The sequence below is a fragment of the Lissotriton vulgaris genome, chromosome 5 (genome assembly GCF_964263255.1).
Source record: "Lissotriton vulgaris chromosome 5, aLisVul1.2, whole genome shotgun sequence".
In the NCBI taxonomy this organism is placed as follows: Eukaryota; Metazoa; Chordata; class Amphibia; order Caudata; family Salamandridae; genus Lissotriton; species Lissotriton vulgaris.
The window spans coordinates 300931506-301219863 of NC_141693.1; the positions used below are offsets into that span (position 1 = coordinate 300931506).

Sequence of the window (288358 nt, forward strand, 5' to 3'; positions counted from 1 at the left end):
TACTCAAATATTGGGCAGGTCCCAGTCGGTCAATTAATTCATCCGCCCTAGGGATCGGATGAGCATCAGTTTTGGTAACTGAGTTCAGTCCCCGGTAATCCACACAGAACCTCAGTTCTGGAGTGGTGCCTGGTGGAGCTGCTTTTGGCACTAGAACCACCGGACTGGACCAAGGGCTGCTGGAAGGTTCTATAACTCCTAGCTCCAGCATCTTGGTAACCTCACCATGGATGCTAGCCTTCACCTTGTCGGACAGCCGGTAGGTTTTTGACTTCACTGGTGGGCTGTCCCCTGTGTCCACATCATGGGTACACAGGTGAGTCCTTCCCGGGACAAGGGAGAACAACATAGAGTACTGCTCCAGTATCTGGTGGCAGTCCTCCCGCTGTTCAGAAGTTAGGGATGGGGAGACAATCACTCCCTCCACCGACCCATCCTTTTCTTGAGACGAGAACAAGTCTGGGAGAGGTTCGCTTTCCGCTTCCTCTCCCCATCAGTCACCATCATTAAGATGACCTCGGGCCTCCCATAGTGGGGTTTGAGTCGGTTAGCATGTAGCACCCGTAGGGGCTGTCGAGGGATCTTAAGGTCCACCAGGTATGTGGCCTTACCCTTCTTTTCTAACACCTCAAAGGGGCCTGTCCAGCAGTGGCGTCACTAGGGGGGTGCGGGGGGTGCGGACCGCACCGGGTGTCACCCCATCATGGGGTGACACCAAACTGTTTAATTATGCTGCCTGGCTCCAGCGCTGACTTGGTGTGGGGGCACCATGTTCAACGCTTTAAAAGCACCGATGCCGCATACTTAGTTTGTCCCTGCAATAAAAATGACGACTCCAGTGATTAATGTTCTCCCTGGAGAGAGTCCGGAGCCTTTTCTACTGAAAGTATTGACAGATCGTACTCGTAGGGCAGAGGTTTAACATGCCTGCTGCAAAGTGCGTATCCCATTAACATCACAAAGTGCATATAATAAAAAATATAGGTCAATGGGTTACCAGTTTGGTCTGAGATCCTTTTCTTACTTTCAGTTTATAAGTTAAAATCTTAATATAGAGCAGTGAGCTATTAACTGCCATCACAAGCTGCAGGCAAACGGCATGGAAAATATTAAAGCAATATAATTTTTGCCCAGACCTTCTTTGTCCTAATATTGCAAAAGGGTGTAATTTGGGTAAAAATCACTACTTTTTATTAATGAAAACCCCTAACAATGGTTTTAAATTTTAAATTCTGAATTTGTGCTTTTCCAGTCCAAGGACTCTTAAACTATACTGCCTACCAGTATAGATGACATGTGACTCCTACCCCTTGCAGGTCTCTCTCTTATGTAACATTTCCTATATACTGATTTTCACAGCGATGATTGTTCCTGTGCAATGCATGTGTGATGTAAAAAATGTTCACATCTTAAACTGGCATGAGTGGTGCGTGCTATAAAACGAAATGAATCTAAGAGATAGTGGTTATGGAGACTTGAGGGGCACTATCAAATGGTGGTATTATTATTATTATTATTATTATTAAGTAATTTTATAGAGCGCACAGCTGCCCCAGCAAAGGGGCGTCCTGGCGCTGGAGGCAAAAAGCAGCGGCAGCAAGACTATCATATTAGGAACAGAAACGTTTTGATGGCCCTACGGAAGGGAAGAAGCCCATCCAGACGGCGAATCTGTGCAGAAAGAGAGTTCCACAGCTTGGCGGCCAAAAGGCCAAAAGACCTCCCCCCAGCTCTAGCGCGTTTTACACGAGGGACCACAGCCAACAGCTGCTCCGCAGAACGTAATTGGCGGTTGGGAACATATGGGATCAGTAGCTTAGATAAAATTTCAGGGGATGATAGTTTAAATATTTTAAAAGCTAAGCAAAGCGCTTTAAACTCAATCCTTCTCGGCACGGGCAGCCAATGGAGTCGCTTAATGGTGTCCGACGTAGGGCAAGATCTAGGGAGCCTAAGCAAGACCCGTGCAGCAGCATTTTGGACTCTCTGCAAGCGGTTCACATCCGCCTTGATAGCCCCTAACAAAAGTGAGTTATTGTAGTCTATGCGAGACAGAATGGTGGCCTGAACGATCAACTGGCGTGTGGCCGGATCAAAAAACCCCAGGATAGGTCTAAGGCCGTGTAGGGGCCCGAAACAGGTGCCAGCCACAGAAATATTTGTAGAAATAAGTCCTTGGTGTGCTTATGAAGGGGTACATTTTTCAGAAAAGGTAGTGATATCTGGACCGTTATGCACTAAAAATTAAAAATTACTTGCTGAGGGAGCATTTTTTCCAGTCATTCAATGGGGTACTGCAAAACCTGGTATGGTACTGCTGTAATTGACGTTCTGATTGGCCAGCCGTAACTTTTTATGAAAATGCTGTGGTGGTCATGTCAGTACTCTGGGAATTTGCCATCTGTGTCCACTGGCGGACTCGGAGTGGAGGAGGTCCATGCGATAAGTCGTGAGGGGGTGACACCATGAGTTACCCGCACCGGGTGACACCAACCCTAGTGACGCCACTGCTGTCCAGCGATCCTGGAGGGCACTTAGCTCTCCAGGCTCCATCACCCACACTTTCTGGCCAGGCTTCAACTCCACCGGGTGAGCGTTGTGGTCATACCACTCCTTCATTACTGCCTGGCTGGCCTCCAAGTTGTCAGAAGCTTGCTTCCACAACTTCGCCATTTGGCTCCTGAAGGCCAGCATGTAGCTCACCACATCCTGGGGGGGTTTCCTGGGAGACTTTTCCCATACATCCTTCACCAGGCTGAGAGGACCGCGTACAGGGTGCCCATACAGAAGCTCAAAGGGGCTGAAGCCCACTCCCTTCTGTGGCACTTCCCTGTAGGAAAATAGCAAACAGGGTAGGAGGACGTCCCACTACCTCCGCAGGCTTTCAGGCAGACTTCTGATCATGCCCTTCAAGGTCTTGTTGAACCTTTCTACCAGTCCATTGGACTGGGGGTGATAGGGAGTGGTGAACCGGTAGGTCACTCCACACTCCTTCCACATTGCCCGCATGTACGCTGACATAAAGTTGGTCCCCCTGTCGGACACAACTTCTTTGGGGAAACCCACTCGGGGGAAGATCCCCATTAGGGCTCTAGCCACCACAGGTTCAGTGACAGTCCTCAGAGGAATTGCCTCTGGGTACCGTGTGGCATGATCCACCAGAACCAGGATAAACCTGTGACCAGCTGTTGTTGGTGGATCCAATGGCCCTACAATGTCGATGCCCACCCTTTCAAAGGGGTTGCTAATGACAGGAAGTGGTTCCAGGGGAGCTTTCAGCTTCACCCCTATTTTCCCACTGGCTTGGCAGGATACACATGTCCGACAGTAGGTGTTAGATGCCACTTTCATCTGAGGCCAGTAAAAGTGGGGGACAAGCCGAGCAAAGGTCTTGTCCTGACCTAAGTGTCCTGCCAAGGGTATTTCGTGAGCCAATTCCAGCAGAAAGGCTCGGTACCGTTGCGGGACTACCAAGGCCCTTGATGAACCAGGTAAGGGTACCTTGGGTTCACTGTAGAGGTGTCCATCCTCCCAGTAAATGTGGTAGTGTCCCACAACGTCCCCTGCTGCCTGGGCTTCAGCCTGTCGCCTCAGTCCCTCAATGGTAGGGCACTCCTTCTGGCCCTTACAGAACTCTTCTCTGGTAGGCCCTCCCTCCACATGCCACTCAGCAGGGATGGGCAGGTCCTCCATAGAAACTACTTCCCCCTCCACGGACTCCTGGTCCACCACCGCAGGTGGCCGATCTGTCACATGGGGTGTGGAAGCCGAAGCAGGCTTCTGCTGTCTTCGGTTCTATCCCTTTTTGGCAGCGGGTTGGGCCATTGTTCCAGGCTCCAACCCAGGCGAACTCCCTCTCCGGGCAGTCGCAGACCTTGTGCTTACACAGGCCCAGTCAGGTGTACCCAGCATAGCTGAATGCGTCCGGTATTCCACCTCTCTCCAAGCATTGTGCTCCATGTCATTCCCCAGCAGACAATCAACTGGCACGGCAGGGCTTACGGCGACTCGAAGTGAACCTGCAACCCCTTCCCACTCAAAGGGAACCTCAGCCACGGGGTAGTGGCCCATTCTGCCGTCAGCCATCGCGGCGGGGTGGAGTACATTAGGAATCAACTGCTCTGGAGACACCAGTTGACTTCTCACCATAGTCATACTGGTTCCTGTATCTCTCAGAGCCTCCCCTCTCTGGCCATTGATGGTGATCCACTGCCCATACTTAGTAGTATTTCGGGGCACCTGGATCTTAGGAACCATCTCCCATTCTCCCAGGGACACTAAAGTGACACCCGCCCACTCACCCCCCTTATTTAAGGGCAACTCCTCCCCGAGCGCTACACTAGCTACTCCCGGGGCTTTTCCTCCGGTGGGAGGGGGTGGTCTCTTTGGGCATCTGACATCTCCCTTATAATGTCCAACACCACCACACTCAAAGCAATGGACAACCCTTGACTGCTGGCTTTGGCCAGGATGAGGGTTTCTGGGCGGGTTTGCCTTAGGGGTGAAACCTGTTCCCTTTCCCTGGAAACTGTTTTGGGGACCTTTAGAGAACTCCCGCTTTTTATCTCCCCCCCTCCTTCTTCTGAGGGGCGCCCTGTCCGGCCTTTTGGGAATCCCCTCCAGTCTCCTTTGAGCACACCCGGGTACTTGCCCAGATGTCCGCCTCCTCTGCAAGCTTCCGGGGGTTGGTCAGCTTGCTGTCCACCAGGTGTTGGCGCAGCTCGGGAAAACATTTCTCGAGTAGATGCTCTTTAAGAAAAAGATCATACAACCCCTCATAATCCTTCACCTCACTGCCCTTTACCCAGCCCTCCAATGCCTTCCTCGCAAAGCCCAGGAAATCCACCCAGTTCTGGGTGCTTAACTTGTGGCTCCCCCTGAACTTTTGGCGATACTTTTCCGGGGTTAGCCCAAACTTTCTAATCAATGCTAGCTTCATGGTGGGGTAGTTGGTCTGCTCCTCCGGTTCTAAGGCTAACAAGGTGTCTCGACCAGTAGGAGGCATATACTTATACAACTCACCCCCCCAGTGCTTTTCCTGGATCCCATGGGCTCTTAAGGAGACCTCATAGGCAGCCAGCCATTTGGCTATATCATCCCCCTGACTATAGCTGGCAACTATGTCCTTAGGCAAGTAGGGTCTGGACTCCCTGGTTGGTTCTCTGGATTCGCTGCCACCATTCGGAGTAGGAGAGGGTCCTAATTGCAGGGCCTGGAGTTCTAGCTCTTTTAGTTTGAATTCGTGAGCCATCCTCCGCTCTTCCCTCTCCTGTTCGAGCCTAGCCAACTCCCATTTCAGTTGCCTCTTTTCCCTCTTGTCTGTGAGTTCCGCTTCGGTCAAGCTTCCTCCGGAGACACTACTGCCCCTCCTAGAGTAGGTCGTTGGTTCAGGGAGTAGGTTTCCCACCTCTGGATGAAACAATCCCTCTACCCCTATGACTGTGTCCCGGTCCGTCCCCTCATCCTCCTCCTTCCCTTCTCTGCGTGCTTCCAACCAAGCCCTCAAACTGGTCTGGAGTTCCCCCTTCTTGGCACCACGCTTAAAGAACACCCCCATTTGTTGACAGAAGTCCTTTAGCTGGGCCACAGAATAAGTGTCCAGTTCTTCCAGTGCAAATTCCATTTTGCTAAAGGCAATTCAAGGTCAAGCACACAAAAAGAATAGAGTACAAGGGCCAACTGAAGCTACCTCCACCTCACCACCAGGAATAAATTTGGAAAAAGCAAAAGTAAAAATTAGGAAGTCCGCCAGGAGAAAACTCCAGGTGTAGGTTAGTGGATTATACTTAGTTACTGCAGAGTAGTCGCAACCACAGTTTTCATCCCACCGCTAGACACCAATATGTTGGACCTAGAATTGCTAAGCCACCTAGGGTAGCCTGGCCTAGGGTAAGACAGTCACTAAGTAGAGGCACATGTGTAAAGGTTGCACACCACCCAGCAGTAACTCACGGCAATTCCACTCAAAAAGAAACACTACACCAGATTTTGTATGAAAATACGTGCTGCTTTATAAAAATAATACTTTTCTCTCTTTCTCTAAATAGCCATTGATAGTTCAGAAATACACATTTAAACTTTGTTTCTGTAAATTACCAGGTGTTGAAGTTAATACCTCAAATCTCCATTTCACAACAAAAGAATGCAATGCAAAGACACGTAGTGAGTAACAGTGATACACGTCTGTGGGAATTCAGGTAACCTCAGTTTATCATAAGCATAGGCTACTGTCTAGTCTCTGGCAACAACAAAGTACAATAGCTGTTACCTCTGCTTTACTGTCCCACGAACGCTCTTCTCTAAACCTGAACACTGAGAAGTATTCAATAATAGGTCAATTACCAGCCTCCCATCCCTGCATGGGGTTGAACAGGTCAATGGTGGAAGTCTTGAAGGCTTCTAGCCTTAATCACCCTCTCTTACTTAGGCCCCTGGAAAAAAGCTCCTCTTTAGCCCCTTGATCGGTAGTATACCAAGCTTTAGCTCCTCCAACACTCTCCTTACTTCTCAGGGTTGGGCCCTCTGGCCATTGTCTCGGATCGCCAGGGGTGAGTAGGTCCTCACCATTAATCTCTGTCAGCGTAGGCTGTCTCACTCGCCTCACTCGCCGACCCAGCTAGTTGGAGACTGAGCTGGCGCGAGGTGAAGAGAGCCACACAGGTTGAGGAGGGCCGAGACTCGCCACACCCGTCTTTCCCGCCTAACCAGCTGGCGCGGGTTAACGGAAGACACACGGGCTGAAGAGAGCTGAGGCTTGACTCGCACCCGCTTCCTTGTTGTCGAAGACTCCGCCTCTCTCAGGGAAAACGGCCTGACTGGGCAGGCGCAAAGGAATAGCGGCTCCCAGGCTGAGGTTGCTCCGTGGCGGCGATTCCTCTTCCTTCGCTCCGCCCCCCCCCCTTCCTTTTGAGGGAAACGATCCAAATGGGCAGGCGCAAGGGATAAGCGGCTCCACGACCGGAGCTCGCACTACCACACCTGCGCAGATGAGAGACAAGGCTTCCCCTCACAAGTCTCCGTTTCTCCCCGTTGAACCAGGGAAGATTGCGGTTTCCTGTCCCATACGCTCGCTCCACCAGTGAGCCCTGCCCCAGTCACTCGATCCCTTCCTTCCCTCCAGGTGTGCCGCTACTCTCACGAAGGCAGTCCACGAACCCCGGTACACGGGGGGGGGAATCCGGTGGAAGTATTAGCAGGTTGACAACCAGTTACCCAGCTCACATGGAGGGCTGAACAGGGGGTAGGTCAGAGGAATTACCCCACAGTCTCAAACTTCAAGTCTTCCTTGGAACACACCTCCAGAAACTCAGCGAGGGCTTCCTTACTGGGCAATGGACTGAACTCCTTGGTAGATCAGTCACCCTCAACCACTCATAACCCTTACTCCTAGGCTAGGGGTTGGTCAGGCGCCCAGGGTCTCCAAGAATCCCACGAAGCGGGGTTAAGTCAGTTACAACAAGGGAGGAAGGGTGGTGAATCAATAAGGAAGCGTCCCTAATCTGGGAGGTCAACCCTTTGGTTATCCTACCCCCACCTTATGCTACAGCCTGTCCTCCAGCTGACTCTCTCTGGCAAGACAAAATGGCTGCACTACAGCTGACCTTATATAGGCTGGCCTCAGAAGGTCCAGAAGGGACCAGAAGGTTCTGGAAGGCCCCTATTCTAGTCTATCGGTCCTACTCAGGGATGACCGTTATGGCAGTTAATGGCGACCATTTTGTGGGTCCCATCTTTTCCAGTCAGAAAAGGCACCTAGGCCTTGGGTGAAAAACTATGAGGGCAAAAGAGCATCTAACCCCTAGGCCAACACCTTAAAACTAGTGGACACAAAAAGATTAAAAAAGGTATGAGGGGCAAAAAGGGGACAAAAATAAATAATGAATAGGAGGGACTACCCAAAGGCAGACAGGTCTAACAGTGGGCGTCTGCATAGCCTATGTCCTTCTGCTGCAACTGCCCTTTCCAACGCTGTATTGGGTGTTGTGATTGGTGCTGTGGTTCCTGAGATTACCCGCCTCAAATGTTTGGGCTCTCTCTTTATTATAATAGTATAGAAGATCCATACTAATAGAATAAAGAGAGAGCCCAAACCTTTGAGGCGGGTAATCTCAGGAACCACAGCACCAATCGAAACACCCAATACAGCGTTGGAAAGGGCAGTTGCAGCAGAAGGACATAGGCTATGCAGATGCCCACCATATACATTTAAAAGGTAAAAGAACCGTGCCAGCAAAGTAGTCCCTTGTGGGCGTGTCTGCGTTGTGCTGTGGGCGTGTGGTAGGGGCGTGACAAACGCTAGGGGCGTGTGGTACGTTCCGCCCTTCATGCCATGTCTCATATCGTGTGCTAATCCCACCCCTGCATCCCATAATCATAACCCACCCTTACTCCTTAAAATACCCCAACACCCTTAAACACTAACCCATCTTAACCCTATAAATATACCCTGTACCCCAAAACCCAAACCTAGCCCTGAACCCTTAAAATACCCCTGTACCCCAAAATCCAAACCTACCCCTAAACCCTAAAAATACCCCTGTACCCCAAAACCCAAACCTAGCCCTGAACCCTAAAAATAACCCTGTACCCTAAAACCCAAACCTACCCCTGAACCCTAAAATACCCCTGTACCCCAAAACCCAAACCTAGCCCTGAACCCTAAAAATACCCCTGTGCCCCAAAACCCAAACCTAGCCCTGAACCCTTAAAATACCCCTGTACCCCAAAACCAAAACCTACCCCTGAACCCTAAAAATACCCCTATACCCCAAACCCTAACATAGCCCTGAACCCTAAAAATACCCCTGTACCCCAAAACCCATACCTATCCCTAAACCCTAAAATTACCCCTGTACACCATAACCCAAAACTATATCTGAACCCTTAAAATACCCAAACACCCCAAAACATATACCTCAGTACCCCAAAACATATACCCATACCCTTACTTACCTTATCAAAACAATAAAAAAAAAAGAATTTCGTTGCAAATGTATGCGTGGTCAAAGCATATAAAATGTAATGCCATGCGTTATAATGGCATTGCGGAGTCATGGTACTTTCGTAATGAAAGTATGCGGAGTGATGGTATGCGGAAAGAAAGCTGCGGAATAATGGGTGTTTACCCTCCCCCGGTAAGTACATTGGTGGCACGGCAGCCCACATCTCCAGCAACATGCTCATATTTTTTCACCACCCATTTGAAAAATGCAGAGGTCTCTCTCATTGATGGCCAGCACCGACATACACTTTTAGACACACCTCCCGCCACAAGTTCTAGAATTGTTATCTTTAGAGCTGGGGAGCTAAGTTCGAATCTCGGCATCAGCTCAACATCCTGTGATTCCAGGCAAATCGCTTTGTCTCCCTGTGCCTACCACAAATGAATGTGTTGTTCTTCTGTAATGTAAATTGTGTTCATGCCATGTTGTCGAGTTCGCGCTATATAATATTGCAAGGAAAAATAAAGTAGGGAAACTCGAGTTCACACACTATTGAACGCGCACTCTTAAGTGCATCAGCAGTGCACTGTGAATCGGAGCGTTTCACAGGCCTGTCACAGATAAGAAATGCTATCAAAACGAAATCCTACAAAACAATATACTACTGGCCGGCAGCAATTCATACCCGGACAACGTCGGGACGGGCTGCTAGTATATATATATATATATATATATATATATATATATATATATATATATAAATAACTTATTTTGATCTTATTTTTGTGGTTTTTATTTGTAATATTTATATAAAAAAGAAATTTTGTATAGTTTATTTTCAAAGACATACATTCTTAAATCTAGAAAGATAAAAATACTGTGGAACAAACACCAAAAAAGAAAATGGTATACCTCTGGTCATACAAGCCTAACATACTCTCATTTATACCTCATTCATTATCCGCTAAAACAAAAACATTAAATATAACAAACATCAGAAGTATAACATGTGTCTTCTGCCCAAATGGGTCTAAGAAGACCGTCAGCTCTTTCGATGGAGCAAAAATAATGTCTTTTATCAACCTATTTTTGTATTCCAAACAATAGTTAAGTATATAGGTCCTCTTGTCTCTTCCTGTCTTCGAGATTGCACCAACGCACGTTTTGCTGATGACCCGAGAACCCTGGTCGCACCTTCATCCGGCAGTCATGGGGTGGTTGGGGGTCACAGTGTTTGTATATGGTTGCAATTTTGTTGTGGAAGAACTCTTTGGTATTGTCATCTTAAGAAATACTAGCCTGTACCACACACAGGCATCCGATCACAGACTGGATTTTGGGACACTGATGGAGTAAATATACTCTTGCCTTTGAATATTGGACCGATGATTTTGTACAGACACTGCATTCTCACATTAGAGGACGCAGCTTTATATACACGCATTGAGCCCTGATGAAGTCAGCTGTTACGCCTACATTGTAAAAACGAAACACATGTTGGCAAGTGGAGAATCCAGAAATAAGGGTGAAATTGGAATAAAAAACCTTTGGTACCATGACCTCGACGTAAACACTTTTTGTGTGCTTGGAGAACATTTTAATTCAGTTTGGATTTCCTCCAGTTGAGGAACAAGTTGTGTGAGCCCACATTCCTAGCCACCATTGTATCTATCCAGCCACAACCACCCATCCATTCATTAGCGTGCACATACTCAGACCTGCCATTCACAATTGCATATACTTGCACACAGCGATGCAAAAGGGGATGATGGATGGAGCGTTTGAGCAAATCAAATACTCACCCCCAGTCAACTGATCTGGGTTTAATCCATCACCATTCTTCAGCTCACTCAGCCACCCCAGTTCAGACATGGCCATATGCAAATCAGTCTGACCCTGTGCCTCATGGGAACAGTCCAGCCCGAACTGCCAAGCCATGTCTTCCCTGGACCGGAAACAAGCATCCTGGGACAGGTTTCGGATTCATAATCCTCATCAGCCAGGCTATCTTGAATCCAGTGGCCAAGTGAGCAAGGGACTCACGTCTGAGCATACCCTGCCAAATTAGGGCGAACAAAGCAATACAAAAGGGGATGATGGACGGAGCGTTTGAGCAATTCAAACACTCACCTGGGGGTAAGTGTTTGATTTGCTCAAACGCTCCGTCCATCATCCCCTTTGGTTTCCCTATATACTTGCACACATCAATTCACAGCACTCGCATGCAAATACGGATACATTCCTACATTCAAAAGCAATCACCGGGCTGCAGTGATAATGGCAGGACCAGCAGATGGTGGGAGAGAGAAGGCCCATGAAGGAGCAGGAGGCTTTGGGGCTGTAAATAAAAAAAGGAAGATCCTGCTGCCACCTCTCATTGGCTAACCTGGTCATGGGTCAACTATGGAAAGAAGGACCTTCCATAACCTTGCTAAGACTTGCTGATCCCACGCTGTTACGCGTTAGGAAAGGGTAGTGCGAGGCATCAATTATAGACAGTCAACCTTGGGCGCTTCGGGGCTTAAAACTGAAATGCTGAGAGCTGACTATCACTGACGGTTCCCCCTCGTCATGACTGAGAGGATCCTTAAGAGTTTTGCTGGGCTGATGATGTTACTGCCCTATGGGCTGTGAAATCTCCAGCCTGGGAACCCTTGGATCGGGCTGTCAGGCACCTGCGCTTTGGCGCTTGGCTGCCTGTCCTAAACATACAGAGTGTCCGTAGAGCTGACCTTTACTCAGCCTGATGGATAATCATCTTGTTTTGGAAAAGGAAGGGGCAGAGCCAACCATAAATACATAAAGGATGCTGTGATTAAAAGATTTTGGTTTGACCCAGCTCATTACTATAAAAATGTTACTGGTGCTGGGAAGATGCCAAGTGAGAACCGGGAGACTTTTATAGGGTATGTGAAATGGAAAGTGGTATCAAGCTTTGAAGGGATGTTTAATCTCTTGTTGTGTAATTTGTGTTTGTTTGACCAGCAGAGATGCGTCGTTGTGTGCCCTATTTACAGATTACTGATCCAAAGGAATGTTCATCACAGTCTGATAAGTGGATAGTAAACCAGGTGGCCAGAAGGGGCAGAAGCAGTCAGATTTCAAAAGGCCATGGTGACAAGGGTACTTAGCAGAATGTCCAACCTTCTGAAAATAGCCAGATATTTCCAGGTGACACCAAAAGTGGAAAGGCCAAAGCAAAAGGATCCATTTTGAAGGTTCACACACCCGGGAACTATGGCGGAAGCTCAGAGGTGCTCCTGACCAAACCTATGGATGTCTTAGAATTGTTGGGGTGCAGGCCACATCAACTGTAACCCCCAAAACGGCAGGTGCTAATGTACTTTCCAGCTTAGATGAGGGTTGGCAGAGTGGGCACTCAAAAGAAGCGGTCTATGGATTGCTGGGAGATCAAGAAAGGAATAAAACCTCAAACTCCTCCCAAAAGCCAAGACTATCTGGATGCTGTCTGAGTAAATGACATGAAATTGACTGGCAAGTGGGACATCAATGCTAGTCAAACTATGTTTGGCACCCATGCAGTAGACACTTCAAATGTCATTTTCTAAAGTCTACTGCCACGGGGTCACTGCAAATGGCTACAGTTTAAAGTACCCAGCCATCAACAAAGGTGTGGACAGGAAGAGACAATCGAGTGGTCGTGGTTGGGAAGGAGGCTGCGGGCACAGGAGATTTCTAGCTATGGCCCATTTGAACCCCTGCTCAGGCAACCTGTCTGTGACTCTTTCAACCTGGTAAATTATGGTTTAGATGGTAACCAGAGTTATTTCAAGAAATGCTGCTCTGTGGCTTTAAAATACATTATAGGCTCCTAATACGTTAGATGGTGATAGTATACCAACACGGTGGTCCATTACTTACATGATGAGGTCATTTTTGGGGTACAGTAGCCCCTATGTTAATGGTTAGAGCTTGCCAGCAACTTTGAAACGCCACCAAGTGGCTGTGCCAAATTAGTTTTAAAAAGGACTGAAGGTGCCTATTTTTTAGTGCTTGGAGAGCGCGCCAGCTGGCACGAGTCTATGTGGCCTGTAGCGCTGAGAAATCCTAGAACCTTCCCAGTTCTAAACATAATAAGAACTGGCTAACCAAAGCTCAAGCGTTCCGTAACCAAACCTAAACAGGAAAGCGCTGCAGAAGAAAGAAAACCAAACCAATAAGCCTGGTGTTCTATTTCCCTGTATTTTAGCTTCCTTTTTCTCTATCATTCTGTTTTCTTTGCTGCCTGAATATTGCTGGCTCAGCTTATGCTTTTCCTTATTTTTTTGCCTTCTTTTTTCTGTCTCTCCTCTCATTCTAACCTATTTTCTGTCGCAAAGTCTCCCTCATTATCTTTCTTTTTTACATTTATTCTTTTCCCTCTTTCACGATCCCTGCGTGTGCACTGTCCTTACCATGCTCCTCTCTCCCGCTTCAAGTTCCCTCTCTCTCACTTCTTCTGTCTCCCTCACACCTCACACTTGTCTACCTCACACCTCATATCCCCGCACATATCCACTTTATTTACTTTGACCGGCTCCTTGTCCCAAACAAATAGGATTTGAAAGAGGGGCCTGAATAACCCACGTGCACTCTGACCCTGCGCGGGCAGCTCACGCCCTGCGCCTCGTCGCCAGCAAAACAGGGCACCGAGGTGATTCTCTGGCTCCGGTCGGTGCCAGGGTAGCAGCTTTTTTACGAGCGCCTGGCACGCGTCTCTTGGCAGCCCGGGGCTTTCAGAGAGAGGCCAGTGGATGCCCCTCCAGCTGGCCCTGCAGCAAGGGGTTCGCGGGACACTCATTCCCATACCAGGAAAAATATTTGTCCAAGGATGAGCAAACAGAGCGCGCTTTCCAAGAACCGCGGGGCCCCGTCACCTGAGGACGGAGCGCGGGAGCACAGAGCGGCCCTGTTCGCGGTTCACTGCCCCTCGGCGGCACCCCATGCAGGCCACCTCTGGGCCGGCCGAACTAGGACATCTGTGTACCTTATTCTCAGACCGCTCGTGCTGCATTTAAATTGAATTTAAATGCCTTGATTTCTGATATTAAATTCACCTTTTGCCGTTCACAAAAGTGTACGCACGCTCACAAATGGATTTACTGGCGCGAATAATTTCACTAGTACGGTCGCATTTCAGGTGTGAGAAAATCTAGGAGGGGGTGTTTCAGGGTAGGTAAGGATGCTTTGAAAAAAACAGATAAACACCTACAACCTTGCAGGTTTATGGGTATTCACAAACCTTTTCAGGAAACATTCTGACAATGAACACAAAGTTGAGTCCTGTCAAGGGCAGGAGTAAATCCATGTGGAATGGGAATGGGGAAGGAACATGGCCAACATTATTGTCGGCGAAAGGTAAAGAGTTTTACCTTTGGAAAAATATTTTTCCCTTTGAGAAATTGTTTTAAAATCTAGTTAACTTTTTTCAGGGTATTTATGATATAAAGATAACTTGTTAAAAAAAAACCGGCATGAGAATAGTCTGGAATTCACAAAGAATTCTAGAACTGCTGGAACTCTCCAGTGGCCCAAAGTTCCCAATAGTGCACGTATGAATAAAGGAAAAAGCAGAATTTTAATACAAAGGTAGACAAAAGACTAGGCAGATACATTTCGACGCCTCAAGACTCTGTATCCAGAAAGGAATTGAAGTGTTTAGTGAGGTAATGTTATCAACCGATTTATAGAATCCTTTTATTAATTCAAAATGTCTTGGCCTTTGTGTGTTGGAATAAGGTAAGAATTTCTCTTTATTTCACGCTATTTACTTAAGTGTTGTGTGGACATTTTTGTAGCACAACACAGTTTGTACATACAGGCCTTTAAAATGATTAGTACATTGGCAGTGGCGTAATCAATATATATGTATTGAATTTGATTTAGATTTAGACCTCAGCTGAGGTCAACAAATACATGATTAAAAGATAATAAAACAATTGTATTATTCAATATTAAAACAATTTTACGAAACTTTTTAAAAAACTTATATGGATTATAACAGGTATATTCATCTGGCGGTGGATTACAAAGCTCAATTAAACTTCTTGCAGATCTAAGATTATGTCTAAAACATATGGGCTTCATATGCCGGTGCCGGGCCTTTACCAGAATCAAGTTTGGACAAATTAATAACACATGAACTAAATCCTGCCGTCCTCCATTACATAAATCACAGGTTTCTGTGGAATTATCAGACTTGTCCCATTTAAAAGTCAGGGTCTTCAAGGGTGAGACCCCTAGCCTCATTAAAATTAAGGTACGCCTGACCATGTGCTTTAGTGAAAAATGAACATAAAGTTGTGGAGTTTTATATTGTAAAGTATCTGCAAACTGTGCATAATGTTTTAGCCGAGAACAGTGGTCTGAATCTAACTCATAGCTTAAACTTGTGGTCAGGTTCTTTAGACAATCAGGTTCTTTAGACAAAGCTTCAGATGTAAGGGGTCATAGATTTCAATAGTGCAATCGTGCAACCAGAGTGGGTTAGGACAATCTTTAAGTTTTTATTAAAAGTGTGCTGGGTTGCATCAACTCTAAAAGTCTCCAATTTCAGGACATACCTTATGGTCCCTTGGTCTGCATGTAAAAGATTATAGGCCCAGCATAGTATATTTATAATGGCTTTTGCATACAAGCTGTCTATAGATAGCGCAAGGCGGATTGCTTGGCGGGTACTGACTGGTTGACTTTTAGCAATTTACGTAGTAGAGTCCCTTCTTTTACATTCATTCAGTGCCATGCCTTAATCGGGATACATTCCAGAGCATATAGTAAAATTGGTGGTATCTTTGAGCGGTAGACCACAAGCATAGGAGCGAAATGACTATTACCTGAGGAAGAATAGAGTCTCAATAGTCGCCAACGTGGGCTTCAAGCTTTAGGCTGATGTGTCCAAGGTGAGGCAAATTTTGTAAGGTCTGGGTGAAAATTCTCCCCAGGTAAGCATATTCTTTTTTTTTTAAATAAAATTTTTATTGCAAAAATACAAAAAAGAGTTGCAGCATTCAATCAATAGGTTAGGTGATCATCATTGCAGTATTGAATACAATTAAAAAGGTCTCACATTGCCATTTAGCCCACATCCCGAAGGCCGGGCGGCGAATGACTTCATTCTTATTGAATGCATCTAATCACTTCGAAGGGTATCTGCTTTTACAGTTTTTTCCCCCCCTTATAAGAAACTCGTCCCCCCCAACAATCCCTCATAAAACGAACAAACAAAGCAGTCTATTTCCATCAGCATAAACAATCCCCTTTCCCTCCCAGCCTATTGCATCTTCAAAGCATAAGCTGTCATAGTAGCACTTATTACTGCATGGACCTCTCACTCACAACCCCCCATCCAACCCATGATACTGTCGCCATTTGGCCCATACTTTCCTGAACTTTTTCGGGCACCCCTTGCTTTATACATCACTCTTTCGGCTGCCATGTACAGGTCTAAACCTCATCTCCATTCCCCCAATCCCGGCGATTCCGGAGCCCCCCAATACTTTGCAATGTCTCTTTTAGCCACTACTAGAGCCAGCACCAAGAAGATAAGAAGTGGGCGTGATAAATCGACGTCGTTGGTCATGCCCAACAGTGCTAGCTTAGGTTCACACTGAAGCGTAATCCCCAAGACCTCCCCCAGTTCAGTAAAGAGATGTTTCCAATATGTCTGAATCTTGTCGCATGACCATATAGTATGAAAAAAATCCCCATCCTGTTGGCATCCCCGGAAGCATCGTGCGTTATCTACCTTTCCCATTTTATGGAGTCTTAGTCTGTCATAGTACGCCCTGTGAAGCACTTTGAACTGAATGAGGCGCAGCCTGGATTTGATTGCTACTTCCCGTGGGTGCATGAGTACAATCTCCCAGTCCAGATCCTCCATGACCCCCAAGTCCCCTTCCCAGGTGTGCCTCAATTTCAGCAGGTCTCCCAGCATATTATTAGTCAGGGTCTTGTAGGTTAGGGAGACCACCTTTCCCAGGATCTTCTCCTGAAGGAGCCGTCCCTCCAAAGGAGCATATTCCGGGATGTCAGTAAGTGGGACTTTCTGTGCACGCCACGCATGGCGTAGTTGGGTAAATTTGAAGAGTTGGGAATGGTGTAGCCCAAATTCAATTCTGAATGTTTGGAATGATTTCAGTTCCCCCTTGGCAATTACATCCCCTATTGTGGAGATGCCGATGTTGTCCCACCCCCGGAAACCACGGACTTTGCGGAGTTCCGTCAGCCATTGGCAATGCCACAGAGGCGTCTGCCGAGTCGGCTTCTTGTCCCAGCCCATGCGTCTCGAGGCCTTGTTCCAGGCACTGAGCGTGAGGGTAGTGGCAGGCAACAATGGTGTCCGTCCAGACCCTCTATAAATATAGTACAATAGATTGTGGGGCGACAACTTCAATCTTTCCAGGGCATAAGTTGGGTGGTCCACCGGGGCATGTATCCAGTCATTGATCGGTGTCATATGTTCTGCCCAATAGTATGCTTCTAAATTAGGTAGTGAAATCCCACCATTGTACTGATGTCTTTGGAGTGTATTCAGTGCCACTCTAGGTTGTTTACCCAGCCACAGAAAGGACCGTAGGTCAGAGTGAATTTTGTGAAGTACTGAGGCCGGAGGTGGATAGAACTCATTCTGGAGTGCATAAAGGAATTTAGGTAGTATTATCATCTTGTACATCGCAGCGTGTCCCAGAAGAGTGAGCGGGAGCTGCCTCCATCTGTCCATGTCTACCACCGCGTCTAAAATTATTCGTTCCAGATTCTTTCGGAACGATAGAGACTTGTCCAATGTAATGTAGATTCCAAGATATTGAAAGCCTTCAGTAGTCGTCAATAGCTGTTCGGGCAGCCTTGTCCATCTCTCCACCCCCCCCGGGTCATAGAGGATCGACTTGTGCCAATTAATGGTGTGTCCCGCCCATCTGCCATAAATCCCGAGCTCCCAGAATAATTCCGGGACTGTCGTCTCCGGGTTCGTAATATACAGAAGGACATCGTCAGCATAGAGCGATATTTTCTCTTGCACAAGGTCAGATGTCGTCCTGCGAAAGCCTGAGATGCCCTCATTTTGGCGTATCCTGGCTGCCAGTAACTCAATAGTGAGTGTGAAGAGGAGGGGAGACAGGGGGCATCCTTGGCGGGTCCCCCTTTGGATCGGGAATTCCCTCAATAGCTTGCCATTGACCAGCACTCTAGCCCGCGGGGCAGTGTATAGGAGCTGGATCAATTTCTGAAATTTAGGTCCAAACCCGAACCTGCGGAGCACCGCACTAAGAAATGGCCAATGTACAGCATCAAAGGCCTTTTCGGCATCCAGGAAAAGAAACCAATGCGGATCGTCTCAGCCCTTCACCTCCTGGAGCCAATTGTGGGTACGCCTCAAGTTTAGCTTGGTGGCCCTGTCTGGTAAAAAGCCGGATTGGTCCAGGTGTATAAGATTTACAATAACTGACCTCAGGCACCGCGCTAGGATAGTTGCCAATATTTTAACCTCTGTATTGAGGAGTGAGATGGGACGGTAGGATGCACAGTCCTCTTTCGGTTTACCTTCCTTTTAGATCGGGATGATCGTGGCCAAGGAGAGGTCTGGGGGGAGCTGACCATCCCGATACGCTCCAGTATAGAGCCCCTTCAAATGCCTACGGAGAAGGTCCGACGTACATTTAAAAAACTCGGCCGGAAACCCGTTCGGGCCCGGAGTTTTCCCGGGCTTCAGTTGAGCTATGGCGTCCGATATATCGTCCGCCGTGAGATCAGCTTCCTGGACCATGAGGTCCTCTGACGACACTGTGGGCAGGTCCACCTGGTCCAAGTAAGGACCTGCTTCCTCACATGTTCCTAGATCCCTCGCCGCATAAAAAAGTTCATAGTGGGAGGCGAATGTGTCAGCAATTGTCACGTCCGAGGCAACTAGCACTCCCTCTACAGTTCTTATAGCCTCAACCCACCTGGCCGCCTGTTCCCTGCGGCTAAGCCATGCCAGGAGCTTGCCTGATTTATCGCCCACGTCGTAAAGATGGTGAAGGGTGGCCAGGGACTGAGTCTTTGCCTCATTAGTGACGAGCTCTCTATAGTGTCTTTGGGCATCTAACAGTTTCCTATGAATACTATTGTCCCTTCTGCCTTGGTATTCCTTTTCCCACTTTAAAATGGCCTGTTCGATATCAGTGACTTCAGCCTGGAGCTTACGGCATTCTTCTCCCTTCCTACTGCGCAGTCTGTCTCGTAGGACTGGCTTCATGGCCTCCCAGAAGGTAACTTCCGAGTCCACTGTTCCTTCATTTTCCGATACATACACCTTAATGTCAGTCCTCAGACCGTGCCGAATAGCTGCGTTTTGAAGGTCCCAGGCCGCGAGGCGCCAGGATGCTTCCGGAGAGCCCCGGACGCGGCCCACCTGTACCCATAATGGCGAGTGGTCCGATATTCCTCTAGCCTTGTACTCCGCCGTGTCACTCACCTCCAGATATTGCCCGGACATGAATACATAATCTAGTCTCGAGAAAACCTTGTGCGCCCCCGAGTAATAGGAGTAGGCACACCGCGTAGGGTGCAGCCACCTCCAGATGTCAGTAAGACCCAGGGTGTCAATCTGGTTGGCGAAGGCCGTCCGCGTTTCTCCTCTATCTGTCGCCCCCGAACGGTCCCTTCCCCTATCCATCACGTCATTGAAGTCACCCCCCACGATCTGGATGGTGTCTGCCGTGTCCAAGATAATGCTAGCCAGAGCCGTAAGTGTACGTGTCTGTAGTTTAGGTGGTGCATATACCGAAAGTATTGTGTATGTAGATCTATTCCATACCCCCTGAACACCCACGTACGTCCCCTGTGGGTCTACCCAGGTGCGTGAAATTGTGAATGGGGAGGACTTATTTATAATGATCGCCACTCCCCTGGAGCCGGATGTGTATCCCGCGTGCGCCAACACCTTGAATTGACCCCTAGCTATGAAGGTGCACTGCGTGCCCTTAAGATGTGTTTCTTGGAGTAGGGTAATATCTGGATCTAGTCTCTTAATGTAGGAGTTCACCAGCCCCCTCTTGACTTTGGAGCCCAGCCCGTTCACGTTCCATGTCAAAATTCTAACTCCCATGTTATCCATTGGCTGCATTATTAGTGTACTAGCCATTCGTGAGTGTGTAATGTCATTGAGGTTAAAGTTCGTTGTGGAAATGCAGTGTGGAACTTCAAGGGGTGTAACTGCTTCATTTCGACTGCTTCCCTTACCCCCCAACTCCCCCCTCCACTCCCCCAGCCCAAATCAACGTGGAAACCCCCTCTCCCCACCCCCTCCCCACCTCCCTCCCCATCCAGTCCCATCCCATCAAAAGACAGAACTGTCCGTAGGAGAAGGTCTGTCGCCCTCCCACACATCCCTTCCTTAGACCTCTCCTAATACCCTCCCTCCACTACCGGGACAAGAGAGTGGTTCGGAACACAAACTTATATAAAACAGTGAACTTAAATAACAAAAGGGCGTGTCAACTTGCGTGCTTCCCATCACCGAGATGCATACTCAATAGCCCGATCTGCTCCCGTTCAGGATCTGGAGTCCTGAGTCTCTGATTCAGGTGCGCTGTGCTGCTCCGACATGTCCTGTTCCAGCACCCGATCGCATCCACCAGCGGGTGGACGGATTGACTCTTGTCTCCCCTTTCCTCTCCTCCAGAGGCACTGCTATCAAGTTCATCGTCCTCGTCCCCCTCCGAACGAGCATTCGTCCTTAAACAGGTGAATCTCGAGCCCGCCTCAGGCCCCGCTCTCGGGGAGGCCGATCTTCCTTTCCGTGTGCCTCCCGAGCCACGGCCTCAATAAGGTGTTGCTGGGTTTTGTCTCTTTGCCCGCCTGTAGTTCATCCTCCGTGTCTTTGGCAATTCCCACATGGGCCCATTTCGTAAAGATCTGACCAGCTCCTCCCGTCCGGCGGCCTCCCTTCTGTTGAGAATTGGGCGTTCCTCCAGCCACTGCCAGGCATCCTCCGGATGAGTGAAGAAGAGCGATTGTTCCTTGTACAGCACCTTGAGCTTAGCTGGGAAGAGCAGCATGTAGGAAATCTTCAAGTCTCTGAGTTTCGCTTTCACAGCGTCGAAGGAGTGGCGCTGCTTCTGCACCTCCTGACTGTAGTCCGGAAAAATCATGATGTGTGCGTTTTCTAGACGGATCTCTCCCAGTTTCCTTGCTTCCCGGAGGATCAGGTCTCTGTCTGCGAAATTAAGAAAACGCGCAATGACCGGTCGCGGTCTCGCACCCTCCGGTGGTTTTGCCAGGAGGCCCCTGTGTGCTCTCTCGATAATGAAGCAGGGTGAAAATTGCACCGCCGGGAAGGTCTCTATCAGCCAGAAGTGAAGGAAGGACACCATATCCGTCTTCTCGATTCCTTCCCTAAAACCGACGAAACAAAGGTTGTTGCATCTCGCTCGGTTTTCCGCGTCATCAACCTTCCACAGGAGTTGGTGGTGTGACGCCTTGAGTTCCGCCATGTCTTTTCTCAGGGTCGTAATCGAGTCCTCAGCTTCAACCATCCGCGCCTCCGCTGAAGTTACCCTGTCGGATAAATTTCGGAAGTCCTGCCTCAGCAATGTGACTTTGGATCCCACTTCGCCTATCTTCACCTCCAGGGCGGCTCGTGATTCCTGGATATCGGCTCGGGATGCCTGAATGGCCCCCATGAGAAGATCAGTGTCTGAGCGCACGCCGGATGTGGTCGAGGGGGTTTCCACCATCTGTCTAGGCGCGGCAAAATTGTCCATGGGCCCTTGTTTGGGCGGTTTGGGTACAGTGTCCTTCTTCCCCATAACTGCAAAGCAGGTGGTTCAGCCACTCGGGACCAATTGTTATTCACCTTGTGTCTCGCTCAGTAGTCGCGCTCCAACGGACCAGCCTTTTCCTCAGTAGTATCTTCGGATTCTCGGGGGCCCACGAGCCGCTCACCGATGTTTGCGTGAGTCTCCACTAGCTCCTCTTTTCCTCGCTCTGGTCTGTTGTGGAGAACACCCGGCCGGTTTGTTCGCCCCTGCGGCTCTTGTGAGGCTCTCTCTCGGTCGCTCCCCTCCCTATGCGTCCCAGCGCAGCTCGGACAGACTCCCGTCGTCTTGGAGACCCAGGGGTGGTGAGGGACAGGCCGCCGGACGGACCCCGGGAGTGGACGGGGCGCAGGCCACGTCCGTGTCTCGGCAGTCGTCTTCCTGCGCCTGGCGGAGGGCGCTCAGGGAGACCTCTCTTGTCTGGGTCCGGGCATCCGCCTATGAGACACTATTTCCGGTTACCGGGTGGTGGGATCTCCGTAGAGGTTCAGCTTCCTAGGACTTCCAGCTCAAAGGTAGTGTCCAGCTATTTATTTAGGGCCCGTTGGTAATGCCCCTGTCTAGCAAGGGCCCAGTCTCTGTGCCTGAGCCGGATCGGCAGCGAGGGATTTCACTGCCACTCCCTTTAGACCTCCGACTGTATGGCGTCTAACAGTGACCCCTGCAGCCGTGCACCCAACTTTTGCCGATCTTACTGACCTCCAGTGTCTGCCACGTTCTCCACCTAGTCCAAAGGGGAGCCGTATCTCCACTCAATTGCTGCACACCGAGTATGGTTTCTGCCCCCAGGTCACCGGACTCTTCTCACGATGCCTCACTGTTTCGCAGAGTCCTGCCACACACATAGAGTCCTAGGCGGATCTGCCCCCACTCGCCCCTCGGGACCCTGTGTCCCCAGTTCCCGGGCCAGGGCACAGAGTAACTGCCGGATTCTTATGTGTTACCCCCCCCCCCCCGGGGGCAATCTCTGCCGTACCGGGTGCCTGCTGCTCCTCCTGACCTGGGTCTGCCGCAGTGCCGGGTTGCACCGGCTCGTCAGGCTCAGTCTCTCCTCTCCACTCGGCTCCAAGGCCCCATTGGAGCGCCTCCTTCCGTGGCGTACACCTGCGCTTCGTCTCTGCCCCCGTGTTCACCCGGCTTCCTCCGAGCTGCTCCGCTACACCCCTGTTGTGCGGTCTGAGGCTAGCTTGTGGTCACCTCCGCCACTCACTTGTCCGCCATCTACGCCGGGGGGGGGGGGGCAAGTCACGGTGCTCCGCGCGTCTTGTTGTCCATTGTGTTCCACGGTCTGAGGTTCGCCACTGCCCTCTCTGCACCGACGGGTGTAAGCTGGCCCTGGTGCGATTCTCCGGTGCGCCGCAAACAATTCCGGACATTCCTCCTCCTTCAGGGCCCGGCCGTCATCTTGAGGCCAGTCATCGGAGCTCCCGGCAACCACGTATCAGTGATTTCCCGACCTCCAGCGCTGCAAGTCTCGGTGTCTCGGTCCCAGCTGGTGTCGGGTGCACTCGTACGCTGATTTCTGCCAGAACGGGGCTGGTTTGCACTGTTTTCACGGCGGATTACATGCAGCTCGGCGGGAGCTACCAAGGAGCACGTCTTATTCGGCCATGCTGTTGGCCACGCCCCCCAGGTAAGCATATTCTTAATCAACCTCTAGAGGTTTCCTATCATATGTCCAGTTATAGTACAGGTAGTGCTTACTATCTCTGAAGGGGAGGACTTTGGTTTTAGAGGTATTTGGTATAATATAATTGTCTTTAGCATACTTATCTAGAGCATTAAGATTTCTTTGTAAACCTACTGTTGTAAGATCCATTATTACTACATCGTCAGCGTACATTAAAATGTGCATATTGCAGGAGGCTATTTTTGGTGGGACGTTACTGATTGTTTGTAAACATTCTGGGAGGTCACTTATGCATAAGGAAAATAAAATGGGGGCTAAAACGCAGCCTTGCTTAAGGCCGTTCTTCGTAGCAATAGGCCTGTCAACCCTTTTTCACCCCCCAACTTAACTTTACACCAAGTTGCAGAATAGAATGCCATGATTATGGTGAGCAAGTCGTTTGGTAGTCCAAGCTTCCTTAGCTTGTTCAATAGAGTTTGCCTGTATACGCGGTCAAAGGCAGTTGTAAAATCGACAAAAATACAATAAACCCTTTGCTTCTTCATTACTACATATTTGTCTATAGACACTTTGGAACATTGCGATGTTATCAGTCACAGAGTGCTTTGGTCGAAAGCCAGCCTGAGTCGTTGTTATCGCTCCTGTGGAAAATGCCCAGTCTTTCAGATGTTCCAGCACGGATTTAGAAATGATCTTCCCTGTAGCATTCAAGAGGGCTATCTGTCGGTAGTTATTAGGGAGTAGACAGAATCCTTTTTTTTTTAAATGTGCACCACAATGCTCCCTTGCCATGATTTTGGGATTCTCCCTTTGGAAAGACAATGGGAGAATACTGGAGCCAAAAACTTTACCAGTCTTCGGGATTGCTTTGAAGAACCTGAATGGGGATTTTATCGGGACCTATTGCTGTAGTAGATCTTGCTGCCTATATATGTAATGCTATTTCTTTCTCTGATGGGGCTGTCATATCAGGGAATATTTGCCCTCTTCTGTTGCCGGATTGTAATGAATTTGCCAGGTCATAACAATTTGGCTTATAGAACTTGAGGAGATATTTTTCCCACTCCGATGGTGGAACTGGAGAAGAGATACTAGCTTTCAGTGTGCCTGTTACTTCTGCTACGATCCTCCAGAATTCCTTGCTGTTTTTTTGGTTCACTGCTCTTTGAATGTCATCCCAGTTTTTAATCTGTTTGTCCACGCCTAGTTTTCTCCTCCTGCCGTTGACGCGCTTTTTTCAACTTTACAACATCTTTCTGTCTGGCTCCATAATATTAAATAAATTGCAGCCTAATAAATTTGTTTAACTTAGAGGCTATGCTGTCTGAGTGGTTTGGGGCTAATTGACCATTACGCATCCTGCTCCTACCTGTGCGGATAGTCAATGGGACCACTATCTCGGCAATCGTGCTCTCATAGGCTGTTATCGGATCGGCGTCTGTGCTGCCTTTAGTCAATTTTGAAGCAAGGATAGCAGAATTTATTTTTGAAATTGCTTTGAAGTTCCACTTTCTTTGCCCGTTCTTGGAGTAGATTTCTGTGCGTTTTGCTGTGTCAGAGACCATGTATCTGAGGATTGTAGCAGGATCTCAGTTGTCGATAACACATTTGCATAGTCACTTACTTTTGTAGTTTTAACTGTCAGGGTTTGCATCATCCCATAGAGATCCAGACTGCAGATTACATAATCGAGGATGGATGTACTAGATGGTCCCTTTCTGGTGTAAGCCGCGGGTATATCCCCTTCCATCCTTCCGTTTAGTATAAGCCCATTTGAGGCCGCCACCGAGGCAATTAACATTTTCCCTCTTTTGTCAGCCTTGATCTCTGCACAGCAGGGAATAACGGTGATGGAATTGACAACTTATCGTCATATGCGTAAGTGCTCCATTCAGACAATAGGGTATTAGACATTTTCCCATTAAAGTCCCCCGTTATCAGTACTGAAGGGAATCCTTTGGAATCTATCACAGAGTCAATTTTAGTAAAAACTATGATCATTAAATGGTCATTCGCAGTGGCGTAAGAAATGGTGCCCCCCCCCCTACAGAACTTGATGAAGGGCCCCTGAGCCTCACATATCTCCAGCACCGGCTCATCCATAGGGGCAAAAGACCATTGCCCCTCCACCTAGGAGATGCCACACATAGTTCAACAGCTACACTGTTGTGTTTCTTAAATTTGTAGTTTTTCTGTGTCAAATGAAAACATTTAGAAAATCTTTTGCAGGCCGCATCGCACTTTCACAGTTGCAGTGTATAGTGGAGGAGACGTGGTCCTCCTTTGGTAATATCTACAAAGATCAGTGCTGTCGTGAATCAAAGTGTGCATGTTGGGCTGGACTAGAGCTGGGCGAGCCCAATCTGACATGCGCACTTCAAAAGCCTCTGAGCAAGCCCTAGTAGAGTGTCTGGGGTACTGAGACGGCAGGCCCCTGGTCTCAGATGTAGCACTGAGTTGCGGTCCTCAAGCCAATCCCAACGCTGCTCTCATACACTTTAATGAAAGTCTAATAGTCTTTATTTTAAAGAACAATGTTGGTATTGGCTGAGTCAGGCTAACATAAAGCAAACTCCACTGCACAAGCGGCTCGGGCCGGGGGAATAACATGCGACTGAGAAGGGCCTGCTCCTGAGCATGCCAGAGTGAGAGCTGCTCTGAGCAGTGGCGTAACATTGGCCTCTGCAGTCCCCGAGCTGCGGGGGGCCTGAGCTCCAGGGGTCCCCCTCAGCTCAGTACCCTGGCTTGAGAGCTCCTGACTGACTCCAGAGGTGGGGCCCCTCCATGTGCCTTTCAGGGGGCCCCCTCAACATGTGTTATGCCACTGGCTCTGAGTGGGCAACGCAGGAGGACCTGGGTGAGTAGCAGAGCAAAGGATGGTTGAAATGCATAGAGCAAGTTACGATTCTGAATTAGATGAACGGTGACAGTGAGGAACAGGCTGCGCTGCGGAGCCGCTCTGCTAGAAACAAAAATGGTGTTTACTTTGAAATATTGTACTGTGCTTCTGTTTGTTTTGACGTGCATATCTATACTTCTGCATGCATGTCTGTTGCCAGGAGGCCTTGTTTAATATTGAAACCAATCAGGTTTGTGCATCTCTACCTGCATTGTAATTCCTCTGAGGCGGAAAGCCGGAGGACGGCACTCTCGTTCACTTTTTAAAATATTTGTATTCTTGTGTTCTTGCCACTTATTTTAACCTCACCTGCACTGAAAAGCGCTTCCCTCACGCGCTAAGCAGACCCTCTGAGGCACCCCTGAGACAGCGGCAACCAGCGCTGAAACAGGATCAACAAACACACCGCCATCGCGGTTCGAAGGTGAGCCACGCCCCCTGCGAGGCCACGCCCACCTAGGAATCCTATATAAACGCTGATCGCAGCGCACCAAGCATTGCATTGTAATTCCTCTGAGGCGGAAAGCCGGAGGACGGCACTCTCGTTCATTTTTTAAAAATATTTGTATTCTTGTGTTCTTGCCACTTATTTTAACCTCACCTGCACTGAAAAGCGCTTCCCTCACGCGCTAAGCAGACCCTCTGAGGCACCCCTGAGACAGAGGCAACCAGCGCTGAAACAGGATCAACAAACACACCGCCATCGCGGTTCGAAGGCGAGCCACGCCCCCTGCGAGGCCACGCCCACCTAGGAATCCTATATAAACGCTGATCGCAGCGCACCAAGCATTGCATTGTAATTCCTCTGAGGCGGAAAGCCGGAGGACGGCACTCTCGTTCACTTTTTAAAATATTTGTATTCTTGTGTTCTTGCCACTTATTTTAACCTCACCTGCACTGAAAAGCGCTTCCCTCACGCGCTAAGCAGACCCTCTGAGGCACCCCTGAGACAGCGGCAACCAGCACTGAAACAGGATCAACAAACACACCGCCATCGCGGTTCGAAGGCGAGCCACGCCCCCTGCGAGGCCACGTCCACCTAGGAATCCTATATAAACGCTGATCGCAGCGCACCAAGCATTGCATTGTAATTCCTCTGAGGCGGAAAGCCGGAGGACGGCACTCTCGTTCACTTTTTAAAATATTTGTATTCTTGTGTTCTTGCCACTTATTTTAACCTCACCTGCACTGAAAAGCGCTTCCCTCACGCGCTAAGCAGACCCTCTGAGGCACCCCTGAGACAGCGGCAACCAGCGCTGAAACAGGACCAACAAACACACCGCCATCGCGGTTCGAAGGCGAGCCACGCCCCCTGCGAGGCCACGCCCACCTAGGAATCCTATATAAACGCTGATCGCAGCGCACCAAGCATTGCATTGTAATTCCTCTGAGGCGGAAAGCCGGAGGACGGCACTCTCGTTCATTTTTTAAAAATATTTGTATTCTTGTGTTCTTGCCACTTATTTTAACCTCACCTGCACTGAAAAGCGCTTCCCTCACGCGCTAAGCAGACCCTCTGAGGCACCCCTGAGACAGCGGCAACCAGCGCTGAAACAGGATCAACAAACACACCGCCATCGCGGTTCGAAGGCGAGCCACGCCCCCTGCGAGGCCACGCCCACCTAGGAATCCTATATAAACGCTGATCGCAGCGCACCAAGCATTGCATTGTAATTCCTCTGAGGCGGAAAGCCGGAGGACGGCACTCTCGTTCACTTTTTAAAATATTTGTATTCTTGTGTTCTTCCCACTTATTTTAACCTCACCTGCACTGAAAAGCGCTTCCCTCACGCGCTAAGCAGACCCTCTGAGGCACCCCTGAGACAGGGGCAACCAGCGCTGAAACAGGATCAACAAACACACCGCCATCGCGGTTCGAAGGCGAGCCACGCCCCCTGCGAGGCCACGCCCCCAACACTGCCATAAATGTGTCGGCCACACAAGCGCAGCGGACGAGCGCAGCGGGAGCGCCGTTTGCGCGCCGAAGGCGCGCCTAAGGCAAGCCCGTCTGCGCCCGTCCGCGCACGACCGGGCCTAGGGCCAGATGCTATGCCTGTCCCCGCCGCCACAAAGGTAAGCTATTCGCGTAGAGAGCTACTCAGCCTCAGACCCACCAAAAACAGTACCTGTCTTGCTCTACATGACCCTACTGTCCCTTTTTCCAGCTGTAACAAATGCAAACCAGGAAATCTATTACTACCGAAACCCCCGGCCCCACCCCCAGTACTTAAAATTTCGACTCTCAACTGCAGATCGCTTCCTAAACATGCCCTGCTCATTAACCATCTCATTGTCGACCTCAATCTGGACATACTTCTCCTCACAGAAACGTGGATTACGGAGCATTCCAACGCAGATATAGTTCTGGCCCTACCCCCGGGCTTCCTTATCATGTCGCAACCACGCCCCCTAGGTAGAGGAGGTGGATTAGCTATAATCCACAGGGACCACTTCACCTGTCGAACCAAAGACTGCGCGATTCATGATTCAGAGAGCTGTCTCTTCACGATTCAGCTTTCCTCGACCAGCTCCCTGTCAGGCCTCCTGGTGTATCGGCCGCCCGGCCACTCTGGCCCCTTCACGGCCGCCCTTTTGGAAACTGTTTCCTCCTCGGCACACCTGACACCCAACTTCCTTATAACAGGCGACCTAAACATCCACTTCGAGGATCCTCTTGACGCAGGAGCAGTCGACCTAATTGGCGAACTAGCGGCCCTTGGTCTGCTTCTTGCCAACTTTGGTCCAACACATACGAAAGGGCACCTTCTCGACCCGGTGTTTTCCAACATTCCCTCCCTCCTTTTCATTAATTCTCAACCTCTCCCGTGGACGGACCATTTTCTGGTCACGACCCACCTCCCTGGAGCATTCAAGAAGCCTCAAAAACCCCCTACCTTCACCAGAGACCGAGCGTGGGCCAGACTCTCGGTGGAGGACTGGTCCATAGCCCTGGACGCTTCGACCCCTATTCTCACGGAGGACTCCTCCACCGCCGACTCCCAAGTTAGTGATTGGATATCCTCCTCCCTCGACAGCATCATCCCCAAAAAAAATCGGGAGATCAAAAACAGGATAAAGGGCCAGGCCCCCTGGTACACCCCTGACCTATGTGACCTCCGTAAAGAATGCAAAAAGGCTGAGAGACAGTGGAGAAAGGACTGGCTCCACAGTAACAAAGACATTTACAACAGCACGGTAAGACGCTACAAATCGGCTCTCAAACTAGCCAAGGCAGGATTCTATGACAATAGAATACAAAATGCCACCAATTCTGCGAAAGAATCCTACTTGATTGTCAAGGAACTCCTCAACATTCCCTCGGCACCCGCTGATTCCCACGCCCCTCCGGACAGAAGTAACGACCTTGCCTCCTTCTTCGACTCAAAAATTTCGCGGATACTGGACTCTCTCCCTACTATCACCTCTCATAACTACGCTGATACAGAGGTCTGCACTAACAGCCCGCGGCTGTCCTCCTTCAGAGCAGTCTCCCTCAGTGAGGTTACCTCCACGTTAGCCAAAATGAAAAGCGGCTCACCCCTTGATCCGGCCCCGACCAGACTCTTAAAATCTGTGTCCCCCAGCATATCCCCTACCATCAGGGATCTCATTAACATCTCCCTCCTCCAAGGCACAGTGCCTCCCAACTGGAAAAACGCGGTCGTCAAGGCCCTGCTTAAAAAGCCCCACTTGAACCCGGGCGACATGACCAACTACAGACCTATATCACTCCTTCCCTGTATCAGCAAGATGGCTGAGAAACTAGTTAATTCGCAACTCTCCCAATTCCTTGAGACCAACAAAATCCTGCGCCCATCTCAAACAGGCTTTCGGCCCGGCCAGGGCACGGACACAGCCCTCCTCTCCGTCATCGAGGAGTCAAGGTGCATTCTGGATTCAGGAGGATCAGTGGCAGTGATCCTCCTGGACCTCAGTGCCGCCTTTGATACGGTGGATCACCGTGTCCTTTTACATCGCCTGGCCAGGGCAGGAATTGTGGGAACAGCTCATGCTTGGATTGACTCGTTTCTATCTGGCCGTTCATTTCAGGTGTGGGACGGCAACTCTCGCTCAGACCCCCTACCACTTTCCTGTTGAGTTCCCCAGGGGTCCTCGCTTAGTCCCACCCTGTTTAATGTCTACATGGCCCCCCTGGAAGATGTCGTGACCCCCTACGGGATAAAAATAGTAAACTACGCTGACGACACCCAACTTGTCGTCTCTCTCTCCCAGCTGGATAAACACCCAGACAACCTGCTGAACTGTCTCCAGGACATTTACACCTGGATGTGCGAATCCTCCCTGAAGCTGAACGGTGCAAAAACCGAAATCATGCTTCTGGGCAACAAATGGTCCTCCATCCCTCCCTCGGTTTGGCCGGACGCCTTTGGTGAGATACCTACACCAAAGACAGAAATCAAAACGCTAGGCGTCTGGTTGGAACCAACCCTCACCATGAAGACCCAGGCAACCAAGACCGCTGGAACATGTTTTGGCCTCCTGCGGTCAATCCGCAAAATTCTCCCTCTCCTCCCCCCCCTTTCCAGGAAACTCCTGGTCCAAGGGCTCATCTTAGCCCGGCTTGACTACAGCAACGCCATCTACCTAGGCGCACCGGAATTCACCTTGGCCAAACTCCAACGTGCACAAAATGCCGCGGCAAGGCTCATTATGAACCTCCCTCCCAGAGCCTCTGCCAAACCGGCCCTCAAGGCTCTGCACTGGCTTCCTGTTCGCCAGCGAGTAGAGTTTAAAGCCATGTGCACCAGCCATAAACTCATCAATGGTGCCGGTCCAGCCGCCCTGAAAGACCTGGTTGCCCCCTACAAAGCCCCAAGAACACTTCGCTCTGACGATGAACATCTGGCCATCGTCCCAAAATTTAAGAAGGCTCGGACCGGTGGACGTCGCTTCTCGGTCAAAGCCTCTGCAGGTTGGAACGCACTCCCCCGCAATCTGCGTCTGGAACCCTGTTACGCCCTATTCCGGAAAAAACTAAAAACCTTTTTATTCCCCAAATAGGCCTTCGGCCCTTCCTCCTCCTGGTTCTTACAACTCTATAGCGCGGGGATGCCTACGGGTCACCAGGCGCTCTATAAATTTATAAATAATAATAAACGAAAAAACACGCTGCACACATTTTGAGGTATTTTTTATTTCCCTAATAACTTCATTAAACTCTTTAAACAATTTAAAAGTGAAGGTTCCCACCCTTTTCCGAGAGGTCTCTCGCTGAGAGCTAGTGTTGCTCAATGACATTCTGCTCTCTTTCAGATGTCTGGAATTTTGATGCAAGGTTGGTATCTGAGTTTCTTTATTGTGTTAGAGTTAAAAGAAAAACAGGTATATTCGGACTTTTTAAAGTTGTAATCGTTTTTTGCGCTGCTCACCACTCTTATTAGTTGATGGATGACAGCAAGTCTTCTCATTTGTTTTTCGTCAGCCAGGTACAAATCCTTGCAGCTTGATACATTAAGAAATGTTTGGATTGGGACCTCATTGTTTTTGTTAAGGTAGTTCCATAGGTTACAGTTCCTGCTGCAAGGATTATTGTTTGGTCTCCAGAATTGTAAGAATTGGGCACACTCATCACATTGCATTCAAGACAGACATGTACGCCCCACCACTTTAAAATGTCACCAGCCGTCACTTCATATTTCTTAGATATTCATTGGCCTTGGGGCGAAGGGGGGCCCCTGAAGGGCTAGGGACCGCTTGAAGTGCTGCCCCCAACCACCTTTGCTCCGCAGGGGCCTGCGTTTCACCCTCTACATTGGTTTTAGATTTCTCATCACAGTGTGCTGTACTTTAGGAAACAAGGACTGTTATGTGCAAAAGATGCGTTGTCATTAAGAAGTTGGGGTCTTTTGTTTTAGAAACGGTTATGTTTTGATTTCAGAGAAGAGAGCCTGGCTGGTTCGGGTTTCTTTTGTAACCCTGCAGTTTGCTATTTCACGACATTGATGTAGAAGCAGTGAATAGTCAATTTCTGAAATGTGTATTTTTAGCAATAGTCTTGCATGGTGGCTCAAAAGTAACTACCTCCAGAGCTGGCCTGGGGGTAAGTCAGAAGCACTGCCATACAGTGCTCCAAAAGGGACATACAGCATATTAGGACCGTTAGAGATTAGTCTGCTGTTTCTTAGGTCATGCTGTATGTTGGCAACAGACCTACTATGAGCTATACACGTAGAGTGAGCTTTAGGCCTGCCACTTGCTCATGATTTGATAGTGGTCTTGCGTATTTCAGTTCTGTGCCCCCATTTCGATGGCTTTGGCCCTGTCAAAATGAGATTTCAGTATCACTGAATTTCCATTGGATGAGTTGTATCCTTGCATTGCTGAAGTAAGGACCTTGCATTAAAAAAGGCGATTTCTCTCTTTCTCTCCTTTCCCTCCCGCTCCCCCCTTTTCCGTGCCGGAGCTCTGTTTATTTAACTTGGCACGCTCTCCCAATGGCCTCATGATGTCCCACAGCACTCCACCTGCTGCTAATACTGGAGCAGCTGGCTGTACTGGATTTTTTGTAATGCTTCATGAAACTATATCAGGATATACGTTCATGCATGCTTATGCATGGGTGGGCATCATACAATAGTTTGTGCCACTAATTATGGCGAATGTATGTATATTTGTATTTGTATGATATTTATATAGCATGAACCTAGCAAAAGTCAACAGTGCGCTGTACAGGGTCAATGGAAAAGACAAAAGCAGTGTATGAATGGGTGGTAGCTGATTTTTAAAGGCAGAGGTGGACTTCATGATGTAGTGTTCTCTAAAAAGCGTTGTGTCTTTAGCTCTTCCTAAATTGGAGCAAGAAACATGGATGGATAGAGGGATGCAGTTTCATGATCGTAGGTACAGAGATGTAGAAGAACTGTTACAGTCTTTCCCTTTTTTTTCACTTCATCTACTTCATTTCCTGGCTATTTTTGTGCCAAGAGGCAAAGCAAATAGTGAGCTTTACAGCATGGGGTGCTAATTGTAATGGTTTAGTGAGCTTGACAGCATGGGGTGCTAGTCGTGATGGCTTTGTAGATGATGCAGTTGCGTTTGAAGATGATGTGGGCTGGCAGTTGGAGACAGTAGTGTGCCATCATGGTGGGGTGGTGTGGTTATATTTGTTCCAGCCCTTGATGAGGTGTGCTGGAAGCATGGAGGAAGCCCTTATAGAGGACCAATATGAAGTCTGGCCATTTCCGAAGTCTGGTATGAATAGTTCCTCTTTTTCTTCAGCAGAGCAGCTGTTACCAGGCCTTCTTGGTTTTCCTGCAGATGTGTTCTTTCATAGTGATATTGTTGTGCAGGGTGAATCTGAGTGACTTGGCACTTTGTAAAAGTTGGAGTTTTAATCGCTCCAGGTTCAAGTCATTGTGACAGGTTTGGTCTTGTCGCTAGGTGCTCTTGGTGAGTAGGAAGAATTCTGTTTTGATGAGGTTAATTTTCAGGCAACTGCTGGACACCCAGGTCTGGATGAGATGCAAGTAGTGTGGAGGCGTTGGATGTCTGGAGCAGAGGAGACTTTCAACTATAGTAGTGCATCATTGGCGTATTTTGACTTTTTTGTTTAATTTGGGTAGAAAAAAAATTACTTTTGTTTATAATTGAGAAGATTAATAAAAATAATTTATATATACACATTCAATTATGCATACAGAACATATATTAGTAGCAGGAAAAAGATCAAGAATAAACTTATTGGAAACTTAGAAATATCAGCAAACTTGGTGAGTGTGCGCCCGGCTCACCTATGAACAAGGTTGAATCCTTAAAGCTGAAATGAGTCGGGAAAGAAAATGCAGCCACTTTTACTCAATAAAATCTGGCATCTCATAGAAAGAAAACAAAAATAAATATTGCCAAACTTGTTTGAATTTTTGAACGGGATTGAACGGAATTAAGTCTCAGTGCATAAAATGATTCATGTAACCTTACACAATACATTTTTCCTCCCAGTCAAAAAATTATGGCACAGATGAAGACTTCCATCTTTGCAAAATTTCTATAAAAATAAACCTCCTTCGAAAGGTCGGAAGACCTTGTAAGTGGAGACAGGTATCCAATGAAATTATGTAGGGTCATATCTAATTCTGTTGTCTAATCTCTTGCTAATATCATATAAAACCTGGAACCAAAACAGATTGTAATTTGGGACAACTTCCAATCATGTGCTACCAATCGCAGACAGAATCATTGTAACAACGAAAACAAGAAATCAAAGTTAGGATAGAGCTTGTTTTAACAACTTATGAGTATAATAAAGTTCCTATCTTATGTAAAAGTGAATGTGACCAAAGTTGGCCCACAAAATGTTTATTAAATATGTATATTTCCTTTCATATTCTCTCAGTTATTTTGATCCTAAATTCTTTATTCCTCTAAGTACCAAGTTCAAAAATGACATCTTTCTGATTAGATTGTATGAGAATACAATGCCATTTGGCAATGCCAAAAATGAGATTATCAAAAATATCCTTGACTAATTCATAGGAGTATAGCCTAATTTTACTCAGATGTGGCTTTAAGAAGCTTCTTATCTGTTAGAAGGTAATTAACAACAATAAGCAGTCCTTGTGGAATGAGTTCCAAATTACCTCCGAAGATTTAAGTATCCAAGTATTTAAATAAAATCTATGATCCATTAAAAGCTGGCTTCTTCACACTTATTAAGCACCCCAATTTCAATCTTTAAGTCCATATTTTGGCCATGGTTGTACACTAACAGTAGTAAATTATTTTACAGCTGCTAAATGACATATAAAAAACAACAAGGTGCTGGATGGAATGCTTGAATTAATCTCAGCTACTGGCAACTACTTAGAGCCGCATCCCAGTCCCATCGTTTTTGGCTCAATGTGCCACTAGAAACAAGCTATACCTGTCTGATGAGCCCATAATGAGGGCAAAACTGGTTTTGGGTTGCTTGTGTTCCGGTTCAGGGAGGACATAGTCTGGCAGTTCAGGCTGAACTGTTCCTATTGGGGCAGGGTCAAGACTGAATTGTATATGGCTGGGTACAAACTGAGGTGGCTTGGTAGGCGAATAACAATGAATTTGTATGCGGCCCACAGTGATAGCCAGTGGCTGAGATTAATTCAAGTATTTCATCCATCACTATGTTTTTTGATGTGCTAAGTGTGACTGGTATGCCCAGATGTGTTATGTTATGTTATTATACACTTATATAGCGCATTATCACCCCGAGGTATCTAAGCGCTATCAGCGGACACACACAACCCAAAAGAATGCAAAGCCATCAAATCAAAGGGGCCCCCAGCCTTCCAGGAAAAGCACAGTCTTCAAATTTTTCCTAAACAGGAGTAGATTGGTTTCCTTCCGAAGTTTCACTGGAAGGCGGTTCCAAGCCTGAGGAATGGTACTGGAGAACGCTCTACCGCCCATGGACACAAGGTTGAACCGGGGACAAACCAGATTACAAGCATCAGTTGACCGGAGGACCCTGCTCGGCGTGTAACTGATTAAGTCAGTCCTTAATATAGCTAGGGGCCGAGCCGTAAATGGCCTTGTGTGTAATACATATGCTTTTAAATTTAGTTCTCTGGGCAATTGGAAGCCAATGTAAGTCCTGAAGTAGAGGTGTGGCCCGGGTTCGCCAATGTTTTTTTAAAATCAGTCTGGCAGTATCGTTCAACACAACTTGTAGCCTGGCCAGCAGGTTTTTAGGTAGGCCATAGTATAATAGTATAAAGAATTGCCATAGTCGAGGCATGCCAGAATCAGGGCAGAAACCGCTAATCTTAGAGTGGAGGACAAAAATGAAGATAGTTTCCGAAGTTGGCGCAACAGGTTAACGCAAGTACCCACCACCGCCGATACCTGCTGTGTCATGGATAACCGGGCATCAATTTTGATGCCCAGGCTTTTTACAGCCCCCACAGCTACTGGAAAAGGCCCCACTTCCGCTGGCCAAAACGACTCACACCACCGATTAGAAGCCGTGGTGACCGCTAGGACTTCGGTTTTATCAGGGTTTATTTTTAATGAATTATCCGACATCCAGTTGATGGTAAATTTGAGAATGTCTTGCATTCTCAGGTAAGCCATAGGTGAATGGTCGATCTGGATCAAGATTTGAGTATCGTCGGCATAATTATAAACCCTGCAGTCCATCCAGTTAAGTGTTGCTATCAGGGGCTGCAAATAGATGTTAAAAAGCAGGGGTGATATGGCTGAACCCTGGGGCACTCCACACGTCAGCTTGGCTGGATTGGACACAAGATCAACTAGTTTGACTCGCTGAGATTGGTCCTTAAGAAAGGAAGTCAACCAAGCCAAAATTGTGCTCTGGATCCCTTGCTCCTTGATCCGCGAGAGTGGCGGCCATGATTGACGGTATCAAACGTCGCGGATAAGTCCAATAGGACCAAAGCACACAGCGTTTTCTTATCAGCCCTGAGTCGCAAGTCATCCAGCACGGAAAGCATGACCAATTCCGTGCTGTGATGGGCTCTAAACCTAGCCTGATTAGGCTCAAGAGAATTGTTGCCTCCCAAATAGTCGGTGAGAGAATGTAAAACATGCTGTTCTAAAACTTTTGCCAAGAAAGGCAGCTGGGAGATTGGCCTAAAGTTCTTTACATTTTTCGGGTCCGCACCTGGTTTCTTTAGAAGCGGAACCACCCGTGCTTACTTGAAGTTGGAGGGGACACATCCCGTCTCCAAGGACTGGTTCAAAAGGGCAAGCACTTTATCCTCCATACCCAACCATCCCAGCTTGAAAATTCATGGCGGGCAGGGGTCCGCTGGGGAGCCAGATTTCACCCGGCCCACCAGGGAGACCAGGGAGTCCTTCGTAAGGAGGGGCACACTAGTCAGGAAATTCGTAAGTGGCCTAGGTAAAATGGGTGGAGGCTCAACAGAGCAGAGGAGGGTGGAGGAAAGACTAATTTCTGTCATCAAATCCTCTATCTTATCCGAAAAAAAAGGTTTGAAAGAGATTACAGTCTCAGGATGTGGACCTCGTGCTCACTGTGCCACCAAAATCCAGCTATACCTGGCTGAGGAGTCCATAATAAAGGCAAACTTGGCCTTAGGTTGCTTCTGTTCCAGTTCAGGGAGGACCTGGCTGTTCCCACTGGAACAGGGTTGAGGCTGATTTGCATATGGCTGGGCCTTAACTGAGGTGGTATGGTGGATAACAAATGATTGATTGGGAGCGGACCAGAGTGATCACCAGTGGCTGAGACTTATTAACCCCTTCGATGCTCATGGCGAGCTCAGCTCGTCATGAGGCATACCTCTAGGGTGCTCATGACGAGCTGAGCTCATCATGACCACACCCATTAACATTATGGCCCAGCACAGCAGAAGGATATCTCAAGCATCCAAGGTGTTAAAGCATTCCATCCTTCAGGCCCGGTTGCTTCACTATCGTGAGAGACTTGCTGCTCCGGAAAGCACGCTCAGATAGCCCTTACATGGTGGACAATTGCAAAGTTTCTCTGTTCCCAGACTACACATTGGAAGTCCAACGACGTAGTGCGTCCTTCCTAGAGGTCAAGCGAGCATTATGTGAAGAAGGAATACTATAATTATTGATGTTACCGGCCAGACTGCGAATTTTATTGGACGGTACAACTCACTTTTGTGATGATCCAAAATCCGCCTGGGAGTGGATTGAAACCTATAAGACGGAGGGCCAAGCTACGTCACGACCTAAACGGCCGGAGACGGGAATGGAGAACTCTGAGAAGCGACCTCGTAGACGGCAGCGAAGGAGGGCCACAAAGAAGCAGAGTCTGTCTAGGACTACAGAGGAGAGGTCAAATGCACTGAAAGCAGTAGCGGAGATGTTGCAGGGTGTAGAACTCACAGAAGTGAAAGGATCGGACTCGAATCATGACAGCGGGCCATCAGGATCGGACACTTCACAAAGTGCACAGAAAGCATTCCATCCATCACTTTGTATTTTGATGCGATACATTATACAGAGATCAGAAATATTTTTACATAACCTGATCATCTGTAAAATCTTGTATTGATTATTTGTTGAATAATTAGGAGTTTAAATAAATAAAGATGGATCCATAGGTAATCCTTTCAGTGTCATATTGATCATATAATTTAGTATGGATAGTTTGGAAATTTAGACATGGTAAGAATTTTAAAAAAGCTGAATATTATAACCTGAAAGTGGGAAGGGCAAGCCTCTTTCTTTACAGTCATATTGGATTATGGACAGCTTTATACGAGGCCATGTCCTTTCTGTATAAATTGGATAATAAATCTGTCACGTTGATCGAAGATTATATTGCGAAGTTTACAAGTTATGTCGGAAAATCAGAATAATATTAATGATAGAATTTCCATCTTAATCAGAGCAAAGCAATCATTAATTGCTAATGGAAGATGTTGTCATTTCTCATAGTTGTTATTTTGTTTAATATTTTTGTATAGTTTAACTCATAGAAATCCTTATACTGGGAGGCGGCACCTACCAGGAGATATATAAATGGATGAGGCTTATCATAATTGGGCCATAGGTTAAGAGGGAGCTCATTACTGGAAGCGTGTATTAGAGTAACTTCTCATTTGCCATCATTAATATTATATCTAGTAACATGAGAGAACTAGTACAATTGTTCAAATGTGTATTTGGTGTTTTCATAGTCCTCCTATATTGGAGACAAGTTTATAATATGAGGCAACTTTAAGTTTCTTGAAACCATTGCCTTAGATTCATCTTGGCGAGATGATCAACAATTAAAGCCTAGAATTGCCAAATTGATTTCTTGCATTAAGCTTGAACATGGTCTAATAGATCATTGGAGGTCCGATCCTATATCAAGACAATATTCATGTGTTTTTTCCAAGCGCTTTAATACAGCAGCTCAATTTGACTTTTTTGGGACTGTATTCCATTGGATCGAAATGTCAACGAAATCTCAGGGGTGTTAAATATGAACTTTTGGTCATACTCCGACTCAAAAACTATGTATTACACTAGCACTACAGATATCTCTGTGACACCCTGATTACAGTCTTGGTCATGTATATATGTATTACAAATTCACACATGGAGCACTTTCTTCACACTCCGCTGTTTGCACTGGAATGTGTTTACATACAGTCCTATGATGTCCTGAAGAATACCGATGGAAATTATTACTACAGTAGCCATTGTGCTGCATTTATGGTCACACTATTACACCTAGTGATGAGATTTTCCAAAGGTTTGTACACGTGTGTGTAATTGAACACGTGTAACCATTGTTTATGTCCTAGTATTATGTACTTGATTATATGGTTAAAATTGTTCCTCAGGCCTCACAACTATCTGTGTTCACCGCAAAGGCAGTCCCACCGGACTGTGGGGTTATGCCAGCATCTCTTTAACCTCTACATCATGCCCCAGATAGACAAATTGGCACTGAGAAGTTGTAGGCTTCCAAACTATGTTGATGGCTCAATTGCTAATTCATTTGGATGGAACATCTGCTTCACATCTGCAGTTTCAAAACATAATGCATCAGTGTCCTTGCTAATGATTTAGACGGATTGGACAGACCGGCGCCCTTACTAAAAGGAGGGAGACAGTTTCTAACAGAGACTGGACTGACGGATATATGGAGTCCCATCACCGGCATCCAGAGAATACACGTTTTACTCCCACCCCCACAAGACATATGCCAAAAGTGACTATATATTGACTACTGACATGATGTTCCAGCAAACTCAGCAGGTCGAGATACGTCCTTGCTCTCTGTCGGACCACTAGGCAGTGCATATATCTCTAGCTCTCTCTTGTCTACGCCCAACTCGTCGGCTGTGGAGGCTAAGGGAGACAATGAGACAATGCTGGAGACAATGCTGCAACGTCCCACTGTTGTTCAGCATATCACAAAGTCTATAGTAGATTACCTTGCCATCAATGATACACCGGATATCCCCACTCAGAGGAGAGTGCTTAGCTATATTCACGCATGATAATAAAACCCGGAGAGAAAAGAGGGAGCAGCTCTCCGATGAGGTGGCAGAACTAGAGCGAATACACCAAAGAACTGATGCTCCCAGTGCAGCAAGAGCTCAGCTGGCAGGCCTAGATATTGGTAGAGCAGAGCATGCTGCATTACGGTTCTGACATGCATTCTAATCCAAAGGTGACAAATGTGGGAGACTCTTAGCCAACAAATTGCGGGTTCACAGACAACTGCCCAATATCTCAAAGGTTATAGACCACTCTGGACAGGAGCAAGCCACTGATCAGGGCATTGCAGACTGCTTTCGACAATATTATGCATCCTTATACGAAGCGTAGGGACTCCCCAATGAGACTCCGACTCAATATCTACAAGTAATGAAGACTACCAGGCTAGTTCCTACCAAGTTGGAGGACCTCGAATCTCCAATTAAACTGGAGGAAGTTATATCTGCTATATCAAGGTTAAAACCACTTAAATCCCCGGGCCCAGATGGATTCTGCGTCTGAACTAACGTGGTGAAGTGAGCTAAAGAATGATGATGGATTCAACCCAGATCTGTGACTGGGGGTGAGTGTGTGAAAAGTTTCAGCGCTCCGTCCATCATCTCCTTGTGTTTGCTTTGTTCGCCCTAATTTGGCAGGGTATGCCCGGACGTGGGTTCCTTGCTCACTTTGCCACTGGATTCAAGCTAGCCTGGCTGATGAAGGGTGTTACCCAGAAACTGATCCCAGAATGCTTGTTTCCAGTTCAGGAAAGACCTGGCTTGGCAGTTCGGGCTGGACTGTTCCCATGAGGTACAGGGTCAAGAGTGATTTGCATATAGCTGGGTCTGAACGGAGGTGGCGAAGTGAGCTAAAGAATGATGATGGATTCAACCCAGATCTGTGACTAGGGGTGAGTGTCTGAAAAGGTTCAGCTCTCCGTCCATCATTTCCTTGTGTTTGCTCCAGACAGATTCTCCTCAAATTTTTATAAAGCCTTCTGGACTACTTTGGCGCAACTGCTAGTGAGGGTATTTAACTCGATCGGTTCGTCCTCTCCCATTCCACCCACGATGCTGGAAGCACTAGTTACAGTTATACCTAAACCGGTGAAGGACAAGCGGAACTGTGCATCATACCGTCCTATTTCCCTCCTCAATGTAGACCATAAAATAGTCACAGGGATTCTGGCGCAGAGACTCTCCCCTGCCTCCCAGGGCTAATTGACCCCAGTCGGGTTTTGTATCGGGTCGCCGGTGCTCCGACAATACCAAACGCCTGCTACATATAATAGATGAATCAGAACGCTTTCAAGTCGAGCGCATGGTACTTTCGGTGGACGCAGAGAAGGCGATTGATAGGGTATATCAGCCCTATCTCAAAGCAACCCTACATTACCTTGACTTACTGGATCAATTTATATAAATTGGGTTTTCAGTAGTTACACCAACCCTGTCATTTTAGTTAATGGAGGGATCTCAGCCACCTTCCCAATCCAACAAGGGTCAAGACAGGGGTGCCCTCTCTCACCACTCTTATTTGCTCTATACATGGAGCCCATGGATCAAGAGTGCATGATGATCCCTTAATATCCGGGGTAAGATTTGTGGGAGATGACCACAAAATCAGGTTGTATGCCGACGATGTGGTGGCCACCCTGGAGCACCCAAGCGGTCGCTTCCCGCCTTGTTGGTTTAGCCGGATCACTTTGAACATGCGTTGGGATTCAAGTTAATGTTGATAAGTCCCAGGCCCAGGGCCTGACTGTCACCCCAGCTACGTCAGAATCACTTAAACGGGCACACCACCTTCAATGGGCACAGGACTCTATTCCCTCCCTAGGTCTATACCTTACAGCCAGCATACAGAGCACTGCCTCCCTAAACTACACAGCGTTGCTGCGGCAGATCCACGACTGCCTCCGTAGATGGAGACCATACACACTCTCCTGGGCTGGGCCATTTAGCAGCAATAAAAATTACTACCTAAAACCTTCTATCTATTTCAGGCCCTCCCTGTGATACCTCCTTCAGGAGTGCTGCATTAATTGCAGAAAGATTTAGAGTGTTTCATCTGGCGGCATCAGCGACCTAGGATGCATAAAGAATTGGGTTACAGAACCCCAACTGAGTGGGAGTATTACTGGGCAGTGCAGCTGAGAGCTCTGGTCGAATGGTCTCAGCCGGAATCCGAGAAGCACTGGCTGTTCATGGACAGGGCACTAGCCGTGCAACTACTGTGGGGGTCCCCTTTCTCACTAAATCGGCCAGACAGCGTAACTTGTATCTATCAAAGGTAACACATTCCACATATCGGCCTGGGACAGGGTTGCCGTCTCATGTGGATTCACAGCATTCCCGTCACCAATCACGCCTATAGTCAATAACCCAGATTTTTCTCCAGGACTTGAGGCAACCACCATTGCACAGTGGTCGAAGGAAGGATGCATTTAGTAGGACACTTCTTTGACACGGAAGGGCCTTTGCCTTTCCATGACTTATGCGCACAGCATAAACTTCCAGAAAAAAAGCGCTACCGCTATCAACAGATTAGGCATTGGGTACTACAGCAGAAATTTGTGGGAGTGCAGAGAGGCAGCTTACGCCTTTTGAAAAATGGTTACTTACAAGACATACAGATGCACGATTGGCAACAGAACTATATAAACTGATCTGGCGTAGTCCCGGTACCGAGAAACACCCGGGCAGCGGAGATGGGAGGGGAAGCTGGGCAGGACGTTATCACAGAAGGAATGGCTGGATATGTACTACAGGGCCCGCCATTCTGCGCGTAGTGTTGCTAATATGGAAACGGTGATGAAAATAGTAACATATTGGTACTGGTCTCCTCAACGACTTCATAGAGGCAATCCTACACATAGCCCCTGCGGATCACTAGGTACTCTGACCCACCTACTATGGCAGTACCCCATTATCAAATTATTGGCAACAGGTACTGGACGATATTGATACCCATTTCAATACCCAAATACCTCGCTTCCCGATCTACACTTTCTTAGGACTGCCCAATCCTATTACCTTTCCACTTAGATGAAAGAGGGGAAAGCACATGGCATTAGCTTTAGGGGCGGCCTTACAAAATATACTATCTCATTGAGGGAAGACTACAACACCTACTTAGGTTGGATGGCTGCACAGACTCTGGGTATTCTTGGGATGAAAAAAATCTTTCGTTTGCTAACTCAGGGGCTTCTTTCCAAGACCTGTGGAAGCCCTTTCTATCTCTATTAACTTCGGAATTCGAGGAACTCACTTTTCCTAAATATTTGAGACTGCTGCGTTTTAGCAGACCCACCGCAGAGTGTACCTCTGGATGACGGGTCCACTCAGGACATACAGGGATAGACAACCCGGACCGGGGTGTGAGCTTGGAAATACCAATTACTTATGCCTCAAGCCTTAAAAGGGAGGGGGGGGAGAGTTTGTTGTTTATTGTGTATTGGATTATTTTGGTATGTGGTTTTTATCTTTGCTTGCCGCCTGGCTGTACACACATCAAGGATTATAGTATGTATTTTAATTATGTACGTTGTATGTTTATCTTGAAACTAATCTTCTTCTTCTGCTATATAAATAAAAATGTAAATGTTCGTTTGTTCAAAATCGTAAATCTCCGAAAGTTCTTCACTGATTGCTTTGAAATTTTGACACAACGTTGGATTCAAATACGCATGTGTTTTTATATACACAACGTTGGATTCTAATACGTGCATGTTTTTAATCGAAAGCCCGAACAGACACATAAAAATGGCAATGTTCGTTTGTTCAAAATCTTAAATCTCCGAAAGCTCTTCACCGGTTGCTTTGTGAGTTTTAAACACAACGTTGGATCCGATTAAGCGCGTGTTTATATATACACAACGTTGGATTTGAATAGGTGCGTGTCCAATACGCGCGTGTTTTTAATCAAAAGGCCGAACAGACCCTATCGATTTGGTTGCTGCGCAACAAATACAGGGGACGCATAGAGACAATAGTCTACATATATTAGGATGGACAGTTGGTGTCTCAGGATGCCAGACCGGGAAGTGGGTGGAGGGAGGGGGGAGGAGTGGGTTCACTTTGCAACATTAGCACGTGTTTATATATACACAACATTGGATTTGAATATGCGCGTGTCCAACACGCACGTGTTTTTAATCGAAAGGCCGAACAGACCCTATCAATTTGGTTGCTGCGCAAGAAATACAAAGGACGTATAGAGACAATCTACATATATTAGGATGGACAGTTGGTGTCAGGATGGCAGACCAGGAAGTGGGTGGAGGGGGGAGGAGTTGGTTCACTTTGCAACATTATTGCGTGTTTATATATAAACAACGTTGGATTCTAATACGCGCGTGTCCAATAGGCACGTGTTTTTAATCGAACAGACCCTATCGATTTGCTTGCAGCGCAACAACTACAAGGGACGCATACAGACAATAGTCACAAAAACATATTGTATACCCACAAGCATTGTGAAATTAAACATATTAGAAACGTGCGCTTACTCTTTTCTTTCTCTTCCATTTAACCAGACCGAGCCACAGCAACGGGTGGCCGGGTACAGCTATTAAAGAAATATAAAGCAAAACATAATGCCGTTCATATCAGACTGAATGAGAGCACGTCAATTAGAACTTAACTCTGAAAAAACAGAGATAGTGGACCACAAGAATATGATCAATGTATGGAATAAGGATTACTGGCCTCCTGACACAGGACCCTTCACAAGACCTAAAATTGACGGCTAAAAACCTAGGCGTGATTCTCAATAGGAATCTCACACTGCACCAGCATGCGAGTACAGTGGACTCAAAATGCATTTTTGTTGATGAAACTACCGAGGAAAATCACCCCAATCCTTCCTTTTGAAGCTAGGAAAATATTCTGATGATATTAGTCATATCTAAGCCGGACTACGCCACCTTTGTATTTAGGGTTCCACAAGAACATGCTCAGACTGCAGGTCATACAAGGTGAAGCCACTCCTCTCGTTTACCATCTTCCCAGATGTGCCCTTATCACCTCACCATTGAAGGAACTTCACTGGTTTTCTATTAATTAGCTGATCCAATTTAAAAGGTGCTGTCTTACTTTTAAAGTTTTTAGGGGTCTTGTTCCCACGTTTTTGCCAAAAAAGTGAAGTACATTCCTAGGCGAAATTGAAGACCTTCTCATTCAGCCTCCTGGCTGCTCCAAAGACCAAATCTGGTGGCTGGCCTTTTGCACCCCAATGCTGTGGAATTTGCTGCCAGTGAACATTTGTCTGGATGATAATTTGTGCCACTTATGGAAAACATTAAAGACATGGCAGTTCAAACAGGCAAACTCGGTTTTTGGCCAGTTACATCTGCCCTTCTGGTTGTTGATCCTGTCTAGTGCCAAGAAAACTAAAAGCAGCAGCTCTGGCTCTCTATACCCAGAAGTGTGGCTCACTGGTTAGAGCAGGCAGACCCTGAAGCAGAGGTCAGACCCGGGACCAGGGTTCGATTCCCGACGCGGCAGGGTGTTGAGCTCAAATGTCCACGGACTCGATAATTCTCGCTTTCTTTGCCTGACCTAATCATGGGTTCACACTCTGCAACTCTGGGCATTAAGCTTGCTTAATCTCCACTACGGCCACCCGCGGCGGGATGCCTGGCTTTCACCTTGGGGATGCCCTGTAGGGGCTATCTCACAGGGAAAAACCAGGACGGGTTCCCAAGGCAAGCGCGGAGATACCCCTTCGGGGGTCGATTCTGGTGCTATATAAGAAATATAATAAAATATCATCAGCAAATCATATACTGTGGCTCTTCCAGAATGTCCCCTTGTTCTATGTTGCCCCTTTGGGATTTGAGGTTTGCTGTGAGCTCTTTACCTGGATTACGCCTTTAAATACACACAATCACAAGACGGAAAATGATGTAAGAGGCCAACAGGAAGTGCTGTCTTTTAGCGATATTGTTAGGCCTTTTTCAGGTTCAGCATATACTTCACATCCCAGCTGGCGGTCTCAACAGAGCAAGGAGATTGAAGAACCTGTCCTTGAGAGAGCAGAGTTGCTGTTCTCTGGTGGGCAGGGTGAACAGCTGACACTACAATGGGGGGGCTTCAGGCCCCAGTGTTCTCAGAACCATTTCAAGTACCCAGTGCCCACCGCACATAGGGCATTTATTGAGCACAAACCTACCTATAAAGACAAGCATTTGCAATGCAATAGGTCTCGTATTTACGCAAGTTTGAGCTATTGTTATTTATGTATTGTTTTTCAAAACATAAATCAAAGACATTGTCATTTACAATGCCAATAGCTTAAACTATTGCAAATAGGAGACCTATTGCATTGAAAATGCTTGTTTAATTTTGCAAATAGTGAATAATATTCGTTACTGTTAGTGTTATATAAAATGGAGTATATTAGCTAGAATATGACCCTATCTGGAAGCTAAGGTAAGTAAAAAGATTACTGTTAAATGTATTTTGTATGCATGCTTGCGGGTGAGCGTGTGTTTATGTGTGCGAGTGCATGTGAATGTTAGAATGCCTATGTCTGCACCACTGGCTGTGCTGTAAGTGTAGCTGGAATGTAGGTGTACCTCAGTCTGTTTGTGTAGCAGCAGCCCTATGCTGTGACTGGGTGAGGACCCGAGTCTTTGTGTGTGTCTCCAGCTGGCCTGAGTTTCTGGGTGGGGGATATATCTCTGCAGTCTGTCCTGCACTCGACGGCCTGCATGCGAGTGTTTGCGAGGTCTGCCTGCAACATGCTGCTGTGCTGACACCACCTCAAAGTCCACAGCCTCGCTGGTGCTTTTATGCTTCGAGTGAGGGGCTCCTCTGAGTGAGATATGAGCATGCTGGGGTGGGTATCTTATGCTGTGGAGTAGGAAGAGGGTGAGTTTGCCACTACCAGGGGGGCTTTGGCTTTCGGCCCTTTGCTTCCGTACATTTTGCCCCTTGGTGTAGGTAGCGTGTGCCAACCCATGTACCCTCCCTGTTTTTTTTCCTTTGGGGATCGTGATCCTTATGCCGGCTTTTATGTAATTTCTTTGCAAAACAAGTAGCGAAGCTAAGAGAAAAGGCGCGGCGGAAACTGATATTTACTTCTTCTGCCTGATTAACATTGTTTTATCATTCAAAAGTGATGCAATTAAGACTTCATTTAGCACACATATCAGGGCACACAAAAAGGGATCTGGGAGACGGTGCTGGCGCATAATACCCAGCAAATGGCTCTTTTTGTTTGGACTCTGCCAAACACAGTGGGTGCCCGGAGCAGATGCAGGGCCGGCCTTTCTTCGCGGAGCTGGTGGCTGCTGTCTACGTCTGCGGGACGGGCTGGGGACAATGGAGGCGGCCAAACAAGGGTGGACACTTTGTGTTGCTAATTTTTTTTCTCTGCCTCTCTTTCCGGGGTCTCGGCTGCATATAGCGGTTCATCTTATGTGCGAGTCAATCTGTTCACTAGGACCGGGGTGATGGGGCCGGTGATCAACCCCCCGCGAGTCAACAAACAGCTCAGCACCTGATGCACACGGCGAGTTCCGTGGAACCGGGAGGAGCTCGGCAAACGCGCGGACCCAGCACCCGTGAGGGCATCGAGTCTGACCCACGGACCAGGGAGAGGTCTGTAAACTCCTTGATTCATGGGGCCGGAGACCAACCAACCACGCACGTAAATAAACAAGCACACAGAGCCCGCTCGGCACCGGCTGCACACAGTGATTCAGTTTGTTCCGCGGACCAGGGAGAAGTCTGTGAGCGCCTCTGAGTGATCGCGGCCGGATGATGATCCACCATGCGCGAAACGTAAAGTGAGCGGGGTGTCCCTAGTGGGCGCCGCGCTCATTAAAGTGATAAATTAACAACTGCGGATAGAATGAGTTTAACATTCAACAGTCACTATTTTCACTTCTGCTTGGATGCGATAACATTTGTCAGTTTCTCCGTCCATCCCCGTGTGACACCCGATCCAGCGCGCTTTGGTTTCTTTCTGATCGAGAGTCAGAGCATCTAAAACCAGAAATAACAACGCTGTTGGCCCTAGATGCCCCCCCTCACCTTTCATACAAAACGCTCATTATTTATGAGGTACCACGTTGCTCAAGAGCACACTGCGAGCCTCAGAAATCAATGGGCTGAGACTTGGAACAGATGCTACACCGAGGTGAAATCACCAATTGAGGAGGTCTCTGCCGCTGGTTAACCCTAGCAGAAAAGCACTGCCATCTTGTATCTCGGGGGCTCAGATTCCTCGGCCCCTCCCACTAGCAGCCGTGATGAAGTACAGAGGAAAATAAAATGACAGTGTGATTTGAGTTAATATTTGCGAATAAAAAGTCTCCGACTGCTTCATAACTCTACAGTAATTCAATAATTTAAAAGTGGCTTTGTAAGTTCAAACACTGGGTTACTCACTCTTGAAGACGGCTCAGAGCGCTTTCAAGATGATGAATCACACGGAAAGAGATCAACGAAACCGAAACCTAAGAGGCGCGCGACGTGAGCTGTCTCGGTAGAAGCTCACGCACGCAACGCACCACCCCCTCTCCCGCGGCTCCGTGACGGAGTAGAGTAGAGTGCACGTAAACCTTGGCCGAAAACATGCCGGCCGCGGCCAGGAGTGCGCCCTGTGGGTTGCAAGCGTCTGGCGGGGACCCTACAGATGCCACGCTGTTTTTTTTTGTTAGGTGGAGGAGTATTTCAGCCCGTGATCCCGCAAGACGGACGGCGAGCTCAGGAACTCGACACCGAGGACTGCGCCGGAGGTCAGCCTCTCACGAGAAGGTAAGAAGCAGTAGCGCAAGTCTGATGTGCCCGGGGAAGCGCAAGTCTGATGTGCCCGGGGAAGCGTGTGGCTCGGGGGAGCACTGATTTATGATTGAAGAGCGATCTGTGCGACAGGGCAGAGCAGACAGTGGGGACTGGGTCGCTGTGTATGCGCATGCGCTGGAGCTTTCCAGGAGACAGACACAGCGAGCGCGTTCGCGCGCGCGTGGCCTGCGCCGATCGCCTTTTGCGAGATGCGCGCGGCCGGCACTGTCTCCTGGGAAGCAGAGTCAGCAACAAAAGATCTCTGGCGAGACACAGCGCTTACGCGCTGTGTTTTCGCTACGAGACCTAAAAAAGAGCAGAAGTCCCAATGTCTACCTTACAGGAAAAGTCCTATCCATAGACATGGGCTCTTGCACAGTTGAAGGGGCGTGATGTGGCGCAGATGGGTGCACGTGGCAGTGTCAATCAACTGTCACCAGCAAAATATGTTCTGGAAGGAGAAGTTGATGCGAGCTCAACACCACGTGGTTTTCTTTTACGTCACATAACACCAAACCCAGGCTAAAGCAGGCAAAGGTAGCTTAAAGGACATATACACCTCTAGCAGTTCATGCAAATCCGCATGCACTAAAGTGACACGACTTGGCTTTTCGTCAGATCCTCCTAGTGCTAAATGAAGTCATGACACTCTATGGTAAGTGGAATATTGCTCATGGATTGAGGGCCAAACAAGTATATCATGCAAGACCCCACTGGTTCACCACCTTCGCTACACTAGCAAGGTATAGCATCATGCTACAACAGGCAAGCGTGGCCGATGACATCATTGGCTCTCCAGTCTTTGTAAATATGGGGTGTCACATTTATGCTACACAGCGCTGCAGATTGTGACGCATATCTGTGCTGCCCGACTCTTGGGAAAACGGGGCCTTACATCGAGTGCCACCTCTTCTCTGGAGAATACTTGGAATATATATATGCGCGTGAGGACTGTGAATGGGTCGGTAAACAATACACTGGGGGTGATGCAGGCGTGAGTACTTGGTCATAACGCTTCACTGAATAATCAGACGGTGCAGAGCAGGCTTCAAACGAAGGGAGGGATTGTATGTTTATCTACTACAGAACCTCGATTTATAATGGGAACTTCAAGTACCAAAATGCAAAGTGACGCCTCACTGGGTCACCTACACACACCTGACATCTAGACCTCTATGGGGCCAGCTAAGCCACGCTGAGCCTGCATAGAGGTCGTGCAGGGAAAACATTTCGCCGGCCACGTATCTGCTGTAACATCTTCCAGACTTGTGACAGCTCTCGCGGGTGATGCATTCCCCCCTCTCTCTGCGCGTTTGTTGCTGCCTTTGGTTGAGGCGCCCCTCACTGACAGCGGGGCCGCGTGGGCTGGGTCCAAACCCCGCTGCAACCCACGAAACTCGCATCCAAGTAACATGAAACCCGCCTGGCAGAGCGCAGGAGCGACCCTTGGCAGCGTTCAAAGCCACCGCATGGACTTGATTTTTTTTTCCTTAATAAAAAAAACCTGACATCTTCACACTGGGCCTCTCCAGTGCACACAGCAGCGCCCGCCGAGAGGCTCGTCTGCGGGAGCTCCTGAGGGGGAAGCGCTTCGAGGAGCTGGATCTGCGCACTCTGTCCTCTCCTGGGAAAGGAATGGAAGCACGAGCTGGGTGCAGGAAGTCGCGGCCCGCAGGGTGCCACTCACCTGCTGGGCGAGCTCACCTTCTTCCTGCCATAGGGACCCTGTTCGCGCTGCTTCACGCGACCGCCGGCGTGGAGACCCGAAGGACACAGGTAAGACGCAAAGGTGCATAGTGGTTGTGGTCAGCTTCACTGCCTGCCTATCGTAAGTCTTTATATAACCGCGATGCATGCTGGGACTTGTAGTCCCCCACCTATAGTAGAAAACATAAAACCTACAAGCATCGAAATCCCTATGAGCTCGCAGGAATAAATGGGTGCATTACTGAGGTTGCATGTGCACGAAGAGCCGAACCGAGCCTCCCTATGGGTGCATTACTGAGGTTGCATGTGCACGAAGAGCCGAGCCTCCCTATGGGTGCATTACTGAGGTTGCATGTGCACGAAGAGCCGAGCCTCCCTATGGGTGCATTACTGAGGTTGCATGTGCACGAAGGGCCGAGCCTGCAATCCAGAGGTGGCACACACAGGCTTTTGTGGTGGGCACTCCTTACATACGGAGGGCAGGATACATCAAACGCTGCTGGGTAGTGCAGGTGCACAGCAGCCTGGCGCTGTCTTACTCCTCTAATCTCCTGCTTTTGGGCTCTCAGCATGAGCCCTGTGCTGTCAGTTACTGGCCGAGAAGCCCACCGGTGGCCCAATGCGGCAGGTGTGGCACATTCGGAACGAAAGGCAAAGGGGCAGCTCTGTGTGCCCAGACACCAAAGCGCAGTTGGCTCAAAAGCCAGGATTGGCTTCTGGTGAACCTCCATCCCTGGCCAATAGACCGCATGAAGGGGGCGCTTTGTACCAATGGGCACGAAGAGATGAACAGGCATCATGCATGCAGCAGAGTGGGTGCCCAGGTGCCTTAGTGTTGGCGAGCGCAGAACTGCAAAGGGTGAATAAATAAACCGGCAGAGTTTCTCCCCACATAAAAAAGTTAATGCTTATGACCTCACAGAATTTATAACGACGAATAAGAGTCCTTAACGCCACATCTGTAGATTTCAATACATCCACGAAGAGATTATAGGGTATCTCGGGTTATTTAATCATAATGATAATGTCATATATCATGTCACTAGTGAGATCATGTCTGTCACTTGTGAAGTCGCCTGTTACCTCAAGGGTGAAATCCGGAGCATTGTATGTGGTGTGTTAGTTATGGTGTGTGTGGCAGGTGTGCGAGCTGTGGATTGCTGAGCTACCCATACCTGTGGAATTTCAAGGGCTTTCAGTTTTATTTCATAATAATACAGTTTGTGGGTCTGAATACATGGTTTAGATCACGCTGTTCGTTAAACTGCATTAGTTATAGGCACAGGAATTTACGCAAAATTAGAGGACGAATCTTATGGCATTGGCCCATAGTGTGAGCAACGAAGACCTAAAAAACACACACAGACACACACATCTGTATACATATATATGTTTGTGTATATATGTGTGTATATATATATACATATATATATATATATATGTGTGTGTATACATATGTGTCTGTATATATATATGTGTGTGTGTGTGTATATGTGTGTGTGTATATGTGTGTGTGTGTGTATATATGTGTGTGTATATGTATATATATATATATATATATATATATATATATATAGATATAGATATAGATATATATATATATATATATATATATATATATATATATATATATATGCTTCAAAAGCTCGCCTCCACCACAACTTCACCACGGACTTGCAAGTAAGACGAGGTAGACCCAATTCTGTGTTGATTTTAGTTTATTTCACGAGTGCCACCAGCCATCACGACGCGTTTCGGCAGATCCCTGCCTTAATCACATGACCATAGGTTTCAGGCCTTATATAGTTATGAATTAGCATTTAAAAAACCATTAAAGCGCAGAGATACTCCTGTAGGAGTGATTCTAGCGCTATATAAACTTATAAATAAATAAATAAATAAATTGAAATTGCTTCTATATAGTTAGTTGTACTAACTATATTTCGCGCACCCGCAATCCACTGCTGATGATGTCACATATTACATCATTCATGACTTGGTCAGTGACATCACTGATGACATCACTGATGACATCTCATTGCACATAACCGTGAGCAAGATCGAAAGATTGAAAAGCGTTGGTTAATGACAGTGTGCTGTAATGGCACGCTGTTATTTATTTATTTATTTATTTATTTAAAATAAACCTGCTATAGAACAAACTTCCTGAAGGTGTGCGAGTATAATTGTTTGGTGGTTAACCCCTTCGCTGCGGATGACAAAGCCAGATCGTCATGGGCGTTACCTGCGCTGCGCAGATGACGAGCTGGCTTTGTCACGAACCGCGCGATTTTCAAAAGTCAGCGCACAGCGGGAAAACCCGTAGCGCGCATGCGGTTAATATATATGTGTGTGTATACACATTTGTGTGTATATATGTGTATACCAAATCACAAAAAAACTCCACAAGACTATGGGACGGTCAAAGAATGAGAAAGAGAAGTTACAAATCTGAAGACATGAGCCTATACCCCCCAGGGAGTGGGGAAGGAAAAAAATCTTTTTTGTTTTAGTTACCCTCACAAACCCTGGTGGTGTCATGCTTCATCATCAGGTCACCCGGACACCTAAATGTCAGAGTGGGCTCAACCATATTCCAGGGAGCTCTTAGTGAGAATATTTGCCAGGGGGATAAAGATTAAAAATCCTCAGACAGATCCTGGTATCCCTTTATTGGTGGTTCTGTCAGGGATATTAAAAATGAATGAAAAGGGTCAATGTTTTATGGTCCTATGACCCTAGTGCCAACATGTTTCATTCCAGTAGGTCCCGTACTTTCTTCACAAGCCCAGGGACCCAGACCTACTAGGTTATGCTGCCGGGCAGGACCCTTGATGCAAGTGTGACTAAAGGGCTACCCGATTACCTCTAGAGGTCCCCAGTGACGTAATTCCCCTCCCAACTAGGGATGAAAAAATAACCTATTATCGGATTAATTATCTGTGTACTTAGATGTAAGAGGCAGCTCTCTGCCCTTACTTAATAGCAGGATAGGAACTTCCTTTCAACTGCTTTTCCCATGGAGGATTTACTTCTGTGCCCTGAAGAAAGTCCGGGACCTACACGGAGTGCAAAAAACTCAGCTTCGCAATGTGCAGCAGAGTTTTTTCACCTCTCGCGATCGCAAATGGTAAGTTTGCGATCGCGAACTGTAAGTTTGCGAACAGGATCTGCTGCTCGCAGAGAATTACCCAAGCAACAGGAATACCAGCACAAACTGCAGTTTGCACTGCACTACGCCACTCACGGAACTTGGCAGAGTTTTTTTGTAAGTTTGCGGGGTTCTGCATAGCAAAACTCTGCGAACTACTCCCAGGCCGGGATATTTTCACTGTAATATATACGTATAGGAGTAACCTGCCCAAAAATACATTTTTGCTCCACTTAGGCCTACAGGGTCCAGCAAAGTACAAAACTGGGGTAAAACTTGCTCACTATGTTTGAATTTGCCGTTTCCAACACTCTACATCAACATCTTATGAGACATCAGGAATAGTCATATTCCTCTTGCTCAGCTCACATTCATAGTTAATTACTCTGCTTCCCAGCAGAGGGAACAGAGCCACCCCTACACAAAAGGAGCAGTTACAGTGATTGGCGCTTCTTGGGAAATGAAGGGTTGTGGGGGAAATCAGCTTCTGATAGTTAGCCTATCACACTGCACCAGGGCTGAGACAGCCCACTAGGGCAGATAAGGAGGGTCTCTCTAGGGCCAGCGGTGCTAGTCCCCTTATGCCACATGAGAGCCAGTTATGTGAAAAAGAATGTGCTGGGGGACTCTAGGATCTCCAAGGAAAAGACTGGGACACCAGTGCCTCCTGAAGCGTGCTCTGCAAGAGCTCCAGGAGGCTTGAGGGCCTTAGGAGTGCATGAAGGACATTTTTCCCAATGGGCCCGAGATATGCATTTTAAAGATTTACCCCCTTTTCAAAAGCATGAAAAACGAGTGTTTGGCGCTCCTCCGTATCTCCAAGATTTAATCCCTGGGGTGGGTAGGCCCTGCTGGTCAGCACAGCTTTATTTAATTGACCCCTTTGGGGAGGGGGACTGGATGAAGCCCCCTTGCTGTGCTTATTTTTTGTCTCAGGGGGCCAGGATCTTCTCAGATGTCGAATGAACAGAAATGGACCGCGGATACCATCCACCAGCCGCGAAGAGAGCTAGTCTGGCAAGTTGCTCACACTCTGTGCCCGTGTCTGAGGATTGCCGAGTTGTGGTGACATCACCACTACCTGCCTGCTTCCACTGTGGGCAGGGGAAACAGGCAGCTTCTGGCTGCACTACAGGAGATGCCTTTGAATGATGGGTCGTGGGGCCTTAAGCCTCCTGGGCTCTCATGTGGATGAAGCTGCGAGAGGTGTCCTTTTATTTCAAGCTTTCTGGAGCTAGAGCTTTAAGTTCTTCATTTCAACAGCATCTTATGACCTAGAGGTGGTGAAAAAAGACCCAGACGCACCTGTTGTTTCATTTCAAATGCTTTATTGACACTATAAAAGTGAACAATGGACTTTTGACATTATAGTGAATGCCTGTGAGTATTAGCATTGGTTTCATTTATTTTAATTGTGTTGGGGTCAATTGTGACGAGATTGATTGACAAAGCATAACATGGTTATTATTATTAATTGTATGAGCACCTCAACGAACCCAGTAGGCCTGACTTATTTAAAATGACACTCCTTATATTGTGTTGTTGCATCTTGTATAGGTGGGGGTGTATTGTGATTATGGGGCTCAGAACCCACGAGGGGTGTAATGTGATAGGAGTATTTGTATTTACCTGATGTGCATTTTTTAAATTTGATGCATACTATTTAGTAGTGTGTGTAGAGTGTGTGCATTAAAACGTCATTTTCTTTTTAAAAGAAAAAGCACTGATTGGACAATAATTTATTGAATGTTGTTGCATGCCAGCAAATTGGGCTTACTCACCACATAACCGTCCTAGGGTTAGCCTTGGACTGCTCTGCATCACTATGGTGAGAGAGTCAAGTGTTACAATGTGGTACTTGGTTCCTAGTAAAAAGAACTATTGCTGACTTATTACTTGTGCAGGAATCACATTCCTCGCAACTAACAACCCAATTTCTTGCATAAAAACACTGATATACCCAAATGTATATATGTATATAGAGAAAGAGAGAAACAGTTTTCCAATGATTGAGAAAGCGATCTCTCCCACTTAACGATAAAAAATACACATATAATATTCCACGTTAGAGTCACCTGATGTTGGTTTAGTCAATAGGTACTATAGTTAAGTGTTCACATGTGCCCACTTTCCTGGCTGAGAACTCTGTGCTGGGTACACCTGGTTAATGTCACTTGTTCTCTTTCTTCTTTCACAGGGAGATACTACACCTGTCACTGCTCTGGCCATAGCGCCTCATGCTTCTGAATCCACATCAGCAGATGCTCCAAGTGCTGCCTTTCACCTTCCTCCCCGTCTGCGAGCAAAGCGCTACACACTGACCCCAGCACAGCTAAAATGGGACCACTTGAATTTGACCTACAAGTAGGTAATAACTGTGGTGCTCACCTGGTACTCTGTCAACTGGGCTTTATTTTTGGGACTGAGTTTGTTTTCTTCTTAACCCCTTCACTGCGGCGGCTATTCCGCCGCAGTGCTAAGGGGGCGGAGCGGCCGCGCGGCGGCCGCATGCTGGTGACGGAACCGCTCCGTCACCAGCGTCGGTTGACCTGTGCTTGTGACGGAGCGGTTCCGTCATGGCCCGCCCCGCTCAATAGAACGTCAGCGCAGGCGCGAAATTCGCGCCGCGCAGGCGCGCCGAGCGGGCCATGACGGAACCGCTCCGTCATCAGCACAGCTCACCCGTAGCTGATGACGGAGCGGTTCCGTCATCAGCACTTAAGGGGTTAAACAAGACAATAGCATTTCTGTACTTCATTGCTGATGTAGCACAGTGTGGCTTCTGTGCTTTTGAAGCAGTTAGTATTTATTATATTGGATTTCAGCTGTCAGCATTATTTCTTGTCATTTAGTATAGTTTTGTATCTGTGTTCCTTCTATGTTTTTGTGGAAATTAGTACTTCTGTGTGTTTATAGCCACCTTTACTGTCATACTTTCATTCCAGTCTTTACTTTTTCTTTTGTTTGTAACAATCGATATTCTTTATGTAGATATATAGCAACACATATTTATGTTCTTGTGTAACATCAGTGTTGTGTCTGTGATTCTGTAGCAGTCAGTATTACATATGTGTTTTTAGGTCTCAAACCTAGTGTTGCAGTGCGCAGCACTGCTCTTGCAGCGCGAGACCTTTAGTCCTTGAAAAACGGGGTTTTAGCACTGACCTAGGAATCGCACACCCTTGTGCGTGTGCTTTTCTTTTTGTGCTACCCCATTGGCCTTTGCGTGCGTCATTTTATAAAGGACTGCACGCAATTGGCCAAAGGCGGGCGCATTGCTCCGCCCATGACCTATTGGTGTCTATTACATGCTTGGTGGGCGTAATAGACAGCAATAGGCCATGTGGTTTCAATTATCGTGCCCAGACAAGGGCGCGATAATTGAAAGTACATGGCTCGCAGTGGCGAGCGCGCACGCACCACTCGCGGGCTTCTGGTTTTTTTCTAGTTTCTGACTTTGCTTCTGAAGTTTACAGGGCTTCATGGCAACACAGTGCCCTGCCCAAGGCTCCACAACAAGGAACATCCCTGACCTTTTCCCGCTGACAGACTCCTCCTCACACTGCGGGGGATCCTACTCATGTTTGAGCGGAGGAAACAGAGCGGCACTGGGAAGTGAACGGCAACGGTGGGTTCTCCGGTCTTACACCACCCTGTGTTTCACAGGCTGCTGGCAAATGTGCCTTTGAAATCATGGAAAGCGGACAGGATCCATATATTTCATTAATGGCTTCAGCCCACTGTCCACTCCTGGACAAGGCGGTGCGCTGATCTCTGTTCTTTAGCCGAGTGTCGGTTTTCAGGGGCTCTGGTGGCAGGACCTGCCATTTGTCAAGGGACGAGTGTGCAGATGATGTTGTTGTTACTGTTGGAGACCCTCTCACCAGTGTCCACAACACGCTCACGCCATTGGGGTGGACCTGCCACGCTCCCGCTGTGTGTCCCGCCCCCTTCCTAGAGCTCTCTCATGGACGTAGGGTTTCAGGTGGTCTGCATGTTCCGTGCTGCATTTATCACTTAGTGCCGATGAAGCATGTGCTCCTTAATCTGCGCCCTGCATTGGTTGCGTCCACCTTACTGGTGCAGTGTGATGTACAGTTAGAGACTTTGCCTGAGCTAGTTTCTGGTAGCCGCAAGGAGTTCCCTTTGAAATTCTAGTATGGTACAATTATTTACTGCTCGATTTAAGAACGCAATTTTGGTACTTGCCGTGCCCTCCCCAAGAGTTTCACAGCAATCGGGCACCAGGTGATATTCGTCCACTTCTGTTATAGAACACAAAGATTTGGTATAAAGCTGATGTTAAAAGAAGGAATGGGGGAGAGCGCATTTGGCCTTATTCGTATCACTGAGACAGTGAGTATGGCTGGTGAATACTTATCCACTGCAAGGAACATATATGTGACTGGCGGATTCCTACCCCCCTGAGGAACACTGTCAGGATTTTTGCACTATGACAAGAAGTGCATACATGTATAATAAATAGTGCCCAGAATCACAGAATGTTGAGCCGACACCGAGAATCCAACCTGGTTCTCCAGGTCCAAAATTGACGGCCTTGCCTGTTACTCCATATTCTACCACGTCCTGTCACAGCCCAATCTGTTAGATCTTCCCGCCTGCGCCCTGGTTCTGTGTACTGCTGTCTTCCTTCCTCGTCCCTCAATGCTGCACATTCCCCGAAGGGAGAGCACGGACTTGTGACAGGAATCTGCAAACTGTGCTTGAGATGAAACATCTGCTCCTCCCTACAGATGCTGAGGGGACAAGCTCTGCCCAAGGGTGCCTCAGAGTGTCTCACAGTGGATCAGAGGAGCTGTCCCTGCTGGGCTTTGTGTGTTCTAAAAGAATGACATTTAGTGCATAGATATTGTCTCCCTGTGTAGAAACGCCATGCCAGAGAATATTCAGCTGCCTGTCTGCGTATGTTAAATCTTTTTGTATTCGTATTCCTTCGAGTGCAAATTTCACGTGTCTAAATGTAAATTTGTAGCAGGAATATTGCTTGTTGTTTTAGTAACTACACGCTCCACGCACACACACACCTCCCGCAGACAAACAGATACACCCTGCCTCTGCACTGCCCCCTCTGTCCACACACACACAGACACACAAACCGCCCGCATACAATCGAACAAGCACTGCCTTTGCGCTGCCCCCTTTGTCCACATCCACAAACATACATACACAAACCACCTGCAGACAGACACACACACAGCGCATCTGCACTGTCCCCTCTGTCCACACACCCAGCGTCCCCAGCTGCCCGTGAACTACACAATCCATTTTTACAGAAACCAGCCACAGCCTCCTGTGCACAGTTTATTTTCCCCTTAAAGCCATCATCATCGTTTATATAGTACCACACTGTATTATGACACGAAAGGGGACCAATAAGAAATCTCCTTCACAGCGCGACCCAGGTCAGGGGACCTTAAATTTTACCGTGACCAGTAGATCATTGCCCACTTCTAGCGAAGCTGAGAATGACCCGCGCCAATCCATAGATACTAGGCAATCTCCCCTACTGATCCCTGATAGTCCGCAGTACTTGCCTTTTTGGGAGGAAATAAACGCATTGTGTGGCACTAAGTATGCCCCAGTGGTATCACCATCCCCCGTAAAAGGCATCAGCACCATTACCCCAATTAGGAAACCTTGTGACTCATCTTTACCATCTCAAAAAGACAATACCCAAGGTATTGCATTGTTTCAGGGCCCAAACGCTAAAAGGAAGCATGACGGGACTAATGACAGCGGGAATCATCCGAAAATACTAAAACTGTGCGCTGGTCCTACATCGCCAGTCACTAACCCCACCTTAACTACGGTGGAGGCTGGAAAATGTGACGAACAATTATCTTCTCCCCGTTTCCCTTTATTGTCTCAGTTAGAGCTATTGTTAAATTCTATCGTATTACCATTGGTAGAAAAAATTAACGCCCTGGGTGATAGACTAACAGGTATTGAGAAAATCATTCAAGCCAACTCTCCACCAACCACTAAAGATCTATCTAGTGGGGGAAGTGCCCCTTCGCCAACTACCATAAGAAAAGAGAAAACCACTAAAATCAACTCTCCGTCCACTTCTAAGAAGGTAATACCCAACGGTTCTGACCTATTTATTGCCCCCAATGCTCCTTTGCCTATTAACATAAGTAAATATGCCCAAACCCCTCCACAATTTCCTAACAAAACCGCTTCAACTGCCCCTAAAGTCACCCCTAAATCTGGGTTTACTAAGTATACTGCTGCCAGAGTGGATCCAAACAGAGCAGCATCCATACACTTACCCCCAGAAGCCGCCCCATTTGTCCTCGTTCTCTCAGGAATACCGGCACCCTCCCACGGGAAACCCGAAAGACGCCAGGAACTTTTAAATAAGGTCATATTCTGGCTATCTAAAAACAGACCACTCACACCCAATCACGACGGTGGAATCCTGTGTGTTAGAAGGGTGGGCTCTCTAGGGTCTTTAACCAAAGACATCAGCGGGGACCTGGTTCTAGTGAAATTTAGAAATAGGAACATTGTCTCCTATCTACGATCCAACCCGCCCCAAAAAGGAGACGGCCCCATATCTGTGTGGGACTTACATGATTTCTACCCAAGTACCCCATATATCCCGCCAATAAGATCAAAGGCAGACCATACCTATCTGTTGGAAAGGGGTCCTCATGCTCTCAGTGGTAGTAACTTTTTTGCATCTAAGAGACTTGATTCGCGGTATAATAACTGTGGCTGCTGATGAAATTGTATAAAGGGACAGCCTCATGTATTAGCTTAGTTGGTAATCCCAATTTTAAACACAGCACTTTTTAAATTTGGAAAGTACTTCAAAAGTCTGGGCACATATTTTTTAACTTGTAGTTATTTTAACCTGTAGATATTTGACTGCATTGTATCTGTCTGTATGTTTGCTGCATTTTTAATTATGATTGTCTTTTATTTGTACGCTTTTATGATTTTGAAACAAAATCGAAGAAAGCATTATCTGATCTGATCTGATCCTGTACACTACTCCTCTCTCCACACAGAGAAAACAACTGAGGCCACCTCTGCACTACACACCTCTCCTCAGACACACAAATACCATCAACAGCCTCTCGTGCACTACACACCTCTTCACACACAGAAACCAGCCACAGCTGCCTGTGTACTACTCCTCTCTACACACAGAAAAAAACAACCACAGCTGCCTGTATACTACTCCTCTCCACACACACAGAAACACATTACAAACATTGGCAAAACCAATAGCTCTAGTTTAACACTTATAAGGTTCCAAAGGTGAGACCTATTGGCTATTACAATGCTTGTGTTACTGGGGGATGGTTTAGCAGCATTGCTGCAATATCGGCACCCTGTAACAAAAGCGGTGCTTGTGTCTGACACTAGCAACCGAGCCAGAGCTTCTAGGTAGCCCGCCACCCTCCACCCTCCACCCTCCACCCTCCACCCCTGGGCCGATTCAGCAAACAGCCAGGGCTGGTTTCGGTTCCCAGTCGAACAGTGGTGACTGGAGGCCCGCGCTGGTCGCCCTTCTCTGTTCTGGTGCAGCGTTACTCACTATGGGCCAGATTTAGGTAAACATGAAATACCGATTCCTTAATACCAAATTTTACTGATTCGGTATTAAGGAATCAGTATCTCCGATGTAGGTAAATATTCAGTAAAATTTACCGAATCGGTAATAATCAGTAAAAATTACCGATTCCGAAGCAATCGGTAAAAAAAAAAAAAAAAAACCAATACCAATTCGTAAATACCGAATCCAATACTGATTCGGTAAATACCAAATCGGTAATTTAAAAATATCGTTTTTGATGAATCAGCCAATCCTGTGCATCCCAATTACCTCCCAAACAGGAAGTAGCCACACCCAAGCAGCTGCACTGAACCTGGAGCGGACTGTGAGGCAGGTAGAGGAGCCAGGAGCAACACAGACTCTCATGTTCAACACAAAAAAAATCCTTGGAAAATGGCAAACCAGGAGAGAGAGAATGAAGCAGAAATAAAAAGGAAGATGAAGTTTAGTGAAAAGGAGCTGGAGGTCCTTATTGAAGATGTCAGCAAGGACCATGAAAAGCTCTTTGGCAAGCAGTCCCTCCATGTGCCATAGTCTCAGAAGAGACAGATCTGGCTTGGGATCCAGAGCAAAATAAATTCAATTGGGGTTACCCAGCGCTCCATAGAGGACATAAAGAAAGGTGGTATGACCTGAGGAAGACGGCGAAGGCAAGGATGGCAGAGAAGCAGAGGCAGGCCAGCAAAACTGGTGGAGGGAAGAGCAGAGCACCTGCACCAACAGCACTGGAACTCATGGTAGAGTCCACCCTCCATCCGGAGAGTGTGAGTGGCGTGGGAGATGCAGACAGTTCTGCCAGAGCTGCCAGAAAACAAGGTAAGATGCATGCCCAGCATGCTGTGCTTCCCCCTCCCCAACCCCAATCCCCAATCCCCAGAGAGGCATAGGGACTCCCACTCCAGTCCATGTTTTACTCATTACCTGCAATGCATCGTGGGAGATGTAATCTTAGGAAACACATGTTCAGAACAGTCAGTCTAGCAAACCCAATAGCATGTAACAGCAATTAGCAAGCAGAGGACAGTCAGTGTGATTGTCAGGCATAATGTTTAATGCAATGCATATGCAACCAGATAAGTGAGTATATCTACATTCTGTCATTAGAGGCGAGACATCTCGCAGTGCAGCAGAGGGAAGCAAAGGGAAGGCACCCAGGCCAGAGGGGAGACACCAGGAGGCGGAGCAGTCGCCTGCAGAGCACACAACCACTGCATCACCACAACCAACTTCTCCATCCCCACCATCACCACAGCTCCAGGCAAGCCGCCATCACCACCAACTCCATCCCCACTGCCACAATCACCACCACCACCACAGTCAGGCAGGAGGCATGCCATGGCCACCCTCCAGCAGATGAAGGAGTCAGAGGAGGAGAGCACAGGGGGCCAACAGTCTCCAGTGAATTAGGACGGCAACATGGAAAGGGCTGAGACACCATCAGAGCGCGCCAACACATCCTCCAGACGCCGCAGGGCAAGGCCAGCCAGTCCTCAAATCTCGGAGCAAGGTGACAGTGTGTTCGCTGGGCTGGAAGGCAACATGCTGAAGGTCCAGTGCCTGCAATGGAGAGCAATGCGGTCAATGCATAGGGAGATGTCGCACATGAACGCGCACATGCACAGAATAGAAAAGGGAATAAGTGCAATGAACAACACCATTTCTGAGGGCATGAGCGACGTTGCGACGGCTGTGAGGCAGCTCTGCAGCAAGTTGGAAGAGGACCGCCTTTCTAGGTGCAGGGAGAGGCAGAGACTTGAGGCTTATACCAAGGCGGTGAACCGGCTGTCCACTGCTACCTCCCTCATGTGCAGACGGTCAATAGCCATGCAGGAGGAGATGGCACATTGTAGTAGGGATGTGGCTAGGGGGAAGGTGACAATGACCTCAGCACTGGAACTGCTGCAGAATGAGAAGGTGGCCACTACGGAAGCGGGGGGGGGACAGTGAGGAGGCTACTAGCCATAGTAGCATTACGCCCTCTCCCACTGAGAGCAGGAGGCGCAGCGAACGCCACAGCGCTGCCCAGGAACATACAGGCAGTACAGACAGTGGGGCCAAGGAACGTGGCAATGCAGCGCGTGGGCACAGGAAATAGAGCCAACTAGGATTTGGGACTCATTTGATGGGTGATGTAACCCATGTCTGTATGGACACTTGTTAGAAATGGGGATTTCCGGTTGGCTGAGGCTTGCGCCAAAGCCAGGCAGAAACCACCACTCTAGGCAGGGCAAGGGAGTTACACGCCAACAATAGCCCCTGCTCACCCTCTAGGTAATGTGACGCTAGCAGCAAGGCTAATCCCGGAGGCAATGTAGGTTAAGTGTTTGCCGCGCAGCCAGCAACAACACCCAAGGCCCACCACAAAAGAAACTCCACACAAGGTTATATATAAAAATAGCCTTTGTAGTATAGCAAACACATTAGATAAAAACACACACTTTACAATGTGCCAACAGGCACGGGCAGAATTTACAGGGGATATATGTACAGGACAGGGCCACATGGACCACTGTCAGGAATAAGCACTTTTAGAACTAGAATACTAGTTAGAATAGCCCTTAGCACATAGAACAATAATAACTGTAGCACAAAATAGAAAATAGAGCACACAACCAGTACTCACTGGTAACAGGTAAGTACCACCTACGCAACCCTAACCACCTTAGGAAAATATTACGCAGGGAACCAGGAACTCACTAGTATACCTATACTAGTAAAAACAACCACCTAAGCATCACATACATTCAGAGGTATAAAACATTACACATGATGCAGCAATCCCATTAGGCAGGTAAATCACAATTGCGCAAGAACCACATAGGGCATGAACACGTACCCCAAGCAAGGGCACCACACCAGAACTGTCCCCAGGCCAACTGGCCTCTCTGGGGCTGAAACGCCCTGTGTCCAAAATGTTAGGGCAGGCTGCACAGGCTGCCAAAGGACAAGCCTAAACGTGGCAACTGCCCACTAAGTGCTGGGCAGCTGAATCACCAATGGGGCAAAACACGTGGGCACCTACTGGACTCGAGGAATGGACCATTGGGCCCTTCGGAGGTTCGGGGGCTTCAGGAAAAAATGGCACCTTCGGGGGAGTCCATCTCAGGGGACTTGACATGGACAAATGCCCTCGCGTTGGAGCCTCAACAGGCTCTGAATAACCAAATGCCCCCCTGAGCCCCGTGGGCTCTAAATACAGATGGCGCCTTTGTTGGAGTCCCTCTCAGGGGACTCACAACAAACAAAAGTGCCCCCCCGAGCCCTCGTGGGATAAATCAAGCTGGCCCCCATCGTGAGAGTCCCTCTCGGGGGACTCGAAACCAGCAAACTGCCCCCGTCATTGGAGCGGCCCACTGCCTTCTGGGGCCGCTCTACGTCCAAATACCGGGACGCCCGCACTCACCGGATGACGGCGGCGCTCCAGTCACTGCGGTGGGGGGCAGGCATCGGCCGGGTCAGGCAGCGTGCGGGGCTCTCCTTCCACTCGGGAGCCCCGCCTGGCTCGTCTGCTTCCCGGTTCCTTTGCCGGCAACTCTCTCTCCAGGACTCCCTCCTGTGGGCAGCCAATGGCAGCTTGGCCCTCGGGAGGCTATGGGGTGCTTGGGCCAATCCCTTCTGTCGAGCCTCCGCCCGTTTGGCCAATGGCGGCCACGGCAACTCTTCCTTGGGGCAGCCAATGGCAGCGCGGCCCTGTGGACGAGCCTCTAGGCTCCGGGGCGCGCTGGCTAATGGTGGCACGGCGTTTCTCAGTAGAAGTACGGGGTAAGCACCCGGTTTAAAACACAGCGTCCCAATTTAAAGAAATACACGGGCACAAGGTCCCTGGCGGGGTCGGCACCCGCTAGGACCATAGAAACTGGCCAGATTGCGACAAAATGCAGGGTGGGCCCCATTTTCCCTAAATAAAAAGCAAATCAAGCGCTCCCTGGCACTACAGGGCCAAGTTCAGCAACAAAAGTCCAGGAAAGTTCTTAGGCAGGCAGGGGGGCAAGGCTGGTCCCAGGGGCTAGCTCACAGGGCCCTCCAGGGAGGGAGGCAGTCCCCAGTGGCGGTCCTCCTGGTACCCAGCAGCAGCAGCCCCCTTAAAGAAAGGATCCAGGAACAAGAACATCTTACAAGAGGTCACCGCCTCTTTTTATACACTAAAATCCTTTGTTGTAAAAGGTGCAGGCAAGGGGCGAGCCGGATGCAACTGGTTCCTGAGCACTTTGTTTTGCTCAGCCCCTCTGCCTATTCACAAGGTGGATCAGGCACATCAGATACAACACAGGGGCCGGAGCCAGCATTGCAAGTTAAGTATTGCCCTGGAGCACCTTGGTGTGCTCAGCCCCTCTCACTATTCAGAGGACAGGCTAGGGTCATCAGTCGCACCACAGGGGCCGGAGCCAGCATTGTGAGGGGGGAAGCCCAGCCCTATTCAGGCCCCAGGTGCACCCCTCCCTTACATCACACATGCAGATCTCCCATTCACCACCGGGGCAGACCCATCCTGACTCATGGAGCCAGGCACACCAGCCAATCACAGCCAATCACAAGCCAGACAGCCAGTTTACCTTTTATACACAGACAGGCCAACTTCTGGAAGTGGCACTTCCACACTAGGTACATTCACGCCGCACACATCATCGCGCAGCATTTAATCACACAAGTCCACACATACCAAACTCGAGCTTGCACTCCCCACGCATCATGAACTATCAGGGACACATACATTCCCAATGCATTCCTATGGGAGGGCAGGCCAACCTCACTACACGCACGCACTTTACCCTGGGACACAGTGGTAAAGTGTGCAGAGCAAAAAAAACTAGCACCAAGTCACATATCAAAAGCAAAAAGTTCAGTGGTGAACCTGCCAGAAGGGCCAAGTCCAACAACACTGGTTTTACTTTTGATCTTGGTGGTGTGCTTATTAAACACATTCACACAAATGCAGTAACTGGCTCTGTGTCCTTACTCACTCAGAAATAGTTGTGTGTTATCTCAGCCTGTCTGTGTCTCCCATCCGGTTCTGCTGCCACACCAGCTGTGCAGGGCTCTGGCTGGGGATTGTCCTCACCCTCCTCCTCAGAGTCAGTTAGTTCCACTGCTGTTCCTTTTTTTGTGGCAAGGTAATGTAGCATTGCACATGTTGCTATTATTTTGTAGCATTTGATGTGGCTGTACTGACGTGCACCTCCACTTTTGTGGAGGCAACGGAATCTGCTTTTTAGCAGTCCAAAGGTACGTTCTACCACGTTGCGTGTGCTCTTATGTGCCACATTGTATCTCCTCTCCAATGGGGTCGATGGGTTGAGATATGGGGTGAGTAGGAAGGACCGGAGGGCATATGCGCTGTCACCTAAATGTAAAAGAAAGTGCCGTTAATTTGTGTTACCAATAAGTAAATCAAAGGTATACATCAGGGTGTGTCACATTGATTTACCTAGTAGGTATCCTTCTCTGAATTCACCAGCAGCCAGACGTGTATAGATCCCACTGTTCCTGAATATGTAGGAGTCGTGGGTACCCCTGGGAATTTGGCCACAATGTCAGTTATGATGAAGTTTGCATCACATATCACCTGCACGTTTATGGAGTGAGTGGGTTTGCGGTTGCGGTAAATGTATTCTGTAGCTACTGGTGGGCAGATTGGTATGTGGGTCCCATCGATGCAGCCTATTACGTGTGGGAACTGTGCCTTTTGGTAGAAATCCAGCTTGGCCTTCTGCAGCTCCGCCTGTGTGCTGGGGAAGGTTATGTAATAATGCATTCTATCCATCATGGCGTCCAGGAAGGTTTTGAAAAAACGGGATAGGCAGCTCTGTGACACACCACCTACTGCAGCTATCACACCCTGGTAACTTCCTGATGCTAGGAGGTGAGGCAACAGAGCACCTGTACATGGGTGGGTATTGTGTGCGCCCTTGGTGTCTGATGCTCAAGATATGGTTCCAGGTCCCGTATCAGGTCAAGGATGGTGTGTGGGTGTAGCCTGTACCTGTCATGGATTTCTGGCTCAGTCAATTGAAACAGTGTGACACGCTGTCTGTACACACGCTCTTCCCGTCTCCAAATCCTCGTTCCAGCTGCTCTCAAACACAGCCGCCTTGCTATGACGTAGAGGGCCGCCATTGTATTCACAATGTTGCAGTTTGGGTCTGTTTTTATGCACTGCACCTGATTACCACCTGCTCTGGATCAGTGGTAAATAACGATTCGTTGACACAGGCTGAAATATTTGGAGGGGCAGATAGCGGACTACGAACGCCGCCAGCGGCTTGACCCGAACCTGCCTGGGGACGGGACCCTGCAGGACCTTTTGAGTGAGTTCCACGAGGAGGCTGACAGGGAAGTGCGACATTTAGGGAAATACGCGACAGCGCGCGCGTATTGCGAAGGGGACCGCCCGGGTGCCCTGCTGGCCAGGATTATGAAAGGCACTAGGCGAAAACAGATCATCGCGGAAATGCGCACCTCAGGGGGGGAGACGCTCACGGAGGAGACACACATTCTGGAGGAATTCAGGAGGTTCTATGAGGAGCTCTACACCACTAAAATCTCCGGGGTCGGGGACCAAATTGACAACTACCTCGCCTATATCAGGATGCCATTCCTTGAGAATTGGCAGAGGGAATTCCTGATGTCCCCCATCCACCGTGAGGAGATATCCGATGCACTGGCCACCATGAGAGCGGATAGTGCCCCCGGGATGGATGGTCTGACGGTGGCCTTTTACAAGGCGTATAAGGATAAGTTGCTACCCCACCTCTCCTCCCTCTTTGACGAAATCTGCGAGAACGGCGCTATGCCACACTCCATGCGAGAGGCGCTGATTGTCTCCATACTCAAACCTGGTAAGCCCAGCGACCAGCCAGGCTCGTACCGCCCACTGTCCCTTCTTAATGTTGACGCTAAGCTCTATGCAAAAGTACTAGCTACCAGGCTGGCACTAGTGGCACCGGGATTGGTAGCCCCGGAGCAGGCTGGGTTTATCCCGACCAGGAACCTCACTTACAATATCCGCACGGTCATGGGAGCCATGCAGCACACTAGGCATGACACTAAGGCCATTGCGGTCTTTCTTGACATGGAGAAGGCCTTTGACTCTGTGGAGTGGCCCTTCATGCGCAAGGTGCTGCAAAAGCTGGGGCTGGGAGAGCTTTTCCTCCAACTGCTGGGTGCCCTCTATCACGAGCCCACGGCCAGAGTCAGATTGGGGGATGCAGTCTCGGAGCCGATCTCAATCACCAGGGGCACGAGACAGGGGTGCCCTCTTTCCCCGCTACTCTACGCCCTAGTGGCAGAGCCTCTGGCGTGTGCGATTCGGGAATACCACTCGTATGAAGCCATTAACTACCCCACCTACAAATTGGGCATTTCCACATATGCGGACGACACCCTGCTTTATGTCAGGGACCCGGCCATTAACCTCGCGTCGGTGCTGAGAGAAGTGGTGAGGTTCGGCGCGCTCTCCGGACTGAAGGTTAACTGGGCGAAATCAGTTGCCTTCCCACTGACCCCTATCACTGTCCCCTTCGAGATGGACTACCCGCTCCAATGGTCCACTGAACCGATACGGTATCTGGGCATCATGCTCCACACGGACCCTGAAGTTATGCTGAGGGAAAACTACGGGGTTGCATACAGCAAATTGGCGGATGACGTAGAGCTCTGGATTAAACTCCCGTTATCTCTGATGGGGAGGATTGCCTTAATGAAAATGGTCATTCTCCCGAGGTTTCTGTTCCTATTCAATAATATCCCGATTGTTCTCTCGAAAGCCTTCTTTGCGACCCTGAACAGACTCTTGGTGCGACTAGCGTGGGCCGGACAACAACCTAGGGTGCAGTGGAAGGTACTGCAATTACCGTATGAGCAGGGGGGCTTAGCTGCCCCGGACCTGGAACGCTACTACAGGATAGCACAGGCCTCCCACCTCCACACCTGGATACATGGCAGCCATGACGTTCCGCACGTGATCCTGGAGCGGCTGTTCGCGGACCCTACTCCGCTTCCGGCTACCATTTGTGGCCCACATGACCGCAGAGTTGGCGTACTAGACTCCCTCCTGTCTACCAACCATGCTTGGCACTCTATCCTGCGGAGGCAAAACAAAGAACTAATGTACGCTCCCAATATGCCTCTACACTGGGCGCTTTGGCTACCAACCTTGGCGGAACCGGGAGTCCATAGGGCCCTTCAAGACTTGGGTGCTCTTACTCTGGGGGACCTATTCGAGCATGGACAGGTGAAGACGTGGGCGCAGATCTCACATCGGAGGGAGAGCCCCACACTGCTCCAACGCTTTCAGTACCACCGGGTCCGTAGCGCCCTGCTGGAGCTACTGGGCCCCGACATGGAGGAACCCCCTGCGGTCCCGGAACTGGTATATGTCATTGACACCGTCTCACCGAAGAAGCTGATCACTAGATTGTACAAGATAGGGCACGAGCATACGGCCCTGCTCTACACAAGGGCGAGGCTGGCCTGGCAGACTGACCTGGATACACACGTCGATGACGGCATGTGGGCCTACTGCTGTGCGGCCACCAGGCGCCTTTCCCTGAACGGGAGGCACCGGTTGATCCACTTTAAATTCTTACAAAGGGTATACCACACACCGGAGCGGCTCCACAGGTACGGTCTTCGTGACACCCCACACTGCGAGAGGTGCCGGGCTCCGGTTGCGGACTTCCTGCACATGGCCTGGGGCTGCCCGGGAGTCCAGAAGTATTGGGCCAGCGTATTCGCTGAATTAAGCGCCATAGTGGAATTGGATCTAGAAATGGATCCAGCCCTTGCTCTGCTGGGATACACAAAATCAATCCCAGTCGCGATTAGGAAACTGGTGAGCGTGGGACTGCTCCTGGCGAAGAGGGTAGTCGCATTATGCTGGATGAGGGGGCCATTACCTACGCTCAAGCGCTGGGTTAGCGACATGAAATACTGCAACACGCAGTCGGACACATACAGTGAGCTCCTACCGCCCGGGAGTCGCCCCAAGAACTTCTGGGGGCTGTACCAGACCTACTTGTCCTCCATACTGGACGGGGAAGTCTCGGAGGGGGGAGAGGGGGGGGACAGAGGGAGTGACGTGCCAGAACCATCGGATACACACGACTAGGGTGCTCTTCCACACGACTGATGTACTGTAAACGGTAGAGGTTCCCCACCCTACTAGAAGTGAGAACAGGGGGGAGGCACTCCGGGCAGGGGTAGGGCGGCAGGCCGCACTAGCTACTACAGGTGACAGTGACGCCTACAGGCGACTCGGGGAGCACAAATGAGGGACCAGTTGAGGGGGGGGGGGCGTTAGGAGGGTTGGGGTTGGTTGGGAGGGGGTAAAAAATATAAAACTGTTTTGCTTTGCCAATATTGTTTGAATTGCACACTACTTTGCAGATGGTACGAGCCTACAGAGGAGGCCTGTCCCCGGCAGACCACCAACGACCTCTCACACTGGACTCTATGATGTTGCTGTGTCATGATATTTGTACTTGCTGTTGCATGGATACCTGTTGCCGGCCCGGGATGGGTTGTAGGCATGTGACTGAGTATACATTGTGCTGTGCTTTTTCATAATAAATACGATAAAAAAAAAAAAAATAAAAAAAAAAAAAATAACGATTCGTTAATACGTTAATATTTTGGTCAAAATCGGTATTACCATAATTTTGCTACATCGCATTTCTGATTTTTTTATCGATTTGTTATTTACCGATTCGGTATTTTTTGTTTCGGTGATCACCGATCGGTAAATAAGGAATCGGTAACTGTTTTCCTTGGATTTACCGATTCGTTATTACCGATGGCATTCTGCAATACATACATCGCACAGGGCTAAATACCGGTCGGTAAAGCCGAAATGTACTGATTTACGGCTTTACCGACCGGTATTTGGCCGCCTACATCTGGCCCTATATGATGTGTGTAAGCCTGTGTTCGATGTAACTTATGTTGTATTAAATGTGCTTTGCTGTGCGCGTTTACAATTGAGGCAACTTGTAAACAGACCAGCATTCCCCAAACAAGTGTCTGTCTCCACTTTTAGTATACTTATTTATTTACTGCACTTACCACATAATTCACCATATGCTGCATCATTTTCGATGTCCACAAAAAAATGTATCTAGTGCATTTATTCACTCAAAGTTACAAAAAAAGTTGCCATTAGTGGTGCTGTAAAGTGGTAGACCATTTTAGAAAAGGATAACTGGTTACCTTTTAGTTGCTGGCCTTGATGAAGTTAAACGTTTGCCCAGACAGTATTCTTTTGAGTTAAAATCACAAATAAAGAAATATTAACACCTAAATATGTGCTGTTTCATGTTGCAAAATATTTCAATGCTGCTTTCCCTCAAACCCATACTCTTCTCTTCGCTGGGTGTGTTTTGGATACAAAGGTACTCCCTCTTTATGCATCTGTGGCCTGCTCGCCCCTTCCTTTTCTCTTTCTCACACTCTTTCTGCTCCTCTGTCAAGTTCATTCACCACTTCCTGCACAAACTACCTAACCCTCTCTAACTTGCTTTCTATCTATTCTGTGCAGCTCTCTCCCAATCTATTCGCCATGCCACATAAATCCACTACGCAAATATACTCCACACCACAATATCCCATCCCACACAATTCCACAACTAACAATTCCAATACAACCCACATAATTCCACTCCACACCACATTCATCTGCTACACTTGAAACCAAAACACATAGGTAAAAGCCATTGTCATTTACAACACCAATAGCTCCAACTCTCACAAATGCGAGACCTATTGCATTGCAAATGCTTGTTATAGTTGGCATTGTTACTTCAGTAGTTTTACTGCATGTGGTGATGTTGCAACAATCAGTATTGCTCTGTGGTTTTGTGGCTGTTATTATTTCTATTGCTGTGTGGCTGTCAGTTTGGCTTCACCTGTTTTGTGTCAGTGGGTTTTGTTTCGTTGTTTGGCTCCATTTTAATTGTTCCTGTTGTTTTTAACAATGTTGGTGTTTTGTAGTTGTCAGTATTGTTTTTTTGTAGTAATGTGTATTGTTTTTGTAATTTATGGCTGTTAATGTTTTATGGTTTTGAAGGAGAATTTTGTATTTTCTAGCAACTACTTGTTTGTAAAGCAGGCAGAATTGCAGCTGGGGTTTTGCAGTTCTTTGCTATTTTTTGTTGTTTTAAAGCAATCATTCACTGAGAGTGATTATAGCAGTTGTTCTCTATCTGTATTTTTGAAGCAATCAATTCTGCCTCTTTGTTTAGTAGTAGTAATTTAGTGGTTTGTAGCCGTCAGTCTGCTTCTTTGTGTGTTTTAGTAGTCTGTGTTGCTTCTGTGATTTTGTAGCGTGTTGATACTGCTTGACTGATTGGGCAGGAGTCTATCTTCTTCTCCCTGTCGTTTTCTGCAATTCGTTTTTGCAACAAGGATGTTTTTCCTGTGTTCTATAGAGTTCTGGAACGTTCTTCTCTTCTGCAGATTATAACTTTCCAATAAGTAGTTTGACCTGTTCTGAACTTCTCTTGGCCGTCTCTGTAGTCTGCCCGCGGGTTTCTCCCACTAGTCTGGCGGTTTCCCTTGCCAACAGAAAACCTAGATTGTCAGCTCCAGGCAAATCCAGAATTAATGTAACCCGAAGCCTAGGCAACCATTTCATCCGCCCCATCCTTCCCCCACAGGCTCCTCTCGAACCACAGCGACTGCTCACGGCTCCCAAGGCCGTGGTGCAGGTTTAAATATCACATTTTTAACCGCTTTGTAACTTTCTGATTTACTTCAGAGTTTATAGATACAAACAAGCATTGGCAATTCCAATGAGTCTGGCTTTGAAGGAATGTTGGATGGTAATGTCAAGCAACGGAGTTAATATGTATTTTTGTGGAAGCAATAATCTAGGTTAAAGGGTCAGGTAACAGTTGCATTGTCAAGCTAGACCTAAAAATTAATGTAGGTTAATCAGAGGAGAACAACATAAATTAAGAAGATGGCTAAGGCACTTTAATAGCATTACAATGTCATGTTCGTGATCCTCAAAGTTTAAGGTCTGATAGCTGAATTAACATACAAAATTATCACAGCTGCATGGGGGGGAAAGCACTTTTTCTGTGGAAGCACACATGATCTTCCCAATCAAAACATGTACTCAGGGCTCCAAACATTTGGGCAGAGCCAAATTCCCTCTCATGATAATACTCAAATAATTGTTTTGTGACAGCTGGGCTGTCAAGCCAGACCATAAAAATGAGGGCGGCACAAAAATCCGGACTCAACGCTCTGGCTTAGACAATACCAGAGCCCCTCACTTATCAGCTCTGTTTCTGTTTCATGTTATGGGTCTGCTCCTGTACCCAACTTTCCTGCCATTTCCATGAAGTAAGGCTTCTGTCACTTTTTCACTCTTCCCTTCTTTATCAGTAAGGTGGCAGCAAGTTAAGAGGCCTAAAACGACTGACTGAATTCACTGTATTGGATGCAGAGCCCCAGAGGTGCACATGGTGTTAGGGAGCAGGGAGCAGGGAGACAGTGGAGATCACAAGATAGGACAGCCAGGTAAATGCTGCACCAGTGAAGTAGTAGGCAAATGAATAAGAGCAAGCAGCGGGAAATTATAATATAGGTTTAAAAAAATATATATCATGCGCTCTTTACAGTGGACAATTAACGCACCTGATAGGATGATACAATCATTTAATGAGTTGACGATCATGTCAGTAATTAAATGAGGCCCGGGAAAAGCATTAATCAAGCGGGACTACAATTCACTGTGTAAAAAGGCTACTCCTGCCACCAAAGCATTCATGACTGCGTCCTCTTTCGGCTCCGAAAAAAGATAATGTCGTCTCCTAGGTATGTGCTAAGTATAATTTTAGGAAACTGTGGTGTGTAACTTTCTCAAAAAACATATGTGAAGGAAGATTTTAAAATAACGACTGTAAAAACAACGGAAGGGGGAGCCCACCCTCACTCACCAAACTGACCTCCACCTCCAGCCGGTAACAAATTCCCCCTCTAAACCACAGCTTCCGTAACAACCCTCTTTGTTTTGCAGTTTTATGGGTTTAATTGCATTAATGGGATACGTGGGAACTGCTAGCTGCATCTGCACTGGCGAGATGTTTGGGCACTGCTAACATAATTTGCTTCAGTGATGTATGCATGAGCTACTAGCATTATTTTCAGCGGAGGTATGTGCAGGGTCTGCTGTCATTTGGGCCCACAAAGGGGGGGGGGTGGATGCACCACAAACCACAGACCAGCTTGTTGGTGTGAAAAAGTCAGCTTTATTGGAAACAGGTGCACCTCACAAATAAATCCCTTGGCCTGTGCCGTACAAAACTAAACCTCACTAAATATATTTCTCCTCACATACACCCAACCCCCTCCCCTAAACATGGATCCCCCTGCAACAATTATAAACACAAACCTACAATTGCCAACTTTCTATCTACCTAACTAAATAACTTCTTGTACCTACCCCAACGGTAAAACCAGACCTCCTAAATTCTCTAAGTACTTAGAAAAACCGCCACTCGAAAACCGTCCTAACGGCTTTCGACCCCCCTTAGGCATCCTGTCGCTTCAGATATCTGCCTACCCCAAGAACCTTATCCAAGGCTTCCTTCAACTGCACAATATAAAGGTCCATGCCATATCGAGTAGGTGAACTCCATCCTCCCGAAAAAAATACACTGCCCCATAGCGCAGCTCTGGATGCTCCATCCTGCCCAGACCTTTCCTGTCACAAAAAAATCTCATCTCTCTATTGATTTTCCTGCGTGCCCTATCTATGGCTGCAGGCCGCTCAGCTCCCCTCCAAATCTGCCTGGGTACCAATTCTGACCATATTACATGGCAACCGGACCTCTGGCGCCGTATTTCTAACAAACTTCCGCTTCATCTGTTTTTCCAAAACTAGGCCCTTGCACTGAACTAAATCATTCTCCCCTAGGTGGATGTGAACTACATCCGGGCAGACCCCCTTTCGAACTACCTTGTTCAAAGCTGGCAACAGTTCATGCCATCTCATGCCCCCTTTCCCTTGCCATTGACAATCAAACAACCTCGGGTCCAATTCCAGGATCAAACACCGCTGCTTAACACATTCTGCTCTCTCCGCTTGCTTTATAAATCAGTGTCCTATAATGAGGATAGACATGACTGCCACGTCTGACCCTGCCACTGCACCTGCAAAGACACACATGTAAGAGAGCGGAAATGCAATGCCACTTACTTCTCCATTCCTACCCCCTGTAACCTGACGTATGTCCTGTAGCAGTGCGACTTCCAACTCCCAAGGTCCTCCTTCCCTTACCCTGTCTTGCTGCCTCCGTCGCCACCCCTATCCTGAATGAATGCGTCCCAAAAACCTCCGGGTTCTCACCCATGGCCCGTAGGGCGTAACACAGAACCCATAGCAACTGCACCGGAGTCACCCTACCCCTGAGAAACGGACTAAATACTTCCCCTGACGCTGCCCTCTGTCCGGACGCGAGCAGGCTCCCCCACGCCGCCGGGCATACCGCACACGTCCCCACCAGGCCCATCACCACCTATTGCCCCATTCCTCGTTGGTTGGTCTTAGAATGTCGTAACAGCACCGCCACCTCCCGAGCTCTCAGTTCCACCTCCCCCCAAAAGACCCCACCATCTCTGAAACCCGAAACGCCCCAAAATACATCCACAACATAAGTGTGGAAAACAATATGGTCTCTTCCCGATTGTGTCAAATCGTCGGCAAAAGCAGTATCAAACCCCTGAGCATGACCTCTGTAATCGGCCGACGTTGACTCACCTTGGCACCTCTCTCTCGCCCCCAACCTTCTAAGAGTCGCATGACGGCGCGTACCGCCACCACAACTTCCACATGAAAGCAACAGCTGACAACTTGCCCGCAATTGTCACTCTCGACAACTCCTTGTTCATCATCCCCAACATAAACTGCACCACCTGTTCACTCCGCAGCCAGCGATCGCCCTGCCGCACCGCCCCACTGTCCAAGAATTCTTTCCATGCCTGTTTATATGCTGTCCAGCTAGAAACGGCCAACGACGCTCTTACCAGTTGTACGACCCGGTCTCTCCTAATGACCACAGTTCCACTGGCACTGGCGTCTTGCGCTTGTCCGCCTCCGTGGCTAGCCCATGAAACCTCTGCCACTGTGAACGAGACAAACCATCCGCAATGTCATTGTCCACCCATGGCACATGCCGGGCTTGAAACAAAATGTCATGCTCCAAACATCGCAGCACAAAAACCCTCATCAACTTGAGTACCTGTGGGTCCCTAGCTGACTGCCTATTGACAACCTGCACTACCGACATTTTGTCCACCTTGAAAAGCACCCTTTTGTGTGCCAGCTCTCGTGCCCACACCGTCACTGCTACTACCAGCGGAAAGAGCTCCAAAAAGGCAATACTCCTCCCCCGCCCTGACAACGCAGTGGCCACTCCTCCACGCACCACCTCCTTCTCCAGTACCATCCGAAACCGCCCACCCCGCCGCATCCGACGAAATGGTGACGTCCCATTCCCAGTCCGCCGGCAGCGCCATGGGCACACCATTAAAGCGTTGCAGGAAAGTCCGCCACATGCGCAGGGCCTCCTTTGTCCCCACAAACAGCCTCAAGTGATGATGTTTGTGTTATGAAAAATCAACTAATGCAAAATTGAACTAAATTATGCGCTCGAATTATTTATGAGCAAAAAACAAACAGAAAATTATTGTTCTATATAAATAATGTTACCACACTAACATTATAGTATTGAGTTATTCTATGTAATGATGCAACAACCAGGTATATTGATGTCAAAAATACGTTTGATATTTTATTTAGAAAATAAAGAATTGATCATTCGTTAAAAATAGGGTACTAGAATTGCAAAGAAAGATATATTGGGAGAAGATTACGTATTCCTCTAATATATCAAAACAAGGTCTAAGCTGCTAAAACAATTTATCAATATTGATTTCAACTGAGCAAATAGAGAAAATCAATAACAATGAGCCAATCAAATGCAGGTTTAGACACTGTAGTCGACGTTTCGGTCTTTTGGTATTTCTTTCATAAGACCATCTTCAGGACAAAGAATAAAAGCAAAAGTTGTAGACCCTATATAGTCCACACGTACTCTTCCTAGTCCGGTAAGTGATGAGCTGTCAAATTGAAACTGACTTCTACTTGATTCTAGGGCTTCAAGTTCATGCAGGTGCTTTTTGTTTGAACTTGATGATGTTGAATCGGGGTTCTTTTTATTTCCTTTTCACGGTCCGGATTTGATATGAATTGCGCGAAGCCTCTGTTAAGAGTAGAATTTAATTCTCTCATTTTGAGAAATCAGGAGAACTCGTTCGAAATTTTCCGGTCAGACGCAGCGGCAGGTTAGCTGCGTCTGACCGGAAAATTTCGAACGAGTTCTCCTGGTTTCTCAAAACGAGAGAATTAAATTCTACTCTTAACACAGGCTTCGCGCAATTCATATCAAATCCTGACCGTGAAAAGGAAATAAAAAGAACCCCGATTCCACATCATCAAGTTCAAACAAAAAGCACCTGCATGAACTTGAAGCCCTAGAATCAAGTAGAAGTCAGTTTCAATTTGACAGCTCATCACTTACCGAACTAGGAAGTGTATGCGTGGACTATATAGGGTCTACAACTTTTGCTTTTATTCTTTGTCCTGAAGATGGTCTTATGAAAGAAATACCAAAGACCGAAACGTCGACTACAGTGTCTAACCCTGCATTTGATTGGCTCATTGTTATTGATTTTCTTCTATTTGCTCAGTTGAAATCAATATTGATAAATTGTTTTAGCAGCTTAGACCTTGTTTTGATATATTAGAGGAATATGTCATCTTCTCCCAATATATCTTTGTTTGCAATTCTAGTACCCTATTTTTAACGAATGATCAATTCTTTATTTTCTAAATAAAATATCAAACGTATTTTTGACATCAATATACCTGGTTGTTGCATCATTACATAGAATAACTCAATACTATAATGTTAGTGTGGTAACATTATTTATATAGAACAATAATTTTCTGTTTGTTTTTTGCTCATAAATAATTCGAGTGCATAATTAAGTTCAATTTTGCATTAGTTGATTTTTCATAACACAAACAAAATCCCTTGCTGGCCCAATTTACAATTCATTACTCTGCCCAAGCCCGCGAGGGTATATTGGGTTGCTCACCCTTTCACAAACTCAAGTGATGATGTGGCAACTTCAAACCGGCCAGCGCCAAACCGAGCCATCTACAGAAAGTGCAGCCCGCCCTCACGACGCTGCATGCAAAGTTCAAATGCCCCAGCAGCACCTGGACCTCCAGCACCGTCACCTTCTGCTTCCGCACAATGTAATCCACCAATGCCAGCATATGCGCCTCCTTTTCCCCCCGCAGGCGTGCTTCCATGGCCACAGAGTCCAGCTTAATTCCCAAAAATGACAGCACCGTACTGGGACCTTGCGTCTTCTCAGGCGCCAGGGGCACACCCAGGTAGCCCATGAGTTCCGTAAAACCGTCCAGCTGCTGTTGGCAGTCTGCCGAACCAGGCCTTCCCACCAAGAATAAGTCATCCAGGTAGTGCATCACTGTGTCCTTGCCCGTGTGCCAGGAAAAAGTCCACTGCAAGAAGGTACAATTGAAGTGTTGGGCCTTACTCTTGTGAACCGGGAACCCACCCACCAGGCAGGACATCTATTAGATTGTATCTGTTCCAATTTTTCCAGCCTGACAGCCAAACCCCCTTGTCCTCAGGTATGGACAGACCATTTTTTAATCCCTTTCCATATAGCTGGGATCTGGAAACCCACTATAAACCCTCTAAAATGCAATGATAAACCTCATACGAAAACCATTCCGGACTGGAAGTCACTAGCCAGCAGACCTGACATTGCTGAGAAACTTAAGAATAGTTTACCAGCCCTTGCCGATTGTACCTCCTCAGACAATCAGATCTTCTGTGACTGGATTGCTGGAGCGGGCACGTTGCTTAAATCATCCAGAAATGAGAATCCCAAACCTAGGAAGGCAAAAAAAAATGCCCCTTGGTTTTCATCAACTCTTAAGCTTGAATTAGGCGAAGTGAAAACACTGGAACGGAGGTGGCGTCGTAACTACGACACCGCCACACGCAACATCTATATAGCAGCGAGACGGAAGTACCACGCAGGAATAAAATCAGCAAAAAAAATACACTATCTACAGGCCATATCTATGGCAGGCCAGGAACAAAAAGCAATCTTTAAGATTGTTAAGGATTTCATGAATCCTTCAGCTCTATCACAAGAGATTCCTCCATCGCAAGATCTCTGTAATGCGATATCTGACTATTTTGATAACAAAATCCTGGCCATCACAAAGACCTTCCCATTGGTAGCTACTGCAACGATGGATGTTGAAGAGATAGTGAAGACGACTTCCTCCCCCTGCTTTGATGAGTTCGCCCCAGTACCCTTGGAGGAAACTGCCAAAGCCATCTTAGCCAGCAAATCGGGTTCCCCTTTTGATCCCTGCCCCCCCCCCCCCCGGTGTTGCATCTTCTAATAGAGATGGTTAATCCAATGATTAACAATATCATCAATTCCTCTCTAGCAACAGCAAGTATCCCTAACGACTGGAAATTGGCAGCTGTTAAGCCACTCCAAAAAAAGGCCCTTGCCGATCCTACTACCCTTTCCAACCTACGCCCGATCTCCTTGTTACCCATTCTATTCAAGCTGACTGAAAAGTTTATCAACAGTCAACTGACTAACTTTTTGGAGGAGAATAACGTTCTCCATCCCAATCAGTCAGGATTTCGGTCAGAACACTCTACCGAATCAGCCCTAATATACACTGCAGAAACTTTAAGGGCAGCAATGGATCAAGGAAAGCAGGCCGTCCTTATCCTACTTGACCTGTCGGCAGCCTTTGATACCGTGTCCCATAACATCTTAGTGGACCGGTTGGCTGCCGCAGGGGTAGGAGGACAGGTGTTGGCCTGGTGTAGGAACTTCCTTACCGACAGACGCCAAATAACAGTGCTACGCCCATATCAATCTGAGGCTAAAAACGTCAGCTCGGGGTGCCACACGGCTCTAGTTTGAGCCCTGTTCTTTTCAACCTATATATGGCACCTCTGATGAATCTGATCGTGTCATTCAGGATCAGTTCTATTTCATACGCTGACGACACCCAACTGATTTTGGTGTTGGATAGGGAACGGCCAGGTGCCGAGGAAGACCTTAGGGACTGCCTTGCAGCAACTTTTAAATGGATGACCAACAACCATTTAAAGTGCAACGCCGGAAAAACCGAAATTCTACCTATAGGGAACCACAATCTTTTCTCCCCCACAGCATGCTGGCCATCAGATGCTGAAGTGCCCCCCAATACAATTGCATCCGCCCGCAATCTGGGCGTTAAATTTGACAACCACTTATCCTTTAAACCCCAGGCTGTAGCAGTAGCAGGCATGTGCTTTCAAATTATAAAAGCACTTAGGAAGTTCTTTGATCTTCTCCCACTATCGGCGAGGAAAACAGTCGCAGTAGCCTTAATAAGTTCTAGGCTAGACTATTGTAATGGACTATATGTCGGAGCAAATAAAACTGTTCTCCACAAATTACAGATGGTCCAAAATGCGGCAGCCCGCCTCGTACTGCGTCTGCCCTGTAAGTCGTCAGCCTCAGCAGCCTTAAACACTCTACATTGGCTGCCAATAGGGAAAAATTTTTGTTCAAACTTCTCTTAATCACCTTTAGGGCATTCCACCAACGTGGCCCAACCTATTTACGAAACGGGTTTAAAAGATACTATCCAGCGCGTTGTCTGAGATCCGCAAGCCAGAACTTACTTACTCCACCTCATTTCAAACTGGCCACAAAGGGTGGCAAATCCCTCTTTGTACTGGGAACTAAAGCCTGGAACAAACTTCCCCCTTCCTTGCGGTCTTTCTCCCAAGAAGCCCCCTTCAGGAAGGCATTGAAAACTTGGATTTTCTCTTTGCCTGACGCCTTGTGCAGGACCTTAGTGTAATGTGTGTGCAGAAATCAGGACATCCTTTTCCCTTCCAACTCCTCCATCTGAGTTGTGTGAGCGCCAAGATACTCCTTGGAGTGGAAGTTGCGCTGTAGAAATGTCCCTTACATTACATTACATTACTGAAGCGCTCGAACAACGCGCACGATATCGAACACCCCATTGGCAGTGCTTTGTCCACAAATATGTTCCCGTCAAACTGGATCCCCAAGAGCTGGTGATCCTACAGATGTACCGGAAGCAGTCTGAAAGCCGAATTGATGTTGCACTTTGCCATGAGGGCACCCTCCCCCACCGTTGTCACCAGCCGCCTTGCCACATCCACAGACGAGTACGACACCGAGGACAACTCCGACGAAATACAGTCGTTCACCGACGTCCCCTCTGGCCATGACAGGTGTTGAATCAGGTGAAATTGCCCAGGCTCCTTCTTCGGTACAACGCCGATAGGAGATATAATCAAATCCTGAATCAGTGTCTCTTGAAAGGGGCCCGCCATCCTCCCTTCCCGCACCTCTTTGAACAACTTGTCCCGCACCACCGCCTTGTGCACGCTGACCGATTTCAAGTTCTCCTCCCACCTAGTAATCCTTGGACCCTTGTAACCCAAATGGAAACCCTCCCGGAACCCCCATTGCAACACACCTGCGTCGTCAGTCCGTGGATAAGACGCCAGGAGGGTTTCCAGTCGGTCCTGCCTAACCGGTGTATGAGCCTTTTCCCAGAGCCCCAATCCCCCTCTGCCCCCGTCCCCCAGGTTGCATCCCGGACGTCGCGGACTGCTGTCCCGCATTTCTGCCCGACCCCTCAGCATTGCACCACCGGATGCATTTCACGCACTTGGAGCACTCATGCCGGAATTGACAGTACTGCCTGCCACATGTGCCCTTGTTGTAGTCCCAGCAAGGTCCGACATTGGCGTTTGCAACACCCTCCCCTTGCCCCACCCCCCCCCCATGGGTGGGGCGGGCCGGAAAGGGGCGAGGCGCGAGCGGTAGACCGCTGGCCGTGTAGATAGTCTTACCAAACGTCGCCCCAACCCATGGTCTGCTGATACAAGTCAGAATCAAGCTCCCCCCCAGTTCGCCTCTGGATCTGCCCCCATGCGTACCAGGAATTCTTCATCATAATACGACCATGCGTAACCCCCCATACGTGACCTGCACCCTCCGGATCACATTCATATACTTGAAAAGCGCAACCGCCCGCTCCGGTACTACTCGCCGTAGAGGCTGGCGAATATCAAAAACTCAGTCGACCAGTTCTCTATGGTCAGAGGAACCTTCGGCCGCTTGGCTAACTCTTGTTCCTCTTCCTTCGACCACCCTTCGCAGTCAGCTCACGGTGGAGGAGTTTCAGAATATCCACAAATTCCCCCTTCCAGATCTTCTCCCTGGCAGCTAATGACAGGTGCGCCCCCAGCGGTTTGGTGATGCCCATATAGGGCAGCTTGCGCACTGGGAGTTCGTAACTCTCCTTCCCCCCGGCACCCCCCTTGTTCCCCCCGGCCGCCTTCGCATCCCCATCCCCGCCGACGCCTGCCCCGTCCGGGCCCACCCCAGTGTACTTCAGGTACCGCCCTTTATTAAGGCGCACCCCTTCCTCCCCTCCTTTCGCCTCCACCGACACCGTACCCCGTCGGGCCCCCTCTGCCCCCTCCTCCATATCCGCCCCCACCGACACTGTGACCTGTCGGGCCCCTCCCAACCCGCTCTGCCACCTTCCCTACCTGGCGTCAAGGCCGGCGTCTGCACTGGATCCCTGCACCTAACCAGTTGAGCAGGGGGGGGCCGTCACTCTCTCCACTCCGCACTTTCGGGTCTGCAAAAGACTAGTAACAACATTACTCCTCGCCCCCCCATCCCAACCTGCCCCCTTCTCCTCCCTAAATTCCCCTTCCTCTGCACTTTCTTCCGCATAATCCAACCGGGACCTCTCATCCTCCAGATCCCCTTCCACCCCACCTGCCAAGTCCCGCCATTGGCTGCCCTTCGCGGGCTCCAGCCTGCTGAGACCTGCCATCTCCCTACAATTAGGCAGCAGTTCCCCTAAGTCCACACTCTCTCGACACCTCTCTTCCTGCTTCTCTCCGGGGTCCCACTCACTACTGACAGACCTCCGCCCCAGTTCCCCGGTGGCCGTTTCGACCCTTCAGGGTGGGGCTGGTGGGGACCTCCCACCCCGCCTCCCATAGGACGCCATCGTCCGGTCCCTTGTGGGAGCGCGACTGCCCGCACCAGGCAGAGCCGGCCCATCCCCTCTGTGGAGTGGAGCCGCATGCTGCTCTCCCGAGCACCTCACCAGACGTTCCTGTCGGAAAAAAGAAGTGCTGTCCAGCATGCTGGGGTTAAAAAGTCACCCCCTCCGCCAAAGCCCCCTGCCACCCTCAACTCCCCCGTAACCCCCCACGGCCCCCGACGAATGACCCCCCCGCCGCGACAGTGCATCCTGCCACAACCCTGGACCCCCACCCACCTCTCCCCAGCCCCACCCCCCCAGGCCCCCAAGTGCCCCCCTCCTCCTCCCCCTCGGTCCAGACTAAGTCCTCCAGCTCCTGGCGCACTGACATCCCCCCTCTCTCCAGAGCCCCGCACCCTATCCCCGGCCCTACCCTGAGCTCTCCCCATCCCCCTCCTGCGGGCCCCTGACCGCCCCAGCTATCCCCCGCGCCTGAACCCCGGAGCGTGGACAAACCTGTGCCCCAAGCCCCGCCAGGCAGCGTCCAACCCCTGCCCCCCCTCCACCAGAACCCCCCCCCCCCCACTCGCCCCACTCCCGCGTGTAGGCACCCTCACCTCCCCCCGGTGCCAGAGAACGGGCAGACCCCCCCACTTTTCCCCCCACACCACGTGCACCTCCTGCACTCTTCCTCACCCTGCGCTCCCGCGCCCCCATCCTCCTCGCTCTCGGAGCCATAAATGAGCAGTGGTGGAACCCAAAGCTGAGTACCATTTAAATTCTCTTGCCCACAATAATAGTCCCAATCAATTATTTTGTATCATGATTAGATCTTTTTTAATACTTTTTTAACTAAATAGTTTTTATGTCTCTTAAACTGTTATATGTATGTGCTTTTGCTTTAAGACTTAATTGTCGTAATAAAACTTTGATTGATTGATTGATTGATTGTATCACCTGTCCATAGAAACAAGATAGAAACTGTTTTTTCATGTGACTGTCTGGCCTACCACCAGGTAGTTCTCCTATGAGATCGAAATTCCACATTGATGATGATGATGATAATGATAATGCTATTTATAGAGCGCGCAAATACCAAAATGGTGTCTCGGCGCTAAGGACAGCAAGAAACCCCACAAAACACCCCTCACTGAAACAGCCAAGTTTTCAGACTTTTTCTAAAACTCAGGAGGGAGCTCCCCTTCCTGATCTCAAGCGGGAGAGAGTTCCACAACCTGGTAGTGCTCTACTGGAAACTCCGCCCGCCCCAGTGAAAGGTCCGAAACTTAGGCACCACCAGCAGAGCGGAGCTGTCTAGCTGGCTGATACCGCACAAAAAGCTTCTGGAAAAAAGACGGACCATTATGCATCAGGGCTTTATGGGCCACACAGAGAGCCTTAAATTTAATTCTGTGCTCCACTGGCAGCCAATGCAGCTTCCGAATTTCCTCTGAAACAGACTTATACCGTGGCAGATTCAACAAGAGGCGAGCCGCCGAATTCTGCACTACCTGGAGTTTCCTCCGGCACTGCTTCTGGGCATTCAAATAAAGCCCATTGCAGTAATCCGGCTTCGACTGTATAAGGGAGATAGTCACCACTTTCTTGGTCTGTGCTGCAATATAGACTAGTACTTTCCGAATTTTCTTTATAAGGAAGTGGGACGCAGACACAATGGCATTCGTTTGTTGAACAAGCGACAGTCTGTTGTCAATCAACACACCCAAGTTTTTAGTTTGTGCTGTTGGAGTAGGCAGGGCACCCATTTCTACTGGCCACCAAAGATTATTCCAAGAGGGCTGTAAGCTCCCGAAAATTGAGACTTCCATCTTGTCGGAATTTAATTTGAGACAATGTCTACTCATCCAATTGTTGATCGCAGCCATGCAGTTTTGAAACTGCAAAGCAAGGAGAGACCTGGTTTTTATATGCTGCTACCACAATCTGCGAGTCGTCAGCATAGGATGTTAACATAAAACCAAAGACTCAGACCAACGGAGCAAGTTCGGAGACATAGACATTGAATAACGAGGGACTCGGCGAGCTGCCAGATGTTGGTCTGTATTATTGACTCTAAAGCTTCTTAATAAATTTGAGAATTCTCACAGTGGACCTTCCCTGAAACCTATATAAAGAACCCACGATGGGAAGCGGTCTCATTAGCCACATCCCTAGTGGATATCTGTGGTGGATCTCACCCTTAGTGTCTCAGTACCAATGTTATGGGCTTGCACTTGGGAAGTCCACACATCACCAGAGTTAACATTCATGGAATCCCGTTCAACCATGTTGAAATGTCAGGGATAATGGACTCTTTGACTTTAATGACATCACAGGAAAGGACATCATATGACTTATGGCTCCCTACTCTTCCCTGAAAGTGATATCAAGTGATGTTAACCATGATGATAACACAATAGTTGGATGTATGTCGTTACTACACATGCTTTCACAACGCATGCTTTTACCATGCAGGTTTTACAACGCAAGTCGTTACAACGACTTGCGCTGGGGGGCGCTGGATAGTGAATAGTTTAATTTACTATTCCAACTCCAGTACCCGTGGATAGTAGGGAAGGTTTTGGATAGTAAATTAAACTATTCCCTATCCTACAGCGCCCCCAGTGCAAGTCGTTGTAATGACTTGCGTTGTAAAAGTTGCGTGGTAAAGGTACTGCGTGGTAAAAGTTGCTTTGTAAACCCTGTTCCCCCAATAGTTGATATCGCTGACATTCCATAATAACTAAATGATTAATATGTGGGGCGTGGCTACGCCGGGAGCGGGATGACCGCTCGGAGCTGAAGCTCTCCCGGCCGTGGCACCTAATCGATAATTTCCCGGACTTCCATGAGGCCATAAAATACAAAATTCTGCAGAGCAATCCTTCATACAGCTCGGATGCTCGCGGCGATGCGGCGAGGATCCGGGCGGTGGTGAGTGGACGGCGGGTAGCACTGTCTCGATCAGTAGCGCTTGGAGAAGATGGCGGCTGCCAGGATCCTACCCGAGGAGGGGGCCGCCGTGAGGGAGTGAAGACACGACCGGCTGGCGGCAGGAGGAAGGAGCGGTAGGTGTGTCGGTCCTGCGGCGCGCTTGGGGCTCTACTGCAGTCATCGGCAGCCCCCGCGCGGCGCCGGAACTCACACAGCCTCACAAATTGCACCATTTGCAGCCCCGGGACCCGCGAGGGCTGACAATGCATAGCGGTGGCCCCGCAACACGTAGCGCATGGGGCATTGAGACTGACACCCCCGGGGCCTCAGGAAACAACAGGGTGCCCCAGCGCCTATAACCATACGTGGCACCTTTCTCCCCCATCCATCTGAGACCCCTGAATGCAGCAGAGATCGCAGGGGGGGCCTTGCTCTATTGACTGCCAATTAGACCACTGACATTGCACGGTGGGTCCCATTTGAACCTGGGCCAGACTCTACCTACAGGCGAACCCCCGGGGCCTTGGGAAACAGCGAAGTGCCCCAGCGCCTGTGGGCACATGTGGCGCCTTCTTCCCCCTGGGGTGGCTAAAATCACGGGGCCCTTGCTCTATTGACTGCCAAACGGACCGCTGCCACTATACAGTGGGCCCCCTTTGCCAGCTCGGGGCCTGTCGGGACGCCAGGAACCACCTCATCGCAGGCTGTCCTCGGGGGCTATAGTTGGGTGGTCACTTCTTTAGATGCCTGTTCAACCTGGGAGTCATAGGCGGGGTCTGTCTAAGACCTGGCTGGAGGAATACAGAGTCTGGTAGCAGTTTCCGCGCGCCTTCAACGGAGGAAAGTCCAGCACTACAACAACTCCGGAGGATACCCCCAGGCATCCAAACACAGGCTGCCCAGCGACTCGAGCACTCTCTTGCTGGCACAAGTCCACTCGCCGGCGTAGCTGCGGCATGGGCCGCTAGGACCCTAAGCAACGCGTCCTGCCCTTTGAGAAACTAGCGGAGCCTACTAGAGACCATCTGGGCGACATGGCAGAACGGGGGAATCCTCTGGCACTTCAGCGGACGACCCGAGCCAACTGCACCCACATCTGCTGCTGTGAATGAGAGCAGGGTTCAAGGCGCTAGATGTCCGCTTTAATTCTCTGTACAAGCACATAGCAGATCTGGGCGAGAAGGAACAGGTGCACGATCGCCGACTTGACGTTGTTGAATCATGCACATCGGACCTCGAAGACGGAATGGTGCAGGCAGTGAAGAAGATCGACCGCATGGAACGGATACTAAAGGAAGTCGCGACAAAGAACGAGGATTTGGAGGTGCGCAGTCGTCGCAAAAACATTCGCCTGGTGGGGGTGCCGGAATCCACTGCTTCGGGCCGCATGGAGAACTTGGTTGAGACGATCCTAACTGACCTGTTTGGGAAGGAAGTTTTCACTCCTGGTTTCGTGGTAGAACGCGCCAATAGATCACTTGGTCCGCGCCCCAACCCGGGATGCACGCCCAGGCACATTATTGCGTGAATAATGAACTTTCGCGACACAGACACGGCATTGCGGCTGGCTCTTGAGAAGGGCGAACTTTCCTGGCAGGGCTCCAGACTTTCGTTATACCCAGACTTCGCTGCCATGGTCCAAGACGCAAGGAGGAAATTCCTAGGGGTCAAGGCTACGCTAAAAAATTTAGGACTGACATATGGCATGCTTTATCCGGCCAGGCTAAGAGTGGAGGTGAATGGTCGGGCTCGAATTTTTGAAAATCCCATGGAAGTGCAGGAGTTTAGCTGCAATTACAAAATTAACAACGGGTGCCCCCCTGAGACACACACTGCTTCGCCCGCGCACAGTGGCTCTGCTGCCAGTGTAGATTTTTTCTCGAACTCTGGGCGTGACTGACGACTGGTCACCTGCATCTTGCCACTGCATCGCGCATTTGGAATGTTAATATAGACAACCGGGACCTTTTACATTACGTTCTATATCTGTTGAAGCTTCTAGGCCGTGGAAAGCGATACACCCCCACTTTGGTGTACACCTCAGAGATCGTATTGTTGATGTTTGATAGTACCGCTCTGGTTTCACTGTTGGTTCTTTTTGTAAGGCTATTGGTACTAATGCATGTTTTTGCAGTAATGGTATTGCCTCTCCGGATGGTCGGGAAGGCTGGGTGGGGAGAGGGGAGAGGGGGAGGGGTATTGTTTGTATTGCATTGCACTGGTGCTATGATTCCTTTGTTTGTGCAGGCAAATTTTGGGTATTGTACTTGGTTACTCTTTGCTCTTAATTTTTTCTTTATCAAATGGCCTAACTCAGGTCCAGCGAAACTCACAATAGCGACATAAAATGTCCGGGGTTTAAATGACACACGTAAAAAGCGTCAAGTGGTCTACTATTTGGTCAGGCACATGGTGGATGTTTCCTTTTTGCAGGAGACACATCTTCCTGTCAGTGATCGGGCCAGGTTCGCCTCCTCCTGGGGCCCAAATAGATACTTTGCTAACTATAGCAATTATGCTAGGGGCGCTGCCATTCTGATACACAAGCGACTCACTTTTAAGTGTCACTCTGTTGCCTATAACTCGGACGGAAGGTTTATAATAGTGGTGGGCACACTGCTTAGTCAAAAGATAGCTTTGGTATGCATATATGGTCCGAATAATGATTCCCCCGATTTTTATTATGCATTATTATCCAAATTACTGCAACTCGGCTCCACGCCCCTGCTATTGGGGGGAGACTTCAATGTTGCTGTACACCCACCCAATGACAGTACCTCCACTGCCCCAGACCCCAAACCTCGAGCTCATAAGGCCCTGAATTCTATACAGGAACACTTTTCGCTCCTGGACATCGGCCGGACACGTGACCCAAGCCACACCACCTACACATATTATACTAGTTCCCATGACACCTGGACCAGACTGGATTATTGGTTGACTACTCCAGACATTTCTAGGTAGTTCCATAAAATTCAAACGCTACCCAGAACATATTCGGACCACTCCCCTGTATTGCTTTCCCAGATGGTGCCACGCCCTGAGGGCTTTGAGCGGCAGTGGAGGTTCCCCCACAGTGCGCTGAGGGATGAGGTTTTTAGGAAGGAAATCCAGGACGCAATTGAAGAATATTTTACACTTAACACTGGGTCGGTGGATACATAGGCAGTGTTATGTGAGGGCTTTAAGGCCTACATTAGGGGTGTGTGCATGGACAAAAGCTCCGGAGTGCTACGCGATATTCGTGGTAATCTGACCCGTGTGGAAGATGAGACTAGTGCCCTAGACAACGCCCAGCATACAGCGTGAAGAGGGCAGCTTTACTTCTGGAATTCAGAGAGGGAAATACTATATATGGGGAAGTACCACAATGCTAGGGTTTACGGGGAGAGGGGACCGCCCTGGTTGGATTCTGGCACAAATGGTTAGACCCCCTTACACAAAAGCCTATATCACAGTACTGCAGTCACAGGCGGGATGTTACATAAATGACCCTGTAGGCATTCAGCAAGAGTTTCTCACCTATTATAAGACACTGTACTCCACCAGGTTGGGGCAAGACCGTACTGCACAAGAGGCCTATTTAGCAGAAGTGGCGCTTGTATAACATGAGAAATTTATGCAGGAATTTTTAGCGATTCCCATCACTGCGGAAAGCATAGATGAGGCCATTTCCTCCTTGAACTCTTCCACTGCCCCTGGGCTGGATGGGTTCACTGGAGAATTTTACAAGGCATACAAGGAGCTCTTGATCCCCCATTTATTAGATATGTATGCTGAGGCACTGGAGAAACAGGTCCTCCCGCCCACTCTGCGAGGCAGTTATTATATTACTTCCCAAACCAGGGAAGGACCCGTTATTATGCGGCTCCTATCGCCCCCTGTTCCTCCTCAACTTAGACTATAAAATACTAGCTAAGGCATTGGCATGCCGCCTCTCGCTCCTGATGGATTCCATAGTCTCCCCGGCTCAATCGGGTTTTATACCCCATCGCTCCACGGCATTGAATCTCTGTACACTGTTCAACACCCTGCACAGGCTAGACCCGGACACCCCCACAGCAGTGATCCTGCTAGACACTGAAAAGGCCTTTGAATCCCTGGAATGGACCTTTTTTCTCTCAATAATGCAACGAATGGGTAGGCCACAGGGTTTCATAGCCACCACAGGCCTATTATATAGTAAACCCGTTGCTCGGCTCCGCCTCAATGGCACACTATCTGCTCGTTTTTCCCTGTCACGAGGTACTAGACAAGGTTGCCCCTTGTCTCCCCTGATGTTCATATTAGCGATGGACCCCCTAGTGAGACACTTCCAGGAGAAACACCTACACAGAGCCTTATGTTTCCGGACGAGCTCGTTGCTGGTCTCTCTCTATGCGGACGATACTATCCTTTATGTCCACGATCCCCAGACTAACTTAGATCCCCTTATACGGTAAATTCTGCGATTTGGCACATTTTCTGGTCTGGGAATCAACTGGCGTAAATCTATTATCTTTCCTCTAACGAAAAGCACAATTCCATGGACACTGGAGTTCCCACTGGAGTGGTGCTCGGACTCAGTAAAATACCTGGGGGAGCGCATACATCTTGAAGCAGAGCAAATTCTCTGCCGTAATTATGGCGTGGCTATCTCTGAGTTAGAAATACAAATAGAGCACTGGTTGAAACTTCCACTTTCCATGGCAGGACGAGTAGCCCTCATTAAAATGATAATTCTCCCAAAATTTTTATATTTATTTCACAATATCCCGATTCCCCTTACGAATACATTTTTTACCACACTTTGCACCCACCGGATCAGGCTGGTCTGGGGCGCTAAGACGCCTAGGGTTCGATGGCAAGTCATGACGCTTCCCTGCTCCAGAGGTGGGTACGGTGTTCCTAACCAACAGGTGTACAATCTGGTGGCACATTGTGGTTTTGCGCAGGCGTGGTACAGCCCGGACGCCAGAGTCCCCTTTCTAAAACCGGAATCAGATTTTGTCCTTCCGGACACACTGGCTGCGGTTCTGCCTGTCGGTATCCCACGAGACTGCACTGATATCCAATCGGTCTCCACGACTAGCTGGGCATGGGCCAGGCTGGGGCATCTCACAAACACCCAGATGGTGTATTCCTCCGACATGCCACTCCCAAACACCAAATTACTGCCGATAACTGGGGAAAAGCTTGTTCAGAAGACCTGCACGAAGTTCGGTATTGCCAAGATGGGAGATTTTTTCCCAGTGGGCCATGTATTTGACGTGGAGGACGCATCCCTTTTTCCAGACGCTACATTCATGGGTAGATTTGGACACACTCATTTTGGTAGGCACAGGGAAATTAAGTCATTTGCCAAGAATAACAGGATGTTGAGCCATGCCGGGACTCGAACCTAGTTCCTTGGCTCCGAAATTGTCAGCTGTGGCCATCATGCCACATCCTCTCCCCACTTGTAGGGTTCCATGGGTAGTAGGTGTTCTATTTTATGTGGCACTAATTGCCAAGTAGCACTATTGTATGGGTAACAACTACAGCTAGTACTGGCGTTTTAGACCAACATCACTTAACATTCTGGAAGTTTTTAACTACATTTACAATGTTAAAAGGAACTACAAGTCCCAGAATGCAACATACTGTTGATGATGGATCGAGTACTGATTGAAGTTGTGACAAACGGCTAGGGGCGGATTTGCAGCTATGTATCTGATAAAGTTCTGATTGTGATCCATTTATGGTGTGAAGCAGATGTGCGTAGCAAATGGTCTCTAGGCATTACTTGTAGTTAATTATGAGCAGCACATCTAGTCCTCTTCTTTGCATTATACCACTTGTAGTACTGAGTTCAACATGGCAAAATGCTCTAGGTGATAGAACATAAAGAAGAAAAAAAAACGACTGGATTAGCTAATTGCATCAGATATGAGCCGACTTAAAATGTAATCAATATATCATCTTTTCTTGTTTATTAACCCCTCCCCTGCTGATGACGGAACCGCTCCGTCATCAGCTGCGGTGGCGCTGTGCTGATGACGGAGCGGTTCCGTCATGGCCCGCCCGACGCTCCTGCGCGGCGCGAATTCCGCGCCTGCGCTGAGCGTTCTATTGATCAGGCGGGGCCATGACGGAACCGCTCCGTCATAAGCACAGCGCAACCGACGCTGGTGACGGAGCGGTTCCGTCACCAGCATGCGCCCGCCGCATTTCCGCCCCGCCCCCTTAGCACTGCGGCGGAATAGCCGCCGCAGTGAAGGGGTTAATGATCCTGTTATGCTAGTGGATCTTTTTGAGGGCTAATTCCTAATGATAGCAGAGGACAAAGCAGAAAAAATAACCATGTAGAGTCAAACCAATTTTGTTCCAAATTGAGTACTTCTACTTATCAAATAACACATGGATCCCTAATGTACCACTTTTTAAATTGTTTTGGGAACATCCTAGTGTCGCAGAACTTTACATATCTTCATGTAAATGTGTCTACATATTTTGGGAGACTGTTCAATAGCATCATCATTGTTGCTGTTGAATATCATTAGCTCTGAGATTGATTCAATCTCTGTGATTCGAGTAGTAGTGTGTACCCAGGTGTTCACTGGATTGTTCACTGAATGAGCAGGTTCGCATTCAAACTATCCAATTTATTTAAAGCTGTCAATCAAATCTGTGCCTTCTACTCCTTGAAGGGTCTGAAAAGGATGTGAACTGCAAGGTGAAATGCAAGGGCGAGGGGGTGTGAGTAGGAGCCGGGCTTAAATTATGTATCTTGTAGGTTTATGGAACTTTGCAGATGATGTTGACAGTGTCTGAGGTGAAGTGGGCCAGTTTGACCGACTGGGTGTGGCCTGTCTTGAAGAAGCAAATCCAGTTAAGTGTGGGACCTCGGATGCTGGCTTTGTGCGGTTGTTGGATAAGGATGGGGTGGTAGACGATGTCAAAGGCTGAGGAAAGTTCCAATAGGATGTGGTATCACCTCTGTCCATGATTATTGGGATGTCATCCGTGGTAGCAATTAGGGCAGTCTCTGTAATGTGGTTGGAGATTAACAACATCGAATGTCAAATACTTATGCAGTAAAGCTCAATGTTAATTTGCCTGTGTGCTTCATAAATGACCTGCTAATTTCCCCCAAAAATCCATGTGGGAACTCCCCCTTCCAGATCCTTAAATCCTACATAGTTTTGCCCAGTATTACAGACCTAGTGTAGTTCAAAATGTGCCATTTGATAAAACTTTTCCTAAACAATTCTTATGAGAGAACCTCAACCCGCTTGGTAAATTTGTCTAATAAATCATAGCATCCAGTTTTAAACAAGCTTACTTGTTTGGTGCGCTTTAAAGTGCTATCTTTGAAAGTATTTTACACAATATTGCCTGGTCTTAGCCCTTAATTCCGCCTGTAACTGTATTTTACCAAATGTAGATTTGACCAATGTTACTGATTTAGTATGCTTTAAAATGGCCGATTTGCCTATAATATTTCCAAAACTCATTGCAATACAAACTGTAAGTCTTCCTGCAAAGTTGCTTTTAATTTTTATCCTGTTTTCATTAGGGATACTCGACCAATGTGCCAAAAAGGCTACTATTGGTAGGACATTTTCCTTTGTAAAAATGTCTGAGACGTTATTCTATTTTTAATCAATGACAAAAGTCAAGTGTTCCAAAATATGCTTCATTTTCAATTAGGTTTATCAATACAGTTCTTTGAGACAACCCTCAGCTCCACTGTAAAGTTGCTTTTAAATCTTATCCAGCCAAAAATCCTAGCTTTATGGCTCAAACCACGTACTGTGGCTGCCTGCTTATGCTGCTTCGTTCTAAAGGTAAAGGAGGTATAATAATTATTGTAAGTAGGTGAACAGGGAGAAGTGGGCAACAGGTAGGAGATGAGGGAGATGTGGTTGACATTCAGTGTGTCTGCTTGTGGACCTCTTATTATACCTCTTTGCTTCTGGGACAGACGAGTAAAGGAGGAAATGTAAAATAAAGGCAGAGGCCCACAGGACGCATGGTGAGGCGGAGAAAAGGGGCTCAAACCGATGGCCACTGCAGAATGGATAACCTGACAAAAAGCATATGTAACAAAATGTTTCATAAAAAGGTGTGAGACTTTCATACCGAAAGAGAAGTATCAAGAGGGGCCATGGACACGGTGTTATTGTATTGTACGGCAGCATTTGAACAGTCTTTCGTACTCATGTTGAGGCTACAACGTGTTTTGCCAGTGAGTGAGTAACTGAGAATCCCTTTAGATGTGTATGGTTGGGAGAATTAGGGTTTTTAGTGTGGACTTTGGGGGAAGCACTGTGTGTTGCGTCTGAGGTTTGAAGACCTTTTTGCAGTTTTCTCGTGGTGAAATTATAACTGCTCTTAGGCATAAAGTGACCTTCAAAGGTGTGAGGACAGGCACAGTTGTGGTAACAAGTAATTGTAAGGTGCTTTAAGGCTGTTCTTTTTACCGCTCACCAAATTATTGTTCTCCTCAAATTACAGGGTTTGGCCTTCTGCATAGAGAATGGTGCAAGACTTTCTGAAGTAAGGGCTTTTAGAAATGGGATTAATCTCAAAGAGAAATAACTAGTTTTGAAGTAGGTGTGAAGTTGTAGTTGAAGGAAAAGTGATCCAATATAGTGAATGAACATAAGTTTCCCCGTGAAGGCACTAGATCCACCACAAATCTTTGTTGACATAAGCGAATAGAAAAAAAAACTAAGTTAAGAACATTTTACTTGAATAGTCCTAGAATTTTCAAACTCCATGAAAGCTCACAGCGAAACCCTCCAAAACCTGCAGAATGATACAAAGGCATAGATTAGAACATTGCTACCACATTTGATTTACTGTTGTTTTCACCCAAGCAAACACTTGATGGCCATGAGGTGCTGGCTTGTTGGTTAGTCAAGGACTCTTCCAAGAAGTTTTAATAAGGGGTTGCTTCACTTTGTATTCACAGAATTCTATCATTTCCAAGAAACTTGATCAACGAAAGTGACACACGCAAGGGGATTGTTGCTGCTTTTGACATGTGGAGCGATGTGTCTCCCTTCCAGTTCAAAGAAGTCCCCCCCGACCAGGAGAGTGATTTGAAAATAGGTAAGTAATGCCCAAAACGTGAAAAAAGGTATTACGGTTTTAAAAGATTCTGATCGCACCCCGATCCCAACATTAGCCACGTCCGCAATCTTAGACCACACCCCCAGCTACAAAGCACGCCTACAACCATAAACCACACTCACATCTACAGATCACACACACAACCACATAGCACACTGGTAATAGCAGTTCAGTCACAGACCAAATCTCGAACTACAGACCATACTTCCTTACCTAGACCACACCTCCTCCAAAAGACCAACTCCTCACCTAGACCACGCCATCAGCCACAGACCACACTGTCAACTGCATAACATCCTATTCAATAATAGTCCATTCCTAGAACCATTGATAACTCCAAATGCAAATCATTTCTCCTTTCATAAACCACACCATACCTACAGCCACATAACATACAGCCAATGGTAGTTCGCACTTTCCGCTACAGATAAACAGTTCAAACCTCCAACCATGCCTCCTTTTGTAAATCACATACCATACAGCCAATGATAGTTTACTCCTCCCACTATAAGTCACACCTCCAAACACAGACCACACCTCTTTCTGTGAATCAGACTTTCTTCCATAAACTACAATTACAGCTGCATGACATATTCTATATCTCCAGTCATACATCATCTCCTTTCATAGACCACAAATCCCCTAATAAATCACACCACCAAGTGACTCAGCTACAAATGCATGTAATATACAGCTCCATTGATCATTCACACCTCCAGCTATAGATGAAACCACCATCCACCGAATATACCTCCTTTCATGAAAACCTTCTTCTATACACAAAAACGCCTCCTTCTATACACAACTCATGCTCACATAAATCACACTTCAAGCAGACCATATCTGATTTTCTGGGAAACCTTCTCCACTCATAAATCCCTCACTGAATATTAGATAATGCCTATAACCATAGCACATGGTCAAAACACATGGAAGCTTTTTGGTCACCCTAGAAATTGGTTGGTATATCGGTCTAGGTGCGTGTATACCTGCCTGAATCTGACAAGGGATGATGGACCCACATCCTCCAGGGCTCTTCCTGAGATATACAAAACACAATGTTTAATTTCTCTCTCATATGTGTGTAATATTCATATCCATAAAAAGGAAACATACCTGGGACTTTTCAGAAAGCATGTCTCTGCGTCACTTGTCTTGGAAGATTGGCAAAGCCCGTGATCTGCCCTAATTGGAAAGTTACTTTAAAAAGTCTTTAAGAAACCAAAAATGCGCCCTCCAGCAGAGACTCCAATTCAGGGACACTGGGAAAGTACCCACCAAGGAGCTACAGTAACAGAGGATGACTGTGCTCATTGTTGAATCCACTTTGCAAGGCAAGGTGCCCTTTCAGTCCTTTCCCCCTTTGTGTGGCTTAACCTCAAGTAGGCTAATAGGCCAGTGCATGGTGCATGTGCAATGCAGTCCCCATTTTTTCCGATCATGGTTTTCAAACTCAGTTCAAATAAAAACGAAGAGCAGACATCTTACCCTGCCTTGAATAATTAGTCATTCTGGTATTCCTGCATTATGTAGCACCTCATTGTTGACACCGTTGAATGACCGGGTGAAAACATATACTTACCTCAACCACAGTGTCTCGGGCACACCTAAGTTTATACTCTCTCTAGGCAGTGGTGTGCAGATTATAACACCTTGGTAGATGCCTGTATATTACAACCCCTGCTGCTTACTGGCCCCATTGGAAATCTTTCACACAGAGGGCTCTCTCTTTCCTAAACTTTCTGTTGGCCAGCCCCAACATGGAGAACAACTCCTTTAGTAAGCCTCATCGCTACCTACAGCCCACACCTCTACACATAAACTATATTTCCACTTAGAGACCATACCTCTAAATACAGAGCGCACCTCTAAGCATAAAACACACCTCTGACAAAAGAGCACATGTCCAATCACAGAACTTACCATCAATGTACCACAACACAAGCAATCGATAAGACAGCTATCCACTTACCATACCTCCATCTACAGCCATACACCTACCACGTAGAGTGAGGCCTCCACCAACAGACCCATCTTCACCCACTGAATATACATTCAGCCGCCACAGACCACACCTGCAAACATGGAGCACAGGTCCTAAAGCAGACTAACCATAGATCCTAACAACAACTACTGATCCAACCTCCATCTCTTGAGAGTGGAGAAGTAGATTAATTCCCAATGCATTCCTGAAAGCAGCTAAGATTGTGCTCTCCTGCTTTAGAAATATCTTTCTGCGCTTAGCTAGCTTTTATTAGGGCAGGAAAACTGGATGATGGATTGAAAGAGGAAGTGTGTTGATTGGAAGATGCTTGTACAAGAAAACGAAAACTACAAGTTTGCTGATTTTTGGGATCCCACCTTCATGTGCTGATTAACCTAAAGTCCTGTTACTATCTTACTTCCTCTTTTAAGCTCTGATGTCTGCCTTATGCTACCAGACGCAACTACTTTTATTCACGCTTAACACCTGTTTGCATATGTTTTTGATTTCCTCCTGCTCTCTAGGTTTTGCCATCGCCTTTCCATTGCTCCTCTTTGACTTGCTGGGTGTGCATGTGATCAGTCATGAGACTATTCACAGAGAGAGGATGAAGTAAGGGGTCTATGATATCTTAAATCATGCCTGTCTACTATGCCTAACTGATACTGTGTATGGATTTGAGACTGATTGTGCAGATCATGATGTTCGCACTGAATTTTGTACATTTCTCTGTCGCTAGTATGTTCACCTACCATCAACTGCTGCATGGCATGTAATTGTCAACAGAGCCTGTTATCTTAATAAAAAGATCCCCCCCCCCCCCCCCCCCCCCCCAAAATCATGCCTGTCTAAAAGGAGGATTATCACATGTCCGGTGGTGGCCAGCCAGGAGGAGACTCCAGAGTTTAGATCCACACTCAATCCTGGCCAACCTTTTTCTTTGATTAAAAAAAGGCTCCTGGTGGTGCCCAGGAATCAAGCGCTCAGAAGTACTTGCTTTTTTCTGTATTATCTTGTCCTCGCCTAAGCAGGTAGATCCAGGAAATCCTGGATAAACCTGGCAGGAGAAGCCTGGAGGCTGAGAGGGAGGTTAGAGTCATGAAATCCTGCCCAGGAACAAGAGCTCAGTGTAACATGCTGTAGGCAGCATCTACTAACTCACTCAGTAACCATCCAACCACCTTTTATGGATAGGCTTTTTGATAGAGAGGGGAGGGGAGAACTGAGGCTGAAAAATCTGGTGGGGGATTCTGGAAAATGTTAGTTCCCTACAAAAGAAGTCAGCAGCTAGATATCTGGGATTAAAGGTTGATAACAAATCAGAAGAGATTACCTGTCTAGAAAACCAAAATAATATAGCTATTTCAGCCCAGAACCTGAGGTGTCCCTCTGCGACTTACTGTCACTAAAGACACAAAAACGTGAGCTCACTAGCCTTGCAAAGAAGGTCAAGGCACTGAAGGAAAATATGAAGAATATGAGCTCACGGGCCTCGTGAAGCCCATCTCAAGAACTAGGGCATCACAGATTACTCATGTCCTCTCAACCTTATCTTTGGCCAACCAAAGGCATTCTGTTCACCAACTGAAGGGGTCATTGCAACTCCCAGGAAGGACTGTAGGTAAAACATGAAATACATAAACAGTATAACTGATGCAGGCTGGGCACAACAGTCTTGAATGTATTGTGATGGGTGTGGGAGTGGAAATTATTTCCTGAGAAAAAAGACAGAAATTCCTGCCTTTCCTATCAGTCATTAAATGGCTCGTGAGGACAAAGATTTGGAAAGTCGTGTAAGAATTTATCAGATGTCCCATGCACACCACCCTTCCTATAATACTTTCCATCAGAGCGTGACAGTATACATCTTCACTACTACAAAAAACACATCAGCACTCTTGTATTTTGTTGTTGTTTCTTGAGCCTCGTGTAGAGTATGACAGGCAGCCTACCGTCCATTGGAGGGGCAGAGGTCATTACCTCCCCCATCCTGGCTGGACTACCACCCACAATATTTTCCACTGGCCCTGCAGAGATCTTGGTGCCTTCAGAGGTGCTACCGCCATTCCAGCTCCTCTTACGACACTCAAAGTTTGCTGATTGGCTGGTATGTTTCAGGAAGCCACTCGGCAATTTTTTTTTTTTTAAATAACAAAAAAATCGCAAATCTGAACTTTGTTTTTGAAAAACAAAAAACGAATAACTCTGACAACCTGGGGGTTTTCTCTCAGCGTATGAGGAACATTTTAAAATGTTTCCAGTTTCTTACCACCAGAGTTTCCCCGGCAGTCCAGACTTGAGAAAAAGTATATCAGATTATCCGAACTAAACTGGGCAGATGGTCTGATGCACCTATACCGATAGCCACAACTCTGTCCGGCTCTGTCAGTGTGGGACTTCTGCCAGTGGAGTCAGCGGAGGCACCGTGGTTGAAAACCCTACTCAAAATTGATTGGGTGGGCTGTCAGTTGAGCAGAAAGGGTCCTCCACCACATTTGTGGTGCGCAACCTGTCCGCCAAACCCTAAACCCTTTGTCTATTTTATTATACCCCTAGCTTGTCTTTAACCATAAAGTCTCCGTGTTGAACGTATTTCAGGAAAAAAATGAGAACTAATATTTAGAACTGGTCTATTTCTGAAAAAGGCTTTTTAATTCTTTGTTTCCTATTTGTTCTAACATAATTTCACCCGTACATTCTTCATATTTCAAATTTGTTATACCTTGTTCCTCTGTCTGCAGAGGTCAGATTCTGAAAGCTTAATATGAGGCGCAATACAATGGTAAAGATTGTACAAATGGATTGCCCTTCCCATATACACTAAATAAGATTTGGCTGTTCAGGACCAGTTCAGTGTATTCACATACACTTCTAGAGAAGCTCTGCTGCACCAGTACAGTGTGACCTCTGCCTGTTTCAGCTCAAGCACCCTTAGCTTTCTCCTGGTATGCATGGACAGACACATCATAGCATGCTTGATACATTGTAACATTCACTCTGACTCCATTTTACGATTTACTGGTGTCTGTAAGAAATATATGCTAAGAGATTGAGACTTAAACATTGTACGATAGCTGCCAACACAGGACCCTACCCAGTCGAATAACATTGTGCGATTATCCAAAGATATCCCAGTTATTTGTTTTCTCTTGTTTTATCATTTAAGTGATATCCAACTTTTTCTAGTCATGTTTTGGCCCTAGAACGCAATGAATCATTTGAGTTTGCTTCTACTTTTAGCATTGTAACTTCCATTGTTTTTCTGCGTAACGCACCAAAAACCAAATGTTGGACTTGGCCCTTCTGGCAGGTTCACCCCTGAACTTTTTGCCTAGTGATTTCTGGTCTTTGCGCACTTTGACACTGTGGCGCAGTGTAAAGTGCGTGCTCTCCCTGAGTGCGTGTGTGAGATTGGCCCGCTCTCCCATAGGAATGGATGGGGAATGTCTGTGTCCCTGGTAGTTCCTGATGCGTGAGGTGTGCATGGTCAAGTTTGGTATGTGCGAACTCGTGAGAGTGAATGCTTCGCAACGATGTATGTGGCATGGTTGTGTCTTGTGCGGAAGTGCTACTTCTAGACATGGCTGTGTATGTGCTGTGAAGGTGCTGGCGTGTGATTGGCTGGAGCTGGCTGGGATGCCAGGCTCCAGGAGTCTGTGTGGGTCTGCCCCGGTGGTGAATGGAGAGATTAGCATGCTGATGTGAGGGGGGGCTGCGCCTGTGTCCTGAATGAGGCTGGGTTTCCCCCACACAATGCTGGCTCCACCCCCTGTGGTGCGACTGATGACCCTAGCCTACCTGATGAATGAAAGGGGTGGTTGAGCCATCAACAGTGCTCACAGACCAGCTGCGACTGGTTCTGCCCCCACCCTGCACCTACAGACAAAAGAGAAAGGTGTATAAAAGAGGGGCTGTGACCCCATGAAAATGTTCTTGTTTGCTGCTTGAATCTGCCAGGGGCCTGCTGCTGCTTGGGCTCAGGAGAAGGCTTGCCTCCCTGAGCCCTGCCCAGCCCCTGGACTGCTGAGATGCTGGATTGCCAAAGGACTGTGTTGCTTTCTGTGCCTTCCTAGCGCCTGGGAGAGCTGTATTTCTTTCCTAGCGCTTGGGAGCGCTTTATCTTGCCCTTAGCGCTGAAAGCGCTTCATTTTGCTTTGCAGGTGCCACCCTGCTTATGGCTGCCCTAGCGAGTGCCCACCTCGCTTCTACGTTTATTTTTCACTTCGAGGGTGCCCCCCCCCCTCGCTATTGCCCCGAGAAATCGCAGCCGCGGGCAAAACCGGAAGTCAAGCGGCACCGCGCCTGACTGTAGGCGGGACTTTCGGGTCGCTTCAGGAAGCCACGCTAGGATTGGCTGGCGAGGGCCCGTCCCGGCCCGAGGGAGGAGAGGTTGCCGAGTGATGGCCGCCCGGGGGTCCCGTGAGCTGGGGAGAGCCCCGGGCCCACCAGGAAGCAGTCGCCGGATGTTCGGGGGCTCCCAGGACCAGGAGGGAGCCCCCGAACACATCCTTTTTAAAAGGTATAGGTTAGACTGCAATTGAGTTTATTGCGTGTTAGTACTGTGTCAAACTTAGGCTGTCCTGTTTTTAGGGTTTATGTTTTTTTAGATTACAGTAGGTATTTTCCAGTGTTTTTCCAAATTCTGAAAATCAGTGGTTATCAGGGTTTATACATTTTGCCAACATTTAAAATCTGCCAGAAGCAGAGCTTTTCCAGTGCATTTAAAATACATTCACAGATACTATTTTCGGTGGTGGCTGGAGAAATGTGAAAGTGGTAGGGTGTAAACTCTTGTCTGGAATTGCAAGGAGCTGCTACCTAACGTGATGTCAAAAGAAAAATGCCTTGATCACTCCATTTTCCTCCATACATGTGTTTGTACCATTACAGTACACATTGTCTATAAACCCTCCAGCACTTCTACTCTGCTGACTATCATTGCGATTATATATTGCTACATATTGCTCCAGTATTGAAAAAAGATTTAAAACTGGAATGCCTGTGTTGTTTTAAACTTAATCTCAATTACTATGTCACAATATAGTGGATAAGTGTGGCTCACTGGTTAGAGGAGGCAGACCTGGAAGCAGAGGTCAGCCCGGGACCAGGGTTCAATTCCCGGCTCGGCGGGGTCTTGAGTCCTAAAATGTCCATGGACTCGACAATTCTCGCTCCGGTGCCTACTCGATTCACGGGTTCACACTCTGCGACTCTGGGCAATAGCTTGCTTAATCTCCACAACGGCCCCTCGCAGCGGGATGCCTGGCTTTCACCTTGTGGATACCCTGCCGGGTTTATCTCACAGGGGAATACCAGGACGGGTTCCCTAAGCAAGCGCTTAGAGACCAGTTGGTGATTTGCGCTATATAAAATTCCTGTACATTTACATTTACAATATGAACAATCATAACCTATGATGAGGCGCTTTTTATTGGGCGCATCCTTGGCTTTCCTTTCCTTCACAGAGGTTGAGACTGGCATATTCTAGCAACTGGCAAAACCAAGTAATCTTAAATACAAGCCCCATAAAGCTAATGAGTTTTACAATTACTGGAATGTGCCCATCTTCAACTCTATGAAGGAAAACTGAGGCGGGCTGCAGAAAGTTTCCAAGAAGGCCAGAGCCTTCACAAGATTAATTTGAAAATGACCGCACTTGAAAGCAACTTGAAACTTGCAGCGCAATATGGTCAGGTCTGACTGACAACATGCTGCTGCACAGAGCCAGACGGTAAAAGGGCTTAACATTTTTAGACATTGTAAGTCTGAAGAGTGTCAAGATGAAAGGACATGCTCAAAGCTTCATGGGGCAGTCGGTTAGTTCATGAAAAGCATCATGGGCTGCAGAAACGCACGCACTGTGATGACGCAGCAACACTATCTGGAGCCGGACGCTCTTCTGAAGCCCGCCTCTCAGAGAGAGGCGGGATCAGTGAGTCTTGCTACCACCCTAGGGGGACCAGATTCTCAAAACAAAAAAACAGGACAGGAGTCATAGACATAGAAGTACAACTGAGAGAAGTACCCATGGTTTTAAGTGGGATGGAAAAACACAGTGGGGGGAGTGGGGTGCGGGGGTCTCAAGGGGCGTGACCGATGTAATTAAGGAAGTGGCTTAAAACACATAAGCTAAAAAAACTGTACTTAGCATAGCGTCCCGCCAGGGTCGGATTGGGATCACAATGCGGCCCGGGCACTGACGAAAAAAGTGGCCCACATTCAAGAGGCGTGGCCCATATTTAAGGGGCGTGGCCCACATTAAAGGGGCGTGCCCTTTCATGAAACACCATTTGCACAGACAAGGAATGAAAGTGGGAGGATACTGTTCTTGCACAGGACACAGGGCCAAGGTGACAATGGCCTACATGCTGAGCAACTAAAAAAAATAGCAAGGCCCCTTTTTGTCACAAAATTATTCCAGCCCTCCAGCACAGGAGCACCTGAAAAGCAGCAAAGCCCCTGCTATTACTAACCTACTCAGCCCTCCCCAGACCTTCAGCTCAGGAGCACATGAACAGAGGTAAGGCCCCTGCAATTAGTAAATTAATCAACCCTCCAGGCCTTGGAAAAATGTCCTGGCAGGGGAGCACAAAACACAGCTTTTTGGGTCATCCAAGGTAGCCAGGGGGGAGGCTGAGCTGAAGCTGGAGCATGGGTAGTGCCTTCCCAGTGTGTTCTGGCAGTTTGAGTGTTTACCATTTACTGTAGTATTACCCTTGTACCTGTGTATGGTACCCTTTTGTAACTTGCACACGTCACTTTTCTCTGGTATCACACTGTATGCTACCTCTCACTTTTGTTTGCTTTAGATACTTGCACAAGTGCCACCATTGCCTACGTAACGTTTGTTCCTGTGCTGGAGTGTCTGCCATTTATTGCAGTATTATACCTCTACTTGTACTTTGTACGCTTTTGTAACCTGCACACATATCACTTTTTCCTCCTGTAATGTACCGATTGCTACCTCATGTATTTTGGTTGCTCACTATTGTCACTTTTGATTCATGTAACTTAACGTTTGCTTTTGTAATTTGTCCACTTGTAATTTTTCTCCTCATGTATTATTGCTGTTCCTAGTGTGAAGCGCTCTGACACCTTCGGGTAAGGTCCGCGCTATATAAAATCGCATAAATAAATAAATAAAATAAAAAAATTCCAAACATCACCTGGCCCCCACAGCAAGACCCATTCTTCCTCGCCCACGGGGGGACCCAGGGAGAGCTAGGCGCGAGCCGGTCTCTTCCTGGGTATGTTCGCGCGAGAGTCAGGGCAACAGGTGGGGTCTGATTAGGGGAGTAGATATAAGGGAGTCAGGCTGGCGGTTGGGAACTGCGTGGCGGGAAGCTAGGGAAGGGAGGTTTTGTTTTGCGGCGCGCGTGTGTTTACCTTTCTCTGGCTCCATGGAGGAAGCAGCGGAGGTGCGGAGGGCCGTGCAGACACTCTGCGAGGCCGGGCGAGAGGACCTGCTGCGGCCGGGTGTACCGGCGGAGGCGTGGGTCGGAATGGCCCGCCCCCCTCGCAAGGCTGCGGAGGGTGTGTCCAGGGCGGTGACGGCGTGTTTGTCCCCAGGCCCGGCGGAGGAGGAAGACGGCGAGGCGGCCATGCCGGCGGACGGGCCTATGCCGGTTCCGCCCCCCGCAGCTGTGGAGCCCCCGCCGGGTGTCCCGGGCGCCCTCCAGCAGGTATGTGCTTTACCGTTATTCAGTGCTGGTATGCGTGGGGTGCCCGGGGGGAGGCGGGGGCGTTCTGTGGGCCGGCAGGCTCAGCGCTCAGGCGGTCTTGCCCCGGGAAAGTCTGGGAAGCCACAGGCGGGTCCCAAAGCTAAGCGGGGGCGGAGCCTGGAATTGAATGGGCATACACAGCCCCCTCTCCCTGCTGCAGAGCATGTGGACACACCAGCTTCAGTGTCTGCCTTGCCGGAGGGCGTTTCCCCGTACCTATGGATAAATGGGCAATGTTTCCTGCTCTCCCCTGCCACGCCGGTGCCTGGCCCTGCCCCCCATCACACTTTTGGCCCCCCACTACTGGGCTGTGCAGATGTTGGGCCACCTACTGCCGCGCCGCCTGCCTATTCCCCCAATGGGGCTACTACTCATGCTTCTGTTTTGGACCCAGCGGGTGCTGTACCTCGCATGCTGCCCCCCCCGGCCACCAAGCCTGCGGCCCCCGGTGCGCCTGGCCCCCATACTGCCCCTCCCACGCCCTTGGCTCCTGGTGGGTTGGGTTTGATCCACAGGGGGGCGCCCCCGGTTTCTGGGCAAGCTCTGTTCCTGGTCCCTCGGGGACGGCCAGGTGTCCTTCAGGGCGGTCCTGCGACTGGGTCGGGTGGTGTCAATGGTCTGGCGTCGGTGGGTCGTCCATCGGGGGGTGATTCCGATTCCGCTCTAAGGGAGGATGTTTTTGCGAATTCTTCTTTGTCTGGCTTGAGCGGCCGCAGTTTTCAATCTGCGCCTCCGGCTGGGCGGCGGTTGGCTGCTTCTACGGGCCCGGGAACTGTCCACACTGCTGTTTCCAGTGTTGGGCTTACAGGGGAGTTATCTGGAGCGGATATCTCTTCTGCAGCTTTACGTGCACACAGCTTTCAGAACATTGACTGGCAGTTTTATGATGGGGGTATTGGTGATGGGGCTATGCCTAGTGGGAGTACGCAAGTTGCATTTTCTGACGAAGCTTTCTATGGGAATTTTCATGATGATGATTTGGAAGAAGGGGAATTGAGAGACAAAGATGTTGGGCTTTTGGCAGCACGGGCCCAGGGGGGCGGGTTGGGGCAACCCACTGTTTCTCGTGTTTTGCAGGAGTCTCGTGCGGACCATGCAGCAGTACGAGGGGCAGTGAGGTCTGGACCTTCTCAAGGGAATCGTGTGGCTGTTCAACCACAGTCGGAGCAGTTGCCAAGAGGTAAGGATGGGTGGTGGTCCGTGTGGTAACCCAGGGAGAGTCTCCCTGTTAAGGGTACAAGATCAATTGGTACAGGTGATGGGGTTGTTGGTGAGCGAGTCGCTCTGGCACCGAGGCTTGAGCGGCCGGTGATTTCGAATGTTTCTAGTGTGCAATTTTCAGGGGAAGTTTCTACAGCAGGGGCTGGGGGGGCTGCTGCCACACCTGTTACGGAGGATAGTATCCTACCTAAAAAACTGCCTTATTCTGGGGTGGGGATGCCTTTGGGGTCCCATTTGTCTGAAAAAACGAAGAATCACATATGGTCTGGTGCATTTGTGGATGTTTTTCGGCTTCTACATAGAGATGTCCAAGCTAAAGAAGGGTCGAAGGAGGAGGAATTAGAATTGGCTAGGAGGCCTCGTGTCCCGAAGTCGATAGGGAATTGGACTTCGGGCTTTCTTATCTATGCCAGTGTTTATTGCCAACGTCATCCGGGCAAGGCGATAGACATGTTTAAATATGCCGATGTCATTCGCAAAGCTCACAGCTATTTTGGAGGCTTTGCCTGGTTGTCGTATGATGAAGAATTCAGGGCACGTATGAGTGTTTTTCCTGAGCGTTCGTGGGGTGAGGTTGATTCCGAATTGTGGCTACAGTGGATGGCATCGGCTCACCCGCCCGCTACGACCCACACGGCTAGCGGGCAACCAGTGTATTACCGGCCCTTTCCAGCTCGCCCCGCTCTGTCTGGGGCGGGGGTTTGGGGCAGAGGTCAATCATCCTCCTCTGGCACGTGCTGGCATTTTAACAGGGGTTCCTGTAACCGACCAGCTTGCAGGTATAAGCATGAGTGTTCGCAGTGTGGGGGACGGCATGCGCTCACCCAGTGTTTTCCCGGACAGCGCTTTGGTGATCAAGGACGGGGTTCAGGGGGCAGGGGACAGCCTCAGCACGCTGTTTACAAGGGCTCCTACTCCTATTAAGCAGGATGTTCTGGATCTCTGTTTGTTGGATTATCCTGATTTTGAGGCTGCTAAGGTTTTGTCTTGGGGTTTCAGAATTGGGTTTCGGATTGGGTATCAGGGACCCAGGGTGGGTAGGTGGTCTGACAATCTGAAATCTGCGAAAGAGAGTCCCCATGTTGTGCGGAAGAAGCTAGATGCTGAGCTTGCAGCGGGTCGGATTGCTGGTCCTTTCTTGAATTGCCCTCTCCCTGACTTGATCGTCTCGCCTCTGGGTGTGGTACCTAAAAAGGCGGAGGGGGAGTTTCGCCTTATCCATCACCTGTCATGGCCCGAGGGTGCATCCATTAACGATTTTATTGATCCAGCTGACTCAACTGTCAATTATGCTTCAGTGGACGATGCCTTGCGGCTCGTTCGCACGGCTGGTGTTGGGGCTTTGCTGGCGAAGAGTGACATTCAGTCGGCTTTCCGGCTATTGCCCATCCATCCTTGGGATTTCAGTCTTCTGGGCATGCATTTTGATGGTGGTTTCTACGTTGATAAGGTGTTGCCCATGGGCTGTTCAGTGTCATGCTCCCTCTTTGAGACATTCAGTACATTTCTGCAGTGGCGCTTCACTTTTGTCAGTGGCCACGTCCTGGTCTGCCATTACCTTGATGATTTTCTTTTCATTGGTGAGGGTCACTCTGGGCAGTGTCAGTCGGCTTTGACAATCTTTCAGGCTCTGGCGGAGAAGTTGGGAGTTCCTTTGGCGCCGGATAAGACCGAAGGTCCCTGTACATCCCTGACTTTCTTAGGGATTGAAATTGATACCATGTCTATGATGGCGAGATTGCCTGCGGCTAAAGTGCGGGAAATGTCTGCATTCATCCACCTGGTGTTGGGGGAGCGGAAAGTGGTTTTGAGGACCGTCCAGAAGCTTTTGGGGTACCTCAATTTTGCTTGCCGGGTTGTTCGGGCGGGCAGGACGTTCTGTAGACGTCTGGGTCTTTCAATGTCCGGCGCCAGCCTTCCCCATCATCGGGTGCGCATTACCACCGCTGTACGTGCCGATTTGACGGTCTGGCTCCGTTTCCTGCAGGATTTCAATGGCGTGTCCTTGTTTTTTGCGGATGAGGACATGGTGTGGCAAGTGCAGTTGTTCACGGATGCGGCGGGAGCTCACGGATTCGGTGTATTTTGGGAAGGTCGTTGGTGCGCGGCCGGCTGGCCGGTGCACTGGAAGGAGCAGGGTCGCAGCATAGCGTTTCTGGAGCTCTTCCCGCTGCTGGTTGCTTTGTATCTCTGGGGAGAGGAGTTTCAGAATCGCTCCGTCTTGTTCCATGTGGACAATATGGCAGTAGTCCACCTTGTCAATCACCAAAAGGCTCGTGACTTGCGTGTTTTGCGGCTCCTGCGCGCATTCATGCTGCGGTGTCTGCAATTAAATAATGTCTTTAAAGCACGGCATGTTCCTGGAACTTCTAATTGCATCGCTGACTCTTTGTCTCGCTTTCAGTGGTCCGAATTCCGCAAATTGGCTCCTGGGGCGGACCTGGAACCAACGGCGATCCCACAGTACGTATGGGACCTGGGGGATTGAGGGTACACCATTTGGTCGAAAATTCAGTGGCTGACTCCACAAGGCGGGGTTATGTGAAGGCCTGGCATGAGTTTCTGCAGTTTGGTAAGGATTTGGCGGGGCCAATCAGGGCCGGGTTATCTGATGAACAATTCCTCTTGCAGTTTGTTTTACATTTAGCGGACAAGGGCCTCTCGCCCACAACCATTTCTGGCAAGTTGGCTGGGGTTTCTTTTTATGGGCAGCTTTGGTGGGGGAGGGATCCTGTTGGGGGGGTGTTGGTTCGTAAAGTGTTGAAGGGTTTGTCTAGGCTTCGGGCTGGTGGTCAGCAGCTCCGGCAGCCGGTGACTTTTGATTTGCTCCAGTTGCTTTTACCGGAATTGGAGGTGTGTTGCCATGATGCTTTTGAGTGTGCCAAATTTCGTTTGTGTTTTGTCTGGTTATTCTTTGGGGCATTTCGGGCCTCAGAGTTGTTGGGGTTGCGGGGTAGGGTGGGTATGACCAGCAGTGAGGTGGTGTTGGAACATGACAGAGTGCGGCTGTGGCTGCGGACGTCCAAAACCGATCAGATGGGGAGGGGTAAGTGGGTGTTCCTGGGCAGGAGTGGTGTCTCTGCATGTTGCCCGGTGGGGGAATGGGAAGCTTTTGTGTCCTCCCAAAATTTTTCCCAGGGGCCCATTTTTTGTCATGCTGATGGGAGCCCTATAGTTGCACCTCAATTGTTGGCTGTATTACGCAAGGTTTTGTTGCGCCTGGGGAGGGATCCTGTTCAATTTGGTACCCATTCATTCAGGATTGGGGCGGCGACGGAGGCCGCTAGGTTGGGGTGGGATTGGTCACAAATTCGTCGCATTGGACGTTGGCGCTCCAAGTGTTGTGAAAAATATGTGAGAAAATAGTACATTTTTGCTTGTCTAACATTTCTTTTTCTCCTAGGTCCTTGGCCCTCAGTCGCCGGATCCAAGAGGAGGGTGTGGATCCTGGGGCACTCTTTTGTTAAACGGGCAGCTTTAGCCGCTGCCAGTCAGCTTTGTGGGAGATCACTTGGTTTAAACAGCATGACGCATGAAGTCTCCTGGCATGGAACGGGGGGCATGCGATGGGGTGGTCTTTTTCCCGCCTTGGCTACTTTGGTTTCACAGTGTTTGGGGGGCCCTCCGGATCTCCTGGTGCTGCATTTGGGCGAAAATGACTTAGTTTCACTCTCCAGTTTGACTTTGTTGAAATTAATGAAACAAGACCTGGAAATCATCAAGACCACATGGGTGAGCACCATGCTGATATGGACTGAGTTTGTGCCTCGTTTGCAATGGCGTGGGGCGAGGAGCCATTCCGCCCTGGAAAAGGCTCGACGGAAAGTTAATAGAACAATGCGACTTTTTTGTCACTATTTAGGTATCTACAGTTTGGATCATTACCATTTAAAAGTCTCTGAACAGCATTTATTCTGTGAGGACGGTGTACATCTGTCTTCATTGGGCATTTCTTTTTACCTTTTGGAACTCAGGGATTTGATTAGCAAAGTTCTTCAGGTGCAGTTGTGGTGTGCTCCTTCCTTTCCATTTTTAGGTGGGGCAGGAAAACGCTAAAGGTTTTCCTGGGTGGCGGGTTTTGCTAGTGGGGTGGGCAGCCTGGAGCGGGTTGGCCATCCTGAAGGGTAGCTAGTTGGGTAGTACTAGGGGTAGTAGGCAAGAGTTAGTTCGGGCTTTTGGGATTTAGGTTTTGTAGGCTCACTGTAGAGTTGAATTATGGTAAATAAATAAATAATGAATGTGTTCACGAAATTTATGATGCACCTGTCTTAAAATAAAAGTGGCCTTTCTTGCTCCTAAAGAGGTGTGGACAGTGATTTCTTGCGCGAGGGGGGACCCAGGGAGAGCTAGGCGCGAGCCGGTCTCTTCCTGGGTATGTTCGCGCGAGAGTCAGGGCAACAGGTGGGGTCTGATTAGGGGAGTAGATATAAGGGAGTCAGGCTGGCGGTTGGGAACTGCGTGGCGGGAAGCTAGGGAAGGGAGGTTTTGTTTTGCCCCACCCACCCTCCCTCTTTTTATTTTATTTTTTGGGTTTTTATTTTGCAGTGCTCTAGGTGCTGCTTTGTTTTTTAGGTTTGCCACTGTTAGGACAGGTGTCTTTGTTCTTTTAGGAGGCGGGTTTTGCTAGTGGGGTGGGCAGCCTGGAGCGGGTTGGCCATCCTGAAGGGTAGCTAGTTGGGTAGTACTAGGGGTAGTAGGCAAGAGTTAGTTCGGGCTTTTGGGATTTAGGTTTTGTAGGCTCACTGTAGAGTTGAATTATGGTAAATAAATAAATAATGAATGTGTTCACGAAATTTATGATGCACCTGTCTTAAAATAAAAGTGGCCTTTCTTGCTCCTAAAGAGGTGTGGACAGTGATTTCTTGCGCGATATGCCCTGAATGTGAAGGGCTGTGGGCGAGGTGTTAAGAAACACCGTTTCTGGGCTGCATGGGCCCCAGGGGGGCCGAGGTGAAAATGGCTCAAAGCCCGGAGAAACACCTGGCCCCCAGGGAGGCCGATTCTTGCAATCACCTCCCCCCAGCCCAGCCTCAGCTTGATTGCTTGGCAGGGCAGGGGTGAAGGAGAGGCCACACAGCTGACAATCGCTGTCCGGCCGCACAGCGAGGCTGCTTTCATTTTCTCTGTCTGTCTCCGTGCACTCTGTGGGCCGTTTTTTTCTCCCCTTTTCCTAGTCCACTCTCTGTGGGCTGGGACAGGGGAGAAAAAAACGGCCCACAGAGGGCACTGAGGCACCGGCCCTTCGGCCCATGCCCGAATGCCCGCCTTGCCAATCCGCCCCTGCGTCCCGCCCAAAAAATGTGCTGCTTCTGTCATTGTATCCAGATAAATAATATAACGAGTAGCATCGCACCTAGAACAAGGCTGGACTATTGGCTTTGTCAACGGTTGTTGTGCATAAGAGAAATAAGCAACAACTTTGGCTTTGTTGTACATAACATTGAAAACGCCTCAGTTCTGGAATGAAGAGATATACTGGGAAATAACTATAACTGGTCTCTTTAAAAGCAGTGAAGGCTTTTTTTTCTCTGTGTGGGCAAAAATGGAGAGCCCAGTAGAGACCTGTCTCAGCACCTGTGAGAAGTAAAGCACACTATTTAAAAACCGGGACATTTATCACTTTAACCCGGGCACTACGCAAAAACCAGGACATTTCTTTAATTTGCAGCAAAGTGTCGGACACTGCTCCAAAAACAGGGACAGTCCGGGGGAAACCGGGACGTCTGGTCACCCTATACCACCCTCCTCTGTGACAAGATAGGAATGGGCATATGCATCCTCGCTTATTGACCACAGCCTTTGAAAGGACCGGGCTGAAGACTAGTGCGCCTGACCTGTGTTCAATTAGCGAGGCTGCATTACTTACAGGGGGTGGGGTCCTAAAGTCTGGCAGGTAACTGAGGGCCAGGGCTGATGAAAGACAAGCCCGGCAAATAATTCAATGGCAAGCAAATGCGCACTAGTGCATGTGTCTGCAAAGAAAAGTACCTGACCGGAGGAATATTACGAATAAAATAAAGAGCGGTCAGGAAGTAAGGAGGAGTGGGGACCATAGCCCATTGAAAGGAGCTGCGGCTGATATTTATTGTGGCAGGACCATCTATCACAATAAGTAGTGGGCATTGGAGTTTTGTTTTGTTTTTAAATAAGCTTCTTCAGGGGTCACAGGCAATAACAACACATCTTTGTTGATATAAGGAAACCGAGAATAAGGAAGTTGCCAATGCTCCTATTGTCCCCACTTGAGAGGAGGAGAGTGGTAGGTGGGACAGCAGAAATCTCTTTTCATGTTGAATATAATCAGACAGATGGGATGGAGCAGGTGTAGCAGAGAAAATATGCTGCCAAATGCAGCTTTTGGGTTCACTCTCAGGGGGTGCGAATGACCAAAGGCCCTAACCCAGCATGCTACATTACAGTAGTTGAGTTGACTACCCTGCCCTCCATAGACAAATAGCCTGAGACCATGAGTAAATCATTATTAAATAGTGGTGAAAATCTCACTAAGAAAGTACTTGAAAGTATATATGGCAGTGCTGCCAGCTAGTTGGGAAATTAGTGGTTTACAGTTTAAAGTAAGTAAGGAAGATTCCCATCTGGTGGGTTTTTACTGGTTGAAATCGGTTGAAACCGATAGCAGGACACCTTAGTCATACTTTATATGAGCTCTAAAACTACTATCTTCTCCAGGTGTAAGCTGCGACAAGTCCACCTTCCTACATTTGGCAAGTCAAGTTTACCAAGGGTGCAACTTGGTCTTCCCAAATTTGTTTAATAATACCTGAGGCCTGTGGATATCTGACGTAAAATGCCGTGGCCTCATTGATGTTGATCAAGTACCCTTGATAACCATAGTACCAAGCACAAAGGCCTCCGCAAAGTCATCTGGTGCAGAGGGCAGTAACCTGCTGAGCGCTTACCTGTAAACAAGATTGCCTACCTTTAGAACTGTTGAGGAAACATGAGCATTAATCCATGGCCAACAGAGGCTTTTTGAGGTATTAATGAAAACACATTAAAAAAGACAGGCCTGCCCAAGAAAGGATAAGATTTTGCAGAATATTTGGATAAAGCACAGGGCAATGTACATGACTAAGTCTAACAGAGCTGCAGAAGGGCACACATGATATGCTTTGTGGTCCTTATCTGCAATGGTAGCATTTAGCTGCTTGAGGTAGTGGGTACTAAGTTTAAGTTGCTCTGCTTGTTGGACTATGCAATGTCTTTCCTAGATGTTATAATACTTTGCCCATAGAGCTTAGAAGTAACTTGTTGCATCCTGTCATGTATTGCCAGTTGTAATAGTAATTGTGTCGCTAGGAACACTGCCAGGTGAGATGTAGTACAGTGCACTTCGCAATGTTATAGTTACACCTTCTCGCTTGGGCAGTTTTTGCTGACACTCATTTGGAATGTATTATGCAGTTTCTCAAATGCCCTTTCCTGCTCAGGACACTGGTTTCACAATGAAATGGAATTCTCATAATCCGTGGTAATACTTTTCCCTTAAGGACAGCTTATGCTAAGAACAAACTGATTGTACAGTATGATGCATTCTTGAAATACCATGACGCTTGCCTGCTAAGGGCATTGCCTGCTGAATGCACTATGTTGCACTTTGTAATGCCTTTCTCTGCTTCTAGGTTTCTATCCTGTGAATCACACCGACTGCTTAACATCCACCATTCATTATTGCTTTGACGGCACCACTGGTGAGCTGGCCCATGCCTTCTTCCCCTCCAATGGTGAAATTCACTTTGATGACAGTGAATACTGGATCTTGGGCAACACTCGTTTTAGCTGGAAAAAAGGTAACGTGAATGTTGCGCCAAAGCGACAAGTCATGATCCAGCTCTACCCTCAATATTTGGGAAATGCCTGTATCTCATTTTAGTCTCCATAACTCTTTTGATACAGTGATTTAAGTCAGTGTTATGAAGCCATGTGTAGGCAATGCAAGACTTTCAGTACCAAACAGATGATACTGTTTAGAACAAAACTGTCATTTTAAATTAATATTTTTAGGTTTGTTAAGCATGTCTGGACCCAAATACAATGTGCAGGGCTGTGAATAGAATTATCTTTTTCTCAGAATTAGGATCTTAGTTTTTGTCCCCATTCAAGCACATGAAAGTCCCTCATACAGAGGATAACAGGCTACAAAACGGGAGAGATGTTGGCTGGGTTCCTTGGCTTGTTTTCCTGCTGGAAATGAGCTGTCATCAGTGACCATTTGAAGAGTCACCTTTGACAGTTCAAGAAACTATGGGGCACATGCATCAAGATAGGCTTTTGCGATTCCTTAATTGCGATTATTAAGGATTCCTAATTAAGGAATCGCAAAAGCCTATGCATGTAAGAAATGCAACAAAAATAGCGATTCCTAAATATTCCTTAATTGCGACTCACAAATTGCAAGTCGCTATTAAGGAATGGCTTCCCATTCATTCCTATGGGCCTTCAGGCCCATAGGAAACGAATGGGAGATTGCATGCGCAATTTGCGAGTACCCAATAGGTACTCTCAAAATGCGCATGCAATTTCAAGGGTGCAAGGGTGCCAAAAGGACACCGTGTTGCACCCTTGAAATTGATATGTGCACCCATGTTGCACACACACATGCCCCAAGGGCATGTGTGTGTGTAACCTGGAACTTTGAAAAATGCACTTTAGTGCATTTTTCAACGTTTTCGCTCAATACCATCAGGTATTCGGTAATTAGCGGACCCTAATAGCGAAATTGCTATTTTAAATGGCATCTTGCATTGCAATCAAGGCATCACAAATGGCGATTCCTTAAATACAATCGCAATTTGCGATTTTTGCATTTGGGATGATGCATCCCAAATGCAAAAATAAAGGTCCCAAAGGGGCAGATTCTGAGAATCTACCTGTTTGCAACCGGTTTTTCCTTTGATGCATGTGCCCCCAGGTCTTTGGGCACACATAGACATTAAAAAGCAGACAATAGGTAGGACTCCTGACTTTCTTGGACATTAGGGCAGTGTCAACAACATCATGGATATGTCTATCACCGAAACCCTGTCCCTGCTTTGTTAGTAATTTTTGGGGAACAATAAACTGCACTATGCCCTGAAAAGAGGTGACTATTGCCAGGGAAACCAGCTCAGTGCCCAGCTCAGATCTTTCTTCAGGATGCGAATTGCAGTAACACAGTGGAAGCCAGGCTGCTGGTCCGAGACTGCACCGGGGACTCAGTCCTTGCAGCCCAGATCTAGTCTCAACAATAGCTGTAAATCCGTAAAGTAATCCATGGTGTTTCCTTAATTATTTTCCATGCAATGTGACTGTTGTATAGTGCATTTATTCTCAGCCTGTGGTCAGTGGAACCCTGGGGGCCTGCAACGCCTACTCAACAGACCCACAAATGTCTAGAAAATTAAACTGTCTCACACAGTAACACTGCTCTCCCTGTACTTACACAGCTTACCCCGCAATCACAAGACCCTACACTCATGCAGAGACACCGCTCACCCCGCACCTTGCAATTTACAAAGGCGCACACTCGCAGACACCTCTCACGCTGCTCTCACACACCAAAACTGCTCTACCTGCCCTAACAACGGCACACAGCTCACTCTGCTCTCTCATGGACACACAATTCAACTAATCCTGCACTCAGTCTCACTGCACAACCCGAACTCACACAAGTACACTGCTCACACTGGCTGCTCTAGCGCTTGGAGCCATTCTCCAGATGAAGGAACTGGATTGTTTCAAAATGAACGCAGCCAGTAACATTATGAGTTGTAATTGAATTTAAAAAGGTTTGAATGTACTTCAATTTGGCAGCAATTTCGATATTTGTGTGTTTAGAGGAGCCAAGGGTGACTCGAGGACTTGTTTGTATTCGTGTGGGCACTGTGGAGAAATAAAATGAGCTACAATTTTAAAGGGCTTCTTTTCTTTAAATCCGGAGAGAGCCCTACATAATGCACTACATACCTTTATTCTTCGACCTTCTGTGTTAGCCTCTCTTCTACCTCTTTTAAGCCATCTGATACACCCAACTTCTAACTGGATTTTCACTCACCTGGAAATGATGATAGGGATGTATGACGGTACGACACGTACCGTCACAACGCGTGCTTTTACAACGCGTCCGTTACAACGCAAGTCGTTACCACGACTTGCGTTGGGGGCGCAGATTGAGAATAGTATAATTTACTATTCTAACACCAGTCCCCCTGGACACTAGGGAATGTGTTGGAATAGTAAATATACTATTCTTAATCCTCTAGCGCTCTCCAGCGCAAGTCGTGGTTACGACTTGCGTTGTAACGGACGCATCAAAAAAGCACTGCGGAGTAAAATCCGCGTTGTAAAGGATGTTCCCCTGATGATAGGAACTTTTTAAATAACTTTTTGGTAATGTTGGGAAATGACTAGTGAGCAGCAACTACCATATCATCTCCTCTCCATCGATAACAGCAAGTTGAAGGGGAGATAAGGGATGTTTTCCCTGATTTAGATGTTTTTTGATGGAGACTGTTCCAAGTGAATGTAGGAAGAAAGAAGGAGCATGTCTAGAATTGCAAAAAATGTTAGGCATATTAATCATCACTAAAGTGGGAATGGCTGGCGATCTCATACATGCTGAATGCTAAAAAAGATTTGAATACACACACACACACTCTCTCTCGATTCAAGGAGAGACAGAGAGAATGAATGAGACAAGAAGGGATAGGAAGGAAGATGAGGAAAGAGTAAAAGAAAGAATGAGGATATGCTACTGTATTTCTCATGAATTATTAGAGATTTTTTTGCAGGTTAGTGGCAGCATAGTCTGACAGACCTAAGCTATAACACATCCTCCTACAGCTCGCGCCCTGATAATTACCAGGAGCCAATTGTTGATATGGAGTCAATAGCTAATCCCGATAGGCAGTTACTTTGGACACCATTCCCATGCAGTGCTAATATAACAAACACTCACTTCTCAGTGGCTTTGGCTGCAAATTCTTGATATAAACTGGTGTGTTACAGAATTCAGCCTTTCAAACTATATGAACATCTGTTAATCTAAAGCCTTTATATAGAAATCCTCTACCCGGGACCAGTCCTCATAATGCACCGGTCCTCACAAAGATAGTGTTCATCTGGCTCCGTCAGGGTTTTCCCACGCTATGAGGACTGATCCGGTCCTCACAGCGTGTGTTTTACATACATGTTCAAACACACGCAGTTGGAGACTGCTGTAAAATAAAAGCTACCTTTGCTGCAATCCTCTTCGATAAGAGCTTGCATGATCGTTAACTGCATGGCTCACAATTCCCCCCTCTCACGTCTCCTACCTCCAGCTGTACACTACAGCCAGTTCCACGAGCATCTGCCGTATCAGAAGCCAGAATGGATCTGAGGGCAAGGTAGACCCTTTTTATGCTATTACTTGACAGTGCAGCTGCAGCCTGACAATTATGTGAGAACCACCATGACAGGGGCTTTGCCTCTGCTCACTTGTTGTGGAGACATGAGTACATGTTTTGATTGGGCAACTATGTGTGCTTCCACAAAAAAAGTGCTTGCCCTCCACACAGCTGTGATCATTTTGTTTATTTGTCCAGCTGCCTGAGCTTGAAATTTCAGTGGCAATACCATTTTCATTCTATTAAAGTGCCTTAGAAAACTAGATAATATATGATTGTTTTTCCTCTGGCAGCAGCACAGCTGGCCGGAGTCACTCCTTAACATATATAGATTTTTAGCTTTGGCTGGACATTACATTCATAAGCCGGAACTATTGGCATTGCCAATGCTTGTTCTGTAGTCCAACTTCTGATTCACCGAGAGGGAGTATATTCGGCAAGCCATGAAGCTCCATTATCTGACATGCTGCACCACATCAGATATAAACAAGCATTGGAAATGCAATAGGTCTCGCATTAGGAAAGTTTGAGCGATTGGTATTGTAAATGACACTTTTTTTTATTTATGTGTTGGTTTTGAAAATAACAAAATTATTAGCTTTGTCAGTTACAATGTCAATAGTATTAACTTTCGCAAATGTGACACCTATAGCATTTGTAATGCAATGTGTGTTGTATTTACGTGACTTAGATGTATTGATATTACAAATAACAATGGCTTTTAATTTTGTAAATAATTACTACTTAAATAAAAGTTATTGTAATTTATAATGGCAATAGCTTAAATGTTTGTAAATAACTTTTCTGAAGATTATGTTCAGTGTATTTTATTGTGACGAAACTCCAAGAACATTGCATTTGCACCTACACACACACAGAGACACACACACACACACACACACACACACACACACATACATAGATGTGGTGGTGGTGGATCTGGGGGGATATGGTGGTGGTGGATGTGGTGGTGGATGTGGTGGTGGATGTGGTGGTGTTGGTGGATGTGGTGGTGTTGGTGGATGTGGTGGTGTTGGTGGATGTGGTGGTGTTGGTGGATGTGGTGGTGGTGGATGCGGTGGTGGTGGATGCGGTGGTGGATGTGTTGGATGTGGTGGTGGATGTGGTGGTGGTGGATGTGTTGGATGTGGTGGTGGATGTGGTGGTGGTGGATGTGGTGGTGGTGGATGCGGTGGTGGTGGATGCGGTGGTGGTGGATGCGGTGGTGGTGGATGCGGTGGTGGTGGGTGTGGTGAAACTGGTAATGGATGTGGTGGTGGTGGATGCGGTGGTGGTGGATGCGGTGGTGGATGTGGTGTTGGTGGATGCGGTGGTGGTGGTGGATGTGGTGGTGGTGGATGCGGTGGTGGATGCGGTGGTGGTGGTGGATGCGGTGGTGGTGGTGGATGTGGTGGTGGTGGATGCGGTGGTGGTGGAAGTGGTGGTGGTGGAAGTGTTGGATGTGGTGGTGGATGTGGTGGATGTGGTGGTGGATGTGGTGGTGGTGGATGCGGTGGTGGTGGATGCGGTGGTGGATGTGGTGTTGGTGGATGCGGTGGTGGATGTGGTGGTGGTGGATGCGGTGGTGGATGTGGTGTTGGTGGATGCGGTGGTGGATGTGGTGTTGGTGGATGCGGTGGTGGATGTGGTGGTGGTGGATGCGGTGGTGGTGGAAGTGGTGGTGGTGGAAGTGTTGGATGTGGTGGTGGATGTGGTGGTGGATGTGGTGGTGGATGTGGTGGTGATGGATGCGGTGGTGGATGCGGTGGATGTGGTGGTGGTGGATGCGGTGGTGGTGGTGGATGCAGTGGTGGTGGTGGATGGGGTGGTGGTGGTGCATGTAGTGGTGGTGGATGCGGTGGATGTGGAAGTGGTAGTGGATGTGTTGGAAGTGGTAGTGGATGTGTTGGATGTGGTGGTGGATGTGGATGTGTTGGATGTGGTGGTGGATGTGGTGGTGGATGTGGTGGTGGATGTGGTGCTGATGGATGCAGTGGTGGATGCAGTGGAATTGGTGGTGGTGGATGCTGTGGTGGTGGTGGATGCAGTGGTGGTGGTGAATGGGGTGGTGGTGGTGGATGGGGTGGTGGTGGTGGATGGGGTGGTGGATGTAGTGGTGGTGGATGCGGTGGATGTGGAAGTGGTAGTGGATGTGTTGGATGTGGTGGTGGATGTGGTGGTGGATGTGGTGGTGGATGTGGTGGTGGATGCGGTGGTGGTGGATGCAGTGGTGGTGGATGCGGTGGATGCGGTGGATGTGGATGTGGTGGTGGATGTGGCGGTGGATGTCATGGTGGATGTGGAGGTGATGTTGGAGGTGATGTTGGATGTGGCGGTGGATGTGGTGGTGATGGTGGATGTGGTAGTGGATGCGGTGGATGTGGTGGTGGTGGATGCAGTGGTGGTGGATGGGGTGGTGGTGGTGGTGGATGTAGTGGTGGTGGGTGTGGTGGATGTGGTGGTGTATGTGGTGGTGTATGTGGTGGTGGATGTGGTGGTGGATGTGGTGGTGGATGCAGTGGTGGATGTGGTGGTGGTGGATGCGGTGGTGGATGTGGTGGTGGTGGATGCAGTGGTGGTGGATGCGGTGGTGGTGGTGGATGTTTTGGATGTGGTTGTGGATGTGGTGGTGGTGGATGTGGTGATGGTGGTGGTGGTGGATGTGGTGGTGGATGTGGTGGATGTGGTGGTGATGGATGCGGTGGTGGTGGGTGTGGTGAAACTGGTGGTGGATGTGGTGGTGGAGGATGCGGTGGTGGATGTGGTGGTGGATGCGGTGGTGGATGCGGTGGTGGTGGTGGATGTGGTGGTGGTGGATGCGGTGGTGGTGGAAGTGGTGGTGGATGTGTTGGATGTGGTGGTGGATGTGGTGGTGGTGGATGTGGTGGTGGTGGGTGTGGTGGTGGATGTGGTGGTGGTGGTGGTAGATGTGGTGGATGTGGATGTGGTGGATGTGGATGTGGTGGATGTGGTGGTGGATGTGGTGGTGGATGTGGTGGTGATGGTAGATGCGGTGGTGGATGCGGTGGATGTGGTGGATGCGGTGGATGTGGTGGTGGATGTGGTGGTGGTGGATGCGGTGGATGTGGATGTGGTGGATGTGGTGGTGGATGTGATGGATGTGGTGGTGGATGTGGTGGTGGATGTGGTGGTGATGGTGGATGCGGTGGTGGATGCGGTGGATGTGGTGGATGCGGTGGTGGATGTAGTGGTGGTGGATGCAGTGGATGTGGAAGTGGTGGTGGATGTGTTGGATGTGGTGGTGGATGTGGTGGTGGTGGGTGTGGTGGTGGATGTGGTGTTGGTGGATGCGGTGTTGGTGGATGCGGTGGTGGTGGTGGATGTGGTGGTGGATGTGGTGGTGGTGGTGGATGTGGATGTGGATGTGGTGGATGTGGCGGTGGATGTCATGTCTAGCGCTTGGACGCCTCCGGGCAGCAATTCGCACTGTATAAATTCACATCCTATCCTATCCTATCCTATGTTGGATGTGGAGGTGATGGTGGATGTGGTGGTGGATGTGGTGGTGATGGTGGATGTGGTGGTGATGGTGGATGTGGTGGTGGATGCGGTGGATGTGGTGGTGGTGGATGTGGTGGTGATGGATTGGTGGTGGTGGTGGTGGATGGGGTGGTGGATGTAGTGGTGGTGGGTGTGGTGGATGTGGTGATGGTGGGTGTGGTTAAAGTGTTGGTGGATGTGGTGGTGGATGTGGTGGTGGTGGTGGATGCGGTGGTGGATGTGGTAGTGGTGGATGTGGTGGTGGTGGATGCAGTGGTGGTGGATGCGGTGATGGTGGTGGATGTTTTGGATGTGGTGGTGGATGTGGTGGTGGTGGATGTGGTGGTGGTGGTGGTGGATGTGGTGGTGGATGCGGTGGTGGTGGATGCGGTGGTGGTGGATGCGGTGGTGGTGGTTGTGGTGAAACTGGTGGTGGATGTGGTGGTGGATGTGGTGGTGTTGGATGCGGTGGTGGATGTGGTGGTGGATGCGGTGGTGGATACGGTGGTGGTGGCGGATGCGGTGGTCGTGGAAGTGGTGGTGGATGTGTTGGATGTGGTGGTGGATGTGGTGGTGGTGGGTGTGGTGGTGGATGTGGTGGTGGTGGATGCGGTGGATGTGGATGTGGTGGATGCGGTGGTGGATGCGGTGGATGTGGTGGATGCGGTGGATGTGGTGGTGGATGTGGTGGTGGTGGGTGTGGTGGTGGATGTGGTGGTGGTGGTGGTGGATGTGGTGGTGGTGGTGAATGTGGTGGATGTGGTGGTGGTGGATGCGGTGGATGTGGATGTGGTGGATGTGGTGGTGGATGTGATGGATGTGGTGGTGGATGTGGTGGTGATGGTGGATGCGGTGGTGAATGCGGTGGATGTGGTGGATGCGGTGGTGGATGCAGTGGTGGATGTGGTGGTGGATGTGGTGGTGGATGTGGTGGTGGATGGGGTGGTGGATGTAGTGGTGGTGGATGCGGTGGATGTGGAAGTGGTGGTGGATGTGTTGGATGTGGTGGTGGGTGTGGTGGTGGATGTGGTGGTGGATGTGGTGGTGGATGTGGTGGTGGTGGTGGATGTGGTGGTGGATGTGGTGGTGGTGGTGGATGTGGATGTGGTGGTTGATGTGGCGGTGGATGTCATGTCTAGCGCTTGGACGCCTACGGGCAGCAATTCGCGCTGTATAAATTCACATCCTATCCTATCCTATGTTGGATGTGGAGGTGATGGTGGATGTGGTGGTGGATGTGGTGGTGGATGTGGTGGTGATGGTGGATGTGGTGGTGGATGCGTTGGATGTGGTGGTGGTGGATGCGGTGGTGGTGGATGGGGTGGTGGTGGTGGTGGATGGGGTGGTGGATGTAGTGGTGGTGGGTGTGGTGGATGTGGTGATGGTGGGTGTGGTTAAAGTGTTGGTGGATGTGGTGGTGAATGTGGTGGTGGATGTGGTGGTGGATGTGGTGGTGGTGGATGTGGTGGTGGATGTGGTGGTGGATGTGGTGGTGGATGTGGTGGCGGATGTGGTGGTGGTGGTGGTGGATGTGGTGGTGGTGGATGTGGTGCAAGTGGTGGTGGTGGATGTGGCGGTGGATGTCATGGTGGATGTGGATGTGGTGGTGGATGCGGTGGATGTGGTGGTGGTGGTGGATGCAGTGGTGGTGGTGGATGGGGTGGTGGTGGTGGTGGTGGATGGGGTGGTGGATGTAGTGGTGGTGGATGTGGTGGTGGTGGTGGTGGGTGTGGTTAAAGTGTTGGTGGATGTGGTGGTGGATGTGGTGGTGGTGGATGTGGTGGTGGTGGATGCGGTGGTGGATGCGGTGGTGGATGCAGTGGTGGATGTGGTGGTGGTGGATGTGGTGGTGGTGGTGGATGCGGTGGTGGTGGTGGATGCGGTGGTGGTGGTGGATGCGGTGGTGGTGGAAGTGTTGGTGGACGTGTTAGATGTGGTGGTGGATGTGGTGAAAGTGGTGGTGGATGTGGTGGTGGTGGTGGATGTGGTGGATGTGGTGGTGGATGTGGCGGTGTATGTCATGGTGGATGTGGATGTGGTGGTGGATGTGGTGGTGATGGTGGATGTGGTGGTGGATGCGGTGGATGTGGTGGTGGTGGATGCGGTGGTGGTGGTGGATGCAGTGGTGGTGGTGGATGGGGTGGTGGTGGATGTAGTGGTGATGGGTGTGGGTGTGGTGAAAGTGGTGGTGGATGTGGTGGTGTATGTGGTGGTGTATGTGGTGGTGTATGTGGTGGGGTATGTGGTGGTGGTGGATGCGGTGGTGGATGTGGTGTTGGATGTGGTGTTGGTGGACACTTACCTCGAAAGAAACAAGAGGGAGGGCATTGCTGTGGGGAGGGGGGAGGAGAAATGCGACACGGCCGCAGCAGGGGGCGGAGCAGGGAGAGCGGCCTTTGAAGTGCACTTTACACGGCCGGCCGGCAGTGAAACTGAAAGCACGTCCGGCCGGCCGTGAAATCCTTTGATGTACAGTCTAATGTACTGTGTTCTTGCAGTGTGGACTGCTTGTCAGTTTCACAGATTTACAGTACAGTTGCAGTTGATTTTCCGCATTAACCTTTTAAGTAAAATGTGGCAAATCGATATATAGTAAATGGTTTCTGAAACGTGTGGCTAAGCTCTGGATATGACCCATCAATGCAATATACACTCTGCCATTGTAAGTGAGAGCCTGAGCCTGCTGATGGCTAAAACTGGCATTTTTGCTTCTTCGGGGCATGCAATCAGGCATGCAGCCGGGAATGCAGTCGATGAACCAAAGTCCACGGATGATGCAAATGCAAGGACAGCCTGCGTACATGCACCCGTCTGGCATGATGACAGGAATGGGCCCTGGACAGATGCGTCCTGGAGGCATGCCACCCTCTCAAATGATGCCTGGCCAGATGCCGCTTATTCAGCCGGTGAGTGCTTCTTTGTGTGCTGAATTGAGATCATTTTATTTTTTCCAGCTCACAAAATGTTTATCCATGTACTTGGCAGCCTAGTTAGAGTATTTCGTTTGCAATCACTATCTACATGGCCATCTTTTATTTGTATATCTTGGAATTAGAATAGTTTGAGCATTACATGCCATGAAAGTTGTTATTTTCTTGGGTCGAGGGTGAAAGAGATGCTCGCTAATATTGAGGTAGGGAGTTTCCTGTTTTGGGCTGCATGCTTTTCTCTTTGCTCCTTACCGTCTACAGATTAAAGCATTTGTCTCATGTCGAGCACTTACAGGGGGCGGAGCAGGGAGAGCGGCCTTTGAAGTGCACTTTACACGGCCGTCCGGCAGTGAAACTGAAAGCACGGCCGGCCGGCCGTGAAAGCCTTTGATGACGCAGCAGGGGCCTTTGAAGTGAAGCTAAGCTTCACTTCAAAGGTGTGGGAGGAGTGCGGCTGATGGAACAGACGGCGATTTGGTGATGTGCACGCGCATTTTAGGTCAATGCGCAAGCGCATTGACCTAAAAGCCACGGGCACAGCACCAAATCGCCAAGTTGGGTAAAGTCTGTTTAAGCCCCTATAGAACTTCGCCAGCTATGCGCATGCGCACAGCAGGCGAGCCCTAAAACTGTGACTGTGAGGCTGGGCTTTAACAGGCACCGCCTGATAAATGTGCACTAAGCCAGTGGAGCCCTCTTCTGCTGCCAGCCTGACATTACAGCTTTTACATGGAAACAAATGATGGATGAGATTGTTTTCAAGTAAAATCAGCAAGTTAAAGCAATTAGTCGCGGAGCGAGGATGTGGTTCGACACCCTGGCGCCCCCCTAAAGGAGGAGCCGCTGCCTTAAGTGGTTAACCAGAGGAAACTGTTGAGAAAGGGAGAACAGGAGTGACTGAGACTCAGCAAAGATCAACACCCCTTCCACAGACCTTAGTAATGTTTACATTCCCATTTTCAATTCTGATCGTTCACAACAAAAACATTATTACCACTCATTTAGTTGATGCTGCTAACATGTAATTTCAAAACCAATAGGCTTGGCTTGGATCCAGTGTAAGTTCATTGTTGTGTAATATATATCGAACAGAGACGATGTGGCGCAAGGGCCAGAGCTTTCAACTTTGGAGCTGAGGATCCAGGTTCAAGTCTCGGCGTTGGCTCAACATCCTGTAATTCTGAGCAAACCATGTAATCTCCCCGTGCCTAACAAAAATGAATGTGTCCTTGTGTAACGTAACTGGTGCTTGTGTAAAGCGCTCCAATACCTTTGGGTCGAGTCCGCACTATATAAAACTACAAAAACATTGCTTTGCGATAGGTGCGCAAAAGTGTCACTCAAAGTGTCACACATTTGGCAGTTGAATGACACTCATTTGCACACTGAAACCATAGAAATGTCATACATATGTAATATGAAAACGTGGCAGCTATGGGAACTGGGTACGAATCCAGACCTCAGCTCCACATTCTGGGCAGACCACTTAACATCCGCGTGCCTAGAAAAATATATATGTAACTTAATATGGATCTTTCGTAAAGCACTCCAATACCCTTGGGCCAAGTTCGAGATATATACAAGAAAGCATTGCAACATGATGCATTCATTTTTGATGATATTTTAAATGTTGATGAGCTGAACTATGTTCCGAGTGTTTAAACTGGTGTTATTTTCCTGTCCTAAGATTTCCTATTGCTGTTTTATCAAGTGGGGCGCTGTGTATATGCTTATTTTCCAGTGTGAAATACATAGATTTGCCAGTGGTAAACTCAGTGTGAGCAAATTAATGACACGAAAACAGCACCAGTAGGAAGGCTTCTCCTCATCCCTAATTACAAAGCGCAAGGCACACAAGACTTCCTGAATCGAGGAAATATTCTACATTTGACAATGGCGATCCCCAGTCTAAGCCACATAACATCCACTGACCTATTAGCAATAGAATTTATCACCCTCAATGGCAACCCTACCAAGGAAGGCACCCTGGCAACTTGGAGGAATGTGGGAATCGTCAAGAAAATTCTCTCAGAATCTGCCAAATTTGAAGAGTGGGGAATCACTATCAAAGAAGAAGTAAAACCGGGTTATCCATCCCCCCTCCTCAGGAAGCACAGCAAAAGAGAAGACCATTCACGGGCAATTCGACCAGTGTATTCAGTTCTGCAAGGTGCCAAGGGGGCTGAAGTTAATAATAATGAACAACAGAATAGACAGAAACAACGTTCTAATGATGACTGAACCTATAGTCGGGTCGGAAAAACTGAAGGAAAGTCAATAAAACTTCTCTCTTGGAACATCGCAGGTGCAGAATGCATCTTAAATGATAGTAGGAAAACAGACTCTTGGGATATGTACGACATCATAGCGCTACAGGAAACTTGGTTAATGGATCCATTTGATGTACCAGGCAGATTATCATTTCACGTTAGTGCGACCCGCACTCAGCGTCATGGCCGTGCAAAAGGGGGACTGTCGGTCTACATAGCCACATCATTAAACATTAAGGTCTGCCAATTGGCCATACCGGCGCCAGACATGCAAATCATCAAATTGGAAAGGGTAACAGAGACCAACACTGGAACCATTATTTTAATCAACATATACGCTCATCCGAACACCACAGTTCAAAAAGACCTCTTCAAACGCATCTGCAGCGTCGTATCGAATTTCCGTCTTGAACAACCAGCATGGGAGATCATCCTTACAGGTGATTTCAACACAAATCTTCTACATCGCCCGGAAGAAGAGGACAATATCGTCACAGACAAAGTGGGTAGGCAGTTGATGTGGGACCTCGAGCACTTAAGACTACGGGTGATAAATGGAAGAACTAGCCAGGACAAACCCCCTTCTACCACCTACATTGGCCATAACACAAGCACAATTCTGGATTATACCATAGTCTCATTAACTCTATTAAGATTAATAAAGAATTTCCGAATATTATGCTTTTTAGACAGTGACCACTCGATGCAGCACGTTGAAATGACACTGGCTCCACCAAGACATCTACAAGCACCGATGACAGCCGGTGACATTTCATCAATCAACTTGAAGAGATTAAGGTGGACGAGCACTACTCTACCACAAATAGCCCAGGACGCCAAGAAGCTATTCCAAACACTAACCCAAGAAAATGATCTGTGCCCAGAAATTTGGTCAGATTTCCTAAGCAAACTACCTAGGACAGGTGTCAACCAAAAAACAAAGGTCCATCAAACGAGTGGGACCGATTTTACAAATACTACACTGTCCCTAAGAAGACGCCTGCGGAAGCTCACTAGGCAAGCACAAGGCCACAATGCAAATTCAAACACTTGGCAAGCAGTCCGATCAACAAGGAAGCACTATAAGACCTTGATTTGGACCGAAAAGAAAAAACGAGTCAGTGACTTTTGGGCCAAAATGCTTCATGATCTAAAAAAATCTGACTCCAGGGCGTTCTGGCTGCAAGTCAATTCTTTGAACAGACCACGACAAACCATAAGCGTGACCTGCATCACTGAAAAGGTATGGGTCCAGTACCTGGTTGACACATTTTCGATAAAAATACAGTCACCGCCGATAACAACTGCTTCAAGAGCACCTAGAGTACCAAAAAGTCCGGCTGTGAAGGGCACTGCCTGTGTTTGGTCAAATGTCCCAGGGAACCAACAGGAGGTTTCAGATCAACCACCGTGGACAGATGATGCACTCCAAATACTACACATAATAAAGAAAAGTAGACAAGACAGTGCACCAGGACCTAACGGCATCCCCCAGGCAATTTATAAGGAGGATCCCCACTACTGGGCCTGTAACTTCAACCTCCTATTCAGGGCAATAAACAACTCTAGTCGGCTCCCTGAAAGCTGGAGAGGGGCGATCATTAATCCAATCTATAAAGGCGGAGATCGTAAGAATCCAGCCAACTACCGCCTTATAGCACTTATCGATGCGGAAGCGAAATATTACCATCCCTGGTATTAGCTGATCTTGCTCAATGGTCCGAAGACAATAATAAAATTCCGATAAATCAGACAGGATTTCGCCGTGGCATGGGCACCGCAGCAAATACAATGGCGCTAAGCTTAATAGCGGAAAAAAGCCTTCAAAATCATCAGGCACTCTACACCTGCTTCATAGACTTTAAGGCGGCGTTCGACCGGGTTAGTAGGCAACTACTCCGGTCAAAACTGAAGCAGCAGGGCCTGCCGGATTCAATCCTAACTCCTATAATGAATCTGTACACTAACACCTGGATGCAGATAAAGATTGACAACGGAAAGCGGCTAACTCGGAAGATCAGCACTTATGATGGTCTCAAACAAGGCTGCGTTCTGGCCCCACATCTTTTCAACTTATTCATGGCTGACATGTCATCAAGGCTAGACAAGATCAATGCTCACCCACCGCGGCTAGGAAACCTACGTTTAACACACTTATCCTATGCAGACGATGTGGTCCTACTTAGCCAGACAAAAATAGGTCTACAGCGTCTCCTACATGAACTGACCGGTTACACAAAACAGAACCTGCTAGAAATAAACAATAAGAAAACAAAGATCATGGTAATAACAAGATGCCGCAAGCCTCCACCTATCCTGGAAATAGATAGCAACAAATTAGAAGTAGTGGAAAGCTATAAGTACTTGGGGATCCCACTGGACAAGCGCCTCAATTTCTCCACACATCTCAATGCCATCGAAAAGAAGGGCACCGCCCTGTTGCACGCCTTTAGTACCCTAGCCATCAAACTTAAAGGCCCTCTATTTAACCCTCTATTAACCGCAATGAAAGCCAAGCTACTTCCAACTATAGCGTACGGAAGCGTGTTACACCACGGAAAGAGCGCACACCTATTAGACAATATTCAAACAAAAGTCTACAAGCGCGTATTTGGTCTACCACACAACGCATCACCTGCGCAAGTGCGACTCGAATTCGGCCTTCAGTCTCAAGTACTGCTGAAAAAATATGAGACTGTTAAATTCTGGTATGGCATCTGGATGAACCTAGACAATGAGGTCTACCGTGCTATGTGGGAAGCAATTCATAACAGCCCGAATTCCCAGTATGCCAAACACCTACGACAATCCCTTGAAACCACTGAACTAGCAGCACTCTGGGAAACCAAGCTTCCTGTACCAACGTTCAAACAGGCAGTAAAGAAGGCAGCCAACAGGCACTCATTGCTTAATGACAAGTTAGCCCTCAGCCATCGCTCACATGCCTGGATGACCATACAATCATATAAAAAGTCCATGCCGGCAGCCTACCTGGAACTCGCATTCTCATCACATATCAAACATAAATACCTTTGCCTAAGGATGGGGAACCTGCCGACCAATGCCGATCAACCCAATTGGAGAACCCCAGTGATCAAGGAGTGCGACCTATGTGGCGCAGCAAAACAAGATTTCATTCACTTGATCTGCATTTGTCCCGCACTGGACCAGGAACGCAGGAACAGGCTAAAAGCGAAGTTTGTACAATATGGTATTCGCACTTGTCGTTCCGCGATCATACAAGTCCTGTGTTCCAGGGACCCACAGTTGATCTGCAGAGCAGTTAAATTCATCACCATCTTTGAGGAAAAGAGAGGAACTTTGGTAAAGATCCAATCCATACCCTGAACTTATAATACTTGTGTAACTATTCCCTCTGTAACTGTCTCCTGAACTTCAAACGTCATCTTTTTTACTTGATTAACTTCTAATTCTGTATGTACCTCCGGTTCAGTTTTATTATTCCTTGTTCTTAATATTACGGCATGTTATCTTTTGTAATGGTTTTTACTAACTACACAAATAAAGAAATTCTCCTTCAGTGGTAAACTCAGTGTGTTGTGTGAGGTGTCCAATGATTTGAAGGGCATGATTTGCTGCTATGCAGAAGTAGTGACGTTGGGTACAAAGGCAGAGTCTGAAATATTAAAAATTGAGATAATGTTCTGTGCAGTCTCGTGCAGAAAATCTAATTGCAAAAAGAACTTCCTGTAAAGACATATGTTAATTTGAACACAATATTATTGGATTAGCGACTAACCTCTAAAATATGAGATTTAAAAGGAGAGAGATCTGGATGAAGAGGATATTGCCCATTGATCAAAAACAGGTGAACTTCAAAGGCGTAACACATAGGTGGGATGCAAAGTAAACAAGGCTTTGAGGAGGAAACTCCTTGTCCAAGCTATGATTGGCACCACGTTTGGAGACTTTCGTAATATGCCAAGGGAATGAAGGTATGTCACAGAGCTATAAGAAATTAGAAGAAGGACTAGTGAGTTGGACAACGTCTCCAAATTCAAACATGGAGGGGCCGCTAAGAGGTGGCACTGTGCCTTGCTAAAGGGTAACCCGTCTCCGAAAAATCAGAATGACACTAAATAGTGGCCGATCCCGCTTGTTGAAGAAGGGAGCAGAGTCCTTCCTGGGGTGGTGGATTAACACATTAAGATGTGTGGAGAGGGGATGAGATGGCAACGGAGCAAGGTGGTTTGTAGGGTATCCAGGGCAGCTGGTCATTTGCGGGGATCTCTCAGCAGCTATCATCTTAGCTCATCTATTACTTGACATGGAGTCTCATTGGGGATTATTTCGTAATTAAATGTTTGACCATACAACTTGTGATTGACCACAGAACTATCTGCCTAAAGGGTCCAATCTGACATTGTGCCTTTGACATGAAGGGTAGACCACATCACAAGGATTTGTAAAGCTTGTTCAAGAATTAGCATGACATCTTTGATGAAATTAGATGTCTTGGCGGCTGCCAACTGTCTCTTTTTCATGACTTTAATGCATACACTGACCTGGACCTGTATTACCTAAAAGGCATGCAGCCCTGGTCTGCACCGCAGCATCCTTTAACTAGATGCACCATGCACAATCCAGGACAATGCACCCTATTACAGTAAACGTGCTATTTCCATAGGAGACGCGACCTCAATCCTGTTTTAGGCACAACGCATTAGTGAAAGGTAGACCCGCACTTTGATGCTGTCAGTCTGCCTTTCACTGTGCCGGTGGCAACCTGGCCTTGGTTCCAACAGGAGCAGAGATTCCCCTGCAGAAGGGTGGAGTGAGTGACTGCACCCACCTACAGTGGGATGCTTGCATTGAACTCCCTGATAACCCCTTTTGAGGGCACTGAGTGTGCACTACGTCCAATGAGGGCACACACCCGGCAGCATACACTTAACGACTATAGCACCTGCATTACTGAAGTGGCCACAAAAGCACCCCTGGTCCCTTGTGTAATACCTAAGTGCCCCAAGGGCACACATGCCTATTGTGGTCCGAAGCTCTTTCTATAATACAGCCACTAGTGGTCACTGTTTCTGGAGCTGGTGGTGTCCTCTGGGGCAGTATTGACCACCTTTTGCATCACAGGCTTGGATCACAGGTAAATGCCGACTAGCACTGTTTATGAAGGAGATGGGAGATCCCATTCAGGGAGTATTCCTGGATGCTTACGACTCCTTAAGGAGTTCGGGATCTCCAAGGGATTGAGACTTTTTGATTTGTTTGGAGTATTTTTGTCCTCTGTTCTTGTGCTGTAGCATCTTGACCGTTGGGATTCTGGTACATGTTACTTTCTGGATTTGTACAGGGTTTTGGTTATTCACCTACTGCATAGCTGCTGTCATCCTTGTGGTCTAGAGAGGTCCAATGGCTGAACAGTGGCAAGTAGTTGATTCTGGTAGCTAGCGCCTTCTAGTCCCACTGGGATTTACACAATGATGGTGTTGAGGTATACTGTGGTCAAGGCGTACGTGGGACTTGTCTTTGTAGGGGGTCACCTCTCACCTTGCAGTATGACGATTAACAGATATGCAGGCACTGTGGTAAGATCTGTAGGATGAATTTTGTTGATGGTGATCATGCTTCTTTTTCAATGATCCCATGAATATGTGTTCTGTTGATAATTTGGGTTTTGGAACTTTTACCCTTCTATGTAGGAGTAGGGCATTGATCAAATGAAGAAAATATCCCATATTCTTGTTTATTGCTCGACAATGCATGTCTTGTAAAAAATTAATGTTCTATTAGCTTTGACACCTTCACTAGTTGTGAAATGTGCCTTACTGCTACCTTTGTGTGGGGTGGGATTCAGGACAAGTGTACATATTGATGAAGGGCTGGCATGTGCAGTTGATCGAGGGTTTACTTTGTGCAAGTGTTGCTGTGCTTTGCTGGCTTTATCAGGGTGTTATCAGTTTCAGTTTTTTTCAGGACAAGGGTCCCTAGACAATTGGATTATTTACAAAGAATAAATATAGACTAAATAGCAACTATATTCATTGTCCAGCCGCACAGTATTTAATTTTTGATAAAAAGAATTCACAGGTAATATGGTGTGATACAAGCAGGACACCAGCCGATGCCCAACTGACACACTCAGAAAAAGGACAAACAAAGAAATACAGGCAATTAAGGTAGTCTGTGTATCATAATTCACAATCAAACAGTACAAAAAACACACAATTGCTTGCGAACATTAGCATAATAAATATGCATATAGTGTGACTAGGTCGACGACGTTTCGAACCCTATATAAATTCAGAGTTCATCTTCAGGACAAACAATACATGCCTTTTTTGTAAAAAGTTCATAATAACTTTTTTGTACAACCCACACTGCGGGACTGGTGTAGAGTCCCCGGTGGCAGTTGTAGATACCGTGGCAATCAGACCTAGATCGGTTGAATAGCCTGACAGCAAAACACGTAATAAGTGCGATCCGGTGATAAGGGAGACTGGTCGTCAATGCGGTCCTCGTTATGGTGGCAATACACACAGTTTCAGAGCAATATGTTTGCACATCTTCACATTTTGATGTATCTTTGTAGATCATTGGTTGTTGTAATTTCTTTCTGGACAAATTGACCATTTTGGTGCACCCATGCCTATATTTGGTGTTTCTTGGATTAGCGTACTCTTCTGCAATTTATTTCTAATGGTGCAGGGTTGGGGATTTGAGTGTCTCATTCTACTATAGTTTCTGAAAGCTTGCTGTGTTTTAATGATTTCCTGTGTATGTAACATGGAAATTTGCTCTGTACAGGATAGATACACACCATGTGGATCAAACTTTACTCGAAGAATTGATACATGTTTTTGCGTTCAGTGGAAGGCCCTTCACAAAGGTTAAATTGTAATTTTTCAACTGTTTAATTTGTTGTTTAACTGGTAGTAATGAGGTGAAATATTTCACCAGACAGTATTACCATGTGTAACAACCATTGTTCAAATCCAATAGATCTTGGCAATCCGAGAGCTAATGGCTTTGTCAATGACAATGTCTTCTAGCCATGCGTTATAGCATGGAGTGGAAATATGTTGTGTGGAGTGGAATTATATAGCTTTGATTGGAATTGTTTGTTGTGGAATTGTGTGGTGCTGAGTAGAGGTATGTGTAGCGGAATTATGTGGCATGGTGTGCAGTGGAAATATGCAGATGTGGATAGTAATTATGTGGTATTGAGTGTACTGTAATTATGTGGAGTGGTATTATGTGGCATGTAGGGTTATTATGTGGAGTGGTATTGTGTGTTGTGGAAAGGCATATAGTGCAGTGGAATTATGAGGTGTGTGGTTTTGCATTTTGTGGCATGATGTGGAATTCTGTGGTGTGGTGTAGATTTGATGTATGTAGTTTGTAGTGGAATTGTGTTGTGGAGTGGAATAATGTGGTTTGTTGTGAAATTATGTGGTGTGGAATGGAAATATGTAGAGCTGAATTGTGTGGGGGAACTGTGTGGCGTTGAGTGAAATTATGTTGAGGGAATTATGTGGCATGGTGTGAAGTGTATTTATATGAATTGTTGCGAGGTGTCATAGAGTCGATTTGTGTGGGGTGTATTTATGTGGTATTGAGTAGAGTGAAATTACATGGAGTTGAAAAACATTTAAAAAGGCAGAGGCGTGTCACTGCTGCCATTACAAAATGGGTTTCTGCTCTTGTCCTCACAAGAGAGTACAGTTTGGGGCCATTTGGTCAACAACCTTTCTCTAAACCGCCATTTTGTTTGACCTCAGAAGGGGCGAACCGTATATCTGATTTAAGCAGGTGTCATAGAACCTCATTACTCCTAATGTTGACACCATGTGCTGCTGTCCCCACAGTAAGCTGGTCGGTATTTCGGAATCCAAGAAGTTGATAATTTTGTAAAGATTAATCCTATGAATCTGGGTTTAACACTTGCTACTTTAGCGGGCACTGTGTGCACAGACAGCAAAAGGGCTCTATCAGAAACTCTGTCCTTCCCCATTACACGCTGCAAGTGATATGATCCGCCGCAGTGAGAAGACAAACACTGCCTTGATCTGGAGTGTCTGCCACTGCTGCCTGATCACTAGGATTGGTTTAACACCAGGGAGGGGGCCACAACTCAGCTTCAGATACGGCTTTATGAGCATCCGTGCAAATATTTAAGTTCCGGCGTCAAACAACATCCTGTGATCTTGGGCAAATCACGTAATCTCCCTATTCCTACAACAAATGAACATGTCCGGTGTAAAGTAACTGGCGCTTACATAAAGCGCTCTAATAATACACTTAATGTCTACACCATGTGCTGTTGTCCTCACAGTAAGCTGGTCAGTATTTTGGAATCCAAAACGTTGATATTTATGTAAACAATAGTTCAATGAATCTAGTATTAGCACTTGCTACTTTAGCGGGCACAGTCTGCACAGATAGCAAATGGGCTCTATCAGAAACTCTGCCCTTCTCCATTACATGCTGCAAGTGATATGATCCGCCGCTGTAGACAAACACTGCCTCGAACTGCAGTGTGTTCCACTGCTGCCGATCACTTGGATTGATTTAACACCAGGCACGGAACCACAACTCAGCTTCGTGTACGGTTTTATGGGCGTAAGTGCAATTATTCAAGTTTTAGCAATGGCACAACATCCTCTGATCTTGGGCAAATCACTTAATCTCCCTGTTCCTACAAAAATGAATATATACTTGTGTAAAGTAACTGCCGCTCACATAAAGCACTGTAATAATACATTTGGGTAGTGTTTGCGCTATATAAAACTGCATTATATAAAAAACTAGAGCTGGAGGATGGAGTGAGTGAACTGAAAACACGAGCAATGTATTTAGTGCTCCCAAACAAATAAACAAATTTGTCCCAAAAGCCTTTCCCGCTGCCTATGAATAGCAGTAATTGGTCCCTGCTCTCGGGAAGAGCTAAAAAGGGGAAGAGGCATGATGCATGCATGCCATGGGCAAATGGAGAGAAGGAATATGGAGTGATGAGGGAACCAGCAAATACCAAGCCTATGGGTGGGCTGAAGCCCACAAAGTGCATGCAACAGGTTTCTTTTCAAGGCAGCGCCTGCGAGCTGTCCAAAGCAGAGACCTAAAAATGAAAACTATCAACGTAATGCTGTAAAAAAAAGTGTGCCATTAGGCTGCATAATTAGTCTTTTCTTACCACACAATTTAGTCAACCTGCCACATAACTTGGTGCTTCCTTGCCACATAATTCTAGTGGCCCTGCCAGTTGGGAGCCACCTAAAGGCCTCTAAAAGCATAGACTCCCCATAGACTGAAAAGACGGAGGCAAGGTCAGCCAGCTGTACATTTGAGGGCTGATTTTGGTGTGCAAGCAGAATGTGTATTGAGTCTCAAGAATGTTTATCAGATTGGTTAAAGGGACTAGGTCATGCAGAGACTGTAATTGCTGAAAAAAAGCCCTCTGACTTTTTGTATTGATGAAACCTATACTTCATTTTCCACATTAATGCTGTTCCCTTTGGTGACAACAAGGGTGGGGAGGTTTGCAATACATTGGTCATTATTTAGTGGCAGTAGCAGACAGCCCAGACTAGTCCCTGAAACCCTTTCTTCAGGCTCTTGGGGACTTTAGGCAGTATATCTGACTCTTTCCCTCTACTCTGGGCTCACAATGCTTCTAGGTCCCCTGTCTTGGCATGCAAGGGAGCAGACATGGAGGATGGCTACTGGCTGTCAAGAGACGTAGGGGCATATTATCAAGAAACAGCGTTAATATTATCGCCAGAAAACTGCAGCTAAAGTGGCGATAATGGGCTTGATAATACACCCTTGTGAATTCCCATAGAAGCCCATGTTCTGGTGTGAACATGGGCTTCTATGGGAATTCTCTACGGCATATTATCAAGCCCATTATCGTCGCTTTAGCGTCAGTTTTCTGCCGCTAAAGCGGCGATAATGTTAACGCTGTGCTTGATAATATGCCCATAGTCCTGTGTTGTAAATCAGGTAAACTTCCAAGCGTTCTCTAGCGTCCACAAGCAGATTACACTTCACACTATGGCTCGAAGAGTTCTTCAGTTCCCAGATTTGGAAAGATTTCAGAAGGTAGTCTTCCAGGACTGAGAAAGCCTGATATTAAGTGCCCTGGCTTACAATAATTAGGGTCTTAGACTCTGCTTACAAAGAACAGTATTCTAACCCAAAATTTGTAACTTCAGTCTTGGTGCCAATGGCCAGACGAGAAACAACTTCCATAGCGAACACTCAAACTATAGCCCAGATTTACTAGTATTTGATGCAAGGCAGCTCTGCAACCAAATATGCTGCACTGCCTTGTGTCAAAGGGAGAGAGGAAAAATATACCATGTGTACTAAGATATGGTGCACTTTTGTCTCCCCTGTGCAGGCGAACCTCTGGCTGCAATGCGCTAATGTACATAGTGAAATGGTGTGCACGTTCTCTAAAGCATAGGTGTTGTACTGGAAGGGGAGCCTCCCGGTACAAAACCTATCCCTTAATACTTTTCCCACTTTGTATGTATGCTGAATAATGCAGCACACATGCGAAACAGGCAAAATAAGGAGCAATGGAAACATTTCTCATAGTTGTGCCTGCCTTGAGGAGTCGAAGGTTTTGGTACTACGAATGTTAGTAGACAGGAATTTGCATTAAAGTCTACGAATAGTTGTATGGCTTCCATTTTACCACCAACGTAATGCCCCATTGACACTAGGGAGATGCGTCACGTTGTAAAGCCCTGCGCCACATGAAACCTGACGCAGGTTTCATGTGGCGCAGGGCTTTACAGGAGCAGGGCGGACAAGATTTCACTCAGTCACTTTTACGACCCTGCTGCATCAAAACCTTGCACCTGCTTGAAGCAGGCTTAAGGCTTGACGCATCATGTTGGACATAGGCAGGGTTGGAATAGTGCTGGAGTTGCGTCACACCCGCGAAGCAACTCCAGCACTGCGCCAACCTTACACCGGCAGATGCGACGCGCAAATGCGGGGCATCTGTTATTTTATTTATTTATTTATTTATGCGATTTTATATAGCGCGAACTTTACCCGAAGGTGTCAGAGCGCTTTACATAGGACCCAGTTTCAAACATAAGGACTGACGGTACAAAAAGAATTAGCAAATTTGTGACTTACATAAGAACCAGTTGAAAACATACGGACTTAGGATTACATGCGTTATAAAAAAGGTACAAACAGAAAAAAATTGCAAATGTACAAGAGATAAAGTCACACAAGGAGGAGATACAAATGGATAAACTCTAGGCATATACTAGTGAAATCTCTATCTACTTAGGGAGGGGATACACATGGATATACTCTAAGAGTCACATAGGAAAGGTAGAGAGCAGAGCGGACTCCTGCATAAACTAGTGATTAGAGTTATCTCTATATACATAGGGAAGGGGTAAGACTGGATATACTCTAAGAGTCACATAGGAATGGAAGAGAGCACAACGGTCTACTGCATATACTAGTGATTAGAGTTATCTCTATATACATAGGGAGGGGATACACCTGGATATACTCTAAGAGTCACCTAGCAATGGAAGAGAGCACAACGGTCTACTGCATATACTAGTGATTAAAGTTATCTCTATATACATAGGGAGGGGATACACATGGATATACTCTAAGAGTCACATAGAAATGGAAGAGAGCGCACCGGTCTACTGCATATACTAGTGATTAGAGTTATCTCTATATACATAGGGAGGGGATACACATGGATATACTCTAAGAGTCACATAGAAATGGAAGAGAGCGCAACGGTCTACTGCATATACTAGTGATTAGAGTTATCTCTATATACATAGGGAGGGGATACACATGGATATACTCTAAGAGTCACCTAGCAATGGAAGAGAGCACAACGGTCTACTGCATATACTAGTGATTAGAGTTATCTCTATATACATAGGGAGGGGATACACATGGATATACTCTAAGAGTCACATAGAAATGGAAGAGAGCACAACGGTCTACTGCATATACTAGTGATTAGAGTTATCTCTATATACATAGGGAGGGGATACACCTGGATATACTCTAAGAGTCACCTAGCAATGGAAGAGAGCACAACGGTCTACTGCATATACTAGTGATTAGAGTTATCTCTATATACATAGGGAGGGGATACACATGGATATACTCTAAGAGTCACATAGAAATGGAAGAGAGCGCAACGGTCTACTGCATATACTAGTGATTAGAGTTATCTCTATATACATAGGGAGGGGATACACATGGATATACTCTAAGAGTCACCTAGCAATGGAAGAGAGCACAACGGTCTACTGCATATACTAGTGATTAGAGTTATCTCTATATACATAGGGAGGGGATACACATGGATATACTCTAAGAGTCACATAGAAATGGAAGAGAGCACAACGGTCTACTGCATATACTAGTGATTAGAGTTATCTCTATATACATAGGGAGGGGATACACCTGGATATACTCTAAGAGTCACCTAGCAATGGAAGAGAGCACAACGGTCTACTGCATATACTAGTGATTAGAGTTATCTCTATATACATAGGGAGGGGATACACATGGATATACTCTAAGAGTCACCTAGCAATGGAAGAGAGCACAACGGTCTACTGCATATACTAGTGATTAGAGTTATCTCTATATACATAGGGAGGGGATACACATGGATATACTCTAAGAGTCACATAGAAATGGAAGAGAGCACAACGGTCTACTGCATATACTAGTGATTAGAGTTATCTCTATATACATAGGGAGGGGATACACCTGGATATACTCTAAGAGTCACCTAGCAATGGAAGAGAGCACAACGGTCTACTGCATATACTAGTGATTAGAGTTATCTCTATATACATAGGGAGGGGATACACATGGATATACTCTAAGAGTCACATAGAAATGGAAGAGAGCACAACGGTCTACTGCATATACTAGTGATTAGAGTTATCTCTATATACATAGGGAGGGGATACACATGGATATACTCTAAGAGTCACATAGAAATGGAAGAGAGCACAACGGTCTACTGCATATACTAGTGATTAGAGTTATCTCTATATACATAGGGAGGGGATACACCTGGATATACTCTAAGAGTCACCTAGCAATGGAAGAGAGCACAACGGTCTACTGCATATACTAGTGATTAGAGTTATCTCTATATACATAGGGAGGGGATACACATGGATATACTCTAAGAGTCACATAGAAATGGAAGAGAGCACAACGGTCTACTGCATATACTAGTGATTAGAGTTATCTCTATATACATAGGGAGGGGATAAGACTGGATATACAGTCACAGCACCAAGGGAGGGACAGAGAAGGGCAGGAAATTTCTTTGGTGGCTCAAGGGTTAACTTGCGTGACGCATCTTTCCTGGCGCATCCCTGCTGATTTGCAGGGATGCGCCAGGAAACGTAAATCTGCCCCTAAGTCTTTAGCTTCTTCCGGAACTTCAGGGGGATTGCGCAGTTACGTTGATGCAGATATTTTTCTATATCCAGCGAGAGTAGACCAGGAAGAACTGCCTTGTCTGTGTTTTTCCTACTTGCATATTTTTGTCTGTCTGGGGTCTGGCACACTCCAACTGATGTGGTTGTTTTCCTGGCCAAGTAGCTCAGTGTCATTGTGATGCAATTATAATGTGATGCAGCTGGTCTTGAAGATGACGCAGTCCTCGGCAGGGAGCAAATGAAGTTCCTGATGCGAGTGTTGATAGGTCACATCGTGGTGTGCAGAATTTTCTTAGGGAGTGGGCGATCAGAGTGCCTTTGGGTTAGCCTCATACTTGAGTGTTGCCTCCATCCAAGGGTGAGAGGGCAAGCCGTTCACTGCTGCTTTTAAATCTGTTTCTGGGAGAGAAAAAAGGATTTCATTCCTTTTTTTCTAGAAGGGAGAGCTTGTATCAAGCTGTCGTCTTCTTATGAGGAGGAGGACGAGGGGGAAAAGGATGGAACCATGTGGTGCTTCTCAGGAAGTATGGTGATTTATGATTTTATTTTGCAGTGGGATATATCTAAAACTCGACTAGAAGCTATTGGAGCACTTTACATCTGCAACACTTACATTACACAAGGACACCATTTGTTGGGGGGTGTTTTTAAGCACGGAGAGATTAGGAGGCTTGCCTAGAATCACAGGATGTTGAGCTGACACTGAGACTCGAATCTGGTTCCCCAGTTCCAAAGTCGACAGCTCTGCTTGTTACCACATCCTCATGTGGACCTAGAAGCAGAATTATTAAGGTTTTGCATCGGGCTGCATTACTTCTATGGTGCAGCCCCAATGCAAAATCCTTTTTGGTATTTACTAAGCCGCACAAAGCCATTTTGACTGGTTTAGTAAATATAAGTACCTAAGCCAGCTCATAGTGCTGCCTTGCTTTACTGTGCATCAAGAAGCGTTCCATGGGTGGAGCATAGAGTACCAGCGCTAGGAGACCGCAGCAATGCACCATAAGGGGGTCTCCCTTTCACGCAAAGCAGCACCACAACTTTACTTGCTGCATGGCCCCTACTCTAAATAATAAAATGCTGGTGGTTAAAGAGATAGGAGGAGAACTCATAGAGGACTGTGCTCGAAAACCATGCTTGTTACGCCTGCTCTGGATATTTTTGCGGAGTTTTTGTAGATTGTTTTAAGACTTTATGGGGCATATTATCTAGGAAGTGGTGGTGAGAGGCGTTAGCCTCCTTGGCTTAACGCCTCTCCTCGCCACCTCGGAAGCGCCAGGCTGTACCATATTACCAAGGATATGGTGCAGCCTGACGTTTCCCCCTGCGATGGCGCTAAGTCTCACGACTTAACGCCAACGCCGGCACCCTTGCACCAGTGTGCAAGGGTGTCTGCGAGCAGGGAGGCTTGTTCATGTACAGGAAGGTGTCGCTTCCTGTACATAAACAAACCTAAAATGCTATTTACATGTGTGCTGCTTCATGTAGCACACATGTAAGTTACAAAATGGCATAAAAAAAAGGTTTGTTTATGTACAGGAAGGGAAACCTTCCTGTACATAAACAAACCTTGGCATTTTGCTTTTCACATGTGTGCTGCACAAGATACATACATGGAAAAAGCAAAAAAGAAGAGAAATAAAGCATTTCTCCTCGTTTCACCACCTTAAGACTAGGATTTTCCTGGTCTTAACTTTTGCGCTGCCACCTTTTATCGCCTCTCTTGATAATAGGTGGCAGCGTCTAAGTGAATGGATGTTAAGGTGGAATGCCCACCGCAACACCCACTGCACGCCCCTTTCACACTAATTTTAGCGTGAAAGGGGGCCTATTACCAAGGCAGCGTTAAGCCACTTAACGTGGCTTATAGCCACATTATGTGGTTTAACGCTGCCTTGGTAATAGGGCGCTGACCCTATCGCCACCACGTCACAAAAAGTGACGTTGTGTTGGCGATAGGGGCTTGGTAATATGCCTCATTGTTTTGGTTGCATTAACTCGAAAAACTGAAGCAGCATGCAAATGTAGTAAATGTGTATGCATTGAGAGATCACTCTAAAAGAGCTATTTTTTGAATGGCGAAATTCAATTGAGCTGATGATCAGATGCTCGAAGCTTACTCCGATTTCTCACCTATTTGTGAAATAATAACTTTAAAAAAAATATATGTTGATTGTTTAATTGTGGATCTGGATACCACAGACCCTGGTCAAAATTCAAATCTCAAACTCAGAACTAGATTGGCTAACAATACCTGAAAGCTTTTATGGCAGCACCGCCAACAGAGAGCTGCTAATGCCATTGCCAATGTGATTAGTACATTTTCGCCCAGGGTGGGCCAAGGCATGCAAAATAAAAACATACATCTACCATGCGGAGTTTTACCACTCTACACGTTTAAAAGTGTTTTTACTGCAGCTAGTGGCATCTGTCTTGTGTTCTTTGTTGCTCACGGTCTGCGTCCATTTGCTCCAAAGCAGCTCACATGCTTTTTAGGTCTTGCCTGTCAATGCGCGTGCGCATTGAGCTTGCGAGAGATATTGGGGCCTAACGAGAGCTTAACCATCGGCGGCGATTTGATGCTGTGCCCGTGAAAAGCAAGCTCAATGCGCAAGCGCATTGACCTAAAAAGCGCAAAGCGCGTGCACATCAAAGCCACCAGCCTCCCTCCCACAGGCATCCCCCAGCGTGCGCTCTGCCTCAGGCATTTCTCCTCCCCTAATTATTCACTGCCCACGGCCGGCCGGCCGTACTTTCACTTTCACGGCCGCCAGGCCGTGTCTCGTTTTAACTTGTTTATTTAACTTTTCAGCATGCACTCTTAGAAGAGTGAATGCCTAGGCAGTCCCTCTCCTTCAACCCCGCATTACCAAGCCATTCAAGGGAGTACCAATTTAAAATAAAACTTGGGAAACAGGGTTGAAGTCAAGGCAATAACACTCAAGAACCTGTGATTCTGGGCAAATCACTTAATCTCTCCCCTTTACGCTATTTATCCGTGGCGTATTTAACATACCGTATTGCAGTTATTTCAATGTAAATCTTGCCTTTTGCACTTGGGGATTGTCTTTATTTATTACTTTGTAACTGATCGGAAGTCCAGGATTAAACCCTTGTGTTTTATCTACGCTAAGCAGAAGGTCCGTTTGTATCTGCGAGTACAGATGCTATATTCACACGGCTGGCCGGCCGTACTTTCACTTTCTCGGCCGCCAGGCCATGTCTCGCATTTTTTATTTTAACTTTTCAGCATGCACTCTTATAAGAGTGAATGCCTCGGCAGTCCCTCTCCTTCAACCCCGCATTACCATGCCATACAAGGGAGTACCAATTCATTTAAAATACAACTTGGGAAACAGGGTTGAAGTCTCGGCAATAACGCTCAAGAACCTGTGATTTTGGGCAAATCACTTAATCTCTCCCCTTTACGCTATTTATCCGTGGCGTATTTAACATACCGTATTGCAGTTATTTCAATGCAAATCTTGCCTTTTACACTTGGGGATTGTCTTTATTTATTACTTTGTAACTGATCGGAAGTCCAGGATTCAACCCTTGTTTTTTATCTACGCTAAGCAGAAGGTCCGTTTGTATCTGCGAGTACAGATGCTATATTCACACGGCTGGCCGGCCGTACTTTCACTTTCTCGGCCGCCAGGCCGTGTCTCGCATTTTTTATTTAACTTTTCAGCATGCACTCTTAAAAGAGTGAATACCTCGGCAGTCCCTCTCCTTCAACCCCGCATTACCATGCCATACAAGGGAGTACCAATTAATTTTAAAATACAATTTGGGAAACAGGGTTGAAGTCTCGGCAATAACGCTCAAGAACCTGTGATTCTGGGCAAATCACTTAATCTCTCCCCTTTACGCTATTTATCCGTGGCGTATTTAACATACCGTATTGCAGTTATTTCAATGCAAATCTTGCCTTTTACACTTGGGGATTGTCTTTATTTATTACTTTGTAACTGATCGTAAGTCCAGGATTCAACCCTTGTTTTTTATCTACGCTAAGCAGAAGGTCCGTTTGTATCTGCGAGGACAGATGCTATATTAAAAAAAAAAAAGCAAATGACGTATATTTGTGTGCGCATATTGGTGATATTTATATTTGTTTGACAGCACTTTGAGTTATTAGGTGGCACCTTCTGGTGTTGTACGATTGACAATGCGGTTGGCGGAAGACTAGTGAAGAGATGAAATCAAAAGTGGGCATCAGGAGATCAGTAGTGAGATTTTCACGTTTAGATACCGTTTAAGAGGGACTGCAGTGTTCGTGGGAATTATGTAGATTTAGAAAGTGGTGCTGGACAGTTGTTTTGTGATCAATGTTTTGATGATTTGGCTATAAGCAAGACATCTAAATAGGAATATTAAAGCCACCCGGCGGGACGTTACCGACTACCTGTCAGTGCCCTTTATCTTTTTACACCTCGCAGTCTGCAGCAAGCATTTGTTTACAGGTGGTCTGAGTGTGAGGAGCTGCAGCACACCAGAGGTCTTGCACAGCCAAGGGTCAACACATTTTTTGCAGATATGGTGATTGAGTGGGTTATGCAGTTCAATGGCAATATATGTGTTAATTAAAACCGTGTTGGGGTAGTGTCAGCAGATTATGCCCCGTGTCTACTTTTTTTCCAATTCAATTTGTTTGATTGTTTTTTTTCTGTCACATTAGGGCACAGAGAATGGTTTGCCCAACACAAAACATTTTGGTGCAGTATATTTTAATTGGATAGAATTCTTGGTGCATATCTTTTTTTTCTACTGAAGGCTGCTTTATTGCATTTACTTAAGTTATGTCTCGTTGTTCTAGCCATGGCACAGACACTGCACCTTATATTTTAAGCATTGCGCCCCTTTTAATGGTTTCCTGCCTCAGCTACAGAATTAGCGTAACTTAAAGTGCACGTACTTCGAACTCACTCAAAGGAATGCGCTCATCCGCCGCCGCAATGCAGAGAGCTTGTTTTACAATGCCCCCCTCCTAACCTCCACCACTGCCAGGTCAGAGGAAGATACCTCCCCCAAACCTGCCTGCCATCAAAACGACGGACGCAGCTTCAAAGGCTTCAGCCCTCCAAACAACCCTGCCTGCCCTGCAGGATACCAATGGACGCGGCTTCAAAGTGCTCCACTTAGCCAAGCGCGCGGCACTGGCACAGTTTCCGTCATTTCTTGTTCTTAGTTGTCACCATGGCACAGGCGCCGCGATTTATATTTTCGCACAGCGACCACTTTTGAAATGTATTTTAATAGTTTCCTGACTCATGTTGGTTTTTTTCCTTTGTTGTTCTAGCCATTGCACAGACACTGCACTTTATATTTTAAGCACAGCGCCCCTTTTATTGGTTTCCTGCCTCGGCTACAGAATTTGCTTACCTTAAAGTGCACGTACTTTGAACTCACCAGTTCCACCTGAAACCACTGACACAAATTAAGGACTGCGTAAAAGTCCTTCATTCTAAAGTGATGTCTGATTTCTATCTTCTTGCCTTCTGCTTCCCTGATTGTTTTTCTTGCCTTCGGCTCCCCCACTCTATCCATCCATCCATCCATCCATCCATCCCCCCACTTCATCCATCCATCCACCCCACTCCATCCATTCATCCATCCATCCCCCCACTCATCCATCCATCCATCCATCCCCCACTCCATCCATCCACCCATCCATCTATCCATCTATCCATCCATCCACCCCCCCACTCCATCCATCCATCCACCCCCACTCCATCCATCCATCCCCCACTCCATCCATCCATCCATATATCCCCCACTCCATCCATCCATCCACTCTATCCATCCATCCATCCCCCCACTCCATCCATCCATCCCCCAGTCCATCCATCCATCTATCCCCTCCATCCATCCATCACCCCACTCGATCCATCCACCCCGCCCCACACTCCATCCCTCCCCCGCCCCATACTCCATCCCTCCCCCGCCCCACACTCCAACCCTCCCCCGCCCCACACTCCATCCCTCCCCGGCTCCACACTCCATCCCTCCCCCGCCCCACACTCCATCCCTCGCCCACACTCCATCCCTCGCCCTCCCTCTATCTATCTTTCGCCCTCCCTCTATCTATCGCCCTCACTATCCATCGCATCACCACAGCATCACTCAGGGGCACCACAACATCACTTGGAGAAGTGTGGCTCAATGATTAGAGCAACAGGCCCTGATGCAGAGGTCTAGCCTGGGACCAGGGTTCAATTCCCCGCCTCGGTGGGTCTTGGGCTCAAAATTTCACGGACCTGATAATTCTCGCCTCGGTGCCTATTCCAATCATGGAGTCCCACTCTGCAACTCTGGCCAATAGCTTGCTTAATCTCCACAACGGCCCCCACAACGCTATGGATGCCTGGCCTCCACCTTGGGGGTGCCCAGGAGTGGATGCCTCACAGGGAAAGCCAGGATGGGTTCCACAGCGGTATTCGTACAAGCGCCTTGAGACCCTTGCGGGTGAGTAGTGCGCTATACAAGTATCAATTTACATTTTTACTATGCGCTATCACAGCATCACTGAACGCCACAGAATCACTCGTCGCCTCCACAACATCATTCAGAGCCACCACCGCATCAATCTGTGCAACCATTCAACAACAACTGATTCAAATTTGTTCTCTCAATGTTTCAAACTTTATTACAAATGTCACAATTTTTTTTTTATATTTCACTTCTGTTCTTGTATTTTCATCACAATAAAATACACTAAACATAATCTTCCAAAAAGTTATTTGCAAAAGTTTAAGCTATTGCCATTATAAATTACAATAACTTTTATTTAAGTATTAATTATTGAAAAAAATACAACCCATTGTTATTTTTAATATTAATACATCTACAACACATATTGCATTACAAATGCTATAGGTGTCACGTTTGCAAAAGTTAACACTATTGGCATTGTAAATGACAAAGTTATTAATTTCGCTATTTCAAAACAAAAAAAATAATAAAAAATGTGTCATTTACAATACTAATACCTCTAACTTTACTAATGCGAGCCCTATTGCATTGCAAATGCTTGTGTCAGTGTGTCGTCATCACGGATGCTCCCCTCCTGCATACTGGTCTCTTCTCCAATGGGGGACAGGTCCTTTTACTGAGAAGTAAGAAAAGCATTTCTGCTCCTTCGCACCACCACAGCATCACTCAGCGCCACCACTGCATCAATCAGCACCACCACAGCATCACTCAGCGCCACCAAAGCATCACTCAGCGCCACCACATTATTACTCAGCGCCACCACAACACCACTCAGCACCACCACAACACCACTCAGCACCACCACAGAACCACTCAGCATCACCACAGCACCACTCAGCACCAACACAGCACCACTCAGCACCAACACTGCATCACTCAGCACCAACACAGCACCACTCAGCACCATCACATTATCACTCAGGGTACCACATTATCACTCAGCACCACCACATTATCACTCAGCACCACCAAAGCACCACTCAGCACCACAACATTATCACTCAGCACCACCACATTATCACTCAGCACCACCACAGCACCACCACAGCATCACTCAGCATCACTACAGCACCACCACAGCACCACTCAGCACACCACAGCACCACCACAGCATCACTCAGCACCACCACAACATCACTCAGCACCACCAAAGCATCAGTCAGCACCACCAAAGCATCACTCGGCACCACCAAAGCATCACTCGGCACCACCAAAGCATCACTCGGCACCACCGAAGCATCACTCGGCACCACCAAAGCATCACTCGGCACCACCACAGCATCACTCTGCACCACCACAGCATCAATCAGCACCACCACAGCATCACTCAGCGTCACCACAGCATCAATCAGCGCAACCCCAGGTTATAGGTGTCACATTTGCGAAAGTTATAACTATTGGCATTGTAAATGACAAAGCTAATAATTTAGCTATTTTCAAAACCAACACATAAATACAAAAAATTGTAATTTACAAGACCAATAGCTCAAACTTTCCTAATGCGAGACCTATTGCATTGCAAATGCTTGTTCTATTCGCTCCAATCTCATCACACTATTTGTCCCTGTGCATTAAGCTGCTCACACTTTGTACATCGAGTTGCTAGTTACGTGCCTTGTGGCCTACTTAATAAATAAGTGGTTCCTCCTTTTATCCTTGTGCGCAAAGCTTTGTTTATGTGCAGGGCCTGTGTTTATTTTTTTTTTCTTTTCCTCAGCGCTAATACACCCTCGGATATGTGCGCACTTTATAAAATTATTTTCATTCATTCATTCATTCATAGGCAGCTAATGCATCAAAGGTGATGGGAGAAATGCTTGTAAATAGTACACACACTTGCAATCGCTCTGCAGCATTCCAACGTATCGTTTTTCGCCCACTCTGCCATTCCAGACAGAGGCCTCTGTCTAGAGTGGCACAGTTCTTTTACAAGTATTCTCCCATCACATTTTGGATATTTAAAAGTAGGCAGCTGTCAAGCCTGGCATCAGGAGTGGGGAGTCAGATTACCCATAGCAGCATCACTTCGGAGCCCACTGTCGGGGAAAAGGGACAACATGTGTAAACAAACATTTGCAATGCAATAGGTCTCGCATTTGCGAGAGTTTAAACCCTTCGCCGCGGGGCTAATTCCCCCGCGGTGCGGGGGGGGGGGGGGGCCGCGCCCGGCGCCGCTGTGCTGATGACAAGCCCAGGCTCGTCATGCTGCCGGGTGCTCGTGTGCTGGTGACGAGCCTGGGCTCGTCATGAGCCCACCCGCGCAATGGAACGCTCAGCGCAGCGGGGGAATTATCCCCGCGTGTGAGCGTTCCACGGATCACGACGAGCCCAGGCTCGTCACCAGCACACGAGCACCGTGCTGCATGACGAGCCTGGGCTCGTCATCAGCACAGAAGGGGTTAAGCTATTGACATTGCAATTGACAATGCCTTTTATTTAAGTTTTAAAAACCAACACATAAATAAAAGGCATTGCCATTTACAATGCAATGGCTCGAACTCTAACAACTGCAAGACCTATTGCATTGCAAATGCTTGTTAAAAGAGCTTCTCGGGAGTCCGGAGCAGCCCTGCTCCATCCCCACTGGTCCCTCAGTCTGCCAATCACAGGGGGCGGGTACCAGGGCATGCGCCTTCCCTCACGTGGTCCCAGCCATTTACTCGAGGCCAGCCAGGTGTGAAGTCTAATTAACTGACTGCAAGGTAATGGCGGCCACTCCTTGGATGCAGGGAAGGGGCAGGGGTGGCATCCTGTTTACTGATTGGTGTTTTGTGCCAGGATGCATCTGTCCTTCTCATGCACCATTATCCATCACCTGAAAATGGTGAAACGTATTACTTTCGATTCATTACAAAGTGGAGCGATCTAGGCAGGCACATTTACACATTTTTAAATACCTCCAGTGAAAGCTTTGCTTTATCTATTGCAAGTCAATTGGGTAATAATTGTATGACTTTTTATTGTACGTAAAGCGCTTTGGATGGAAGCGCTATAGTTATAAATCGTTGTGATACTTGCCTTTTTATAGTGCACTACCTCCACTGGTATGATTTAATGTATAATGACATATGTTGAGGATGTGAAAGGCTGCCCACTCAGACGATGATCATTTTTGTGTACATTAATAATATCTTGTTTTTAGATAGCACTTTTATACTGCGTTTCTGCGGTCTTAAGTGCCAAATTAATAACGTACAAGTGCTTGATAGGTATATATAGTGTGTTTCCTCTATTTGTGTCTTCTCGTATATTATACTGTAAAAGAAGATGTTTGGCTTCCTAATACGACAGAGATCTCGTTTGTGAATACTAATAACGGTAATTTGCTTATTTCTGCGCTTCTGCCTTCTTTAAATTGTATTTAATTGTACTATAGTGTTACTTATAGAACATTTACAACGCTCCTTGCACGGCCTGACGCGTTATGTTCTGCTATACTATCTTACCTATGTTGTGCTCTGTTATCAAACTCTTTCAAGTGATTGCGCACCTCAGAGGTTTTCAAGGCACTAGAGTGTGAAAGGAAACTACTCGAAGGATCCCACTGGTTCATTTAAAAGCCATGGACATCTCCGCGGGTGTGCGTAGGGGTCCATTGGGGTGAGTGCGCGTGGGTCTGGCAGTGACCGGGTGTGTTGAGAGTTCTTGCAGGCCGTCCGTGCATGCTTCATGAGGGCGGCTGCAGAAGGCGCAGGCACCGGACCGCATGAGCTACCCTGTGGCAGTGACCCGCTGCCCGCTGCTCTCCCCCTATCACTTCTTCACTTGGGTGGAGGGTTATATGGGGAAAGGCGTGTGTGCGCCTTTAAGTTACAAATGTTGGTGAACTTAAAACCTCACATTAATATTGATTAATGTAAAGGGCCGCAGCAGCGGCTCAGATTTATTCAACGAAGTCCCTCTATACATCGGTGATTGTGAGGTATTCTGGGACACTTGCACACTCACGCTTATCTTTGAGGAAAAGGTGCATATTTATTATTGACTTATTCATTCATCCATCCATCATTCTCTATGGTATGCATGTAACCACCCCCTCCCAGAGGACGCCGTCCACCCTACACTCATCTACACATGGCGGGAGCAGTGGTGCCTATGGGGTCCATAGGCGCCCTATTCTCCCCGACAGACCGAGCCCAAAGACTGGCAGGGTGGCGATGTCCTTCCAGTGGGCGGGGGACAGACGTGACTCTCAGACTGTCCCTCTCTCACACCTCAGAGGACGACGAGCGCCCTCTGGAGACCCCGGGACTGGACTCCCTGGAAGGGGAGGGGGGGCAGAAGCACCCTCATGCTTATGTACAGTACACTGCTCTGGGAGGGGAAGGGGGGCGGGCGGGGAACGGGGTGGATTCAGCCGCGCCTGCCAGGGTGGCCTCTCCAGTTCACCACCTGCAGATGATCACCACTGGTTATATGGCCTGCCCATCTATATGAACGCCCCACTCCATTACCAGCTGCATGCAGAGGACGGTTAAAGTAACACCTCACTTATCCGGTCTCTTTTGATGGACATCCAGTAAAATATGTATAAACCCAGCCCAAATAATGCCTCCCTATTAAGCAGACACCATGACCTCTATTGTTTCCGGAGTTCAGACAGTCGGTAAGCACCAAGGTCATCAATACACATTTAACCAACATCACAAGGATAAAAGGCTGAGCCAGCCCCATCGAGAATGAATCATATGCTCTCTCGGTGGGTGCTTGACCCACCGAGCTACTCTGCATCTAGAAACACATTGAACCTGGTTAGTTGGAATTCCCAGCATGCCCTGCCCCTTCAGTTTCGGACACCTCAGACAAACTGCACAGCAGCACTACTGTTTCAATACTGTAGGCTAAAACAACTCCAGACTGTGTGGTGAGACCCCAGAAGGGCTGCACAGAAGTCAATGGCAGAGTTAGGGCCCCGTGAACCCCAAAGCAAGCATGGGAAATTGACCCCAGCTTGGTAGTAAAACAAAGTCACCTTTGGGAAGCGGAGGGCCCCTTGCTCACCTGTGACCTGGTGCCACTGGTGCCACCGCACCCGCTACACCACTGTCAGCAGCAGCACTACCCCTTCTGGCTCCTAGTTTCCTTACTGAAAACATGGGATGACAGGCCCACGAGTGATGTGCGCACATGCGCGCCTCAGCGAGCGATCTGTTTTCAATTATCGCTCCCATGTCTGGGCACGATAATTGAAAACCGATGTCGGCGTGCGGGTAACAGACACCAATAGGCCATGGGCAGAGCAACGCGACCGCCTTTGGCCTATTGCGTGGAGTCTTTCTAAAAAAGATAACCGCAAACGCCAATACCGTAGACCAAAAGGAATCGCACATGCACGAGCGTGTGAGATTCCAGGGTCTGTTTTGGAACCCTCCACAAAAGGGCTCTAGCCAGAGCTGCGCACTGCATCACTAGGGGCGAGCTCTAAAAATATCATTGGGTGCCGAAAATACTTGTATTAGACTTTCTCATGTACCCCATGCTTGTGTGGCCTGTCCATGTGCCTTAAGCTCCTCCCACTGTCTCAAGGATATAGCAATTTGAAGTATTTTTAAAGTACCTTGCTCTCTAATACAGAGTTATCTTGCAGCAAACACTATCATAGCCAGCAACAAAAGAGAAAAGAGAAAATAACAGACAAATGGTTTTTCCAGCTCCCTTGATAAAATGTGGGATAACCACGCTGCATTCAATATACAAAGCCTCAATTAAGGCTGATATGCGACTGGGGACAAATGCAGGGTTCAGAACGAGCCCGAGGTGGTTTCAAAATGATTTAGACCCTGTCCTGTCCTGGCTGAGCTACATCACGTTTGTTGTAGGAGCTAAAGTAAAGAGAAAGGCCAAGGGAAATCGTTTTGTATAGTCCAAGCAGGACGCCATCAGAAAATCAGCAGCCACTTCTGTGCATCATCGGTAAGCAGAGGTAGATTATTGTTAAAATACCAAGAGAGAGAAAAGCAAGATGATACAAAGGCATTTACTAGAAGATAGAGAGCTGAGCTCAAGAGGCTTTCATTACATTTAATCTCAAGTTTGCATACTAAAGCTCTCACATTGGAGACCGAAGGATCCCAACGTAACTGACCAAGAACCTGAAATCCAAATTGAAAAATGCCCCCCCAAGATCAAATGCCTTAGATTTCCCAGATCTAATCTATGAAGAACTGAATTACATCATTAAACATAGATTCAAAGCAATTGTCAGAAACGAAAGGCGTAAGAGAAAGATAGGAAAATTGTGAGAAATTAGGTTGTTGGTTGAATGTGGGGTGACCCCTGTTCAAGCAACAGCCGCAAATCCTTTCAGGGAGAACCACAAAAGTCACTAAATTAACCTGAGCTTAACTCTTGTTAGCTTGGCACAAAAAGCAGACAGGCTTAACTTAGAGGCAATTTGTAAAGTATTTATGCAGCACATAAACAGTAATAAAGTGAAAATGTAACCCACAAAAAATCCCACAACAATTTAAAAAGATAGAGTAAAATTTAATAAATAAATTGACACCAAAAAGACAAAAATCCAATCATTAGAACTGGAGTTATGAATGTTTAAAGTGGTTAGTAAAATCTGGCGCCTAAAAGATCAAAACCACAATTACAGACATCTATTCGCGTGAGACCGGGTTAAAGTTAAAAAATATGGCGATGGAGCGCGGGTCGGATACAAGGAGTGAATTGAGCCCAATCGGCTCTTAACTTTGGACTTAGATGAAATTTCTGAGAAAATGTTCTAAGAAGGTAAAGTTCCGCAAGGCAAGGCTGCAGGAGGTGTCTCTGAAGAGACATTGTCGCCGAGTAGCCGCTGAATGAAGTTTTGGTAAAGATTTCTATGTTAGGACTTAATCTCTTTTTTGGAAGTTCAAAATCTGCAGTGGGACAAGGCAGGAGGCTGTAGCCATAGCAAACAAGAGTTCCAGAACACCCGCTGAACAGGATTTGCTACTGTGGAGTAAAACGTAGAAGGAGCTTCAGCGGATTCAGGACAACCAGTGATGCACCTTGGGTAGATAGACAAGCAGCTAAGTCCTGATCTTTCCTCGATTCTCAGAGCAGTTTTTAGTCCAAAAAATTCAAAGTCCCTAGTTTTGTAGTTAGGCTATTGAATCCCCAATAACACAAGAACCAAGGATCCAGGACTGGAGCGGGACCACTTGGGGGTTCAGAACTTACTCAGGCTGGGTCCGGGTTTGTGGGTTAAAGGTGATGTGAGCCTTTTATGTCCCTAAGGCTCTGATCAGGAGGACAGCAAACTAGCCTTTACAGTCAGTCTGATAGTCCTGGGTTCAAGTGATGAAGCAGGTCTCAAGCAACAGGGCAGACCTCTGAGGGTTCAAAGCAGGCTCCGGTCGGCCTATCAGTCCTTCCAGGAGCAGCAAAGCAGTCTCTTGGAGTGCACAGCAGGAGGAAATCCTCAGAGTCCTTCCACAGGTCCAGAAAGTGAACTGAAGAGTGAGTCAGAGGGTCCCCTTTTAATACAAGGTGCCTTAATTGAGGCAGGAGAGGTTTCTAGAGAATTCCCTTTGAAGTGCTTGAAGTTTCCAGACTCCCTATCCCTGGCTCCAAGCTGGATGCATGAACAATGCAGAAGTGACAAGTCCTTCTTTTGAAGGTTGAGCACAACCTATTCAGTTGCTAGTGAGGCTGTGCCCAGCACCACCCGCTACATCCTGACAGTTGTTGGCTCATTCAGGCACACATAATCCCTCTATTGTGTGTCTGTCTGGGAAAAATAAACACACTCAAACTGCCAACTACACCCTGTTATGTGACCCAAGGGAGGCTGCAGACACCATATAGTTTAGGGCAGGAAAATTCCAACTTTCTAAACGTGGGTTTGAGAAACAAGGGTACCCTGTTAAGCGAACCTGGGGTTTAATATTTAAACTAAGTACAATGGTTCAGGGGAGGCCTGATCAGATCCAGTAACACAAGGTTAAGTATTTATTTGGTCTACTGAAAGAATCGCTAAGGGAGCAGGCTTCATAGAGCAACATATATTCATTTAATCATGATATATGCAGGTTGATATTTACACAGATATGTTCAGGTGCTCACATAAGTGACAAAAGTGCGTAACGTGACTAAGTGGAAGTGACAGTATACGAAATATCACACAGATAGACAAAGAAATCCAGTACAATATGTACAAGTAGGGGGATTTGCAATGGGGGTCGACGACGTTTCGATCTTTAGATATTTTAGATCATCATCAGGACAGGGTGAGCGTTCTGAAACAGAATTAAAAGGGTGTGTTAGCACTGAGCCCTAATGGACAGTAAATTGCTTTAATGCTGTGCCATTGTGTTCCCGGTGCTAGGTCAAATACCAGTGAATGTTTGTAACAGTCAACATATCATGCAGCTCATTTGGGAAATCGGGACTCATGCGGGGACGTTTGCGCAGTACTGCACGTCTAGTTTAGCAGTAGTAGGCAGGTGTGTTACATAAGTGGATATTCACATGCTACCAAGGTGCTACCCGCGATTGTTGAAGAGCAATAATTAGGATTGTAACACAGCAGCTGTGTGCCTATCTTTATTTGGGAAGGTTGGGAACCGCAGGGGTGCTGAGCCACTACTTACTGATTGGAGGATTCAAGGGATATCGGTATCTTGGTTTTCTTGGGTAGGGAGCTTCTGGTAGTCTATGTGGAAGTGATCTGTAGTGAACAGAATAGGCGTGTGAATACGCTGGGTCTTGTTAAAACTAAACTTATTAGGTGCACAGTAATGTGGGTATCTTACTTTTAGGAAAGTATGACTATCTCTTCGCTGGAGTAATTAAGCGTGGCTCAATTTGTGGACCAAGTGGGGTTGCAGCATCATGTATGGGCCAAGTGGGATTGCAACATCATGTATGGGGACTACGCCTAGGAGGAGTAAAGTGGAGGAGTAAAGTGTACAGTTAAACTGAATATGCAATCACAGTAGCCACTGCGGACAGCTGAGCACGAGGTTGCTTCTTAGTTTGTTACGGGATAAGGAGCCCGCCAAGTGATTCAATTACCGGACATCGGGGCTCTCTATGCCTGCAAAAGGTTTAGACAGGGATTATCGTGGTTATTAACAAGGTGTACACGGCTAAAAACTGTGACAGATGGCGCTGGGATCGTTTATAGTTACCCTCGTGGTGCTTTGACTAGGAGTTTTTCATTACCAGGACATGTAATATTTTAAAGTATATGTCCAACATTTTAAATACAATGCACCCTGTCCTGTGGGCTATCTAGGGTGTACCTTAGAGGGGACTTATATGCAATTTAATTTAATTTAATTTGCGTGTTTATATAGCGCTAGAATCACTCCCGGGGGAGTATCTCCGCGCTTCGACCGCTGCGAAACCCTTCCTGGCTTCCCTGAGAGATGGTCCCTTAATGGGTATCTCCAGGGTGAGACCAGGCATCCCCGGCGGTCTGGTGGGGCCGTTAGTGAAGATGAGGCAAGCTAATGCCCAGAGTTGCCGAGTGTGATCGCTGATCAGAGTGGGCACCGAGGCGAGAGAATTATCGAGTCCGCTGACCCTGGTCCAGAAACCTGCCGCGCCAGGAATCGAACCCTGGTCCTGGGCCATCCTCTGCTCTCGGGTCTGCCGCCTCTAACCAGTGAGCCACACTACCTCACTATAAACCAAATAAAAGGGGAGTTCAAGGCTTGGCAATGGGGTTCTATTGCCAAGTCGAATTGGCAGTTTAAAACTCCATTCAGGCTGCAATGGTCGGCCTGGGACATGTTTTAAGGAGCTACGTAAGTGGGTGGAACAATAAGTGTTGTAGGCCCAAAAGTCAGTGGCAGCTGGCACGGATTGGGTGTGGCGGGATGGAGGGCAGGGGGATAGGGGAGGAGAGGGTAAAGAAAAAAAAATAAACCTACCTCCTTGCCGCGTATTTCCTCTGTCATCTCTCTGCGTCACTCTCCTGGCCGGGACAGAAAGCTACCAGGCTCACCTAAGGCAATCACATAGCTGCAATTGGTCTGAGCGCCGTGGCGTGGTGCTCAGGCAGGGACTGTGAGCCTGGGCATATTCTCCACCCAGGCTGTAATGCTGCCTCGGTGGTAAACATGCAAAGTGCATATGACTGTTTAGCTGGCCCAAGATGGCAGGCCAATCATTCATACTCATTTACAGAGTGTCCACCACTCCTCCTGCTGCTCCTCTGTCAGCAGAGCAGCTCCCGCTCTGCCCAGCAAAGCTGCCGCAGCAGGAAAAAATGAAATGGTAATAACAGCATTTAATTTACAGGCCCTGGGATAAAGTATACCATTCTACAAGGGACTTAAAGCAAATTAAGTATGCTAATTGGGTGTAAGCCAATTTTACCATGTTTAGGGGAGTGGGCACAAGCGCCTGAGCACTGGTGGTGAAGGGCACAGAGTCCTAAGGCCAACCAAAACACATTTAAACAAACAAATGGAGAGAAAATGCCCCAAAAATTGGGAGAGGACCACACTAAGGCTGACAAGCTGACAAGTTTAACAACAATAATGATGAAAGGGGAAAACAGGGATTGAAAAAGAACCTCCAAGAGTGAGATAAAAGATCGGAAGTGGAGAGGCAGGAGGTAGAATCCAAAATGAATATGCCTTGGTATTTGGCAACCACAGCATTTGCCATGACGGGGACTAGCTTCTCAGATAAACTCTCAGCTCTCTGCAGATGTTTCTTGTTTTAATGAAGTATTGGCTAATTGTCATCACAATCATGATGGAAAGGAGCTTCGGGTTGGTCATATAAGTAGTGAAATTAAGCAAACAGTACCGTTGGAGCATCAGAAACGTTGGCGTTACACAACAGGAGGCGTCTAGAAAAGCAGGTGAACTCCACAGGTCAAGACACGAAAAGGAAGGCGTCTAGACGAGCGAGGCACAGCTGCGCCAGGTGCAGTCAAACAGCCACGTCATCTTTGTCTCCTAATCGGAATGCATTGCTGGAATAAAAGTGCTTGAAAATTGGCGGGATAAAGAGACAAACACTTTGTCTAAACGTATTTTTAGGCCTGTGGAAGGTGCTGGTTTGTGGACGGGAGACATATTTCCCTAATGATGAATGGCCTCGCGTCCGTTCACAGATACCGAGGGAAAGTTCATCAGAGCCTTTTTAAGGCATGAGGGAAAATGAACAATTATCCGGGCCGGACTGTTTTAGGCCACCTCTGATTAGAGGCTCACCAACCAGCCTCTTCACGCCTGCCGTGCCCGGCTACTAGCCAAGCCATTATCCATATTACCAACATTGCTCAGAGTGTTGGGAGGTGCGAAAAGTGGGAGTTCATTACTAAATATTTGAAAAAAAAAGGCATTTATTTCTCTCATAATTCGGTGCAATGTTTATTAAAAAAATATGTCCAGTGTTGGGTAATGTAGTTCAAAACATAATTTCGCTGAATACCATGAAAATATTAACTGATATGTACAGAGCTTCGAAATTGCAAACAACATGATATGAAGCACTAAATAAAACAAGGTATTAGTTATAAATGAAGGAGAAAACGTGAAGCTTATTCATGGCAAGGACTTTGGAAAGTAATAGGCTTTGTGCTGAATAGTGAAATCACAGGTTATTATACTGGTCACAGCTACGTGCACCGTCACCATTAAATGTCAATGTACAGAGCAAAACTAGTGTGAGATGCATTTTAATATATATTGTTTATTTACTACTGCTTATTTTAGTGTGTCAACATTACGAAAGTAACAGTCTCTCACATTACAAGAGCTTTGTGAACAATTCTCTCTCCGCTAGGAGTACTTCTGTGTGCCGGCAATCAAAATTAGGTCTCGCCTAACAGCAAGCATGAGCTGTTTCTGAAAGGGGTGTTGTGTGCAATAAAGGACTTGGAGTCCACCCATTGCTTCCCATTCCTCAGCGTCATTGTCACTCTTCTTAGCTGCTGCCGACTTGGCCAGTGAATTGTGGGTGTCACTTCCTTTTATTTCTGTGGTGCACGGAGCAAGTAGAGATGGATTCCATTTAATCTGGGTCTATCTGTGGCTCGCGCTGTAAAGGTACTATTTTTTTTCCCCCTTCCACCCACCCCTCATCCATGTTGCTTTCCCCCCTTCTATTCAAACCCCCCAATTTGATGTCCTATTCCTCTACCCTCCCTCTTGCTTGCCCTTACCTACACCTACTTCCCCCATCCTTGCTTGCCCATCCCGCCCACCACAAAAAAGGCAATATGACGCTGTTGTAGAGCTGGTTAGGTTTTACCTAGACAGTAAATGTGCTGTCTCTGCAAGACATGTTGTTCACATATAGTAGGCTTACAGCCCGCCAATTGCTTACCATTTGTTCCTTCAGCGTTGCTTTCATTTTCTTCGGTTGTCACAGCATGCGGGCATCATCTCCTCTTCTTGCATCAGGCTCTCCCCTGGAGCATGGACCAAGTACTTGTGTCCATCCCCTGTTCCTGTTTTTGGAGCTACTTTTTTTATGTTCAAGCACTCCATAATAGTGCTTCAGTTTTCAGTCTGTCTGTCATATCCGTCTCCATGTAGCTTCTTTTTGCTCCCACCCTTTACTCTACACCACTGCACTCTATGCCACTGCACTTTACACCATTGCACTCTACTCCACACCACCCTCTGCCCCTGCACACTACTCTGCACCGCTCTACTTTATGCCACTGCACTCTGATACTCTACTCTACACCACTCTATGCCACTCTGTTTTTCTCTGCACCACTCTGCACAACTGAACTTTACCCCTCTACTCGACACAACTGCACTGTATGCCACTGCACTCTGCGCGACTGCACTCTACTCTTTACCACTTTACGCCACTACAATTTATGCCATTGCACTCTGACACTGTACCTTACACCACTCTATGCCACTTCACTGTACTCTTCACCACTCACCTGTATCCAACTGCACTCTACTTTTCGCCAGTGCACTTTATTACATACCACTCTGGACTGCACCCCTCTACTCTGCTCCATTCTGCTCTGCAGCACTCTAATCTATGTTGCCTCACTCTACTTTGTGCCACTGCTCTCTACTTTGTGTCAGTGCACTCTACTCTGCACTACTGAACTCTACACCACCTTTCTCTGTGCCACTGTACTTTACACCACTCTACTCCACCCTACTCTGTGCCATTGAGCTCTATGCCAATGCACTCTATTTTGCCCCACTGCACTCTATGCCACTAAACCCTACTCTGCACCACTGCACTCTACGCCACTCTACTCAGTGGCATTGCACTCTACACCACTCCACGCATTAAACTCTACTCCACTGCACTCTACTCTGCACCACTCTACGCCACTGCACTCTATGCCAAGGTACTCTACACCACTGCACTCTACACCACTTCACTCTACTCTGCAATACTTTATGCCACTGTACTCTACAACATTCTACTCCAATGCACTCTACGCTACTTTACTCTGCACCTACTCTACACCACTGCACTCTGTTACTTTACTCTACTCTGCCCCACTCTACACCGCTCCTTTCCGCTCTGCACCACTTTACTGCACTCTACTCTATGCCAATCTACTCAATGCCACAGCGCTCTTCGCCATGGCCCTCTACGCCATGACACTCTACTCTATGCCAATGTACTGTACACCACTCCACTATATGCCACTCCACCTCCACCCCAGTGCACTTTAAGACATTCTATTCTGCACCACTCTAGGCCACTGCACTCTACACCACTGCACTGTACTCTGCACCACTGCACTCTATGCTACTCCATTGACTGTGCACAACTCTATACCACTGCACTCTATCCCGCTCCACTCTACTCTATGCCACACCACTCCACACAGTGCTAGTTTATGCCACTCTGCCCCACTTCAGAGTGGCACTCTATTCTTCGTCACCCCACGCCACTCTGTACAATGCCACTCCACTCTACCTCACTTCATGCCACTTTACTCAACTCTAAATAATGCCAATCCACTCTACTGCACTCAACACTACTCTAATCTACACCAGACCACTCCACTTTATGCCACTCCACTTCACTTTACTCCACTAAAGGGTAAAATAGCAGCAGATGTGATGTGATTTGATAGCTGCCGAGGTGTATTTTTTACAGGCAGGTGCCACTATTGTTAATGTCATTGTCATTGAAGAATAGAGTGCCCCATACGATAAAACTAGAAACACGACAGTGCTTGTGGATGCAAAGAAGCCTCAAGTCTTTCTGAAAGGGCAGACTGCAGACATCTGCCCTTATCAGGTGCTTATAGTTTCATTTTAGAGCCAGCAATGCACGACATGCTAACAGGGGAAACAAAACGCACTAACTCTGGATTTTATAACACATACTCTTGCCCCTCAGACACTTCTAAAACGCACAGCAGAAAAGGTCTGCTGCTTCATAGAACACTGGTCAGAACACTACAGAAAACGCAGAGCTTGCAAAGCGAGACCTTTTTAGGATGGAGCCTTGGTTTGCCAAAGACATCTTGGGGACATTCAGAAATCTGACCTAGGAATGCATTCCACCTGTGGCTCACCATTGGCTTTGTGGATGGTAACTCACATTCTCAGACGTTCTAATTGCTGTCTTTATTTGCTTTAGGCTGTCCAGCCGGAGTTCGTCCCTCCAGGGCCGGACTGGGAACCCAAGGCAGCCCTAGAGGTTTTCTCAGACATGCCCCTGGGGAAGCGCTACCCGGCTCTGGGAGGCTGGAAACGCTTGCTGCTTTTGCTACTGGAGGCCGAATATTGCAGCACCACTGAAAAACCGGCCCCCAAAAACAAAACTAGCCCCCAATCTTCCAGCCTCCCAGGGAAACGCCCAATGCTAGGTACGGCCAGTGCGGCCCTCCTGTTTTGTTACCCAAACCTTGCTTACTTTATTCATCCGATAACTCACTTTCTGTAAACAGGGCTTTGAATCTTGTTCTTATCTTTTCACATTTGCTGTGCACTCAAAGACAGATTAAATGTCAAGCTCTCTCTTCCAAGGGAGCTTGGTGTTTACTTTTCTTTCTCTGACTTCAAAGTGAGAGAAAGGATGTGCCAATCGTGCCGAGTATCCATGTAAGAGGAGAGTTTGCAGTATTTTTTTTAGCACACAAAAAATGAACTCTTCTGATGTTTTTGAATATATCAGAATTAGTAGAAATGAAGCACTTTTTTTTGTAAATCTGAAGTGTGGTGGAAACAAATATTCGAATAGTGGGAGAGGATGTGGCCTAACGGCTAGAGTGGTCGACCTCAAAGCTGGGGAACCAAGTTCAAGTCTCAGCAGGGACGCTCAACATCCTGTGATTCTGGGCAAATCAGTTAATCTCCCTGTACCTAAACAAAAACAAAAAATGAATGTGTCCATCTGTAATGTAACTGGTGCTCACGTTAAGTGCTCTGGTACCTTTGGGTCAAGATCAAGCTATATAAAAATAAAAAAAATAGGATCAAAGCACATGAATACAATAGATGTTGGCAATCTACTCCACTCTAACCCAATCTACCTGACTCCACTCTACCTGAATCCACTCCGATCCAATCTACCCCACTCCACTCTAACCTACCTGATCCCACTCCACTCCAATCTATCCCACTTCACTCACTCTAAGCCAATTAACCCTACCCCACTCCAATCTACCCCAAATCTTCCCTTCTTTGCTCCAATATACCCCAGTCTACCCCTTCCACTTCAGTCTACCCCTTCCACTTCAATCCACCCCAATCTAGCCTGCTCCAATGTATTGCAAAATGGATGGCAAAATGACCGCGGAGGAAGAGGTCTGAGTACAAGCTCTAGGGGCAAGGGATCACTCTTTCGTGCAAATCCCTGCTGCCCCCCTCCTTAAGACCCCTACGATGGCTCAGACTCGCCGGTGCAAAACGGCCAAGAAGATATTCTAAATTCACGCTGTGAATCCTCTGCCAACTCCGCTAATCTACGCCACGCTGCCTCCGCCTGTGGAAGGGAGAGAGATTGGGTGAGACCGGCCGACGGACCCCACATCAGAAGATCCCGGATTTATATGCTTAGACCCGCTTTAGTCCCAGAAGTCAGCAGCCACATCGGACTCCAGGCTGTCACGGGGAACCATCCTCAGACTGCTGGAAAGGAGCTTGCAGGAGAGAACAAAACAGAAGGAAGCCTCAAGGAGCGAGAAGCCTCCTCCCAGTAGATGCTCCAGCCCACCACTCCCTGAGAGAGCAACAAAGCAACACCGGTGAGTACCCACGAAATGTAAAGAAAGGGTTTACTCACCGGTGCACCGGAACCTTGATAAAAAGCCCTGTGAAGCCTAAAGCTTGATTTAAAAGTCGTGCGGTAATGGAGGAGGATTGGTCAAGACCCCTGATGCCTGACTCCAAAATGGCGGACAGTCTCACACGATCCAGCCTCTTAACAGGTGAATAACCACCATAATCAACTGCAATAAACTCACCCACCAAAACAACAGATTAGGCTCTCTATTACAGCCTCTTGGTAACATAAAACAACTTCTCAGCCGCGCTTCCCTAACATCAGTAATCACAGGTCATGGCACCTGGTGCCTGACTCCAAAATTGCGGCACTATCATCCTCCTATCGGTTGAATCTCCGTGTAATCAACTGAATTGATCCAACCATTGGAACATCAGATCGACAGTGCAACAGCCCCTTGAAACGTAAACAGTTTTACACCCGCGCTGCCCCGACAACTGGAGACGAAGATCTCGATACCGGACACCTGACTCCAAAATGGCCTCACCAAAATCCAACAATTAGAACTTAAATGATCTAAGCACTATAATACCAGATTGTAAAACCAGGGGAACATATACCTGATGCTTGACTCCCAAATTGCTGCACTGACATCCTCCCTCTGGGTGAGTCCCCGCAAATAGGAACTAAAATGATCTAACCACTGTAATACCAGATCGTAAACCCTGGGGAACAAACCCGGGAAACAGAAAGAACTTTCCAGACACGATGCCCCAGCAACAGGTGTCGAAGGTCATGGTTCCTGATACCGGACCCCAAAATGGGGACACTAACCTCCTCGCACCGGGTGAATTCCTGTGCTAAGTACTGAAAAGATCTAATTCTTAGAACCCCGGATCCTATGAGCATTGCAAGAGACAGTTGGTAACTGAAATAGACTGACAGCAGCGCTCATAGCTGTGCCAGCCCTGATACGCATGCAAAAAGAACAATTGATGGACAGAATACAGAACAATGTCATACATTCACCCCAGTACAGAGATCTGGGCCTAAATCCATAGTTTTCTGCTCACCATGCCATTCCAGTTTGGACTCAGCCATATGCAAATCAGTCTTGACCCTTCTCCCAATGGGAACAGTCCAGCCCGAACCTCAGGGCCAGGTCCTTCCTGGACAGGAAACAAGCATCATAGGACCGGTTTCGGGCTTTCAGCCCTCATCAGCAAGGATAGCTTGACTCCAGTTGCATGGAGAGCACGGGACTCACGTCTGAGCATACCTGTCCCACTCGAGGTGACAAATGCAAAAAGAACAATTGATGGGCATGGAGAGCAAAAGAATGATGGGTTTAACCCAGATCTCTTGACTGGGGGTGAATGTTTTGATTTGTTCTGCATTCCGTCCATCAATTGTGTGTCTTTTGCTTTATTGCCCTAAGTGCACCAGGTATGCCCAGACATGGGTCCTGGGCTCACTGTGCCACTGGATTCAAGCTATCTGGGCTGAAACCGGTCCTAGGATGCTTGTTTCTGGTCCAGGGAAGACCTGGCTTGGCAGTTTGGGCTGGACTGTTCCCATGAGGCACAGGATCAATACTGATTTGCATATGGCCAGGTCTAAACTGGGGTGGCATGGTAAGCAAAAGAATGATGGGTTTAACCCAGATCTCTTGACTGGGGGTAAATGTTTGATTTATTCTGCATTCCGTGAATCAATTATGTGTCTTTTTCTTTCTCACCCCTGATACGCGTATCGCAGCCCATTACACCTCAACACCTGTCCAGCAATGTCGGCCTGACCAGCTTAATTCCCTCCACTCACTGGGTTATTACATGCACTCGATCCACGCCCTCGCCTGTCCATATCTCCACAGATCCCTGGAACATTACAATGAGCTCCCTAATACAAGTGAAAACCTTTACAGATGTGCAGCCCCAATAGCATGAAAAGCAGGTCTCGATACCCCGGTGCCAAAATGGCCCTCTGACCTGCCCTAACTCCTACTCTCCTGGTATATACTCATTCTCATCCCTCAAACGCAACGCCCCACACCCCCCAACCCTAGCATCCTCAGACCAACAGACTGAGCTAAGCCCCAGATACCTACTTACCACTCCAACTCAGAAAAAATGGCATCAGCCATGGCATCCTGCAACAGCTCCGCCACACCAAATTGTCTGAAACCACACAGCCCCAACTCCTTCTCCATTATCTTTCCCCAACCTCTCACTAAAAGCGAAAAGAAACTTCAAACACAAACTAATCAGACAACACCCAGATACATTATTCACCAACATTTACCACTGCGCCTCCAAAGGCCTGCTGAAAATGGATCTAATTTTTCATACAGAAAGCCCTGCGAACGGGACCAAAATTCTCAGAACACATCTCCACATATCCAAAATAACTAAAACGCCCTTCAACTGCAAACTGACAATCTCAAACCCTAAATACCACAAGCGTAGGGGCAACACCTCTGTGACCATTTACACTAATGGTACAGTCCTGATCCAAGCCAACAACAACAACCTAGATTCATTTGGGCACCTCTTCCCCTGGCTACGTAATGCCCTCAATCACCCGTGCTACTAAGAACCGAACAACTCCCCATCCCCCGACAGATGGAGCCTCCTAGAGAGACCACAAACTATCCCCAAATCAACATCAACAGTGCCATCCTTTCCCCCCTGTCATCAACCCCTCCTCCCACCACCTAGCTCCAGAAACGTTCAATACTAACCTGCCTTCCGAAACAAATTGAAGACTCGTCCCAGGGACTGACACCCACCTGCTCCCTCCCCAAACGATTATTCCCTACAAGCACCCAGCAAACGGAATACTCAGTCAATGATCCCTAAATCTTGCCCAATACCTGTACGCCAGAGTTGTTACTCTCCTCACCCCATGGCCATGACTACCCAGCAGGATAACAAGGCAGCACCATCAACAATAGCCAATTTCTCAATTCCAAGTTCTCCCCTTCCCTTAACAACCTCGCACAGGACAATCGAAATCCTAGCACCCCCACCGCCTCCTCCTGGGAGACGACTCAGAGACTTGCTGCTTTGGAAAGCCAACTAGAAACTGTAATAGTGGCCCTAAACGAAATCCTACTCAACCTCACCTCACGCCGGAAATCTCACCAACACCCCCTACACTCACTCCCCACTCCCTAATTAACAACTCCAAACAGACAAGACCTCTCATGACTCAATGGCACAGCCGGAACACAACCTCGAACCAAACACAGAGACCCAAAAGAACAAAAGCCGCAATGTCCGTGAGTGAGGCGATGGAACTTGCCACTACATATGACACATTCCCTACTGTCACCCCGAACTCAAAGATCCAGGTTATCACTGGAGTCGGTAGAGACCGATCAGCACCAAGAATGACGAGATCCCCCGCCTTCCTCGCTACTATTCGCAGGGCCTCCCCAACGAAGATTCCCAAAAACGAGGGGAACTCCACCAATTGCATGCTTATAAACTGCAGATCAGCCACTAAACATGCAACCAAACTGGCAGAAACTATCCTTGCTCATGACATAGACATCACGTTCATCACCAAAACATAGCTGAACAATTTCTCTGCCCCAACCTTTGACATGCTTGTTCCCCCAGGCTTTCTTCTCATCAATAAAGACAGAAAAAAACAACGGGTAAGGGATATTGTAATCATTTACATAAACACCATCTCCGTATCGGAAATTGACTCATTCACATATAACTCCTTTGAATGCCTAACTGCCAACATTAAGTCGCGTATAAATAAAACACTAACATGCCATCTCCTCTACCATCCCCCTGGCAACACCACCGCATTCGGTGAACACCTCTCCGATCTGATAACTCACTGCACACACTATGTCTCCAACAACATAATTCTAGGAGACCTAAACTTACACTGGAATGAGGAAAACAACTCGCTGATCCAAACCCTGAATGAACTTCTACATAAGAATAACCTCATCCAACACTGCACAGAACAAACCCACATCATAAGATCAATCCTAGATGCCATTATTGCCCAAGCAGACTTACAGCCTGATTCATGATCGGGCCGTTTTGCGAGGCTCAAATAGCGAATCATAAGGAATCGCTATTTGAGACTCGCAAAACGGTAATCATGTAGGAATCTCAATATTAATTGCGATTCCCACTGATTCCTTATTTGCGATTAGCTAATTGCTAATCGCAAATAAGGAATAACTCCCCATGCATTCCTATGGGCCAAAAGGCCCATAGGAATGCATGGGGAGTATTCCTTATTTGCGATTAGCAATTTGCTACTCGCAAATAAGATAGCGATTTAAAGGGTGCCAGGGGTGTCCAAAGGACACCCTGTAGCACCCCTTAAATGCAAATTGGAACAGGTGTTGCGCACACACATGTCCAAAGGACATGTGTGTGTGCAACATGCAACTTAGAAAAATGCTTTTAAAAGCATTTTTCTAAGTTTTTGCTATTTACCGAGAGGTCTGACCTCTCGGTAAATAGCGGCCCAAAATTGCATTTTCGCAATTTTCAAATGCTTCATGAATTGCATTTAAGGAATCTCAAATAGAGATTCCTTAAATGTAATTCCTCGCAATTTAGCGATTTAGCAATTACCGATTTTTGCATTTGGGATGCTGAATCCCAAATGCAAAAATCGCACTCGCAAAGGGCCAGATTCTCAGAATCCGGCCCTTTGCGAGCCGATTTAGCCTTCATGAATAAGGCTGATAGTCACTATCGACCACATCCTACCTGTTGACTGGTCCGACCATCACATCATTTTATTCCACCTAAACCCAACGACTCAATGCATGCCCTGCAAGCAGGTAACTACCCACTGGGCGAGGAATCTAAGACAAATTCATCTTAGTGACCTGGAGGAAAGGGTAAGCTCACTCCTCCCCACCTCCACTGACAACCTCTCCACAGCAGAACTTACCTCCCACTACAGTACTACTATGACTTCCATCATGGACCAATTAGCCCCCTATAAACAAAAAAGAAACACCCCATCCACATCATGGTTCAACACGGACATAAACACCTTAAGACAACAGCTAAGAGCTGCAGAAAGACTCTGGCGGAACAACCCGTCCACAATTCTCTGGAATCGACTCAAATCAATACGCAGGAAATACAAAAACCATATTAAAAATGAAAAAAGTCCTTCTTTTGTAGTGCTTTGAACAACGCTAAGAACAGGCCGAAAGAACTCTTCAACCCTGTGTGACAACTTTGCCAATTTCTTTAATGACAAAATCACAAAGATTGAGCTCTCCCTAGACATTCACCGCTACCCCCTGGCAATAGCTATCACACCATGCCCCACCCAAACAACTGGAAATCCTTCAACCCCATCTCCGTAGCCGAGATCCCAAAAATGATGCCCAACTCTACTCCCTCATCTCACGTCTCGGATCCCATTCCTCCCAAACTGTTAAAAAAAGCTTGAGCTCAACCTAGCTCCGATAAGGACCAAGATTATAAACAGCTCCCGGAAAACCGGAGTCATGCCGGACTGTCTCACAATCGGCCAAGTCACAGCTCTTCTAAAAAAAAAACGGGGTCTGACACCAACGATCCCAATAACTTCAGACCCGTCTCCAATCTCCCTCTCCTAGCTAAAATCTTAGAAAAATGTGTTCTCCTCCAACTCACTCAACACATGGACTCCAACAACCTTCTAGACCCTCACCAATCTGGCTTCAGAAAAGGTTGCAGCACAGAGACAGCGATGATGGATGTCACAGACGACATCCTGAAGTCTCTAGAAAATGACCAATGCTGTCTGCTCATTCTCTTGGACTTATCGGCAGCTTTTGACACGGTTGACCTCAATTTACTCATTAAGGTACTGCAAGAAAGGGTAGGAGCGGATGAGGTGGTCTTACAATGGTTCACCTCCTTTCTACCGAACCGCACAGAAGGAATAAAAATCAAGATCTTCTTGTCGGACCTACACCCAGTTACCAAGGGGGTACCCCAAGGATCAATTCTCTCTCCGCAACTTTTCAACATCTACATGGAACCCCTCACATACATTCTAAAAAACAACAACATCCCCTTCCACCTTTATGTGGATGACACCCAGATCTATGTTGAAAGCTCCTCCATTGACGACATTCACAGACTAAACAACACTCTAAAAGAAGTCCAACACTGGCTAACACTCAACCACCTGAAACTCAACCCAGACAAGACAGAATTCCTACTCATCTCCAACAAGGAGCAGAACCCCCAAGTCACATAATGGCTAAAGGCCATAGATGTGCTCAACTGCAATCTCACCCTAACCGACTCCGTAAAATCACTAGGGATCACTCTGGTCCCAAAATTAGACATGGCCATCCACATCAGGAACTCCGCTAAGAGCGCCTTCCTCAACCTTAAACTGCTCAACAAAACAAAACCCTTCATCCCTCTCAGTGATCTCAAACGAGCTACCCAATTCCTGGGGTTGTCCAGACTGGACTATGGGAATGCAACCCTCACAGGAACAGCAAAATCCTGATTTGCTCCCCTTAGATCACCTCTCAATGCAGCAGCCAGAATGGTCACCGGAGTGAAGAAATTTGTACACATTTCGCCGGCACTCAGAGAACTGAAATGGCTCCCAATAGAAATGCGGGCCAATTTCAGAACAGTCTGTCTCATGCACGAAGCTCTACACACTGGGAAACCCATCTACCTGGCCACCAAACTCAAGAAAGCCGGCCAGACAAGGAACCTCAGGAGCACCAATACTCTACTCCTCATCCCCCCGAAAACTCACAAACAAAAAACCTCATCTCAATCCTTCTCTCTAAATGCACCGAAATTCTGGAACTCCATCCCAGTCCATATCAGGACTAACCCCTCCTTTGTAAAATTCAAAAGGCAGCTCAAAAATCTCTTCCTCAACCGCGCCCTTCCAAATGGATAGCTACCGCCCGAATGCAGACTCTTGTCTATTGAAGCACTCAGTCACCTTAATATTAAGAATTCTACCTCACCCTCTTCTGACTCATTCACATGCCCCCCTCGCTGAACGATCTCCTCTCGAGTCCAGGTATATATCACCCTAAGACTCCATGATCGCCTGTTATTCAATGTTGTTTGACATTGAATAACAAGTCTACATGTATACTACTTTGCTTATGCTGATCCGAAAATTTCGACTCGCAACGAGTCAACATGTTTACTACTGTTATTTCTTTTGTGATTTCCCTTCCACCTTCGGCTCTGGCTAGCGCAATATAAAACTTCTAAATAAATAAATAATACTCCACTCCAATCTACCCGACTCCACTCCAATGTACTTCGGTCCAACCTACTCAAGTCCAATTTACCTCACTCCATTCCAATTTACCCCATTCCACTCCAAACTCCACTGCAATCTGTGCAATTCCTCTCCACTTTACCCAACTCCACTCCAATCTCTCTACTCCACTCCAAGTGGGGTAGATTTGGGAAGACTGGAGTGCAGTGGATTGGGGTAGATTGGAATTGAATGGGGACGATTGGAGAGGGGTACAGTGGATTTACATTTTTTATTTTTTATTTTATAAAGTTTTAAATAGCGCGAACCAGATCCCGAGGGATATCGGAGCGCTTTACAAAAGGATGAAAGGGAAACAACTACTCCAGTAGGATATCAAGTAAGAATGGCAAACAGTTGTAGGCACAAAAATCACATACAGGTGATACACAACGAGAAGAGAGGGAGAATACAGCTCCGGTAACAATATCAGAGAAGGATACCAAACAGTTATAGTCACAATAATCACAGACAGGTGGTACATAGCGAGTAATGAAATAAACAAGTCAACAACAGGCTGCTAAGGGGGGCAAAGCTTACATCCGAGAGGAGCAGAGAGCAAAAACACAGGATGGTAAAAATGATGTGGAGTCAATCAACACCTGTTGTAATATCAGTGGTTGCACACGAATGCACAAATTAAGATAAGAATTTGTTCATTAGGAATCTTTTGGCTACAAGTTTGAAAGCAGTTATTGATGATATTCTGCGCAATGTCTCCTCAACGGAATAAAAGTATTGAATAGATGAACATGTCAAGACATGATGAAGGCATTCTTTTTCAGGAAGGTCCTGTGATGTGAGAGGTTGCTACTTTCTTAATGTGAACACACAAACTAAAGTTCTTTGACAAGAGTACACAAACTTTGTATTTCAAGGAGGAGCAAGATGGCGGCCGTGATCTCGGCCCAGGAAGCTGGTGGTCAGTTCCTCTGGTCCGTGGCTGCCCCCTGGCTGATTCTCGGCATTTCCATCCCAGTAATTCTTTTTTGAGAATATCCTAACAAATCTGAGCCCCCTTCTTATGGCGCTTACCTCTCGTCTGGATTCCGTGAGGCCAGGACTCGCCGTTAAGCTGCTCTGGATCTGGCGGGCAGCTCATTACTCTGGTCTCCGCACACCTGGGTCGGCATCCCGGGTGGAGATCCAAACTCACGGGATTAGCTGCCTGTGCCGTGATCCCGTGACCTCAACTGGGACCACGATCTCGACTGGGACTTCATTTTTAGGTTTTGACTGGCGATGCGTACGAAGTACGCATGCGCCAAAAAACATTATGAGTTGTATGTGGCGTCGGGTCTCCGCCCCCTCTTCCCATTGGCTAGCTCCATAAATGGAGGCTAGCCATTGGGAGAGGTAACTGTCCGTCAATCTCGGACCAGATTCGGGGGCGTTCCCGAGAATTTTTGGCTTTTGGCTACGTCAGCCGAAAGCCTCTTCTCGGGAACGCCCCCGAATCTGGTCCGGGATTGAGGGCACCCGCCTTCCTGCTCCTGTGCGATGGCCGGTATAGAGGCAGGCAGTCAGTCAGTCCGAAGCGCTGTGCTTCCCCCTGAGCGCTTTTTGTGCACAGCCGTTTTGCCCGTGAAAATCACCGCCGCAGCCCCGGGGCCGCGGAGAAGGCGAGGGAACCACCGCTGACGTCACCCGGGAGCCGCGCTGCCATTGGTTCAGGCTGCGGGAGGCTCGCCGGGCGACCTGCGCGGTGATTGGCTGCTGGAGTGAGGAGAAACCAGGAAGCGGACGGGAGGCCACCCCGCGCTCCTGCCGGGAAGAAGAAGGAACCGTCCTCCGGCGAGGCTCTCCCGAGGAGAGAGCCCTGCCACCGTCACCCAGAAGAGCCCAGCGGAGAGGAGCCGCCGCCGCCTCAGACAACCGGAGAGTGCGGGCGGGCTCCGGGTCGCTCCTATGCGTAGGGGAGTGCCGTGGGCAGGTTGATGTGCCCAGAGCGGCCCCGTTGCAGGCGGGCCGCTCCAACTATCACCCCAGTGAGGAAAGGGCATTTTTATATTCTGACCCTACAAGTTTACAGCCCCCCCCCCACCCCTTTTCAAGTTTCATTACGCCACTGCCTAGATCGTGCACGTTGTCGAGTTAGAATACTTGGATTTTAACTTTGCTGACCTAGCCTAAGATCTGTCGGCTACACATCCATATTTTGAAATACAAATCGGGGGAATTTATTTTGCCCATTGACTAAGAATTGCTGATGGGTTAAATCTAGGCAGGGGGCAGCTAAATAATGCAATTTTAAAGCCTCAAAATCGGAAGTCTGACGCCTGAATTGCGCCTGTTTGCATAGGTGATTCCGGGAGTAGTAAATAGACGGGATTGCTGCAGGTCACGCGTCCCTGGGGTGAGGGGTGGTGCTCTCCGCGGGCAGGTGTTCGTGCTGCGCAGCCGGTGACGACGTGAGCCGCGGCCTGTTCGTGACCGCAGTGACTGGCTCGTTTTCTCGGACAATAAAGATAACATCACCTGTTGCAGAAGCAGCGGCTGCCGTTTCCACCGGCCGGACCTCATTCCTTCTGAGGCCTGCCTGTTCATTGTCTTGGCGGTAAATAGACCTGCTCCAGTGCCTGTTGCCTCACTGAACTCGTTTTTCAGGCGATACCTGAGCACCTTCCAAGTTTCTGTTAGCTGGAGATCGGCCATTTACATTCCTCGGCTTGGTATCTGATTACCTAGTGAGGAAAACCAATACTGGCCGGTGCCCTGGTCCCAATGTTTATTTTATGAGCACAAGCGTGGCGCGCCCTTCAAAGGACCCTTTTAAAGGAGCCCTCGGTTGTTATCGAGTACTCTAATAAGTGTTTGAATTGCCCTCCTTTTCTTAACAGGTGAGATTTTCCTAGGAATACAGTATAAGGTCGGAAACCGCTAAGCTCTGAAGAGTAAATTAACATTAATGCAGCCGTACTGCCGCCATGGAGGTTTCTGGTACTATTTTTGCGTGCGGAGTCTGACTAACCTTCCATCCTTCCAAGGTCGATAAAAGGAGTACAGTTGAGTTTGGGGAAAGGTAACGCCACCCACCGAGCTGTAATGTACAGGTTCAGTTGGCAGACAAAGGTTGTTTCTTACTGGGGCAGTGTTGCATCTTGCCAGAGTGCCAAATTTTGCCCAGAATTTGTTTCGTGACGCACTGGCACATGGTACATAATGTTCAGTTTTCCTTTTCTCTCACTTTCAGTAAAGTATTTCAATGTGTTCTTTGCTGATTGCATAACATTGTCATGGCAGGTGGGTGGCACTTTAGTAGCACAGACTTGGGTCTGGCGAGTCTAGCGGCATTTTATGTACGTTGGCCAGTTTGTAGTTTTTTGTTTTATTTAGTTTTATGACTGGAGTTGGTGGACCAGGTGCAAAGTAGTCTATTAAGCTGTGTGAGGAGCACGTACGTTTGTTTCTGGTCCGTAGTCTTCACAATTTGCGTTGCCTTGCTACTGCATGGTATATAGAGAGGATTTTAGACTGCCTGTTTTCAAACAGTATTTTGTTGTATAAAGGGATACAGTCCCAAACAAAATTGGCTTTGGCAAAAGCAAAATGTCTACAGCCAACACCCGACCTATTGGCTCTGTCAGTCCTTGTTTGGTTTCTTCTTGTTACTGGGAGTTTGAGTATCCTGAATATAATGTTCTATTCGATTCTCCTCCTAAGCGGTTTCTTGGATCTGGCTCAGTGGGACTCATTTGATCAACTTCTGCAGGCTGAGTGGACTTGTTGGGAAGTGTACCTGTACTCACACGGTTCAACACTGGCTCCTGGAGTAGATCCACTCACACACCGAGTCGCCACTCAGACTTATGATTATTATCATAGTTTTTAGGTGCTCAAACTATTGCCATATGAGCGATCTCTGGCACAAGGCATGTGATCGTGAGAGCCACTCAACTTTGCCCGATGGGAAAGTCTTTATAGAACCGCAGTGCTCTTGGCTCTAGTTGGCAAGTTAGCCACTGGGCCACACCGCTGCTCCTGGGTCCGTCAGGCGACGCTTCTGGTGCAGCACCTGGGAGGGGCGTCTGTCATGTGTTTTGGAACAATAGTTTGAGCTATTACTTGGCCATTGTTTGTCACTCCCTACGAGTCTGTAGATTCCATGGCTCCTTCCATTTGCAAGCATAAGGCAAACTATTGGCTTATTTTATTCAAATGGATCAGATTCTGGGGTATTTACATAAATAGGACTCTTTAGTGAATGCAGATTAATTACAGCTTCTGAAGAATTCTTGCGGAGGGTATAAATGGCTCAAGCTCCTATGTGGCTATGGCCCAGTAAAGATGACTTGTGACTAGGCTTCGAATACATATATGCTGGTTCATTGTAAGTACCAGGAAACAGCATCAAATTCAAGCAACCCTGACATTAGCACATTCCCGCTTGGGCACTGTGATTCATTGCAGCTTGCTCTGCTGGGAATTCCAGTCAACGCCTATCTTTGAAAGATAAAGTTTGGAGGAGGTTGACCTGCTGGCCTGTGGTGCAATTTAATTATTTTTTGTCTATTGAGAAAACAAAAATCCTGCTCAAGTACGGGCAGTTCCGTCTCCAGTGGTCCTCTGCTGTCCTGTGGGAGTGAACTCCGAGCAGATGTTGGGAAATTAACATTACTGGGCATTTTTTTGCTCTGATGCACCAACTGAACTCTTGTGAGTAAGCGCTGATAAATTTAGGAGGCGCTCATGTCCACTTAAATCTGGCAGTGCAAGAATTGAGGATTAAGCCAGGCGTCTTTATTGTTTTGCAATGCTTGTTACAGTGTGGTAACACAAAGTGGTTTTGTTAATCGTACACATTTCAGAGATGATAGGCCTAAGATAACTTCTTAAGTCTTTGACCAGAAAGTTGGCTGCCCCACCCACCCAGTAGGTTTGTGGGCTGAGCACTCACTAAGACTCATGGAAGTTGGGAGTCCACACCAGGGCTCGCTCAGTGGATCATTCTTCCCAGGTGGTTTTAAGTCCGGGCCATTGTCCCGGGTAATGACTATACAAGCTCCTAGAGCTAATTTGATCTGGTTGGTGGGATATAAATATAACCATTAATGTATTATTTTTAGCTGGAATTGAAAGCGAACTTCTAAAACTTTGCCGGGCCCCCAGAGGGCTGAGAATTCGCAGCCTATTCACCACTAGACTTGACACAGACCCTGAATTCTTCAAGCCAGGCACAGCACCTTTGAAGGAATGAAGGGAAGAGTCCGTTAGTATTTTTAGATCTCCACCGGGCCCTTCAGCACTACAGATGGCCTCGTCCCACTGAAACGCAAATAGTCTGACTCCTTACTTCCCATGCTTTACATTTTTTTCTTTAGTTGTCTTAATTACAGATGGGCCTCTTCAATTCGAGTCCAGTCATGTGTAATTTACATCTCCGTCACTCCGACAGTTGTCTTAAGTATCTGCTTCCACCATCCCCTGAAAAAAGTAGATGCCCATATGCTGGCCCAACAAGAAACCACGAACTCCAGACTCTACGCTTATTCGTCTCGCACAAAGTGATCTCCCTCTTTCACAATGCTGCAGCATAGCTGGTAATAAAGCAGAAATCCGATTAAGAGTCCACCATGACCACTATATTCCTCTCCATACTCCGATCACCTTAAGGTTTCCTACCTCGACCAGAAATAAATATGAGGAACGGTATTAAGTTCAATCAATCAATCAATCATAGACATTTATAGAGCGCTCTACTTACCCGGAGGGTCTCAAGGCGCTAGGGGGGGGTGCTGCTACTGCTCGAACAGCCAGGTCTTGAGCTTCTTCCTGAAGGCGAGGTGGTCTTGGGTCAGGCGCAGGTCGGTCGGGAGGGAGTTCCAGGTCTTTGCGGCCAGGTAGGAGAAGGACCTTCCTCCTGTCGTCGCTCTTCGGATGCGGGGGACGGCGGCGAGGGCGTGACTAGCTGATCGGAGGTGACGTTTGGGAGCGTAGAAGTTGATGCGGTTGTTGAGGTAGCTCGGGCCTTGATCGTGCAGGGCTTTGTGTGCGTTGGTGAGGAGACGGAAGGAGATTCTCTTGTTGACCGGGAGCCAGTGCAGGTCTCTCAGGTGTCCGGAGATGTGGCTGTGTCGTGGGACGTGCCCTGTTGCGTGTGCCCCTGTTGCCTGCTTGTGCCTCTGTGTGCCCCTGTTGTCTGCTTGTGCCTCTGTGTGCCCCTGTTGTCTGCTTGTGCCTCCGTGTGCCCCTGTTGCCTGCTTGTGCTGTGTGGGTGTGTGTGGAGGGCTCTGTGTGGCTGTGTGTGTAGGAAGCTTTGTGTTGCTGTTTGTGTGGGGGGCTCTGTGTGGCTGTGTGTGTGGGGGGCTCTGTGTGGCTGTGTGTGTGGGGGGCTCTGTGTGGCTGTGTGTGGGGGGCTCTGTGTGGGGGTGTGTGTGGGGGGGCTCTGTGTGTGTTTGTGTGTGTCATTTGCGAGAGATAAAGCTAGTGGCATTGTAAATGACAATGCCATTTATTTATGTTAAAAAAAACATAAATAAAAATGTCAAGAGCAATGCCAATAGCTCTAACTTTAACAAAGGCAAAACCCTTGCATTGTAAATGCTTGTTCAATATGCCACCTAAAGTGTTATCGAAGGCGGCGGCCGCCGCAGCTTTGAAGTCCAGCGGCTCCGCTCGAGCTAATCAAGAAGCCGAACTAAAGGCTTCCATGTTCCAAGTGAGAAAAGACGTGCGGCAGTTGCCGCGAAAACTCCTCCACCTCCTTCACCATCTGCCGGGACAGTCTCGAAGAAGGGGCAGACGCTACCGGAGCTTTTTGATCGACTCGGATCAAAGGAGAAGGCAGCAGCTCCACAACGCGTTCAGGGAGGTACCGAGAAGATGCAGCCCACTGTAAAAGGAGTGAAAGGCATGAAAGATTCCGCTGGTAAGGAGGGGGCTCTGGCTATGCTCACCTTGATTCCTGAGCTGCTGCAAATTGCCGTAGTACCGTAACCAGCTACAGCTTCTGGTATAGACATGACTGTTACTGACGCTGCCCTGCAGACGGGCATTGAAATTTCTCAGTCAGCTGAACAAATGATTATGGATAGCTCACTACAGAACACCGAGCTCCCTGATCCCAATAAACAGTCGGAGAACTTATCAGAGAAGATTTCAAATCTAGGTCCTGCCAGTTCGCTATATTTTACCACCCAATGCATTTTGGGAAATGCAGTCCAGGCTGCTAATCAAGTTTGAGTTTAAAATATTTATAAAGCGCACGACTACCAAGCGGTTTCTTGGCGCTAAGGATTCAAACCCATGGTCAAGACTGGAAGTGGATCGCTAATGTGGAAAGGCTTGTGGAAAAAAGGAAAGTCTTGAGAGCTTTTCGAAACTCTAAATAGTGGGAGGAGGACCTAAAGGAGAAGGAAAGAGTGTTCCAGAATACAGGGTGGAGAATTTCATTTCTCCCCATTTCTTCCTCCTAAAACGAGGAACAGAGAGAAGGAATTGGGAGGAGGAACGCAGTTCTCTACAGGGGAGATAGACCTTAATTTCAGAGTTGATGAATGCGGGGGCCGTCCCTGAAAGGTGTGATGCAGCCCATCTTAAAGAGGGAACATTCCCGAATGGGAAGCCAATGTAAGGTTTTGAGTAACGGGGTAACGTGATGAGATTTAGGGAGATTATAGGCAAGTCGGGCGGCCTGGTTTTGGACCAGCTGAAGTCGCCGTAGGTCATAGGCAGGGACACCAGAGTATAAGACGTTGCCATAGTTGAGGCGGGAGATGACCATGGCTAGAAGAATAAGTTTGAGGGCGTAAAGAGAGAAAAAGCGTGAAATCTTTCGGATGGTGCTGAGGATCAAAAAACAGGAGGAAACAACAGAGCTAATTTGTGAGTGCAAGGTAAGCTAGTCGTTCAATTTTATTCCTAGGGTTTTTACTAAGGAAGAAGGGGCGGGAGGGGGACCCAGGGAAGAAGGACAAAATGAGGGATTCCAGGGACTGGAGCAACCACCTGTCAGAACCAGTTCGGTTTTGTTTGGATTTAACTTCAGGTGGTTGTAGTTCATCCAGTCCCTGATAAAAATCATAACGGATTGGAAATTGTGAATGGAGTCTGGGGAGGAGGACAAATTAAAAATAAGCTGGAGGTCATCGGCGTAGTTGTACACCGTGACCTCCATTTGCTGTAGTGCAAAGACAAGAGGAAAAATGTACAGGTTAAACAAAAGGGGGGACAGGGAGGAGCCCTGTGGTACGCCGCAGAGAACCTTACGAGAGGGTGCAGAGAAATCGGCCAAGTGGATGGCCTGGGTACAGTCCCTCAGGAAGGAAAAGAGCCAGACGAGGGCTGATCCTCCAATGCCGGCCGCCTTGACACGGGTGAGCAGGATGGAATGGTCAAACGTGTCAAAGGCGGCGGATAAATCAAGAAGGACCAAGGCCTGGGGCCGATTGGTGTCCATTCCCTCTCTGAGATTGTCCATGACAGAAAGGATTACTGACTCCGTGGAATGCCTGGGGCGAAAGCCTGCCTGACAAGGGGCCAGCCTGCCATTTTCCTCAGCAAAGGCACTGAGCACCTTGGTGACATGGCGCTCCAGTACTTTGCCTAGGAAGGGGAGGAGGGAAATGGGACGATAATTAGCCATGGAGGTGGGGTCTGCACCGGGTTTCTTAAGGATGGGAATTATGGTAGCAGATTTGTGAGGTTGTGGGACGATGCCCTGAGCAAGGGAACCATTAAGAAAAGTGAGAGCGGGCAAAGGGCAGGCCAGGTAGATTTGTCTAAGGATTCGTGCAGGGCAGATGTCCGAAGGGGATCCGGACTTGACCCTTTGAAGTAGAGACAAGAACAACTCCTTAGTCAGGGGAGGTATATGATCCAGATATGACTGATTGGGCGGAGGCTGAGGGTCAGATAAAGAGGGGGAAGGGGGTGAAATGTTAGACTTGATTATAGTGATTTTTTCAATTAAATAGTCGTTCAGCGAGTCGCAGAGGGCCTGGGAAGGGGAAGGTTTAAGGGTAACTATCGGAAAAGGCAAGGTCCTGCACAATAGAGAAAATTTCTCTCGGTTTGGTTTTCGGCGGACAGGATTTTTAGGGAAAAATAGTTCGTTTTAGCGGAGAGAATGGCTTTCTTGTATTGGTTGAGAAGTGAGGTGTATTGGAGTTTGAGTGCAGGGCAGTAGGCGCGTCTCCAGGCGTGTTTAGCCTGTTGGACGGCAAGCTTCCTCTCTTTGAGTTCGACGTTGAACCACCTATTCGCGTCGTTGGCGCGTCTGGCCGTAACGCGTCTCAGAGGGGCTACTTGGTCGCATCCTCTGGCAAGCCATTTGTTGATAGCGTCCGCTTGAGTGGAGGAGGGGAGGTCTGCAACATAGGGGCTTGAGACAGAGAGAGAAGAGCAAAGGGAAGCCATGTCAACGTGGTTCCAATTGCGCGCCCAGGTGTTCCTGGGAAGAGGGGGTCTTTTGACAAGAGAGGGGTGTAGAAAGAAGGAAACTAGAGAATGACCAGACCGGGTGCAAGGGGTAACAACAGGGGGAGAAACAGGACAACTAAGTGACCAGACCTGGTCCAAAGTATGGCCGTGAATGTGGGTAGGGGTGTGAACGTGAGACAGGAAATTGAGACTATAGAGAGATGCCGAGAATTCTCTGGACATGTGGTCCTCGGCGGGATCTGAAGGCCAGAAATTAAAATCCCCTAGCACTAGTGTCATATGGTTACTACGTTTCTATATATTGTGTTAAGTTAGCATGAGCTTATTAAATGTTTAAACGCAATATTTTATTTCAGCTTGAGTGTGCACACGGCACCTACTTGTTATTGTAGCTTTCAACCTAGACGAAAGATGTGATTTATTTGAGAATAATATGTTATTGCTCTAGTATCAGCCGTGCTTGGTACACTTGGTACAACTGTCTGCACACCGAGAACTGCACACTCTAAGAATAACCTAACACAAGGTTGCTGAAGGCCTGATCCTCGCACCATGTTAGACATAACACAAATAATCTTGCTGCCAACATTGGGCTCTAGGCGGGTTTAAGATAGAGTTACAGAAAATGAATCGACACACTTGATGCTTCGCATGCAGAAAGCTGGTAGCTGTTGATGTGATCTCCTCCTACTGAGAATTAGAGGTATGGGTCCGCCCTGCTAGAACCCAGATGAGACCTTCTTAGATATAATATAATATGCTAATTAGGGTGCGCGAAATATAGGTGATACATAATTCTATAGACTTTTGCATCATAACATGCTATCACCTTTTGCTTATTATGGATTAGTGACTATGCTGCTAACTCTGATTTTTATAATATGTATGTTGATATTATACAAGATACTGCGTTTGAGAATGTTGCATTGAAAAATAAACATTTCAAACTTGCACGTGTGTTCTTTGCCTCCCAGTTTCGGTTTGGAATGATTATATAACGAAAGAGTGTTCATGTTTTCCACGATACCTGAGGTACCCTAAGTTCATGTTCTGGATTGTCTAAGTCATTGGGAAGTAATTACTACCGATGAGACACTGTAGCCAGCTTGGTAAGGGGATTTCTGAAACAAAGGTGAGTTTTGGGTCACCCTGACTCACCCAGGTTCTAGATCTCTGTGCAGATCTCTGTGGGAGAACGGAAACCTTGCTACATGGCGCCCATACGTTGATTGGCCTTATATCATGACACTCGAGTAGTATATCATTCAAACCTTAACACCTTCATTCCCGTTTCCGGAAAACGGCGGTGTCGGAAACACCTACCTATTTTTGAAGTAGGTCTTTTTTCAAGCTTGAATCTATCTAAAAACGGTTTCATTGAATTACTACCCAGTTGTGCTACAGAGTTATCTTTGTTTTTTCACGTTCCTGTGCTGACATGGCACAAGCCGTGGACATCCCGCAGCATAGTCGCATTGCGGTGCGTGACCATTTGCGGGCTTATGATGTTCCAGTAGAAGGCTTGGCTGTTGTTCTGGTGGTGAGTGCGGAACATGCTTACCCGTACGAACTGTTTTATTCGTGGGTGACATTTCCGCCGGTGAACGCTAATTCTGGAGTGTTCCATTCTTACACTGCTTCAGCTGTACCGGTTGCGTACGCTCCGTACAGGGCATTGGAAGTTCCTATTGATGCTTGGCAGCATGGAGTTTGGTTTAGTGGCGCCCTACCACACGCTTTAACCGCTCCGAGGTTGGGTCCTTTGTCCATTCCGGGCACACCTTGGCCCGCTTTGGCTGGATTCACTCCTCACCCTCTACGCGCCACTTGTAACGTGGCAGATCTGCGGCGGCTTCATGAAGTCGCGGTGGAAGTGATTAGAGCGCTTGTTCATTACACTAGCCGTAATGTTCAGGACGCCACCCCTAGGGGGGCACAGTTTCGTGCAGAACATGCTGGTTTGAAAATCAATCCGGTCATGGTGAATTCCGTAATGGGCAAAAAGCCACAGGAGAAGGATGATTTTCCGTTCTGGCTTGCAGAGAAATTCGGCCAGCTTGAAGCTGTGTTTCCTAATACGTGTCCCGGTGATAAACACCGGATTCTTACACTAAGTTTACCGAAAGATTTGGCACCTGAGCTTGTTGACTGTGAGACCTGGGGTAAGACTTTTGCAGCGGTCTATTTGAGGTGCTACGGCACCACGTCTGTGACCAATCTGGGTGCGGTCCTTAAACGTGTTCAAGATGAACACGGACCGGAGTCGGCGGTCGAATTGGGTATGCGCCTGTGTGGCTCCTTTGATGTAGTTTGCGATCTGATCCTTGCAAATGTCAAGGGAGATGCAGTGAACTTTCAGGTGGCTAATGCTTTGGCGTTAATTCCCGAGGCCGAGAGACCCCGTCGGTTGGCAAGGATCATTGTGGCCGCTTATAAAACGGTTGGCCGCAATGCGAAGGGGCTTAAGGCTTTTCCTGATAAAGAGAAAAAGCAGCCCCAGGGTCAGTCATCGGAAACTGGTGGTCAACAAAAGTCCAAGAAACAAAATTGGCCTAAAAAGCAGAATCAGGGTAAGCAACAACAACAACAAACACAGGTTTCTGCTCCTGCGTCTCCGTTGCCTGCGCTGTCGGATCGTGTTTATGATTTGCGCGACCGCGCGATGATTAAATCACCTGAAAGGTTTCAGGCTTCTGACCAACGCTCTCCTCGTTCCTTTCAGGACTCATCGGCTCCGTCAACCGGTGGAGGAGGGGGCAGCAGGGGCCGGGGTGGCCAGCAAGGACGTGGTCAGCCCCGCCTGCGTACCGGTGGAGTTCAGCAGGAAGGCTCTACGCCCAGGAGACCACAGTTTGCTACGAAGAAAGTCGCCGCCCTGACAGCGCATCGATATGCCCCAGATAGTGAGAACGCGGCTTCGGAATCTGACGTGGGCTCTGACCTTGCTAGACAGCGCGGCGGAGATTACCATAGTGAGAGAGGCCCTCCGTCCACTGTTGAAGGTGACAGCGACTGAAGCTTATGTTGTAATTGAAACTGCTGATACGCATGTTGCTCCCCCTGAACGTCTTTTTGAAATTGTCCTGTTAATTGAAGGTGACATGCAGCGAACTGTAAAAGGGGTATTTTGGGAAAATCTCTCGTCTACATATGACATTTTGCTTTCGGAGGCTGACTGGCCCCCACCTTTTGTTCTCGCAGCTCCGCGAGGGGAGGAGGTAATCCTGCCCAGTTTCGCGCACACTGTACCGAGAGTGGAAGCGCTGCATTTTGCAGAAGAGTGGGCTCTGGCGCTAGCGCCGGCTGTGTACCGCAATCAGTGTGGCTGGGATAAATTGTCACCAAGCCACGAGATTCCTTTACGGTCTCAACTGCAGCCTCAACCTCAATATCCCATACGGCGTGAAGCCAAAGCTTCAGTCGCGGCTATCCTTGAACAATTGGAATATCAAGGTGTAATTGAAACGTGTGTGTCACCGATGAATAACCCCCTTTTTACTGTAAACAAGCCGGACGGCTCATATCGTTTGGTTTTGGATTATAGGCATTTGAACTCGCATTGCCGTAACTGCGCAGTACAGAATACTCATGGCTCTGCGTTAGTGAATAGTCTTGAGCGTAAACGGTTCAAAACCACGCTTGACATTTCCAATGGTTTTTATGCCCATAGATTAGACGGTCTAAGTTCCCAATGGACCAGTTTTACATGCGGCGGTGTGCAAAAAATGTTTCGGCGTCTTCCAATGGGCTATAAGAACAGTCCTGGAGTATTCTCCGCCCGCATAGTCTCTCTTTTAGAGAGCATCGACCCAGTTGCTTGTTCGTATGTGGATGACATTTATCTCACAGACGACGATCTTTGGAGCATCTGTGTCGAGTAAATAGCATAATTTGTAACTTTGCAGACATTGGTTACAAGTTTAACTTTGCAAAGTCGCACATTGCAGAGTACACAGTGTTGTTTCTCGGTTACGAGCTTAACAACGAGGGAAAAGGGTTAGCCCCTCACTTCCTGGAGAAATGCGCACAATTGCGCTCTCCGACAACACTGAAAAAATTACAGTCTTTGCTGGGATTTTTGAATTTCGGGAGAACTTACATTCCGGAATATGCCCAGCGTATCAAGCCTTTGTATGCTTTGATACAACCATCTTTTTCCAAATCATGCTGGCTGCCTTCGCATTCAGCCATTCTACAATCTTTGCAGGCTGATTTGCTCGCTTCTGAATACTTACAGACTCGTGATAACCAGACCAACCTAGTGATAAGAATTATCCCTGGGGCGGTGGGTTTCACGTACCTGACTTTTAATGAAGGAGATACAGTACCTATTGCTTACAAGTCACACTTGTACACTTCGGCTGAATTGCGTTTTTCCACTGTGGAGAAAGTTTTAACGGCTGTGCAGATGGCGATTCTTAAGGAACGTGCCCTGTCACAAGGGAAGCGCATGTTGGTTGTTACCCCGTGTCCAGCCTTAGAGGCGGTTACGAAAGCCAGTGTACCTAATTCCAAAGCTTTGCACCCTCGGTGGATTCAATGGGCTGCATCCTTGACGTCACAAGATGTCACGTTTATTTTTGACGCCACTTTACGGTCGCAAGAGTATTTACAGTATGAATTTGTTCATCCTGCTCCATTAGCAATGCGGCCGTTGGAGGATTTCCATTGCATCATTTACACTGATGGTTCGGCGCAGGTTGCGCATGGCTCTAAACATGCCTACGTTTCCGCTTGCGCCATTGTGGTCGGTGCCATGGTGAACGATGAGTTCAAGTCCAGTGTGGTACACACACAGACGCTTGGAGACTGCACCGCACAATTAGCAGAGCTTCGTGCTCTTATGCTTGCATTGGAGTACGCAGATCCTAGTGTGACGACTTTGATCGTAAGTGACTCTTACTACTGTGTCCAGTCTTACAATGAAAACTTGTTCTTTTGGATTCAGAATGAATTTCGTGATTCCAAAGGTAGCACAATAAAACATAAAATGATCTGGGTCCGAGTGGCAGAACTTAAAGAGAAGTTGCCACTCGTGTTTGTGATTCATACTCTCGGTCATCAGCGCGTGGGGGTCCACGCTGTTGGCAATTCGCTTGCTGATGAAGCAGCGAAGTCAGCGGTATCAAAATATTTAGTTGCAGCAGTCACGAGATCCAAAAGCAAAATAGATGATGACATCTTGGCAGCAGTTGCTGCAACGGAGAAGGGAAGTAAATTTCCTGCGGGGTTCCCTTCTAAATACACATACCACTTAAGTCCCGATAAGGTTCCTTATGTGAAAATCCCTGATGTTGGCGAACGTCTAGTTCCCAACTCGGATCGCAGGGCTGCTTTGATTGCAGCGGCTCATAAAGGTGTGGCGTCTGCGCATGCGGGCGTCTCAGCCACTGTAACTCAGCTACAACAAAGATTCTGGTGGCGGGGACTGTACAAACAGACGCGCGATTATGTTCTTCAATGTGACATATGCCAGCAGATTAAGCCTTCAACTGCTGCGCGTCCGCCTCAGACACGGTTGTATATCTCGAATAAATCGCTTGGCTGCGTTTATTTAGATCACTGCGGTCCATTTTCCTCTGATACTGCATACAAGTACATCTTAGTAGCAGTAGATTCATGCACACGCTTTGTGTGGGTATGGCCACATCGGAGCGCTGATTCACGTACTGTCATTAAGGATTTGCGAGTCTTTGTGGGAATTTTTGCCTGTGGTACCTTCCATTCGGATCAGGGTCCGGCTTTTGCCTCTAAGGCGTATAAGGATGCTATGGTTTCGATGGGGGTCCAAGTCAAGTTTTCGAGTCCCTACAGACCTGAGGGTAACAGTGTAGTTGAACGAATGAACCGCGACTTAAAGCAATCTTTGACAGCTCGAGTTATAGGCACTGGCAGAAACTGGTTAGCCCACCTCATAGGCGTGCAGCGTGCACTTAATAATCTCCCTAGAAGGTCTCTGGGTGGGCGGACCCCATACGAAATGCTCTTTGGTATCAAGATGTATGTCCCTGACCTCGATGGGCTAGACAGCAAGGCCCAGGCCACGGCCTTTGACGTAGATGAACATTGCAATGTTTTACAGAATCTACAAAAGACCAGAGACAGTCTTGCAAAGGAACATTTGCCCTCCACATCGGATGATGCGCTGCAGATCCCGGTAGTTGGCTGGCTACCCCAAGTTGGAGAACTGGTTCGAGAGAAGATCGATAACAAGAAAGAGTTTGGTCCCTCATATCGTGCACCGGTTCGAGTTCTTGGAGTGAAGGGCACAAGAACAGTCATTTTACCACCACTTCCAGGTCGTAAGGAAAACAGATTTAGCTCTATTGACAATGTCAAGACACACAGGGTGGCCGATTCTTCATAGCATGACACCGGCTGTTTCCTGTCCTTCCATGGTGAGGCACTCTGTGCTGGCTATTACATCTGGTGCAGAACGTGAGGTGTCCCTCGAGATGCCTGCCATATCCAGTCCTTTATTAAATACTATTCCTGTAACTGTCATTGATGAGTTAAACTACACTTATCCTGCTGATTTATCGATGCCTGATTTGCATACCCGTTTGGCCGACCAGTCCAGATTCTCTTTTGACTCTGTTTCGGAACCTTCAAAGAAACCCTCAACTATTGCAAGATATGCCACGTTGTTTAAAAAACATTTTTTAATTCCCCCTTGGACATACATTTGGTTGATCCTATTTTCATTTTATCTTTTTATGTCAATTGGTTTTGTGTTTTATTTTTTCCGCCTGATTGATGGTCACTACGTTAAAGAAAGAACAGGAATTCGATACCTTAATGGAACGTTGGCCCCTCTTTCCTCTTCACATTCAGCACACAGACTGAAACGAAACTTAAATACAGTTAACATTACTGCCTGGCCTGTCCTTGATGGGATTGTGTGGGATGCGGTTAGGTTTCAGATACATGGGCCCACAGAAGTGATTAATGTTCCAAATGTGCTTAGAGTAAACATGGGAGATGTGATTAAACAAAATATATGTTCTGATGATTGGGATATTCAGGCCGTAGAAGCATTATTCTCTGATTTGAAATATTATGCTGCCTTCGATGCTGAGGATCTGTATTTAGATTCTATTAATTATGGTGATTTGTTTTGTTTTCAACACTATGGTAATAATTTTTTGCATAAGACAAATTCAAGGAGGGTTGCTGTAAATTATACACAATGGGAACATTGCCCTGCTCCATTAGGTGGCATCTCCAATACGTTTCTGAAAAATATACTTATTTCACAGACTTTAATCAATCTAATCCCGAGTCATTTTATTTTAAAATGACACAAAAGTCCAAGTCCAAAGTTAGACTTACCGATACAAAATTACTGTATTCGAAGTCCTTTCTAGACAGTTTGGCTGTAGATGGCTACGAGTTTTGGAAAGGAACAATTGACCTTAAATCGGTTTGGGGTACCAAGGATTGGCAGGTACAAGGCACTGAGGCTTTGCACCGTGCATGTCTCATCCCGAATCACATGTTGTTTTTAAATTCATCCATTTTCCAAACAACATGCTTTGGATTGGCTACTTCTAAAAAATTAAATACACCAACCATCCCAGATTTAGAGGAATATTCAGGTTGGGGTAACTTTACTGAATTGTCCATTCATGAGTTGCAAGCTCTATTGCACAATTCATCCTTTAACATTTCCAGTTTGGATTCCAAGGGTTGGCTGATGTGGCATAGGAGTGCTGATTCTTGCCAACGTCGTTTTCTAGGTTTGGCTGAAGGGTTCACAGAAGTCAGACCCGACCCCCGTTTTGAAGAAGATTATACTGTCACGACTTATTCTGTGGGGAAGATGTGTCAGAATTGGTTGCAACATTCCACATTAACTGCAGTTAAACTACATCTGTCCCAATTGAATGATAATGTGGATTTGAATGATTTTATAAAAGGCCCAGCTAAAGGTAGATCTAAACGATGGCTTTATGCGATTTACAATGAAATTTGGAAAGTTTCCCAAATTGAGGCTGCTAAGCGCCTGAGGGCTATTGATCAAGCAAATTTAGAAAAAGTACTTGCAGTTGTTGATAACAGTATTAACACGCTTTCTTCCCGAATTTACACGTTGAACAATATTGTGTCTTCTGTAGTTGACATTGTACATGATGAAGTGTCCGTGTTATATCATGGTCAAAATCAATTGCGTTCTGTGATGCAGTTTGCTTGGACACTACAGACTCTTAAGTCTGGTCGAGTGCCTTGGAATTTTATGAACGTCTCATCACTTTTTGCCCCATTTAATTTGACCGAAAAACAGCGCATGCTTTCAATGAGAGATGCATCATTTTCTATGTTACACATTGAAAAACTAGAATCCTTGCCCTTTTCGGTGGCTGAGGTGACTGCTGCTACATGGCTTATCCATGGTGTTATTACCTTGCCTTTTGCTCTGTATAAGTTTACAAATTGTATGAAGTATATGGCTATAGGTAGATATGAACCTTTAGGTAGTACTTTCCTCCATGAGACATGGTCTTTGCCATACACTTACAGATGCCTAAAGGAGGGGAGTGAAGTGAATCTGAATGGTGAAGAATGTACACAGTCGCCTGACCGCTCACTAATATGCAGACACATCCAGTTGCATGGTTCTTGTAATCAGGACAAGCCTAATTTGGCCTGTGTTTTGAAGGGGACACCAGTTCCTGCAATAGTTCCCACGTTCACGTTATTGTCCAACGGTAGTTATTTACTTTTGAATAACGAACTGTGTTGTGGGTTACAGGTCGGTATCGCTTATGTGGTTACCGTTTCAGAGAGGGTGGTTTGTTGCAAGAATGTGTTATATCTGCCCACGCATGGGAATTCAGATGTTTCAATTTGGCCACGAATACCAACTTTGAAGGCCGAGTTCAATGGTTTAAGCCGTATAAGAGCCCTATTGTCTCAGAAGCCAGTGGCCCTGAGCTCTGCCCGCGAAACCTATGTCCTTCACATAGCTAACACACGCACAGAAGTGCAGGCGCTTTTAAATACTGATTTGCCTTTTCTTTTCTCCGAGCTGGTTCATCAAATCTGAAATGCCTCCTCCACAACGGGTCTGGCACATTTTTTTAAATTGGTTAGCAGTGGTCTCGTGACTACATTTGAAAAAGTATTTGGTATTATCCCTGCGTTCTTTCATTCTATATTCGCAAGCCTGTTTGGCGGATTTCCTGTTTTGCTGGCTTTGGCTGCAGGCGTTCTGGTGATATTTTGCTTTCTAAAACATGGATGCCCATCCTGCGCAAGAAAACGCTCAGCCCCTACTGATGCAGTTTCGCAACCGGATCCTTGATTACTATGGCTCCTTGCCGCTTGCGACTTTAAGCACGGCTTTTGGATTATCGTTAAGATTTTCCTATTTCACATGTGTCCAGCCCGTGTTTCATTGCCTGAGCTGTGATTTCGACTGGGCCATTGATTTGTGTCTCTGCTTACCGACTTCTCCTGACGTCGACTTTGATCAGCTGATGAGCCCCGTAGTTGCTCACGAGTTGGTTTGTTCTGGCGAAAGGGTTATGGCTGTGGCAGCGATGCATGGACTAATGGGTCAGTGGGACATATTCGCAGCGGCGCATGACTTTCTGGCACATAGCGTTCTCGAGAACCCACTGAGTTGTCCTCTGATGTTGCTAGAGGAATCGGTGTTGGAGGAGCACGTATGTTCTTTCCCATTGCTTAATTGGATGGCTGAACTGTTTTCGGATGATGACAGTGATTTCATGTTGGAGGCTGTAGCTACCTATTTTGCATATTCATTCAACCCATGAGTGACTTTGAAGACTTTAATTATTAAGGCACGTGACTTTTTAGTAATTCTGAATGGTGCCCCTTTTTTAATACGAACATTCGACTTTCATATGTTCTGGGCCTATGAACTGGGAGTAGGCCTTAAGTTCGACTTTTTATATTTTTGTGTGGCCACTGTAGGCGTTCATACATATTTTTGATATTAAACTTTTATATACATTTACATACATTTAGCTTGGCTCAATATCATTGAACTCTGCTTTCATGTTTTGCCTCTCATAGAGTATTGGCTTATATTTTCTCTTTTTTTAACCGTCCTCGGATCATTGCGGGGTGTCATATGGTTACTACGTTTCTATATATTGTGTTAAGTTAGCATGAGCTTATTAAATGTTTAAACGCAATATTTTATTTCAGCTTGAGTGTGCACACGACACCTACTTGTTATTGTAGCTTTCAACCTAGACGAAAGATGTGATTTATTTGAGAATAATATGTTATTGCTCTAGTACCAGCCGTGCTTGGTACACTTGGTACAACTGTCTGCACACCGAGAACTGCACACTCTAAGAATAACCTAACACAAGGTTGCTGAAGGCCTGATCCTCGCACCATGTTAGACATAACACAAATAATCTTGCTGCCAACATTGGGCTCTACGCGGGTTTAAGATAGAGTTACAGAAAATGAATCGACACACTTGATGCTTCGCATGCAGAGAGCTGGTAGCTGTTGATGTGATCTCCTCCTACTGAGAATTAGAGGTATGGGTCCGCCCTGCTAGAACCCAGATGAGACCTTCTTAGATATAATATAATATGCTAATTAGGGTGCGCGAAATATAGGTGATACATAATTCTATAGACTTTTGCATCATAACATGCTATCACCTTTTGCTTATTATGGATTAGTGACTATGCTGCTAACTCTGATTTTTATAATATGTATGTTGATATTATACAAGATACTGCGTTTGAGAATGTTGCATTGAAAAATAAACATTTCAAACTTGCACGTGTGTTCTTTGCCTCCCAGTTTCGGTTTGGAATGATTATATAACGAAAGAGTGTTCATGTGTTCCACGATACCTGAGGTACCCTAAGTTCATGTTCTGGATTGTCTAAGTCATTGGGAAGTATTTACTACCGATGAGACACTGTAGCTAGCTTGGTAAGGGGATTTCTGAAACAAAGGTGAGTTTTGGGTCACCCTGACTCACCCAGGTTCTAGATCTCTGTGCACAGTTCTGTGGGAGAACGGAAACCTTGCTACACTAGAACAGAGGAGTTGTTCACAGCTAGGGTAGCCAGTAGTTCCTGGACCGCGGGAATAAAGTGAGGCATTTGTTGAGGGGGACGGTACATAAGTAGACAGGTCAAAGGCGTTTCAAAGGAGACAGAGCGGACGACTAAACCTCCTGCCTTGGAACCGAGTGTCAATTCAGTCGCCCCTCACTCTGATGGTTCTTCGGCAGAGCATCTCTTAGACACAAGGGGCTCAGAGGTTAGTGAGGCAACTGACAAATTCTATTCTGTCTCAGATCATTCGCTATCGGGGGAGGATGCCGAACTTCAATGGTCTGATTATGATAGTGAAGCAGGTGACTGGCGTCTCAGTGAGGCCTCGAAGGATTTAAATGCAGCTGACTTTATTGACACAGTTCGCAAGGCTCCGGGTGCTAAAACTTGGGCATCAATTACTGACATGAGTGCGTATAATACTCTATCAGAAGAAGATTCCGCAACAAATGAGTGAGTTCCAGATGATAACTCTCAGGGCGCTCTAACAGAAGCTATTGAAGAGGTGTCTCTTAAAACAATTTACCAAACCATTATTATGCATCGGGAAGCAACAAGGCGGGAGAATATGCGCACACAAGGTGCGTGTCGTAAAATGCAGAATTCTCTTCGGCGTGTTGTTAAAACATGTACGGACACTTCTGCAAGGGTCGCCGAAGCTGAAGAGCGGATCTCGGCTTTAGAGGACGCGGCAGCGGCTCAGAAGGATCTTGCAACGGAAATTAAACAGCAGCGCAAGGATATTCTCTGGATACTTTCTGATTTAGAGAATCGAGCAAGAAGGAATAATCTGCGAATTTTAGGCATTGATGAAAATAAAGAAGGCGAGGATGTAAGGCAGTTCATACTAGACCTTTTCAATGAGGCCTTTCCAGAAGTCACGCAATGGGACTGGAACCTTGAAATACAACGAGCGCACAGGTTTCCATTTCATAAAAAGCAATCCTCATCTAGTAGCAACAATGCTTATCCTCGTGCCATCCTCGTCTGCTTTAATAACTTTCTTGCTTGTGAAAGAATATTTGATTTAGCCAGACCAAATAAGAAGCAAATGGCCAAGAACTGCCAATTCTTTGCTCGGCCTGACTTTTGTTCAGAAACAGTTGATCGCCGCTGGCATCTCCGCCAATTGATAACTTTATTTCAGGCCAAGGGCGCTCAGGCATTTTTGCTTTTTCCAGCAAAATTAAAAGTCATCTTCAAGGGCCAAACAAAGTACTTTCTCTCTGAGATACCTGCTAAGGAGTTTCTGGACTCTATTTAGTGTACATTATCTGTGTTTCTTATTCAACTGAGATGGGAACAAAAAAAATTCTTTTTGGAATTTGTAAAGTCTTAAGATGACCTGTTTGTTCTATATTTTATCTTAGTATTCTTATTTTTTTTGCTGATGGTAGGGTCATCTGTAATGTTCAGAAAGGGGGGACCACGGACACAGCGGAGCATGGGTGTTCACCAACATAACCATCATAAGGACCATGGTCCTGCGCCTCCATATGGGGGGTGAAGGGTGTGGGGGGGAGGGGAAGGGGGGTGGCGGGGTGTACTGGGGTTGGGTGGGGGGTGTTTTGGTGGTGGGTGGTGGTCAGGAGACAGGTTGTTTCTGCAGGAACATGTTTGATTTTTCAAACTTTGCTATATATAGTGCCAATTGTCATCTTGTGCAAATGTACCCTTAGAGGATTACATTTTTGCTCGATTAGTAAAGTGGTTTTTCAGGACTGTTGGCTTTCGATAATTCCTAATGGGGGGGGATAGGCTAAGATGTGCGACCTGGAATATCTGTGGACTGAACGACCCTAAAAACACACAGGATTTTCCATAAAATGCTTCAAATTATGCAGGTAGACTTAATCTGCCTGCAGGAAACACATATTCCCTGGAGTGGTCGAGGAAGTCTAAGATTTCCTGGGTATGATTTAGTTGCCTGCACTCGCCAAACATCTACAATTAGGGGTGTAGCTATCCTGTTAAAAATAGGGGTTGGGTTGGTTAAAAGGGTCAAAGAAGATAACGGTGGTAGATGGGTTGTTCTGGAACCATTGGTAAATAATCGCCCTTTGTCCATATGTGCGATCTATGCTCCTAACCTTGATGACCCCCAAGTGTTCAGGAATCTAAATGTGGAACTAGCTGGATGGTCTCATCCAATGTTGTTATGTGACAATTTCAATATTGACATTTCCAGTCAAATCAATGTATTAGCGCACCATGGTTATGTAGGTCGGAAACCCCAAGTTTTTAAGGCCCTCCAGACCCTTGTTGTGGAACATGGCTTGATTGATATGTGGCATCATTATTATCAAGATAAGGATGGCTATACATTCTATTCTATTCTGCATAATAAAATGGTGCGTCTTGACTATGTTTTTTTGTCCGACCAATTGGTCGGAACTGCAAAGATTGAAGTCACTCCTAGGACCATATCTGACCACAATCCTATAATTGTTAATCTTGCATGGGATCACCCTTTCAGTCAGATTAGATCATGGACTTTCGAAAGGAAACTGCTCTCAGATGATCAGTATCAGGAACAGATGACTGCCTGGATTGCAGAATTTTTTAATAGTAATAGGGCCACAGCTTCCGGTTGTATTGTCTGGGACCAATTCAAAGCTGCCTTGCACGGAGAAACTAAAAGATTTGCATCTTTTAGGGGGAAGAAAGCGCAGCAGGAAACTAAATCTAGATTAGAAGCGCTTCAACAAGCAGAACTCGATCTAAGTACTAATATCCAGTTGGGACAAGATGTCGCTAGTAGTCAGAAAATGGTCGCAATTGCAAAGTCTGATCTTTTAGAACCACTGTATAAAGATCTTGCAGTTAAATAAACACAGTTCCGAACTTTAAAGTATGAGTTTGGGGAGAACTCAGGCAAGGTCTTAGCAAAGAGACTTCAGCAAAAGGCCACGGCCAATCCGATTGTTCGAGTTATGGACCAGTCTGGTACAGTTCAGGAAAATCCTAGTGGTGTTTTGAACGCCTTTGTGCATTTTTATTCGAGTTTATACACAGAAGATCCTATGATCATTTTGCAACAACAAACTAGCATGGATCAATTTTTTCATTCTTTGGATACTCTGAGGGTTACAGCTGAGCAAAATGAAGCCTTGTCCGCTCCTATCAGCTGGGAGGAGGTTGAAACTGCCATAAAATCTCTTTCTAATGGTAAAGCAGCTGGCCCTGACCTCATTCATTTAGAATTTTATAAGACCTTTTCAACAGTATTCAAGCAAGAAATGCTAGATGTTTTTAGGGCGGCACAAGTTGGGATTGTGCCTGATTCTTGTCGACAGACGATAATTGTCCTTTTCAAGAAAAAAGGCAAAGATGAGTTGAATGCCGCATCGTACCGGCAAATAGCACTTATCAACACCAATAGTAAAATTTACTCACGGATTTTAGCTTTTAGGTTAGTTCAAGTCATTGTTCCATTGGTTTCGCCCCGCCAACACAGGTTTATCCCCGGCAGAGACACAACTGATCATATCCGGCGTGTCATTGCTTTGCTTGATTGGGCTAAGGCAACTAGCTCTCCTCTTGGGGTGATCCTGTTGGATGCCGAAAAGGCGTTCGACAGGGTCTCCTGGGGATACCTGTGGAGTGTGCTACGTTGGAAGGGATTTTCTGTGAACTTTATTCAGGCCCTCCAAGCTCTATATCTAGCTCCATCTGCCGCAATCCGTATTTCAGGGAAGGAGTCAGAGTATTTTCCATCAGTAGGGGGACTAGACAAGGCTGCCCCTGCTCTCCCCTTCTTTTTGCCTTGTTTATTGATCCCTTCCTCAGTATGATTGAAAGGTCCCAGGCCATTTGTCCTGTCAGGGTTCAGGGAGTTGAGTATAAGGCATTGGCATATGCTGACGATATTGTAGTACTAACTGACAATATCGCCGTATCGTTTGCTGCATTAGAGACTCTTGCGGGGCGATTCGGTGCTATCTCTGGCTATAAGCTAAGAGTCGCAAAGACGCAAATCGTACAATCAATAACTATGCCCCTTTCACAGTTGTCTATAGTTTCAGAGGCTACATATTTAGCTGTTCAAATCTCGGCTAATGTAGATCAGATCCCTGATTTGAATTACTCCCCCATAATTGCTTCACTTCATAACAAGTTAGAGAGATTGGATCATCTACATCTCTCTTTATTTGGTCGTTGTAATATCTTAAAGATGTTTGTCCTTCCGAAATTCCTATACCTTTTTAGATCTATTCCACTTTTAATTCCTAAGGCAACATTAATTAGAGCAGAAAGGAGATGCCAGCGATTCTTGTGGGGTTATCGTAAACCAATAAGGGTGGCAAAATGGACTGGTCTACCGCTCGAGCGTGGCGGTTGGACAGTTCCGAATCTGTTATATTATTACTGGGCTACTTTGCTACAACATTTTGGTGTCCCTCTGTTGGGAGACTCAGTTGAGAGTCCCCTGCATATGCCTCCCTCAATATATGCAATATCGCTTGGCGATGCTACCAAAGGAGTCTTAACCCAGGTTCTCGAACCAAGCTATTTCAAAAAAACAAAATTTAAGGTCTGTTGAGCCCTATTCTCGGTTTGGCAAAAAATTTGTTGCTATTGTCATATTTCAAAGTTTAATTATTACACTCCATTCAATGCTCCAGGATTATTACCTCCAATATTTCAAGAGGGTGTGATTATTCAATGGAACTCTGCTGGTTTGAAGTAAATTGGGGTTCTGGCCCAGCTAGGTCAGATGGCTTCATTCTCTTATTTGAAAGAGAAGTTTCATTTACAATCTAATCATTTTTTTAAATATTTACAGCTCAGAAGTTTCCTCGACAAGAATCTCCCAAGCAATCCTAATATGTTTGATAAGATCAGTATGGTGGAATTAATATTAAGAAAATCCTAAATAGGGGCACTGTATCAGTGTCTTCTCTCTCAACTCCCAGATGACTTAGAGGCTCAGAATAGTAAATGGGCGGGTAAATTTGGGGTCTTATCTGTAGATCTAAAATCTTCATTGGAATTAGCCAGGTCTGTCTTGGTCTCAGGTACGCTCCGTACTCAAAGTTATATGTCAATGTTTAATCTCTACCATACTCCTGCCAAATTAGCTAACTGGGGTGTTGCCAGAGGTGCGAAAGGATCTTCTTGTGCTAGATGTAAACTTTTTTCTGCAGATTCTGTTCACATGTTTTATGCATGTCCTGATGTACGTTCTTTTATAAACGAAATTGTAGCCTTTATTAATCAGGTAATTGAACCCCCTGTTAAGATCTCAGCGGAGTTAATAATAATTGGCTACGAACATTCAATGGCCTCTGAAAGAACAAGATATATTCATGCTTTTCTGTTTATTGCAATGGCCATGATTAGACTCTGCATTACGTCACAGTGGCTTAGTGCTGAACCGCCCATTTTCTGTCATTGGAAGGCTAGGATGCTTGCATGGCATAAATTGGAGACGTCGGTCCAGGTGTTGAGAGGGAGTAGAAGGCGTTTGATTGCTCCTAAGAACTGGGCACCATTCGAGCATTGGCTTTCCAACTAAATTTTATTTTACTGTATTGTATAATTTTCCTGTGTACATTATATGCCTAATGCTCTCCTGCCACCATGTGTTCTTTAAATGAAAAATAAAAATAAAGTTAAAAAAAGAAACTTTTTATTTCAACATGTACCTCACACTAGTTTCTGCAAAGTACTGCAAGGCCAAAAATGAACTCGGTAACAGTAATGCCTATTATTTGGAGCAACTTGGATTCTTAGTTGGAGCTTCACAAAATTAAGATTACACTTTAGTATATAGTTAGTAAAAACATAAGCTTACGATTGCTGCCTGGCCAGTTTTTCATCGCCCATTATGCTGCTGCCTCTTTCTCATTTAGGTACTAGGTGCCTTTGTTAAGCTGTTGTATGGCCAGACTTAGAAGCACCACTGAGATGTTTTCCCTTTTAACAATGTTCACCCATCTCTCTCCCTTACTGACTCAAGGAGTGTGGCTTACAGACTTGGTCCACGTGGCAGCCCATGAAATCGGACATGCCTTGGGGCTCATGCACTCGTTAAACTCCAATGCCCTCATGCACATCAATGCCACGTTGACGGGGAAGACGAGGATCTCGCAGGATGACCTTTGGGGGATCTACCGGCTCTATGGTAAGAAGGAAGGGGTAGACAACAAGAGGTCTCAATAAGGCTAGAACCGGAGTTTTGACCAAAGTGGCCACCACTTGCTCTTTAAAAGTCAATTCATTCCGTAGATCTTACACAAACGTCCTTCAGAGACCTCTTAGTCACACAGAAATCATTTACTAATACCTGCTATTGGCACATCTTGGATTACTCCAGTTGTTGATTAGGAAATGTTGTCGCCCTTGCCATGGTCACAGTTTTTGCTTATTCTATTTTGGCGGGGAAGGGGAAGAATTCCATTTGTACATCAGTTGTATTTCTTGCAGGAAGCCTGCAAAGACGTTCTGGGGGGTTCTTCAGTAGGATCTCCATTCTCATCAGTTGACACTCTTGACATTATTGAAACTTGGGATGCTCTGATGTATTTATGCAAGTAAAACTAGCAAAGGCCAAGGTTGGGCTGTACAGGGTTTACAAATACAATCCGTTGTCATCTGCATTGTGGAGGGGAAACAATAGTGGCTACACTAGTCTGTAAAGCGAAGGGAGCATTTTTTAAGTGTTGGAATGTTGGGTTTCTTCACAGGCAGATCTTTAGCTCTTTCCTGAATTAGAGGAGGGTTGGCCATTTCTGATTTTATTGGAATGTTGTTCCAGTTCCTGGATGTTTAGATGTAGAAGTCTTGTGGCTTGTTTTTCTTTTTCTTTCAGATATTTCTTTACATGATAAGGTCACAACATTTGGATCGAGTATGAACTTATTGTTTTTTGTTCTTGGCAAAATGAATGAATTTATTCTTGGTGGGGTTGAGTTTCAGGTGAGACGCTGGGCATCCAGGGCTGCAGGGGAGCCAGTGATTGAGTTGTTCATTCTCAAGAGCAGAGGAAATTGTCGTGGTGGTTGTCTGTGGTGTCTCAGTGAATGTTGATGTGGCTGTCAGTGAATATGGATCCAGGAGGCTCTGTAATGATGTGGTGTAGGTTTATAAGAAGCTCCGAAAGGCTGGTACAAGATACAGTATTGTGGTACTCCAGAGGGGATGAGGAGCTTCTGGGATCTTGATGACCATCATCAGGATGAATTTATGTTGGTCAAGGTGTACGCTGCTAGTGAACCCCTTTATAGATGATCGACTGTAATGAAGGTAGGATAGTTGATGTTGTCAAAGGCCACTGAAGTCCAAATGTTTCTGCAGTTTAGGGCTATCCTTGTCTATGGATCAGAAGGTTATCCATTTCTTATAGGAGGACTATTTCAGTGCTGAAGCTTGATTGGTAGATAGAAGAATGTTATTGTTGAGGTGTTGTTGGAGTTCAGTGTTGGGTGCCTTTCAATGATCCGAAGATGAAGGGTCGATGAGCAATTGGCAAGGTCCTCATGTATGGGCTGGGTACCTTCAGACTGCAGAGATGTTTTGCCAGTCTTGATAGCTTCTTTAAAAATGCCTTGCGGGAGTGAGGCATTGATGACTGCGAGCACCAATGAGAGATCTTCTCCGGTGAGGGCTTTCATAGGAGATGTACATAGGACATCGCCTTCATCACATGTGGCTCTGAAGGAGGTAAGGATGTTGGTAAGGTCTGAGGGAGAAGCGGTTGAAAGAGGACTATGGCGGAATGCTGGACAGTATGGTGGGAGAGCTGTACACCTGGTGCATGTGGATTGTCTGTATTCTTTTGCTGAAGAAGAGGTTGAAGGCATTGCACTTGTTTGTGAAGTGTGGACTGCTGGGTCTGGGACAAGTGTTAATGCAGTGCTTGGTCGTTTTAAAACAATCAGTCTGCTTTTGTTGGATGTCTCATTGATGATGCAGGTGTAGTATTTGTCTTGTACTAACAAGATGAATTTCCTGCATGCTAAGCAGAGGGGTTTTTAGTAAAAGAAGTCCATCGGCTATCTGCTATTCTTTCAACAGTCCAGCTGGTGGCAATTAAAGTTATAGATGTGACATTGATAGGCAGAGTGGGCCGGGAAACTCCTAATGGATATCGTTGATAAACAAATGGGACAAAGGATTACCTTATGCCACGCCATATCACTACTCTGGGTTTTCAGAGGCACTGCCTTTCTTGAAAGTCACTTGATTTCCCCTTTATAGCAAACCTAATTTATTTTCCCTGTAAAATAAACTAGTTTGTGTGCCAAAAGGTTTAAATCAAGTCAAGGTCCAGGAGTGCTGGATCTGCAACAAATTTTTAAGAGGACACATTGGCAATTGATATTATTTAGACCAAATTAATTGAATGCAAATGTGTAGTACTTGGATATCCTGAATATCTAGCAAGGACCTAGCCCTTTAAGACATATGTTAAGTACACTTTGGTTTTTCACTGGGCTTATGCCCAGTCTTCTCTATTCCTTATAAAGGCCTTCTTTTGTTTTATTTCAGGGTGCTTGGACAGGCTCTTCATATGTCCCTCTTGGGCACGGAAAGGGTTCTGTGACACGCGGAGGATGCTGATGAAAAAGCACTGCCCGTACAGTTGTGATTTTTGTTCCGGTAATGTATTGCTCTTCAAGGCATGTGGCGTACCACAGAATATCTTCATTTACAACTACCACATTTCTGCAATTGGAAATTGCATTCACAGTGTCTCACTTGGGGTTTCCAAAGATTGATTTTATATTTTCTTTGTGAATTGGGCCACTAATTTAGTGAGATAGCCCGATGGTCTGAGTGCAAAATGCAGAGACCTGCATGCAGTTGTAAGGTGCCTTCTTTTTATCGTTCTGAAGAAAATATTTTGTAGTGATGGGGAATTAATTTTGATCATTAACCTGGGTAGTTACTAACACCTATTCCCAAAGCCATTTTCAATCTTAAAAGTACTTTTAGAAATAAAAATGGCTGGTTGTCGGTCTGAAAGGTCACAGTGGATTAATGGTATGTGGGTATAATTACCATGCAATGAGGAGATGGAGCGGTCAAGGTGTGGTTTGCCTTGTGAGCTTGTGATTAGCCACCAATTCCTCATGTTATGAGCATTCAAAACTTGTTTCCAACCCAGTACCACCGTGGAATGGGTTCATACCCGATGAGGTCTGGAGTAACTTTCTTTACTGAGTGGGATGGGGGCTGGAACATCCCCATTGTTGTTTGGCTGGGTGGGGACAAGAGATACAGTTTCTCCACGTGAGAAATATTTTCCATAGTGAAACAAGCATTGACAAGCCAAATAGTCTAGCGTTGGGAAACCTGCAATTGTTTTTATAGTTTTTCTTGTAAATGTATGCAATAGGTATTAAAAGTTTAAAAAATAGTTCAAGAAAGGGACTAGCTAAATGCGGTGTGCACATGTTGGCAAAAATAAAACTACAAATAAACTATTACAAAACTATATAAAAAACACATGAAATGTAAACAAATAAAAGCATAGATTAGCATGCCAGCCCTGGCACCAAAGTGTCTACATGCTAGGCTGTTATGCCCAAGGGAAATGCCGTCACTCTCAGTTAAGAAAGGCAGAGGATGAAGTGGGATGAACATTGCCCATACTTTATGCTGTGCTGGAAGGAAGCAAAATGTGAATTACATTTGAACAGAACAATGGATGAAGAGGGCTTTCTGAAAGCCAGCATGCATGTGTTTTTATTATGATTAAAAAACAACATGAAGTTAGTTAGATAAAGCTGCCTTCTAAGCAAGTCCAAAATCGAAAAGAAGTGCAATTTTCCAGCAGCGCTAGCTCTCCTCCGTCCAGAATTTTACGGTGTGTACTATTTACAAATTTTCAAACAGCAGTAAACAGACCTTCTTGGGCTCCCCGGAAACCAGTCGCTGATTTTTCTGGATTGCCCAAAAAGATTAATTAATCAAAGTGGCAAATCTTTAAGAACGCCCCAGGAAGGCACTTTGATACTCTGTGGCTCACCTAAGTTTTTTTTCATTGTTTTTTTGCACAGAATTCCCCTTCCCCACCATTGCACCAACAGCCCATCCGCCCAGGACGAAAACCAAGGTGGTGCCTGAGGGCCGAAAAGTCACCATGCGGTGTGGCAAAAAGATCATTCACAAGAAAGGCAAAGTCTAGTAAGTGTCGATCTTCTTCAGCCACGTGGTAAGCAAGATGAGTGTCCAATTGGCCATGTCGGACTAGTAGATTGTTGAACTTTGGAAACCTGGCAGTATTGTCCATTTGATCACCTGTGACCAAGGTAATCAAGTTAGAACACTACAAGATGATGGACGGTGTGCTTAAACTATCCAACCACTCAACCCCAGTCAAGAGATCGGTCTTTAATCCATCGTTTTTTTGCTCACTATGCTACCCCAGGTTGGACCCAGCCATATGCAAATCAGTCTTGTTCCTGCTCCTCAACGGAACAGTCCAGTCCCAACTGCCAGGCCAGGTCCTCCTTGAACCGGAAACAAGCATCGTGGGACCGGTTTCGGGTTTATCACCCCTCATCAGCCAGGCTAGCTTGAAACGTGTGGCACAGCAAGCAAGGGACCCATGTCTGGGCATACCCATGGACACTTAGGGTGATATGCCCAGACATGGGTACCGTTCCCGCTACGCCACCAGATTTAAGATAGCCTGGCTGATTAGAGGTGATACTCCGAAACTGGACCCAGGATGCTTGCTTCCGGTCCAGGGAGGACCTGCTGTGGTTGTTCAGGCTGGACTGTTGCCATGGGGAACAGGGTCAAGACTGAATTGCATATGGCTGAGTCTAAACTGGAACGGCATGGCGTGCAAAAAACTGATGGATTTGACCCAGATCTGACTAGGATTGAACGTTTGTTCAGCATTCCGTCTATCATCTGTTCTTTTTGCAAGGTAATGAAGTAACACAGGTGTCAGAGGACAAGAAGTGTTTTAGGCAATTTTAAGATTGTCTAACAGCCGGGATGAAAGGGGCATGTGACCACTTAGGTGCTGCTTCCACTAGTGAGTTACCCTACAGTAATTTCGGCAGAGCCCGTGTCCTTGCAACATTCCAATGCCAGTATTCAGTGATGGTTATTTACTTTTAAAGATGGGCACTGTAAGAGGCAACGCCACTGGCCGGGCTGTGGTCAAACTTGCAAATACTTCGCATTTGATTTACATGTTAAAGGTTTTCCCACCCTTGAAAGTCACATTTTGAACGATATGGCATCTATACATAGCATAAGTGCCTGAAGGACAAGTTACTTGCCTTGGGTAATGGCTTATCTGGCAGAGACTTTAACTAGCGCAGATTCCTTAACTTTGAATTCTCTCCAGGCGCCAGACTGGATACTGCAATTTGTTTAGTAGCAGTACATCTGTGCATCAGCAGTGGGCATCGTGTGATTCCATAGCGATGTCATCCATGCATGCAATATCACAGGAGTCCATATAAGGCGCTCTCAGACGTACTGACATCATTTTCTTCTGAGTACTTTCTGCACCAAAACATGGTGCCACTATAGAAACTGGCTGTGGAAAAAGTGTGCCAAAAAATATAGAAATATTTTTGTTACTAATAATTAAGAAGTCTTAACAAACAAGATGGTAATTCTCAGAAAAAGATTTTGTTTGGCAATGCAAAACCAAATCACAGAGCATAGAGAATAAAAACACTGAGAACTGGTGAGTAAAATCAGGGTCTTGGAAGATGTTTAATCGTGATACTATAGTCGTTTGTAGAGCGGGGAGGATGAGTGGGTGTTTAAGGAATTAGCGGCTAGATCATGTCTCTACCAGATAAGGTGTTAACAAAGGTAAGTAACTTGCTCATCTGATGGAGATATCTATCCGCAGATTCCTTTTTATGAAAATATACAAATACATATATAAAAATATATGTGTGTATAAAGCACTGCTATACAAATATATACATACATATGAGACATGTATATCTAAACAGAATGATAATAGACAGATGCTGATGGTTATAAAGAACAAGTAGTATGAAGTTGAATAATCAGCAACATAGCATCAAAATAAATTGTAAAGGCTGTTACTTGGCCAAGAGATCATGGTAAAGAAAAAGCCATTATTAGGAATCTCAGAGAGATATCCATTCTGTTTACTCAATGATAAGGTCTACCATCCAGCGCATAAGCTGACTGAGGAATGGACGAAAAACTAAAATATTCAATGAGTGGAGATCATGGCAGGGATCAAATCCGACTCGATACATGCAAAACATGCCCTCTACCGCCGTTCTCTAAATGTAAGTTCAGAAAATTGAACCAAGGAAAGAAAAGCTAACTAACTGAAAAGACACATGCTAAACACGAGCCACAATGGTTCATTATAGGAAACTATGTCGTACAGGAAGCAGGAGACATCCAAACAACAGGAAGGATAAGGGCAGCACCTTTACAGCCCTTAGTATACCCAGGCAAATTGTTACGGCAATGTTGTGTCTTCTAAAACATAAAAACATAAAGATGTGATCTAGGTTGCAAGGACAGTCGAAACGCGTTATGACTACTCAATGTAAGCAATAAATCTACTTTCCAAACCTGAAGAGGAGTTTGTGCCTTTCCTTCATCGCCAATGTGGAAGTTGAAGGCGGCAGTATCGTGAATATATATATATATATATATTCATATATATATATATATATATATATATATATATATATTCACGATACTGCCGCCTTCAACTTCCACATTGGCGATGAAGGAAAGGCACAAACTCCTCTTCAGGTTTGGAAAGTAGATTTATTGCTTACATTGAGTAGTCATATATTTATATATATATATAAAGAAAGAGTTGCCGCTAGGTGGGGATGCACTTACAGGTAGGAATTGATGCCAGCGCAAGGGCGCGAGCTGCGAACAGAGTCCCTTTCCTGCCAGACACGTTTCGGGCCAACGCCCTCTTCAGTGGCAGCACATGTGACATGATGGCAAGCTGCAGGCACCAGTAAGTACCCTCAGTAATTATGCACAGGTGTAAAACCTGAAGCAATGCTCTCTGGGACTGGTGGTTCCGTAAAACCCAAGTGGGTCGCCGCCGCCATTCGCATGCAAAAAAAGTATTAAAGGGATTGCCAATGTCCCCGCAAGTAAAGGCACCTCCTGTACCACAGAAAGCTGCCCAAGTAAGGCAGCTGTGGACCCGCAGTTGTAAGCGGTAGTGCAACCCCGCGCCCGGGCAGGCCGCAAAAAATGGAAAGAAAGAGTTGCCGATAGGTGGGGATGCACTTACAGGTAGGAATTGATGCCAGCTCAAGGGCGAGAGCTGCAAACAGAGTCCCTTTCCTGCCAGACGCGTTTCGGGCCAACGCCCTCTTCAGTGGCAGCACATGCGACATGACGGCAAGCTGCAGGCACCAGTAAATACCCTTTGGTAATTATGCACAGGTGTAAAACCTGAAGCAATGCTCTCTGGGACTGGTGGTTCCGTAAAACCCAAGTGGGTCGCCGCCGCCATTCGCATGCAAAAAAAGTATTAAAGGGATCGCCAATGTCACCGCAAGTAAAGGCACCTCCTGTACCACAGAAAGCTGCCCAAGTAAGGCAGCTGTGGAACCGCAGTTGTAAGCGGTAGTGCAACCCCGCGACCGGGCAGGCTGCAAAAAATGGAAAGAAAGAGTTGCCTCTAAGTGGGGATGCACTTACAGGTAGGAATTGATGCCAGCGCAAGGGCGCGAGCTGCGAACAGAGTCCCTTTCCAGCCAGGCGTGTTTCGGGCCGATGCCCTCTTCAGTGGCAGCACATGTGACAAGACGGCAAGCTGCAGGCACCAGTAAATTCCTCAGTAATTATGCACAGGTGTAAAACCTGAAGCAATGCTCTCTGGGACTGGTGGTTCCGTAAAACCCAAGTGGGTCGCCGCCGCCATTCGCATGCAAAAAAAGTATTAAAGGGATTGCCAATGTCCCCGCAAGCACCCCGCAAGTAAGGCACCTCCTGGACCACAGAGGGCTGCCCAAGTAAGGCAGCTGTGGACCCGCAGTTGTAAGCGGTAGTGCAACCCCGCGACCGGGCAGGCCGCAAAAAATGGAAAGAAAGAGTTGCCGCTAGGTGGGGATGCACTTACAGGTAGGAATTGATGCCAGCGACAGGGCGCGAGCTGCAAACAGAGTCCCTTTCTTGCCAGACGCGTTTCGGGCCAACGCCCTCTTCAGTGGCAGCACATGTGACATGACGGCAAGCTGCAGGCACCAGTAAATACCCTTAGTAATTATGCAGTAAAATTAGCAGGACATTAGAAGAATCCTTTTATTCCATCTCACCTTTTCTTTTTTTATATATTTATTTTTCTTTATTTATTTGTTTTCTTTTTTAGGGGGAAAAACACTTTTGTTAAAGTCACAAAAGTGAATGTAAACGTATACACCATAGAAAGCTATGGAAGTGCTGCATCCTGATGAATAGCGAGAAAATAGCTAAATAAATTCAGGGCACTATTGAGAAAGAATGTTGTAGCTAAACTGTGAGCGAGGGCAGCAACGTGGCCTGCAGAGCAGAGTTACCTGTTTCACTGTCCCGATGGAAGCCAAGACCAGTAGGCAACGGAAGGCAGAGAAAGAATACTCCCTGCATAGAATAAGGAAGGAGAAGAGATTCATTGTTAGTGGAATCTCATGCAGCAAGCTATATAGAAACTCCCTTAAAGGTGATAAGTAAAAGCTCCCTATAAGGGATACCACAAGGTATAGAAGGATGTTCCTAAAAGTATTGAAAAATGCCCCGAAGGAGCAGGTAACATAGGTAAAGCCCCTTACCGGAAAAAGATCTCCTGAGCATGGAGCCCATCATCAGAGAAAAGAAAAAACGTATACAAGACGTTGAATCCACGCAGGGTTAAAATAATAAGAATACCTGCAGAAAGCAGGAACACCGCACTCAGGTTTCACCATAAGGGGAATAAACACCATAGGTACTGCCATAAAATGGTCAAAATGTATACTAACGGGAAGAAGCTTTCAAGTGAGGCAAGGCGACTGCTACTCTAAGGGGGTACTCTTGGGCCAGGGCGTGCCTCAGGGCTCGTCCCTGAGCCCGACCCTTTTTAATCTGTATGTAGCGCCTGTAGCCTCCATTGTGGAGAGCCATGGCCTCCAAATGGAATCTTATGCCGATGATACGCAACTGGTTATCTCCCTGTCGCATGCGCCCTGTCTTGCTGCAGATGGCTTCCGGTCGTGCATGAAAGAGCTCGCCGATTGGATGGCCATCAATTGTTTGAAACTTAATGGCAGCAAGACAGAGGTGTTGGTGATAGGGAGAGCCCAGTCGGCTTGGTCGTCGGCATGGTGGCCATCCTGTTTAGGACCAACTCCCACCCCCTGCCAGGAGGCAAAAAACCTAGGGGTATGGTTTGATGCGGGTCTTACTTTCGGGCCCCAGATCAACCGGGTGGTCGGAGTGTGCTTTGGGGTCCTGAAAAGACTGAGGAAAGTCTTGGACCTACTGCCGATGGAAGCTCGTCAAACCCTGGTACATGCTTTGGTGACCGCAAGGCTGGACTATGCGAACCTGCTGTACCTGGGGGTACCGGAGAAAAGCATGGCTTGCCTTCAAGTGCTGCAAAATGCTGCAGCACGCTTGATCCTAAGGCTGCCCAAAAGGGCGCCTTCGAAGGTGGCCCTGCAGAAGTTACACTGGCTCCCTGTGAGGAGCAGAGTCGAATACAAGGCCCTCTGCACCTGTCACCGGATCCTGAATGGCATGGCACCTCGACCATTGAGGAGACTGATTGAAGTCTACGAACCTGCTCGAGCGCTCAGATCCGCAGGTGGGGGTCTGCTTAGGATCCCCAGGGTGAAGAAAGCTCACATGGGAGGCAGATCCTTTAGGTATTTAGCGGCAAACTACTGGAATAAACTCCCAGTGGACTTGCACCTGGAACCTGAAGAAACGAGGTTTCGAGCTTAATTAAAAACCCACCTCTATGTTAGATAATGGCCTGCTTGGCAGATGTTTTCCCTGTTTGCCGCCTCTCCCACTTCTCAGCTAACGAGGAGCTCCCCTCTGAAGCCAATCCAGGGGGGAACAGAAGGTCCAAGGCTGGAGAAGACTTCCAACCACTTGCATCAACCAACTTAAAAACCCAACTAGAATCCACCGGGGGTGGGTCAGAGTGGGGAGCATGTATAACCTCTCCAAGATCTTCAAATGGCCCAAGATTAAAGCCTGAACCAGCCGGCTCTATCGGTGTTAAGTGGCACCGTCATTGGCGCTGGAGAGGGAGGGGGAAAGTGGTGAGGCGTCAAGTGGCGCCATCATCGGCATCGGTCGATCAGGTGCAGCTCCCGAAAGTGGCAGGCTGGGAGGGCTGTGCACTATCAGTGTCGACATTAACATTGGGTGTTTCGAGCCAGGCACTGACGCTGATAACCTCAAAGGGCTGTTCACCGGCGTAGATAGAGATATGGCATCTGACTGCCAGACTGATGCCAAGGGTGAACCTGTGGGCATCGTCGTAGGCTCTGCCTCCTGTATCTCCTTGGGGCCCAAGGGCACTCCGGAGGGAGACCCAAGAACATTATGAAGGGAAAAATAATATTCCCTGATCTGCAACAGAGGTAGGCACAGGGTAGACTCTTTTTCCAACTCCACAGGTATAGAGTGGGAACAACGCAGCTTTGACCGCTTGCGTCATGACATACTGTGGGAGGTGAATGGAGAAAGACGTCCACGCGAACAGCCCCTGGAGGAGCATCCCCGCGGGCGGACCCTGGAGTGTGAAGGAGGCCAATTGGAGGTCTTGGAGGATTGCATCATCTGCAATGCAAGAAGCTTCATCCACCGCTCCTTGACTGCCTTTGGCCGAAATAGGTGTCAGGAGTCACACCCTGTAGAATCATGGTGCTCTCCCAGGCACCACAGACACATCGAATGAGGGTCCGTAGCCGACATCTGCTAACACCAGGACCTATAAGTCTTAAAACTCGAGGGCATGAAAAAAGGGACACTGTTTCTTTTGATGAAAAACTTTGAAGTTGGTCAAAAAACAGACATCGGTAACTGCTTTCCTGGATCCGTGTTGAAGCACGGAAAAGAAGAAATTTATGTCAGTGCATTGGAGGGTGTCTTATATGGACTACGTTGATGTTGCATGTGCGTACAAAGTCGTTACGGAGTTGTGCAAAGGTACTGCTGCTGGAAACATTTCTGCAGCTAGATGCCTCTATCAAATTATATAGGTATTATGACATGCACTGTGATACACAGCTGCAAGTAATGGAATGCATGCATATAATTTTTTACCTAGTACCCAGTAATTGTGTTATATGTAGTATAAGAAAAGATCATCGGTGGGCATTGACACAAGATAAAAGGTCATGAATGTGGGGTCAATATACCACAAAAGGTTAAAGTATCATCTATTGTCATTAATTCAATCTAAAAATAACAAAGCAAAGATGTCCAATGCACACCAAGCTGGAAGAGTGAAGTGATGTCCTTCAAGGCATCTGCCATCAGTGGCTATCATATTCTGAGCTATAATGCAGATAGATTATGTGAGATAATGATTGATTTTCATAGATTTGTAAATAAAGGCTAGTGCAGGTGCATTGCCTGCAATAACCACCATCTACCTCAAAAGAAACAGGCCAGTTTGTAGACAGTCAAGTAATTTCCTGAGAAGCTGAGATCTCCAAAAGGCTATGAGGCATATTTACAAGAGTTTATCGCCACAGGAACATCACTTTTTGGGACGATCATTGGTGGTAAACCCTTCGCCTTATTTACAAAGCAACATTAAGCCACTTAACGTGACTTAAAGCCGCCTTGTGAATAAGGCCCCTTTCATGCAGCACTTAGCGTGAAAGGGGCAGGCAATGGGTGATGTGGTGGGCGTTCTGCCACAACACCCATTACTTTTTGACGCTGTCCTCTATTTACAGGGTGGTGTGAATATGGACAGCGTTAAAATTAAAACCAAACAACACCTGGTCTTAACATGGCGAAACAAGGAGAAAAGATTAAGTTCTCCTCGATTTTGCTGTTTCTGTGTGTACAGCATTGGGTAGCACACATAGAAAGAGCAAATTGCCATGAATGATTGTTTATGTGCGGGAAGGTGCCCTTCCTGCACATAAACATTCATTAAAAAAAAGACGATTTGCAACTTATATGTGTGCTGCATAATACAGCACACATTGAAGTTTGAAATCACTTGTTTATGTGCAAGAAGGTATTCCTTCCTGCACATAAACAATCATTCCCTCAATGCAAGCACCCTTGCACTATGGTGCAAGGGTGCCTGCGTTGGGGCTAGGCAGCTGAATTTAGCGCCAGCGCTATGGAAAGAGCAGGGGTGCACCATATCATTGTAAATAGAGCTCATCCCAGCATTTTTAGAATGGCGGAGCATGCCGTTAGTAATTTTGGCTTAATGCAGTGCTTTGCCATTCTATTGTAAATATGCTCCTAAGATGGCTAGAGTAGCGACATGCTGGGCACTGCCTGGGCTGTGGCTAACTTTGCCCCACTTCCACTAGCATTTGAGTGACATGCTTTCTAAAGAACTGTCCTTTTCTTCATGCTTGCTAGTTCACTCCTGGTCTTCACTGGCTGTAGCTGATCATTAGGAAGACCTTAGCAGAATGTCTGCATGTCTGTGCCTGATGCTACCTCTTCTGTCCTTGCAGCTGGTTCAAAGACAAGGAACTTCTGGAATATTCCTACCCGGGCTACTTCACCCTAAATGAAGACCACCTCAGTATCATCGCCAATGCAATCAATGAAGGGCTGTACACGTGCATGGTGAAAAAGAAGGAGCGCGTCCTTACTACGTATTCGTGGCGGATACAACTTCAGACGTAACCCAGGAGGACCTGTACTATTCCTCTTTTCTGTGACGCTTCAAGAACATTTAGGAGACATTTCGCTGGAGGTGGCCTCTGTCCAGAGTAGCAGCTGAACATGAAAGGTCCCTCTGCAGAGGTCATGGTGGTCAGGGCCTTGCCACAGCTCAGGACTGTGACAGGGGTGCTGCCGCCAGCGCCTCAGGTGCGAAGCATGGTGTCTCTTGCTTAATGAGCCCAACAACACACCAGGCAGTGACTAAATATCACCTATGCTTATTCACTTATCAGAGTCCAAGTGACATTATAGTTGAGGATAATGTAACTGCATGTCAATGTGGTTGGCTTTGTGGAGGAGTCTCCTTCAACTCCCCAGTGACCTCTTAGCAAAACTCATGTTGCCGCATGCCCCTGGTTTTGGACTGACATTCTGGTGCATTTTAGTTACTTGGGGTACACCATCATCTCTTGCATCACATGCTGGTAGCAGCTATCATGGATGAGGACTTCCAAGATCGATGGTGTTGCTATAGGAGACCTTTTTTTGTCATCCTACTGATAGTAAAAAATACCCACCCTGTATGTATTGCTCATCATATAAGAAGGTATCATGAAGGGTTTAGATAGCAAATGTTACTGTTAACCAATTGTATCATTTTATTGACCATAGGCAGATATATTGCGGAGTCTGCACTGTAGGAATTCAAGTCTGTAATCTGCACGGTAAACACAGATCTTTAGAGTGGGTGCTCACCCTCATTAGGTATCACGCGAGCTGGTTTGATTTCTTTCTCTCCCTTCCCCGATTCACTCTTTCTCTCTCTAGATTTCCTAAAATCTACTGGATAGAATAATCCTTTATCAGTATGTGTTGTCCGCCAGTTACTGCTAAGTGCATCTGTTGGTTGCAGAAGTCAATCCAAGCATCCTACCCAGATTTTTGTTTGTCAAAGATGTTACATCTGCAGGGAGATATTCGCAACAGACTGTTGCCTCAATCATATTTCATAGTTATTTTCCTGTGGTTGCTTGGTTCATATTTAAAGGGGACAACAAACATTGTGAGAAATGAAAATCACTGTATGCCCAAATGTTGATTTACCCGGTTGAATTTGAAGGAGCGGTATTTAGGAAATGATGTATGGCCTTTCGTAGTCAATGTGTCACTTGTCATAAATATTGGTTGATTTTGACTATGTTTGGGATCCTGGTCTGCCAGTTTTACCTTGAAGCCTCATCTTTTTCTTTGGGCCAGTGTTTTGATCGAAGCTTCTACCTCGGACTGTTGTAGCGTCATCAGCAATTTTAAGGTACCTGTTAAATCATAGGCAAAGCTCTAGTTCTGTTATCCTTAGTGTGGATCTTATTTACAAAAACATTTGAGAGTGTAGAGTAGTACTCTTATGTTCTCACGTGCCTTTCATGAAATGGACCCAAAGGATCTAAATGGGAATAAAGGGGGCAATGTCAGGGAATAATCATATGCAAGAAGTACTGTGCCATCGTTGCACTTTTACTAGTAGGGAATTGCACATTTCTGGTTGATTCAAAAAAGGCGTGTAGGAGCATACAAAAGAATACTCCTCAATGGGTTTGTGAATTGAGGAGTTAGATATGAAATCTCGCCCAGTTAGACATGAAATTGCTTTCTCGCTTCTGCATGACATTCTTGAGCCACACGTCCTCTTGGTATTAGTTTTCCCCTTAGCCCGTGTGTGGAATTTTGACTCTTCCCAACACCTGGATGATTTACTACTTGGTCCATCACATGCATTGGGCGTTTTGTCCAATTTCACTATAGTGCTGTCCTGTTTGCAGGTAGAGCATCCAGTGGGTGTTTTGTCCCAGAACATTGGACCCAAGACCACGCGCCTCTACAGTCAGCATGGTGAAGAGGCTGCCAACCAGCTCAACCTGAATTGTTTGTAGGCACATAAATAATGTAGCGTGATAACAGGCTGCTAGGAGCTAGATCTGTGGTTAAAGGCCGTCAACCTGGTTGTAGCAAAGAGCATTTAACAGCCAGGATGAAGGCCTATAATTTTATTAGTATCTCCCACACACTGAAGGTAGAATTTTCTAAATAAAACAGAAAGAAACAAAGATAAACATAGCAATGCTGGGTTAGAAATTATATAACCACCATTATTTGTCCTAGCCCGCTCCATGTCCTAACTCCCAACAATCCAATGTTCTACTTAATATTATCCAACGGAGGGGACTCTCCCAGGCAGTTATTTACCAGACATGTCAGAAGCACAGGGCTAAGCAGAGAGCCTTCTCCACCCTGACAGTAAGTACTTGGGAGTGAACTCCCTCTTGGATAATATTGCGGTTGTAAACCAGAACCGCAAAATTTGGAGTAAAACTCACAAGTTTGATAGGTTGCGTGTTTTCCATGGCACAATTGAGATGGAAGTTTACAAGAGGAATACCAGTTACATTTTTTGGTGATAAGGCTCTGCCACTTTTCTCCTACTGAAATGCATTCTAGTGGCTGCCTCGTTCTGAGGGTCACAAAATATTCATATAGAAAGGGTGATCACCGATTTTGGTCACAATATAAAACATTTATTGGTGGTGCTATGCTCATTTTTTGAATTGTGATGCGTTCTAAGGCAATTTCACCCAATGGCAAATGTCTAGGATTTTAGAAACCATCTTTGAGAGAAAACCGATTTATCTTATGATTTTCTCATAAAACAATGGTTAGTGTACCAGAAGCACAAATGAAGGCCCATTGTCTATATATTCACAACTATCTTCCTCATACAGGTGAGGGGGAAGATGAGGAGTACGAAAAGTAGGAGGTTGAGAATGGCTACAAATATACCCAAAGAGTTCCTTTATTCATAGGGTACCTGGGGTATGAATAAAAAGCGTCTTTAGGATTTTTATTGAACCCTATGTAAATACCAACATGTTTTGGCCCATACTAAAAGCCCGGCTGTTTGTCGTATCCGTGCTGTGCTACGCATGCATACCATGCACATACGTCAGGCCTAAGGCTCGCACCAGTCTTGATCTTCTGTCCTTAGGGATTACCCTTATTCTGGGTGTGTTTTTTTAGGGTCAGGCGAGTCTGGAGCATGGTGTCATCCTGTAATCACCCTTTCATCAAGGATCAGGCACGTGGTATTGTTTTCCAGACCGTCACCAAGCCCCTGAATAAGTTATGGCAAATATATATTTTTAAAGGACAAAAAATAGAGAATGATCCCTATTCAAGTCCAGCATTCGCTTTTCCACATTTGTTTCCTCAGACTATCCATCCTGTCTGTCCATGAATACCTCCTTAAATTTAAAATGTTTGGGGCCAGGCAAGAGTAAGACGCAAGGAAGCAGAGCTCCACTCCTATTCTTTGCAGAAACACATTAACCCCCCTACCCCCCCCCCCTCCTCCGGCCCTCGCACAGATGAGAAATCAGCCCAGACTTGCAGGGACTCCCAGGTGCTACCCAAGGTGATAAACAGACTGATATTGCATCTGAGAGGAGAAGCAGAGTTCCAAACACAAGCAGTAAACCAGAGGATGGGCTCCATGTTGGGCAAAGGTGTCTGCAGACACTGAGTCTAAAGGTCCACAAGTGGATCAAAGGAGAAGGGACTAGCAGGAAGAGAGAGCAGGGTCTGTAGAAGAGTGACCACTTCTTACGGAGGCAGTGATAAGTAAGTATACCCAGAGGAATCGCCCGGTGAGCATGACCTGCCAGAAGAGTACAGAAGGATTGAAACAGACAGCAAGTCCCATAAGGAGTAGCCAGGAGTGGAGTTCTCACTCAGTGGGGAAAGATCCCCTGGTGAACCCAACAAAGGGTGCACCAGACCAGTAAAGGAAACTACTGGTGAGTTGTAAGCTAGCTTTTCCCTGCTACCCACCTCACTCTGGGAAGATGCATCTGGAAAGGACACCTTCAAGGTGTTGCCCAATTCAAGGGGGCAGCAACAGGAGCATGAGAATGGTGAGAGCCAACAAGTGAAAAGGTCCAGAGACTCAATGTGCCCAGGGGGAAAGGCGGCATTAATGCAGAAGCCCCTAAAAATAGCAGACGTAAGGAAGCACCGTACCAGCCACGTACCTCACCCATGAGCGACGGATTTCTTATCTTTCGTGCACTTCACATATTTCCATACAGGTTACTTGTGTGTGTTTACCACTCCTTGACTTAATCAGACATGACAATGTCTGACATCTCCATATCAGATTGCACACTCATAGAGATGACTTGGAGAGGAGAGATAATGTTCTAAGCTTAGGAAGAAATGGAAGATGATAGAAACTAACATATTTAGGGGCCCATTCTCAAGAAGGAAATGGCTGAGCAGACTGAGGAGTATTTTTAAAGCCAACGACCAGCAAAGATCTCACCAGACATGGTCTGGGGTCCTTTCAAAGCCAACAAAGCGTGGGGTGAAATGGGTTTGGCAGTGAAGAGAGCACCGGAAAGGAGACTTCTTGAGAAAAATAGACGTGACATAAAAGAGGTAGAAGCAGAAGATTAAAAAAAAGACCTTGCAAAAAATGAAAAGACAATTGCCCATTGTTAGAGGTCAATTTGTGTCACAAAGGGAAAATATGGCAGAGACCACCTTATTACGTAATGGCCAGCAATTCTATGAAGAGGATGTAAGGTAGGGACCTGCTGTCTAAAAGATCAGTAGCTGTAGAGAAGAAGACACAGGGAACTAGGGCGATCTGTGAGAAGGATAAACAAGAGGCAATCTGCGGTATTTTGTGATCCTAACCCTACTAGCCAAAAAGACCTAAAAGACGTCCTGGCAATTTTCAACAATTGCAATTGGCCAACTAACACAGGAAATTAGAAAATCATTGGAGGGCCCATCGATAGTAATTAAAATTAATGTTCAATGAAAAATGAATATAAAAAAATGCAGCTTGCTCAGACGGAATCACCCTAGCTTACTACAAGATGTTTTCCCACAGGTGAAAAAACAAACGCCTGATCTATGTAACTTCTTAAGGCCTTCGAATGGGGTCAGACACCCCCCCGCCCCTCACCATGATAGAAGCAGATATAACCTTGGTCCCTAAACTGAGGAAACTAATGTACTGTGTTACATGTAGCCTTGTTAAACAACAAAGCGACGTTATTCTGGACAATCGTAGTTTAGAGACTTGAAGATAAGCTGCTGAGTCGAATTTATGCTGACCAGATGGGTTTAATTAAAAATAGACAAGGAAGCTATAATATCAGACGGCTAGCCTTGCTGGCAAAGAAGGGCCAAAGGAGGAAGTAACCTCCAGGTGATCCAGGCTTTAATAGATGCATAGAGAACCATCAATCAGGTGAGCTGGGCTTTCCTAGAGGAGGTCCAAGATAAAATTGGGCTAAGAGAAGATTGAGAGCTGGATCCTGGTCAGCTAGAAAGCGCCTAAGGCAGCCGTCAAGATTAACGAAGGGAATACTGGGATATCTCCTTCCACATGCGGACAAAGGAGAGATGCCTGCTTTTCCTTCTGCTGTTTGCGATTGATTGATTGATTGAGCTATTGGCCTTAAAAAAAAAATCAGCACTGAAAACCACCATTTGCAACCAAGGAACGCAAAAACCCTACCTTCTCGCAGAGGATGTGTTGCTGACCTTGACCGACCTAGAGAGTTCACTCCCTGTGGTCCTAAAGGGTCGAGGAGTTTGAAAAGTTTCAGACTTGAAGGTCAACGTGCAAAAATCAGTCTATCTGTGCTTTAGAATGAAGAAGAAAAGCTGCAGTCGGCGACACCTCTAAGACCGGAAACCCACCCAGTCCATTAGACTGGCATGCAAATACCAGGATGGTGAAGATGAGCTAACGGGTTCAATCTGATTAAACACATTCAAGTGGATCTTCGTAGATGGAGCCTTTTGCATATTTCCAGGATGAGACGAATAAATGTGCTTAAAGAGAATATTCTGCCCGGGTCTGTATTTGTTACAATCCCTGCTAATAAACATCCCAATAGTATATATTCAAGTGTCTCAAAGTCAGCTTCTTCCCTGTGTGTGGCCCTGAGGGAAGGTTCGTATCCTGACAGAATATTGTTATAAACCCAAAGATGGGAATGTTTGACCTGTCCTGACCTAGTAAAATATTCCAGGGCAGCACATCTGCTTATAACAGTGTGCGTCCAGGGAATACGAAATACCATTGTTACTCATGGACAAGGCCTTAGCAGGGTGTTCTTTATGGGATCTGGCACAGTTCGAGAATCACCCACAAAGTCTAGGGCCAATTAGCAGTAAGAGACATGACAATGTTTTCTTCGCCCTATACCCTATTCACCAAGTCCTAAACATCACCCAAGTCTACATTTCAGAGATGTAAAGGAGAGTGCAAACATGTTCCACCATGATAAAATCAGTTCCCTCCAGAACTGCACGTTACAATACCGAGTAACAGAAAAGGAACAGCTCCTGATGCTGCCAGATAAAGCGTTGGGCTCTTGATTTAACCAACCTTGCTGCAGCTACTAGAGAGCTCACACAATTTGAGAAATTAGTGCAAAACAAGTAGGGATCAAAAAGGCTCATCTCAAATATATACTAAACATTGCAGTGCAGTGTAATTAGACGCCAAAGGGAATTTCAGGAAAAGTAGGTAGGGGTGTGAAAAGAGAAATATCTGAATAGGAATGGGAGACTGTTTGGTCAGACGTCCCCAGGACATAATAATATATTCTATTACACAAACACGTTATAAAGGAGTTTACTAATGGCACCAGACCGTCAATCAACTGTATTGCATCTCTCCCATACAATCTGATTGGTTCCAGAGGTGTAGCGAGCACAAAGGCACCTTCATGCACTGACAAACAAACATTCTGGAAATAAATATTTACTACATTAAAAAAGTACTTGGGTACCCCAATACCGTTAGAACCATCTGTGGCTATTCTGGAGTGGAGACCTGATACTACCGGACAAATTGTGTTCACGAAATGGATATGAATCCCTCACATAATAAGCCATTACCACAATTAGTGGATTTCTATTGGAAGAAGAGCCAAGCCCCACACATAGCACAATGGTTTATCGAAATCTGGCGTGTATTAACAAGAAGAAAAGTACAAGCACATTAATCACACAAAAGAATTCTGTAAGTATTGCTCCCCCCTTGTTATTTACTATACTAGAATGACAGAAGCTTCAAATCGCTGAAACGTAAGGCCTTGCAATTGAGTAAAATAATCTGTCTATAATTGGTGTAAAGTTGGGGATTAAGTGAATCATTGCATACAGCTCTGGGGAGATAATTAAGAAATCTTTGCGAATATAAGTAGCTTGACCATTCAGGTATATGTGAGGCCCCACAACTGAGTTTCTGCACTTACCAACAACTATAATAGTAAGTATGGTTTGCAGTTGGGGTAAAGGGTTTAGTCGGGATATAAAAAATATAAGATCTAAATAAGTGCTATGAAAGATTTACTTAACCATTGTTCTAAGTACATTTGAAATGTATTATTGTATGATAATGAAAATTAAAAAGAATTTGGTGAAAAAATACAATAGTAACAGATTGGTAAACTTGAAAGTTTTTTTTGTTTTCCATTAAAATGCATGAAAAGATATGTTTAAATGTGCATGAAGCTATTTCCAAGACAGATCTCATTTAAAATTAAACGAGTAGTTGCTCTACGGCTAGTGAAACTTTCCTCACTGTCTGGACATTTCATTTCCCTTTTTTTATTATTATTATTTTTTTTAATCAATTGTTGCATCTCCCTGCACAAATGTGCACTTGTCTCAAAATTAATTTTATTGAGAGTTAAACACAAGAAAATTATAAAACTTATGTATATATATGATTTATAAAAATAGGTCTCAATATTTTCATTTAAATTCTTTATTTCGGCTAAAATGCCATAAAAGACAGTATATACATTACATTGCATTTCATTAAAAATTATTAAAACGTGTTATCACTAAGATACAAAATACAATACATACGAAGTACAATACAGTACAATACAATACAAGTCGGAGGATAAATTGGGCGGAAACATACATTCTTAGAACATGGGGTAGACCATCATGTCAATCCCAAGCAATCAGTTTAGTTACAATTGTAGCCCTATTTTTTCCTTTGATAAAAGATGGAGAGTAAGAATCTACTAACACTAAATATTATGTTCTGAGATGTATTTGTTGTTAGGATTCTCAGAGCCTGCGAGCATGACCTCAGGCCTAACAGTAGGCATATTGGTTTGATCCACTTCTTTCTCGCCTGTAGATAGAAGGGACAGATAAATAGAATATGCTGTTCATTTTCAGTCTGGTTGAGGTCACACATAGGGCAAGTTTCATTCAATACTGCGGATTCTGAATCGCGGTTCCTAGCCCATCTTGCCAACGTGGTTTTAATTAATAAATTCCGATATCGAAATTTTAAAAACAAAGTTTTGGCAAGAGGCGGCTCTATCTCGTCCATAAATATCTCATAGAGCGGTTCATCCTTAAAGTTTAGGAATTTTGCAACCAAGGTACCATTGGTCATATTATTTACAGTCCTACTTAACATAAAGGCCCAAAAGGCCCTTTTTAGGATTATTTTGGGGTTTGCAGGTAATTGCTCTGGATTCTCCCAAAAATGTTGCAATCCTATAATGTTCAACCATGTCTTGATATGTCTTAGCCAAGGGGTATTGCTTTGGCTATCCAAAATCATAATCTCCTTCAACCGGTCTCGATAATCTTGGAGTTCGGGTACCTGCCATAGTCTTACCCACAGCATTAGAGGTCGGATCAACACATGGTAATCTGTCCTTTTGAAATTTAAGTCGAGCTCCAGGGGAACTAGTGGGGTGCCTCTAGGGACCCTTACAAGGCTACGCATAAAATCATTATCCAAAACACCAAAAATCTCCCTGGACCCAGTACCCCATATTTCGGCACCGTAAAGGACAGATGCTTGGACCTTGAATTTAAATAATTCCATCACTGGGGACACCGCTTTACTTGTGCTCATACTATGCTCCCTAAGGATTGGTTTTACATTCTGGGCATAGATTAATTTGCTTTTATCAATTTGGGCTTTCCAAGTAAATTTAGAATCGATAGTCACCCCTAGGTAGGAGAAATAAGGCACTGATTCCAACTTGATTCCATTTAATGTTAGACAGCCCTTATCCGGTTTAATTGGATTTAGGGCCATACATTTGGTCTTCTTGCCATTGATCTCCAACCCTTTTTGGCTACAGTATTCATTGAAAGTATTCAATAAAGTCTGTAAGCCATTTTTCGTTTGGGATATCAAAATCGTATCGTCAGCAAATAGCAAGGATGTCACCTTTTCGCCATTCAGTTTGGGAGAGTCATTTTTACATCTACCTAAAAAGGAAGGGATGTCATTTACAAAAAGGGAAAATAACGTCGGGGCCAGGACACAACCCTGACGTACTCCACGTTCGATGGGTATTTTATGAGTTAATTCACCGTTAGGGCCCCATCTTACTTTTGCAAAGTTCCCTTCATGTAACTCTTTGATCTGAACGACAAGATTATTTGGGATACCTGCTGCACTCAAGGTTTCCCATAAGAGATTACGAGGCACCAAATCAAAAGCGGCCCTTAGATCTACAAAGGCAACATAAAGATGGGACTTCTTAATCACTACGTACTTCCAATAGAGGCAGCAGAATCTAAAGATTTGGTCTATTGTGCTGACCTTCGGTCTAAAACCGGCTTGGAATTTAGTTAAAAAATCATTTTCATCTAGCCAATTACTCACGCGTAATAAGATATGTCGTGAGTAAATTTTCTGTAAAATGTCCATTAGACTTATTGGCCGATAATTACACGGGTCCATCCGATCTCCTTTTTTAAAAATTAAAACGATTTCCGCTCCCTTCCAACTTTCAGGAAATACTAATGTACGTGAAAATGTATTGCACAGAAAATTAATATAAGGTGCCCATACTCCTAGATCGTGCTTGTATAGGTCCCCCGGGATTTTGTCCAAGCCTGGAGCTTTCCCTGATTTAATTTGTGATATTGCTAACTCTGTTTCTCCTAAAGTGAAGTCCAAATGGTTTACTTGAGGTTCTAATTTTTCTGGGTTTGTATTCATGTGTGGGTCCCCGTATTTCTTATATAGGTTTGTAAAATGTGTGACCCAAGTTTGTTCATCCAAAAAGACATCTTTAGTTACCCTACCTGCATGGTTCCCATTTGCGACCAGCCTCCAGAAGGCCACATTGTCGCGCGACCTGGCAGCTAGCAACAAATCAGCCCATTTGTCTTCCTCCCATGCTATCTTTGCGGCTCTCTGAACAGATTTGTACTTACTCCTAGCTCTTTTGACATCTGTTGGTAATTTACTCTTTATTGCCATTAGCAATTCCCTTTTTGACTCTTTACAGGATCTGTCATACCATGGCTTGCTATGGGACAGATTCTGGATATTCTGCTGTTTTTTTTTGGCATCTTAGTAACTAGTAGCCTCAGGTCTGCAAAGAATTTTTGATGAGTTCGGAGGAATGAAGTTTTACTTCCATCATCGCCTATTGCAGCTAGGTAAGGGCCAAAGGTACCTGCCAAAAGTAAATATATTTCACTTAGAATGTCACTGTGATCCAAAATAAATGGCCATTTGAGTGATCTTCTATTGTTACTGATATGGATCTCAGAGTTAACAGCATCACTTTCCTCAAGTATAGGGTGCTGGGCCATATCGTTGAGCAAATAAGCGTCCAACGTCAAGTTTAAGGGATAGTGATCGCTTTCGAACCGTTCCCTTACTTTTAGGTCCAAAAGATGAGGCCAGAGGGAGACAGAAGCAATCACAAAATCTAAGTTGTTTTTGTAATTGTTCCTGATGAATGTTGGTTTTTTAGAGCTGTCGGAGGGTAACCGTCCGTTACAGGCCCTAAGTGAGTGAACCGTACATAGATTAATCAATTGCAAGCCCAATGTTGTACACTTAACAGGTTTTACGTTCTCCAGGATAGGGATTTTGTTTGCTTGGTCTTCCTCGTCAAAAATTTCACTAAGACCCAAAACTGGCTCGAAATTGCAATTTAGGTCACCCGCCAAAATAACAAAATCCTCCCTGGGATCTAGTCTGCTCAGAAGACAATCTAAATTAGCAATGGTCAGTGATTCTCTTGAGGAGGGTGAAGGCCTGTTATAAACATTTATGAGAAATAAATTCTTCCCATTATAAGCTGTAATCTTTAAAACTAGTATATCTGCAGAGTTGGTGGGTATCTCCTCAATGTCTACCCTTAAATTAATTTTCACCCATATCAGAAGTCCCCCTGACGGCCTACCACATCTAGAGGGTATTGCACCATTCCCATAGGTCTTGTAACCCACCCTATCTCAATATACCTTACGAAGGGCAACTTTCAAATGTAATAATTTAAAAATATTAAAAAATACGTGACATTGTAAGTAAGAAAGAACAATGAAGCACACAGTTAAAGCTGTGGCTGACTACAAAAGTTTCACAGACAGGTAACATTCAAAATTAAGTTACTTACCTTTGGTATAGCTCTTTCTGGTAGATACTCTATTTAACGGCAGATTCCTCACCTGTTGAATATTGCACCAGACGTCAGACTGTATCCGGAAACTTTTCAGTAGCACCTTTGCGCGCCTGTAGATGGCATTGTGCAGCTCTACACCAACATAATTTTGCTCCGAAAGTGACATTTGCTTTCCAGGGTGTTCGCGTCTCCAGAGGCAGAGGCCAAGACAAACTGGATGGAAGATGGAAAAGACTCCAGTTCACAGAATGCGAAGGATGGGTGGATTGGTGAGGAATCTCACGTTAAATAGAGTATCTACCAGAAAAAGTGTTACCGAAGGTGAGTCACTTGTTCTTCTGAGAGATACTTGTACCCGAAAATTCATCACCTTTTGAATGGATACCAAAGCAGTACCTCCTAGGTGGTGAGCCTGTGCTTCGGCTCAAACTAAAAAGTCCTGTAGGAGTGGGAGGGCAAATGCACATCTCAACAGTCCTGGATGTCCAAACAGTAGTGCTCCATGAACGTATGGAGTAACACCTAATTAGAAGCTTGGCAAGCATCCAGAACAGGCAAGCCGCATGCCAACATAGTGGTAACTTATAAGGTACCAAGGCCCTTAAACAAAGTAATATATGTTAATCAGGGCTGGACTGGGAACCAAAACCGGTCTTGGTAAACTGCTTGGCCGGCCTCCCTGAAGGGGAGAGGGGGAGTGAGGCCGAGCTGTCTGTTAGGGCTGACTTTGGCCGATTCCGATATTGCCGGCCCCTGGTAACAAAAACGCACTCCCAGGGGCCCAAAACCAGCCCCCACCATGGCGACCCACAGGGGAAATGCCTGGTACCCGATACGGGCAGTCCGGCCCTGATGTTAATACTCGGACAAAGCAATCATGACCAGGATATTTGATTAAATCAATCATATGAAAATGTATTTTTATTGATACCATTAAAAGCCAGTTGTAGGGAAAAACCACCATCCAGGGCACAAAAACTGCTTACTGTACAAAGTCACTCAGGCATAAATAAATGTCTGACACATATCCCTTAGTGTTACAGTCACAATTGTAAACATTTGAAAACTTCTGCACCCACAATTTATAGTACATAGTTAAAATCAGGCCAGTGTCCTGTTTTGACAACGTTTCAAACTACCTAAAGCTATGCAGTCATCATCAGGACAATGTAATGCATGCCTGCGAGTAATAAAGGAAACCTATAAGAACAGGGAAGGAGAAAAAATAGAAAAGAAAGAAAAATGGAGTCTGCAAGCGGGCGCTAAGGGTGTTCGGATGGTGACATAACCATGCACAGTCAGTCAGTTGGGGGCATGTACCATACTGGTCAAGGATGAGTGATAGGGATTGCATAATGTGAGTGATCGAGGGCACGTGCAATTCCAAGTGTATGGACGATTAAGAGCAAGTGAAGGGCCAGCATGTTGCACTGTACAAGCACACATAATTAGAGGCACCTGCCATGGGGAGGCGGGTATAGAATCTCAATGAAGAACCCGGTGCTCATAATGAGCCACAAATTTCCAGGGCATGATTGTTTTCCCAGAGGAATAACATATATTGCTTTGTTTAGGGGGCTTTGTTCCTTATATATTACAGTTACACACGGTCCCTATTAATTGATGGGTTCCCTTGTGCATACTGTCATGTCGTCTCGCCTGACCCTGTTCCAGGACAGGACAGGCGAACAGGAAAGAGGAACAAGAAGTGACATCCAAAAGGAAAGTAGTCTGTAAGCCAGTACGAGGATGGCAGGGAATAAAGAAGCATGCAACGACCTTACCTCTGACTCGGTGTGTCTTATTACAATGAGCGCTGCGACAATGGCGACGAGGATGGGATATTTATAAAACCCACAAGCAGCACCATCGCTCAGCCAACCAGTGTGGCCGACCACCGAATCCTGCAGCACAAATCCCGACTACGCGGAAAGAGCGCAAAAAGCCGAGACCGGCATCGGAGCTGCCACGAGTCACGGAGCACCAAGCTGCCTGCCGAGAAGCCGGAGCGCGCGTGCCAGACGCCACCCCGTGTGTATTCAGACGCTGCCTGCTGAGAGAAGGGCGCGTGTCACAGAGCGCTGCCACCACGTGTCCCCAGACGCGAGCAATCGGCTGCGCGTAGCGCCGAAGAGCAGTGCCTGCCCCCAGACACAAAGCGAGGAGCGAGGGGCCAGAAACAAAGACTAAGCGAGGAGCGAGGGTGAGTCCAAACCCCGCAGCCTTCCCCGCGCGCCCAAACATAACCAGCAGCAGGTGCAAGTGAATACAAGCGAGACACGATGTCCCGCGCGGCAGCCATTTTGGGGTCAGGCGCTAGCGCTTAAATCAATCCACGCACCCTTGATGGCGGCCATCTTAAGGTCAGGCGCCATTCATCACCAAGGACTTTGCTGAAAGGAAAAAAAGGCGGGCGACACGCATTCAAGGCAAAGAAAGACCCCTCAGAGCAAAGGAAAACCTCACAATATAAAGAAAGCACCCTTTTGAAGCCAGTAACAAAATAAAAACCAGGACGACTTCCCATCCAGCTATCCAGAGTCAGTCAGTCAGTTGCAGATGTCCGATACAAACCCTGATAGCTCATCTGGAGGGAACGACATATCAGGCCCAACAAGTACAGGAGGCCCAGTTCCTCCAGTTAACACGCCCACGATGACCAACAATCCCATTGGAGCCTCGTTCATGCGTCAACCACAGCCACTGACGCCAGGCAATAGTATGGGTCCAACGTGGAAGATTTGGAGTGAAGACTTCGAAGATTACATGGTAGGATCCCTGGTGCAGGACCCCAAGCAAAAACTAGTGGCCCTGAGAAATTTGATAGGCCCGGACATTGCGCAAATCATCAAAGAACTACCTAATGCAGCCACCGCCAACTATGAAGAAGTAAAAATTGCCCTTGATAGACGTTTTCTTCACAAACGCAACGTAGACTGCGAACGCCACACGTTCAATCTAGCCACGCAAGAAAAAGACGAATGCATGAGCGATTTCATCATGCGCATCAAAAGATTAGCGCGGTACTGTGGTTTCGACAATTTCAAAACAGAAGACGCTCTGAGACTCCGCATCATTGATGGATGCCAATCCGAAACCCTCCGCCGGAGACTCCTAAAAAACCTGTATACACTAGAAGAAATTGAAGAACTAACAAGAATCAATGATCAGGCGGAGGACTATGCCAAACGGATGGGGACGCAAAAATCATCAGATCGAAAGGACCATGCTATGCGAGTTCAGGCGCACAGGTCTTCCAAGACTGCCAAGTCCACGTCTAAATCCCACAAGACCCACACTACCCGAAAGACATCTTCCAAAAGGAGCTAGCGACACACGAAGTCCGCAAAGTCTGCGCCCACCTGCTACAGATGTGGACAAGACTACCCACACTCAGGACAATGTCCAGCGATCGGTCAGCGATGTCACCGCTGTGGGAGAGACAACCACTTTGAGATTGCATGTCAAGCCAAGCAGTCAACTCACAGAACGTCGGCCAAAGGACACAACACGCGCCATCACGCACGAGCCATAAAAGAGAGAGGAGGACGCTCATCCAGCTCGTCAAACTCCAGCATCCAGTCTGCATACTCCTATCAATCAAGAGATCGCTCCGGAAGTGGTCACCGCACCAGGTGTCAAACGACAGAATCCTACCGGTCACGCAGAGACACTTCCAGCGAATCATCATCCCACACTCCAGCATCACAAGACAGTGATGAATATATCTGTATGGTATCAGACCCGGACCGATTGAAGCGATATCCAAAGCTTGACATCCTGATAGGAGACCATCCAGCCAAATTTGTCCTGGACTCTGGAGCCTCTTTAAACTATATCTGCGCCCTAGAATATCACAACATGAAGCAAAACCCCAAATTGGAACCCGCAGCTGTCCGCATATTCACGTGGATGTCACGCAAGCCACTGCCCTGCCTGGGCCGCTTTCACACCACTCTCACGTTCAAGGACCGGAAAGTTGATGCTTACATCCATGTAGTAGAAGGACCAGATGTGGCAGACTGTCTGCTTAGTCTACCCACAGCAGAAAGACACAAACTTGTAGAACTCCTCTACATAACTGAAGATGCTCCCAACATCGTAGCAAAGTTCCCAAATCTGTTCAAAGGTCTCGGGAAGTTGAACCACTTCAAGGTGAAGCTCCACATCAACGAAAACGTGACACCCATCGCTCAACACCATAGGAAGGTGCCGTTCCATTTACAACAAGCCGTTGACGACAAGCTCCAAGACCTCCTTCAGACAGACATCATAGAACGCACGACAGGACCCACCCGATGGGTATCGCCAGTCGTGGTGGTCCCCAAAAAGGGGCAGGACAACAAGGTCAGGCTGTGCGTCGACATGCGCGCACCCAACACCGCCATCGAGCGGGAACGCCACCCCGGACCACACATCAGCGATATGATTACAAAACTCAACGGCGCCACAGTATTCTCCAAACTCGACCTAAACAAAGGTTATCACCAGTTGGAGCTCCATGACAAATCGAGATATATCACAACCTTCACCACACATCAAGGCCTGTTCCGCTATAAACGCCTGAACTTCGGCATTTCCTCGGCCGCCGAGATCTTCCAGGAAGCCATCAGACGGGTCATACAAGGCATTCCAAACGCCTTTAATTACAGTGATGATCTGCTAGTATTTGGAAAAGACCAAACAGAACATGACACCGCTTTGGACAGGGTCTGCCACGCGTTATTGACTGCAAACCTAACACTTAACGCCAGCAAATGCGAGTTCCACAAAGACACTCTAAAGTTCTATGGACACATATTTTCCAAAGAGGGAATGAGACCAGACCCTGAAAAAGTAGCGGCTCTTGCTGACACTCCAAAGCCCCGAGACGTGAGCGACCTTCGTTCTTTCCTTGGAATGGCAAGCTGTTGCGCACGCTACATTCGCGACTACGCCACGATCAGCTATCCACTACGAGAGCTCACTCGTCAGGGTCAGCCATTTGAATGGACTGAAGCGTGCCACCAAGCATTCTCTGTGATCAAACAAGCTGTTGGGTCCGCCATTAATTTGGCATACTTTGATACAAAGAAGAAAACAGAAATTACAGTAGACGCCAGCCCGGTGGGCCTGGGTGCCATCCTGGCCCAATACCGCGAAGACTCTGATCAGCGACACATCATCGCATATGCAAGCCGAAGTCTCACGGACACTGAAAGGGCGTACTCCCAACCAGAGAAAGAAAGCCTAGCTGTGGTGTGGGCGTGCGAACATTTCCACCTTTTCGTTTATGGCAAACATTTCACGATCATCACAGATCATCAGGCACTCATCACGATCTTCGGAAACCCCAATGCGAAAATGCCACCACGCATTGAACGGTGGGGTCTGCGTTTGCAAGACTACATCTTCACTATCGTCCACAAACCAGGGAAAGCTGAAAATCCAGCTGACTTCATGTCGCGCCACCCACTAGCTGGTGCTCGAGCTGCACTTTCTGTGGCTGATGAATATCTTCATTTCGTCGTTGACACAGCATGTCCACCCACGGTTCCAGTTGAAGCCATTCAGGAGGCATCCGCGCTCGACCCCCTTGTGCAGGCCGTAATGACTCGCATCCGCACAAACTCATGGAGGGACGTGAAGCAGTCACCCCAAGACTCTGTTCAACTTCGTCAAGATCTCGCCGCATTCCAACGCGTACGTTGTGAGAAGGTGGCCCGATATGCAACGTTCGCTATTCTAGCGACCGCTATGTATCGTTCCAACGACCCTTATGGTGTTTGGTTGTAAGTCAACCTATAGACCAGCTATCCTAGTAGCGTGGATACGAGCAGTCTAAGGCTAAAGACTCGAGAGGGCGTGTTAAGCCAGCTGTTTACCACACATGTACCCCTTGAACACCCAGTGAAGGGGCACCACACAAGTGTTATGAAAATAAACAGTATATTTATTAAGAATCACAACAGCCCTGTACTCTTTATGAGGACAGGGTACTAAGCACAAACCAAATCTCTTTAGCAAATACTTCAAGTGCACAATTAGAAACAAGTGTCCGAGGACACGGAAAGATTAAGGTCTCGGGCGGACCCGATAAGGCAAGTCGGAAGCGAGGGACTCGGGACCCTAGAGTAAGGAGGCTATGCAGGCACCGAAATGCCGAGTTACCTAGCCACGAGGGCTGCGGCTGCACAAGTCTTACAGGCGTCGGGGTCTTCGCTGACGAGCCAGGAGCCGGAAGAAAGGAGTTGCTGGCCGGCGACCAGTGCTGAATAGTTCGTAGAGATCCAAGCCTGGATCGGAGATTGAAGAAACCTGAAAGCAGAGGGGACCAAGTTTGTACTACTAGCCAGTAGTCAGAGGGTACCAGGAAGGCACCGGTTGGCCGTCACCTCGACCAGGTGAGTGGGCGACGCTAGGCTCTGCAGTCTCACGGACCAGGAGGCGTTGTCGGCGACCACGGCGGAGGTGCGAGCTGTCCCACGAAGGATGATGCTGTCGGCGTCGCTGGGCCCAGGATGGGGCAACAAGCCTTGGCAGTTCTCAGGGCCACGTGGTGGGCCTAAGAGGGCGTCTTGAGTGGACCAGGAGGGTCCGGGGTGCTTCTCGCAAAGATGGAAGCAAGGGCCAGTCTGGAGCAACCAGACCAGCAGTGATGATTCTCGGATGTCGTCACAGAAGGACACAAGCCAGCGGCTAGTGACCAGACAACGTGCTGAGCAGCGAGCAGAAGGGCCCCACGCAGATCATGGAGATGCTGGGAGACTGCACTTCAGTGCTGGAGCGGCTCAGGGTCGGGGCTTCTCGGACCCCAGAGCACTCACCAGAGAGTTACCTCGATGGTCGTGCTGGTTTTTAAGAGCGTGCAGGTTCTGATGATGGCCGGTCCCTCGAGGTCTCGTCGCACCCACAGATCACAGCTGAGCTGATGTTGTGGGTAGAGGTCAGAGGTGCCAGGGAAGCCGGTTCTCGTCGAGCTGGGCCGTCGGATTCCTTGAGGAAGGACTTACAGCAAACCGCAGAGTTCTTAGTTGGTGCCCGCTGATGCAGGGTGACTACTCCTTAGTCACAAGGGAGAAATCTTGAGAAGAGTCTTGAATGTCCTTTCGTAGAAAGTAGTTCTTGAATCAAAGATGATCTAATTTGGAAGGGTCCCCGCTCCGGTCTTTATTCTAAAGAAAGGGGTGGGTACATGACTAGGTCCTGCCCTAAGGGTGGGACCAGGAAGGGGGGTAGTTACACCCCTCTCCCCTGCCGGACTTTCCCCAGGCCAGGGCTGTCGCCCCTGGAACTGGTTCTAACCGGCAGATGCGTAGTGAGCACCGGGGTGCCACTCCGCAGTCACCTTCTCGCCAAAGCCCTACCTACCCAGAATACACAAACCCTGTCTGGGACGGTGCGAACAGCGCCCTCGACAGGAAACCCTTTGTCCAAGTGCTCCTCGCTGGAAGGACTCCCAGCAGCAGGAGGTCAGACTCGTGTCTGTGGTGGCAGCATCCATTTTGTGGAGCTGAGGCTTCAGTTAACTTTAACCGGGGTTCACGGTTACGTGCATGTCGTGTCCCTCTAGAGGGGTGGGATGCTAACCTCATCGCCAGAATTGGTGAGAGGGCAGCACCCCGATTCGTATGACACCTTACTCGACATGCCTGGATAACGCGACACCGGAGTTACCGTTATGGTACGCGTTATCATGGAACAGCCATTGGGTCTTGATTCCGCAAACTGCAACCGGGCTCGGCTCGGGCCTGAACCTAGCTCACACGAGCCCACGCACTCTGCCTTCAGGATTGTTAAGGCCTGCCATAGGAGTGACTGATAGGAACTCGGGTGTCCATTGTATGGTTAGATATAGAGCTACTATACCTAAAGCGAAGGGTGGTTACACGGCTTCGCCCCAGCTGTCGTGCAGCCAGTTGTGTCAAATTTAGGAGGCCAGCCAGGGGTGGCATAATACATGCTTCAGCCCCTGGCGGCCCTGGGTACACCTATGCCCTGCGTTACGGGGTCTGATAAGGTGGCCCAGTACCAATTGGTAAATGCACCTAGGGTACATATCGTAATTTAGAAAGAGAACAGCCAGGCTGTGGGTCTGATTAGCAGGCCCACAGCCAGAGAAAGTCGTAAACCAGTGAAACAAAAGCAAAAAATCTGGGTGATCATAGGATTGCAGACCCTACTCTCCTACATGACCCCCCCCCAAACGTCGGAACAATAAGCTAACCTTGACCAGGTGAGTCTTCTTGTTCTAAGTGGAAATATCTGGAGAGCCCATCGGCATTGCCATGATCAGTACCAGGTCTATGTTCCACTGTAAAGTCCATCCCCTGTAGGGAAATGGACCACCTAAGCAGTTTGGGGTTTTCACCCTTCATCTGATTTAGCCACAAGAGGGGCTTATGGTCGGTCTGAATCTTGAAGTGAGTACCAAACAAGTATGGCCTCAGCTTCTTCAGGGCCCAAACCACAGCAAAGGCCTCCCTCTCAATAGCTGACCAATTCTTCTCTCTAGGGGTCAGCCTTCTGCTTATAAAAGCAATGGGCTGGTCTTGACCATCAAAATTCAGTTGAGAAAGAACAGCTCCCACACCCAACTCAGAAGCATCTGTTTGGACAATGAATGGTTTGGAGTAGTCCGGACTCTTGAGGATAGGCGCCGTGCACATGGCCTGCTTTAGGTCATCGAATGCTTTTTGACAGCTCGCTGTCCACTGAACCTTTTTTGGCATTTTCTTACTTGTCAGTTCGTTTAATGGTGTCACAATTGAACCATAGTTCCTGACAAACTTCCTATAGTAACCAGTCAGGCCCAAGAAAGCTCGAACCTGAGTCTGGGTGGTTGGAGGAGCCCAGTCCCTGATCGACTGTATCTTGCTCTCCAGTGGCTGAACCTGACCTCCACCGACAAGGTGGCCCAGGTATACAACCTGTGTCTGCCCTATCTGGCACTTGGTGGCCTTGATAGTGAGGCCTGCTGCTTGCAGTGCCTCTAACGTCTTCCGCAGGTGGACCAGGTGATCCTCCCAGGTGGAGCTAAAGACAGCAATATCGTCAAGATACGCCGCACAGAAGTCATCCAGCCCAGTAAGGACTTGATTCACCAACCGTTGGAAGGTGGCAGGTGCATTTTTCAGACCAAAGGGCATCACCACGAACTGGTAATGCCCACCAGGGGTTGAAAATGCGGTTTTAGGCTTGGCGTCCTCAGCTAACCTGATTTGCCAATACCCAGCTGTCAGGTCAAACGTACTTAGGTAGTTGGCCGAGGCCAATCTATCGATAAGCTCGTCTGCCCTTGGTATTGGGTGGGCGTCAGTCTTAGTGACTGCATTGAGACCCCTGTAGTCTACGCAAAACCTCATCTCTCTCTTACCACCCTGGGTGTGAGGTTTCGGCACTAGAACTACGGGACTAGCCCAAGGGCTATCCGAGGGTTCAATGACTCCCAACTCCAACATTTTCTGCACTTCTCTTCTGATGCAGTCTCTAACGTGATCAGGCTGCCTGTAGATTTTACTCTTGACTGGCAAGCTGTCACCAGTGTCAACCTCATGGGTGCACCAATCGGTCTGACTGGGTGTTAGAGAAAACATATGCCTGAACGACTGAAGAACCTGTTTACAGTCGCTCTGTTGATGTTCGGAGAGGCTGCCACAAAAGACAACACCATCTACCGAGCCATCGTCAGGATTCTGAGTGAGCAGGTCGGGGAGAGGGTCACTCTCCTCTTCCTGTCCCTCATCTAGGGCCATGAGCAAACTCATGTCCTTCCTGTCGACATATGCTTTTAGCCTGTTGACATGAAGCACCCTGTGGGGGCTCCGGGGAGTTCCCAGGTCGACCAGGTAGGTGACCTCTCCCTTTTTCTCCAGGATGGTGTAGGGCCCGGACCATTTGTCCTTGAGTGCTGCTGGGGCCACTGGCTCCAACACCCACACCTTCTGTCCGGGCTGGTAAACAGTCAAGACAGCCTTTTGGTCATGCCAAGCTTTTTGGAGTTCTTGGCTGGCCTTAAGGTTTTCAGATGCCTTTTCCATGTACTCAGCCATCCGCGAGCGGAGGCCAAGCACATAGTCCACTATGTTGGCTGCAGGCTTTTTGAGAGGTCTCTCCCATCCTTCCTTCACCAAACACAGGGGTCCCCTTACAGGATGCCCGTACAGAAGTTCAAAAGGGCTGTAGCCAACCCCCTTCTGTGGGACTTCTCTGTAGGCGAACAAGAGGCAGGGGATCAGGACGTCCCATCTACGCCGAAGCTTTTCCGGTAGTCCATGAATCATCCCTTTTAGGGTCCTGTTGAATCTCTCAACAAGCCCATTGCATTGTGGATGATAGGGTGTAGTGAACTTGTAGTTAACACCACATTCCTTCCACATAGCAGTTAAGTAGCTCGACATGAAGTTTGCACCTCTGTCGGAGACGACCTCCTTAGGGAAGCCCACTCTAGAGAACACTCCAACTAGGGCTCTTGCCACAACAGGTGCTGTAGTGGTCCTAAGGGGAATAGCTTCAGGATACCTGGTGGCATGATCCACTACCACCAGTATAAACTTGTGCCCTGAGGCTGTAGGTGGTTCCATGGGACCGACGATGTCGATCCCCACCCGTTCAAAGGGCACCCCCACCACAGGCATTGGTATAAGGGGGGCCTTTGTCGTGCCACCTGACTTACCAATGGCTTGGCAAGTGACACAGGAGCGGCAAAACTCCTTGGTATCCTCGTTCATGTGAGGCCAGTGAAAGTGTGAGACAAGCCTGTCCCACGTTTTCGTCTGGCCTAAGTGACCTGCTAAGGGAATCTCGTGGGCCAAGGTAAGTAGGAAACCCCGCTGAGACAAGGGTACAACCAGCCTCCTGGTCATGCCAGGCTTGGGGTCTCTTGACTCAGTGTACAGGAGTCCATCTTCCCAGTATACCTTGTGGGTACCTGTGGCGTTCCCAGCAGCCTCAGCAGCAGCCTGCTGTCTGAGGGGTTCAAGAGAAGGGCAGTCTAACTGGTCCTTCCCCAGGTCTTCCCTTGAGGGTCCCCCTGAACCCAAGAATTCAACTTGATCAAGTTCGAATTCCCTAGGCTCAGTTTCCCTCAATTCCTGTAGGTCAGCCTCCTCTGAGACTTGATCCTCGACCTGGGGCAAGGGGGAAGGCGCAGCCTTAACCCTACTGCTCTTTTTCTTGGGAGGTGTCTGGTCCGTTGTTCCAGGATCCAGCACCTGTTCAGTGGGGCATTTCCTGACCTGTGACCTAGTCACAGCGAACACATGTGCTGGCAAACCTAACATTTCCATGTGAGTCCGGTGCTCCACTTCTGACCATTGTGACGACTCCAAATCATTGCCCAACAAACAATCCACTGGGAGGTCTGGACTAACTACAACCTTCTTGTGGCCAGTTACCCCTCCCCAGGAGAAAGCTACAATTGCCATACTGTGATTGGTAGTGACATTGCTTGCATTGGTCACCAGGAATTCTGTACCTGGCATGATCTGTCCAGGGTCCACAAAGTTAGGCGTCACCATGGTGACGCTGGCACAAGTGTCCCTATAGGCCTGAGCCATCTTTCCATTTATGAAAGGCGTCTGTCGGTATTTGCCCAAAGTATTGGGGCTTACGTCAGGGGATACGTCTGCGTCCCCTGTACTGACAAGGACAGCCTGAGTGAGTGTGCCAACTAAGTTGTCACGCCCCTCAGAACCCAGGGTTAACCCTACTAAACCCTTGGGAGGCGCACTACCACTGCTGACTGTACTAGGGGGCACAGGCGCCTTAGGGGCTGCAGTGGCAGGAGTCTGCCCTCCTCCTTTCTTGGTGCACTCACTAAACCAGTGAGACTTACTTTTACAGTACTGGCACCATCTTTTGGATTGGCCTTCTTTCTTCTTTTGGGGAGCCTGACCCCCACCCTCTTTGGGTTGTTGGGGACCTGTCGAAGACTTCTGGTCATTTTGTTCCCCTTTAGAATCTTTACCCCTCTGGTCTGCTTTCTTCTGACCACCTTGATTCTGGCCCTGGTTCTGCTTAACTCTTGTACGAACCCATCTGTCTGCCTTCTTTCCCAATTCTTGGGGAGAGGTCAGATCCGAGTCGACAAGATGCTGATGCAACAACTGGTTCTGACAATTATTTAAAATTTGTTCTCTCATCATCAAATTATACAATCCTTGATAATCAGTAACCTTACTGCCCAGCAACCAGCCCTCAAAAGCCTTAGTGGCACAATCGACGAAATCAGACCAATCTTGAGACTGCGTTTTCTGGGTATCCCTGAACAGCACCCTGTACTGCTCAGTGGTTAGGCCGAACCCTTCAACAAGTGTATTTTTCAAGATTTGGTAATTGTTAGCATCCTCCACCCTTGTGGTGAGGAGCTTGTCTCTTCCTTTTCCTTCAAAGGAGAGCCACAAGATAGCTGCCCACTGACTCTGGGGAACACCCTGCACAGTGCAGGCCCTCTCCAAAGCAGTAATCCATTTGTGGATGTCGTCCCCTTGTTTAAAGGGGGGCACTATCTTACCAAGGTGTTTCGTATCAAAACTCTTTTCCCTATTACTAGGTACATTGCTGCCACCAGTGGGGACTACCCCACTTAACTGTTGCTCTCTAGCAAAGGCAAGCCTTTCTTTGGCCAGGGCAAGTTCTTCCCTTTCGATCCTCAGATTAGCTGCCCTTTCCTTAGCTTCGTACACTCTCCTCAGAGGGGACGTCATCCCTCTCTGAGAAGAGTTGTGAGAGCCATTGGTTCGAAGGGATCCGCCAGAGTCTCTTGACAGAGATCGGGCTCGTCCATTCCCAATGTTAAGCTGACCCGATAGTGGTCCCAGGGGTCCCCCAGTACCGCTATCATGTTTGCTTAAGTTGGACCTGCTTAGTCTGACGACTTCTACCTGTCCCTTATCTGCCTCATCCCCAGAGAGATCCTCATCCTCATCCTCCTCCACATCCTCGTTCTCAGTTGCGAGGTGAATGAGGTCAGGATCGTCTCGGGTTCCCTCGAGGGGAGGCATGTCTCCTTCTGGATTAGAAGAGCTACGAAGTTTCTCAGCTCTCCTGGCATCATAAGTCTCCAAGAGACCAATCGGAAAGGACGTTGTGGGGTTAGACCCCTGCTGAATCTTCCTGGAGTGACACAGTCGTCTTAACTCCTTGAAGCTCAGCACAGTATATCCTGAAGGGATGACCTGTGGAGGGTCAACTGACACAAGGGGAGACCCAGAGTTTCCTCCTTTGTCCGACATACTGGTTCTAGTGTGGTGTAAGTGATGCACCTACCTACACTACGTGTTTACCTACTGTACCCTTGCTAAGAGTTGTAGCCAAGGTGTGCTAAGCCTTGGGGAGCTACAACAGCTGGTTCAGTAGAACTCAGAGTATTCTAAGCTTTTAGTTATATGTACTAACAGTACTTTGTGCGATCTTTCAACAAGATGTTCTTAGGATACGTGTGGTAAAACAACAGCAAGCTCAAATCCCAACCGCTGCTCACCAATGTGAGAAGGTGGCCCGATATGCAACGTTCGCTATTCTAGCGACCGCTATGTATCGTTCCAACGACCCTTATGGTGTTTGGTTGTAAGTCAACCTATAGACCAGCTATCCTAGTAGCGTGGATACGAGCAGTCTAAGGCTAAAGACTCGAGAGGGCGTGTTAAGCCAGCTGTTTACCACACATGTACCCCTTGAACACCCAGTGAAGGGACACCACACAAGTGTTATGAAAATAAACAGTATATTTATTAAGAATCACAACAGCCCTGTACTCTTTATGAGGACAGGGTACTAAGCACAAACCAAATCTCTTTAGCAAATACTTCAAGTGCACAATTAGAAACAAGTGTCCGAGGACACGGAAAGATTAAGGTCTCGGGCGGACCCGATAAGGCAAGTCGGAAGCGAGGGACTCGGGACCCTAGAGTAAGGAGGCTATGCAGGCACCGAAATGCCGAGTTACCTAGCCACGAGGGCTGCGGCTGCACAAGTCTTACAGGCGTCGGGGTCTTCGCTGACGAGCCAGGAGCCGGAAGAAAGGAGTTGCTGGCCGGCGACCAGTGCTGAATAGTTCGTAGAGATCCAAGCCTGGATCGGAGATTGAAGAAACCTGAAAGCAGAGGGGACCAAGTTCGTACTACTAGCCAGTAGTCAGAGGGTACCAGGAAGGCACCGGTTGGCCGTCACCTCGACCAGGTGAGTGGGCGACGCTAGGCTCTGCAGTCTCACGGACCAGGAGGCGTTGTCGGCGACCACGGCGGAGGTGCGAGCTGTCCCACGAAGGATAATGCTGTCGGCGTCGCTGGGCCCAGGATGGGGCAACAAGCCTTGGCAGTTCTCAGGGCCACGTGGTGGGCCTAAGAGGGCGTCTTGAGTGGACCAGGAGGGTCCGGGGTGCTTCTCGCAAAAATGGAAGCAAGGGCCAGTCTGGAGCAACCAGACCAGCAGTGATGATTCTCGGATGTCGTCACAGAAGGACACAAGCCAGCGGCTAGTGACCAGACAACGTGCTGAGCAGCGAGCAGAAGGGCCCCACGCAGATCGTGGAGATGCTGGGAGACTGCACTTCGGTGCTGGAGCGGCTCAGGGTCGGGGCTTCTCGGACCCCAGAGCACTCACCAGAGAGTTACCTCGATGGTCGTGCTGGTTTTTAAGAGCGTGCAGGTTCTGATGATGGCCGGTCCCTCGAGGTCTCGTCGCACCCACAGATCACAGCTGAGCTGATGTTGTGGGTAGAGGTCAGAGGTGCCAGGGAAGCCAGTTCTCGTCGAGCTGGGCCGTCGGATTCCTTGAGGAAGGACTTACAGCAAACCGCAGAGTTCTTAGTTGGTGCCCGCTGATGCAGGGTGACTACTCCTTAGTCACAAGGGAGAAATCTTGAGAAGAGTCTTGAATGTCCTTTCGTAGAAAGTAGTTCTTGAATCAAAGATGATCTAATTTGGAAGGGTCCCCGCTCCGGTCTTTATTCTAAAGAAAGGGGTGGGTACATGACTAGGTCCTGCCCTAAGGGTGGGACCAGGAAGGGGGGTAGTTACACCCCTCTCCCCTGCCGGACTTTCCCCAGGCCAGGGCTGTCGCCCCTGGAACTGGTTCTAACCGGCAGATGCGTAGTGAGCACCGGGGTGCCACTCCGCAGTCACCTTCTCGCCAAAGCCCTACCTACCCAGAATACACAAACCCTGTCTGGGACGGTGCGAACAGCGCCCTCGACATGAAACCCTTTGTCCAAGTGCTCCTCGCTGGAAGGACTCCCAGCAGCAGGAGGTCAGACTCGTGTCTGTGGTGGCAGCATCCATTTTGTGGAGCTGAGGCTTCAGTTAACTTTAACCGGGGTTCACGGTTACGTGCATGTCGTGTCCCTCTAGAGGGGTGGGATGCTAACCTCATTGCCAGAATTGGTGAGAGGGCAGCACCCCGATTCGTATGACACCTTACTCGACATGCCTGGATAACGCGACACCGGAGTTACCGTTATGGTACGCGTTATCATGGAACAGCCATTGGGTCTTGATTCCGCAAACTGCAACCGGGCTCGGCTCGGGCCTGAACCTAGCTCACACGAGCCCACGCACTCTGCCTTCAGGATTGTTAAGGCCTGCCATAGGAGTGACTGATAGGAACTCGGGTGTCCATTGTATGGTTAGATATAGAGCTACTATACCTAAAGCGAAGGGTGGTTACACGGCTTCGCCCCAGCTGTCGTGCAGCCAGTTGTGTCAAATTTAGGAGGCCAGCCAGGGGTGGCATAATACATGCTTCAGCCCCTGGCGGCCCTGGGTACACCTATGCCCTGCGTTACGGGGTCTGATAAGGTGGCCCAGTACCAATTGGTAAATGCACCTAGGGTACATATCGTAATTTAGAAAGAGAACAGCCAGGCTGTGGGTCTGATTAGCAGGCCCACAGCCAGAGAAAGTCGTAAACCAGTGAAACAAAAGCAAAAAATCTGGGTGATCATAGGATTGCAGACCCTACTCTCCTACATACGTGATGAACTTTCCATTAGTGACAATGGTCTCCTCTTAAGAGGGGGAAGGATCGTGATTCCACACAAACTACGTCAGGGGGTCGTCAATTTGGCACACGAAGGCCACAGAGGCATCAATGCAACCAAGAAAGCCCTGAGAGAACGCGTCTGGTTCCCCACTCTTGATCACATGGTAGAGACAACTCTGAAAGACTGCATGACATGCCAAGTAGTCAGTCGGGAAGAACCACCGGCACCGTTACAAATGTCAGAGCTACCGGAAGGAGTATGGCAACAAGTTGCAGTCGACTTTTTCGGACCACTACAATCAGGGCAGTACATCATCGTTGCCATGGATGAATACTCCCGATTCCCATTCGCACACCTGATATCATCTACCCGAGCAACAACAGTGATCCCAGTGCTCGATGAGATATTTGGAGCCTGGGGCATCCCACTGCGAGTAAAGACAGACAATGGGCCTCCTTTCAACGGCCATGAATTCACAAACTTCGCGACCCATCTCAACTTCAAACACCAAAAAATCACTCCGTTATGGCCGCAGGCGAATGGCATGGTGGAGCGGTTCATGGGAACACTCAAAAAGGCAATTCAGCAGGCTGAATTAACCCACCGGGATATTCAACAGACACTAAACGAAGTACTAAGAGCATATCGAAACACGCCACACTGGTTGCAAGGGATTCTGTTGAATTCCTTCCACTAAGCTTGAGTGGGCTTTTTTTCTCCGTCCTCCTTGGGCCATTAGTTTGTTCTTCCTGTTCCTCTTCCGGTTTCTCCACTTACACTACAGCTATATAATAGTGTTCCTTCTGGAACAGGATCGGAGAATATGTCTGATCACACACCATTGTACACCGACGACTATATGAGAAAAAAAATCATGGAGTGTCCGTCCCCCTTATCTGACTCTTTGGTAGTAGCCGAATTAGCAATCTCTAGTCTCACTGAGCAACTTTAGAAATGTAAAAAAATGATGTCAAGTTACAACTTATGACTTGCTTATTGATAGAGTACTTGAATGTAGATACAATTCCCCGGGGTTTGCAGGTCAGATATGTCCCAGGGGTGTTCACTGAGGCCCAACAATATACACAAGGGTTCAGTTACATTGGAATTACTTGTTCAAAGCACTGGATGGTGCTCGGTATTGATACAGCTATTGGGCACTTCAGGAGGTTATTAGAGAAGATTTCTGATCTGGAGAAACAGATCAGTGAATCTAACTTAATAACTGACGCCAAAGGATTGCTTGAGAAAACCAAAGCGGAGTTCTCTTGACTGATAAAAAAACACAAAGTATGGAAAGATATATGTAACTACACGATTGAGAGAAAGTATCCATATTTGAATGAGAATTTCAATACTATTAGGAATTACTTGAACCCCAGTTTTTCGCATCCCTAGGGACGTTTCAATAAACAAAACAAAAAAACTGTCACATATATTGAAAGTTCCGAAGAATCCTCAGATAATTCTGACCCAGGTGAAGGTACCAGTTCTTCCACTGTCACTTTCAACGCCAATTTATTTGGGGGAGAGGACATTCAGGGCCTCCTACCAGAGGGAGGGGGAGGGGCCGAAGCCAACGACGGTACAGTACAACCGGCGAGAGACAAACATGCCAGAAACATTGCCAGTGGAGGCACCGGCCTGAACACTGTTCTTGGGGTGACTAGGAATCATTCGAACACTATGCAGACCATAACCATTTCTAATCCCAACATCACCGAGGCATCTGAGAATTTGTTGGACACTATGCAAATTACACCCATTTTCAACCTTTATAAACACTGTCTATCTCATGCAGAAATATTACTTTTGAAAAAGGTTTATCCTTTGTTCCCACGGTGTGACACGGTGTGACACCATTTTTTGGAAAAAAAATCTGACTTATTCCAGTTTTTCCACAAAATCAGACTTTTTTCGCAGACCACTCATATGTTGCTACTAACGCGGATGCTGATTTTCGCCTACCCCTTACCTAAATGCCACCCAAGGTTCATACTTTTGAGAGACTTGTACTCAAGGATATCTCTAATAATGAGCACATAAAAACCTTCACTCCTTACAATATTTCCCTGCTAGAGAAACATGCTCTCACCAATCTCAAACTCAAAACTATGTTGTCACCAAGACAGCAGATAAGGGTAGAAGTAGTGTTGCAAGACATTGACAAATACAAAACCGAAATTACCTGCCAAATTTCTAACAGAAACCATTACGTGAGACTGGGTGGTGACCCCACAAAAGATGTACAGACCCAGATTATTACGAAGAACCATTGCACTGTGCTACATCTCAGTTTGCCAGTCCTTCCTTCCCTCGCATTGGGGTAAGCCTTCAATACACCGCATATTACATTTCAAATAAATGACCCAGGTTCACTGTTTCTCTATTAATGTTCTACATTTTCCTTCTCACATACATAGCGCGCCCGGCTGGGTCCCATGTGAGTACTCTTTTTCTTCTCTCTCACCTGCTTGTGCCTTTCTCACACGGCTGCGCAGACAACGCTTCAGATAGTACAACATTCGTTGCACTCCATTTCAAGCAATGTGGTTATTAACCGGGCCACACACTGACAGTATCCCTCTCCTTTTGTAGATGTCCCTACATTTCTAGGTCCTGAAGAGACCCCACACTGCACAAGGGTTGAAACGTGGTCGACCAACAACAAAAGCAAACCATTAAACCAGCGCTTATCGCTATATAAGAAATGCGGTGTACATCTTGTACACCTTCTAAATGTACATCTTCTAAATGGTCGACTTTTGATAAATTGGAAACCATGTACATATGTCACTAATATGTTATCACTATTTTAGGTTCCATTTCCACTGGGGACACTACGCACTAAAAGTTTTACTATTTTCTGTCTAATTTTTGATTAATGTTCCTTAAAAAACTATAAAAATGTAATTTGAAAAACGAAAACCAATGTGTGCATGGTCTCCTCTCTTTTTGACATCACCCTAATCCTTTTCTTGCCATTGTGCATAACTATATCAGTACATGATTTGATATTATCCTGCGGGAGCCAATGTTTGTTCTATAATCTTTTGCACTATGGACATTAAATCTTTCTAACACCACCATTCCTCAAACTGATAGGATCGGGGTGATTAGGTAAACCCTAGAGAAAAGGACTCACTCACATCAGGTGGTGACGGAGTTCATTTGAGAACTATTGCCTGGAAACTCCTTCAATCCTTCCTTTGCGATAGAACACAAACGGTTGGTCTGGATAATAAAAAAATCCCAGCCCTTCAGCCTTCCTTGTGGCGTTCCCTAGGGGTCTTCATTGAGCCCCACTCTTTTTAACATTTACGTGATATCCCTGGTGGCCCTGATCAGATCTTTCGGTTTCCAGTTGACCTCATATGCTGATGACACACAAATTGTGCTATCCGTCAAAGACGGTTATGAAAAGAAACTGGAGCTCGCTTTCATAACTGCATGAAGGCCATAGCAGGATGGATGTCGACGAATTGCTTAAAATTAAATTCAAGTAACACCTAGGTTATTGTATTCGGAAACAATCCTCATGTTTGGACATCAGGCTGGTGGCCAGCCGACATGGGGAATCATTCTACCCCTAACTTGGAGGTAAAACATTTAGGGGTAACAGTGGACAACAGATTGACCTTCAGTGACCATATAAGCTCAGTAGTATTCCTGATACTGCAAATTCTAAGGAACATTAACCTTATCTCTCAGAAGTGAACTTCAGGATGGTAGTTACAGTTCTAGTAATGGCACGACTCGGCTATTGCAATAGCATTTATCTGAACACCCAAAATCAGCATATCAATAGGCTGCAGATAGCCCAAAACGCAGCTGCCAGGCTATTGTCAGGCACCCCTAAATTTGTTTATGTAAAAAAAGAACTAACTTGGTTACATTGGCGTCCTGTAAAACAAAGGCTTCGCTTTAAGGCCCTCTTTAGAGCCTTCAAGGCCCTCAATGGTATTGGCCCTGACCATCTGAGGCAAAGATTCAAATGGTATGCCCCCGCTAGAACCCTGCGGCCCACGGGAGAAAAAAAATTCCAGATCCCAACCTTTAAAAAAAAATAAAAAAAACAGCTGGGGAGGCAGGAGATGTACCTGCACATCCAAGGCCTGGAACGATTTGCTGTTCCACCTGAGGAATGCTGCTGACCTCCTTTCTTTTAGAAAGGGTTTGAAGACCTGGCTGTTTACTCATTGAACCTCGCCGACTAACATTAGGCTGTGGTCAGCGCCAAGACACCTATGGGTAATTGCGCGCTCTTTTATAAATTCAAAGAGCATAACATCTCACATTAGAAAATATTTTTTTGCAGTTCAATGGCAAATTTTATCAGCAGATCAAGGGGACTTCTATGGGTGCAGATTACGCTCCCAATTTTCCCATTCTATTTATGGATAATCTAGAAACTGAAACCCTTCTCTGACACTAACCCCTTCTACAGTCACAATCATGGAAAAGATACATGATTTTTTTAATGTATTTATTTATTGCTAGTTAACATTTTACTGAAATTCTACAAAGCATTGAGTATCAAGATTCATGAGATGTGAACAAGTATACGCACATATTACTTTTGCAGCTCGTCCTGAAATAATGGACCAGACCAAATGCAGTCCCATTACAAATGCAGTATCTCCCCCAAGCTAACATTTAACATATTACACATTTACAATGACGTATTTATGGGCTGAAGGCCAATCGACAAAAGGTTGGATCTCTAAGTGTTGAGGACGTGGACCAAGTAGTTGCATTCTAGGCATCCGGCGGGTGCTCCACAGGGCCGGACTGGGAACCAGAACCGGCCCTGGCAAAGTGCTCGGCCGGCCCCCCTCCCCCCCCCCCCCCCCCCCCCCTCCGGGAGGAGAGGGGAGGGAGGAGAGGTGCGACCGCGCTCTGTGACAGGGCCGGTTTTCGGCCGTTTTTGTTACAGGGCCGTTTTTGCAGCATAACGGCCCTGTAACAAAAACGGCCCCAGGGGCCCAAAACCGGCCCCCAACCATGCGGCCCACCGGGGAATTGCCCGGTGCCCTGAACGGCCAGTCCGGGCCTGGTGCTCCACCGTTGCGGGGGAGGCAGAGTTTCTACGATGAGTGTAGGTGGTAAAGGGTTTCCAGATATCTTTAGAACTGGACCTCGGCAGCATAAGTTCCAAAAATTTGGATAGTTGTTCGTGACAGTAGGAGACAACTTTGAGCCATGCTGGTTGTGGGGGCCTGCTGCCTGCCCCAATGTATTGCAACCCTGCGCCTGGCCAGTAAGAGCGACAAATCTGCGGGAGCTGTGCGGTACATCCTTCACATACCCAAGAAGACCAATCAACAGAGTGGTGGGGATTAACGTGTCAGAGATATCATGCACTATATTAAAGATCTCAGTCCAGAAGGTTGCAACCTTGGGGCAATACCATGCAAAATGTATGAAATCAGCCTGTGGTGTGTGACAGTGTAGACAGTGAGGGTCAGAGGCCAGCCCCATTTGTGCTATGTAGGCATTCGATATAAACGATGTATGAATTTAAAATGTATTATGTGGAGGTAATAATTCGGGGATAGCATTTAAAGTTGGCTGCAACAGAAGGCCCACTGGGTATAAGTCAGACGGTTGTCCAGGTCAGAGTTCCAGGCTTCGCGGGCCCTTGGGACAAGTATCGGGATGGCCTGCTGCATTTGGGTGTAAAGGTGGGTTATCAGCTCGCGCTGTGTTGAGGTGGTATATACAAATTCCAACGAGGTAAGTGTTGGCGGGGTGCAGAGAAGGACTCGTGGACTGCGGGCAGGTAGTTTGTAGCTGAAAGTACAGGTAAGTTTTGAGCAGCGCAGGGGCAGATAGAGCTGTTGTCAACGGTAGAGGGAGGAAGTGGTCATATGGATAAAGATCCCAGAAGTTGTCTATACCCATTGTGTCTGCACACCTCATTGCTCCCTTATCTTGCAGCGGTGATAGTAGGGGAATATTGGCTACAGGGACAGAATGTGAGTGTAATGTCAGGATACTGTCACATCTTTTGAGTCCAACACACATTCTGTGTAGTGTCAAACTCAGCCCGAGGTGGTTTAATGGGAAGGAACAAAGCTGTTGTGAGCAGCCTAGGTGACACCTTATATCATACTATTGCTACATGCGGTTGGAATGGTGTGGGGTGTATCTAGTAGTGTAGGTATTGGGTGCGTGAGCACAAGGCGTTTAGATGCATTGCTGGAGCTCCCATGCCACATTGTGACTGTGGTAATCTAAGTAACTCTTAAGAAGGTTGTGGATGCTAGCCAGCCCATATCAACGAGTTCAGATTGGATTGTAGGCGTTTAAGAAAAACCTTGATAAGATGTATAGGAATGTTTACGAATAAGTACATACATTTGGGAAGTACGACCATTTTGGCCAGGGTGATGCGGCTGGCTACAGACAATGGAAGCCTAGACCACACCAGGACTAAATCTTCCAGCCAGTCCACAATGCGTCCGTAATAAACTTTGCATAGTTCCCTGAGATGCTAGGCCAGATGCCCAAATATTTCTTCGGGCCAGTGGCCCATTTCAGAGGGTGTTCAGTAGGAAATGGTAGTGTGGAATCTGTCAGTGGGAAAAGGACCGATTTGACCCATTTCACTTGAATGCCAGAAAAGCCTCCAAACCGCAAAACCTCTTGTGTTATTGGGGCCAAGTTGGACAGGGGGTTGCGTACATAAAGGGTAATGTCATCTGCTTATAATGATATTACTAAACCTCTAGATGTGAAGCCTAAACCTCTGTCTGCGTGGTGTTGGCGGAGTCATGCAGCGAGGCACTCCATGGCAACAGCAAATAATAGGGGTGAGAGTGGGCACCCCTGCCTCATTCTGCGTGTGATGGGAAATGGTTCGAAAATAAGGCTGTTAAGCTGCACGCGAGCAGTAGGAAGTGTGTATAGGAGGTGGATTCATGCAATAAAGCAGGTGGGGAGGCCCAATCGTCGTAACAATGAGAGGAGATGTGCCCATCCCAGCGAGTCGAACGGTTTGTTGTGTCCATTAGCGCGGCAGTGGCAGGTATCTGCGGGTGTAAATGATGCATCACTGTGAATAAGGTCTGGTGGTTATGGGATGTCAACTTTCTCAGTATAAACCTGGACTGGTCACCATCAATGGCAATAACCAATTTGCCAGAACTGTTGTGAAGATCTTGATATCGATGTTTATGAGTGATAGGGGGAAATAGGAGTCGCATTGGTAAGCTGGCTTATCAGGTTTGAGTAATGTGACTAAGACAACTTCCTTTAGGGACAGGGGGAGCGACCATACATCCATGAAATCCTAGTTGGAGTCTGGGGCGAAGAGCGGAGAGTATTCTTTACAGAAGGCTGTTGTTAACCCGTCGAGACCCGGGGCATTGTCACCGGCACCGGGTAGACTAGCGATAACCTGAGTTATTTCCTCCATTGTTATGGGGGAGTCCAAAAATCCCCGTTGGGCATTAGACAGCCAGACCAGTTGTATGGTGACAAGGTACGTCGTGAGCTCCACAGAGATCGCTATGGGGATAGCAGAGTATATGAGTGTGTAGCAGGAAGGTATAACACGCAGGAGGTCAGAGGGGGAGGTGCGGAGCCGACCCTTTGTGTCCTGGAGCTCCGATACATAGAATGTGGAATGTGGCCTCCAGATCAACCTGGGCAGCCTCCCTCCCCCATACTGCCAAGTCCGAGTCTCTTTGCCACTCTAGTTCATTTTGCGTATAGCTTCTTCCTGGTATTCAGCCATTTTGCCTTGAATGCTTGCTAGTGTAATAGGGTCATTTAAGTGGAATAGGTCCGTCTCCAGGGCTCTGATGTTGGTTTCTAGTCTGGTGAGTGACCCACAAATGGTCTTGAGGATACCATTTTTTGCAATACAGACTCCCCTTTTAACTACCTTAAAGACTTCCCAATGGCACAGAATGAGTGCTTATGGATCCCATATTTTTCTCAAAGTATTCCACAATGGGCTCCTAGATCTCCTCTCTGAAAGCTGCATCTTATAATGTGCCCAGAGGGAGATGCCAGGCAAATAAATATGCGCGGCATAGTTTGGGGAAGCAGCAGGACAAGCTTCACAGGGGCATGATCAGAGAGGGTATGTCGCAGGTGAATAACTGATGTGGTCACTATTGCGATTCTTTAGAGATCAGCCAGACATCAATTCTGGTTCGTGCATTATGTTGTGAGGAGAGGCAAGTACCGTCGCGCACATCGCAGTGTGTGAGCTGCCAAACGTCTATTAGGGATTATCAGAGATTAATGTATGTAGGGTTTTAGCCGCCTGGTATGGAGGACACGGGGAGCTACCGGATCTGTCCCACAAGTCCTCCAGGCGAACACTGAAGTCTCACCCCACCCCACACATAGTATTGTCCGGGGGCCAATTACAGCGATTGAGTGGCAGACCTTCATGAAGAACTCGGAGTCATCAGTGTAACAACCATAAATTGCGGGCAATGTTACGGGGAGCCTGTAGAGTGTGCCTGCTAATATAACATATCATTCATCTTTGTCACTGAAATAATGGGATGTCCGCCATGGAAGTCCCTTTTTTAACAGGATTGTGACCCCTTCTGACGTAGTTGGATTATGTTGAGTAGTATATTGCTCCCCATCTGCATGTAAGACCAGGAGCGGGGGCTTTCGCCAGATAGGTCTCCTGTTGGAAGCATTTGTCAATTTTGTGTCTGGTTATCCAGTATTCGTATCTTTCGTAGATTCACATGCTTGAATCATCCCTGCCATCGAGGTGGGAGTCCCACGGTACAAATAAAATATATACATTAAAGTAATAAAATATCATACAATAGGCTATAATGGACCATAAAGTCACTATACAAGCCTATCCTTGTCTTTTTGTAAAAAGAACCAAATTTGGAACCCAGCCAATCAGGCTCCTCCACAGAGAGGCAAGTCCCTCAGATTTTCATAGCACAAGTGACAGTAAGTATAATCATAGTAATAAGGGAAGCCTCTCCGGGGAGGAGGGTGGGTCGCATGTGAATCTATGAAAGATACCAATACTGGATAACTGAAGTTAGAGGTAAGTAACTCATTTTCTTATCCAGTGTTGGGAGTATCTTTCATAGATTCACATGCTTGAATCAGAAAAGCTAGCAGTGAAAAATCATAGTTCCTTAGCGGATGGTGGGTATTATATAGACTACATTAGACACTTTGTGCAATATAATTGTAAACATACTTATTTAACATATGCCACATCATATGAGTGACATTAGAAACATTAACAATTAAAAGAGACAGTATTCAAAAGCATGAAAACAATAGTTACCTCTCGAAAGAGGCTTACATTATTTGAACAGATTGAGCAACACTATTTTGCTCAATGTTTATGGGGGCGCATCAAACAGAAGTCCAAAGAGAGTTTTGTTCAAGTATATAGAAAAGTTCTTTATTTATTTTTGTCCATTCTTAAAATACAAATCACCAGGTATTTTACAAAAAGGTCAGCCAACGCGTTTCACTCCCTTCCAGGGAGTTTCTTCAGGGCACAACGGTATTTTTCCAGTAACGTGGAGTTGAATCCTTCCTTTTCCCAAATAGTTTCCTTTTAGTCCTGCCCACTTAGTTGTTCTTATGTTGGTCTGTTATAAGTGTGATATATTCTTGCCCATATAAGTTTTCACGCTTCCGGTATTGGGAATTTTTACCACAAATAATCCAGGAAGTTCAATCTCTTCCTTTTCCTGACCGTGTCGGTGTAGAGTCGTCGTAAATCTGTATCTGTTGGCGTAGATGTGTCACCGTAGCGGCATGGATAGTCCCAAGATTGAGCAACACTGCTTGACCAACTGCTGACTCAGCTTCTATAGCCAGATCTAGACAGTAATGCCGTGTGAATGTGTGCTCATTCTTTCGTGTTGCAGCATGGCAAATCTTCTCCAACGGCGCTCCGGCAAAAAGCGTTGCAGATGATGACACAGCCCTTGTGGAATGAGCTTTAGGCTGCACAGACATAGGGCTTCCAGCTACAGAATGGCAAAATTGAATCGCTGATGCAATCCATCTTGCAATTGTGGACTTCATCACAGCAGTTCCTGGTTTTTGACCACCATAAGATACAAGCAATTGATCCGACTTCTGGATGGATACAGTTCATGATAAGTAGAATTTAAGGCACCTTTGAATGTCCAAAGTGTGTAGGGTCTCTCAGCCGGGGTAGACGGACTGGGAAAGAAAGTACATAGAATAATGGGCTAATTAAGATGGAACCTTTGGAATGAATGTAGGATTCGTTTTTAAGAGAACATAGTCATTGGTGAACCTTAAGTATGGCTGTTTGATAGTAAATGCTTGAATTTTGCTGACTCTCCTAGCAGAGGTAAGCGCCAACAAAAGAGCAGTTTTCCAGGCAAGATATTTAAGTTCAGCTTTGTGCACAGGTTTGAATGGGTGCTTCATGAGTGGAGACAGACCAGATGAAGCCTCCATTCAGGGGGGAGGAGCTCTAAAGGGCGTAAAAGCTCTGAAGAGACCTTTCAAAAATTGCTTGACCAAACGGTTAGAGCAGAGAGATGGGCAGCCAGTAAAACATCTGTAAATTGATTGCGGCCAGATGCAGCTTAACAGAGGAGAACATGAGTCCAGACTTGGCTAATGAGGGGAGATAGGGGAGAACCTTTTCCGGAGAACATTCCAGGGGATGTGTATCATCACGGCACCAAGTACAGAAACATTTCCATTTCAGAGAATATGTTTTTAGAGTAGAAGGAGCTCTTGCTTTTGCAATTACAGCCCTACAGTCTTGCGGTAAATCTAGCTCCTCGAATTCAGTGAGCTCAGTAGCCAGGCATGAAGCTGCAGAGGGGCTGGATGCGGGTGGAGAATCTGGTCCTTGCTCATTGTCAATAGAGTTGGAGACACAGAGACGAAATGGACTGCATTCTGAGTGTAGGAGAAGCTCTGTGAACTTGTGCTGACGTGGCCCACGTGGGGCAATGAGAAGCATACGGCACGGTTCCAGTTTCATTTTCCTTAAGACGCCTCGGGAGCATCGGAAAGGGGGGAAAAGTGTAAGCGAAAATCCCCGTCCAGTTCATCATGAAAGCGTTTCCCCAAGAGCTCTTCTCAGGATCCCAACTGGCATAGAATGGGCATTTCTGATTTGTCTTTGAGACAAAGAGATCCAAGTTGGGTTTGCCCCAGATTCGAAAAATGTGCTCCACTACTGACTGTTCCAGTTCCCATTCGTGGCAAGAATTTGATGCTCTGCTCAGAGTGTCCACCAGAGTGTTGTTTACTCCTGGCAGAAGCTCCACCTTTATAGTAATGTGATAAGAAGCCACTTCCATACGCTCTGAGCTTCCAGAGATAGGATGTGAGAACGAGTACCCCCTTGCTTGTTTAGGTAATGCATGCAAGTGGTGTAGTCTGTTCTCATGAGAACTGATGAACCCTGAAGTCTTGGGAGAAAAGACTGTAGAGCCAGAAAAATAGCTCGAAGTTGATGTGCATTCTTGACAATGCTTTGGACCATTTTCCTCTTTTGCAGAGATCTTGGAGGTGGGCACACCATCCTTCAAGAGACGTGTCTGTAGTCAAGATGAATTCCGGTGGGGGAGAAAGAAAGGTAAGCCCGGTCGAGACATTGCTAGAGACCTGCCACCAAAGCAGAGCCTCTCGCATAGCCGGGGTTATCTTTACCAGGTCGTCGAACGACCCTGTTATTTGAAGCCATTGACTGTCCAGTTCTTCTTGGATAGGTCTCATTCTGAGACGTGTGTGAGAAATCAAAAGGATTGCAGAGGACAACATTGCAAGAAAGGATTTTATCTTTCTCACAGAAGCAAACCTTCTTTTTCATAGGTCTGACGCTAGAGAAACCAGATGCAATTGTCTTTCTGTGGACAAGGATGCTTTGTCCTGGATAGTGTTGAAAACTGCTCCCAGAAACTGAATTCTTTGAGACGGAAGAATTGATTTTTGGAAGTTGTAAATGTAAATGTAAATGTATTGTGACTCACCGAAGGCATCAAGGCGCTTGCCTTGGGAACCCGTCCTGGCTTTTCCTTGTGAGATAACCCCTACTGGGCCTCCCCAAGGTGAAAGCCAGGCATCCCGCAGCGGGTGGGTCGCCGTAGTGGAGATTAAGCAAGCTATTGCCCAGAGTTGCAGCGTGGGACCCCATGATTAGAGTAGGCACTGAGGCGAGAATTATCGAGTCCGTGGACATTTTTGAGCTCAGGACCCTGCCGCGTCGGGAATTGAACCCTGGTCCCGGGCCAGACCTCTGCATCAGGGTCTGCCGCTCTAATCAGTGAGCCAAAGTCCCAGACATTGAAACATGCAAAGGCAGGTGTGCGTTGCTTCTGAAGCCTGCTGAAAAGACAGAGCTTTTATTAGCCAATCGTACAGATATGGGAAAAGCTGAAGACCCTGCAGCCTGAGATGAGCCGCAACCGGAGCAAGGATTTTGTAAAAATTCTTGGAGCTGAACGCAGGCCAAAAGGGAGAACCTTGAACTGAAAATGCGCACCTGCCACAGTAAAACAGAGGAACTTTCGATGTTTGGGGTGGATCAGGATGTGGAAATAAACAAACTGCAGTTCTAATGTTGTCATGAAGTCTACATGGTCTAGGAGCTGTAGAATCCCTTGAAGAGTAACCATCAATCAATCATAGCATTTATAAAGTGCACTACTCACCAGTGAGGGTTTCAAGGTACTTGGGGTTGAGGGGAATGCTGCTACTGCTCGAAAAGTCAGGTCTTGAGGAGTCTTTGGAAGGCCAGCAGGTCTTGGGTCTGCCGTAGGTGGGTGGGGAGGCTGTTCCAGGTCTTGTCGGTGAGGTGGGAGAATGATCTGCCGCCGGAGGTCTCTCTTCAGATGTGGGGGACTGTGGTGAAGGCAAGGTTGGCGGAGCGGAGCTGGCGCAAAGGGGCTTAGAAGCTGAGTCGTCTGTTGAGGTATGCTGGTCCGGTGTTGTGGAGTGCCTTGTGTGCTTGGGTGAGGAGCTTGAAGGTGATACTCTTGTTGACGGGGAGCCAGAGTAGGTCTTTCAGGTGGGGAGTGATATGGCTGCGACGAGGGATGTCGAGGATCAGGAGTGCAGAGGCATTCTGGATGCGTTGCAGCTATTTCAGGAGTTTGGCTGAGGCTCCTGCATAGAGGGCGTTTCCGTAGTCCAGCCGGCTGCTGACAAGGGCCTGGGTAACCGTTCTTCTCATTTCGGTGGGGGTCCACTTGTAGATCTTGCGGAGCATTCGAAGGGTGTTGAAGCAGGAGGAGGAGACGGCGTTGTCCTGCTTGGTCATGGAGAGGGTAGAGTCGAGGATGACTCCTAGGTTGCGTGCGTGATCAGTGGGTGTTGGCGTCAGCCACCAGGAATCGTCCCAGGCCAAAGGGGTGGATCCGAGGAGGAGGACCTCCATCTTGTATGAGTTCAGCTTCAGCCGGCTGTTCCTCATCCATTTGGCGATGGCCTTCATTCCTTCATTTTGGCAGAGTGGGGGTCCTTGGTGAGGGAAGAGGATCAGCTGGGTGTCATCGGCGTAGGAAATTATGTTGATGTCGTGGAGTCGAGCCACGTGGGCGAGCGGTGCCATGTAGACGTTAAACAGCGTTGGGCTGAGTGATGAGCCCTGGGGTACGCTACAGATGATCTCGGTGGCTTCGGAGTGGAAGGGGGGGGGAGGCGGACGCTCTGTGTTCTGCCGGAGAGGAAGGAGGTGGTCCAGTCCAGGGCCTTCTCTTGGATCCCGGCGTCATGTAGGCGTGTGCATAGTGTGTGGTGGCAGTCTGTGTCGAAGGCGGCTGATAGGTCCAGGAGGATGACGGCCGCAGTTTCTCCGTTGTCTAGCAGGGTCCTGATGTCATCGGTGGCGGTGAGGAGAGCAGTTTCGGTGCTGTGGTTGTTGCGGAAACTGGACTGGGACAGGTCCAGGATGCTGTTTTCCTCGAGGTAGCAAGTCAGTTTTTTGTTGACAGTCTTCTCGATGACCTTCGCCGGGAACGGGAGCAGGGAGATGGGCCGGAAGTTCTTGAGATCATTGGAAGGATTTCTTTTGCAGGTATTTGTTCAGCTTCTTCAGGTCTAGGGTTGGTCTCCATTCTCCCGATTTTTTCTTGACTAAAAGAAACGGGTGTAAAAACCTCATCCCACTTGAGAGCGAGGCACTTTCTCTATAGCTCCTTTTTGTAGCATACTCCTTGCCTCTTTCCTGAGAAGAGCTAGATGTGGTGGATGCTTCTTTAAAGGTAGTTGGGGGGAGGGGGGTTTACAAATTCCGGGGTGTGACGGAATTTGATAATTTCCAAAACCCACTTGTCTGAGGTCAGCTTTTCCCATTGGTTGAAATGACAACAAATGTTCGGCGTCTTGGTGTTGAAATGTGGCCGAATTGTTGCAGGTGTTGGGGAAATGTCACTGTTTTCTACCATTATTTCCGCCCTGCTGCGGCTGTTTCCTCCTGTTATGTTGTTTGTAAGTGGCAGTAGGGGCGCTCTGTAAGATTGTTGCTGCAGTTGAAAACCATATCTGTTCTGATAAGACTGGGGTTGGTACTTTTGGTATCCTCCACTGAAGTAATCGAAAATCCTTCTCAGGAGTCTCACTGATACTTAGTCCTTTTAAACCAACAAAGAAGAAATTGGCACAGAAGCTGAAATATAAAAGATACTCTTTAATAAACTCAAATGAGTGAGGCTATGTCACACAAAAGCCTTAGCAACTGAATGAGGCAGTCTAAGGAATAAAGAAAACTGGGGCTTTATATATGCTTAGAGTTACAGAGTAAGCATAAAACCAAGGGGCAGTCCTGGCTCATGTAAGCATGCAAAATGACTAAGATGGGCATACAAGATCTACTTGCTCAACAAAGTGAGAGGAGAGTTACTTCTCCATATAGCAGCAAAAATAGCCTGACAGTTATACTAGAGAAGCAGGTGCCTTCTACTAGCTAGGCCCTTCTGGGCATGTGCGAAGTGGATGATGCTGAATATAGTTTGTCTCTAGGCAGACTACAAGAGTAGTTAACAGAAAGGTAGGACAGAGCACATGGCAAACAAAATGGCTGCCAGAAATACAAAATGGCTTTCACAAAGCGGATAAGATAACTTCTAAATACAAGATGGCTTCAGCTAAATGCTAACCCATTGCTGTCAATTTACAACAGACAACAGTTTTAGCATTAAGCTGAAGACATTCCTATGATCCAGTAGGAACATAGAAAAGATTTACACAATTTTTTCATAAATTTATCAATATCCTATTTCATTGCTAAGTGGGCATTTTCCTGAGCTATAAGCAGGAATACAAAGAGAACAAAGCATCAGGTCATAATTAACATTCAGATAGCAGGAGAAAGTAACTGCCACTATTACAAATAGAATTATCATTTTTCTAGTCCTAAGCAAAAGCAAATCCTAAAATCATCTAGTTAAAACCTTCAGGGCTCCTATGCATTTCAGTGACTATTATATACTCAAGTGAGACAATGGTGATCCTTATCAATGCTCTCGGGTGAAATGGGAATACCTTTTATCAGAGTAGAGACAGAACTCTACTTTAAAACGATACCAGCAGAACAGTAAGACCAGTCACACAAATTCACTTCTGGTGGACCTTGTTGGATGCTAGGGGCGGAGCCACTAGAGGCTATTCCTCTTCCATGGCGGTTCAGTCAAATGGGAACATATCCAACACCCACTTTATACAGTGGCACTGGAAACACTTGTGCAACTATGCCAAAGTCCGTTCTAAGCCTCTTTGGTAGGCTTCTAGCGTCCATCAAATCTGCTTCCGTTGTCTTCTTCCACATTGGGCCTCTTGATACAGGCCTTCCATGAAAATAATGCTTCTCAGTATCTGTTGGAGTGCTCTCCTGGCAAACACTCACAGCTCACCTGAAAGTCTCAATGTCTCAATGCAGTGCACCAGTGTCTCTCTTCTGCGGCAGGCACTACAGATATTGTGCTCTTTGTTGGTCATGGGCACAGATCATCTCGTGCAGACCCGGGTACTACTTAAACAGAAAAAGCAATAAAATGTCATCTTCAGCTACATTCTCAGGCTCCAACACTCATTATTCAGAGTCTGAGGACGCTCGGGCTGCTCTTTCATTTTATGTTTTCCTTTCAACATGGGTACCACAATGTAGCGTCTTTTGCCAATCTTGGATCCTCCGGTGCACTGCCCTTCCGTTGGAGCAAAGAAAGGGGGGTGGCCAAAACTCAGGCCAAGGGGCTCAAGGGACCGCGCGCTGTCAGAGGTTACCAGCACATGACAGGTAGAAAACTGAAGCCTCAAACCAGCCCTGCCATCAACAACAGGGATCCTTCTCTTTCTCTCTTTTGCACTGAAACTCTGGTTCTGTGGCAAACAGGGAACCAGCTCCTCCTCCTTGTCTGATGTCCAACACCGTCTGATGGAGAAAGCACAATGCTTTGGAGATGCCATTGATGGCGCGCTGGCGATCGCTGTCCAGCCTTGCTACTTTCTGGGTGCTGGGACTGTAGGTCTAAGACATCTGCCCTTCATCTGTAGCTGTCACTGATGGGCTTTAGGACTCAGCTTTAATCATCGTTCTGCAGGTTATTATGACTCTTCCTTTTACTCTGGAAGATCCCGCAGAACCTAGTGATGTAGGAAATGTGACACCGTTGTTAGTTTCCTTCAATTTAGTACCAAAACAGTTCATTGTATTTAACAATGGGACTGCAAGCAGGTGGTCTGCAATCTGCGAGGGAGTGGCCATACGCCATGGGATTACTCTGGTCTAGAATGCATTGTCACTCAAATGCAAAGGAAGTACTTCTTGTCTCTTCAAATGGGTACTCTTCTTTATCCTCACTAACTTCAATGTGGGAGCATTTTCCTCTGTCATTTAAGGGTAGATAGCTACATAGGAAGTCTATCTGCTGAAAACTCTTTAAAAAAAGGAAATGTTCAACACTTTTGCTCATAAATTTTACATTACTTGGCCAGGACTGCAGACACTTCTAAAATGATTCTTCTTATTTACTTATTTATTTTAGTGTCTTATAAAGCACGAACTTGACCTGTGAGTGTATCAGAGTGCTTTACAGGGTATACAAGGTCTACAAACCAACATAAAATGCAGAGAGATACTAACACATCTTACCCTTACTCCTACATGTAAATAATTACAAACATAGCTTTAGTGTTCAGAATTGAGATAGGTGTGACAGATTTGTGGGCTATACCTACATTGTACACTTAGGACCATGCTCTTATGTTATAGGAGAAACAGGAAAATCTAAAACTACTAATTTCACAGGGGCTCTTATCTATAAAACAAGTTTTCCTTCAAAACATTTTTGCTAAGGATCCCATGGGCATCTTCCCTGCGTTGTACTTTTCATGATCCAAACTATGCAACATCAGTTCTAATAAGGACTGTCAGTTTATTTACACAGACTAGCTAATAAAGAACTAGCAATGCCCTTGCAAGACTACAATAATGGTGTTAACACCTAAGACTTGTAGAACAAAACTACCCAAATCTAATTCCCCATAAAGATCAAAAAAAGGGAACAGTCTAAACTACTGAACCTGTCATAATTTCATCAAACACGATGGGCAGTAATATAACCAATATATTTATTAATTTTATTAATGCTAACAATGTTTAAAACAGTATTACTGAATAGCCAATTAAATGTCTCATTGCTATTTCACAGACAGTTTAGACAGGCTAGAAAAAAATTGAGAAAAGGAGAGAGCAACGTACATATTACCTAGCCTTAACCTGTAGAGGAGCTAGCCTCCTTCCTCCAGTTTGACAGTAGGAAAAACGGAAGCAGGTTTAACTTCTGTCAACACTATCAACCCCTATATGTAGCAACTAGGCATAAACAAATATATAGGAGTTACATAGCACTTTTGAGAGGGCTAAAAATCCTTTTAGCAAATGTACAAATTTCATTGCCTCAGCTTTTAAGCATTAGTGGTGTATAAATATGGCAAAGCTTATCTGTTAATCAAAGTTCACATATACAATTATATCATGGTCTATCACATGAGTGCATAAAGTACCTGTTTATTCTGTGTGCAAATTTTCCATGCAGCTTTCTCTATTCAAACTCACTCTAGAGACAGAAAGCTGGAAAGCACTTATCGCCCTGTTTGTAGTTAAAATAACAACTTCTGCTTGTTTTTATACATTGTTTTCAATTATACGCAGTGTGGAATATGCTCTTGCAGCAAAATAAAGGTCAGCTATTTGTTTTATACCTAAATGTATGCATTTACTGAAGCCTAAGGCACTTTAAAAGCTACTGTAAATGAAACAAAATGCTGTTTAAATAGTGCTTTTTACCCAATGTCGACTTTGATATTTGGGGCACTTAAAAATGAATATCCTATATTTTTTTTGCATAATATTCATTATCAGAATGTTCTTTACATAGCACAGGAGTTAGAAATTGAAAATAATCATTTATACCTTTATAAATAGGTTTTACACGCCTGCGCAGAGTGATATTCCACATGCAAATGTCCTCATTATGCGGTACAACACAACTTAAATTAAATTGTAATGCTAGGAGGTCATACTATGAGTATTAAGCTTTATAAATATTTTAAAAACAAATTTAAAAGCACTTATTTTTTTAAAAATAATTTTTCATAATTAATAAAAAAAAAATTTAATTAAACAAATCAGTTTTGATAATTCCACATAGGAAAAGCAAGCTGCATCCCTTGACTGTCATATTTAGACGCATTCATTCACAAGCGTAAGCACAGAAGCCTAACTTGAAACATGAAAAGTTTTGCGCCACTTTTTATATTTTAAAAGGACAATTATTTAACATCAGAACCATGAATATGCTTATAAGAAAAAGGCTTTAAGAAAAGGAAATCCTGAATTGAAAATATTTTCCTGGTTTCTAAAATAATTAACCTAATTCTTTTATCCTTTTATTTTTTTTAAAAACAGCAGTCTGAAATGCAAGATTTTCACCCGTGTTTAACTGACGAAGTCCTGGCTGAGTGAACATTCCTGTCTATTCGTGGCCTACAAAAACGACAGCTGTTTGCTTAGCGGCAGTAAAACCTGTTCTCAGTGTTGAAACTTAAGCACGGTGGCAGTCTATTTAAAACTGAGACATTTCTTGTTTTAAAATGTGTGTGCAGTTAAGCAAAATCCAATTTATTGAGATGATGTGTTTTCCTGTTAATATCTAATACAATGTATCTAAGGAAAATGCTTTATAATGGTTTATTTATTACAAAACACACAATTTCGTTTTTTGAGGCCTTTTTATTCCTATTGAATGCGAATTCTAATTTTATCTTTTAAGCATTTAGCAGTTTGTACATGTACGTAATTTTTTTTTTTTTAAACCTTTATTGAGGAACATGAAGATACAATAGCAATCTTACAGCCATGTCGGGTCAGTTAGCAACCGCTCCAGAAACAGTTCAAGATGAATAAATACACGGCCCTTGAGCCGACAACCCTAGGGCCCGGCGGCAATCAAACAATCATGTTGTGTCGTACATTACATCACAGGAGGAATCAGGTTTTTGTTTTTTGTTTTTAAGAAAAAACCCCACCAACCAAAAAATAAGAAAATAACTGCAGAGGCTAAACTGAAGACAGAGACATGAGTGTTCCTTCTGGGGAGGGTGTACCACATCCACAGCTGTTTCATAGTCTATAGGAAGAGCATATGGGAGGGGGGGGAGGGTGAAGAGAGATAGCCTGCGATAAATAGACAAATCCAAACCAGAAGAAACATCACGCTAGGGGGAGTGCAGCACTTCCGGTGGAGGCTCAAATGTAGGGGTACAAATTTCGCCGCGGTATTGGTTCCACTGATTCCACACCCTTCCCCATTTCTTGGACCTGCCCCGGGCGATGTAAACTGTTTTTTCACGAAACATACGCCAGTCCATGTTTCTGGACCAAGCCGACAGGCTGGGAGCCCTAGACGACCCCCACACCTGCGCAATATCGCGCTTAGCAATCATGTTTCCCAAGGAGGCCCACTGCGTCTGTGCCACATTATAATCATTAGGCTCCCACTCATTCAATAGACACCCTCGGGCCTCGGGCCAAAGCGAAACACCCGTCACCTCAGTCATAACATCATGCACACGATTCCAAAAGGAAGCTACCGCAGGACATTCCCACAAAATGTGAAGGAATGTACCCACTATGCCGCACCCACGCTTACACAAATCATCCGAGACATATCCCATACGCAACAAGCGAGGACCCGTCATATACACTTGGTGTAGGATTTTTAACTGCACCAATCTCAGACGGGCCGAGATTGCTACCTCCCTCGGGGAGGATATCGCCGCCTGCCAGTCTTCATCATCAAGTTCCAGTCCATCGCTGGTCCAAGCCGCACGGAGCTGTAGAAGAAGGTCCGCTCGATCATTTATCAGCTTTTTGTATATGAGGGAGATTGTACTGTCCGGGACGTGGCCATCGAGTACTCTATCCACCAGGGGTGAGGATTCTGGAACAGGCATGTCAGCCGGAAAAACAGAGGAAAGGGTGTGTCGGACCTGTAGGTACCGATAGTATTCTCGGTCACTGAGTTTGAATTCTATTTGCAACTCTTCAAAAGACTTTATCTTATCTTTCCACCAAAGGTCCCCCACCTTACTAATTCCAATAAGGTCCCATTTATCAAAATCCTTGGTAGTCCACAGATTGCCCAACCTCTCAGCCGCGTAAAGTGGAGTCGCTCGAGTAAGAACATCTGACCAGCCCATAGCAGCATTAGCGTTGTACCAAACTCGTACCGCAACTCTGGTAGGCCCGGTCAAAGCCACATCCGACTGTTTGGAATAAAGCGCCCTATTATAGTCTCCGCCCGGCAGCAGCCATTTGTCCATAGCAAAAGCCGGGTTAGGAGCTGGACCATACATCGCATGATTAACCGAGCTCAGTTGTGAGGCCCAGTAATATCGTCGCATATCCGGCAACGCAATACTGCCGTCATACCACGGCAGCGTAAGCTTGGCCAAGACAATCCGGGGACGTCCGGCCCACAGCAGTTTCCTTTGTAGACACTCGATCTCATGGAAATAGCTGGAAGGCACTAGATCCAATGTATTCTGAAGCGCATACAGAAATCTGGGAAGGGACATCATTTTGCATAGGGCCGCCCTGCCCACCAGGGACAGCGGCAGCCTGCACCAGGCTTTCACGTCTGCTTTCAAGCGAATAAGCGGGGGGAGTAAATTGCGCTGATATCGGACAGCCGAATCACGCGAAACGTACATACCTAGATATTTAAACCCGGAGGAAGAAATTTGTATTGGACAGTTGCGTGGTACAAGTGGAGTATCATCCGTGAGCGAATACACACAAGACTTGCCCCAATTGATAACCAGCCCAGAGTTCCTCCCGAAGGAATTAAGGACATCGAACAGTACCCCCAGTGACTTCCGAGGGGAGGTGAGGTAAAGGAGAATATCGTCCGCATAAAGTGAGATGCGATCTTCAAAACCGGGGGCCCACCTGATACCCTTGAGGGACGGCTCCCATCGCAACCAAGCGGCCAAGGGCTCCAGAGCCAAGGCAAAAAGCAACATAGAAAGAGGGCATCCTTGCCGCGTACCCCTCCCCAGAACAAAGGGAGCCGAAGCTCGACCATTAACGACAACCTGGGCCAGAGGCTCCTCATAAAGTAAGCGGACCCACACGATGAACACCGGTCCGAAGCCGAACTTCGCCAGAGCCGCCCATAGATATGGCCACTCCACTGTATCAAACGTCATAGTGGCATCTAAAGAAACCAAAATGTCCGGTTCACGCAGCGTTTCCGCCCTCGCAAGCACTCCATGAAGCCGCCGCAAATTCAGCGCGGTATTACGAGCAGGAATAAAGCCAGACTGATCCGGATGCACCAAATCTCCAATCACTTTAAATAGACGGTTAGCTAATATTTTCGCCAAAACTTTAGGTTCCGCATTCAGGAGAGAAATAGGCCTATAGGAGGTACAGAATTCACTGGGTTTTCCCTCCTTAGGGATCACCAAGATAAAAGCTAAGCGCTGGTCACGGGGAAGCAAACCCTTCTCCCTGGACTCCAAGAACATCGAGCGAAGATATGGCGCCATTTTGTCTGGACACAACTTGTACAGCTCGATGGGAATGCCGTTTGGGCCCATGGCTTTTCCAGAGCGGATGGAGCGAATAGCGAGCGCTACTTCATCAGTGGAGAGGTCCGCCTCCATGAGCTCTCTATCAGTCTCGGACAGGCAAGGCAAAACAATATCCCTAAGCAGAAGGTGGGAGTCCTCCTCCGGCCGATCCGAGACCGGTGCGTACACCTTACGAAAGTGGGAAGCAAACTCCTCCACTATCTCCAACGGATCAGTTACACGTACACCATCCACTCGCTCAACCACAGGAACAACACGATTCAGTCTCTCCCTCTTGTCCAACCAAGCAATCAACTTCCCGGCTTTATCGCCCACGTCATACAAACGACCCTGTTGTTCGCGACTCATAGCTTTCGCAGCATTCGTAACCAAGGCTTTATAATCAGACTGCTTCAACTGTAAAACATGCACTTTTTCACGCGTTACCCCACACTCAAGATCCTCCTCCAAAGCCGCTATATCGGACTCCAGTTGTTCAACCTCTTCATTGTGACGTTTCTTAGAGCTGGCAACCAGCGACAAAGTCTGACCCCGTATCACAGTTTTAAAGGCCTCCCATAGAAACACAGATGAGGACACCGAACCCACATTCTCAGCGAAGTAGTGGTCTATGGCTTTAAGTACCCCAGCCCTCGTCTCTGGAGCACGGAGAAACCAAGGATTAATTGGGGCGACCCGGCCTCCTGCATCTAAGTGGAGATCAATATGGATCCATAGCGGGGAGTGGTCCCAGATGCCTCTAGGCAAATGTCGGGCCTCTCGCACCGTCGTGGTCTGAGCAGCGGGCACTAGAATATAGTCAAGCCTGGCTAAGCTCCCATGGGCCCCGGAGTGGAAAGTATATTGGGCCTGACCTGGGTGAAGCAACCGCCAACAATCCACCATGCCAAACGTTTCCAAGAAACCACTTAGGTAGGACTGCGACGGTGTAAGAGTCCTGGGAGGATGGCGATCTTCCAGCCCATCAACCACCGAATTGAAGTCCCCTCCAACCACCAGGAGTTTTCCGGAAGCCTCAGTACAAATTTCCCCAAATCGACAAAAGTAGTGGCCTGTAAACCCGGGGGGGACATATATCGAGAGGATGGCAACCGTTCTCCCCTCCCACCTCCCAACAATCGCTGCATACCTTCCCTTGTCGTCTAAAAGCGTTTCATCAATCTCCAAGGGAAGGGAACTATGGATCATAACACCAGCCCCTCTAGAGCCCGAAGTGAATCCCGAGTGAGCCACCAGCCGGTAACCTCTCCGGTTCATTGCATGGAACGAATTCCCCACCAGATGCGTTTCTTGCAGTAAGACAATGTCGGGAGAGTGGCGCTTGACATATTGGAGCACAATTCCCCGTTTAATTTTGTCCCCCAAGCCGTTGACATTCCAACTCAAGACTCTCAACCCCCTACCCGCATCCCGAAAATGTGTAATTGGGCCCCCCAAACCCCACGAAGGAAACACGAAATAAGCCATGCAACAATACGTAGACTCATGAACAGTACAAACAAGAAAAAAGAAGCCCCTCCCCCCTCCCCCAAGATACCAAAACAACCCCCCACCCTGCACCCCTGCAATGAAACCAAAAAACCACCCCATTCAGCAGTGTGCCTGTCGCCCTACCCCAGAAAACTAAACTACAAGTAGAAAAGGAAACACCCCCGGAGGAGGAAAAGTCCCGAATTCCCCGCCGCCCCAGGGCACGTCTGTACAAAAGTCATTGACCCAAGAAAGGATAACAATCCACCGCAGTACAATACGATGGTAGCACACACCGGTGCCCTTACTCCTCCTGGTCCCGTTGGCCGCCCTCAGTACCTCTAGACCCAGGACCAGGGTTCAATTCCCGACGCGGCAGGGCCCTGGACCAGGGTCAAAACGGACTCGATAATTCTCGCCTCGGTGCCTACTCTAACCAGGAAACACACTCGGCAACTCTGGGCATTAAGCTTGCCTCATCTCTACAACGGCCCCCCACAGACACCGGGGATGCCTGGTTTCACCTTGGAGATACCCAGAAAGGGACCATCTCACAGGGAAAACCAGGACGGGTTCCCCAGAGGTCTTCAGCGCCAGGATACTCCATGGAGTTGCAGTGCGCTTTACAAGTACACCCACATTCTGCGTTGTCCCGTGGCATAGGGAGTGTGTCCAACCAGTCACTGACCACCTCTGGCATATCAAAGAAGAGCACCCGCTCATTATGTTCGATGCGCAATCGGGCGGGGAAAAGCATAGCATACTTCATGCTCAGGTCTCTAAGTCTCCGCTTCATCCCAGAAAATCCCAATCTCTGCTTCTGCACCGAAGGGGTGAAATCCGGATAAAAGTTAATGGACGCATTCTCGAACGTAATGGGGCTGCTAGTCCTCGAAGCCTGCAAGATGGCGTCCCTGTCCCTGAAGTTAAAGATCCGCGCAATGATGGGTCGCGGGGCAGTCCCCTGCTTGCGTATTCCCCCCGGAATTCTGTGAGCATGCTCCACCGCAAATAGATTACTCAGGCCCTTAGGGGCGAGGTGGTTGGCGATCAAATCCTCAACAAGTAAGTCTGTCGATTGATCTGCTGAGGACTCCGCAAACATTATTGCGCCTAGCGCGACTTTCAAAGTCATCAAGCCGGCGAGCAAACTGGTCACTCGAGGTCCGAGGAGTCCGGATCTCAGTCTGGAGTTCAGAGACATCTGTGGTGAGACTGGCTGTCTTCACATCAACGATTTGACTCTTTTGTTGGTCTTGGCCAAGTCCGCCCTGGTCAGGCCCACATCTACCGCCACTGTGTCGATCTTGCTGCCAAGGTTTCATACTGTTGTCCCATCGACGATTGTATGCTAGCGATGGGGCCCATCACGTCTCGAAGAGTTGGGTCCTCCGACTCAGGGGGTCCTCCGACTCAGGGGGGCCTCCACCAAGGTCCTCCGAGGTTTTACCAGTCCCGCTGGGCGAGCCTTTATTGCGCGCAAATCTGTCCATAATAGAGGTCTGAGTCACTCCACCGCGAGTCAAATTCTTGAGGGACCGCTTTTCACTCTCAGGCTTGGCCGCCATAGTGGGTTGCGCGACACTCAGGGGCTTTTGGGACCTGGTGTAAATGGCTCCCCCTCAAGGAAGAACCACGAGAGACTGAAATGCAGGGCGTCGTCGAAGATCTGTCAAGCGATGGCGCTCACAGGCCAGCTTGGTCACTAGGCAGCCACCTCCAATCTTCGTGGCCAAAGAAAACAAAACCGAAAGTAGACCTCCGGTAGCCGTCCCCTACCACAGGCCGTTGTTGTTCAATTACTTTCGGGGTGCTCCAGATGCCCAAATCCCGGGATGAGCAATGGTGTAGGCCTCCAGGCTTCAGGAAAGAGTAATTCGGGCGTCCGGCATCCGATTCAAATTCTGAAAAAGGCCTTTCAGATCAGGAGAGTTGTAGCTATTGGAACCCGTTGTCAGAAACAGGATTTACGCCAGGATAGACGGAGGCGGTGAGGGTTTCGGGAGCTCACAGCTCTTGCGACCATCTTGGATGCGCGCTAAGCTCCTCCTCCTAGATGTACGTAATTGCTTACTCTATAAATTAAATAGTAACATATAGCTATTTTAGCATATCATATGATTAATTTCTGGATGTTTATTTAATTTCTATTTAATATTAATTAAATGACATTTTGCATAACAGACTGAAAACAACAAGAAAAACCACAAACACACATTGAGCTCATTTAACACATATACAGAAAGGGGTCAAACACTCAGGACACACAATACAGCGCGACTAATAGCCATTATTTCATAAATAGCGCAATCACTATTTACTTACAGAAGTTGCAATGTAAAACCACAAACCACATAGAAATTTAAACACACATTTGACCCACAGATCAACACTTAGGACAGAAACAAAGGACAGCCCACAGACTCTACTCAAACCAAACCATTTGTAAATACTAGTTGCAAGTCATATTTACAAGAAACGCTTCTCAATAGTATTCCAAAAGACTGCAAAAACAGCCCAACATACTGTTTTATTTCCAAGAAGCCAAAATTCACTAGCTTTGTCGGGCAGAACACCAAAACAAAAATCGCTCTGCATATCTCCATTCATAAAATTGCGCAGAAAAAGGATCCTTGTCTTTATTTTTGTCATATTTGAATTCCATGGGGATACAGAATCACCAAGGAAGAAATATGTTTTTATACCTAAACCTATTTAGATATTCCCCCAAGGGTGCCGGCTAATTTAATTCACATCTCACTATGGTACCTTCAAAAAGCAACACATTCTGCGATGTGTGCTTGAAACAGGCATGCCAAAAATAGTGCAAAATATGCAGTATTATAATCAAAGTACTTCTTAAAGTACTCTTTGTACATTGAGCCGTTCAAATATTCTTAGGAGTAGAGAAAAATCTCCTCATTACCTGCCTATATGTATTGCAACACATACATAATTTTCATATTCATAGGACTAACTCAATATTTGGCCAATACATATAAAAAATGCCACAGATAGTGTTACTAAACTACCTTACCAATCCAAGGCATCAAAACCAACAGTAAGAGCCGCAGAATGACTCTTACCAAACAAATGGTTGTCTAAATTCTAACTGCCAAGTTCTGAATGACCTGTCTTTTTTTTTTTTTTTTTTAAATACTCACACCAGAAAGGTTCCCAGTCAGGGGTGACATCCTGTGGAGGATCAAAATCAGGAAGATCAGAAATATACTGGGCTGCAGAGACAGAGAATCCCCAGAATCTCCGTGCACAGAGTACCTCCTTAGTAGAATCCTGTCCTGTCCTCCTCAGTAGATTTCTGTCTCCTGACAAGATCACTCCCTCAGATAGCCACTTCTGATGAGGTCCACTTTGGAGCGCCAACTGAAGTAATCAAAAATCCTTCTCAGGGTAGTCCTTTTAAACAAACAAAGAAGAAATTGGCACAGAAGCTGAAATATAAAAGATCATCTTTAATAAACTCAAATGAGTGAGACTAAGTCACACAGATGCCTTAGCAACTGAATGAGGCAGTCTAAGGAGTACATGCCAAAAATAGTGCAAAATATGCAGTATTATAATCAAAGTAGTTCTTAAAGTACTCTTTGTACATTGAGCCGTTCAAATATTCTTAGGAGTAGAGAAAAATCTCCTCATTACCTGCCTATATGCATTGCAACACATACATAATTTTCATATTCATAGGACTAACTCAATATTTGGCCAATACATATCAAAAATGCCACAGATAGTGTTACTAAACTACCTTACCAATCCAAGGCATCAAAACCAACAGTAAGAGCCGCAGAACTACTCTTACCAAACAAATGGTTGTCCAAATTCTAACTGTCAAGTTCTGAATAACCTAACAGTCTTTTTTTTTTTTTAATACTCACGCCAGAAAGGTTTTCAGTCACGGGTGACATCCTGTGGAGGATCAAAATCAGGAAGATCAGAAATATACTGGGCTGCAGAGACAGAGAATCCCCAGAATCTCCGTGCACAGAGTACCTCCTTAGTAGAATCCTGTCCTGTCCTCAGTAAAAAAAAAAAAAAATGTAAATTGATACTTGTATAGCGCACTACTCACCCGCAAGGGTCTCAAGGCGCTTGTACGAATACCGCTGTGGAACCCATCCTGGATTTCCCTGTGAGGCGCCCACTCCTGGTCACCCCCAAGGTGGAGGCCAGGCATCCTTAGCGTTGTGGGGGCCGTTGTGGAGATTAAGCAAGCTATTGCCCAGAGTTGCAGAGTGGGATTCCATGATTGGAATAGGCACTGAGGCGAGAATTATCAGGTCCGTGGAATTTTTTTGAGCCCAAGACCCGCCAAGGCAGGGAATTGAACCCTGGTCCCGGGCTAGACCTCTGCATCAGGGTCTGCCGCTCTAATCATTGCAAGATCACTCCCTCAGATAGCCACTTCTGATGAGGTCCACTTTGGAGCGCCAACTGAAATAATCAAAAATCCTTCTCAGGGGTCTCACTGATACTTAGTCCTTTTAAACCAACAAAGAAGAAATTGGCACAGAAGCTGAAATATAAAAGATCATCTTTAATAAACTCAAATGAGTGAGACTAAGTCACACAGATGCCTTAGCAACTGATTGAGGCAGTCTAAGGAGTACAGAAAACTGGGGCTTTATATATGCTTAGAGTTACAGAGTAAGCATAAACCCAAGGGGCAGTCCAGGCACATGTAAGCATGCAAAATTACTAAGATGGGCATACAAGATCTACTTGCTCAACAAAGTGGGAGGAGAGTTACTTCTCCATACAGCAGCAAAAATAGCCTGACCGTTATACTAGAGAAGCAGGTGCATTCTACTAGCTAGGCCCTTCTGGGCATGTGCGAAGTGGAAGATGCTGAATATAGTTTGTCTCTAGGCAGACTACAAGAGTAGTTAACAGAAAGGTAGGACAGAGCACATGGCAAACAAAATGGCTGCCAGAAATACAAAATGGCTTTCACAAAGCGGATAAGATAACTTCTAAATACAAGATGGCTTCAGCTAAATGCTAACTCATTGCTGTCAATTTACGACACCACGAAAGGAGACAGACCCTCTGTGGGGTGTGGTCAGCCGAGCAGCGGAATGGCCGCTCGCTGAGTGAGCTCCGCAGGCTAGGGCATTAATCCTAACAGAAATCCGCATTTAATGTCCTCATTATGCGGGACAACACAACTTAAATTAAATTGTAATGCTAGGAGGTCATACTATGAGTATTAAGCTTTATAAATATTTTAAAAACAAATTTAAAAGCACTTATTTATTTAAAATAATTTTTCATAATTAATAAAAATAAATTTTTAACTAAACAAATCAGTTTTGATAATTCCACATAGGAAAAGCAAGCTGCATCCCTTGACTGTCATATTTAGACGCATTCATTCACAAGCCTAAGCACAGAAGCCTAACTTGAAACATGAAAAGTTTTGCGCCACTTTTTTTTTTTTTAAAGGACAATTATTTAACATCAGAACCAAGAATATGCTTATAAGAAAAAGGCTTTAAGAAAAGGAAATCCTGAATTGAAAATATTTTCCTGGTTTCTAAAATAATTAACCTAATTTTTTTATCTTTTTTTTTTTTAAAACAGCAGTCTGAAATGCAAGATTTTCACCCGTGTTTAACTGACGAAGTCCTGGCTGAGTGAACATTCCTGTCTATTCGTGGCCTACAAAAACGACAGCTGTTTGCTTAGCGGCAGTAAAAGCTGTTCTCAGTGTTGAAACTTAAGGACGGTGGCAGTCTATTTAAAACTGAGACATTTCTTGTTTTAAAATGTGTGTGCAGTTCAGCAAAATCCAATTTATTCAGATGATGCGTTTTCCTTTTTAATATCTAATACAATGTATCTAAGGAAAATGCTTTATAATGGTTTATTTATTACAAAACACACAATTTCGTTTTTTGAGGCCTTTTTATTCCTATTGAATGCGAAGTCTAATTTTATCTTTTAAGCATTTAGCAGTTTGTACATGTACGTAATTTTTTTTTTTTAAACCTTTATTGAGGAACATGAAGATACAATAGCAATCTTACAGCCATGTCGGGTCAGTTAGCAACCGCTCCAGAAACCGTTCGGGATGAATAAATACACGACCCTTGAGCCGACAACCCTAGGGCCCGGCGGCAATCAAACAATCATGTTGTGTCGTACATTACATCACAGGAGGAATCATGTTTTTGTTTTTTATTTTTAAGAAAAAACCCCACCAACCAAAAAATAAGAAAATAACTGCAGAGGATAAACTGAAGACAGAGACATGAGTGTTCCTTCTGGGGAGGGTGTACCACATCCACAGCTGTTTCATAGTCTATAGGAAGAGCATATGGGAGGGGGGGAGGGGGAAGAGAGATAGCCTGTGATAAATAGACACATCCAAACCAGAAGGAACATCCCGCTAGGGGGAGTGCAGAACTTCCAGTGGAGGCTAAAATGGAGGGGTACAAATTTCGCCGCGGTATTGGTTCCACTGATTCCACACCCATCCCCATTTCTTCGGCCTGCCCCGGGCGATGTAAACTGTTTTTTCACGAAACATACACCAGTCCATGTTTCTGGACCAGGCCGACAGGCTGGGAGCGCTAGACGACCCCCACACCTGCACAATATCGCGCTTAGTAATCATGTTTCCCAAGGAGGCCCACTGCGTCTGTGCCACATTATAATCATTAGGCTCCCACACATTCAATAGACACCTTCGGGCCTCGGGCCAACGCGAAACACCCGTCACCTCAGACATAACACCATGCACACGATTCCAAAAGAACGCTACCGCAGGACATTCCCACAAAATATGAAGGAATGTACCCACTATGCCGCACCCACGCTTACACAAATCATCCGAGACATATCCCATATGCAACAAGCGAGGACCCGTCATATACACTCGGTGTAGGATTTTTAACTGCACCAATCTCAGATGGGCCGCGATTGCTAAGTCCCTCGGGGAGGTTATCGCCGCCTGCCAGTCTTCATCATTAAGTTCCAGTCCATCGCTGGTCCAAGCCGCACGGAGCTGTAGAAGAAGGTCCGCTCGATCATTTATCAGCTTTTTGTATATGAGGGAGATTGTACTTTCCGGGACGTGGCCATCGAGTACGCTATCCTCCAGGGGTGAGGATTCTGGAACAGGCGTGTCAGCCAGAAAAACAGAGGAAAGGGCGTGTCGGACCTGTAGGTACCGATAGTATTCTCGGTAACTGAGTTTGAATTCTATTTGCAACTCTTCAAAAGACTTTATCTTATCTTTCCGCCAAAGGTCCCCCACCTTACTAATTCCAATAAGGTCCCATTTATCAAAACCCTTGGTAGTCCACAGATTGCCCAACCTCTCAGCCGCGTAAAGTGGAGTCGCTCGAGTAAGAATATCTGACCGGCCCATAGCGGCATTAGCGTTGTACCAAACTCGTACCGCAACTCTGGTAGGCCCGGTCAAAGCCACTGTATTCTGAAGCGCATACAGAAATCTGGGAAGGGACATCATTTTGAATAGGGCCGCCCTGCCCACCAGGGACAGCGGCAGCCTGCACCAGGCTTTCACGTCTGCTTTCAAGCGAATAAGCGGGGGGAGTAAATTGCGCTGATATCTGACAGCCGAATCACGCGAAACGTATATACCTAGATATTTAAACCCGGAGGAAGAAATTTGTATTGGACAGTTGCGTGGTACATGTGGAGTATCATCCGTGAGCGAATACACACAAGACTTGCCCCAATTGATAACCAGCCCAGAGTTCCTCCCGAAGGAATTAAGTACATCGAACAGTACTCCCATTTATCAAAACCCTTGGTAGTCCACAGATTGCCCAACCTCTCAGCCGCGTAAAGTGGAGTCGCTCGAGTAAGAATATCTGACCGGCCCATAGCGGCATTAGCGTTGTACCAAACTCGTACCGCAACTCTGGTAGGCCCGGTCAAAGCCACATCCGACCGTTTGGAATAAAGCGCCCTATTATAGACTCCGCCCGGCAGCAGCCATTTGTCCATAGCAAAAGCCGGGTTAGGAGCTGGACCATACATCGCATGATTAACCGAGCTCAGTTGTGAGGCCCAGTAATATCGTCGTATATCTGGAAACGCAATACCGCCGTCATACCACGGCAGCGTAAGCTTGGCCAAGGCAATCCGGGGACGTCCGGCCCACAGCAGTTTCCTTTGTAGACACTCGATCTCATGGAAATAGCTGGAAGGCACTAGATCCAATGTATTCTGAAGCGCATACAGAAATCTGGGAAGGGACATCATTTTGAATAGGGCCGCCCTGCCCACCAGGGACAGCGGCAGCCTGCACCAGGCTTTCACGTCTGCTTTCAAGCGAATAAGCGGGGGGAGTAAATTGCGCTGATATCTGACAGCCGAATCACGCGAAACGTATATACCTAGATATTTAAACCCGGAGGAAGAAATTTGTATTGGACAGTTGCGTGGTACATGTGGAGTATCATCCGTGAGCGAATACACACAAGACTTGCCCCAATTGATAACCAGCCCAGAGTTCCTCCCGAAGGAATTAAGTACATCGAACAGTACCCCCAGCAGTGACTTCCGAGGGGAGGTGAGGTAAAGGAGAATATCGTCCGCATAAAGTGAGATGCAATCTTCAAAACCGGGGGCCCACCTGATACCCTTGAGGGACGGCTCCCATCGCAACCAAGCGGCCAAGGGCTCCAGAGCCAAGGCAAAAAGCAACAGAGAAAGAGGGCATCCTTGCCGCGTACCCCTCCCCAGAACAAAGGGAGCCGAAACTCAACCATTAACGACAACCTGGGCCAGAGGCTCCTCATAAAGTAAGCGGACCCACACGATGAACACCGGTCCGAAGCCGAACTTCGCCAGAGCCACCCATAGATATGGCCACTCCACTGTATCAAACGCCATAGGGGCATCTAAAGAAACCAAAATGGCCGGTTCACGCATCGTTTCCGCCCTCACCAGCACTCCATGAAGCCGCCGTAAATTCAGCGCGGTATTACGAGCAGGAATAAAGCCAGACTGATCCGGATGCACCAAATCTCCAATCACTTTAATCAGACGGTTAGCTAATATTTTCGCCAAAACTTTAGGTTCCGCATTCAGGATAGAAATAGGCCTATACGAGGTACAGAATTCACGGGGTTTTCCCTCCTTCGGGATCACCAAGATAAAAGCTAAGCACTGGTCACCGGGAAGCAAACCCTTCTCCCTGGACTCCAAGAACATCGAGCGAAGACATTTTGTCTGGACACAACTTGTACAGCGCGATGGGAATGCAGTTTGGGCCCGTGGCTTTTCCAGAGCGGATGGAGCGAATAGCGAGCGCTACTTCATCAGTGGAGAGGTCCGCCTCCATGAGCTCTCTATCAGAGTCGGACAGGCAAGGCAAAGCGATATCCCTAAGCAGAAGATGAGAGTCCTCCTCCGGCCGATCCGAGACCGGTGCGTACACCTTACGAAAGTGGGAAGCAAACTCCTCCACTATCTCCAACGGATCAGTCACACGTACACCATCCACTCGCTCAACCACAGGAACAACACGATTCAGTCTCTCCCTCTTGTCCAACCAAGCAATCAACTTCCCGGCTTTATCGCCAACGTCATACAAACAACCCTGTTGTTTGTGACTCATAGCTTTCGCAGCATTCGTAACCAAGGCTTAATAATCGGACTGCTTCAACTGTAAAACATGCACTTTTTCACGCGTTACCCCACACTCAAGATCCTCCTCCAAAGCCGCTATATCAGACTCCAGTTGTTCAACCTCTTCATTGTGACGTTTCTTAGAGCTGGCAACCAGCGGCAAAGTCTGACCCCGTATCACAGTTTTAAAGGCCTCCCATAGGGACACAGACGAGGACACCGAACCCACATTCTCAGCGAAGTAGTGGTCTATGGCTTTAAGTACCCCAGCCCTCGTCTCTGGAGCACGGAGAAACCAAGGATTAATTGGGGCGACCCGGCCTCCTGCATCTAAGTGGAGATCTATATGGATCCATAGCAGGGAGTGGTCCGAGATGCCTCTAGGCAAATGTCGGGCCTCTCGCACCATCGTGGCCTGAGCAGCGGGCACTAGAATATAGTCAAGCCTGGCTAAGCTCCCATGGGCCCCAGAGTGGAAAGTATATTGGGCCTGACCTGGGTGAAGCAACCGCCAACAATCCACCATGCCAAACATTTCCAAGAAACCACTTAGGTAGGACTGCGACGGTGTAGGAGTCCTGGGAGGATGGCGATCTTCCAGACCATCAACCACCGAATTGAAGTCCCCTCCAACCACCAGGAGTCCCTCCGGAAGCCTCAGTACCAATTTCCCCAAATCGACAAAAGTAGTGGCCTGTAAACCCGGGGGGACACATATCGAGAGGATGGCAACCGTTCTCCCCTCCCACCTACCAACAATCGCTGCATACCTTCCTCTGTCGTCTAAAAGCGTTTCATCAATCTCCAAGGGAAGGGAACTACAGATCATAACACCTGCCCCACTAGAGCCCGAAGTGAATCCCGAGTGAGCCACCAGCCGGTAACCCCTCCGGTTCATTGCATGGAACGAATTCCCCACCAGATGCTTTTCTTGCAGTAAGACAATGTCGGGAGAGTGGAGCTTCACATATTGGAGTACAATTCCCCGTTTAATTTTGTCCGCCAAGCCGTTGACATTCCAACTCAAGACTCTCAACCCCCTACCCCCATCCCGAAAATGTGTAATTGGGCCCCCCAAACCCCACGAAGGAAACACGAAATAAGGAATGCAACAATACGTAGCCTCATGAACAGTACAAACAAGAAAAAAGAAGCCCCTCCTCCCTCCCCCAAGATACCAAAACAACAACCCCCCACTCTGCACCCCTGCAATGAAACGAAAAAAACACCCCATTCAGCAGTGTGCCTGTCGCCCTACCCCAGAAAACTAAACTACAAGTAGAAAAGGAAACACCCCCGGAGGAGGAAAAGTCCCGAATTCCCTGCCGCCCCAGGGCACGTCTGTACAAAAGTCATCGACCCAAGAAAGGATAACAATCCACCGCAGTACAATACGATGGTAGCACACACCGGTGCCCTTACTCCTCCTGGTCCCGTTGGCCGCCCTCAGCACCTCTAGATTGTTCCGCGTTGTCCCGAGTCATAGGGAGTGTGTCCAACCAGTCACTGACCACCTCTGGCATATCAAAGAAGAGCACCCGCTCATTATGTTCGATGCGCAATCGGGCGGTGAAAAGCATAGCATACTTCATGCCCAGGTCTCTAAGTCTCCGCTTCACCCCAGAAAATCCCAATCTCTGCTTCTGCACCGAAGGGGTGAAATCCGGATAAAAGTTAATAAACGCATTCTCGAACTTAATGGGGCCGCTAGTCCTCGAAGCCTGCAAGATGGCGTCCCTGTCCCTGAAGTTAAAGATCCACGCAATGATGGGTCATGGGGCAGTCCCCTGCTTGCGTATTCCGCCCAGAATTCTGTGAGCACGCTCCACCGCAAATAGATTACTCAGGCCCTTAGGGGCGAGGTGGTTGGCGATCAAATCCTCAACAAGTAAGTCTGTCGATTGATCTGCTGAGGACTCCGGAACACCGACTATGCGAACATTATTGCGCCTAGCGCGACTTTCAAAGTCCTCAAGCCGGCGAGCAAACTGGTCACTCGAGGTCCGAAGAGTCAGGATCTCAGTCTGGAGTTCAGAGACATCTGTGGTGAGACTGGCTGTCTTGACATCAACGATTTGATTCTTTCGTTGGTCTTGGCCAAGTCCGCCCTGATCAGGCCCACATCTACCGCCACTGTGTCGATCTTGGCTGCCAAGGTTTCATACTGTTGTCCCATCGACGATTGTATGCTAGCGATGGCGCCCATCACGTCTCGAAGAGTTGGGTCCTCCGACTCAGGGGGGCCTCCACCAAGGTCCTCCGAGGTTTTACCAGTCCCGCTGGGCGAGCCTTTATTGCACGCAAATCTGTCCATAATGGAGGTCTGAGTCCCACCACCGCGAGTTGCATTCTTGGGGGACCGCTTTTCACTCTCCGACTTGGCCGCGATGGTGGGTTGCGCGCCCCTCAGGGGCTTTTGGCACCTGGTGTAAATGGCTCCCCTCAAGGAAGAACCACGAGAGACTGAAATGCAGGGTGTCGGCGAAGATCTGTCATGCGATGGCGCTCACAGGCCAGCTTGGTCACTAGGCAGCCACCTCCAATCTTCGTGGCCAAAGAAAACAAAACCGAAAGTAGACCTCCGGTAGCCGTCCCCTACCACAGGCCGTTGTTGTTCAATTACTTTCGGGGTGCTCCAGATGCCCAAGTCCTGAGATGAGCCACGGTGTAGGCCTCCAGGCTTCAGGAAAGAGTAATTCGGGCGTCCCGCATCCGATTCAAATTCTGAAAAAGGCCTTTCAGATCAGGAGAGTCGTAGCTATCGGAACTCGTCGTCAGAAACAGGATTTACGCCAGGATAGACGGTGGAGGCGGTGAGGGTTTCGGGAGCTCACGCGACCATCTTGGATGCGCGCTAAGCTCCTCCTCCTACATGTACGTAATTGCTTACTCTATAAATTAAATAGTAACATATAGCTATTTTAGCATATCATATTATTAATTTCTGGATGTTTATTTAATTTCTATTTAATATTAATTAAATGACATTTTGCATAACAGACTGAAAACAACAAGAAAAACCACAAACACACATTGAGCTCATTTCACACATATACAGAAAGGGGTCAAACACTCACGACACACAATACAGCGCGCCTAATAGCCATTATTTCATAAATAGCGCAATCGCTATTTACTTACAGAAATTGCAATGCAAAACCACGAACCACATAGACATTTAAACACACATTTGACCCACAGATAAACACTTAATACAGAAACAAAGAACAGCCCACAGACTACTTAAACCAAACCATTTGTAAATACTAGTTGTAAGTCATATTTACAAGAAACGCTTCTCAATAGTATTCCAAAAGACTGCAAAAACAGCCCAACTTACTGTTTTATTTCCAAGAAGCCAAAATTCACTAGCTTTGTCGGGCAGAAAACCAAAACAAAAATCGCTCTGCATATCTCCATTCATAAAATTGCGCGGAAAAAGGATCCTTGTCTGTATTTTTGTCATATTTGAATTCCATGGGGATACAGAATCACCAAGGAAGAAATATGTTTTTATACCTAAACCTATTTAGATATTCCCCCAAGGGTGCCGGCTAATTTAATTCACATCTCACTATGGTACCTTCAAAAAGCAACACATTCTTCGATGTGTGCTTGAAACAGGCATGCCAAAAATAGTGCAAAATATGCAGTATTATAATCAAAGTAGTTCTTAAAGTACTCTTTGTACATTGAGCCGTTCAAATATTCTTAGGAGTAGAGAAAAATCTCCTCATTACCTGCCTATATGTATTGCAACACATACATAATTTTCATATTCATAGGACTAACTCAATATTTGGCCGATACATATCAAAAATGCCACAGATAGTGTTACTAAACTACCTTACCAATCCAAGGCATCAAAACCAACAGTAAGAGCTGCAGAATGACTCTTACCAAACAAATGGTTGTCTAAATTCTAACTGCCAAGTTCTGAATGACCTGTCTTTTTTTTTTTTTTTTTTTAAATACTCACGCCAGAAAGGTTCCCAGTCAGGGGTGACATCCTGTGGAGGATCAAAATCAGGAAGATCAGAAATATACTGGGCTGCAGAGACAGAGAATCCCCAGAATCTCCGTGCACAGAGTACCTCCTTAGTAGAATCCTGTCCTGTCCTCCTCAGTAGATTTCTGTCTCCTGACAAGATCACTCCCTCAGATAGCCACTTCTGATGAGGTCCACTTTGGAGCGCCAACTGAAGTAATCAAAAATCCTTCTCAGGGGTCTCACTGATACTTAGTCCTTTTAAACAAACAAAGAAGAAATTGGCACAGAAGCTGAAATATAAAAGATCATTTTTAATAAACTCAAATGAGTGAGACTAAGTCACACAGATGCCTTAGCAACTGAATGAGGCAGTCTAAGGAGTACAGAAAACTGGGGCTTTATATATACTTAGAGTTACAGAGTAAGCATAAACCCAAGGGGCAGTCCTGGCACATGTAAGCTTGCAAAATGACTAAGATGGGCATACAAGATCTACTTGCTCAACAAAGTGGGAGGAGAGTTACTTCTCCATACAGCAGCAAAAATAGCCTGACAGTTATACTGGAGAAGCAGGTGCATTCTATTAGCTAGGCCCTTCTGGGCATGTGCGAAGTGGAAGATGCTGAATATAGTTTGTCTCTAGGCAGACTACAAGAGTAGTTAACAGAAAGGTAGGACAGAGCACATGGCAAACAAAATGGCTGCCAGAAATACAAAATGGCTTTCACAAAGCGGATAAGATAACTTCTAAATACAAGATGGCTTCAGCTAAATGCTAACTCATTGCTGTCAATTTACGACACCACGAAAGGAGAAAGACCCTCTGGGGGGCGTGGTCAGGCGAGCAGCGGAATGGCCGCTCGCTGAGTGAGCTCCGCAGGCTAGGGCATTAATCCTAACAGAAATCCGGTTGTAGTGCCGTGCGAAGCCTGAACCCGACGACCCTGCGCCCTTTACCTGAGGCAGCCGGCTCCCATTCCGCGACGGCTTTTTGGTGAGGAGGCGCTGGCTCTGCCTGGACCCTGCGCGGCCTCCGCTTGAGACTGGACGAAGGAGGCGCATCTTAAAATAGAGCCCGGGGTCTGGCGATCGCTGCAGGACTGGGGCTGCCTCGGAGGGGAGGTGTCACAGCTGCGGCCTGACTGGCCCGGATCGGAGAGCACAACGGTGAGGAGCTGCGTGGCATCATCAGGTCAGAGAGACTCCTTGTTCCCCTGTAGATATGCGCTGCTGCTGACGGCGCGATGTGGGAGCGGGGGTGGTGAGTGAGAGCCCCGGCCGCCATTTTGATTCCCTCGAGATTGGTGGGATACGAGTCTCCTGATGGGATTGGGGTGATGGTGCCCTGCTGTCTCCCGGATGCCGGCTGTGAGCAGAGCCTGGGCTTAGGACTGTGGTGGCGCAAACATCCTGAAGGTGATAGATATCTGCCCCCCTGTGCTGGACGCTAGGGGAAGGCTGTGAGAGGCAGGAGCCATTTTGCAGGGGTGATCACGAGAGAGTCTGAGCACTGAGGGATTCCTGCTCGCCTCGGAGGTGCTCGCTTGCCGCGAGGGCCTGCAGAGGCACTTGGTGGTGTGGTGCATGGCCCCCCCGATCTCTGGCTGCATTTCCACCTTGAACTCCTGCTGCAGATAGATGTGGCTTGAATGAGCGACGGTTGGCACCTGGAGGCGAGGTGAGCTGCCTTGCCATTCCTGCCCACTTACCCAAGGTATTGCACAGTGCCTGCAGCCTACCTTCTGTGCTGCACCGGTGTGCCTGGAGGCCCTTCTTGGTCGGAGTATTGAACCGGGGCGTTCTCTATTATTCGTCTAGATCTGCGTGGTATTTGGAGGCCTGCCCCTCTACTATCTGGCCACTGGGACCCCGTGTTGGGATTGGGGTGGAAGAGCTGAGCTGGAGGCCCCTCTTAGCTCCGCCTGGGCTTTGGGAACTGGTGGCTGAGATCCCTCACAGTGTGATTGGAGTGGGAGCCACAAACCTACCTCCGGATTGGATTGGCAGGTGCCCAGTTGATTTACCATGGGTAAAGAGACACCAAGCAACACAAGAGCACCTTCAACAAATGTTCCATGCGTCAGAATGATCTGCCTTCGGGGGCATAGTCGGTGGAGTAGCAGGAGGACCACTTGGAGGATCGGGGGGAGGACTTGCATACCCTCATGCTTGAAATGCGTTCTAGCCCATGAAACATCGACTCCAAGCTGGACACCCTAACCACGCAGCTGGACTCTGTGAAGGCCCAGGTTATTATCTACGAAACTCGACTAGACGTATTGGAGAACGGACAAACCGAAATTCATGAGTTTCAAGTGGAAACCAAAGAGCAACTGCTACATATGGACAAGCTCCTGGGAGTAATCTGCGTAAAGAACGATGATTTGGAGGGGAGGTCCTGGAGGAACAACCTACGAATTCTTGGAATTCCAGAGACGACTGCAATCACCAAGATGGAAACCTACGTGACGGACCTCCTACATGCATTGTTCAATCCTCACCTGTTCCCGGTGTTTGTGGTGGAGAGGGCACACAGGACTTTGGGCCAAAAGCCTCCAGTGGGGGCACCTCCGAGGCCGATCTTGGCCAAGTTGCTGAATTACCAAGACAGGGGCAACATCCTGCAACTGGCGACGGAGAAGGGTCATCAAGGTAACAACTTGTCGTTTTACCCGGACTTTATTCCTACCGGTCAGGCAGCGAGGCGTGAGTTTTTACCGGCCAAACGGATTCTTCTCCAGGCGCAAATTACCTACTTGCTACTTTACCCTGCTAAATTAAAAGTTTACCACGACGGTACTGCACATTATTTCACTGATGCGAAATTGGCCCTAAAATGTGCAAAACATGTAGGAGGTAAGAAGGGTAGACACTCGTGGAGCTGCGGCATCGGGAACTGGTCAACTTAGTGATAACGATTGTATAGTGATAGCGATTGATTGCTGTACTAATATGCTGATCATCTGAGATGCTTATCTGCTGTTATGTTGCACTGTATGTTCACTCTTATTTGTGTTATAATACCCTCAGAGTTCTTGAATTGCATTCTATTTTTATTGATCTTTTTTCTTTTGACAGAGGGGCGATTTAGGGCTGTCGGGGAGAGCAGGTACCGGGCACTGCAGAATCCCTAGCCACCCTGTTTACTCAGGGGTGTACGCTGGTGCTACTACGACCCCCATGGGAGATCTCCCTTATGTGACTCACAGTTTGTTTTGCTTTGTGTTGTTGGGGAGGGGTCATTCACAGCCTGATTGGGGGGTTGGAGTGGGTGGCGGGCTGGGGGTGAGGGTTGTTTGTTTGTTGTATGTCGGTATGAGAACTAGAAGCTGGCCAGGTTGCACAGTTTACATTTTGGATTCATGTGCAGACGATCTTACTCCCCCCAGGAGAGGAGTCTATCTCAGGTATGCACACGCTAGACCGCTAAACTTGTTGACATGGAACATTAGAGGGTTAAATGATTGTCGAAAAGCTAGACTTGTGCATGCTTATTTAACTAGGCATAATATTGATATCTGTTTGGTTCAAGAGATGCACCTAAATATTGTACCGTCTCAGAGGCTGTGCAACCGCAGATGGGGCTGTGTATACTCGTCCATATATTCTAAGTATGCTACAGGGCCGACTATTCTGCTCAAGCAGGGGTTGAACTGGCGGGAGGGAGGTACACGGAGACCCTAAGGGCCGATATGTAATTGTGCGTGGGGTGCTGGAGGGCATGCCCTGGTGACTGCTACCATTTATGGCACCAATACAGATTCCCCTGATTTCTTCTAGGACGTCTGGGGTCGGATTAAGAGGACAGGCTGTGACACTGTACTGTGGGGTGGAGATTATAATGCTATACTTAACAAAGCCATGGGCAGGAGGGAGTAGCTAGGGCCTTACACCAGGCCACTAGCGCTGCCTTGCAGTCTATTGTTGCAGAGGGGAACCTGGTCGACATCTGGTGCAATAGACACCCATTGACACCGGAAGGCACATGCATTTCAGACCATCACAGTGCATGGTCTTGTTTGGATTTTTGGTTAATTACTAGGGATGCCGCAGCCTGGACTGTGGATATTTCGCATCTTTCCGCACACTTTCCGACCATGCACCATGTAAGCTACAGCTGTTGCTCCCGGGATCCCTGCCCCGTGCGTTCACCTGGAGACTCCCGCCAAATACATTGCTCGACAAGGCCTTTAAGGAGGAGATAAGAGGGGATATAGTAGATTATTTTGCGAACAATGAGGGCTCTGTTGCTACTGAAGCCTCGCTTTGGGAGGCCTTTAAGGTGGTGATTAGGGTCCAATGCATTACACGACAGGCGGGAGTATTAAAGGCGATTGGGAGTATTAAAGGCGATTTGAGGTATGCTGGCCTCTTTAGAAGCTAAGATTAAAGCACTGGAGGGCACATTTTACTCTACGAATGATCCCCAAACCGCGCTAATACTAAAACTGTTAGACTATACGGAAGAGGCACAGCGCGAAGCACAATTCTTGGGCAAGTACGCAGAAGCTCGTAGATACGGCAAGGGGGACAGGCCGGGACGCACACTGGCAGGCATGATTCGACCTTCTGGATCGGCATCCTTTGTACATGAAGTGGGCGGCGAGCAGCGAGCCATGGTTCGAGGTCATGGGGGAGTTTCTGGCAAGTTTTTTGCTTTCTACTCCCAGTTGTATGAGACTACGCAGGGGACCTGTACTGACAAACTTAAAGCATTCCTTGACACAATAGCGCTAGTTTGGTTCAACGATACCCACAGGGTGTACATGGACCTCCCTTTTACGGTGGAGGAAGTGGTTCAAGTTATTAAAAGCTTACCCTTAGGGAAGGCTCCAGGCCCTGATGGCCTCACTACTGCCTTTTATAAGGTGTATGCTGAAGAATTGGCGCCTAGGCTGCTGACTGTCTATGAAGAAGCCTTGGAAGAAGGAGTGCTACCACAGACCATGAGGGAGGCTACGATTTTAACGCACAAGTTACTACTTGTGTAACGATATATCTGTAAGAGACATTAGTTAGTGATAGATTCCTTACCTTAGAATATCCCCAGGCGTCAGACTGGATCCGGAAACTTTTGCGTAGCAGTACCCTTGGGCGTCGGTAGGCGTCGTCTGCGGCTCCTCGTCCGTCGTCGGCGTCGTGGGCGCCGTGATAACGTCGTCCGAGTACTCAGACGCCGCCTCCGCGTGCTGGAGCTTGTTTCCTTCCCAGTGTAAGAATTGGCTTTTGTAGTTTGGTTTGCCCTGTTCCCATCATGCACTGGGACAGGAACAGACTAATTTGCATACAGCCAGGTTCTGAAACTGGGATGGTGCAGTGAGCTAAAAAACGGTGTTGGATCTAGCCCTGATCTCTTGACTGGGTGAGAGCTTTCTGCTTAATTCAGAGACTCTGTCCCTCACCACCCCTTGTTGTAAATATTTTTGTCCACCCTAAGCGTGGAAGGGTATTCTCAGATGTGAGACCCTTGCTCATTGCACCATCAGGATTCAAGCAAACCGGGCCGAAGACGGCTGTAATGCCAGAAACCGGTCCCCGGGAGCTTGTTTCCTTCCCAGTGTAAGAATTGGCTTTTGTAGTTTGGTTTGCCCTGTTCCCATCATGCACTGGGACAGGAACAGACTAATTTGCATACAGCCAGGTTCTGAAACTGGGATGGTGCAGTGAGCTAAAAAACGGTGTTGGATCTAGCCCTGATCTCTTGACTGGGTGAGAGCTTTCTGCTTAATTCAGAGACTCTGTCCCTCACCACCCCTTGTTGTAAATATTTTTGTCCACCCTAAGCGTGGAAGGGTATTCTCAGATGTGAGACCCTTGCTCATTGCACCATCAGGATTCAAGCAAACCGGGCCGAAGACGGCTGTAATGCCAGAAACCGGTCCCCGGGAGCTTGTTTCCTTCCCAGTGTAAGAATTGGCTTTTGTAGTTTGGTTTGCCCTGTTCCCATCATGCACTGGGACAGGAACAGACTAATTTGCATACAGCCAGGTTCTGAAACTGGGATGGTGCAGTGAGCTAAAAAACGGTGTTGGATCTAGCCCTGATCTCTTGACTGGGTGAGAGCTTTCTGCTTAATTCAGAGACTCTGTCCCTCACCACCCCTTGTTGTAAATATTTTTGTCCACCCTAAGCGTGGAAGGGTATTCTCAGATGTGAGACCCTTGCTCATTGCACCATCAGGATTCAAGCAAACCGGGCCGAAGACGGCTGTAATGCCAGAAACCGGTCCCCGGGAGCTTGTTTCCTTCCCAGTGTAAGAATTGGCTTTTGTAGTTTGGTTTGCCCTGTTCCCATCATGCACTGGGACAGGAACAGACTAATTTGCATACAGCCAGGTTCTGAAACTGGGATGGTGCAGTGAGCTAAAAAACGGTGTTGGATCTAGCCCTGATCTCTTGACTGGGTGAGAGCTTTCTGCTTAATTCAGAGACTCTGTCCCTCACCACCCCTTGTTGTAAATATTTTTGTCCACCCTAAGCGTGGAAGGGTATTCTCAGATGTGAGACCCTTGCTCATTGCACCATCAGGATTCAAGCAAACCGGGCCGAAGACGGCTGTAATGCCAGAAACCGGTCCCCGGGAGCTTGTTTCCTTCCCAGTGTAAGAATTGGCTTTTGTAGTTTGGTTTGCCCTGTTCCCATCATGCACTGGGACAGGAACAGACTAATTTGCATACAGCCAGGTTCTGAAACTGGGATGGTGCAGTGAGCTAAAAAATGGTGTTGGATCTAGCCCTGATCTCTTGACTGGGTGAGAGCTTTCTGCTTAATTCAGAGACTCTGTCCCTCACCACCCCTTGTTGTAAATAAGACGTCAGTTCTTAGACACAGCTTTTCCGCGCAAGAAGCGCAGAGCCATGCCAAAAACCAATACTGGTGCCATGAAACTAGGGCCCTGAAAGGGGATGACCTTAACCCTAGATATCGGTTCGCAGAACGGGGAGGATGGGTGGGTCGGTAAGGAATCTATCACTAACTAATGTCTCTTACAGATATATTGTTACACAAGTAGTAACTTGTGCATCTGAAAGAGACACGTTAGTGATAGATTCCTTACCTTAGAATAGATACCCAGGCAATACCATCCCCGTGGTGGTAGGTCTGCGAACCAATAATCACACCAGAAAGTCTTGGAGGACGGAACGGCCAAAGTAGCCGTCCCTCCGGACTTGACTGTCCAAGCAATAGTGTCTTGCAAACGTGTGCAGCGAGGCCCACGTAGCCGCCTGGCAAATGTCCTGCAAGGGCACACCTCGGCCCAAGGCAGTTGTAGTGGCTGTGGCTCAAGTGGAATGAGACCTCAGCCCAACAGGGCATTCCTTCTTAGCCAAGGAGTAACACGCCTGGATGCACAAGATAATCCACCGGGAGATGGTCCGCTTGTGCACCGTTTTCCCTTTCTTAGAGCCCGCGTATCCAACAAAGAGTTGATCATCCACCCGGAACTGTTGTGTGCGATTCAGATAAAATGAGAGCGCACGTTTTGGGTCCAGACGGTGGAGCCTCTCCTCCTCTCTCGAGGGGTGCGGAGGCGGAAAGAAGGTGGGCAACGTGATGGATTGCCCAATGTGGAAGGCCGTGACTACCTTGTGTAGGAAGGAGGGTCTTGTCCGTAACACAACCTTGTCCGGATGGACAAAGGAAAGGAGGCTTACAAGATAGAGCCTGGAGCTCACTCACTCTCCTGGCAGAGGTGATGGCTACCAGGAAGGCAGTCTTCAAAGAAAGAAGGCGAAGGGGACAGTTGTGAAGTGGCTCAAAGGGAGCGCACATCAGAAACGTAAGAACCAGGTTCAAGTCCCACTGAGGCATCACGAAGGGAACAGGGGGAAAGGTATGAGTGATGCCCTTCAGGAATCGATTAACGATAGGGGACTTGAACAAAGAAGGTTGGTCAGGCAGCCGCAGAAAGGCTGAAAGAGCTGAAAGATAGCCCTTGACAGTGCCCAGAGGAGAGCCCTGCTGGGCAAGAGAGAGAAGAAAGAGGAGAACCTCAGAAAGAGGGGCATTGAGGGGATCCACAGCCTTTGCTGTGCACCATGCCACACATTTGTTCCACCTGCAGGCGTAAACCGACTTTGTGGAGGGACGCCTGGCTGCCAGAATGATGTTACAGACTTTAGCAGGCAAGTCAAATGGCCTCAACTGTCGCCGCTCAATCTCCAAGCATGGAGGTGGAGACTGGACAGGTTCGGGTGGAGGACCGTCCCCTGCGACAGAAGGTCCTCCTGAAGAGGCAGACGAACCGGGGGATCGACTGACATACTGAGTAGCTCGGGATACCAGTACCTTCGTGCCCAGTCCGGAGCCACAAGGATGACTTGTGCCCGGTCGCGCTTGATCTTCTTCAGCACTCTGGGCAGAAGTGGTATAGGCGGAAAGGCGTACAACAGACCGCAGTTCCACTCGCGGCGAAAAGCGTCTCCGAGCGAGTGCCGCCTTGGAAATTCCAACGCGCAGAACTGATGACATTGCGCATTCTCTTCGGTGGCGAATAGATCTAACCAAGGCTCTCCCCATCCCAGAAAGAGGCCTTGCGCCACGTCTGAGTACAGGCACCATTCATGATCCATCGAGCACCGTCGGCTGAGTTCGTCCGCCCTGGCGTTCAGAGAACCTGCCAGGTGTTGAACCATCAGAGTCATGCCCTGATGTTCCAGCCATTGCCAGAGGCGCAGAGCCTCCTGGCAGAGGGTCCACGACCCCACCCCGCCCTGTTTGTGTCAGTACCACATGGCGGTGGTGTTGTCCGTGAACACTTGCACTACACTCCTTCGGACAGATGGGAGGAATGCCTTCAGTGCCAGACGAATCGCCCGCAGCTCCAACAGGTTGATATGGAGCCCGGACTCCGCCGGAGACCAGAGGCCTCTGATCTCCGCCTCTCCCAAGCGGCCTCCCCAGCCCTGGAGGGACACGTCCGTCACAACTATGTGCTCCGGTTGGGGAAGGGAGAGGGATCTGCTGTTGACCCAATCGCGGTCCGTGAGCCACCACTGTAGCTGTCTCGCAGTGCCCTCCGAGATCAGGACGTGGTCGGACAGGTTGCCCTGATGCTGGGCCCACTGAAACTTCAGGTCCCACTGCAGAGCCCGCATCCGCCACCGTGCGTGATGCACCAGAAGGATGCAGGAGGCCAATAGCCTCAGAAGCCGCAGCGTCAACCTGACCGAAACTCGGGATAAAGGCCGGAAGATCGGAATCAGAGCCTGTATATCCTGAACCCGCTGTTCGGGCGGGTAAACCCGAAACTGCGCCGAGTCGAGAACCGCTACGATGAAAAGGAGCTTCTGAGAGGGGTACAGGTGTGACTTCGGCACATTGATGGAAAATCCCAGCTGGTGCAGGAGATCCGCCGTAGTCTGGAGGTGGCTGACGACTGTCTGGGGCGAGCCCGCCTTCAACAACCAGTCGTCTAGGTAGGGGAAGACTGACACCCCTAACCTGCGCAGATGAGCTGCGACCACCGCCATCACCTTCGTGAACACCCGTGGGGCGCTGGTAAGGCCGAAGGGGAGCACGGTAAACTGAAAGTGCTCGTGGCCTACCGTGAACCGCAGGTAACGCCGGTGGGCCGGCAGGACGGGGATGTGGAAATACGCGTCCTGCAAGTCCAACGCTACCATCCAGTCTCCTGGGTCTAGGGCAGCTAAGACCTGAGCCAGAGTCAGCATTTTGAACTTCTCCTTCCGGAGGAAGCCGTTGACGTTCCTCAGATCCAAGATAGGACGTAGGCCCCCTTTGCCCTTCTTGGGTACCAGAAAGTAGTGGGAGTAGCAACCACGCCCTACTTCTGGCCCAGGAACGCGCTCGATGGCCCGCTTGGCCAAGAGGGCCGAAACGTCCTCCTGCAGGAGCAGCAAGTGATCCCCCGATACGCGGTGGTGTTGCTGTGGCATGGCTTGAGGAGTTGTCTCGAAGGGGAGGGAGTAGCCCCTCCGGACGATCTGCAGCAGCCACCTGTCCGAAGTGACAGTGCGCCAGTGAGAGTGGTGATGGCGAACCCTGCCTCCCACTGGCGTCTCATGGGCCGAAAAGCACGGACTAGGAGGGTTTAGAGGTGGATGCCGCAGGGGCAGGTGTGGACTGACTCTGCCTGGTTCCCCAACCGCCTCCACGGTGGTTTCCACGGCCGCCGACGCGCTGGACGATAGTCTGCGGCGAGTGGCTGGCGGCACGTGTGGGGGCGCCCCTTCCTTGGCCACGAAAGGAGCGAAAGGCACCCGTTTGCTGGCGCGGGCCGAGAGGCCCAAGGACTTGGCCGTAGCCCTGGAGTCCTTAAAGCGCTCAAGCGAGTGGTCTGCCTTGTCGCCAAAGAGGCGATGTCCATCAGAGTGTTTTGGACGTCTGCCGAAAAATTGGCGGATCTCAGCCAGGCGTGGCGTCTGACCGCCACTGTCGAAGCCATCGCTCTGCCTAGCAAGTCAGTAGTATCCAGCCCACACCTGATGGAATACTTGGCTGCGTCCCGGCCCTCCACAAGGGCTTGGCCGAGTTTGGCCCGTACCTCCAACGGGCACTCTGGCAGCACTTCCGCCACCGCCTCCCACAGAGAGTGGGTGTAGCGGCCCAAGAGGCATGCGGTGTTGGAAGACCGCAGTCCCAAACTAAGGGATGAGAATATCTTCTTTCCATAATTCTCGTACCTCTTGGATTCCCTGTCCGGCGGGGCCGGCGGGAATGCAGTCTGGGAATTAGAGGCCTGGATGACCAGACTCTCGGGGTGGGGTGGGAGGACAGGAAACACGGGCGGTGGCGTCTGGCCACGTTCCTATCTACGGGCGAACCCGTAGCGGGCCTGGACCACGTGCCCAAAAGAACGTCGGTCAAGGCCTCATTAAACGGCAGCAGAGGCGCCATTGAGCATGACTGCAGCTTAAGGACCTCTGAGATGAGGTTAGTCCTCACGGCCGCGACGGGGAGCTCAAGGCCCAAGGCCTTGGCAGCCCTCGTCAACACCACACCATAGGTAGCTCCCTCCTCCGAAGCCATGGTAGGAGGAGAGACAAATCCAGTGTCTGGAGAGGTGTCCAGGCCACTGGCCTCCCCAAGGTCTCCTGCCCAGTCCATATTAGACTGACATTCCTTGGTCAGAGGGTCCTCAAACCCCTCCCAATCCTCCTCATCACCCATCTCCTGAGATTCAGGGTTGTAATTGTATGAGGTCGGTTCATAGAAGTAAAAATCTCCAAACGGCGTCGGGTGCGGCGCCGATAGGCGCCGTCCCGACGCCGGAACCGAAGCAAAGGAGGTATCAGGGACGGCGCCGCCCGAGGACGGCGCCGGAGGCGACACCACACGGACCGACGCCGGGGGGGGTCGCAAGGTCCACCGGTGACGATCCAGAGCCCGAGGAAGGCCCAGCGGCGTCCTGTGGCGCCGGGCCCGAAGGCGCAGGCGGCGCGGGTGCCGCTGTTCCCTGCGGTGCCAGGCACGAGGGCACCGGTGGTGTCGGGATCGTGGAGCCCTGCGGCGCCGGGCCCGAAGGCGCCGGCGGCGTCGGGGTCGGAGCCCCCGACCCACTAGGGCCCCCAGACGGATTCGCTGGGTCCGGAGGCGCCGCGGAACCCGTCGGAGGAGAAAGGGACCTCATGGCCATGAGGAAACGCTCAATCTCCTCCGGCGTCGCGTTCAGCCCAGGGACCGGAGGGTATGGGGCCGGACGCGACGCCCGCGACTCCCGAGGAGCCGCGTGGGCGGCGTCACCCGAACCCCCGGCCGCATCGCGCGAGCGTCGGGGGGGAGTCAGAAGAGCGATGATGCCTCTTCGACTTTTTGTGTTTCTTACCTGACGACTTGGACCCGGAAGAGTGGTGCCGACTCCCGGAGCTGTGACGGCTCCGTCCCCGCGACCTGTCCCTCGACCTCCCGTGGGACCGGGACCTCACGCAGCGCGAAGGCGACTGCCGGAGTTCGAGCCGCCTGCGGGACCGCTCCCGCCTGGCCTTCCTCGAAAGGGCCTGACAGTCGAGGCAGGCCTCGTCGTTATGGTCGACGCCCAAACACGTCAGGCACTGGGGGTGAGGATCCGTGACCGACATGGTGCGGTCGCAATCTTCACAATGCTTGAAGCCGGGCATCCCTACGGCACCGTCGAAGTCGTTAGACTTCGAAAGGATCAAAAAGATCACTAAAAGTTTGTCAAAAATTGACTAGGGTAACTGCTCTTTTCCAGATCTGCGCTGGCTGGCGCGGAAAAAAGAAGAACTGACATCAGCACGCGGAGGCGGCGTCTAAGTACTCCGACGAAGTCATCTCGGCGCCCACGACGCCGACGCCGGACGCGGAGCCGCAGACGACACCTACCGACGCGCAAGGGTACTGCTACGCAAAAGTTTCCGGATCCAGTCTGACGCCTGGGGATATTCTAAGGTAAGGAATCTATCACTAATGTGTCTCTTTCAGATACTCCTTAAACCTAGGAAGCCTGAGGAGGAACTGGAATCCTATTGCCCCTTGTCCATGATAAATGTGGACGTCAGGATATTGGCGAAGTTGCTTGCCAATAGATTACAACCGCTCCTCACCATGATTGCATTGCCGGATGAATCCGGATTTTTTCCAGGCAGATCCAAGTCTCATAATTTATGGCGATTTAGGGAGTTAGACCTCTTCAGCGAACGTTTCCTCGTCATCATCTTGTACCCCTTGGTCCTGTGGTATAGGTACAGTATCTTGAGGCCCAGCAGCCGGGGCAGATGAACTTGAAGTATGCAGGACAGATGGAGGAGAAAACTGTCTTTGAACAAGGTCAGCCGCAGTTGGAAAATAAGTGTGATAATCTTGCAGCATAGCTGCTGAATCTGTACCAAAGCTACGGGCATCTGTACTACAGTTTCCTGACGAGGCAATAAAACTTGAGGCCTTTGTACTGTTTGATAAGCCTCCTAATACTCTTCTTCCTCATCATCTTCTTTGCATTCAACATGAAGCTGAGAAGGTCTGTGTGCAGGACTGAAGAGCCCATCATCCTCTGACTCTTCCAAAAAATGGCTCAGAGGCAAAGGAGAAATGTATGAAGGGTCGTGGTAGTAGCCCCTCACAGACGGGAGCGTAGACGCTTACTTTGATGATAAAATAGGAGTCACCTGCATTGAAGAATGCCTTTTCAGCGTGATCGTCCACAATTTTTGAGAATCAGAAGAAACTGGTCTTTCAAACAAGAGTTTTTCCAGAGAAGCAGCAGTACTATCGCAGACGCTTATGGGGGAGGGACCATCCTCGCAAATTGGTCACAATGAAGTAAGAGTGGTACTGCCCAACGGAGTCCCACCTTACTCCCACACCAAAAATGAATGGATAAACTGGTATGTGTCCCCATCTTTTCTACTACCTCCAATCAGTTGAGGAAAAAAAAAAATCATACTACACCTCTGGCATGTGCTTAATGCAAGGGAATTATCAGTTGAACACCCTATTTTTGCGTACCGTAAGAACAAGAGCATTAAACACCTCTGGTTCGGGTAAGCCTCCCTCCAGTCAGAACACGCCGTACATTGAATGATCTTTGGGGGCCCACCCCCCCACAACTGGCCATGATAAATGTGGTAAATGCAGTGTATGCGAGTTTAGAAATTATTTTTGGAGTTCATTTATAAGAAAGCGAGAATTACATTGACATTTTTCCAACTGTGAAACTGACTGGTGTTTCGGTAACTCCATGAATCTACCAGCCCATTGCCATCGACAATATCTAGCAATGCCCTCCTAGGTTTGGTGTCCACTGTAGTGGTGGTGCCGTTGTGCACTGGATCTAGCAATAAATTAAAATTCACCCCAAGCCAATCTGATCCACCCTCATGCGTGTGATGTGTGTGTGAATGGACTCAAAGTACTTAGGGGCATCAACATTTGGCGCATACACATTCACAAACAGTACAGAATGTTCCAACAGGTAAACTTTGAGCAGGAGAAATCACCCCTCAGGATCCTGGTACACCTCTGAATGGTACTCTTGAGTATCAAGATCGCCACCCTCCTTGCATATGAGCTATATCTAGCGTAGTATCGGTGCGCTCCCCAGCCACTATCAAAAGCTGATTTTGCGGAAGGGTTCAGATGAGTTTCTTGCACAAAGGCAACGTCCACTTGAGGACGCTGCATGTAATTAGCCACAAACCTGCACTTGCAAGTATTAATGAGGCCCCTCACATTCCAAGTCATTAATACAATCTCTGCTTCCGGTTGTACTTTGTTAGCCATTTCCCAACAGCCCAATCTCTGCCAGTACCTGCATCTGTACTACTGTTCCTGCACGGTTACTTAATAAATCCACCAAGCTATGTAACCAGCAAGCTTTGAAACAACCCACAACCCCCTCCTCCAGCCACTTATCCCCCATAGCAAACTTACAGGGATAAACCCAACCCCAACCAACTAAGTTAAAGCATGAAAAACAAAACAATAATACCAATAAGGGGGTTCATAAGCAATTAAACAGAATATAAGAATTTGTTTGATAAAGTGATACAGG

The 288358-nt window shown here is 47.3% G+C and overlaps 1 protein-coding gene across 1 annotated transcript; it reads left to right on the top strand.

Moving 5' to 3' along the window:
- Positions 1-50385: 50385 nt before the first annotated feature.
- On the top strand, positions 50386-216891 carry MMP23B (matrix metallopeptidase 23B). Its single transcript, XM_086921489.1, has 8 exons — positions 50386-50768; positions 56048-56214; positions 95482-95621; positions 114212-114379; positions 196415-196579; positions 198946-199056; positions 200460-200586; positions 209085-216891. Exons 1-8 carry the CDS (start codon positions 50628-50630, stop codon positions 209257-209259), a joined length of 1194 nt encoding a protein of 397 aa, XP_086777615.1. The 5' UTR covers positions 50386-50627; the 3' UTR covers positions 209260-216891.
- The last annotated feature ends 71467 nt before the right edge of the window (positions 216892-288358 follow it).

Excerpts from the sequence above, each read along its gene's own strand:
- MMP23B (XM_086921489.1), top strand. The coding sequence starts at position 50,628 with ATGGAAGCACGAGCTGGGTGCAGGAAGTCGCGGCCCGCAGGGTGCCAC. Across the intron at positions 114,380-196,414 it reads TCGTTTTAGCTGGAAAAAAG|GAGTGTGGCTTACAGACTTG; the intron begins GTAACGTGAATG and ends TACTGACTCAAG. Across the intron at positions 196,580-198,945 it reads GGGGATCTACCGGCTCTATG|GGTGCTTGGACAGGCTCTTC; the intron begins GTAAGAAGGAAG and ends GTTTTATTTCAG.